At 40.1% G+C, this 278,096-nt stretch overlaps 6 protein-coding genes across 7 annotated transcripts; 2 read left to right on the top strand and 4 right to left on the bottom strand.

Annotated features, from left to right (window-relative positions):
• Window positions 1-11,705: 11,705 nt before the first annotated feature.
• Window positions 11,706-21,726, top strand: LOC146659658 (uncharacterized). Its single transcript, XM_085423777.1, has 12 exons — window positions 11,706-11,790; window positions 18,156-18,188; window positions 18,283-18,372; window positions 18,784-18,855; window positions 18,964-19,052; window positions 19,165-19,267; window positions 19,545-19,647; window positions 19,727-19,779; window positions 19,886-19,964; window positions 20,186-20,658; window positions 20,858-21,051; window positions 21,160-21,726. The coding sequence occupies exons 4-12, from the start codon at window positions 18,799-18,801 to the stop codon at window positions 21,302-21,304; spliced, it is 1,296 nt and encodes a 431-aa protein (XP_085279903.1). The 5' UTR covers window positions 11,706-11,790; window positions 18,156-18,188; window positions 18,283-18,372; window positions 18,784-18,798; the 3' UTR covers window positions 21,305-21,726.
• Window positions 21,727-23,093: 1,367 nt separating this feature from the next.
• LOC146659657 (uncharacterized) lies at window positions 23,094-27,960 on the bottom strand. Of its 2 annotated transcripts, XM_085423773.1 has the most exons (6): window positions 27,848-27,960; window positions 26,207-27,116; window positions 25,842-25,938; window positions 25,358-25,468; window positions 24,742-24,908; window positions 23,094-24,409 (listed from the first exon to the last, which is right to left on the bottom strand). In XM_085423773.1, the coding sequence occupies exons 2-6, from the start codon at window positions 27,112-27,114 to the stop codon at window positions 23,755-23,757; spliced, it is 1,938 nt and encodes a 645-aa protein (XP_085279899.1). In that variant the 5' UTR covers window positions 27,115-27,116; window positions 27,848-27,960; the 3' UTR covers window positions 23,094-23,754. The 2 variants fall into 2 exon arrangements, with proteins under 2 accessions (XP_085279899.1, XP_085279900.1); XM_085423774.1 differs by lacking the exon at window positions 26,207-27,116 and having other exon boundaries at window positions 27,848-27,932.
• Window positions 27,961-28,016: 56 nt separating this feature from the next.
• Window positions 28,017-30,164, top strand: LOC146659656 (uncharacterized). The gene is made up of 2 exons (XM_085423776.1): window positions 28,017-28,736; window positions 29,238-30,164. Exons 1-2 carry the CDS (start codon window positions 28,143-28,145, stop codon window positions 29,571-29,573), a joined length of 930 nt encoding a protein of 309 aa, XP_085279902.1. The 5' UTR covers window positions 28,017-28,142; the 3' UTR covers window positions 29,574-30,164.
• Window positions 30,165-30,194: 30 nt separating this feature from the next.
• LOC146659655 (uncharacterized) lies at window positions 30,195-34,083 on the bottom strand. The gene is made up of 3 exons (XM_085423775.1): window positions 33,925-34,083; window positions 33,399-33,474; window positions 30,195-33,275 (listed from the first exon to the last, which is right to left on the bottom strand). The coding sequence occupies exons 2-3, from the start codon at window positions 33,471-33,473 to the stop codon at window positions 31,419-31,421; spliced, it is 1,932 nt and encodes a 643-aa protein (XP_085279901.1). The 5' UTR covers window position 33,474; window positions 33,925-34,083; the 3' UTR covers window positions 30,195-31,418.
• An 8,940-nt stretch (window positions 34,084-43,023) lies between these two features.
• Window positions 43,024-59,073, bottom strand: LOC146659654 (neurexophilin-1). The gene is made up of 2 exons (XM_085421915.1): window positions 58,767-59,073; window positions 43,024-44,621 (listed from the first exon to the last, which is right to left on the bottom strand). The coding sequence occupies exons 1-2, from the start codon at window positions 58,845-58,847 to the stop codon at window positions 43,833-43,835; spliced, it is 870 nt and encodes a 289-aa protein (XP_085278041.1). The 5' UTR covers window positions 58,848-59,073; the 3' UTR covers window positions 43,024-43,832.
• A 5,399-nt stretch (window positions 59,074-64,472) lies between these two features.
• Window positions 64,473-273,912, bottom strand: thsd7ab (thrombospondin, type I, domain containing 7Ab). Its single transcript, XM_085423772.1, has 29 exons — window positions 273,762-273,912; window positions 197,752-198,586; window positions 189,631-189,879; window positions 188,253-188,437; window positions 178,293-178,361; window positions 174,023-174,178; window positions 171,210-171,413; window positions 165,897-166,091; window positions 161,246-161,492; window positions 143,710-143,825; window positions 141,688-141,823; window positions 134,946-135,049; window positions 131,076-131,270; window positions 129,601-129,867; window positions 120,020-120,198; window positions 119,406-119,411; window positions 118,809-118,942; window positions 117,783-117,936; window positions 116,316-116,457; window positions 109,542-109,657; window positions 108,861-108,978; window positions 104,432-104,577; window positions 102,596-102,770; window positions 90,033-90,206; window positions 86,396-86,494; window positions 84,661-84,743; window positions 74,569-74,782; window positions 71,299-71,386; window positions 64,473-66,454 (listed from the first exon to the last, which is right to left on the bottom strand). The coding sequence occupies exons 1-29, from the start codon at window positions 273,910-273,912 to the stop codon at window positions 66,364-66,366; spliced, it is 5,028 nt and encodes a 1,675-aa protein (XP_085279898.1). The 3' UTR covers window positions 64,473-66,363.
• Between the last annotated feature and the right edge of the window lie 4,184 nt (window positions 273,913-278,096).

Genomic DNA, 278,096 nt, shown 5'->3' with positions numbered 1-278,096 from the left:
GGACAAAATGGCAAATTTTTGCAGGCTTAGTAATTATTAGCACAAAGGAATAACTCTATTCTTAGAAAAATTAAAGTAGAAAATTACTTAAATGTTGCAAAAATAAGGGCAAATAACAATCTGGACACAGGAAGACTGGAAACACTGTATTTGAACATATGGGAACACACTGTTGCACATTTTATTGTGTAGTCAGGTTGTACTACACAATATGGGGCGACTGTGGATCAGGGGGTTGGGAAGTGCATCTGTAACCGGAAGGTCGCCGGTTTGATCCCTAGGCTCTCTGTCCTGGTCGTTGTGTCCTTGGGCAAGACACTTTACCCTACCGCCTACTGGTGTTGGCCAGAGGGGCCGATGGTGCGATATGGCAGCCTCGCTTCTGTCAGTCTGCCCCAGGGCAGCTGTGGCTACAACCGTAGTTTGCCTCCACCAGTGTGTGAATGAATAGTGGTATTGTAAAGCGCTTTGGGTGCCTTGAAAAGCGCTGTATAAATCCAGCCCATTATTATTACTTCACATGAATAAAATTCTTCCTAGTTTACAAATCCCACAAATATCTACATAGAAATTGTGGTTAGATCTGCTGCCTCACAGCAGGACAGTTCAAAGGCAGGTGGGGTTTGCATGTTTCTCCATAATGCTTGCATAGAGTTCTGGTGGATTCACTTAGTACTCGGACACTTTTGCACTCAAACACCTCACCCCATAACGCAGGACTAAAAAAACCAAACAGATTAAGATGTGCAAATAATGAACAGAGCAAAACTGGAAAATAAACAGAGATATTACAGGAGTGCTCTATGACACCTCTGGTGAGGGTAATGAACAGGGTCAATGGTGGTCACCCACTGTCTTCCTAACAGTGAAGATATTGGCTACCTATACCCAAAGCACCCAGACAGCTATATCAAATCCTGATCTTAGAGCTGTTCAGACATATGGTAGTGATGTATTCTGACTAATTCATGCACACTTTATTGTGTGCATGAATTAAATGGAAAAAGCTAAATCTGACACTCAAACACACAATAACAATGACATCTTCCTACACCAATCAGAACATTTTCTGTGGCTCCAGATTGTGGTCAGGTAAACCATCTTTCTTCATGATTGGTTGCACTTTGATTAGCAGGTGGGTGAAGTCAAAGCCACCATTGCTCTATAGCTCACCAGGATGAGCTGGCATCCCATATCCTGAAAGCTATTGCAGTGCCCTGAGTCTGCCTCAGACCATCTCCTGCATGTCATTTCCTTGCTTCCCTGTCCTCTGCGCTGTACTATCAGTAAGTATTAAACAGAGAGCAAGGTTTTAAAAGGATGTAAACTTATTGCGGCTGAGTTTTTAATTTGTAACTTTTTATTTATTTATTTTGGTGGTTTGAACATCAGAAGGCGAGCACCATCTGGTTCCATAATATTGAAGCAAAGGCAGGCATCTCTGGAGCTGATATCTGTAAAAATGGAGCACCACTTATACCAAAACAATTTAGATGAATAAAAAGCACTAGGGGACAGGGGGGAAATATGTAAATTTGGCAAACTTTGCCTTTAAGTAAAACGCAAACACATCAATACTTCACTTGAAAAGCTTATGCAAGTAAATACTTCTACACAGAGAGCACTTTCAGCACTTTCTTAGCCACATACTAAACAGGCAAATAGAGGTTAGAGGATATTACATTTCAAGTGAAGTCTTATTCATTTGACCTTGCAGTTTTTCCTCATTTGGGCCACGCGGACAGGTGAAAATCATTTAAAACCTGAACAGACATGAACCTAACCTAAAGCCTAAAACCTTATCCCTATAACCTAAACGCTAAACCTTATGACCTGCTGGATGCAAGGAGGATTTAAAAAAGGAACAAATGGGAATCGATCAGCCTTACCTGCATATAAACTAATGTGTTTAATATGCGTTATCTTTATTTGCTTTACATGCACACGTGTCCTCTTTTCTTCTGTCTACAGTCTTGTGCAGACCTCCACCAGTCTGCTCTCAAAATAACTGCTGATGTTTAGTTCTCTGTGTGCCCAAAGGATGGCAGTGCAACACAAAGCAGTGGAGCTGCACCTTTAATAGTCTTCTCTCTCCTGTTTTGGGGCCCCGAGCTTTCATCTGTTGGCTTCAATTTATTTCATCACAGTATACTGCAGCTGATCTAATAGCATGTACGTTTTGTTGTCACCTAAAGGGAATTTCTTGTCATGCTCCAAATTGATGTACCTGTTTGTCGCCTTGGACAGTATTTGTGCTGCACAGTCACAAGCAGTGTGTGAGCAGCATACGGCTCAGTCGATTTCACCGATCAGGCACCGTGAGGTACATTTAAACAGTACGTTATGGATCTATATTTGGAAGGTGTGCTTTATGTACAGCTTAATTTGATTATCACCCAGGGAATATTGAGCCCTTTGATCCTTCGACGCACCGAGGTCACTTTGTGCACAATGGAGCCTGATTTCATCCTGGATACATCCATGTTGTGTTTGTTGGGCTATTCAGCGCCTTTCGTTAATGTTAGAATACCATCTGATTTTGTAAAGGAATTTCATTACTGTGCCTTGGCATCCTTCCCAAGCCATACCTGAGACATCATCCCAAAGTCTTTTGATATGAGCAGATGGATAGGGGGTCTCTTAAGGGGAGGATGTAATCTCCATAAAGCCCCATGTCCTTCAACCCATCTGATTGTCTTCCTGCGCTCACAATCTTATCTTCAGGTCCAAGATGGTTTTAAAGCAATTTGACTTCACTTAAATAAGACAGGAAAACAATTAAGTGATGCTGTTGGGGGTCTAATTCAATCAGAGGAATTCCTCTCCGATATTGATCAGAGACTATTGATTTTCTCTGACATTTCCTTACTCTTAACTCTGCACTGTGCTTCATTTGAGAGATTTTCCTTTGTATTAACAAGCAGTGTCTTTCATACTCCGCTATCATCAGCTCTGCATCAACTAACGCCAGAATAGCCAACATACTGATCCCCTTATTTTTTTCTGGGACACAGACTAAACCAGACTTGTGACTGGCCTCATTATGAAGGTTTGCCACCCCCTGAGAGTGCCCGACCTGACCCCAAAAATTGCCCAATTGGCTTTTTCCATCTGCGCTTATGTGTGGTGATGGGGAACCATGACATTTACATTTGCACCACTCCAATATGATCCCTTGCTCTGCACGAGTTTTCGACACAGACTATAGCTCAAAACCGGTCACAGGATCAAAAGTGTCTCTTGCCTGAAGGAGCCACTGAGTCGATCCTTTCCATTTCTGCACCAAATGGTGTTTTCTCTCTCCTCCTCTCTCTCTCTCTCTCTCTCTCTCTCTTCTTCTATCTCTCTCTCTCTCTCACCAGTAACTTGCTGGAACACATTTAGATCCTGAGTAGAACTCCTCAGTGCCCACTCATCACTCTGCGTGGTGTTTGAAGATTACTACGCTCAGAGACATCCTCACTGGGCATCCAGGCAGCTTAGAGGCCAAAATCCATAATCCCTTACCCTTCATGGGAATTCTCCATGCACTTCAACATGCTGAAATACAGCCCCGCTGCAGCAGCCACTCATGGCCGAGGAACTACTGCAGCCGGAGGCCCAGATAGATGGATGACATGTCTCAATGAATGTGGGAGAAGTGGAGGAAGTTAGATTTAAAAATAAGTTATATACCACAGATAGTTCCTTCTCTGAAACACGCCGAGTAAAGGGATCTTTTTTGCAAGGTGTTTTATTTCCAAGATATGCTTGCACACAACTTAAGTTGGTCCACATGCGCCGCTAACTGTTTTATGCATACCATACCAGCCCAGAAGACATTATTTACTGAAAATATAGGTGCCGTTCTGGGACTCAGCAGTTCCACGGCTTTTCTAGCAGTCGTCTCAATAAAGAATTTCCTCTGAGGCTTTGGTGCCTTATTAAAAAGCGTAAATAAGTGTAGTTCCTTGATTCGGTAATCTGCATGAGCGAGTAATATGTAAAGTTCAGCTGTTGTAGCTGAAGGACCAGTGGGGTTTTCCTCCTCTAGGCTACACTCTAATGCTTTGTTAGTCTGCTGTGCTTAAACCTGTTTATTAGCTTGGGGACTTTGTCTTGCAGCAAACGAGAACAATAAAAGTAATCTCACATTCACATTTGGTATTTTCTCTTTATGAAAGTGTTTCTTTGCTCTGAACCTTTTTCCATTTTCTTTTCTCACCACATAGGTAAAAATATGAGGGAGACAAACAGAGCTGTTCCAGCGTTTTTAAAAATTTTTTATTTAAGAAGGCAGGACCAAACCACCAGAAAATTGGTTGAACTCAGTTTAATGAGTTTAATTGCGGACAGAGCTTGTGCTTCCATGAAAATCAATGACCAACATAATGGTGGCTGCGTTGGAGGACACGATTCAACTACGAGGTCAAGAAGTTAACAAAATGCAGTCTGATTATATCTGTAAATACGTTTTTGATATGTTTTCATATTCTACTGAAATTATTATTGTTGGTAATATCTTTTGGTTTTGAATCCTAATGGATAAACTAAGCATAATGAGATGTTTAATTTTAGTTTAATATTTTATGGTTAAATTAGTATTTTTCTATTTGTTTCTTTGTACCCTTACTTTAATACAGGCTCCACAGCTCTAACTAGCTGTGGAGTCGTACTGTGTACGGTGGCAACGAGCCAGAGAGTCCTGTGAGTTAAACCTGTGACCTGCAAAGTGGTCTCTTGTGGATTATTTTAACTGCACGAGGGACGCATGTAAGTGCAAGCTAGTGCTTTCTGCTGTAACATCATATATATATATATATATATATATGTATATATATATATATATATATATATATTGTTTTGTGCTTTTAAATGAGCTTTTAGTGCATATTACTTGATACACTGAGGTGGACAACACTGTTTTCCCAGACAACAGGGATCTGAACACCACCTTCTATACCCTTCATTTTGTTAAGGTTTAAAGTTAGAGGCGTGGCTGTGTTGAGTGACAGGTGCGCCAAGAGCAAACCCCATAGGTGTCTGTAAGGTCTTACCTCCATTAATTACACTTGTGGAATTAAACCTGTGCGCTGCCTTTGGAGCATTCTTCGTTGAATTACCTGACAAATAATACGGCCTGCAGCACTCATGGTTCAAGAGGTCTTTGCTTTAGTTTTGGTGAGTAAAACGTTACTGTTTTTTAGTGTGTTAGCTTTAATTAGCTAATATGTGTGCTTTGCCCCTATACAGTCTATGGATGGAGCTGTTAATCACCTGATAACTCGGCACTAAACCCATTTACACATGGTAGTCTTAAGTCTGGCTCCGGAAAACCAATGTTAGATGAAATGCTAACACAGAGGCTTCCAAATTCAGAATCCAAAACCAGGGTGTGACGTCAGTGTGCCCGTGCAGTCTTTTGTCAACAGCAGGCGTGTGAAACAATGCCCGGGGGCCACAATCGGCTGGCAAAGAAGCCAATTTGTCCCCAACAGATGTGAAGGAAGGCGTAATTTTGGACCTTTTTCTGTATTTTCATAAGTTTTACCGCTTTATCTTTAATGATAAATATCTCCCATGTGGCCATTCATGCAACACTACAGTAATTAGGTAATAGATAAAAAAAAAAAGTGAAATGACAGGAAAGTTCCTGTTTTGTTTTGAGGTTTTTCTCTTTTGGTTCTGCTATAGAAAATTCTGTGAATTAACTTTGTGTTTTATAATTACAGGACAGTCAATAAGCTCCAGCTAACAGATCTGTCTTTCATTTATTACAGCAGCATTTCTTTATCATGTATAGATGTCCTGTTGAAGTTGAACTTCTTATATTAAGATATCTCTTCGATTAAAGGTGCAAACGTCTTTAGCCTGGGTTTCACTGATCCAGCCCACAGCACGTGGTGATGATAGTTAGTTGAACATCATGTAGCAAGCTGGTTTCTAAGTCTGCACTGCAGGTGTAGTTTTTGTTTAAGGATTAGAGGAAAGCAAAAAAACCGAAAAGACAAATCCTCACCCAGGAAACTTTGAGCATCATTTATTTCATTACTGGAATCTGTTAAATCTTTCTGCACCAGTTTTATTATTTATGTAGAAGAAAATGCATCGCATAACAGTTCAAAGCATGCTGGAGTACAATGCAGCGAGGCTCTCGAACATTCTGTGCCACTTTCAAATAATTAATCTCAGCTTTTCTCATTAGCATTATCACTGCTAAGTCAACACACATATAGACATAGTTTACTGTTCTGTTCTCTCCTGTGTTTGCCTGGTTTCAGAGGTGAGAATCAGACTATAACAAGCTGACAGGTTTGTCTGATATCATCCTGCTTTTGTGGGTTTTCTTTTGAGAAGTAACCTGCACAAATGTGCATGAAACATCTTTTCATCTCGCTGAAAATGACACTGATATGCTTTAATTTATCAGCTCCTGCACTTTATTAGCTCAGGCGTGTTTCAGCAAGATTTCAGTCTATGTACGAATATAAAATCTATCACACGTCCTTTTTTTGGGGAAGGATTTTAAAAGTCTCGCCCATCTTTACTGTGTTTTTGATATTTTTAGAAAACCAAAGGCAACATAATAATTAATATCTAGTGTAATCTCACATCACAACTTGAAATAATGGAAAGAAATCTCTGTTTACATTCATGGACAGGAATTGTCTTGTTGTTTCGTGTCAGTCAGCTGTATGTTATCAACAGTCTTCAGCAGAGACTTGCCACCCTGGCAACCGAGAAAACAAGCCTTGAAAAAAGTGGCCACTGTTTTATTTTAACCATAGACAATTGAAAATATGGACAAAGTCACTGAGACAGCGGCGACTGGTTTGTGAAGTACAGTTAAGTGGTGTTACCACAAGCCACTGACTGTGAACGCTCATTGGCTAAAAGCTTGTCAATTTCAAGTACTGGAAAATTCCAGATAATCCTCCTTTTTGATGCTTAGAATGACCATAATTTACAGAATGAACTTCATATTTTATTCAGTGTGATTCGAAATTAGCGACTGAGTTCAGAAACTTAGCAGAAAAGTGTTTAGTGAGGTTCAAGATCAGGGGAATGAGGGGCTGCTTTCTCACAAATATCTAGATAATCAAAATCACAAGGGTCTGTGTAATGGCCCTCTGCTGGCCATTACACAGAATGTATATTTATGGCACTATAGTGTTGGCTTTACTTTTAAAGATGAGATACTTCATCAGTCTTATACAGGCTATGATTTTAACCCTAACTAAGATCATTATCTAAACCTAACTAAGTTGGTTTTAGTCCCTAAACCTTTTTTAAAAAAAGTGTTTTTAAATGCTTAAACCACATTGAGTAGTTTCTAATAAAACACAGTTGAAGTGTAAAAACCTTCCATTTGTTGGATTCAAACCATGCTAAATATGTTCTTCCATTGCTAACCCACCCAGGACTTTTTTTCTTGCTTTTAAAAAATATTCGGTTTCTGTTCGTGGACACAAATCAGCACGTGAAACCAGTTAGATGAAAATTTGTGTCCGGGAACACAAATTGATGGATTAAAAGGTGCAAGTGTTTCATGAAGTGGCATAAGACAGCGAAGCAATTTTGGACCTCATCTTCTTTCTTCCTTCCGGCTCCTCCATGCATCATAACCTGCCTGTGTGCTAGAGGAGAGGAGGAGATGCTGTGCAGCTGCTGAGTGAGATGCGTGTGTGTTTGACTGTGTTGGGGATTATTAAATTTAGCAGAAAAGATTCAGTGGCTGTAAGAAGCCTAAGGAATAATTCATATTTCAAGAGTGAAAAGGTCAATTTTTGGACATCGGCTGCTGAGGAATGTGGGCGTTCTTACTTCATATAGCGGGGTGGGCGTTTAATCGATTAATTGATGTTATTTATTTTCAGTCAACCTTTTGAAGGCAGTTTGCAAGGACATGCTTCAGACTCATTTGTTTTCCCATAACAGGTTGCTCCAACTTGGACAAAATGCCTGTGTAAATGCCCTTGGTCAGCAACCAGCCGGACTGCTACCCAGCACTACAGGCCTAACCTGTATCAGAGCGCTGCAGCCCTCTCTCTCTCTCTCTCTCTCCTCTCCCCGCTGTTTGGCATGCTCCGTGGCACGGCGTGCTGAGGGCAGATCGTGTCACCGAGCTGGCACCGGCCTGAACTCGTTCAAGGTTACTCTTTGATTTAATGGTGATGCATTTTTTAAAACAGCATCATCCCTCTCTCTCTTGCCACAGCTCCTAGTCCATCTCTGTCACAAACACTGGCTGTGCATCTCACCTTTAGCAGTGGAAGCACCGGGAGAGGTTGTTTAAGATATAAATCAATGGCAAACGAAGCCCGAGCTCCAGAGCAAGCTGGCCCCGGTTGTTGTACCTGCCAGCCTGTTTTAAAGACAGGACGGTGAAGGAAAATTCTTCTATATATTTAGTCTATGACATGGGAAAATGGTCACTCATCATGCAGACAGCTTTCTGTATGAGAACTTAAAATTAATGCTGTCTGCAAAGCCTTGACGGTTTGATACATAACCAGATGCTGTGTAATACCTTTATGGTTTTCTCTTCCCTTCTGGAGATGTAAATGATGGAGAAAATGATCGGTTTGTTCTTTTCATTGTGTCTTGCCTATTATAAATAGCGTTACCTATCTCTGTTCTTCAGTGATTTTTTTGACAGGGTGATATTCACCAATCATCACGTCTTCTTGCTGTTGTTTCAGTAAACGTTGTGTATCATAAAAATAGATTTTCAACCAGTTGCTCGTTTCCTCTGAGGGGTAGCTGTTTGTGAATTGTTGGGGGCACAGTCGTCACACAGACACACGCGAAAACGTTGACAAGATCAAATACACTTTTAACTTTTCTTCTCTTCTTAACTGAAATTGAATCTAAACTATTCAGGCACGAGAGCATCGGCCTTTGTGTGGTGTGGCAGGCTGTTATGGATGGAGATGAGCATTTCTGATAAAGAGAAAAAAGTGATAAATCAGAGGATAGAAACGGGGCATATTCATGAGCTCTGTAATCCTCTTATATCTTGTGTCATTTTGAAAAGCAAACACATCTTTGAGATCGGTACTTGACTGTGTCAGGTTCGATAAACCTCACCTCCACCATCTGAAAAATGTTAACATGATAAGAAACCTGATGAGCAGTAATGTCTGGAGCTCTAATAACTTCACTATAAGACTCTGTAGTCAGAGGAGCACTAATGCAATGCTTTTTAAAAATTTTGTAAATCAGTTTTTGATGTATTCCTACAAAGTTTTGCCCCATCAGTCACACTTGCCTACAGACTAGTTGGTGACCCCCTGTCAACCACTGGAGAAAATATTTTTTCCCTGAGTGGTTGCTGCCAAAGATGGCTACTGCACCATCCTTGCGGAGGTAATCTGCTACTGGCTCGTTCCCTGTAGCTTGCACAAAAGATGTGAAGTTGCCTGCCAACTTGAGCAGCAGTAAAACTGTGAAAAATGCGAGCGAAATCAGAAAGAGGAGACCATTCCCTTCAGGAAGACTTAACAGTGGTTGGTTGATAACTCTTAACACTGCAACCAGAACATTTCAAAAGAAGCAACTTTTATTATTAAGGTGATGGTTTTTCCTTTCCCAGTTTGCGTCACGCTTGCACATAATCACTACTGCTCGAGAAGCTGGCGAATGTCTGCAGACAAGTCAGTCTTTCATAAAAAATACGAGTAACCATCCCGATCTGCTGGTGAACAAAGTAATTGGTTTTCAGTTCTGTATATACCTTTGTGACCTTTTTCAGCTGTCAGCAATATTCAGCATTTACTCGCCAAACAGTTTTTGCATACACATTTTTCCTTAGTGGTCTATGTGTTACCAGGAGGTGCCAGCTGGTCTCCAGACCTGTGTGACTGGGCCCTAATAAAATAAATGGAGAAAGGGGAAAAAAATGAAACGCGTAAAATTTAGGTAAACGTATTAATTCATGCTAGTTTTACCTATTTATACTGAGTTATCTCTAAATTTGGGTGTTAGCCATAGACTGTATATAAAAGATAGACTTAGCTTTTGGCTCTGAAAATTGAAGCCAACACAGAAAAGCTTTGAACCTGCATTTCTTTTTTCTAATGGCCAGCAGAGGGCATCTTCTCTGGTTGCAAAAAGAAGTTAGATTTTGCAGAGGTCATTAGAAAATGTATGGAAGCCCGTTTCCGCCACTAAAAAAAAAAAAAAAGGATACTTAACTCGAAATTTCGAGTTATCTTTCTCGAAATTTCGACTTATTTTCTCGAAATTTCAACTTAGTAACTCGAAATTTCGACTTAGCAACTCGAAATTTCGACTTAATAACTCGAAATTATGAGAAAAATAACTCGAAATTTTGAGTTATTTTCTCATAATTTCGAGTTAGCTCTGCCAATCAGTAATCTATGTGAATGACGTCATTTCCGTGTTACCCGGAAGCTGAAGCCCTCAGCTACAAATGCTACAGAAATGCTAATTATAGATACGGATCATGAATTCACAAATTGCTGAGTATTTTAAGCGTGGCTTCACAAATGAGGAGATTCTTGCGTTATTAGCTGAATCACATGGCATTACTATCAGCCTCCGTACACTTGAAAGGATTTTACACAACAACCGACTTTGGCGCAGAAAGAACAAAACAGAGGTGGGAGGGACGATCTGATTTCCTCGTGTCAGCATTGTTCCCACATCATCATAATTAATGTTGTTCCAGGTTCAACATTGCAAGTGACCAATCACCTTCTTGTGACGTCATTCCTTTGCGACTTCGAAATACCCGCCTTCGAGTATTTCGAAATACAAGTGAAGAAGCGAAAAACCGCCGCCTGTCCGCCGAATTTGAAGTCAATTTAGGATACTTTCCTTTAATAAACGGTAAGCATTATACATATGTTCCTCACTTGGCTTGCTGTTTGTTTGCTAGCGATAGGCTACTTGACGACAGCATTAGCTAACCAGTGTTCTCTAGACCAGCGTTCCCCAACTTTTTGGGTGTTTCGTGGCCCGGGGTTGGGTCAGGCAAAATTGCAGTAGCTTCCCTGATCATTTTACAAACATAAGTGAAGAGAATCTGGACTAAAAGGCCTAGACTTATGGTTGTGTGCTGAATCTATGAATCAAACTATCACCTGGAAACATAATTAACTGGTCCATAGCTGTGAAACTGGACATGAGTTCTTGATTCTATGGAGATTAACAGTAATCCAGAAATTTACAAATTTGTCCTGGTACATCGCGTAAATGTTGTCCCTGGTACATCGCGTAAATGTTGTCCCTGGGACATCGCGTAGATGTTGTCCCTGGGACATCGTGTGATAGCTTGTAAATAATGGAATGAAAATTATTGATTGTTATTAACTTGTGAAAAAGAAGTGTAACAAATCCACATGTTATGTTCTTACACCCTTACAGAAACTGTGACTCCTTCACAATGTCAGGTAAATGTCAACTCATGTTGAATAATCAACCAATCAAGCCTTTTATTATCACATGCAATGTTACACGTACAACTGCAATGAAAATTTCACCCCCTTCTGACCATACATATATTGCTTAAACATCACATTGGGAAGACAGGTCGGAAACAGTTAGGAAGGTCAGAAAACAATTTAATTAATAGATGAGGGGAGAGGAGGAGAAAAAAGAACTACAACCAGACAAAGCTCCTAGAAGACTGAAATGGATGATGGTTGCAGCATGCAAAAAGAAAATGATATCTGTTGACTACAGCATATGCTTTCTCACAGATTACCTTGTGGGAGTAGCTGGACCAAACTCTATTGTATTTCAAGTTTGAAATCCCTGTTTGACCAGACTAACATTTCAGATGAGGTACCTCTTGACATAAAAATCCTTTTATGTTGTGTTACGCCCCTAGTCTAGGCGGGTAGGGACGCACATAAGGTTGGAGGAGAGAGACAAATCCCCGCCCTGGTTCCCAAGCCAAACATCCAAACCAGTTGTGAGTAAAAAAAGTGATTTTATTTAAGGACAAGAAGCATAGCTCCAGGGTGAGCCCAGGCCAAAATAATAAACAAAACCAACTAAGTCCCACCAGAAAAGACTAACTAAACCCTAAGAAAGAAAAAAGAACAAACAAATGACAGAGCTATCCCTCGCTCCCTGACCAAGAAAACAGGAGAAAACGATTCCAAAAGAAAAGGCAGCTCACCCCTTCCGCTTCAGCCCACGAGTGCCTAAGCTCTCAGCTAATGCACTAGGAGCGGCTTTTACAATTCACACTCCCACAAATACACAAGATAAACACAGGCTGGGAAAACCAGGGTCAGGACTGCGACGGCTGTCAGGCTACTCGCTCGTTCCACACTCTCTCTCTCTCTCTCTCTCCCTGGAGCGGAGCTGTCAGAGCGGCTTTTTGAATGTGGTCACCTGTTCCATGGTCCAATCAGCTGCTCACTACTCTTCATTAGGGGAGGGACCTGTAAAGAGTCTTAAACACAGTAAAGAGACACAGAACAAACAGCCCACACAGTGTTCTTATGGCCACAGCCGTAACACCCCCCTTCCCAAAATCAAAGACATCTCCTTTGTAGATGTTTTGGACAGTCATGTTTAAGGGAAAACACGGGATAGGGCATCCGCTAACACATTCTCTGTGCCCTTTTTATGACGGATTTCCAAATTGAAGTCCTGCACCAGGAGGGACCACCTCATCAGCCTTTGGTTCGAGTTCCGCATCCGCATTAGGAATACCAAGGGATTGTGGTCGGTATAAACAATCACAGGCGAGGGACTGCCACCGACATACACCTCGAAATGCTGCAACGCAAACAGCAGAGAGAGGGCCTCTTTCTCAATCGTGCTGTACCCTCGCTGATGGACATTGAATTTCTTTGAGAAATAGCCGATTGGGTGATCCACACCATGATGGTCTTCCTGCAGCAATACGGCACCTGCCCCGTTTGCACTGGCGTCCACTTCCAACTTAAAAGGGCGTGCAAAATCAGGGGCGGCCAGCACTGGCGCACTGCACAGGAGAGTCTTAACAGCCCGGAACGCACTCTGACACGCAGAGGTCCACACAAAAGGTCTCAACACACTAGTGAGGCTAGTGAGAGGTGCGACCACGTCCGCGAAGTTTTGACAGAAACTCCGGTAGTAGCCCACCATGCCGAGGAAACGGCGAAGCTCACGCCTAGTCTGAGGGGCAGGAAAATCCAGTATGGCCTGGATTTTGGCCGAGATAGGGCGCACTTGCCCCTGACCCACCTGCTTTCCTAAGTACGTTACCATGGCTTTACCAAAATCACACTTGGCAAGGTTGAGGGTGAGGGATGCCCTTTCCAAGCGATGGAACACATCAGTGAGTGTCTCCATATGCTCTGACCAGGTGTCTGAATAGACGACAATGTCATCCAAATACACTTCACACTTGCAGACGCCGCCCAGCACGATATTCATGAGCCGTTGAAATGTGGCGGGAGCGTTGCGCAACCCGAAAGGCATGACAGTGTACTGAAGAAAATGGTCAGGAGTAACAAAAGCAGAGATTTCGGCCGCACGTGACGTTAGGGGAACTTGCCAATAGCCCTTTAACAAGTCCAGCTTGGTAACGAAGGTCGCAGAACCGACCCTATCAACACAATCCTCCATTCTGGGCAGAGGATAGGAGTCAGGCTTGGTCACACTGTTCACCTTCCGAAAATCTGTACAAAACCGTGGGGTCTTATCCGCTTTAGGCACTAGGAGACATGGGGAACTCCACGCACTAGAGCTAGGGACAGCAAGACAATTCTCCAACAGATAAGAGACTTCTGTCTGGAAAAGAGCACGCTTAGTGGGATTCACCCGGTAGGCATGCTGTTTGATTGGAGGATGGTCCCCCACATCGATATCATGCTCCAACACGGTGGTACAGGATGGAGTGTCCGAGAAAAGATTAGGATGATTTTCAATCAACCGACACACGTCATTTCGGACATCATCGTCTACCCCAGTTAAATGTGACCTTAAATCACGTAGGATTTCAGAATTCCTAAGTCGTGCGCAGCCCACAGCACAACCGAAAACCAAATCGTCACCTACTGGGTCATACCGAGTTTCGGAAACCGGCACCCCCACAGTCGCAACTGTTGACACACCACCAGCAAAGTAGGGCTTCATCATATTAATATGACACACACGGCACTTTTTCCTTCGCTCTGGGGTGTCGATGACATAATCCGTGTCACTCAATTTCGCCTGCACTGTATACGGACCACTGAACTTGGCCTGGAGGGAAGATCCAGGGACCGGTAAAAGTGTTAAAACTTTATCACCAACCTCAAATTTTCGCTGCACAGCCTTCACATCAAACTTCCTCTTCATCCTACCTTGTGTTGCACTGAGAGCATCCCGTGCAATTGCGCACGCTTTATGCAAACGCTCTCTGAAAGAGCTCACATAGTCTAACACATTTTCCTTAGGGGCAACAGTGTCGGACAGGAAGTTCTCCTTAAGCAATCGCAAGGGGCCACGCACTGTGTGACCGAACACCAGCTCAGCAGGGCTAAATCCTAACGACTCCTGCACACTTTCTCTCACTGCTAAAAGAAGCAGCGGCAACCCCTCATCCCACTCCTTTTGAGACTCAAGGCAAAATTTCCGCATCATCGATTTCAATGTCTGATGAAACCGCTCGAGCGCACCTTGCGACTCCGGATGATAGGCACTAGATTTCCGATGTTTAATGCCAAGTGACTGCAAAACCTGAGCAAAAATCCTAGACATGAAATTAGAGCCTTGGTCAGTTTGAACAGCTTTTGGTAAACCAAAAATAGAGAAAAAGTTCACCAATGCCTTAACAACTGGTTTAACCTTAAGGGTGCGCAACGGAATTGCCTCGGGAAAACGGGTAGCAACACACATCAGAGTCAAGAGGTACTGGTGACCCGATTTTGTTTTAGGGAGCGGACCAACGCAGTCGATGAGGATGTGTTCAAAAGGTTCCCCTAAAACTGGAATAGGGTGTAATGGAGCGGGTGGAATGACTTGGTTAGGCTTACCACTAATCTGACAGGTGTGACAAGAACGACAATACTGAGCAACGTCATTCTTCAATCCTGGCCAAAAGAAATGACGCAGAATGCGGTGATAGGTTTTCCTAATACCTAAATGTCCAGAAAAACTGTCATGGGCAAGACCAAGAACTTTGGGTCGGTACTGTTGAGGCACCAGAACCTGTTTAAACACATTCCAACCCAAATCACCAGCTGTAGGCGGATACCAAGTACGCATCAACACGTCATCCTCGACACTATAAACACGAGGGTACTGGTCGCTAGAGTTGGCAGCGGAAAAACAACTCACAAGAGTTGGGTCACTCTGCTGTGCCGAAACCAACTCCTTTTTGTTGATTTCCAAAGACAGTTGAGGTGTCACTGATGGGCTAATAGGCAGCATCGCCTCAGAGTCGCCCGTCAGTGGAACACGGGTTTCAGATTCAGACTCCGGCCCACCACCAGCACAGAGAAAAGAATCAGATAAATCCACGTCACCGTACTTGCGCCTATGCGCACGAGTTACCGCGCAAGCAGGAAAAACAGAGGAGGAATGCTCCTCAGCGACAGGGTTAGGTAATGAAATATCAGGCACCGGTATCTCAACCACTCTCGGGGTAGAAAACACTTTTGCGTTAGCCAAATCATTCCCCAGAATCATCGCAACTCCGGGCACTGGCAACTGGTCGCGCACGCCAACCGGTACCGAACCCGAAACGAGCGGCGATTGAAGAAACACATTGTGCAGTGGCACACGCAGTACATCCATTTTTACACCCCAGACAAGAGCATCCGAACCACAAAAAGAGTCATCAGAAAAAGGTAGAATACCCTTCAAAATAAGAGTCTGCGCGGCCCCAGTGTCACGCAGAATCATGATCGGCACCCGATCCTCCTCTTTTTCATTCAACGAAACAAACCCCTCCGACACAAAAGGGCGGTAGCTCTCATCAAAGCCTTCACTTCCCACTCCATTGCTAGGTGAAGTGGAAGCTGACATAGAACGAACGAAACCCACACTTTTCGGCTTCCTCACCGTGTTGGCCTGCTCCCTGCGCTGTAGTGATGGGCAAGCAGCAACGAGGTGCCCGATTTCATGACAATAAAAACATTTGCGATCTGACATAGGAATAGCAGCAGAACGTGTCTGGCGCTTAGGGGAAACCCTATAACTTCTGACAGGACGAGGTGAGGAAGTGTACTCACGGCGCTCTGTCGAAAGTGCAGCACGATGAGTTAACACAAACTCGTCGGCAAGGACCGCGGCTTTAGACAGTAACCCCACCTTCTGCTCATTAAGATACACGACAATGTTTTCAGGGAGACATGTCTTGAACTCTTCCAGCAGGATCAACTCCTTTAGCTGAGTAAAGTCCTCCGCGTGACTGGCAGCCACCCACTTGTCAAATAAGACCGTTTTCTCACGTGCAAATTCCACAAACGTTTGACTATCAAACTTGCGACAGGCACGAAACTTCTGTCGATACGCCTCTGGGACAAGTTCATAAGCCCGCAAAATAGTGGATTTGACAACCTCATAATCCAAGCTGTCCGCAATAGAAAGACTCGCACAGACCTCCTGCGCTCTTCCTATTAATTTGCATTGCAGCAACAGACTCCAGACGTCCTTTGGCCATTTTAAAGTGGTTGCGATGCGCTCAAAAGCAGTGAAATATGAGTCAACCTCTCCTTCCCTAAAAGGAGGTACCAAAACAATCTGTTTGCTAGCGTTAAACTGGTCTATGGTGGGAGTGTCGGGGAGTGTACTTACAGGAACGGGAGCAGCGTCACTCGCTCGAGAACGATCAAGCTCCATAGCTCGAATGCGGAGATGCATGAGCTCGACTTCCTTAGCCTTAGCCGCCAACTCCACCTCCTTCAAGCGAAGGGCAAGCCTGAGATCCTCCGTCACCAAACCCGCCCCAACCTGGCCAGCCGGGTCAAATACAGGAGACTGAATGGCGACAGGAGCTTCCGCCCCCGACGGCATCCGCCCCTTGGAAGGCTTCGGGACGGCCCCAGCAGCTTCCGCCCCCACTGCCGTCTCCAAACTCCCAGACCCACTCGGCGAGGTTTTCTGCCCCCCAAACACTCCCCTGTCCACCAGTCTCTCCACCAAACAGTGTTTAATTTCCGCCTTCTTAGCATTCAACGGAACATCCACCCTGAATAAGTTAGCCACTACCAACAAATCTGCTTTTGTGCACCGCTCCAACTTTTCAATGGAGGGACGTTGCGCAAAATCATCCATGTCAAACGACATCACGAGCAAAGCGAAAAAGGAAAACACAACACCGCAGACACCCAACCGCATCCGCGCACTCCAGAGCCGCAAAACTCGCGCACGACGTTTCCCCCCCACCACAAACGCAAAAAGGAAACGAACCAATCACACGAACGAAAAGGGACGAGCCCCCATTTATGTTACGCCCCTAGTCTAGGCGGGTAGGGACGCACATAAGGTTGGAGGAGAGAGAGACAAATCCCCGCCCTGGTTCCCAAGCCAAACATCCAAACCAGTTGTGAGTAAAAAAAGTGATTTTATTTAAGGACAAGAAGCATAGCTCCAGGGTGAGCCCAGGCCAAAATAATAAACAAAACCAACTAAGTCCCACCAGAAAAGACTAACTAAACCCTAAGAAAGAAAAAAGAACAAACAAATGACAGAGCTATCCCTCGCTCCCTGACCAAGAAAACAGGAGAAAACGATTCCAAAAGAAAAGGCAGCTCACCCCTTCCGCTTCAGCCCACGAGTGCCTAAGCTCTCAGCTAATGCACTAGGAGCGGCTTTTACAATTCACACTCCCACAAATACACAAGATAAACACAGGCTGGGAAAACCAGGGTCAGGACTGCGACGGCTGTCAGGCTACTCGCTCGTTCCACACTCTCTCTCTCTCTCTCTCTCCCTGGAGCGGAGCTGTCAGAGCGGCTTTTTGAATGTGGTCACCTGTTCCATGGTCCAATCAGCTGCTCACTACTCTTCATTAGGGGAGGGACCTGTAAAGAGTCTTAAACACAGTAAAGAGACACAGAACAAACAGCCCACACAGTGTTCTTATGGCCACAGCCGTAACAGTTGTCATAAAACTAATGTTAAATTCTGCTTTAAATACACTTTATTGTACAATTTACTTAATGAATCATATTCCTTAGTTCTGTTTTTATTTATATGTATTTATTTATTTGTTTTATAAGGTAATAGATGGCCTAATCTATTTGCAGTGTGAGGTATGTTGAAAAGCTTGTTTGATCATAATGACATAGCATGTTTACGTTTTTTGTAATGTATTTGAAAACATAGGTGTATTTGTTATTTTTATAGAATTTCCCTCACATTTATCCAATACCAAGTCAAATCACTGGAAAAATTTTGGATGGGTCCACAAGAGCACAAAGTGCATACTTTTTGAAGGTATGACTTGGACTGTGGTAACTATGTTCTTATCACAAAGGGTTTATAAGTTGCCACTATAAACAAACAGCATTTTCCAAAATTGAAGCCTTGTCAGAAGAACCTGAAAAATACCTTTCTGAAACCTTTTCTGTGTAAAGACTTGTTCAAAAGCAATGCACACAGATTAAAACATTTCTGTCTTGGCCAACTGATAAAGAACACCAAAAATTGAGTGGTGCGTGTTGAGTCTGTGGTCTTGATTTGTTTTGTACACACTATAGAAATTAATTAATGTAAACAAAAAATGACACTTTCTATATGTTTGTGTATCTGCAGAATTAATTACAAGTCTCACCTGACAAGCTTTTGCAGTTTTGCAGTGTCATTCTTGACAGAAAAACATACTTGTCACATTCTTTTTATTTCCAGAAAAACATCTTTCAGATGTATGAGAAATTGATTGGAGCCTGTCTGGAAAACGGCAGCCACTGGACCTTGTTTGTAAGTTGCAAAGATTTTGCACTCTCTCTAGTGCATGATACTTTTCAGTGTCCCTCATTAGGAAAGCTCAAGGCCCAAGCCTACCATATCCATCTTTTTACAAAACAGTTTTGTGACATACCCAAGAGGACCATAGTCTATATGAATTCATTTGGCGAGTCGGAGGTCAGAAAAAGTGCGGTGTTGAAAAACTGGAGGTAATTAATTAACATATTTAACATAACATATTTCATTTAATTGAAATCATTACCGAACGTGGTTATTGATTTCTCTATATGCTTTTTATTTGTAATAACTGCGATCTCTCAGCTCATTTGCTTCAGCAAGAGGCTGCGCTGGAGAGTGGACCTTGTCACATGTGAGCCACCCACATCAACAGGATGGGAACTCATGTGGAGTGCATGTCATAATGGTACTGAAAACTATAGCTTTAACCTATATAAGTAATGTTTACATTTTTGCCTATTCAGTTTTTAAAGCCTTAGAGGCAGGATGGTAAAATCTCAATTTTTTTTTGTAGATTGAACCATTTCAGCAGTAATGCTTTGCTTTGGTTGCTCTGTTTTTTTTTTTTTTTTTTTTTTTTTTTTCTCGGGGGGGTTAAAAACAAACAAACATTTCTTTGTTAATCTAATTCTTTTTGTTCTTCTTTTTTTTTTTTTTTTTTTGTCTTCTTCGTCAATTATTAGTTTGCCCAATCTCTCATTGACGGTAAAACACAAGTGGAGGAGTACAACACTGAAATCACAAAGCTCAGGTCCCGACTTTGCCACTACTTATTTTCCTCAATAGGTACAGATAAAATTAGCTGCCTTCTTTTTCTCTAACATTTGAAAATTGTACTTGTACTTAAACAAATTATATTTTGCAGATCGAACTAGGAAGTGCAGTCAGTGCTGGTGTGTGATTGCAGCCAAAGACCGGGTACACTATGACATGTCCTTAGCCATATAGATTGTTTATTTAATGGACTTTGTTCATTTGTTTTTTGTTTGTTTATTTCTTCTTCTTTTTTTTTTTTAATTCACAGGTGCAGTGCCAGAAATGTGGTGCATACAAGCACATGCGTTGTTCAAAGTCTGTTTGTGGCATCTGTATCTTCTGTGAGAGTAAGTCACAATATAACTAAACAATGTCCAAAAATGTTTAAAGTGAAATTTTTTTTCGTAATTTTGCCTTTGCACACCAGGACTGTGTAATTAAAGTGGACGTTTCAAGATCCAGTTTTTACACAAAACTATTTTAGACATAACTGTGTCGTATTGCGGGGATTTCTCTTCACAATAAAATTGATATAGTGCTGTTTATATCATTCTTCTTTATGTAACAGCACAGTGCAGCACAGCAGAGGGAAAGGAGTTGTGCAGCATAGTGGGTGGCTATACAGGAGGAGCAATAGAAGTAGCCAGTGAAGAATGTCATCAGGGAAAGCATCAGGCAGCGAATGAAAAAGGAAAAGTTCCTAAGGGAGAGAACATCTGCAGCAAATCGACAAGTAACAGTGAGATAGGAAGACTGACAGTCAGAGATGAAGGTACACAGACTGAAGACAACGAAAAAGAAGCAGAAGTATACGGCACAAGTCTGAGTACAGATAATGCTGCTGCTGATGATGTTGACAGGATCGATGCAGATGCAGAATTTCAAACTGATTCAGAAGGAACTAGTACAGTTTACAGAGTGCATGGTCGCTTATCTGTACCAAGCTCAAAAAAGAAAACCTACACAATAACAGAAGACGAGATCAAGCGCAGAATCAACGCAGAGAACATGTCAGTTCATGTTTTCAGAGGTTTGATTGGGGTAGGTATACATTTCGTGATTTTGATGTCACCTGAAATAAATCCGGGTTACTCGTATCAATGAAGTGACAATGTGGCTGGAAATTGTGCATTTGCTGCAACATATACACAATTACACCATGTAAAAAAAAGCATTTAACTTTGTGCGCGTGTGTGTGTCTCTCTCTGCTCTTTTGGTGTTTGCACTTTTTCTTTTTTAGGGCCGTAAAGCCAAACTGCCCGCAATGATTCTTGACAGGCCTAAGAAGGCCAAAACTAAAGTAACAGTGTTTAGTGTTCTGAGTGAAGAGGAGGCTGGGGAGCTAGCCCTCGGGTTTGCCGGAAGATTGGCCTGCGATGTCACAACAGACATGGTCTGTAAAGGCATCGACCATTCAAGTGCTGATATGACAAAGTAAGTTAGTAAAACAATATGAAAGTTGTATCTTTTTTGGTATTATTTGTCATTTCCCCGTATTTGGGTTATTGGTGTAACATTGTTAATCTTACTTTCTAATAACAGACAGACTCTTCTCAAAATCCAACACAATCTTAAACATGAGCTGACTGATTCCTCAACCTTCAGTTTGCTGACACACACCTTTGGCCCCGCTGCACTGGATTCTGTCATTTCATTCCTGTGTGAAAAACTTGATCTTGTCTCTTAAATAATGAAACCTTTTGTGACTTTTGTTTGTTCTGTAAATCAGAATCTTGAAAATTGTTCATTGTTGTTCTAAGTTTGTGTTAACTATTTGGCAAAAATGATTGGTTCCTAATCCAAACAGCATAATGACTGTTCTAACACATATCTTAAAAATGCTACAAAGAAAGAAAATTATCACATATGTTTCAATATGAATGTAATTGTGTCACACTCGGTTTGTAGTAGCTTTCCTGTTTTATTTTGAGTTTTGGTATGTTTACACTGTTATTTTTATTTCCCGTGTGTTCGTCTTCCCTTATTAGTTTTACTGTATTTAATTAGTCTGATTTAATAACTTATAATTATTTACTTTCCAGTGTGTATATATGCTCCTCGTTTGGATTATTGTTTGTTTGAGTTCTGCCTGTCTTTTCTATTAAAGATTTGGACTATTAGTGGACCTCGTAGGTTTTTATTCTGTTCAATTGGTAATTGACTGGGTTTAATTTAGTGGCCTGGAAAACAGGCCGGAGGGGTCTGGTCATTTTAACCCCCTAAGACCCGAAATCTTCCATGGCATGCATTTTTAATTTCTCTTTGATATTTGGGCCGATTGGAACCCGATGAATGTAAAAAGAAAGAATTACCAGGTTTTGTTTTTTTACCTAATTTTTGTTTCTGAGACAAATGAGAGCCACATATGAGGACATTAATTTGAAATTTCGATAGAACAGTTGCAGTATAATGTCCTCGTAACTGTATATCAGGCACTTGTTGATCAAGATTTAGTATTTTGGTCTAAATAACCCAAAATGTGATGTCCACATGTGTGGACGCCAGGCTGGAGTAAAGTGTTAGAGCTATTTATACCTATGTAAACTTTTATACACTGGTTTTTACCTGTCTTGTTTCAGAAAGGTTTAAAAGGGTAATATCCACAGTTTATTTGTTTGTTTATTTGTTTTAATTCAACATATTTTATTAAAGTAATTGAGCTTGAACACAGAAAAAACTGAATCAAATAATCATAAAATCAAATCACTTGCACTATACTGAAGTCTAATCTACTCTGAGCTAATGCCGGTTTCCAACACTAATGATCGGGTGAAGGAGAGAGATGAGGGTGTGCACGGCCACTGGTGCTCTTATCCCTGTTCTTTGTGATACAATCCAACAGGAAAGCAGTCAAACCCTTGGACATTAGCCAAGTTAACGTTCACAAATATATACACACAGAGGAACTCTGAGCCCCAATGTCAGCATTAGCACAAACATGCCACTTCATACCAAATCTCAGTGTGAGGTCAGGTGTTAGTCTCATTCCATTATTCTGGCTATATTTTCTTACTCATTACTATTAAACTTATACTTAAGACTAACTATTAACAAAATCACACCCCAATAACTCTGTTATTACACTTTGTATTTAATCATAAAAAGGCTGGATGTTGAAACCTTTTACTTCTATTTTGTATGAGCCAGGATTCTCAACAGCTGATACTCTGTCTGTATCAGCTGGTGGTGGTCAGAGGGCCCGGTGGCGCCTGTGTCCGGCAGCCTCGCCTCTGTCAGTGCGCCACAGGGCAGCTGTGGCTACAGTGTAGCTTGCTATCGCCAGTGTGTGAATGTGTGTGTGAATGGGTGAATGACTGAATGTAGTGTAAAGCACTTTGGGGTCCTATGGACTAGAAAAGCGCTATACAAATGCAGGCCATTTACCATGTCCAAAAAGTGACAGGTATCGTTTTATGGAGCAAAAAACTTAAGAGCGCATATTTTATAAATAATACCAACAATTACAAATGCAGACCTTTAATAGTAATAAGTAATCCTTTATTTATAATGCATAGCAATATAAAAATAGTAACATGTGAAAATATTACAATGGGCACAGATGAATTTGTATCAAAAACAGCAACCAAGCCAAAGTAATGAATAACACACATAAATAACAACTGCTTGAGAGAGCAAACAATTTCTTTTCATCTGTTCCTTGGCAGAAAGTTAAGACAGCTATTCAGCTTTAGGTTTCAATAAACAGAAGTAATGGATGCAGTCCCTTTGAAATGTCACACAAAAGTCTACTTGTGCATATACTTAGCTTTAACTCTTCTCTTTTTTGTTTTGTATTCCAAAAGGTTTTCATTTTCTCCAGAGGATGTCTCTCTTTCAGTGGTTATCGACTGTTCACATTCATTTTCACAGACTGTTGGAATGTCGATGCTGGCCGAATGTTTCTTGCTAGAATACAATGGCCTAATTTTGCGTGCATTATCTGTCGTCTTTATTTCGTACTGGCATATACTTTTGCCTACTTGTTTTGTTTTTAAGACATTTGTATGCAGTTCATCTATCATTGCAGTAATACCCTCTGGAATGAATGCCCACTGTTTAACTGTGTCTAAAACAGCATTTAGTTTTCCAACCGCATCTTCTGTGCATTTTTTGTCTGTGCTTTCAACTACAGGAGTGTCATTCAAAGTTGATAGAGGACTTTTCAGAGTTTTTCATTTGTTTAAAATGGCTACAAGCCACCTTCAGGCAAGCACATGTGTTATAGTGAGAGAACGTACAACAAGTGCACTGAAGTGTTTCAGCCGATGCAAAAAAACACAGATTTCCAAACAAACTTGGCATTTTTATCACTTTCAAGTCCTCACAGTGTACAAAGTAATGCCTTTCTTTCACTGCAATTCTTGCCAAGGTAGAAATGTCTGTTTCCATGTTTGGATAGATGTCATTGTCAGCCTCTGCTAATTTTGCAAGTAACACTAGATGCTTGCAAAGAAGTCCTCGTAAGCCATATGTACAGTTGCAGTAGGACTCAACAGGGCAGACATCATACACCATGTCTTCTCTTGACTCAGATGGGACTTGATATGCATTAACTCCATGGCTGTTCTTGACTGTAATTTTAAGAGCCCAACCACTTTCCATCAGTCTTGAAGCAGAGTCTGAAACTTGAGACAAGGTGTCAGCAAACCTGTTTTTCATGCGGCCCACATCTTGCAGGGTTTTTATGACTGAGAAGTAGTCGTCGGCCTTCCCTAGGAGCACTTCAATCAGATCATCCAGACGCCTATTCTTGTAGCCAGATAAAAACTGGTATTTCAGGCGGTGGAAAAATCTGAAAAACAGTTATTTGAAATGATTAGTAACTGTAATTGAAGGAATTTAAAGTTTTAATCAAGACTGTATTATTTTTTTAAAAATTGGAATACCTATTGCACACGTCTTTTATAAAGGAATGCTCTGTGCCGGTTTAGCTGATTTAGGCAAATCCACCTACTCTGTTTTTTGTTGTGATAACATAAAAAACGCTGCTAGAATTTAAAGGATTTGCCTAAAACCTGTTCTGGCAATGACATGAAGAACCTACTCAGTTTAGCCTCTTGGATTAAAGCATAATATCTTTTTTTCAGCAATACAATTGAATGAGGTCAAAATAATAAATCATACCTTTCAATCACATTGTTTGTTTCAGAACGAGCGTGACTGAAGCGACGGCCGTAGTCACACCACATGTGGCCAATGCCTTCCCAGTGCTTCTGAAAATACTGGCACACCAAAGGGTATTGCTTAAATGTCTGGCAGAACTCTGCTGATGTGGCTTTAAAGTCGTCCTCCTAAGAGAATTGGATGCAACAGAATATATTTCAATCCATTTAACAGACCTATTGAAATCTTTAATATTATGTATTGAAGCCCTTTTCCTTTTATTGAATAACATTAAGAATTTTAAGTTATTAATAATATGTCGTGTTTTTGTATTAAGAAGCAATTATTTCTTCCCTTACAATGGCTATGAAGGAACACTAAACCTATAAGCATATTTGGTTTCAGCATCTGTCTGTGAAAGAATCCCACTCACAAGTTCTACTGCACAGTGGGTGACACAATGATGTTCTGCACAGCTTAAGTACTTGTTTTGATAAGCAAGATAAGAAGCCAGTTTTAGAAATTGTTTCAAAAATCTATTTTGTATCTCTCTGTAACTTTTTTTTAGCAACTGAAAGTTATTATGCTCTTAGTGTAATCAAGAAATCAAAATGTGAAATAGACAAATTACACTTACAGATGTGCAAGCTTTCAGCTTACAAAAGAAAGAAATGATTTCATTTCTCTTTTGGGTGTTAGAAAGCCCATGGACCCCGGACTCTGATTTTGAAAGCCATCGATTAACAGCCTGTGAATGTAAGAGAAAAAAAGTTAATCTGGAGAGAGAGACAGAGGAGCAGCTGTACAAAAAGCATAAAAGAAAGCTGACGTCCAAAAATAACTTTGTCACTCACTGGACAAGAGGACCTGTGCATTACAGAAATCAACCAGGCAAACATATTTTTAAATGTCAAAAAGAGCTTTGGGAAGCAGCCACCAGAAGATGAGTGCACTGTGGTCTTAAATGGATGGACATAGTCACTCAACATTTTATCCCTTTATATTCATTAACCTGAGTAGGTGAATATCACAATGAGGCAAATCATGACAACAGGACCCTGTTGTAAAAATGTGTTTCAGGTGCATCTTAGACAACGTGAAAAGAAAACAATGTGGTTTACCTGCAAGACATGGTACCAGCATAGAAGGATAGCTGACTCTGGTAAAACCTTCTGCAAAGCATTTATTTCCGCAAAGTCTTTGTCAACCATAAATGCTCTACAGAAAAAAAGAAAACACTAAATGAGATTAAACAGTATGAAAATGTTTTTGCTATCTCAAAGCACCACTTCAATGCCAAATTAAACATTTCAACTCACAAGTAGATGTATAAAATACTGCATACAGCCTATAGGAATAACTTTAACAACTGGAAAGGAAAGTTTTTTGCAGCCCATGCTGCAGCTATAGCATTAGATTCTGGCATGTTATAACTTTTTTGAAAAGGAATTATTTCAAAATTAATAGCTGTCAATGTATTATTTACCTCAGGGAAGTTGGGAAATGCTCACAAACTATTCCAAGAACAGTTTCCAGGGTTTTCTGACTTTCGTTGCTGACAATAGCATAGGCCACAGGGACTCCATGCCCATGATCATCTCTTACAACAAGTGTGAATAAGGGAAATGAATACTGGTTAACGCAGTGCGTGGTGTCAACAAATACTAACTGTTTTGCATAGTTCTCCATGTTTGATTTCATTACAGGTGTCTGCAAAACAATCATTAGTTCTTGGTCAGATGTGTATGGTTGATAGAAGAGAACATGTTCTTGATGTTTTCCATTAAGTAAGGTATGTACACATTGACTGTCTCCACAGTTAAAGTGCTTCTTCCTCATCATGCAGGTTCTAACACTGTCAATGTCACGTGGTGTGACAAAATGCTCTCTGTTGTGAAGATCTCTGTGTCCATGTTCTTTGGCCCATTTATGACATTCGGTTAGTATGATGGCTGGCTTAGTTCCAAGGGAAAGCAGTTCCTCAATCTTCCTCCTCAAATCACTGGAAATATTGTTGAAATGTGCGTCTTTTGGGTCCGAAGGATCATGCCCATCATGCTTATCATATGTACGCTGCACGATGACTGTGTGGTCTTTCCAACATTTGAGTACTTTAAATGAAACATAGGCCTTACAGCCCACTGCTCTGTAGCTGTTTCGACTTTTTTTCCCAGCTCTGATGCAGTTGAATTTGTAATAGTCTCTTTTCCTGTCTTTACCTGAGGCAACATTTAAACATTTATAATGTCCATGAAGGGTTAATGAGTTCAATTTTTCTAACACAACACTGAATGGGTCCTCCTGGCATTGTGACACATGCACACAAAGTTGTGTGTCTTTTCCAGTTCTTTTTTTTTCGTCATTCAGAACACTTCTTCTAATTATATCGTCCATTTCTGGTGGAAAAATAACGAAGGTTTAATTAGTCAATATTCATTAATTCATTTTAACTTGTTTTGGGGTTTTTTGCAATACAATGTAAATATTAAATATAATATTAAAAAATATATATATATATAAAATAATATAAAACAAACAGGGGCTAAAAGAAGCTAAACTTTCATATGGTATGTCTCTGGCAACTTTAACATGATGTCCCAGGGACAACATCTACGCGATGTCCCAGGGACAACATCTACGTGATGTCCCAGGGACAACATTTACGCGATGTCCCAGGGACAACATTTACGCGATGTCTCAGGGACAACATTTACGCGATGTCCCAGGGACAACATTTACGCGATGTCCCAGGGACAACATTTACGCGATGTACCAGGACAAATTTGTAAATTTCTGGATTACTGTTAATCTCCATAGAATCAAGAACTCATGTCCAGTTTCACAGCTATGGACCAGTTAATTATGTTTCCAGGTGATAGTTTGATTCATAGATTCAGCACACAACCATAAGTCTAGGCCTTTTAGTCCAGATTCTCTTCACTTATGTTTGTAAAATGATCAGGGAAGCTACTGCAATTTTGCCTGACCCAACCCCCGGGCCACGAAACACCCAAAAAGTTGGGGAACGCTGGTCTAGAGAACACTGGTTAGCTAATGCTGTCGTCAAGTAGCCTATCGCTAGCAAACAAACAGCAAGCCAAGTGAGGAACATATGTATAATGCTTACCGTTTATTAAAGGAAAGTATCCTAAATTGACTTCAAATTCGGCGGACAGGCGGCGGTTTCTCGCTTCTTCACTTGTATTTCGAAATACTCGAAGGCGGGTATTTCGAAGTCGCAAAGGAATGACGTCACAAGAAGGTGATTGGTCACTTGCAATGTTGAACCTGGAACAACATTAATTATGATGATGTGGGAACAATGCTGACACGAGGAAATCAGATCGTCCGAGGTGGGAGAGGTGGCAGCTTTTATACAAGCACAATTGGCAACCTCAGGACAGTGTCATGGGTATCGTTGGATGCACCAGAAGTGTTGGATGAATGGCATTGTTACTGACAGAGAAACCGTTCGTCTTCTGCTCCGTTTATTCGATGGAGAAGGTGTGGATTTGAGGTCACGTAGACGACTGCGGAGGCGAGTGTATCATAGCAGAGGCCCCAACTATGTGTGGCATATCGACGGCTACGATAAACTGAAGCCATTTGGGATTGCAATCAGTGGATGCATTGACGGATTTTCAAGGAGTATAATATGGCTAGACGCTTACAAGACAAATAATGACCCGAGAGTAATTGCTGGCTACTTCATGGATGCCGTGATTCAACAAGGTGGTTGCCCTGATCGAGTGAGATTAGATCTAGGAACAGAAAACGTCCATGTGGCTCACATGCAACGATTTTTGCACTTTACAGACAATGAACCAGAAAGAGAGCACGTCATATTTGGAGCAAGTACAGGAAATCAACGCATTGAAAGATGGTGGCTAATCTTACGAAGCCAGTGTATCCAGTACTGGATTGAACTATTTGACAAACTAAGAGAGGATGGCCACTTCTCAGACTCTTTCTTGGACAAATCATTGGTCCAGTTCTGTTTTCTTCACATTATACAGGTGAGTTTACATAGGTGATTGTGTAAACGACATGTATTGTAACTGTTTAATTTGTAACAACTCACACGGCCTTTGTATATTATAGAAACATCAGATATATTAAAGTACACGTGAAAAGTAGTGCTTTTTTTTTTTTTTTTTAAACTGTTTTGTTAAAAAAAAAATTCCACATATATATCAAGGAACACAATTATACATTATAACACATTGATTATTTATGTGTTTAGGCCTCTCTCTGTACTCGGTTAGCATTTTTGGTGGGTCAAAACTAAGTAAATAAGTATCTGTCTGTTCATGATGTGTGTGTGTGTGTGTGTGTGTGTGTGTGTATAGGTATGTGTGTGTATATATACGGATATATATCATTAATGTAGCTCAAAGCTAAATTAATGGTGTGTAAGCTAAGAAAATCAATGTAGAAGTTAGTTGTGCTTTTGTACATTAACATTTTCATATTGTATGCCTGAAAATGTTTCTTTTGTTCATTTTGTTTTCATCTAGGAAGAATTAAGTGAAGTTGCTTTGGCCTGGAATGACCACAGAATGCGCCCAGTCCACAACTCCCGAAGTCCTCATGGCCGACCATCTTTTATGTATGCCCTCCCAGACATTTATGGCGCGAGGGACTGTCTCAAACATGTCAATATGGACAAAGTTGAAGCCTGCCTTGAAGAATGCGTGTTCAAAGACTTTCCATGTGAAGAGGATGTCTTTCATCTCTGTGTAGAACTCATGTCAGAACATAACCTGGACTTCTCAGATGATGTGTTTCATACAGTGGATCTGTATGTAAAGCTAAGGCAGTTGATGCTTACTGAGTTGGAGCTTTTGCCTTAAAGGTTAGACATCGTTATGCATTTTTAATTCTGTATTTTCATATTTAAATTGTAAACTTTTATGAGTTATTAATTTTTGGATGGTTGTCGTTTTTGGGGCACACATACATGGGTTTTGAGGGCCTGAAAATGTATTTCACGAACAGGGCCAATTGAAAAAGGCTATAAAAATTGTATTTAATTTTTGGAGGGTTGTTTTTTTTTTTGGATGGTTTATTTCAATTAACAAACCAATTTTTTTTTTAAAAGCCTTATTATTAAAACATATGTAAACATAATGTCTGTTAGACCTGCTATTTGGAGGATATGCAGCGCATGTCACCTTGGAATTATGATTTCAACTTTTTGTAAATATGCTTTTTCATATTTCTTTTTATTTGAGTAATTATTGATGTTTTGAAATATCTGGTTATGTAGCAGTAAAAAAAATTTTCACTGTCATTTTTTTCACTGCTGAGACTTTTTATATATACTGACTGTTTTCCTGATTATGGGCAGTATAATTATATATTTTTTAGCATATGGATAACCTAACTGAGTGAGATTTATGGACCTTTTTTTTTTTTTCGGATTGCGCCTCAGAATAATAAAAACCCAGAAATTACCAAAATTAAAGATGTAATTTGTCTCATTGAACACTTTATTATAAAACACAGATCTTTTGCCATCATCTTGTCTTAAAACAAAATAACTGTACTGTATTTACAGTAACACAAAAAACCTTAAAGTATTCTTATAAAAAGCTAATTGCAAGCACAAGACTTGGAAAAAGTACGATAATACACTCAACAAAAATATGCAATATGTTTTGCAAAAGTTCAATTATTATTAAAAATACAAAAAGAATGGGACAATAAAAAGAGATTGAGGATAATATGGCAAGATCTGATAACAATATCCTACAATTAAAGAATAAGAACGTGTGGTCTAAAACCACTATGAAGCAAATACATTAGGCTCAAACATGAAAACAGAAATATAGGAAAATATCTTTTAAATAACTACCCCATCGGCTATGTAGTTTTGAAAAAGGGGGCTATGATACACAGGGGTTTTTTTCCATTACAAAAATCAGGAAAAGCCAACCAAAAATCAACCTTCAGCTAAGCAATTGCTGATTTCACAGAAATCCAAAATAAAAGCATATAGGTGTGCCTTATGGCCATTCAATTTAGCAAAAGTCACCATAACCCAGATGGCTAAACAGAACTGTACAAACATAACTGTAATAAAATACAATGATAAAGTAAAACCTGACTTGTAAACTGTAAAATGTGTGCACGATGATAAAACATGTAGGAGATATTGCATATATCTCCTACATGTACTATACACTACATATTGCAGGGGTCTCAATCTCTAATTTTCTGGTGAACCACTACAATACATGTCATCTTTTGACATTACATTAATAAAATTTGACAAATTAAAATTAACCTAATGCATTTTTTAAAGTTGATTTTGGATTCAAATAATAGAAAAAATGAATAAAAGGTGGAAAAACTGCTTTCATTGTTCACATGCACACATGCTGACTGAGGAAATGGGAATGCTTATAAATGGTCTCCAGACTGCCACTCTGAGACCTCTGCAGAAATGCATTTCACAAGTGTTTAGAAAAATATTGCCTCAGTTGTAATAGGAAAACACAGAAACACAAAGAAGTACCTCAAATTGCATTACAGTGGTATTTCACCAAATACTTTTTCTTGGAACTCAGTTTTTAAACACCTGAAACCTTTGCTGTGACATTCACATGGGAACACTTTAGTCTTAGTTCACAACTCAAATATAATCTGTTGTAAAACAACAATGGCTTTTAAGCCATTGTCCGTGAATCAAACCTTTAGATAATGTCCATAACCCACACATTTGATTCCAACACACTGTTCATCTCCGATCTGAAGTCAGGATAGCTGTCATAATTTATCGACAGCTCCAGTACACACCCACATGTGTGTGCCACAGGTCGTCTCTGGAAACCTTTCAGTTCGTTAAACCCAATGATGATGTTCTTTCCCAGATGTAAATCTGAACCTGTGCAAAACCTGAGGAACAAACACAAATGTTCCTTCTCAGCATTCTTCACATATGTAGTTAGATATTTCTGAATCAGCTTCTGGTGAGCCGTCATTGTTTCAGGGAAAGTGAGACACTTGAGAACTTTTCTCACAGTTGGTTGGAGGGTTTCATAAACTGAAGATAGATCACAAAGGCTTTCCCATGCAGTGCTGAGTGTTCTTGCCCACTGTTCAATAACATAGGCAGGCTCTTGGACAAGTGTTTTGTGTGCAAGCTCCAATAGGACTTCAGTGGCATTGCAGGCTGTTGGTATCTTTCTGCAGCTGTGGTTATCAAGTATGTCTATAAGTTCTTCTTGGTCCACGGTGCTAAAGTCTGATCGCCACGCCTCTAACACTGTACGCTCAGAGTCAGGCATGAACTTAAGGAAATTCTCCACAATATCACTCTTTACATATCCAAAGGCAGCTTGTTCCAGAATGGCAGGTGCAATTTTCACAGGCAGATATTTCTCTCTAACCCATCCAAATGCAATGATTCTGCCCACACTCTCCCACTCCGGTTGCCCAAGATCATGCCTTAAGAAGGGCACTTTGTAAACGTTTCCAGTGGTGCACTGGTCATAGAATTCTTTCCAGAATTCTGAAAGACAGTCTCTCACAACTCCCCCATCGTCATGGGCCATTTCAGGTGTTCCATCAGGCAGTAAGACCTGGATTTTGATGTCGACATCTTCAAGGTCCTTATCACTAAAATGTGAAATGAGCTCTGACATTACCTGCCCTCTGTGGACCACCACTACTCTCCTCACTCTCTCACTGGATGGACCAGGTTGTGGAGAAAAAATCAGGGTGTCATCCAAATTTATTGGCTCACTGTCAGAAAAGGGGCCAACAAAAATAATGTCACTGCTGTGAGAAGTGTTAGCGCTTAGAGACTGCGTGGAAGATTGTGGAAGGTTATCGTTTGGAGTGTCTTCAATGTATGTCACATCATGGCTGATTGTTTCAAATGGAGCAGATGTTTGGACTGTAGTGACAGTAAAAGAAGAGGTTTGGTTTTGAGGACTCGCTTCAATTTCTGAAGATGGATGCAAACCTGGGTTGGAGCTCTGAAGGCTGTCATTTTGTTTTTTCTTTGTGGTGAGGTAGAACCTGAGGATATTAAGTTTTGTGACATGATAAAGTTCTCCTACTGTCAATGCATCATCGACTATCATCTCTTGATAATCCTTCAGATCACAGTCAAAATCTGTTAAGGGCCCCTGAATGTTTCCTCCATCTGGAAAGAACAGGCCTGTTGCAACCTGTAATATGTCCCTTTTCTTGGCATCCTTGCAGATGTCTATTTTTCTTGTTCCTCCTCCTCGTCTAGCTCTAACCTGCTTGAAAACCTCAGTGTCTTCATCATAATGCATCCATCCTATTTCTATTTTTCTATTTCTCTTCAGAGCATTTCTTTTATGGGTTGTTTGGGAATGTTCTTCTTGCCGTGTGCTACTGCCATCCTCTTCAGATAATTTTCTTTTGGACAGTTTGGATTTCAGCCGTTCAAAAAGCGCTGACTTGCGGCTGCTGCCCCTCCGTCTGCAAAATCCAAATACTGCTAGACGATCACCGTATGATGGCAAATAAGTCTTCAGCTCCTCATCTGTCATTAGACTTATGACACTGGCATCAATCTAAAGATGGAAAAATAATTTAATTTATTGAAACAACCAGCCTTGAAAATACAATTCTATTTTTAACTTAAGAACAATGAGGAAAAGTTGCATTTCAACCAGTATCTTGTTGGAATTAAGTACCTTCTCATTCTCCAAGGTCTGTATAATTTCCTCAGAGACTTCTCTTTGTTTCAAGAATTCAGTCAAGTCTCCCATGCTGTAAGGAAGGATGTAAATTAAAATTACAAAATTAAAATAAAGCCACCATATTATCGTCAAAGTATCTGTGCCTACCTACATTATGAGCTCTGACTATGGTGGAGAAGTGGGAACTGCATTTTTAAGTGTCCATTTGCACTGTAACTACAATCAGCATCACAATACAGTCAATCCCACATTTTCTCAGTTGTCTGGTTACAGTTTTATTGGTTTTGTTCCTTATTTATATAGTTGTCAGTCATATTCCCTGTTTTGGGTGATTTGTGATTTTGTTTTATACAGTGCTGTATACTTATTACGCATGCTTTCAGCAAAACGTCTGTTTCATCAGACGTAACAGGTGTCATTAGCGTGTAACAGAAACCTTATAGGTACCTTTGGTTAACCCTGACGTTGCATTCTATTCAACTTTGTATGTAACAATCGCTGTCACACTGTTTTTATATACCTTTTATCCAGTTATCATTTGTAGGAAGGCATTCAAAACTGAAGAACCTGGCGCCATTTGTTGTTAATACAGCAGCTCACGACACGATCCAGTTTTGAGTGCGCACCCCTTTGCGCCATATCCTTCCGGGTAACAAGGAAATGACATCAGCCACGTAGATTTCTTATTGGCAGCGCTAACTCGAAATTTCGAGTTATTTTCTCAAAATTTCGAGTTAATAAGTCCGAATTTTGAGAAAATAACTCGAAATTTCGAGAAAATAAGTCGAAATTTCGAGAAAGATAACTCGAAATTTCGAGTTATGGATCTTTTTTTTTTTTTTTTAGTGGCGGAAACGGGCTTCCATAAAAATGACATCTGGTGAGTTAAAATAACTTGGGAGTCTTATTTGAACACAAAATGAAACTCACTTTGTGAGGCCTAATTGACAGACAGACGAGAGAAGAGGGCAAGATTTAGGATTGGTGATAGGATTGACAAGTTACAAGTTTTAAAAATAATGCTAATTAAATTATTAATTTTGGACACAAAGCTCAATTTTACCTTGAAAGTGTCACAAAATTATTGTAATTTGAGAAGTGTTTAGAGTCTGACAGATCAAATCCTACTAACCTACTGTATGGTTTTTTTTTTTTGTTTGTTTGTTTGTTTTTTTAAATGACCCGACAGTAAAATAATGAAATGGCAAAACCAACACTGTTGCCTTTGTTGGTAATCTGAGAAGTATAGTTGTGTGTACTTGTTTCATTTAATAAGCTATTGTTGACAAGCTGAAATGGGAAGTGTAAATATTCATGGGACTTTTAATATTTAACCTCAGAGCCTTCAGACAGTGTTGTGATAATTATTTCACTTATTTTGTGCTTAGACTTGGATTAGACTTTGATTATCGTGTCTGTAGTTTGTAATGTAAAGGTTTAGCTAGGTCAAAAAATGAACAATCACCGGGTTTGTGTTAATGTTAACATATTAATAAAATCAGCGTTTCTGTTATTGGAAGGTGCACAAGTAACAGGAAGGAGACTCGAACTGAGAGCTCTGTTTCTAAAGTACACAGATCATAAAATTGCATGAAATATATGGGCATAAAGTGCATGCCTTCGGTTGTGTTAATTACATTTTATCCTTTGCGTTGTTATACAATACTGAGTTCATGTAACTTATTCTCCTTACAGCATGCTTAAGATAAAAAAGTCCAACTTGTCACTCTTAATTAGACATTTTAAGTAAAACCAGCTAATCAAATTTCAGTCACCTTTAAAGGTTAAATGGGGAGAATAAGTCTTTTTTTTGTTTGTTTTTTTGTTTTTGTTTAATTAATCTACGTTTAAATAATTATTTTATGAATTGTGGATCTGTTTATAAAGCACGAAGCCCTTTTCTGCATATTTGATTGCACATATTTAAATAAATAAAATCTTGATTTTAGTCGCATCTGAACACTTACAGAAAGAGAATCAAGATTTCTGATTACCAAATCTTTTCTTCAGTGTTATAAATGTGTCAAAACGAGCACCTTGTAGACGCTGTTATCAGCTACAACATGGTATTTTATGCCCTGATTTTTCAGCTGAAACGAAATGAATATTTGGTTAATTAAATGTAACCCCCCAAAATAATTGCTACTTTCTGTCCTGCACGCAGATGAAATGATTAATTGATCCGATTCCTGCTCTCTCAGTTCAGAGGGTCGCTTGACTTGGTGTTGAAGTCAATAAGCACTAAAGGAAAACTGCTGCTCAGCTGATCTCAATAAACACTTTCTTAATGAGTCAACTTACTCGAAAGCTATTTTGAAGTCCTTTTAGTGCAGTATGATGTTCATTTTGTAAATTATGGCCTCGTTTAGACTCAAACAGACAATAAAACGATATTCTTTGTGACAAGCTCGTGCTTGAGTCACTTTCATATGAGTATGCAGCGCGCTTCTCAGTCTAATCCATCCCCTCTCTGTGATTTTCACTTTAAAAGGGAAAAAATTACTAACAGAAGAAATGTTATATATGGTTTCTGGCACACGTATAGAAATCTTTGGGACCCCAGTGGAGTGTTTTGATCCAGCTTTTTAATGTTACCATTCAAGCTGGTTATTTTCAATATATTTCATATGCATTAAACTCATACTGGCATTCACCATCCTATAATTTTAATATTAATAATAAAAAAAAAACCCTAATACTGGGCAAAACAGCTAGTTGTCTTTGATGCTAGTTGATTTTCAAACACAGGTAAACTAAACCCCACAGTGACTGAATCCAATATAAAGATTCATCAGGTGTTGTAATTCTGTAACTGATTTTATGTATCTTTTTGCATCCACTGTAACATAATGAGAACTTTCCCATCACTCTTTGTGCATGCGAGTGTGAAAATCATGACAATACATGAAAGGAGGGCTTAGCGTTCTGGTTAAGTGTGAAAATGACTCTTGTCTTATCTAATGGGATAAAAGGTTGGAGACTTGGGAGACATTTGGTGTTGAAAGCAGACACCCAGCAGACAGACATTTGAAAGCAGCCTAATTTCTTTCAGATTCATGATGAGCTCAGCGGCATTAGATCATAGATGCGCAAAGAGCAAAATGGGAGAATTAGACAGTCGCGGCTGCTGCTGCTGCTGTCAGCCATTATCCACTGAGGTAAGAACTGACAGGGCTATGATGCTAACATCCATTAGAGCAATTAACTGCGGCACATAGGTGTCCTACATTTTAGGTGTGTGAGGTGGTCTATTAAAAGTATTCTAAATTTTTATTCCTTTTCAAAGGAAAAAAAAAGAAACAATACAGCAAATGTATTATAAGCAGTGGGACAGAATTAAATAGAGCGTAAACTTAATTTCATGTTGCCACAATTCATTCGATTCATATGGGCTTAATAGTATTGTTCATTTTCCTGCATATTTAGGGGTGAAGTGTTCGTACCTGGTTATGTCTGGGGGGCATTAATTCTGACTAATGAAATGACTCTATCCTCTGTGGCGTTTTAATCTATTCACTGTGAAAGTAATTGACAAGCCCACAGTATGTGCATTAGGATAGCTCCGGCACCAAAGGACAGCTGTTACTAAAGCAATTAAAATGACAAAGGTTAATTAATTCTCTGCAGTTTTTTACCTGATATGAGACATTCACAATGAGTGAGTTTTCATTTTCAGAGGAGTAATAGTGTTTTGAGGAGGGTAATTTATTTGTGGTTTAAAAAAGAAAAACACCAGTCATTGTCTGATGGAGCCTTTAATATGTCAATACCTCACACAAAACTGTGCCCCCAGGACAGCTTCAGCCCCAGATTTGAAATGCATTCTGCAGAAGGACATGATCTGAAATGACAATTGCTTGTTTTTGCCTCTTTTTTTTTTCAAAGCAAGCTCCTTATTCTTTGTCCTGTAGCAACGCAAACAGAATGTGATTTGTTTTTAAATGAGGCGCATGAGGATGTTTTACGCTTTAATTTGAGCAAACGTCTGTAAGTAAGTGGAAGCTCTACATTTTCGCTGCGGTTGGGGGTCAAGCGGAAGAAAAACCGAGACGCAAATAATTACTATGCCAACCACCTCTGACACCACGAGAGCAGAACCCAAGAACTTTCTAATCCACCTAAATGTCAAAGCAACGTTCACAGCCCTCCCTCCATGTGAATCTCCACAGGCTGCCAAAAGGCCAGTGGTTAGTCATCTGTTTACTCCTGCAGCTGCTGGGTGTCATTGGGACTCTGAAGGAGAAATCCCATGATTCTCTCTGCCATTTCTGACAGCTCCCGCCCAGACCACATTAATCAGGGATTGTGGGCGAGCTAGGGGATAGAAGGCAGGCATGGATGGCTCCGGCCCAGCATAGCTGAACCGAGGGAGAAGATCTGGGCCCAAAGATAACTTAGACGTCCAAACACTGCCGCTCTGCAACGCTGTCGGTTTCATTCATACGCACGGAATTCGTTAAATGGACAAAAGAAATGGCCAGATTTGCATTTCTTATAAAACAGAGCTTGGAAAAGGACTCAAACATCTCCTAGTTGTGCATATTGGTGTCTACAAGAGATTAATTCCTGAAAAGCTGCGTTCCTTACATTTTAATTATTTAACTCCGCTTTCTCCATCTTCTCTGTTAAATTATTTTTTCACTAAGCTGTAATGAAGGTGTAATCTGTGATCTGAAAATTTTTTTTTTAAAGCTGAAATACAAAGCAGGAAACGGCTTTCATTTCCAAAATGAGGAACATTTGTTACAAATATATATTTATTTAAATCTAAGGACCGTTTTAAATCATTAATGTTCTTATATAAATGAGTAACACAACTCCCTATTTGCAATTACAGATAAGAAATCATCGACTGGTATATAAAAGAAGAATGTAGTCACCAGTACTGTACTAACACTGTTTTTTCTGTAATGCAACACACTGCTGGATGGAATTCAGTAATCAAATTACATTTAAAACTATACCATTACTTACATTACAAAGGTTCTTCATTTACCTGCACGATGGGCACAGAAAGGAAAAAACTCAAACATGCCCTCTTTCAGTCCTGAACAATTATACCACAATCAGCTGATTTCAGTTAGTATGCAGGGAAAACAGTGGAATGGTCTACAGCTAAAAAGTGGATACGTGGACATTACTTTTGCTTTTACTATATCCATGGACAGTAACGTGAAGGTACAGTGCAAACTGCATCCAGGACAGAAAACTGAAGCTATAAAATCTGCACAGACAGCATAGTGGCACAAAGGTAGTGTGGAAGAACCCAGAGTGATGTTAAAGCCGAGTATATGCCAAACCCAGCTAAGCAGACAGCCTGATCTTCTGCTGAAGCAGTGATGAGCAGTCAGGCTCGTAGCATTTCAGCCTCCATTTCTCCAGCCTGCACCTGTTAGTAGAATTACTGTGAAATGCCTTTTGAGCTAGTTTTTAGTTCAAACATTCTTTGCTGTTGTGTTGTTCATACTTGAACACTAAAAGGAAGATCTCGCATGTGTCCTCTTCAGAGGAGGGGATCTGTGTCAGTGTGCAGGATTGTAGTCTGGTAATTATGTACTTGCATTTATATAGCTCTCCATTCATCCATCCATCCATCGCCTGCAATCTCTCCAATGTGTCCTGGGTCTGCTCTGGGCCCTCCTTCAGGTAGTACATGTCTCAAATGCCTTACCCAGGAGCTGTACTCTAAACTCCACCTGAATGATTGAACTCCTCACCTTACTGCTAGGGTGATGACCTTTTGGAGGAAACTCATTTCTGCTCATTTGCTCAGCTTTCTGTCACTACCCCCAGCTTGTGGCCATAGATGATTGACAAATTTGCGCTCATACTTAATTCTTTCTTCACCACAACAGATTTGTGAAGCATCCAAAGCCCTGAGAATGCCTCCCCCAGTTGGTCTGTGAATCTCCTGGTCCACTCTCCCCTCACTCAAGAAATGGGACACTGAGATACTCCTCCTTTGACTCCAATAGGAACCTAGTAGGAGGAACTACAAACTGAGACCAGGAATGTGTTTACTGAGTTTATAAACTGAGTGAGCAGTAAGGTAATTAGATGTGAAACCAGAGGATTTGCCCCCTGCTGGCCATGAGAAAAAATGCAGGTTTATGCACTTTGCATTGCAGGGTTTGTTCGGTAAGAAAAATACAAAATGGAAATTTTTCATCAAATACTTAAACTTGCAATAATGAATTTGTTTTGGTAATTTTGGGGCAACAAAATAATTTGTAGGCAGAAGACTGAAAAAAAATCATCTCGTTGTGTTGATCTGGACTAATTTCTAAATAGAAGAAAATTAGTTTTCATTTGAATCCATTAGGGGTTTAATGGTTCCAAAACAGAGACGGAATTTGTCTTCCTGTCCCCCCAGCTCCTCCATCCGACCCACTGCTCATTAACTTACTAATAGAGGAGTTAATAGAACATAAAGTTCCTATAAAAGTTAAGTGCAGCAACTCAGTGCTTGAATGTAATCTCAAACAAACCAGGATGATTATGTGAAAGTTGTCAGAGAAATTTAAGGATCGCTGGTTAAAGCTGCAATGTTTAAAGGTATAACACATGAGCTTCTTTAAATGAAATAAGTTTAAAATAGTCATAAGCGATGATGTTATGTCCCACACCTATTGCAAAGATATCAGCAGATGTTATGAGCTATTGCTGGCACATCCCATCATGTCATGATCACTGAGTCAATACGGCATCTAGTTTGCCCGAAAGGAAATTTGTAGATGTTTTTGCACATATCAGTGGTGAAAACGTCTTTTGGAGGAAATAGCAGAAAATGGAAAGTCTGTTTGGATTGGTTATAACAACGAAATTCCAAAATAACCCGTTGTTAAAGGTTCTACACCTGCTTTGTTCTAGTGTGTGCTACTTTTGCTTTATTGGTATGCATTCAAACACAAATCTGTGTGCTGCAACAGCCATGTGTCGTCTTGTTCCTTACTCTAGGTCTAGTCAATAAAACCTTCCTGTGAATCTCTTTATTCAAATGGTGAGAGGCTTGGTTATTTACTAAAAAACAGGCTAGGTAACTACCAGTTAAAACTAGGGACTGCAACATTGTCTATACAAATAGCTCCTGAGACCTGAACTCTTGTTAGGGATTCATCACGTCTGTGTTGAGCAGAATGAAATGTAAGGTTGTGATGTCTGCTTATGAAGATTTAGGGTCTCTGGAGGTTAAGAACCATTTAAACACTGTTTCGATTCTGATTTTTGTGGAACTTGTACCATGACTGACTTTTTTTTTGCCTTCTTTCTTTGGGACCTTCATTCTGTGACGCAGCAGCGCTAACCACTGCTTCACCATGCTCCCCTGGTTTGGAGAAACCAAATTAAATTTGTAATCTGTGCTCTATCAAAGCATAATTCTTTCAGACGGAAGCCCACTGTAGGATGGAAAGCTACAGGTGATTGTGTGCAACCTGGCCAATCACCTACGTTGTGTATGGTCACTCTGGTGCTTGTTGCGCTCGCCAGCTGAGAAGTCATCACAGTCTATTAATACTGGTTAAAACCATTGATCATTTATAGCGGTTTATGAATAGCACAGGAGTCACTGAAGTCTTCTTCTCAGCATGTGTTGTCTGTCTGTAGCCCTATCCAGTGGCATGTAGCATATGCACATTGCCCATAAATCATAATTTTAACCAACTAGGTTAGTTTTGCCTTCCTTTCATCTTTCCTGCTCACCCTGTAACGCCTGTGTTCTTCTCCCTGTTGAGGTTCTCCTTCTAATGTTGTTGGCACTTGTAGTATAGTGTAGTATAGAGTGTCATCACTAATAAATATTTCACCTGTATGTTGATGCTCGAACCTGCTTTAAAAAATACTTGAGCGAGCTGTGACTGTAAAGATGGGGGCAGTAAATTAAGAACAATACGATGAAAAAGCTAGAATGCTCCACGGAGCTGAACGGAAACTGTAGAGAAGAGCTGTCTCAAACACCATTTTATGGGCCATGAGCTTTGGGAGTAATCAACGGCAAATGATCACTGAAAGGAGTTTGGGAAGGAAGTTAGGCGGATAATGTGAGAAGGGGGAAAAAAACAGCCCAACACTTCCAAAGCAGCTGAATCCTAAACCCAAAAAACCAAGTACCTACCCAGTATGTCTCCAGTAGTGTTTGACCCCTTTCACATCGGGCACTTGACCGATGTCAAGTTTAGTTACTGATAAATACTAAACGGAGGATAAATTATAATACACGTGTAATTGAGGCTGAAACGGTAATTTCTTCAAAACAGTCAGCATCACAATACGTTGCATTTAGCCTCAGATGACATTAGTCAGGGAACAGATCCATCTCTCAGCAGCTCTCACACCGAACACTTTTGTGCCAGACTGTTTACACTTGTAAGATTATATGCATAATGAGGCTGCATTGTCTCGGGAAAGTGCTGCTTTAATTCTCTGAAGCTGAACAAACTGTCCCTGGCACATTTGGGTAGGGGTGGAGAGATATCAAAGTCACTTTATTGAGATGAAAGAACTGGCCCAAACAGCAATCTGACACATTAGTCATTCCTTCTTCTTAGTGACAGAAACATGCTCTCAATTTACGAGTCAGGTGCTTCCAGTGATTTCTGCCAGCCTTGTTCCTCCGCATCATAAATTCCTCTTTATGCTCACTCATCCCACAGGCAGACCCCTATTCTTCGACCTGCCTTGTCAGAAAATTCGCCCCATGTTGGCATATTGGATGTCATCCAGGCTGCCATTAGCAGTTACTGCGTTGCGTATACCATGGCATACACTGTGAAAGAGCACTGAATTTAAATAGACAGCAGTGATTGTGCCCCTAGGTGCACATTCATACTTTTTTACAGGTTTTCTATCGGCTCTTTAATTCATTCTTTCTGTGGTGTTGACTCTGCAGAGCTCCCACTTATACTGTGTTCATTTTCTCTAAATGCTTCACGTGGAGCCACTGGCTTCCAATCTTTGTAATGAAGGTTTAATAGCCAATTGGAACATCCAATATCATTAGCAGCCAGCGTTAGGCTCATCTGAAATTTTTTTCTTTTTTTTTTTTTTTGATAACCAGAAGTACGAGCGTTTGACACGCAGGATGTGTGATTAGCACCTGCTGTTTAATGTATGTCCTGCCTCTTCTGGAGCTGGAAAGCTCTTTTTACCAGTTCTCGCATTTTAATAGCGTTTTTGTTCTGCTTAAGCCTCAAATGCACTTCAGGAAATCTTCCTCTCAACAATTTCCATGTTCTCTTGCATTCTTGTTCTATGATCTATTTTTAAACAAACTTTTGACCTACCTTTTTTCCGATTATCAATCACTTTTCGATACAAATGATTATTCCAGTGTTTACAAATGGTTATTTTTGGTTTCTGCAGGGGCACTATGGCTCTAATTCTGTGGCTCACTACTGGCTGCTTGTCATGTCAGTGATGCAAAGAGTCACCAGAAATAAAAGCAATGCTTAAATGTCTAAAATGGATATGCAGTTCTGAGAAAAAAGAGCAGAGTAATGTTTGATTATTTTTAAAGAAAAGCACAAAAAATGATCTTCTGTTTCTCTGTCATCTTGTGCAACTTTTATTTATTCATTGTGACATTTACTTGCTTATGTTTGATCTGATGAGAGCCCTCAATTTGGTGTCATTTACCGAGCGCCGTCCATGGCCTTAAAACTGCTAAACACACAACACAGAATTAAAATAGAACATACTTTTTTTTTCCCTCTTTGTGTCGTGACTTGGTGAAGATTATTTTTGACAGCTGCAATAACAGGAAAATATAGATGGACGTTATTAAGTTGTTTACCACATTCGGGTTCATGCATGGGACATGGATGAGATTCCAACAACAATATCAGAGAGGTACATTCACTCTAACAATCACACTGCAGAAAACAACACCACTCAAAATATGTTTGATTTTTCCATTATGCCCTCTAATGCATACTGACAGATTCTTCTTATTTGCATTGACATTTACGTGTTCGCAGTGATTACCAGAGACTGATTGGAGGAGACAGAAAGCATGATTGAGACGGAAATACACCATCAACATAAACAACTAAATTAGCAGGAGAAAACACTGATAAAATTGTTCTCTGGTCTTTGTGTGGAATCCACGATATTTACATAAATACAATCAGCATATTTTTATGGTTGGCTTGAGAATTTCCTTTCGATGTAAGCAGCTATGCATATAAGATGAGTATTGCAAGCCTATAAATGCTTCCCTAAATGCTCTCTTAATGACCTCAGGCTAGGCTTGTTCATTGGAGCAAGATCAGTCTTGTGACAAGGATAGGTTATTTGTAATAATGCCTGTCAACATCTCAAGTTGGAAATGTCTTGACTCCATTTTCTTTCATATAATCTGAAATTGCTCAGGACCCTGTAGCCTATCTCTGTCTTTTTTTTTTCTTTCCCCCCCTTCGTCTGGTCTTGTGATCAACCCGTAGGGAGGTAGGGGGTGTCACTGTGGTAGTTGTAGTCTGGGCACACCTTCTGCACCAGCTTGTAGTCAGTGCTGTAGAAGGTGATGAAGATGCAGATCACTTTGAAGGGTTTGGAGCACAGCCAGGACACGTGGCTCTGGGTCTGCTCCTGAGGGCAGCTCTGCGAGGGGTCGTGGGCACACAGTGAGTTCCTGGTGCCTTTCTCCACCTTTTCGTACTCCACCCTACAGTTGAACAGCTTGGTTTCTTTGGTCTCCAGGGCCGTCTGCTGCTGCTGCTGCTGGTGATGGTGGTGGTACTGCTGGTGCGGCTGGTGGACCTGGAACTCCACAGCCTTGGTGGGAGGAACAAGTCCCACGGAAACGTTGCCCTGACCGGTTGAATTGTGTCGAAAGTAGACGCTGAAGGTGCCGTTACCGTGATCCACAATTTTGCCGGTGATGAGGAGGTTCAGCTTCACCGTCTTGATGTTAGAATGGAAATCACCCCAGCCGAACATCTTCTTAAACTTTCCAGTCTTGACGATGGGGCGTCTTTTCGTCCTTGATCGAGGGTCACGGGAGGCTGAGGTGTTGTAAAGCCATTTCCAATGCTCTTGCTTAGAGTAAGACTCTCCTTCGTCGTAGTTCAGATCCATAGAGGTGAAGTTCTCTTTGCCGTAGAGGCTTTGAGACAGCAGACGGCTAATGGACACGTCCTTGCTGCTTTCATCCCAGTAGGTCTTCACTTTGGATTTTGAGTTATATCTCAAGTCGGAACTTGGAGAGTCAGCACTCGCAACCTGGAAGATTAAATAAAATGAGTATTAGTTAAAATTTTACTCAATGTTACAAACATACTCTAAAGTATGTGAAGTTTTGCCTCATAATACTTATATGAATACAGCAGTTGATGTGTTTTGGGGTCACACGTATTAAATCGACATCGTCAATTGGACAATTATTTCCTTCCAAAGCACATTCCATACCTATAATCAGTTGGGATTTAACACAAAGTGTTGGATAAGCAAAAGAAGTTGGATGGATGGATGTCATTCATCGCTTTTTGATGAATGACTTTTGATGAATCATGTAGCTCTGCCTGCAAATGCCAACAATAGATTTGTTCTCCATATCAGATTTTCAGTGGCATCAGGTGAATCTACAGCCTGAGAAAACTCCCACCTGATAGGCTTTTGCGACACAGCATTAAGCAATTTTTTTTGCTGAAGTTAAAGTATGTATAACTTGCATGGATGCATATTAAGTTCTTGTAATGGGCCCTTGAGGCTGGCTCCAAAAGCAACTTATTTGCCATAGACTGTAAACCCAACATTAAAAAATTTAAAGCAGGTTTACAGTCTGGTCTAAAAGAAAGTTGTTTTCTATGGATAGTTTCCCCCTTTGTATGGATAATATAATAAAAGGTACTTTCGGCTGCTCTTATTTCCCAAGGGGTTGCTTCAGTGGATGGATCTGCATATTTGATTTGACACAGATTTTAGCTCTTCCTGACCACCCCTCCCATTTATTCGGGACTGGAATTCTGCTCTAGGAATACACCAGTTTGTATCCCTCTCAATATTGCACATGCAGGTGGATTAACCAAAAAATGATCTTGATAATTACCAAAACTGGTAATTTAAGGCAGATGTGGCATAAACCTTACACTGGATGGTGGTCTGATAAACTTGTATTTGTATGATTGTGTATACATGCTCTGAAACTGCACAGTTCTCTACATGTGTTTGTCTTTTAAACAACAGAAAATGACAGAAAACATCTGAATCTATATATCAGTGGGAATGTGATGAGTGGAGACTGGCCCATCTTAATTTTTCTGAGCATGCATTTTCCTGTGAATGAAAGGAAATGTGCAAAATTTCAAGCGAGTCAGACTCAGCCCATAGAGATATGTCCATTTAAATTAGACTTTCCTCCCAAAAAGGCACCAGTCATTTTCTGCAAATCCCCCAAAACAACATATTTTACATTCTAGAGACAAATCCCTCCAGTGGTGGTTGGAGTTATGAATTTCGTCTGTGAGGAGCAAGAGGGAAAATAGTTTGTTGCTATTTTAACCATGACGGCAAAAGTCTGAGACAGTCCCCACTTTAAACAAACCCAATCGAAATTGCAATTTTAATACAAATTAGAATGTTTTCCTAATCTTTCCAAAGCTGACTCTGTCCCTAAACCTTGAAAGATTTATTTTCTGCAGTGACTTGTCAAAGAGTTTTGAAAGGCACCACAAAAAGCATTTATGCATCTTGTTGGAGGGCATGAACAAATGTCAGGTTCGAGGGCTTGTTTAATTACAACTGTCATGTAGGTATAGCACCAGCTGAAGGTAAAATGCCATCTAATTTTACAGAACTGCTGTTGAAATGTGCATGTGTTAGTAAATCGTGTAAATATCAGGAATGGAATTTGTTAATAGGTGGGATATTTTGGGGGAGGTTATCTGACATTTTTATATTCAGAAGTTGGAGAAACCGGTGGAGAAATGATGAAAAAACTTGGTCAGGATGTAGATAAAAAGATTTTTTTTGTAATTATGTCTCTCTATAACCTGAATTGATACTCTGAGGGAGACATCTGCAGTTATGGTGGACCAGACCAACATCCCTCTACATATTACATTCATTGCCAGTGTTCAGTTGGAATACAGCAATCAGTCGCTGCTGCATATGCACATTTCTTTTAATTATGATTGAAGATTTGTGGTCAGCTGTTTATATAGGCTGCTATTTAATATGGTCTGGTATTTGCACAAGCAGTGATGCAGTTAATTGCAGTGGTGTGGAATTGATTATTGTAATTATTTATCACTGAATTGACTGCATTTCTATGTTACTGCAGCCAAAAGGACAAACACAATTACTAAGAAAATAAAAATAATAAAGGTAGAGTAGGAAAAAAATAATATAAACAGAAAACTGTGCAGTAGCAAAGAAATTAATTTAACGAGATAAAATAAACCTCTAAAATGAAATAAAATGCACTTAAAAAACATATGAAATAAAAAGCTAACTATAATATAAGAAATTGGCTCTATCAAATAAAATATCTCACTAAAAGAAAAGAAAATGACGCAGTACGCTTGTGTTGCATTGTACAGCGTTAAATATATCCTGCTTTCACCTGCTTTGGGCTCATGTTTGATCAGCTCCTGGAAGATTGATATCTACTGTTTGTTCAGCACAGCAGTTGTTATTGTGTTGCTCTAAATTCTTTAACAGTTTGTATTGAAAACAAACGCTCCGAATCAGCCTGGAAGCAGAGTCTTCTGATCACTTTGTGCTTCTTCACTTTGAGATGTTTATTTGGAGAGTTTTTATTCTGCTTTGACTGTTTCTAATTTATTATTTGAATATTAGAGAATAGCCTCTGTGCTTCTATTATATGAAGTAAGTGGACATTCGGTGGTGGTGGAGTTAGATTTTTATGGTAGAAATCACAGATGCTGGGATTAATTGGATTTTAATTTCAGTCCCTAACTTGTCTTTCAACACTTCTGGAGATAATCACAACACAGTGATTACTACTTCTTTTTTTTTCACTTGTTTTCGAGTCTTTGTTTTGTCTTGTGTTATAAATCAAGCACAATGCTTTCACCTCTCTCTAAAAGCCAAAACTCGCTCTTAGTTAACTTCAACCTCAGCCAAGATGGCAAAAAGAGTCTTTGGTTCAGATGATCGCACCATATCCAGGTTTCTGTAGATGAACCTGTGGAAGGATCATTAATGGTTTCCTCCAGCTGCCTTTGTTGGGCTTGTACACCTCTGCCAAAAACACCTGCTAGTCTGGACTCACCACTGATTACTGACTGTTAACGTTTAACTTCAGCTCATTACTTCAATACGGCTGCGATTATTTTGTTTATGTGGTGTTTAGACTTTGTTCGTCGTGGATGTGTGATGTACACAGTGTCTAAGGCTGCGTTCACACTGCAGGCAAAAGCGCATCAAATCAGTTTTTTTTTTTTTTGTTTGTTTTTTTGACCCTATGCGTCCCATATCCGATCATGCTATGACAGTGTGAACGGCACAAATCCGATATTTTCAAATCTGATCTGGGTCACTTTCGTATGTGGTACTGAATCCGATACATATCCAATGTTTTAGAAAGCGACTGCTGCTGTTTGAATGGTCATGTCGCATTAAATCAGTCTTTTACATCACTGACACAAGACAGACGCCAATTATCAGCGCCGGAGAAAGAATCGCGAACGCTTCCTGGCCATCCAGTGTAGATGTTAGTGAAACTGTTGGGAAGACAACGTTGGAGAAACGTGAACATTTTATTTGTACTGTATAATCTGCAGATTCTGACAGAAATCTGTAACTATCCTTTGAAGCACCGCTCCTCTAAAACAGCAATAAGGATAATTATTAGGTTATCTACATTATTATGTAAATAACAAAATAACTTAAAGCAAAAATTAGGAAACGTAAAGTCCGAAGTCTTTATATTAAGGGCCATCAGTCAAACAATATTGTTTGGTCTGGGTCTAAACAGAGCGCGTTGTGTGTGACGTCTTCTTTTGCGCATGCGGGCCGCTTTGAGGGTTCACACTAGATCACGTTTGCTGTCGCATTTTATTTGTAGTGTGAACAAGCAGTCAAAAAAATCGGATTTGATCAAAAAATCGGAATTGAGCATTAAGACCTGCAGTGTGAACGTAGCCTAAGTGCGGCATAGAGAAGTGTTGAGGTGTAACTGGCAAAAGGCCACCATGGCTAAAACTTCTGCAGTGATTAATGAATCCCATTCAGTGTTCACATTCAGAGCAGTTATTCAAATGTGCTCCTGTAACTGTGCAGTGTACGGGCCACAGTATTGTAAAAAACAAATAAACAGCTGACGTATCTATCTTTTAGCGTATAAACTGCAAATATTATGTACAATTATTCCTAAATAAAAGACAAATGGCCACATTTAGGCCATTTGTTTTGATTAGTTTCTTTTCTATAATATTTGCAAAACCAATACTGCATAAACTTTCTCTAACTCGTAATTTTTGAGCTCTTTATCCACTTAGTTCATGTGACTTATGTTCTGTGTTAGTTGGCCCATATTTAGCTTTAAAAATATGCTTTAAAAAAAAGTCTGATAAATGGTAGGTTCATGAAAAATGAACAATTATGATTTCATCCTTAATCAAGTATCCTTACTGTAGCTATTATGAAAATATTTTATTAAAGGAATATATTAAAATGTTTTTATTAAGTATAATCCAGGTTCTCGTAGAGTCGTCCAATATCAGCAGTCTGCCTAGCAACAGCTTCGAGTAGACGTGTTCGTGCTGAGTGCTTGCTAACAAGATCAAAATGAATATCCTTTGCAAATGCAGGAAAACATCAACAAATCTATGCACATTATCCATGTACAAATACGTCTGTCAAAAACGGTTTTAACGCTGTGAGAAAGTCTTACAGTGTGTGAAATGTCCTTATCAAGATTAAGGCTATTCCTGTCATCATCGAGACGAATGAAGCGCTTCTCAGGAGCAGACGTGATGCAACAGCAGACTATTACCTGCTGAATGTACCCTGAATGGATGATTGATGATTCATTCTGTCTCTCTCCTCTAACAATCACACAGATGAGAGAGCAAAGATTTCCCGCGCACCCCACAGAGGCTTGTGACAGTGATGTCCAAGCCCCGTCCGAGGAACGTGACAGCAGATCTATCTGGTCGAAGCGTTTACATTTTGTACCTTCACCCACGATCAATATGCTGAAAATAAGGTCTTCTCTCATTCAGAAAGTTCACTGAATGACATTGTTGTAGTGTAAGCTGGAGTTTGTACGGCACTCTCTGAGTAAACTGCAAGTGCTGAGATCTTTCTCTGAAGCTCCTGCTCATTTTATGCACTTGGATTGAGAATGGAGGAGTTTGGAAGGATGGCCTCCAGTTGTTTTGAAGAGGCCTTGTTGATGAATGACCTGATGTGAACGAAGCGTTACTGGCATTGTGATCTTTCTGCCTCTCTGAATAAAGGAATGTAGCCAGAGAATTTTTTAAAAGCAACATGATACTCCAGAGTCAAATCAATACCTTTATATTGAGCAGAGGTTCAAAGGTAGCTAGACCTTTGCTTCTTGTTAGTTTTAATAAGTATAAAGGGAAAAATGCAAGAACCTCGCAGCAAGATGTTTAGCGTGACAAGGTGAAGAGAAAAATTTGAATTTCAGCAGTTTCCCTGCGCAGTGGGGCAGTTAAACCACATTAATGAACAGCCCTTTTTGTCTTTCATTGCTGGAAACAAAAGTCTGTCAGTGGTGATGCATTGTGAAAAGATAAAGTGAGTGTGAGGATGAGGGAGACTTCCTTTCCAGGATTTATTGGCACCATTATAGTCAAACATAAAGCTCCTTAGGATGTAAAAGTTCAGTGAAATAGTATCTTACAGACTGTCAGCCAGGGAGCTGTAAAGTCTATTATGCCATTATAGTTCAGTCCTTTTTCTTTGGTTTAAGAATATTCTAGGTTTGCTCTTGTTTCAGTTGTTAAGTTTAAAAGCACTAATGTTTTTTATTCAAGACTTTCATACTTATTGTTACAAAGGTGGGTTTTCATATTAAGCATGACCAAAGTTTCAGTTGATGAGGTCAGAATATGTCCAGCTAACCCTAGTGAGCCAAAACCTCAGTCTTCACACTGCTCTGAACACCAGTGTTACATTTGTTAACCAAAAACTTGTCATCATAGTTTTCAGCAACAAGTTGTTTTTTTTTTTCTGACAAAAACATAAATTAAATAAAAACTGAACTATATTGGCACTTTTGCCGACAAATGCAAATAAGATGAAAATATTCTGGAGAGACGGGATCCAATCTGAACTAAAATTAAGCCGGATAGAAAGGCGGGACCAGTTTGGAAGTGATCTGCTTGTGCAGTGAGGTTGATCCGCACATTTGATCTGCCCCAGGGAAACGGTACAGCCTCTTCTTTTTTCTGTCTTTGTAATCGTACAGGTAGCTCTCATTCTTCCTGTTTTTCATGAAAATGGGACAAAATGTCAACGCTTGGGAAGAAGCGAACAGTAGACATATGACACATTTCCCATTTAGAAAATAAGACTCTTTGTAAGCCGTGTGGAGAAGCTCTCACGGGTAAAAATATGACAAACTGTCAACTGAATCAACTTTGGAAGTAATCGTCTGATAGTTGGTCGACTAAAACTAAATGAATTCAGATGCCTAAATTATGAATAAAACTTAATGAGATGTTAGTCAAAAGAATTATTAAAACTAGATCAAAATTTGCTGTCAAAATGAGCACTGCAAAACACTCAGTTAAAGGCAGTTTTTCTACTTAAACCTCTGCATGATGTCATTGAGAGTGGATTTCTTATACAGCGCAACAGTGACTGTCCACTTTTTCTCCACTGTCAGGAGACTTTTATGTTATGAGGTAAATCATGACCATAAAAACATAATTCTGATTTTAGCAAAAGTCAAAAGTGCACGATATAATTACATAATTACAAAGATACATGATTACTTCTAACGATTTAGGAACTACTCATCCCAATGCCCACTGCAAATCCCAGATTCCACAGTGAATGACTGTCAGCCTTTTTAAGTTTAATCCTTTACTATAGCGTCGGTATGGTTAATAACAGTGTAAGTTTGAATATATATCTACAGTTTGCGGTGCATGTGTGGGGGGTTACAGTGCTTTGTTCCTCACTGCAACCACTGCTCTTGCAGTTTCAGAAGTTTTGCGCTCACTTAGCAACCCGACTTTCATGGGTTGAACATTTCCATGGTAACAGCGACCTCCACCAATCTGAGACATCACTGTCTGAATTTAAGATTGCAGGTAGGGTAGTTCTTTTTCCATAAAATAATAAAATACATTTTTATTAAAACAAGGTTCTTATCATATAGACTTGTGATTTCTACAGAAGCACATATTATTATTTCACAATGTTGCACCTCGTAACAGGTCTGCTTTGGATGGTTATAACCTTATGGCTCATAATCAAACTCCCTATGGAGAATGTCTTTTGTTTTTTTCCCTGGAACCTCAGTGTTGAGCTCTATTTGGTCATTCTATGTGCACAGAGGTGCTGCCGTTCACATCTAATGTTCAGCAGAGAAAACCAATCAAAATAAAACTGCCTGTAAGGGAAAGGTGCTAAATCAGCTTGTTTTCGACTATGAATGAACTGGGAGTAAATTATTATTTTCAGCTGAGAAGCACGCAAAGATACTTTAGCAGAGTCCAAGAATAGTAGCGTGTATCAGAAATGAGCATAGTAGGTCTGCTTCAAGCTATGCAAGCAGTGTGTAAATTTTTACCAGTTCTATGTGGATATGCAGCCTCAGCCATAACAATTAGGGGAACACTGATTGTTAAGTGGCCAGTAATCATTGGCCGATTGGCTCAGTATGTTTTGATGTTATATTTATCTCCCTTTAGAAACATAAAATATATACTGTATATACAATTTTAAACCATTTCAAAGTCTTTTAGCTGGTCCAACTGTGGAAAAACACCACTGAGCTACATGAGAAATCAACACCTTATTTGCAGATACTCTGATATCAAGGCTGAGATGTTTAGAGAGTCGTGTATGATTGTCATCACATGTTTTGTTCCCCTTATTTAGCCAGTAGCTTGTTTCAGACAGTGAATTAAATGAGGGGCTGCTCCATAAATGAGCAAAAATAAACAGGAAGTAAATAAGGATTACGTTAGTGCAAGACTAAAATCATTGGAGCTTTCCCCTCTAAGGAAAACCAGTGACTTGGTTAGACTTGAACCAAGGCCAGTTTAAACATACATTTATTTGAAGATGCTTCCAGTAGTAAAGAAAAAGAATTAATTGAGTCTAAATGACCTTTGGCCAGTAATCCAAACTGTAAAGCCCATTAATTTTTCTATTCTGAGTTGTTAAAAGACTGTAGTCTCTAATGATCAAATGAAATATCATTTTCAGAGTGCAGTAATTACTGGTGCTTCTCAGTTACTCAGTTTCAGTCTCAGTGGAATCCCAAAACCAGATCAAGGGATATTAGCAAACTGCTTGGTTAAATGCCTGTCTAGCTAATAACTCAAAGTGAGTGTGTGTGTGTGTGTGTGCGCGCGCGGGCGTGTGCGCGTGTGTGTGCGCGTGTGTGTGCGTGTGTGTGTGTGCGCGTGTGTGTGTGCGTGCGCTTGTGCAGCTGCTGCTGCAGAATTTTGAGGAGTAAATGTAAAGAATATTTTCCAAACAATGAAAATCCAAGCGGGTTTAGGATCTTTATCGTTTCTTCAACCAGGAAATTAAATTGCACTCAGTGAGTTTTGAAAAGCTTCATGATTTCCTGCAACTTCGTGTTATGAATAATTTTCTAAGAGGATGTGTCACTGGAATCAGATTTTTTTTTGAGGGATTTCTTTACTATTTTCTTCCAAGATTATCAAAATTACACAGCGCATCTGAAGTGCGTGCCCAGTCATCGTCAGACCTAATTCCTTGTTGTGGAAACTCTGCTCTGTTGTCACCAGCGTTATGTCTGGTCCCCAAACTGTGACATGCAATTAGCTTTCATCTAAAGCACCTGACAGTCTCTGGATTAGAGCACTCGGAGGCACATTCACAGAGACCCCACTTCACGGATTAGAACCCAACCTGTAATCCAGCCTGGGGAGATTAGGCAGATCAGAGGCAGTCCTGACTAAAGCAACGTTTATATCCAGAACCCCCCGACTGACTGCACCAACACTCGGAGGGCCAAGATTTACCTCTCCTTGGCTTTAAAAACATGCAAGTGAGGCACAAAGGGAGTGTGTGCTAGATGCATGAATGTGCCTGAAAGAGATAGTACAGAGAATAAAGCGCGAAACTAGAAGAAAGAGACAAACAAACATGGCAGCGTAAAGGTCAACAGTCACACTTTGATGGCTTTGGCTTTACCAGATATTGGTTTGTCACTACTGTGTACTGTGAAATATCAAAATGACAAATAACATTGCTCATGACTAAAGATGGAGTTTATTTTGCACTTAACTTGTGTTTATTATTAGCAAAGCAGTGGCTCACAACCCTAAAACGAAGAGGCAGCCACTTGAGACGCTTGTTTCCAAGTGTGGCTTCAATCAACAGAAGGAACTGATTATCATTTAAATGCAGGACTATCAGATATTACGTGAATGAAAAACAAAATTAAATCCAAATCTGAAAAAAATCAACACATTTGTCTTCCTTTGTTTAATTTCAGATGTATGCTGTCACCCATTTAGAAGGTCATCACCCCCAATGTGGAAACGACTGCTGCAAAGGACTGTGCCAAAGGTTTTGCAAATCTTAAAGTCTGACATAAAGTTAAAGACGTTCATTAGACTGACTTGCAACCAAAATAAGCTTTTATAGAGAAATTATATTAAAGATTAGTTGAATAATAAAATAGTTGAACATAAAATTAGTTCAGCTATTTAAAATCAATTTGTAAATACAACATTTTTAAGAAAAGTAATTTGAAAATCTCACATCAATTTTGTGAAATGCCTTTTTAAAATGCCAAAAAACCAAGAAAATATATGTGAATGACAATACTGGGTAGTTATCATAAAGATACCCATAACTAATGTTTACAATCTATGAGACCATTGCTCCCAGTAGTGCTGAGTAACACCATCTACTACTCCTCAAGAAGACAAAGAGCAGTATTATTTCAAATTAAATAATAATAATATTGGAACATTTTGGATAAAAGTATGTTAAATTTACTAAAAACAAATCTTAGACAATCTATAATTTACAAATATCACCAGAATATATACAATAAATTATTCTGCCTTTAAAAACAAGTTTTCATAATGAAAAATAAAAACAACTGAGACAGAAATATTACATAACTGTAAAGTATGTAAAAAAAAAAAATATGTTCACATAATTTAGCATTTATTTATTTTAGATATTTTAATATGTGACTATTGACTGTCTGTTATATGACATATATTATAATACTATCTGTTAGCAAACACTTGTATAGAGTGGGTCCCATATTTTACATTGTCCTCCTCGTCAACATCCTGCAAAAACACCAAAGCCAACAATGAACCGATCCCACTGACAAGTCCTCTGTCCACAAACTATTAAAATCCATCCTGCCTCACTGGCTCATTTCTCTCTTCCTTACTACAGGTTTATTTTGGGCAAACCCCACATACACCATCCCGCTGCTGGAAACAAACACTACATCACCAAATGTGTCAACTTTCAGTTTTTTGAGTGATTCTTTGCGTGGGATTTCTTAATGATAAAAATAATTCAGGATATCAGACGTAATCGTTTAAAGCTCAGTGTTAGTTAGTTATATAATAATAATTAGTAATGGACTATGATGAACAATTGAATAAATTAGGTTTTAAGGTTTTGCTGATACATTTTCCAGCAGCACACAAATAAGGGAAGTCGATGGCTAAAAATCTAAAACTGTAGCTGAAAATGGTTGGAAAAGATGTTGATAATTTTGAAAAAGTTATTAAAATATTTTAGTCAAATCTAAAAATAGCTAAAACTAAAAATAAGAGATATTGCCTATCAGCAGATTTAACTGTGTACTACAATTTCATAAAGTCTGAGGACTCAGGAGAGTGAAGCTTTGTCTGCAATATCTGTGTAGCGTCTGTGTTTCCCATAATTTAAACCAGTTAAACCCCCCTTGCTTTTCTTCCAAACCCCCTTGATGGAGGCTAAAAAAATATTTTAAATATATAAAGGGAAGTCAGTCAAAGCCTTGAGGAAAATCTGCAGTAAAAAAAAAAATCTTTGTGAAATATATAATAAATGCAGTGTTTCCATTCAGAGATACTGTATCTTTCAGTCACGTTCAGATGCTTTTATTTCATAGCCCAACTTTTCGTTTTACAGTTTGTCATGCAGGAGCCTCCCACCCCCTCCCCCCCAAACCCCATTTAACTGTCTGTTAATATAATTCCCAGATTCGGCATATGAGGCAGAATCCCTCAACAAGATAACACTAACAGCATCGCTATGCACAAGTCCTTTAGGAAATGACTCTGATTGCCAGATGCAGCATATAGGCAGGCTGTTGGACAACTTAAATGCTATCTACTCTTGGCGAGGCTGTGATAAGGCGCAGGCGTCCGCTCTTTGAAACAGGAAGATAAACAACCCCCCCGTTCCCTCGGGAGCTCGGAGGATATTCTATGGGACTGGACCCCGAACAGCCAACAAATTCCACCTTTAATAGAACTACCGGAGGAGCCAGATGACTCTGCGGTGGGCTGTACACAAAACCTTGTGAGGAAGAATGAAAGTGTGTGTCAGTTTTCATTTACCTGAATGCTGCGGCTGCTGCTGCGACTGCTGTGCGGGGAGGATTTGTGGGTACGACAGTTCTGGTTTAACAGAGGGAGAATGGAGAGCGGCCGGCCTGATGGCAGATGTGGGTTTCCACTTTTAAATCTTGCTTAGGTGCTGTGAGTTCAGCCGCAACATTAGAGCTGCTGCTTAACAGATAGCGATTTATCATTATTCTATTTTAATAAACAACAAAAAGATGGAATTTATTTTGCACTCATTTGCCTTTTTTATCAAAGGTGTGGTTGTTGTGGTTCACCCTGCCTTAAAAGACTAGTTCCTAACCTTAAAACGAACCGGTCCCTACTTGTGATGCATATTTGAATTGTGAGCAGTTCAAGTCATCTCAGATTTAAATATTTTCTGTGATAAAAGGTAAAAGTATTGAGCATCAGAGAAAAGAAAAGCAAAGACCTGTTGGCCGGGTCACCAACCCAAGATTGGAAAAAAGAAGATCAGGACTGTGATGTAATAATGTTAAAGTCCAGCAGAAAATTACAAGATGATCATGAGTGTTTTATATAAAGTTGTATTAGAGAACGTCCTTTTTAAAAAAGTTTGGAAAAGGGAGCCCTGCAGCTTTATTTTTATTTTTTTAAATTTAAGGTATTAAAGTGATGCTCTTATGGAGAGAAGCTTAAAATATGAGCAGCTATTAAAGGGTTAGGGTTTGGCTGAAGGACATGTGGATGTTGTAGGATCAGACCTGTGACTTTTCAGGTGTGAGACTAGTCTCTATAAAAGCTTATTTTTAATCTAATTTACAACTTTTAGACGCCATGAATCACAGACAATTCTAACATAAGACTCCCACCAGTTGGTTTATGAAATATCATCTTCCATTTAGAACCACTTCTCTGTGTTTGACAGTAGACGGGAGAGTACTTTAAGAGTCCTTAGAGTGCTGATGCTGTCTTTGGATTATTTTCCAACTGGGCGCTTGTCGTCATAGTCATTTACAGTGAATTTAACTTGTCTCGTCTTGTGAGGTCCCCGCGCAGTTGAGCTGATGGACCAGCTGAGGGCATTTGACGCCCACTAAGAGTTTAGATCTGTTTTCTCTCAGTGATATCAAAGTGTTACCTGAGGGGGGTCAGAGATGATGACAAATCACAAAGTGTGTCAAGACATCACAGGCAGCTGTGGATGGAGCTGAGTCCTATCACTGCAGCACCGCTTTGAGAGGCCAGGGCACAATTATTACCATGACTTCTGAGGAGGATAAATACTGTACGCGGACAGACTGCGGGATTTTGTGGGAAGGGGGGGATGGGGTGGGGTGGGGGGCAGTTTGAAGAAGAAGGAGGGGGGGATCTAGCCACCAGTTTTCCAACTTACCCAGAGGAAAAATGCATAATCATATTATTTCACACACGACTTGGTTCAAAGGCGGCCAAAATAAGTTTGTGAGGTTCCCATGGGTCTGTCAATCTGTTGAAGGAGCTGCAGGCAAAAGCTTAGGATGCACCAAGTACGAAACAATTATGATCATCCCATTAAAGCATAGCGAAGCAATTTGGCAGCTCAGTCTGGAAAAAAACACACTCCTGTCAAGTGATGCTATGAGATCAACTTGCACTACCATGATGCTGTTGTACATATATCTCGCATAGTTAATGATTGTTTGTCTTTACATCATGACAGGGTGGTGGGAATCCGTGTTTGTTAATGTTGTTGCTTCTGAAATCGATGAATTGTTTTCCTTTAAAGCAGGAAGGGCTCCATAAAGCCAAAAAAAGTGGGAGGGGTGAAATGATTAGTGCGCTTAGTCAGCTGTGAAATTGAGTTTATGGTTTTCAAGACGGTGAATTCAATTCGATAATGGGTATTAAGTTGTAGAGAATAATTAATAGTAATTGACTTCTTTCCATCACTATGCAAATTAAACACAGATAACACCACGGGAGCTTTTTAAGGCCAGTCAAGTTTGTGGGGATTAAGTTTATGGAATTTTTGTTAGAGAGAGGAGTGGCTCCTGTTCTGCTTTGATTGCTTTGTTGACAGATTTATCAGCGGGTGAGGGGTTACTGTCTCTTCAAGGATTAAAGGAATTGGGTTGTCACAAACTGTCAAGGCATTGAGTTGGGAGCATTCTGGTATGTTTGCCATAATGGGCTCAGGCTGTTCCCCGCCGTACTGCCAAATATATTCTTATTGGACCACATCTGTAAATGGGAGGAAAAAAGAAAAGGGGGGGAAATGCAAAGCAAGGATTGAATGAATAGTGCTGAGGGAGAAATATCCAGCGGGACTGTGTGCGGGTGGATTTGTCAAGATGCAGATTTGGATTTGCATAGTTTGTGTTTATGCTGAGATCGGTTAATTCATCTTGATGTTAATGAGTTAATGCATAGATATGTTAGAAAACTGATCATCCTGGGACTTAAAAACTGTACTATAAGGCAGATCACATGTGTCTGAAATGACTATATTATTAGATTGGCCACACTATGAGACAGCAACGTGACCTCAAAATGATCAATTCCAGCTTGTTTGATGATTTAATTGAAACTCACTTGTAGAACTGTCTTTTTATGAAAACTGCAAACATTAATTACAGAGATATTACACAATGTGAGAATTTTAAAAAAGGTCAAATCAAAATAATATTTAACTCACCAGAGAGATGACTGACAGCAGCACGGTGGCAGTCCACAGACATGTGGTCTTCATGACTCTTTGTGGAACGTCTCTCCTCATGTCAAACAGTCCTTGATTTTCTCAGCTGCTGCAAACAAACAAACAAATCTCCTTCTGATTGAGCCGTTATCAGCTGCCAAACTTGAGGAGAAATAAAGAGCGAAGAAGACGGTCCAGAGATGCGGGAGAAGAAAGGAGTCTTCTCCAGCTCATTCAGGAAGGGTCAGGTGTCTGCTGTTCAAACGCTTCAAGTGAGTACTGGGGTTTTTTCTGACGCAGGGTTCGGAGGCGCTGTGGTGGGAACGGAGGTGTTTGTATATCTGAGTGTGGAGGAATGTTTTATATAGCGCGCTCTGAGGTTCAGAGAGAGAGAGAGAGTGGGGGGAGTGGATGGGAAGGGACAGAGAGAAAAAAGATGGAATGAAGAAGGGGGAGGGAGAGAGGAGACTGGGGGAGAAGAGAAGGAGGTTCACACTTCTGAGAAACAACTTTTAACATCATCAAGGGCTGACATCTAGTGGCAGTCAGCTGCACTGGATTTTTCTTCCTTTCACTGTGAGCAGCAAGCCCAGTGAGATTCAAGAACATAATCCCTCCTCTTGATGTGTTAATGTTGTGCATCCTCTACTCTGACCTGGAATCAAGCATGAAAAACTGCATTTTAACCCTTTGACGCCCAGCGTATTGTATTTGATACAAGTGTTTTTGTGAGTTTTTGAGACTTCTACATCATCAGTGTGACATTATTTTTTTTACCCTCGTAAAATCATGACACATTTTTAATGACTAAACTGCAGATTAAAATTTGATATATTTTTATATATTTTCTCTTACAGTTTTTTCTGATTGCTTAAGCACATTTTTTGTAACTATTGGCTAATTTTGCAAAACTCTTCACACAAATAAGAAAACCTGTCACCCAATAATCAAAACATTGTAGTTCTCTTGCAAAAGCAAACACAGCTAGATTAACCCTTCACACCTTCGTAAAAATGGTGTTTCCGTATCAAACAGTACACACAAGCCATCATCTACTAAGCACACAATGCGCCAACTGCACACTGATGGTATGAATACAAAACACATCTGGCTTTTGCTTTCTCTGCGCACAAGGTAGGCTATGTCAGTTTGAGCTCATACTTCTGTCATAGATCCATAAGCATAGAGGGATCCAAACTTCAAGTACTGGTGTTTATTCAAACACATCAAAACAAACACAAGTGTTCATTTCCAAGTATAGGATTATTTGCAATCGCCATAATGACTATATGGGTTACTTGGTCTGCAGTGAACATGCTTCCTCTGCCCCCAGCATCTGGTCATCTAGCAATTCTGTAAAGTAACAATTTCAGTATTTTTACATCAATGGTGTTGGTGTGTTTCTCATTGGCATATGGCAGTGCTACAAATCTTTGTGCGAAGTGACTGTACTAACCGATTCTCATTTCAAGATGTCCTTATGGTACTTGCTACAGTGTAGCGGCTCGAGTTAGGCTGGACCCGTTGGCCAGCTACCCTCAGGGTCATTCCACGGTTGATTACATGGTCCACTATTGTAGCTCTGATGTCATCAGCAATTCTATTTCTTACTCTTCCTACCCTTCCTCTCCCCCCTCCTCATCTTCCTCTCCCCCCTCCTCGTCTTCCTCTTGCTCCTCCTTGTCCTTGTCGTCCTCTTCATCCTACTTCTTCACCTCCACGTCCTCTTCCTCGGCCTCCTCTACTTCTCACTCTTTCTGCTCCCTCCATTGTACTCCGCACACACAGCTTACCTGTATTATAGTGCTTAGGCTGATTGCAAAGTGAACTAATTATCTAAGAAAGTTTTGACATGTGAAAGTGTGCCAGACAGTTGGCAAATTAGTGTTAATGATAGCCATACATGTGTATACTTTTGCTAGGAGTGTGTTGGAAATTTGGTAATTGAGTGTTGTGCAGTGAATTGTGCCTACAGTTTTGCAAAGTGTGTGTTACAAAATTGCAAACTGAGTGCAAAGCAGTTTTTGTGCTTTTAGTTTTGCAAACTCAGTGAGTGGTTTTGCTATAAGTCTGAATAGTTTTAGAGATTGTGCTACAGGAATCACAGTTAGGGTTTAAGCATTCAGAAAAAACTGTAAGGTTCAACAAATACTCCATTATCAAAAAATTAAAGATTTCTGGCAGTTATTTCATGATTCGGGTTTTAAAGGGTTAACACTGTTGGCGCTCCATAATGGTCAAAATACCAGCCACCTTTATGAACCAGGCATCCCTATGATCATGAAGAAATTGTTTTGTTAAATTACGCCTAGGTACTAAATAATGGTTTCCACACACAGTCATTGTAAATGTGCTGAGAATAAAACTAATAATATTAATCATTTAGTCTGAACTTGGAGAAAGTTTTGGACTTCAGATTAAAAAAAAAAGACAAAAGCAGTTGAGATTGAAGCTGGAGAGGCTGAGATATCCTAAGTTTTAATCAGCAGGATGGGTCAGACTCTAAAATAATTAGATCCAGTAAAGCAGCTTGATACAATCTACAGCAGACGCTCTCTGTCCGGGAAATGCCAATATCTTTTAAACTCCACCCCCCCAGTTTGTAGGACAGGCTATCGGTCAAAAAGTCTTTCTTGCAGCCACAGATGACATCTGTTTGGACCCACACTGAAACCTTATAGTTATTCCTACTACACAAGTTACGTTTAAACATTAACATGCTTGGATTGGAAATGTTTCCACTGGAAGTGGAGTGAAACAAACCCACAGTGCTCATTCTGAAGTTGGTAAGAGGCTTCAGTCGGCAGACTTAAACCAAAATCATGCAGATATTTACAGAGTGCTGCAGAGGGCAGATAGGAATACAAAGGGAATTTCATACAATAATGCTAAAACTTTATTTAATTAAAAGCTTCTTAGCTTCTTGTTAAACCTAATCAAATTCTGTCCCCTGTTACTTACATTAAGATGAAGTGAAACCTTTCCCTCTGTTCACATGGGCACCTGAAAACTTACTGTAAGAGCACACAGAGCTATATTTGAATTTACATGATGGCCAAGCTGTCTGTATTGTGTCAAAGAGGTATCAGCTGAAGTTTGAGGCTTGGCTGTACTTTTGAGTAATACCACGTTTGACCTCAAGATGGTGCAGTGAGTCAGAGACTAAAGCATAACTAGTCAGGGTAGCTCCCAGTCTGAGACATACACTGCATTAGCTCAACATTTGTACAGAATTCCCGTCACTATTATACCTAGAAGATGATCAGAAACTGGTAAGTTAAAAATAAAATGAGCAAATACACATCGAAATACTAGAATAGTTGGAAGTAATTCGTAACTAAGTTAAATAAAGAAATAATTCAGATGTAAATAGGAGGAAAAATCTGCCATCTCGTGGTCAAAATCTTTCAGTTAATTTAGCAATTATAAAAAAACAAAATAAAAAAACAGCTGTTTCAATAATTTAAGCTACTTTTATAAAGACTGCACTTGTGGCTTGTGATGGTGTCATTTGTTGGAATTAATACGTGTAAAGAAAACAGCAAATACAGCACTGTTGTTATTCAAAACTGTTAAAATGATGGGTAACGTTTTCCTTTAATATTTTGAGCAAATGCAGGACACTCTGTATTGCACCAAAAATGTATTAATACGCAAAGAAAAGCCCAATTTACTCCCACTTGATTAATGTTTGCAATTAGCTTAACATCCAGCTGTTAAAGAGAGTTACTGAGAGTTTTACACTAACAAATCATTTATGTGTCACCTGTTATTTCAGATTTATGTCGTCACTGAGTATGAACAGGGCTCAGTCTCATCTGACTGCAGCGGAGAAACAGGAAACTTGATTTAACCCGTCTCTGCAGTTGTTGATTTGGACCAGTTTTCTGCCTGATTGCACATTTTCTCCATTTAATGCTTCGTAACTAATATAATGTAGTTTCTCAGAGAACCATGGGAAATGAAAGAGGACGGCTATTAAATTTACAAGCGTAATTTCCATAATTACTTATCTCCATGAAAACATAACACACTGAATGCACATTTTAATTTAAATAAAAGTCTTAGGAACAAAGTAATAGATTTGAAATTGTAAAACTCTTTATTTACTTTTTTTATTTCTGGGTTCTGACAGACCTAAGCTTGTGTTTGAGAAATTTCTGTAAGTGTTCATGCTGCAGAAAAACACTGTAATTTAGAAAGTGTGCACTTCTATCAAAAAAATGCTCAGTTTAATATTAATCTTGTCAGAATCCAAAAATTACAAACTAATTAGACTGACTGCTAAGAATTTAACTAAAACGCACAAACATATTTTGTTTCTTGTTCAAGCCTCAGTTTCGTCCTTTTTTTCTACAGTTTTTACAGTCTGAACACAATGCACTATATACCATTGTTATTATCTATCTATTATCTTGGTTTACTCAAGCATCACTTTTGATCATGAAATTGTCAAGAAAAACAGTAAAATGTAGCTATTTGTCAAATAATACAAAATACTTATTGCTTTTAATGGACACAATCCCAGTGAGCTAGTTATGTGTAGTTCGGCCGCTCTGCATATACACAACTATTTGTTATATAAGATCTGATGGAGTACAGAGAGTCATACCTCCTCTAAGTGTATTGTAATCCGACTGTCAAAAACAGATTACTGAGTGTTTTAATGTCTTGAGAGGGTAAAATATTTACCTACTTTATGTGCCCCCGTTGCCTTTCAGCTCAGTGTAAAGGTCTGTTGTGGTCTCTCTGCTCTCCTCTGTTCTCTGTTTTGTTACATTTATGTTCCTGCAACCTACATTCTAGCCACCAGGGGGCGGAATAAAGACATTGGTCCTATAGGAAAATGGCTCAGACCCCAGTTAACAATTCCCTGATGGGTTTATTGTCTCAGTCACTCATTTGAGGTCATGTTCAATAAAACCACAGGTAATCTAAAAGGTCAATGTAGTTGCCATGAAGTCTCTGCCATGAAGGTTTGTGAAGTCCCTGGATAAGATTTATACGGGCGTCATGTTTTGGTCAGTATGACTACAGATATCTGTGTTTAAGGCCCTAATGCGTAGGCTTCACCTTCCAGACTCTGAAACATCCAGGGACTGTAGGGAAATTAGCCTGTATGGCTAAATCTGACACATGAATTTAAGAAGTTTTGTTAATTAATATGCATTATCCCTCTTAAATAAGTATAAACATAAACATACATTCATCTTTTACGCACACAAAGAGGAGCAGAGGAAAGGGGATAGGGTGAGATGACCCACTGTGGTGAGCCCTAACACAGCGACAGAGATCAAATCTGAGTGTTTTCCTATAGATTTCTATTGGACCTGAAGGCATTTTGCAAAACAGGTATCGCCCCCCAGTGGCCATTAAAAAGAATGCTGGTTTGAGGTACTTGTGGAGTTTTCAGATCTAGAAGCTATGCCCGACTGAAACTAGAGTCTATAACAGCTGTTGAAACCAGTGAGTAAGTTTAAGGTGGCTACATCCATCTCTTTTGTACAGTTTATGCACTGAAGTGTGTTATTGCCATTAGAGTGCTAGCAAACAGGGGATGGCTATGATGATGGCTCTCTAATACAAAATCCAGCCTCCAACTCCTTTAACGCCAGTTTTAAGTATTTTTATTTGAAGGTTTTCTTCCTTAATGAACATATAAAGAAAGTAATAAAAAAAAGACTCCATAACTTTTCTCTTTGTGTGTTTACAACCGTGTCCGCATTTATTTTTAGTATTTCTTCCCATACATATAAACAACCTGTACAAAATGGCCGACTCTTCATCTTTTTCCGCTTCTTTTTGCTTTCCTTTTTTGTTTGTCACAACATACAACTTGCATCATGGTAACAACAATCAGCAATATCATACACCCACTTTGTAATATTCAAACTAAACATTTTCTGTGCAATACAAAATAAATGTACACATACTTTGATGTTTTTTTCTCCAAAAAATAAAAAAATTGCTGTTATTTACAAATCCAACAAAAAGAAGTAAACATTCTCCACACCAGTTTTGCTTTTACGTTGAACTCAGAAGCGTGTTCTCTTATTATTAACATATTGTATACTTGTTTGTACAGATTGTTTTCTTTTTAATATTTCATCTTCGTTTCGTGTGACTGAAAACAATAGAGCACCTAAAATACTTACTACATGAAAAAGTTTAAAAACTGGTTCGATCCATCTACCTAACCTCGAAAGAAAATTTCGTTGTTTTTTTTTTGTTTTTTTTTGTCTAAACATACTGTAGTGTCGACGTTTGCCCCATTCAAGTATTAAACTGTATTAGAGGACTGTTAGTATTCAGTTATCGTCAGTAAGGCAGAAACGACATTTGCATGACATGAATGATTAAAATTTTGCAGTGTCCATTTTTTTATTACTTACTGCAAAATTTGAGTGTTTGCACATGATCTGTTGTATGTAAAGAGTTAAAAAAAAAGTATTTAAAAAAGAACTTGTAAAGCAGGCGATCAGTTAATACCTGCTGATATCGTAGTTGCATCTGGGCAGAAATAAAGTGATGACACCAGACGAAATCTACAAACCACAAAAGCGACTTTACTACAACCAAAAGGTCCGATGTTTGTGAGAAATAAAATCTATACATATATTTACTTGAGATTCACACCTGTTTTATCGAACGTGACACGTCTAAACGTCCCTTCCTGTCGCTGTTGCTTCCCTTGTAATGTTCTCGTGTTGACTGAAGCTGTTCCTCTGCTTTATGTTTTTGTTTTTTTGTCTGTGGAAGAGGCAGTGTTTTATGGCAATAGAAAGTAGAAGTCACATGTGCATATCATGCTGCACTAATATAGTGCAATGTAGTGCCTGAAACAAAGCAAGGGTGGAGGCAAGCAGGCAGGCAGGCAGTAGTTTCCATGAACAACTGATTGCAGGCTACTCCTCCATCAGCATCATACAGATCGGTTTATCCCACAAACACAGGCCTGTGTGCCTCTGAATCAAGCCGAAAAAAAAGAGAGGGAGAAGTAATGCCTCCCTTTTGTTCAAGACCGTAAAAGAGATTTGAGTCAAAACCCAGTTGAGGATTGAGAAAAAGGAATACAAACCTTTTTATGGAGATTTTCCTCTCCCTCCTCCTCTTCCCTGCGGTGACTTTTGGCAACGTGCGAAGCGTCAGAGCATCCTAAGCCCCCAGCTACTCAGCATTTTTAGGGACAAGCAGAAAAAGCGCGGGGGAAGAGCTGGAGCCTGCGCTACCATGTTCAAAGACAGCAGGAGGGCTGGTTCTGTCTTCTGCGCCCAGCATTTCCAGTGTCTCAAACAAGTCTTTCAATATAGAAATACTGGTGTGTAGGGGGCAAAAAAAAAGGCATTTCCTTGAACACGCTGGAGGTCATAAAAGCTCTGCAAAAAGAAAATAGTCGAGAAAACAAAAGAGGAGTGAATGAAGCTCTACTTGAAATGGTTAAACCCCACCAGTGTCTCTGCTAAGAGGATTTCCCGTCATTTCTGCGCTCCGTGACGTGTCCATTCACGCTGCAAACATCCATGTCGCTCACTGTAATGGCGTGATGAAGTGGGTCTCTGTGACAGGTGAAGTGCTGGGTGAAGCAGCTCGTGGAGGACTACATGTCCGTGTCCCCGTCGTAGGCGAGAGTCAGAGGTTTTAGTCGGTTATTCTGCTGTCTCTGTCTCTGAGGTCTCTTTGGCTTTTTGCTGTATGGAAAGATGAAAACGGGGTCAGAGTGGCACTTGAAAGATTCTCCAAACACAACTCTGCTTTCACTCTAATCATGAAGTGTTTGGGTAAATGCGATGGCAGTTATGAGAGACACAATGCAGGTGAGGCGATGTCACAAACAGGGGAGGGAAAGTGTTTTGAAAAATGCAAAAGATGTCCATATGAATTGTGTTTTGCTTCCTAATTTTGATTTGTAGTTTCAGGGTTTTTTTGATAATCTAAAAAATACCTGTTCCCAGTTTTAAGCTGATAGTGAACCTTCTCAAGTATCTCTAGTCCACAAATAAATTATCAATACTTAATGTAACGATAGCCTTGATCTCTTTTGTTCTGAATCCCATGAAAATGACAAAACCAACGAGACTTCCTAAAAACCATTAAATTATTATTTAAGTCTTAATAAAAACATTAGCAATTGTTCAAAAGTAGTTCTTCACTTCTGTTTTTGACCTTAAAAAAGGATGCAGATATTACATCACATCATAAACTGTGTGTGTGCTTTTTTTTTTTTTTTTTTAGACAATCATGGTGACATCTGGCATAAGTAATGACAAAAGTTCTGCAACACAATCAATAAAGAAAAAAAGACCCATACCTGATTAAATGTGGCTAATTTACCCATATAGACAATTTCCTTGGGAACGGCCATGCCTTGTTTTGATGACTCCCTGGATGTCCCACTCTGACCATTAAACTGGGCACTCAAATCACATTTTACTACAAGCCTCATTCACCCAATGGAGTAGCCTGATCTTTTTGGTAGAACAGCTCATCTGGCAGATGAGCCGTTCAACCTGCTGAGCTACCTCTGCTAGTGTTGTGATTTCCTTAATTTTTGGAGAAAGAGCACTGAGTGGCCGGGAGCCAAATCATAAGATTAAAGCAGTTGGTGAATGTTTGTGGCTAAAATACTCAGTATGCTGGCCCAGGATAGCATGTATCACGGCTCAGGTGGTTTGCTTGAATGCTTTCATGCTTTTTTTTTTTTGGGGGGGGGGGGGGGGGGGGGGGGGGTAATAATGTGACACTCTGGGTCATGTCTGGATACCAGGATCAGATTACTACTGATGATCCTTGAAATGAAATTTAGGTCAGTTTGAAAAAAGCTAGTGAAAAATCGCAGAAGAGCAATTTAAGTTGTCAAAACAGGACTGGCCGATGATGATTTAAAAATGGTCCAGAGTTTAAATCAGGTATGGTTTTATTTATATAATATGGTTCTACTCACTCAGTATTTGATTGCACCTTATTTTAGGCTTCTGTATTTCAACCATGTCATCATTGGTTCTGAAATTTCATGGGATTCAAAATCTGACAGCTACAAAAAACCTCCTAACAAAATAAAAAAACTACAAATCAGGTTACCTTAAAAACTAAAAAGCTGTAGAGCCCAGACTACAGTCACTGTACTGGTTAACAGGTTTTAAACAAACAGTTTTTTTTGTTTGTTTGTTTTTGTGAGAAATGAGACTCATACATCTCAGTTTAAAAGGATGAAGAGCTATTAGTGAGTTAATATGCAGAGAGACGATCACATGCCCGACCTCTTCTACCAGAGAGGAAAAAATCTTCTAGATGAAGCAAAGACACAAAGCTTTTCTCTGAGCTCTCAGTGCTGCTTAAACATCAGGGTGTGTCAAAGTAATGAGGTGTGTAATATTAGACATTTTCAGAAGCATCTGATATCCCATAGAGAACGGCTTTTGAAATCATTAAAGCCAATATTTAGTTCTGCTGTGTATTCTATCATTTAACTTCTATTGTTAAGATTTTTTTTTTATCTAGTTTTAACTAGAAAAAAAAAGTCTAATTAATATTTCCTCCCACAGCCAGAGTACGAGAAATGTACCGAAATGCTTTTTGAAGCACTGGATTTGGTGAGCACAATCAGAGGAACACTCTAGGGAATTTCCTGTGAATAGTTTTTCTGATGAAGAGCTGATAAAATCGCTGCAGAGTAAACGACAGCAAACGTTCAAGCAAGCAGCAAAAACGTGTTCATCAAACACCTCATCTGTAGTGATGCGTGATCACACTACAGCTGTAGCTGTGTTTGTTCTTAATAACAAAGAATCTTTTTCAGTTAAACGATTATTTAAAATAAAAGAAGAAATTAAATAAGGTTAAAAAAATGGTCATTAAAATTTCCTGATGTTAAAAGTGACACAGAGCGTGTTTTAGGCCAAATCGAAGCAGAGTATATAAGCCAAAGAAAAGCACCAAAGGTTGATATTAAATTTATTTAACAAAATACTGATTGCTATTTGAACTTCTTATCTTCTTATCCTACTTTATAGATTATGGTCTTTTAAAGTAAAGGAACACAGAGGAACAAAGAGTGTTTATCTTGTAACAATATTGATTGGGAAGGAAATAAAGGGCATGTGTTGCTATGGTTCCATCTTTGTCCACAAGAGGGCAGCGTGACATCGTTTTATTAAAGCACTTCAGCCTCGTGGAGATCTAAACCTGATTTAAACCTTGCCTGGAGTTAATACTTAAATGTCTCTTTAATGTCATCTCAGTCTGCTCATATTCTGCTTGGAGTTTAAACAAGACGATTATTCCCACACATTAGTATTAACCCTCGTTTAAAAAAAATTAAATGAGAGAAAAATAATTTTACACGAGCTCTGAGAAGTATGATGAAAGATATGATGGTGAAGAACATGTCCACTGTAGCAATGTTATTTTTAATGTCATTTTTTAAACATTTGAAGTGTAACTTTTTTCTTTTTACCTTTTTTCCGCTCTGCTAACAAGTATTCACACATAAAAAGGTTTTTTTTTTTAATACATCACAGTTTTGTGATTAACACAATCTCTCTAAGTTGAGTTTATGATATTCATGGATAACTTTGTTTGATAACCTAAAACAAATAAGCTGTAAAATAACTGCATTTATTCAGCAGTGCAGAGACTCTAGCATTTCTAATTTCCTGTATTTCTGTGAGGAATCAAATATTTTTACTAGTTGAACTGTTCAGTTTTTCATACAAACATGTAACAAGCTTATGAAACAGTTATTGATTTAAACCTAACTGTGTATTAAGAAAATTATCATTATTTTTGTCCATGTCTTTATTTGAAGTTGGGTTTTGTTTTTTTTTACTTTTTGAGCCCTTATTTTGGTTTTTTAAAATATGAGCTATAATGCATGGGTATATAATGTAACTTTATTGTCTGGGTCAGATTTAAAAGGAGTTCAGAAAAGCACAATACAGCCATATGGACATCCCAGTCTCATAAAAATAGCATTAATGCAGATGTTATTATTTATTTAAGCTGAGTAAAATGTTTTTCATGACTACTTTCAGTTTAGTTTTGTAACAATGGTGATTGTAACAATCGTGGCTTACGTTGCGTGAATGTAGCCGCTGTACCTTTCTTCTTTATTGAAATCCTGATGGGAACAGTTGAGCTGAGTGTTTTTAATGTTGCCATCTTGGTGTTTTAAAACTTTATTTTTGACTTTCCAAAATAAGCATCGTATTGTATTCACTAAGACTTGAATCTGGAGCCTTAGAACAAAAAACGAGTGTTTTCCAAGGTCATATAAGAACAGAGCGAAAGGTTTTTCTCCCAGAAAGTTTCAGTTTGTCTCTTTGTACAATCAGAGTCGCCGCCTCCTGCTAGCTGTTAAAAAAGAACGCAGGCTTAAGGCACTTACACCATCACTTCACTCTTTTGACCTACAAGCTACGTCCGTCTACACCAAGTCTGTGGGTGGTAGCTGTACTTTTGAACTTTGGCCAGAGCTGACCTTTTCTCTGCAGTTTTTCAGTGTAAGCTGACCGCCTCCTGGCTCTTACTTTTTGTTGAGTGTACAGACACAGAAGTGGTTTCAAGTTCTTATTCAACCTCTTTACTCTCGAGCTGTCTTCTGGGATTCATGTTTAATATCTCCTCGCTATTTGTGATTAGCTGGACCTGATAAGTATAAACGTCATCATTTAACAGGAAGTCATCATGTTGTTACAGATGTTACATTCTTTGTTACTAAAAAAGTGATGTCATATAGCGATAGTAAGCTTACTTTACAGCATACAACAGGGTAACCTGTCTTTAAACACCAATGTTTCGTGGACTCTTTCTTGTCCTAAACAAATGGTTGACATCACGGGGGCTCTGTCATATATCTTTTAGAGAAACACTATGGTTTGCAATCAGCTGTAATTATAAATTGGCTTTGTGATGTGTGTAGATTTACTTGGAGTGCGTGATTATAATTAAAATAAGGCAGTGGGTAGAGAAAAGGTCAGGGTGACTTAACATCAGTGTGTCTAAGAGCGCTAAAAGATCTCTACGAGAACTGAGAGAAACATATTCTGGGTGGTTTGCCCTCACCTGGACCAGCACCTTCACTGAGCCAGTCAGGCAGGACATGTGACAACTTGACAAAGGTCACAGGGAAAGCTCAGGGACTTGCAGGTACTTATACTGAAGGGTGTGTCGGGGTGGGGGTGAACCCTCCACATCCTCTTTAGCTGCTGCTGCTTTGAGCTAGGTCTTGGCAATCAGGGCAGGTGTAAGTCATCTCGTGTGCATTTTGGCCCATCCACACTGCCGTCCCATTGGCATCAGACTCTTGGGCCTTAAGTGAGCGATGCACCTTAGCACAGTAGCTGCTGCTCTCACATGGGAAGGGCATGAAGCAAGCAAAATAAGTAAAGACAAAAAAAATCCAAAACCAAAAACAGGAATGATGTGAGGGAGGGGACGCTTGAACTCAGAGTGGGTGGGGGGTAAAAAATGTTAATAGTTTCATGAATGAGGATGAGGAGGATGATTATAGGGGAGATTAAACTCATCAACTCACCAAGCTAGGTATATCATAGACACTATGAATATGAGGAGCACAAAGGCTCCAGCTGCTACACCATACACCCACATCTTCAGCTTCCCATCTGTGGAGGAGGAAGCTCGTCAGTTTGTCTGTTTACACTTTGACATGGAACCAGAAGCCATTAAAAGGACTCTGTGAAGATTTCTGCAGTACTTTATAACAGTTAGGGACACACTGATCCAACTTTTTCCAGTTCCAATATGATAGAGAGACACTGGCTCAGAGTATCTGCCAAAACTGTATTGATCCTGTGACAAATTAATAAGCTATATTCCTCACTCTAAGGAAGAGACTTGGACTCATTCTTTTATGCGTAAGGAAATTTAATTAAATTTAATAGCCTAAATAAAATAATAATATATTTTTATTCATCAGTCTCCCTTCAGCTCACTGTGAGAGTCATTACTGTATATTGCTGTGATTTACAGCTGCACCAGCTTCTGCTTTCCAGCTCTGATGTGAGTGCATCACCTCTCATACAAACATGAGCATCCTGAGTGGAGTAAAGCTGACAACTACTACTTCTTTTTGCTGTTTCCTTTAGAGGTCTCCACAGCGGATCATCTGTCTCCATCTCACCCTCTCCTTCGCATCCTTTTCTGTCACAGCAGCCCTGCGTCTCCTCTCACACTACATCCATGAATCTTCTCTATGTTCTTCCTTTTCTCCTCCTGCCTGGCAGCTCTATCTTCAAAATCTTTTGTCCAGTATATCAACTATCCCTCCTCTGCACATGTCCAAACCTTCTCAGCCTTTCCTCCTTAACAAGTGAAATAATAATAATCTGCTTTACCACACTGTGTTAGATTATTTTATTAATAATAAAAGGCTGCCAATGAGAAGGTAATACAGAAAGCACTGTCGATGTTGGAGCTTTTCAGTCGTGTCAAATCACTCAACCACAGTTTGAGGTGAAATATGTCTAAACTGGTGATGCTTTGCTGTTACTGTTGTAGCTCTCCTGTTAACAGCTGCTGATGTGTGGTGTAGTAATCGCAGACAAACATAGAATTATTGAACAGACTGACCCACTGTCAACAATACCTGATCCTGCTTTGTGAATTAGGATTGGACTGATATAACATCCGATTCAAGTATTGGATCAGTGCATCCCTCTAATATCAATAAATAAATAAATCACATAGCTTGTGGTTTACAGTGTAATATCCTGAGAGTCAGGTACTTATCTGGGGGCATAGTGGAAGAAAACAAGGCAAAAAATACCGGGAATGAGAAACCAGCGGAGCATGTTGTTATCCATAAATGGTGCTCTGTGTATTTTCTCAGGGTGCAGCAGCTTTTGTCAGATGGGCAGCGAGGAGCCAGAGCCTGACGGTTAAATGGGCCAGGGGCTGACTTCACACAAGTGATCTGTGATCATTGCTTACAGACTGCAAAGTGTACTAGTGTCCATTTCCCAAACTACTGTCACTCGCAGTCATGTAAACATGTTGTCTCTTATTTTTTTTATAATTAGTAGAATGTGTCAGAAATAATGGAGTGATAATTTATTAACTCTGCAGGGGGTAGAAATAGACTCAAATAGACTGAAATATTAAATGAAATCTGAATTTTTCCTTTATAGAGACCATGTCTCAAACAGAGCTGGAGCCAAAATAAATCTCGGCACTGTAAGAAAATATTTTTAGCCAATTTAGTCATTTAATTTAGAATAATAGATATTTTGTCAGATTACGTTTTGTTAAAACTTAAAGAACCCCAGTCGTTTTCTTTCCAAGCTCCTTAGACGAGCACAACTCTGACGTCAGACCAGAAAACCGAAGCTGGCACATACAGGACAAATCAGTGACGCAGTGGGGCATTATAACTGTCAAACACGCACCCATCATCTTTTTTTCTTTTTCCAGCTTACAGTCGTGTTTATGCAATTAGTACCCTGTAAGTACTCTGTGTGTACTCAGTAAGTATGCGGCACTTGCAAAAAATATTGAAGTGTCGATTTCTCAAACGTGCCCAATTGCTTTTCTCTTGTTCCCAAAGTTGACCTGATCACAGTGCAAATCACAAGCTATATAATCTAGTTGCATCTTTATTTATATCTTACTGTAGTGAAGTATAACAGCAAGCATTGTATTGCAAAACAAGCAAGCATATGGAAGATAAACAATGCAAAGGTTACTGTAAGTGATGGTTTGTGGATGTGGAAGTGTTTGCTCCTGAGACACTTTAACTCAATCTGTTCTGTGCTCTCGCATGCATCATCAGTCACAACGCTCCGTGCAGACGCCGCTCTCAAACGTTAATGTAGCGGAAGTCAAGAGCAGGTAGGAAAGCTTCATCAGTGCATCCAAAAGGACTCGTGTGATATTACATGTTGGTTTTATTTCATACAGAGCTGCAAGTACAAGCTAACATTAATTCAGCACTGTCAACACTAAATCCGCCCAAACACACTGAAAGTAAAGCACGTCCTGCTGTTGTCATGTGAAAACCTCTCAGCTTTATGTCTTAACTTCACTTCAAGGATTATGTGGAGCTCTGTAGGTTGGAAAAAGTCAGACGCTGGACTCGGAAATCTTTTCCCTTCAGCCACACTAACAGAAACTTGAAATGGAGGAGTTTTTATTATTCTCTGCACATTCTTTACTTTACAGATACATGTTTACCATCACTGTAAGCAAAGGCTTGCTTTGGAAAGGATGCAATAGTTGTGCCTACATTCATTTTTCTATAGAAAGAAAAGCTTGTAAAGCAGCACTTTAAGTAGTTCCCCAACACATGGCATTTTAAAGATTAAATGGGGGTGCTGTTATGGTTTTTCTTATTTTCTGTCATATCACTGCATGTCAAAGATGGGGGGAGTTTTTATTTTTAAAACCAGCTCTGGCTGTTAGCACAGCAGCCTCATACATCTGCTGTTTGTGAGAAGCCGTCAATCAGAGGAAAACTGGCTGAAAGTGCAGGTGGCCTAAAAACAGGAACCAAAAAGGTTGTTTTAAGATGGCGGATGAACTGAGGGGCTAGACAGAGGCCATGTATAAGATAAATACGGATCATTTTGACCTGTGAAACATACAAAATTACTCTAGTAGAGTCCAAGAAATACAGTATAGAGGTGCAAATGAGCATTGGAGAGGTCTTTTAAAGGTTTTCACTTGACAGCAGCAAAACAATTGTATTCTCCTTGCATTTGTGATGTTTGTTAACACTGACGATAACCTGTAGTTTGGTAAACAGTGCTATGAATCTGCATAAGGTGTGATGAGTGTGTGATGGTCTGACCTGGTCCATAGGGCTGCAGGTACCAAGTTCGCCCGTTGCGTCCGGGCTGGATGGTGGTGGGCAGTGTGGGGTTAATGGCACGACTGGTCTTCACATCCCCTTTCTTGTCCCCTGCTGTGGGGATCTCCAGGATGGGGATGGGGGCACACTGGTCCAGCTGCCCAGTGGATGACAGCACTTCTGTGAAGCCTTCCTCGCACATGCAAATACCAGCCTGCAGGGGGCAGCGCAGATTCATATATGATTTAAGCTGGAGCGACAGTACAGTGCTTGGAGGGATGTTAAACAAGCTAATCTCAAAGTGAATTAATTCATGAGGAGTGTTCAGAAGAGTCCTGGCTGGTATGGCAGCATGGCCGACCTGTTACTGTTCGAAGACAGGTTTAACTGCTGCACTGAGGCCACCACGTGTTGACATTTCTCATTCATTTACAGTCAATCAAGATAAAAGCACAAGCTTCCAGACAAATCGAACCATTTCAGAGCTGTTTGTGACCTGCTGTAGCCTCATTCCCATATACCGTATTTTCTGCTAATGCCTGTTTCCAGTTCAGCAGGAACAATAATAGTCTGTGCTGCAGATGGAGGGCCATTTAAGCATTGCTTTGCACCCAGAGTCACCTGCTGTATGTTCACCGAAACAGTTACAGTCACAAGTATGACCCCAGGTTGGGCATTAACCCCTTAAATCAAAGTGTGTCATATTTGATGCATTACTTTTTGAGAACTTCTACATCATCAGTGCTAATCCCCCTGAAAAACCTCAATAAATTGCACAATTCATTTTTAAGCAATAATTTATAAAAAGCCAGATGTAGCAAATATGACAACAATTAAGAATCTCATATGCAAATTAATATTTAATTCAAAATGTCAGAAGGTTCAATAAAACCTATTTTAATGCCTTGCTCAAAGGTATTTTAAATGTGGTAAATAGCGAGGGCTCCTAACTGATTTCTCCAGCTGTCACCAACTTATTAACAAGATTTAAACTTGTACTGTGGATGTGGATGATTCGCCAACTAGACAATTAAATGTTGCTGCCCTCACTTGTCAGCAACAGAAATACTACTCTGTTAATCTACTGTAATTATTCGTGTTTTTTATTAATGCACACAAAGTAGAGAAAGAGAATACCTGCAGAGCTCTATGGTATTATAATGTCAAAAATGAGCATTTGTATATGAGCTGTGCTGACTAAACTGGCAATGCATAGATGCATTGTGCATAGACGTGCGGAAGGAAAGAAGGCTGCTGTCGTCACTGCTAATGTTAGGTTACGTTGCCAGGTGTAGCTAACGTCATGCATGTGCAGTGTTATGCACAGTGGCATTTGAAATAAGCTGTGATTAATTCCTCTTAAATATACATGTGATTTGTGTACAGACAAAGTTTAACTGCCATTAGATTTTGCTTAAACTGGACTGTTTTCTGATATTTATGGTGCCAAACTGGGTAACGCTTGACTATGTTTGACCCTCAAAGTCCAGTTTATTTGACTGGTGTAACTAATAATGGATTGCATTTATATAGCGCTTTTCTAGGCACCCAAAGCACTTTACAATTCCGTTATTCATTCACTCTCGCATTCACACACTGGTGGAGGGAAGCTACAGTTGTAGCCACAGCTGCCCTGGTGCAGACTGACAGAAGCGAGGCTGCCATGTCGTGCCATCGGCCCCTCTGGCCAACAGGCGGTAGGGTAAAGTGTCTTGCCCAAGGACACAACGACCAGGACAGAGAGAGCTGGGGATCGAACCGGCAACCTGTAACCGAGCTTCAACCCCCTGGACCACGGTCGCCCCCGTAACTGGTGCGTACGGTACTTTAGCCTAGCCGATTTGAAGAGGTGGGCCAGGTCACAGTGAGGTCAGACACTTGCACACCTAGTGTGGTCAGCCAAGTGTGGAAGTCCGATGATTTCTCAACAACTGCTGGCTCTGTGAAATTCGCCTTAAGTAATAATGTATGTGAGAGGACAGTTTCTCACCAATTCCAGAGCAGCTCCAGTGTGGCCACATAAAAATCAAAGTTTGAGATGCTTAGACAGACTGAAGTGTACTCAGGACTCGGATCGTTAAGCGCAGTGTGAGCGCAGGCCAGCAGGAAAGTGGGGACGGGGTGCAATGCAACCAAGCCTAGTGTGAACACAGTCTTTCACTTGGCTAGTCAGATATTTTGTCGAGGTGTAATTTCATCGTCGTCTTGGACGCTGCAGTTTGTGACACCACTGAACTGCCTTCTCCACACACAGAGGTGTTTTTGGTATTTAGTATGCCCTCACTCATATTAACAGGGTTACAAAAATATATGAAACACCCATCAGTGTTATGTAATCCAATCCCACAGCACAACAAACCTTCAGAGTGACCATAAACACCTGTCTGCAAAACTGAACATTACTACCACGATGAAGAGAGGATTTACTGTACGACTGTTGTCTTACACTGCATTAGGTTTTAGCTGAGTGTACCTAATAAACTGTGTGAGTGCAGTTTTTTCATCCTCGTCTGGGGATTGAATGGGTGACCTCAGAAGTCCTGACCCTGCTTCTCATCCGATCGTTTTGACCCGATTATTCAGCGGTTACGTAAGGCGGCTGGCTGTACGAGCTACTACAGCTGGTAACCTGCCTTCATTGCTAGGTCAAGAGTTGTTCTGTCCTTATTGTGCGTCCCTTTGCCCAACTTGACAGACAGCTAACGGTTTCAATGAACATTGGAGGCGGAAGTAAGTTTAAGGCTTTTTACTTCGTCAGTAGTTCAATGATTGACATCCTTTTCTTCCCGTAAAACTAAAAACAAACACAAAGTAAATGTCACAAGATGTCTTTTCCTCTTTACACACACTTCTAGGATATGAACTATACTGTTATATAGTATGTGTAATCAACAGCGACTCAGTATTGATCACAATACAACTTAGAGAGTTTAGCTTCCTCAAAGATAAACATAGCACATGAAATAACTGGTTCCTAAACAAATCTATGTAATAGAAATGCACCAAATAAACTTGTAAACATGTTGTACATTAATACTCACAAGCAATAACTCTCCAAGGCAGAAACGTTTTAAAGAGCAACAACATATCCTGCAGGCTAACAAGTGACCAGCTTCCTGTTTCCTCTACCCACAGGAACACAGAAAAACCCCACCAAAATAAAAGCAGGTGAGAATTCCCATTACGACCAGCAGAGGGTGCTGAAGAGAAAGAACCTATGCATGCCATAACACTCCCCGTCTGGTATTGTAAAATACCATTATGAACCAACTGAAACATCATAAACTGCAAGATTTTACAGATTATATCTGAATACAATGTTTACCATCATGACACACATACTTCTCAGTCCTTTGGGGACATCAATAACACTGTCTCTGACACAGGTCTCAGGTAAGTATTAATAGTTCCATTTCTTGAGACCCTCATTTCAATCTTCCTGACCCTGCCATCCTTATCCGGGAAGATCTGGTTGACAAGTCCCATTGGCCATTCATTGCGCCTCGCTTGTGCATCTTTGATGAGCACCAAATCTCCCACCTTGAGGTTTGCATGGTTACGTTGCCACTTGTTCCGGCTTTGCAGTGTCCCTAAGTACTCCCGTCTCCATCTGGTCCAAAATGTGTTTGCAAGGTGTTGAACTTGCCTCCACTGCTGTCGATGGAAATCCTTCTCAATAAAACTTCCCGGAGGGGGAAGAGGAGTGCACACCTTCTGAGTGAGAAGCATGGAAGGTGTCAACAGGAAGGGTGTGTCAGGATCTGTTGTGATAGGAGACAAAGGTCTAGCATTAATGATGGCTGTTACCTCTGCCATTAGAGTAGAAAGCACCTCATGTGTCAAGTGAGAGTGCGGGGTTTGGAGAAGCATTGCATCCAGGATACGTCGGGACAATCCTATCATACGTTCCCAGCTTCCTCCCATATGAGAAGAGTGAGGTGGATTAAAGATCCAGGTGCATCCCTCTTCTCCCAGGTATGTTTTAATGCTTGACACGTCGGGATCTGTCAGTGTGAAACCTAGCTCCCGGCAAGCACCAACGAAATTAGTCCCACAATTGGATCGAATCTGCTTAACAGGCCCTCTCAAACTGAAGAATCGACGCAGGGAATTGATGAAACTTGATGCGTCCATCGACTCAATCAGTTCAATGTGCACAGCACGTGTGCTAAGACACGTAAAAAGAACAGCCCACCTTCTGCTATTTGCCTGGCCTCCTCTTGTACGCCTTGTGACCACAGACCAAGGGCCAAATACATCCAAACCCACGAAGGTGAAAGGAGGTTCGGTGCTGATACGATCAGAAGGCAGATCTGCCATTCTTTGCTCAGTTGCTTTCTTCCTAAGTCTGTTGCAGGTGATACAGTTGTGGATAATCTGTTTGATTAGCCTCCTTGCTCCTGTAATCCAATATCCAGCAGTACGGACTGCACCTTCTGTGAACACCCGTCCCTGATGCATTACTCGCTGGTGATGGTGTTCTACTATCAACTTGGCAACATGGCTACCACCTGGAATAATGAGAGGATGTTTCTCCTTGTAGTCGATGTTGGCGTGTTTGAGCCTTCCACCTATCCTCAAGAGTCCTTGATCATCACAGTAGGGACTGAGTTTTTGTAAAGAGCTGTGTTTTGGTATGTCTTTACCATTAGCAATACAGGCAAGTTCCTCCTCAAACATTTCCTTCTGCACACTTTTGATGACGACAATCTCAGCCTTTGTCAGTTCCTCTGCTGTGCGAGACTGTTTGCAATGATGCCATGAACTGCAAGAGGGACCTTCATCTTTGCTCTTGAAGACCTTTGCAATATGAATGAGCAAACTAAGGGCCTTGAGGAGTTTCTTCAAAGAGGAAAAACGTCTGAACCTTTGCGATCCAAGCAGAGACCCATCATTACTCGTGTGAGTGACAAAGCTGCGTATTTCATCATCCAACTCGGGGTCCACAAGGTCATAGGTTTCAGCTTCTCTTGTAACACTAGCTTGTAACAAGAAGGCAGGTCCTTTAAGCCAGGCACTGTCACCAAGCATGGCGGCAGGCACCGAGCGTGTGCCTATGTCAGCAGGGTTAGAGCTCGTAGGGACATAGTGCCATTGTTTTGGTTCTGAAATCCTCCTGATTCGCTGCACCCTGTTGCCAACATATACATAGAACCTCTTCGTCTGGTTGCTTATATAGCCTAAAACCACACGACTGTCTGTGTAGAATTCAACTGCCTCAAGATTTAGGTCCAGTTCACTTGTGATGACTTCAGCAAGCTCTGCAGCTAAAACAGCAGCTCCCAATTCCAGTCTTGGAATTGTATGAGCAGATTGTGGGGCCAATTTTGCTTTCCCTAGAACGAAGCCCACCTGATGGTTCTGATTTTCGCCAGTGGTCTTTAGGAAAGCAACTGCTGCAATGGCTTTAGTGGAGGCATCTGAAAAGATGTGTAACTCTTTTCTGATTGCTGTTGACATCGTAGCAGAAGCGTAGGTCCTTGGAATATGTACATTCTTGAGATCGACAAGAGATTCTTTCCATGTATCCCACTCGGCCTCCCTTTCTCTAGGCAGTGGAGTGTCCCAGTCTAGGGCCTCACTTGAAAGTTCTCTCAGCAGCATCTTTCCCTGGATTGTAACCGGTGAAGCAAATCCTAAGGGATCAAAAAGACCATTGATTGTAGCTAAGACACCTCTCTTTGTAAAGGGCTTCACTGTCTCTGCTACTCGAAAGGTAAAGGCGTCTTTCTTTAGGTCCCATATCAGACCAAGGCTTCGCTGTGTAGGTGTCACATCAGTCTCCAGATTTAGCTCTTTAAGCCCCTTTGCACGGTCATCTGGAGAAAATGCATCAAGAACCTCAGAGCTGTTTGATGCTATTTTATGCAGGCGAAGGTTAGATGTGGCAAGCATTTCCTGTGCTCTCTTCATTAGATCAATAGATTCACTGGCTGTGGGCCTTGACATAAGCGCATCATCAACGTAGAACTCCCTCTCAATGAAGCGTCGTGCATCTGATCCGAATTCCTCTTCACCATGAGCTGCTGCACATCGAAGGCCGTATATAGCTACGGATGGTGAGGGGCTGTTGCCAAACACGTGAACCTTCATTTGATACTCACAGATGTCATTGGCAGGATTGTTGTCTTCATGCCAGAGGAAGCGCAAATAGTTTCGATGGTCCTCTCTTACAATGAAACTGTGAAACATCTGTTCAATGTCAGCAGTTACTGCAACAGTTTCACGTCTGAACCTCATCAATACTCCCAATAAGCTATTATTGAGGTCAGGTCCAGAGAGGAGAACATCATTGAGAGAGACGCCATGGCACTTTGCACTTGAGTCAAACACAACCCTGATCTGATCCGGCTTCTGAGGATGGTACACCCCAAACGTAGGTAAGTACCAGCACTCCTTGTCCACCTCAAGTGGAGTAGACAGTTCAGCATGGTCACGATCAAATATGTTCTGCATGAAAGCAAAGAAATGCTTCTTCATTTCAGGCCTTTTTTCAAGGGTGCGCTGAAGAGAGGATAAGCGTTTGACGGCCTGGTCGCGATTGTTGGGCAGCCACTGGCGAGGTCCCTTAAATGGAAGTGGCGCCACCCAGCTGTTGCTGTCATCTATGAACATCTCTCTCTTCATGACCTCTAGGAACAGTTTGTCTTCAATAGAAAGGCCGATTTTGTTATCGTCCTCGGATGTATCAAAGATGGTGCTTCCAAGAGTGCATGCCTTAACTATAGGTGTTTTGGTGGTAGGGAAGGCTTTACGCTCAGACTTGGACCCATAATTCTCTTTGATATGAACCATATTTGGACATGGTCTGAAATAGGATGGGCGATTGTTCTCAAGCACATTAGTGTGATAGGCATCCACAGCTGCAGGCTTATGAGCATCACCTAAACAGACGTCACCAATGATGACCCATCCCAGGTCCAGTTTCTGTGCATATGGGGCATTGTGAGGACCGTTTCTATGCTGCCTCGCTTTGTGGACACTAAGTAGGTCACGTCCAAGTAAAAGGAGGATCTCTGCTTTGTGATCGAGTGGTGGGATGAGATGGGCTATTGGCCTTAGATGAGCATGTTCTGCTGCCACCTCAGGGGTAGGTATCTCAGCTCTGTTACTCGGAATGTTATTACATTCAATTATTGTCGGCAGCGTGACTGATGTGGCTCCGTCTAGTGACTCCACTACAAAGCCTGTAGCTCTTCTACCCATCATTTCTGTTGTTCCCGCACATGTACGAAGTGTGAATGGAGACTCTGACCCCTCTATGCCATAAACATCAAAAAACTCTGACCTGGCAAGTGACCGATTACTCTGATCATCGAGCACGACATAAGCCTTTGTCACTCGCTCTGGCTGCGCTTTTGGGAAAACCTTTACCAAGCAGATCTTAGAACAGGATCTTCCTCTCTGAGCTTCTCCACATACTTCGGTACAAGTCGATGTTATAGCAGGCTGAGTTGTCTCTTCTGTGCCCTCCCCGCCATGACCAAAGAGAGTTGCAGGAGGTGGTCTTGGATGAAGGGCAGAGATATGATTCCTGCTTTCACATTCTGTACACTTGATTGTTGTGTTACAGTTCTTGGCCATGTGACTAGTGGAAGAACAGCATCTAAAACAGATACCATTGTCCTTGAGGAAGGTCTTACGCTCCTCAATGGGTTTATTGCGAAACCCTCTGCAGCGCTTGAGGGGATGTGGCTTTTTATGAATAGGGCACTGCCTTTCCACATCACAGGTTTGCTCTCTCACGCTGTCTTGGCCAGCTTTCCCCTGTGATATTTCCGTCTTGTGAGCAGAGACCAAACCCTTATAGGTCTTCCTCACTGTAGTATCTGATCTAAAGTGGTCTGTTGTAGATGCTAAGAGCCTGAAGCCTGGATCATTGCGGGCTTGTGCCTCTCTGCAGACAAAGTCACAGAGAAAGGAAAATGGCGGAAAAATGACACTATGGTCAACTTTATACCTAAAACCCTGAGAGAGCCACTTTTCCTGGATATTGTGTGGTAACTTGTCCACAATTGGAGCGACACCACGTGCAGTGTCAAGATAGCTTAGCCCTGGGAGATAACCCTCTGATTTTGCTGCCTCAACCTCCTGCAGCAGGTCACTAAGCTCTCTCAGCTTAACAGGATCTTTGCTACTGACCTTTGGGAAGTTTGTAAGCCTGTCGAACAGTGTTTTTTCAATTATCTCTGGAGAGCCAAAACATTCCTCCAAGCGCTCCCAGGCTTTGTCCAGTCCAACTTCAGGACGACAGACATGCACCGTCTTTATTCTTTTCACATGCCGTGCTGAGTCGTGCCCTAGCCACTTAATAAGGAGGTCCAACTCTTCACTGGGGCTGAGTTTTAGTCCACTGATTGCATTCAGAAAGGAGGATTTCCACGCCCAGTAATTTTCAGGGCAGTCATCAAACTTTGTGAGACCAGCATTAATAAGATCCCTCCGTGCCAAGTACCTTGCTATATCACCCACCTGAGCACTGCCATCTGGTAGGAGTTGAGGTGTGACTCGATCAGGCGACCTTTCCCTTGTGCTCTCTGGTGGGTGCGGTGTTGAGTGGGGATAAATACCAGACTTTGGTTCCTGAGATAGCCCTGATGTTGGAATGGCTTTGTTTCTCATTTTGAACAAGTGAGATTCAACATATGGAGTACCAAAGCTTTGCCTGGGTTGAATCGTGGGCTTCAGCTCATGAACAGTTGACTCTCTATGCTCTTCCTCTGGTTTAGCACTCTCGGTTGGCTGTAGATGCTGCTCCACATACTGCCGTGTCCTTTCAGCAGTCTCTTCAAAGGCTGGTTTCCTTTCAGTTTTGACAGACTCCTCTGCTGCAACCTCAAGGATGCTGGCTTCAGCCATAGCTGCTGCTACCTCCTTTTCATACTGTAAAGTGTTCAATTTGGCTTCTATGCGAGCCTTTTCAATCATCATTTCTGACTCTATTTTGGCATAATCAGCTCGTGCGCGAGCTGCCTCCAGTTTAGCACGAGCTGCAGCAGCGGCTCGACTGGCTGATGATCCACTCGATGCTATAGAGGCCACTGACCTGGTCTCTAGAGCCGACAGCTGCGTTATTTCTTTTGTGACTTGTGTGTCCTCCATCCCACAATGCTGCTGTGTGGCAAGCGTAAGCAGTAGTAGAGATGAGACGTGCTGGCAGACGAAGTTGCTGTTTTTGATTATCTCTGCCTGCTGAGAAGCTGCTTTTTTACTGTTCTGTCCTTATTGTGCGTCCCTTTGCCCAACTTGACAGACAGCTAACGGTTTCAATGAACATTGGAGGCAGAAGTAAGTTTAAGGCTTTTTACTTCGTCAGTAGTTCAATGATTGACATCCTTTTCTTCCCGTAAAACTAAAAACAAACACAAAGTAAATGTCACAAGATGTCTTTTCCTCTTTACACACACTTCTAGGATATGAACTATACTGTTATATAGTATGTGTAATCAACAGCGACTCAGTATTGATCACAATACAACTTAGAGAGTTTAGCTTCCTCAAAGATAAACATAGCACATGAAATAACTGGTTCCTAAACAAATCTATGTAATAGAAATGCACCAAATAAACTTGTAAACATGTTGTACATTAATACTCACAAGCAATAACTCTCCAAGGCAGAAACGTTTTAAAGAGCAACAACATATCCTGCAGGCTAACAAGTGACCAGCTTCCTGTTTCCTCTACCCACAGGAACACAGAAAAACCCCACCAAAATAAAAGCAGGTGAGAATTCCCATTACGACCAGCAGAGGGTGCTGAAGAGAAAGAACCTATGCATGCCATAACAAGAGTTGTTTCTAAAAGCTATTCAAGCCTGGAAAATAGATCACTCTGTGGTTTGCCAGCTGCCGTGTCTGTGAGACAAAAACTTATTTACATGATTTTGATGAAGTGCAGTTGAATGACACTGTGGAGCAATGGGTTTTACATCTTCCTGCTGCTATCATTTTATTCCCTGCTGCATTCAAATTCAATTCAGTGTGTCAGTGTTTGCACAGACATTCATCCAGGAAAGCTGTGCTTTAGGGTTTAGGAAAATTGCTCTTTTATTTTTGAGTTTATTGTGATATGAGGACAAAATCCACTCACCTCGCTGCAGAAAGACTTTGGCATGAGGCAGGGCGGGTCACAGGAGCTGTTGTCCTCTGGAGGGTTCATTGGAGGACAACCTCCTGTGAAAGAGACAACAGCATCAGATTGAGTACATTTTAATATGATCACACGAGCACAATCGGTTCGTCTCCACGTTTAAAACGTAACACTTGGGGTTATTTCACAGCATGTACTTTCATCTGCAATAATAACTCAGTAAATCCAATGTTTCCAGGTTTATTTTAAAAACAATTTTATGTGTTGATGTGTTAAACGGAGATGAAAAGCTGTACCGGCTTGCCATCGCCCACCACCTTAGATCAATATAGAAATAAGCGCCTAGTTTTTTTTTTTTTCTTCAGTTATATTTCTGACATTTTGTGTAAATTTTACCTCCTACATAAAATTGCCACCAATGGTTTAGGCTTACAGTTGAGCTTAAGAGCGGCTGCAACCTCCAGTTTCTCACTTTAAAGAAAAATTCAGCTGCTCTATTTATTATGCACACTACTGTAGGACAGTGTTTTCTGATCTCTTCTAGCTCGAGACCCCTTTAAAGACGACTAAAGCGTACTTGCAAGTCCTTGACAACAGTTTGATTTCTTAAGCTCAAACATAATGTAATTTTAATGTTTTTTTTTTTTCATTTTATTTATAGATGTGAAGTTGAAACAATTCTAATCAGTTGTGTCATTTAATAAGAACACATCCAGGAAGTTATAATCAAAAAATGTAAATATAACAACATGGGCATTGAGAAGTTGCAGTTAGTTTTTTTATTTTATTTTATTTTTTAGGTTTTTTGGGATAAAAAAAACACTTGATAATAAAATCATCAGAACAAATAATTATAAATGTGATCATTAGTTGCAGAGACTCCAAAAACTAAAGTCAAATGGTTAAAAAAATTGACAAAAAAAAAAAGAAGCAATTGAACCTTCAGCAACTCTGCTGCAGACCTCCAGACTCAAAGTAGAGCAATTATGCTTTCCCCCCCCATCCATCCATATTTTTATTTTATACTAGAACATTTTTTTTACAAGACTGTCTGTATAATGGTCATAATAATGCTTATTTCTCCCATACTGCTTCAAAGAGCTTCAAAGCCATCTACTTGTCACTGCTACGCTGATGATACACAGATGTGCTTCTCTGTTGAGACTAACAACCTCAGCAGCCTCGTCTACCTCAGTGAACGATTTAATGCTCGTACTTAATAAAAAAATACTAATATTTACTAATGTTTCAAAATTCCTCCACCTCAGTCCTAGCATAACTGAGCTTGTTGAATGAGGTCAATCATGTGATCGGTCTGCTCATCAGAAATGTCAAATCTTCTGCTAAAACAAAACAAACCTTTGTATTATTTTGGCCATTTGAATTTTGCATTCGCTCTTTTTTTTTTCTTTGATCTTAAGCAAAAATCAAACCTTTAATGTTCTCATTTAATCCAAAGGTGAGCACACTTTTGAGGTTGCAACTCCTAAACAGTCCTCCAAAGCCCACCAGCTCAGCTAATCTGTGCGGTTTGTTATTTTCTTTTTACTTTTTAAGTTATTTCTAAAACAAGCTGTTTTCGCTCCTCTCCCTCAGTCAGCTTTCTTCTGATTGTCTGCCCTCTTTAAAAAATGGGGTTCAAACAGCGGGTGGGGGTCATTGCTGCTGTGCTCACAGACAGCAGAAGCAACTGTGTGAAACAAATGTTTGGAGCAGCTTTTTTGGAGTTCCTTACCAGTGACATTGAGTCCATCTGAGCGCTGACACCAGATCAAAGGCCGAGTGGAATTTGGGCCAATGCTGCTGAACCATTTGTACTCGAAACATTCACCTCCTGAAAGCAAAACACAAAAACAGTCAACAACTGTGAAGGCTGTACTGAGTCAGGCAGTGGTGACCATTAATCATATGAGAGACACCAGATTAATAAAGCAGCTGCTAAGTTGTGGTTGTATAATAGGCTGCTGACACATAATATGACCGTGTCGTCTCAAAAGGGTCCAGTTCAATGTTTTAATCTTCAGTAAGAGCTTTTGCTTAATGACTTTTTATCAGTGCTATTATGACTTTATCAATATCTCCATCAGTGCAGTAAATGACTGTATTTCCCTGCGGAGTCCTGTGTCATCAATCATCAGTCCAGCCAATTCAGCCAGAGTAAATGAACAATTTAACCTTGAACAAAAGACAGAGCTATTCTCCACAGACGTGGGTACAGTATCGCTGCTCCCGTCAGTGGTACGCCTCTATCTGCCGCCGTACGGGATGAATCCTCTGCGGCTGAGAGGACTTCACCTTTTATGTACTTTACTCTTCTCATTTCTCTCTTTCTTCCTTGCTCCGCTAGAGCTGAAGTCGTTTTTCAAACGTGTTAAGTTATCATTGAATCACTCACTTCGGCTGGCACTTCCCACCATCTTTTATGAGCAGACTGGAGTTGTACTACCACAGAAACATTTCTCAGGAGAAGCGCAGAAGTTTTTTTTTTCTCCTTTTTTTCTGGAGGCAGAAATAATGTCAGTAGTAGTCCCAGATATGAGAATATCTGTAAGAACTGAGAAAGGCGATGGATGATTTTCAGCCATATTAACTGAAAAGAAGAGTAATTATATTCAAGCTTTTTAAACTGACTGCATTTTCAATCACTTTCATATCAAACTGTGCCAATTGCACACATTCACTCTACAGTGGCTGCTAAGCCGCTAAGCGAGGTGCTGTCTGTACCTGGCAAAATCACGGCACCATGGTCACTAATAAGAGGGGAAGTTAATGTCATTCAGGTTTGCTGGGGCGTGCTTTTGGCTGCTCCCTTAATTCCCAGCAGGTCACTAAAGCAGATAGATCCACATATTTGATTTGGCACAGATTTACACCCTCCCACTTATTCAGGGTTGGGGACATCACTTGGAGTACCTTCTTGTGACATCCTGAAACTGGGTTTGTAGTCTCCTCCCACTCTTGAATCAGGCTCTTTGGTGTGCAGTGCAAATGTCTTAACCACAAAACCATCTTTCAAGCTTGCTGGTTGTGGGCCGTATAAAATCTAGTAACACTTTTAAACCACCATTCATTTTTAATAAATGGATTTTCGTGTTCATAAAACCTTTTTTTTTTTTTTTTTACTTCTAATAATGAAATGATAGGCTCCTGCACACCTCTGCTACCCTGAATTGGACAAGCAGAACAAAAAAAAATGGATGAATATTTTACACTAATTATTGCTAATGGTAGAATTTGTTACTTTTTTTTATCTTTAGTGATATAATTATAGCTTTGCAAATAACACATTTTATAATGAGATAACATTTAGGTGTGCAGGATTAACTTTGGCACATGTGAGGATATTTGAACCCAAATGTTCCCTTAATGGACCTGAGCAGTTTTTGATGTACAAACTGAACCAATCAGCTGGTGGTGATAGAGCACTATAGCACTGAAATAAAGTCTAACGTGTCTTAAACCCATTATGTACTCTATTTACTTACTGAGATTTTAAACTTGTCCAAAGTTAAATTTGTAATGAGGACTTTGTGGGATTTAACAAACATAAAAAATGTTTATGTTTGAATGCTTAAGCAGAAAAATGTTGCAAATATGGATGTTTCTGCAAATAAGCTGCAATGGCCACAAAATCCCTTATATATGTGTTCAATCAGGCAGCACAAAACAAATCTATATCACCACAGTGTGCACAGTGAGCACCCAACATTATTGTTGCCTATTTATCCATCCATAACCACTTATCCAGCTAGGATCACAGTGAGCCTGAGTCCATCCCTGCGACTTTGGAAGAAGGTTGCACTCTGGACAGGTCGCTGGTCCAGCGTGGATACGGATACTTTCTATCTCTGGTACACTAAGAATACCAGAGATATAAAGCCAGGCATTGGCATTGCAGCCAATTTAGAATCACCTATTAAACTAACATGCCCAAAATGAACAAACGATCTCTTTATTGCAAAATTTTACCAGCTTAATGAGATGATGAATTCTTGAGCTACAGCCAAAAGTGAATTTTGCGAGATGAGAATGACCTTTGATGAGTGATCAATAAATCTACTGAAGAAAATCCTTCTAATAGTTTTGAACATAATGAACGTGTCGATGAGTCTCACATGTTTCTGGTTTCCTGGAGAATAAATGTAACTCCAACTCTGATTTTTACCTTGTTATAAATTCAGATTCAAGTTGCAAATTTCAAATTTAAATGCCTACAAATGGAGGGACTAGTGTTTCATTAAGGTTTTGCTTTTACGTCTCTGGAGCTGCTGAAAAGCAGTGAGCAGCTTTGTTGTTTTTGTTCTTCAAATTATTGTGATTATTGCATTGAAGTAAAAGTGCTGGCCATTCTGTCAATCTGCGTATACTGGAGACACAAAGCACAGTAAGAATCACTATACTGTAAAACAGAACGACTTTAACAGCAGAACAACAGTGTTGTTTTTGTTTTTCTCAAGCCTGGAGCCTCACATCAAACCTTCCCGTCCCTCCATCCCCAGCCTCTCTTTCTCCATCACCGCCTTCTCCTTCCCTGCCTCCACTCTCTCATCCTCCTCCGCCTCCACTAGTCTTGGCTCCCCCCATGCCTTGAGTGAAGCTGTGAAACCAGGTCATGCTAGCGAAGACTGCTGTGGGCTGTGTACAGTAACAAGGGAGGTAAGGGGGAATTACAGTACACTGTGTGTTGAGTTTTGTCGTAGTGATTCACAATGCTGCATCTAATGGGTGATTAATGCAGCAGAGGGAATTGCAGAGATCACTACTGTAAACGAGCATCTGGGTTTCAAACGTTTGAAAATCTGACTCGAGAAATCCCATCTGGGAGAGCACCAATTGACCCGGCATAACGGGAAAGACAAACAGTAGCAGTTAGTATCTTTTTCTTCTCGATTGTGTATCGGGCATGATAGGGAAGCAGCCCACTGGTTAGCACTGATGCCTCCCAGGGAGGAAAATCTATGCGACTCCTGTGTCAGATCTGTCTTTCCCACAATGTCAGCATGTTGTTGTTCAGTAGGTTTCTTTCCTCTGACAGTCCAAATGCAGAGAGATAGAGGCCTAAACAGCCTGCGGGTATGACTCTGAAAGTAAGTGTCTTTTTGCGTTAACCCTCTGATGCACTGACGTGCTCTCCACTGCCTTCAACCTTTCACACCCCGAGACTGACTTCAGTTTACCCTCGCCGTAAATATTACGAATATGCGGATAAATAGAAGGAATAAATGCATCAAAGTTTGGAGCTGCTGGGCTGCAGCAAGCTAATTTGTATTCATAGAAAGTTCACTGTTCAAATAGACTTTGCTTCTGTTAATTTGTCAAACTTTCTGGCCAGGAGAGGTTGAAGCCGTCATGTTTTTCAAAGTGTTCTCCACCTGTGCAGGGCTGAGACTCCCACTCCTGGTCAGGACAGAGCAGCAGGTTTTCAGGCTCCTGGGCGAGCACGGCTCGTGAGCGGACCTGAACCGAGGCAAAGTCGACGCCGGCCTCTTTGGCGCAGATGTTGACGCACGAGCTCCAGTCTGACCACTCCATCAGGTAGCATTCACCTGCAGCAAAGAACAGACAACACGTGTCGCTTTCCTGTGACTGCTTCACTTTAAAAGGAATTCACCTTAGACTCCATTTAATTAACAGATTATTAAAACAAGCAATGATTCATCAAAAATAAAAATAATTCCCACTTCCCTTAAAAAACAATGAACTTGTACTGCTTATGTTTTTATTCTCTGATGTACATTTCTGGCACATTTTAGAGTTAGAAAACTACCTAAACACACAGAGTAATATCATCATTACATCATTCTTCATCTGTGAAAATAAATTCAGATTAACAGATAAAAATCTGAATTACAAGGTTACATTTATTTACTGCTGACCAGTCAAGTGGTAATTTGCATCCATGGCATTTTATGACTCTGGAGAACGACCTGGGGCTACCTTTACCATCTCAGTGTCTAACCAAATGTAAATGATGTCACAGTCTATGACATCATTCGTTTTTGGCAAGAAAGTAGATTTTTTGTGCTTTTATGATAAATTGAACTTTTCGCGACCACAAGAGGCGCCCCCTGCTGGCCATTAAAGGTAATGCTGGTTTAATGCTGGATGCACTTCTTTGATCTGGAAACCATCCCCATCCTTTATGCACAGTCCAAAAAATTAAACCAGTGCAGAGAAACTACTTCCATCTGGCAGCTCATCTCTGTTATGTGGATTTTTTTAAAGTAACTGCCAAATGACCTGTGCAGTATTGCAAGTTATGACCTTGAGCCAAATCTCGAATTGTTTTTTTTTCCTGTAAGGCCACGTGCAGGATCACATCCTCAGGCAGATGGCCCTTTTGGTATATTTTGAGTGAAGAGACTAAAAGGTTACTATGTTTTTGCTATCTGGGCCCTCGACCTGCCTCAGGCTGAGGCGGACAGGATCAGTAATATCTCAAACTTCAGCTCCAGACTTCACTCCTCACTCCAGTGTTTTGTCTTTCATTAAATGTTTACTATTACTTTAGTTTTATTTTCACTCTCTTATTGAACCTCGACTCATTTTGACTGTAAAAGCTATAGAAAAATATCTGCATTGCAGCTTAAGTGTGGGTGTCTGCAGCAGAAATCTGATCTTTCTCTTTGGCAGCACAGAAGTGACGCTTTACCTGTTTATCTCTGGATGATCTGGGTGAGATGTGTGCTGCAGAGATGCATATAGAATATGTATGTATATTTAAATATATCATAGTCAAGATGCTTTGAAGAGTTTAGTGAGAAGGAAGGCGCGAGTTTGAGATGCAGGGTGGCTTGGTTTTGATCATAGTTGACAACTGCAGCTTATCAAACAGTGGGGGGAAACAGAACGTGGGTCAAAGGTTGCAGTGCATGAAAGTGTGTGTATTTGTGACTGTGGAGATGCAACCTGCTTAGATTCCCATGCCAGTCTGGGTCTTGCACAAGCAACTCCTTGAATTTCCTCCCAAATCACACTACAGTACCTCCCTGAACAGAAAACAGGCTGTGCTTTTGATTGCTGTTTGATACTTCAGTGCTCCTGCAGTTTGGCAAAAGAGGCTGGACTGACTTGTTATCTAGGGCACCGTTTCTCAGTGTTTTCCATCTCAGGGACCAGCAGCCATCTGATGAGCGCTTTTTTTCCCTTCCCAAACGGAAAAAAAATCCCACTAGCGAGAAACACACACCACACTTAGAGTATAAAATTAATTCAAACTGAGATACTTTAAAATTAGTCGTGGGTTGAAACAAGGGCTGCATGTTTCTTCCACTGTATTGTAGAGATATTGAATGATGAATGATCAACGACGAGCCAAAATAGACACACAGCACTTTGGAAATGAACTCCACATTTGTATTTTGTCTCTTGGCAGACATGAGGAACAATAATCCCCCCTTCAGGGACTGCTGACACTGAAAATAACAGATTTATGTTTAAGCTGCACCATGTGAGAATACACTCCTGTTATCTGGCTCAATCGTAAATTGGGGCTTCGGTTTCTCATCTCTTCTTATTGAAATGTTGTAGATTTGCCCTATTTAACCAAAAGAAATGCTCCTGTTCACTTCTGTGTGCAGCACAATATGAAGACTGCCGCTTCACAAAATGAAGAGCACTGCTGTGGACGTGGGAGGGACAGTAAACTGTTGAACCTGCAGACCTGATGGACAGATGGAGTCCAGCAGCTGCTGGGCAGAGCACACCTGTCTGCTATGCTCCACGTTGCAAAGCTACATCAAACCCAGCATCTGACAAGCCTCCATCACCAAACCTGAAAACAACTCATCAGACGCAAGCTTTTGAAGTGATAATCCCATCTGTGAGATTTTTTTTGCTACAGTGAGGGGTGACATCTTTGGCCCTAAGCTGACATTCTGCTGTTTTTGCGCTGCGGTGCCGAGACATCAGCTGTCAGTCAAAGAGTGGTCAACAGGCTCCTGTGAAGGCTTTTCTCCTCAGAGGTCAAAATATCCAGCAACACGTGCTTTATATAGAACGGTTTTATTGATCAAAAAATACGTTTCAGCTCGTAACCTTCACAAAAATATTACAGAAAACTATTTAAAAGGTAGAAAAACTATAAGAAACCCGCCCCCTTTTTAAAATTTTATTGGTATACAGAATTTTTTTTTTAACTGTAATGACAGACATAACTGTTTGAAGATGTAGAGACAGATTTGGTTACATCTCAATCCTCGTGCTCAAATTAGAAACAATAACCATGTGACTAGAAAGGATTAGCATTTCATCTGAGTTGGTGTTTTTTTTCCTTTTGTGCCTCCTCATCTCCTCCGTCCTTCTGCCCTGACCTGGAAATCTATCTCAGTCTCAGTGAGAAGACTGAGGAGACAGGGGGGCTTGCCGGAGGAGCTATAACCAGGTGTTTTTTTTCTTTTGTTGCTGTGCTTTCACCTGTGACGCATGAAACAGAAGTGCCACAAAACTGAAATGTGCAAATCACGTCAAAGGGGGGGGGAGTTCCTCGTTTATTTAAGATGTTGAGCGATGTGATCAAACTTTCTAACCTTCAGTTCTTTGTGTAAATGTAATAAATAGTAGCACTAAATTTAAGTTTTCGTGACATTGCTATGGTGTGGCTGCTGACATTGTAAATTACAGCAGAAGCACAAAAGGCAGCCGAAGCAGCCGGCTCACACATTACATTTACTTGCCGTTGCTTTAAAATGCAAAGCGAGAAATGGAGGACGTACCGATAGGTATACTCGAAATATTACACTTTTATTTATGGTGCAATAAATAAGCTTGTGCCCTGCAGTGTGTGAGCTGTTGATTTCCCCCCCTATTGTTTTCAACCCAGCACCTTCGCTTTGTTGTTGTGGTTTTGTCTGCATTTTTCTCGTTTCTGTAGTAGAAAAAAATACCTCTTCAGACTTTTATTTAGTTCCTGCACCTTGGAAGTAAGTGAAGTTTTGCCAGAAACTATTTGTCTGTTGTCTTATACTTTGTTTTGATGACTCCTTTTGTAGACAAATGGTTACTGCTGCTTATGTTAAATACCCACTTCTATTTACTTCCAGGAAAAGTGCTTCTAGTGCAGCAGGAAAGGACCCACCACTGGTGAGGCCTGGGATACCCAATCTTGGCTTTTAAAACAACACTCTGCAGAAGTGTTTATGAGCTGTATACATCCTACAGCTGTGTTCTCAGACTGCTCGCAAGGCTATTAGGCGGCCCACGTGTTTAGAATTTATCAGTTTATTTCCATACTGCAAAAATTAGATCACATATTTGGGACAAAGTTTTGTTTCCTAACATAGCAAAATGTGTACGAGACTGGATTTATTGCTGATTAATAATGTAACCATTAACACCAACACACCTAAATGTTAATAAAGGTTGACCTCTATTAAGAGACATGGGCAACTTTTCCCTTTTATGGATAGTTTATTGTGACAAGTGTGTCACAACAGCAAAGCTCCTAGTTTATGGGTATTTAAGCCCAATGATAAAATACTTTAAACATGCAGAGTGGTGTATAAGTTATAAAGGAGAGGGAAGGGAAAGCAAGCTACTCAACTTCAAAATACCCAGTGTGTCTTTTCTGTGCTCTATAAGAACAACTTTGGCACTGGACCTAATTTAAATCAAATGTAAACAAAGGGATTTTAAATTAACCGGTACTGTACACATACAGTAAGAATAAACAAAATTCTCCCCCAGTTTTTGATTGCTGCTAAGCTCTACGACTTTGCAGATATTTCATTTTAAAAGCCATCCAAGAGAGGAAATGGCAGACCGTGCCCTTTCAACAGCTGGGAAACATTTATGAGAACATCTGTCCAAAAAGTACTAAAGTTCATTGACAGTCACAGTGAACAAAAAAGGGCAAAATGCATCAGGCTATAAATACTTAATCAGTGTTTTATGATATAAATAAAAGTGTCAGTGTGATAGGGCATGGCTCTATTGTTACAAGGAAACCTTTAAAAGCTGAGCTCTACATTAGCAGCAACAATCATCAACTATTTATTAAAATGATCAAATCAACAGGAAAATATACTAAATATACATTCACTGGCCACTTTGTTAGGTACACGTGTTCAGCTGCTCATTAACACAAATGTTTAATCTACTAGTCACATGGCAGAAGCTCAGTGCATTTGGGCTTGTAGATGTGGCTAAGACGACTTGCTGAAGTTAAAACTGAACATCAATTTGAAGTGACTTTGAATGTGGTATGGTGTATCTGAGAAACTGTTGATCTGCTGGGGTATTGCTGCACAACCACTGGAAAATGGTCTGAAAAGGTCAAGGTAGGTCAAGGTAACTTTATTTATACCCATAGGCAAGGTAAATTTGCTTTACAGAAAAAATGACAGCATTTGGCATCCCTTTAAAAACACACATACCTAGTAAAGATATAAACCTCACTGTGGCACATATATAGTAATTTTAATATTTCGAATCAAAAACAGTTCTTATTTAATTCAGTGACAGCAACGGGGACAAATCTATTTTTATAACGCTTTGTCCTGCATCTCGGAAATAGAAACCTCCGTCGTGAGGGAAGAAGCTGAAATTCACCCCTTAGAGGATGGGAACCATTTTTAAGGATTGATAAAGCCATCCTCTGTACCAGCTTAGAGTACAGGGACGCTAAACAAGACTGTGGCTCACCTATCAGACGGCTGGACCATCTCACTATCTGATTTAGAGAGTTTTTCTCTGTGACAGAGGTCTGACCAAACCATGCCACCAAACAAAAGGATAAAACAGACTCAATAAAAAAAAAAGAAATTAACTAGCGAGCTTCAGTTCTCTGGGTGTGAATGGCTTGTTCACATCAGGGGTAAAGACCAGACTAAACACACAGAAGGGCAACAGTAACTCAAACACTTGTCAAAACCAAGGTATGAAGAAGAACATCTCTGAACAAACAACACGCCGAAGCTTGAAGCAGGTCAGCTACAGCAGCAGAGAGTTGTTGTTAACCATGTCCAACCCTTTATGAAGGATTATGTCCAGTGTTACAAAGGGCACTGTACTCTGCAGCAACTGTGTGATGCTTGCTGAATATATGTCATAAAGAATTAAGGCAGCTCTAAAGGCAAAAAGGAGCAGAACGTGTACCCAATGAAGTGGCCGGTAAGTGTATATTCCCAGTTCCTTCTTCAGCTAAAGGAAATAAAGCATTATAACTATGAAAAACCATTGTTTTGTCACTTTAATTAGGCAAACACCGCAGAAAAATCAATTTTAATGACTATGCTATGGATTGTGACTTTAAAGCTGGTTGGGCTGAGTCTTTTTTTTTTTTTTTAAAGGTGGCTAAATCACACCCTGACTGCTGGACTCTGTGCACTAACCAGACAGGAATAAAACATTCAAGGTCCTATAGTAATTATACAAAACCTTGCATCTGTGTATAGTTTAACATTTCACAGGTTTTGCTTTGTTTGGTCATATATCACATAAATCACAACAGATGTCCAGCACAGCATAAAGACTGTGCAGAGACCTAATCAGTCACCGAAATTAAACAAGTCATCCTGTGCGGGTCGACTGTGGGCTGACACTGCCAGATTTGTGGGGTTGTTACTCGCTGAGGCTACCCATGCTGAAAATGCATGTGCACATGGCACACTAACGAGCGTAGTGTGTAAGCATCCTCCAAAGCTTCAGAGCCTCGGTCTTATTTTTGGTACACTTGGTCTCGCTCTGCTTGATAACTATTATGTTAGGTATGGCTGTCGCAATATCACATTTTCATTACATAATTATCATGGCCAAAAACATAAAATCCAATTTTGGTTACATGTTTAACATGTGGGATAAAACCAAGCTCAGAGTCAAAAATAACACCCAGGTTTTTCACTTGTAGCAAAGGACATAGTGAAAATGCCTCTAATTTAGACAAGAGTTTCTCTCTCTGAGCCTCAGGACCGATGATTAAAACTTCAGTCTTGTCCTGGTTAAGCTGTAAAAAGTTTTCTGCCACCCAAGATCTTATAGGTTGTGGAATGATCTACCCTTGCATGTTAGGCAGGCCTCTTCTCTTTCTGAATTTAAAAGTCTTCTTAAAACATATTTATTCGCTGAAGCCTTTGGCATTGATTAGAGGGGTTGACTCAATTTGTTTTAACATGTTTCAATTTATTTTAGTTTTTTAGTTATTTATTTTATCTTATCTTATCCTCATTTTAATTTTCTTTACTTATGCTATTAGCATGTACAGCACTTTGTGAACTCTGGTTTTATGTTAAAGTGCTTTATAAATAAAGGTGGTATGTATGGTATCCAAGATCTTATATCTAAAATACAGTTAAAAAGGACATCCATTGGTCTGGTGTCATCAGGAGACACGGAGATGTACAGCTGCGTGTCATCAGCGTAACTGTGGAAGTTCACTCCATGCCTCCTGATGACACTGCCGAGAGGGAGCATATACAAATTAAAAAGTACAGGGCCTAAAACTGACCCTTGGGGCACACCACATGTCATTTTATGGATCTTAGAGGAGCATGTATCCATACTCACCATAAAAGTTCTGTCTGAGAGATAGGAAGTGAACCAGTTATGTACAGCACCAGAGAGGCCCACCATGTGTTTCAGTCTGTTTAAAAGAATAGCGTGGTCTACTGTATCAAAGACTGCGCTTAGATCCAGTAGCACCAGGACTGAGAGCTTTTGGGAGTCCCAGTTACATCTAAGATCATTTAGAACCTTTAGGAGAGCAGTCTCTGTGCTGTGGTTCACCCTAAATCCAGACTGAAATATCTCCAGGATCTGTCTATCATTTAAAAAAAAAAAACATTAATCTGAGTAAAAAAAAAAAAAAAGTTTTTCTAAAATTTTACTTAAAAATGGTAAGTTGGATACAGGTCTGTAGTTATTAAAATCATTACAATCCAAATTGCTCTTCTTCAGAAGGGGCCTCACCACCGCCATTTTAAAGGCAGCAGGGAAGACACCCAACGAAGAGAGCAATTCATCATGTATCATATCCATAAAGTGTTTTAAAAAGTGAAGAGGGGATTGGATCTAAAAGACATGTGGTGGGTCTCACTGTGGAGAAAACTTTCTTAACCCTTGTGTGGTGTTCGTATTTTTGTTACTCAGCCAGTGTTCATGGGTCTGGTGGACCCGCTAGAGTTTTGGCTTTCCAAATTAACACTATCAAACAATTTTATGTTAAATTACTCAACAGATGTTTACTTCATCCCAATTACAAGACATATGAACAGCAAACATGGTTAATTTTTTCCCTTTACCTTTGTTAGATCACATTTATGAATTAATGTGCTTCTTGTTTTTCTTTTATATAAAATGTTATAAATAAATCAGTTATAATCAGGTGGAGTGAGTGGAAAGACACAACACATTTACACGTGAAAAAATAATTAATTGTTTAATTTTTCTTTTGAAAAAAACTGAACACGGGACTCACAGACCCGAACACCATACAAGGGTTAAGGTTCTCAGCATTAACCAGGACAAAGCTGTCCAGTGTCTCCTCAGGTACAATCGAGCCCTCAGATGTGTTTAAAATCATATCGCGAGAAGATAAAATATCAGATCTGATGGCGCTGATCTTTCCCCTGAAGTGGTCTGCAAACTGCTCACAGAGCAAGTCTGTGGGGGTTCTTTGGGAGCTGTTAAAATCAGGGTTAAATAAATGATATATGGTGGAAAAGAGGACCTTGGGATTATTTTTGTTATTACTGATTATTTTGGCGAAGTATGAATTTCTTGAATTCCTTAATGTATTATTGTACATTGTTGCTCGCAAAGTATTTCATGGTTGATTGCATTTTTATTTTTCCTCAATCTCCTTTCTGCGGCCCTGCAATTTCTTTTGAGTTTTTTGACTCCTTTGTTTCTCCAGGGTGATGCATGTTTTACGTTAATCTTTTTAGTGGTGAATTGAGCAACGGAGTCAAGGCTTTTCTTCAGTTGGCTGTTAAAATGATTAAAAATAAAATCATAGGGTGCAGGTAAAATCACAGGGGGGCATTCGTCTAAAACCTTGGTAAAATTTGCAGCCACTTCAGAGGTTAGATAGCGAAAGTGGTAAAATGGTCAAATAAAATTTGTTTGGTGGTGAGTGTGTTGTTGGTTAAAGATGCAGTCCCACCACCTCTCTTACCACTTCTAATAGAAAAAGAGAAATTAAAATTTGGTGGGAGGCCTTAGTGAGAACAACTTGTGCATCTGAACCCAGCCATGTTTCAGTTAAAAATAAACAATCAAGTTTATTATCTAAAATTAAATCATTAATAATAAAAGACTTGTTCAACAGAGAGCGGATATTTAAAAGTGCCATACTGATTGAGACTGGTGGATTTTTGACAGTAGAGTTCAATGGATGTTGACATTTTTGAAGGGGTCGGAGGTTATTAATGTTTTTGGAGTTACTGGATCCGAGTTCACATCAGGGGTAAAGACCAGACTAAACAGAGTTTTGTGTATTACTGTTAAAAGTGGAACAAATATAGATGCTGGGACCAGAGGGACATCAGTCAGTGGCGGACAGATCAGCAGGTAATGTCGGTTTGGTCTAATGTTTATAAGCTAAACTGTAAGCCATCTTTGAAAACAGCTGTGACCAGCAAAGCTTTGGACTCTTTCACATGCTCGAGTTACATTGGAAGGATTTAGTGGGGTTTGCCATTTTGAATTCTTTCCTGAACTAAAACCTTAACAGAATAAGGAGTAAGAATAAACAGTACTGCACTTCGAACTCTTTGCCGTGTACATCTAATTAGCTTACGGCCTTAAATAGGAGCCACTTGTCACTTCCAAATCATTATTCAGCTAAGTCCATTGTGAGATCAGAGGTTATATTAAAAAAAGGCCTGTTGGTCCTGGATGCAATCGAGGTCATGGTATGATTAGTTCCTCTCTCCTGCTCTTTATTGGATTTGGCTAAGTTTACAGCTCCAACCAACATAATCAGGGATAACAATACACTTGGCAAACTCATTTATTTATCATCCCAGAGTGCTGCCTTCAAGTAATCAGGGTGTCTACAGGTATAAGCAAGCAATGTAAGACTTTTTAATGCCACTTTAAATGAAATTTAAGACCAAAAGGGCAGTTCGATCGTTAAGCGTTTCCAGGCACCCGCTTTAACCACCAAGAGTAATTGCGGATTTCCAGCTATTTCCCGTTAAACTTGATCTTTCCATTTTTGTAGGCTAATGAACAGGCTGCCTAAGAAGGCATTCGTCTTTATCAAGAGGATGCTTTTTGCCTCAGATCTGTTCTCTCACAATGCCCCACCCTGTATCTAGTGTGTATTTAAGTGTGTACAAAGCCACTTTTGTCAGTTGGAGGAGGAGATTTGAGCCCACTAGTGAAGCTCGTGTTGCCCTTAATGCCTCAATAAAGGCCTTATTTGTTTCTCTCTTTTTACTCATGGGTTGAATTTTCCTGACCTTTTATTGTCTGGACTTATTTAACAATTTTAAACGGCGTACATAAATCAATTCGAGCAGCCTTTGTGTATGAGATGCACCATTTTAGCTGGCTCATGCCTCTGCTGCTGCGCCACGTTTCACCCAAGCCTTTCTTACAATCAAAACACAAATACATCTTCAATCTATTCTCCTCTTAATCAGCATCTCCATTCATACGTGAGGTGAATAAATGAATAAAATCTACACGTCTCCGTACAGCAGATTGTGCAGTCGTATCTTGGCTTGCCATTTTGTCTTTTTATTTCAAGCCCTGAGGATCTTTTGTTATCTCGCCCACACAGATTATTGATTGCACCTTTTTTTTTTTTTTTACTATTATTTTATCTCTCTCACTGTATGTGTGAGTGTGTTCAAATAATTTTTACTTCTAGGTTTCTTTGCTGTACAAATGGAATCAATTGAATTGTAGGGGTCACAGCTTTCATTTAGATTCTCCTCTCTGTCTATTTCACTGGAAGAGCAGGTGGTCCAAATATTTTGTGCGTTCCACATGAACCAGTTCCTGACGGCTGTGCCTCTGGCTTGGCCGGACACTTCAACATACTAGCAGGGCTTTGCTCTGGGGAGGACTGTGAGCGATCGCCCTTTGACTGTTGTTCTAACGATAACCTCAGCGTGTTTTACTCTTCTCGTGTGCTGCGAGAGGTGAAAAGAAGCAGCTGTGACTTACAGCTGGAGATAGATACCTTGTGAAATTGGAGAAAATGATAGAAACTATGAAGTGAATCGAAAACCCACACATATGCAGAGTACAGCTGTCATGATTTGAAAAAGCAGAGAAGACAAGAGTGCTCTCTAAGCTGATGCAGGCGATGAAGTAGAGAACCCAAAAGTAAATGAAACTCCCATAAAAAAACACAGTTAGACAAAGCTTTGGTCATAATGTAGTCCATTTATTCTGACTTGAGCTATGCTGCTGCTTCTCATTTTAGAGGTCATGATAGATAGTGAGCTCTGTTAGAGTTTCGAGGTAATGCTGAGACCAAACCCACACGCAAAAGACCAACTTTCAGCACCTCAAATAACAACTGCCAAACACATTTAGGCATTTCAATTCACTTGGCTTTTAAACGTTACAACAAAGCTTGTTTTAATGTGTATTTAAATGCTCATAATGGCTTCCCTGTAGTATACATCAGACTGCTGAGAAGTGTCGACTGTGCTGTGTATGGAGAGTGACTTGTTGAAGCTGAGAGCAGCGACACAAAACAGTTTCAGTGTCCACATGCGCCACTTTTAAACACTCTGTGCACCGTCTTACAAGCACAGCATTTTAAAATGCTGATGTCATAATTCCCACCCCTTCTTGACTCTGATTGGTTTGTGAGGAAGAAGTGACGTTACATAAATTGTAAAAGCTGAACGATGAGGGTGTTTTTACACTCGGAGCAATAAGCATTGATCACATTGAGCTTCATAGGATTTGCATAGAAAACTGCTCTGTGGATTAAAGCCTTAAATCACTGCTTTAATAGACAGGTAATGAAGACAGATAATTAGTAAACACTAGTCTCAAACACCTTCTACAGATATGATGATGTATGAGCATGTATTTACCTGAACGCTAGATTAACTGACACATCTGTATCAGCATCTTCAGCGCATGACAACCGATCCAAGTACTCAAGTGATGTTGATGTTAGCAACTATTGCTATTTCTAACTTTGTCTCCTGCTAGCAGCATCTGGGGTTGAAGTGCTGAAAACTGCAGCTCCTCTGGTGGCCACTTGAGGCTGACGCCAAAAGTGTAGAGTCCCCGTAGGCTCCTATGTCAAAATGCCCAATTTCACAGATATGAAATTAACATGTTCACAGCACAGCACACCCCTTCATATCAACTGTCCAGGTAAAGTTTGGCCTCTAACTGACAGATGTGTTATTGCTGTCTGCTCGGTCTCACAGCTAGACTAATTCCAGTCATTGAACTGGACCTCCTGTTTGCAGTGTTAGTGCTTTTGGGAGTTATTTTAATGAAACTATCTGAAAAATATTGCAGATTGCTGTGCGGTATAGCCCTTCCAGCACTAATTAGCACTGATAACCGTCTGGTTTAAAGTTGATTACTCCTGGATCCAAAAGAACAACCTAGCAACAATCTAAATGCTAATAAAAAATAAACCCAAAAATCAAGGGGCTCTTTTACATAAAGTCTATAGACTCCTTGTGGATACTTCATGCCTGATCAGTTTTACTGACAGAGACTGAGGTTAATAGTATCCAGCATATTGCTGCCATAGCTTACTATTACTTTGTGTGGCAAAAAGCTGATTTGGAGGAGCTATTTCAGTCACAGAATATTAAAGAAAATTAAAGTAAAGTAAAGTAAGAGTAAAGTCATAATTGATTAAATTTTTTTCATTAGAGAACTTTTTTTTAATAACAGTGGACTGTGCTTCTAATTGCTTCTATTCAGTGTTTGGACTTTCCAAGGTTGCTCATGCAGCCCAAACAACAAATAATTACCACTGAAACCTTGAAGTCAGCATTATTACCTGGACATGGGAGGACACAGCTCTCTTTCAGTCTGATCTGCTTGTCTCCATCGACAGCCACCTCCAGGCTGCTGCACAGCTCCTCGTCCACCAGGCTGCCCTCACCATCGCTGGAGCCGTTCGACACGAAGCAGGACAGGTTCCTGAAGCGCATGCCGTGTCCACAAACCACATTCTGACAGGACATAAACACCACAGAAGAAGACAGAAGGTGATGAGTTAACACAGTGAGGGAAGGGGGTGTCACACAAACCTGCAGCAATCTGATGGCAGTTTAATAATCCTAGTAAATTCAACTTCTGCCATTTGAATTGATGGAAAGATCAACTAAAGTCAAACAAATACAAAAAGTGTTTATGCGTCTCAAACATTTTAAGAGAAGAGTAAAAAGCATCGCTGAGCTGAGCTGTAGGATGAAAAGCTGCAGGCATTAAGCTGCACACCTCCAGCTTCTCAGCAAGGCAGCATACCTGACCTGGAAATGTATTGTTGCTTAGAACAGAATATGTTCTATATATTTGCAATATGTACAGCAGTTTGTATTTTTACAGAAACAAAAGAGCACAAATACAAACATGGATGAGTTAAACCTCTACTTTTTAAGCTGTCATTCGTCTGGAAATTGTGTGAACTGTAACAAATGATTAAAGGGGACCATTTTCCACACTCGGATAAAGGCAGAAAATTAAGGTCAGGGATAGCATCTCATGCAGGACTGCACATGTAGACCACTTGTTAAAGTGCCCTTGTGGATTTTATTATGTGGGTAAGACTGGTAGGGCGTTGGAAACACAAAAGCAGTATTGGAAATAACCTTCTATTGGCAGGCGGGCAGTACAGAGTGTCTGCTGTTCTTGTTTTGACGTTATTGGGACACTAAAGAGTGGAAGGGATGGAGAAAAAATCCTGGTGGATTAAATGAAGAATTGTTATTGTCCTGTTTTGTTTTATGAGTAGAGATCTATTAAAATGTATTTTAATAGATAAAAGTATAAGGAAGATAAGCTTCCCCATATATTTTCAGTCTCTTTCCCGTGTGGGAGTTAAATTGTCCTTTATATTTGTTCATGAAAGAACAAAATATCTCACAGGATCATTCTATCTGATACATTTTCTGCTAATATTTGCATTTGCTTAGTTAGATAATATCATTTGGGAGTCCTCCAGGCTGGGTCCTGATTGGAGTTTGATAAGAGGTTACCACCCACAGGATGGTTTGCCTTTTTCTGAAGTGAATGCAGAGTGCATTTAATAAAATGTCGACTGTCTCTGCCTCTCACTCTCACACAGCCGAGGAAGGCAGAGGTTATAAGCACTTCCTTTTTGATCAACTTAAGTGAGGGGCAGCAAAGGATGTTAGTAACAGATGACATTACCTGTCTCTGTGTGTCCCCATAAAACCACATTTACTCTTGAAAAGTTTTGCTTTGTGTCATAAAGTATTGCACTGGATGCTTTTAATAATCTGACCCGGTGCCACACGATGCAAAATTGAGTGTACAGGCTGCCAAATTTCTTGGCAAAGGTATTGGTTTACAGTAATGCATCAGCATTAAAGATGCATTAGATTGATTTTTTTTTTTTACTGTCCATCTCTCAAAATAACCGTATGAGTGGGGAAATGATGAGCTTGTTCATCAATACTAAAGACTCCATTATTTTTTATCAGGTTCTTAGACTTCACCCTCCTGAAATCCACCTTCTGGCTCAAACTGTTTTAGAGTATTGATCTCAGCTGTGCCTGAGCTCCATTTCTTGTAGCTGACAGAGGTCGATACAATTATTAATGTTTAATGTACCTGGATTATGGTATAACTTTTATATGTATTGACATACCTCTACCCGACACTCAGACCAGGGGCTGTACTGCCAACGGTAGCAGGGTCGGACAGGACAGGGTTTCCACTGCTCCATCTGAGAAGGGCACGGTCGGCCATCGCCCTGAGAAGCCTGAACCACCGACCGCTGTCGCCACATCTTACCTGGAGAGTAAAAAAGAAAAAAAAAGGTTAAATTTATCTCTGGTTTTCTGTGGATCTCTCATTAGACTTTTATATAAGCAGGATTTTGTTACTTGTTGATCTAGTGGAAATAGGTTAGTGTCGCAGAACTGTCTTTATTGAGTGAATGTCTGTCTTTTTGTTCCGTCATTTTTTCCTAGAGCATCTCCACACCCATAAGCACGTTCAATTCATGATTTTTTTAAGACTTTCTCCACTTCAAAATGTGTTCCCTACTGTGAAAGGAAACAAGATTATCATTAGCAACTTAAAGAAGTCCAGACGCTTTTCTTTGCAAGCTCCTTTGACTACGATGACCTGGGTGACTGAGAACCTTCACAGCCGAGATTATCATTGTTATCCTGAATGGAAAATGAAACCCCTACGGCATACAGTGCAGTTTTTCCTTCTAAAGATGTCCAAGTAATGAGCTTAAATCACCAGGAGTAACGATATTGTTCCAGCCATTTGGTGTTAATGTTGTGCGCTGACGTTATGCAGAGTTTTGCAGACCATTGTCTAAATGTTGCTGCTGTGTACTGTCACCAGGGGGCAGTCCCAAAATTATATGGAACCACCTTTAATGTGGGTTACTCTTGCTTGTGTTTGTGCTGTTGTCGTTCCTTTAGCGCAGAAAACTATTCACTCTTGATTTTTGGAAGACTTGACAAAGTCAGTGCAGTAGCATAATCTTCTCAGTTTTACAACTGTCATGAACCAATGTTTGTGTTCTGGTTTGCATCACTGAAGGCAGGTATGTTTGACCGTGCGTCCACTAATGGTGCACATTGCAAACACTGCTGTCACATTCTCCTATTTCTCTAAGCAGCCCAGGGCCTACTACACATGCTGCAGTGGTGGGCTAACTGGGGTTGGGGTGGCAGTCAGCCTGATTGGGGCAGGACATCCACTGGACCCTTTCCTTCTGGGAAAAACAAAGTTCCTGTCCCTTTACTGTTTTGCTTGACATTGTTTCCCCCTTGAAATGTTTTCAGCAGCAGACAGTATAGGGAAAGTGAGGCTTATAGGGAACCAATCCAAAGTTTAACAATGTCAATAGTATAAAGACGCTACATTGTGAAGTAAAGATTTACTTCATATGAGCAAAGAAAGTCACTTTTACTTGTTTAAGTAGAACTGAAGTAGAACAACAGGTTCCTGTGTTGAAAACTCTCCACCCCAGCACTGAAATCTGAGCATTTTGTTTTACCGCATGAGAGAAAATTAATATCAGGAGGGTTTTTTTTTTTCTTCAAAGCCTCTGGAGCTCTTGGTTTCTTGATAAAATAATACAATTAATGCAAAGTTCAAAGAGACTTTTTCCCCCCTGAACAATAAGCTAAACACAGAAACACATGCAGTGACCATTGTGGTGTGCCACACAGCAGTCATCCATTCCTTCTATAAACAGCTCATTTAAATTCATGTGTATGCGTTTGTTTTGAATGTATTAAATTAATCCTACGGCGCACAATAGCACTTCACTTAACAGAGCAGGAGTTTCTAAATGGCATGAAATACTGCACCTTTTTTCCCTTTACCATCTTGATTGGTTCTTGGTCAACTTGAGTAAAAAGGCTTTTATTCCACATCAATCAGAAAAACCTCTTTAAATAAATCCAATTCATCGCAGAACCCCGGAGACCATTTGATTTAAGTGCAGAATTGATGCTATGAATTAACTGAAAGACTCGATTCTAAAAGCAACCTTCCTGTCTACCTGCTTTAAACTGCCCACTCTCAACTCTCACAGCCCTCCATTTGTTGCATATTCCACTTACATTTTCACACTGACAATCCAGCAAAGTGCTCACCTCAAAATCCACCTTTACCAACCTACATTGGCTTTCAACACATAAAACAACCAGCGTTCCCACACATTGACACGCAAACTGTACAATTTCATATCCCACTCCAATAAAAAAAAAAAACTTCCCCCACACATACACAGAAAAAACGCACATCAAATAAGGTCCCCGCCTTTGCCCTTTTTTATTTTTTGTAAAAAAAACCTTTTTTTATCTTATTCCTTTTGATTTACCAACTATTGCTGTAGCGCCCTTTCTTCAAAGGGCTCCCTCGGCCCTGAGGAGCAGGAACATATAATGGGACAGAATCAATTGTGTGAACTCCTGGAACAACAACTAGGCAACAGGACGACAAATTTTCTATGGTCATTTGGAAAGACTATAACACAGTAACTTTGACTTAAATAAAGACTCCCTCTGCTTTGTTTGTGGGAGTTTTTCTAGCTAGCTACATTTGGAAATGTCTGAGATGCGTGTCTCCCAAATACATGCTTTGGTACCATGTGTACATAACATGTATGTAGCCCACAGTAAGAAACAGAAGTAGAAACTTTTTGTAGGAATTAGTAATTTGGTTTTTGTTATTTATTTATCATTAGTTTCTGACCTGGATGGATAATTTAATTTTTAATCAATAGAATTTTTTGTCCCGCCTTTAACTGTTCCCATTTTGGTTACACTGGTAAGGCTGCTTAGTCCCACATCAGCATGCATGTGAAATAACTCTGACCTTGCTCCTAGGTCAGGTTTCTTTTGTAGTTGGAGATTAAAAAAAAAAACCCAAATTAAACAAACTGAGAGTCCACAGACCTTCTGGAAATCCATAGAAGTACGCTGATCTTTTATTAAAATGGGTGTCGAGCCACAGCTCATATGGAACTCAATCTAATTCCCTAAATTGTGGTAGGACAGACTGTGCAAAACATCCATCCTTTGTTTGGCTAATTTCACACTAATAAACTGCCCAGATAAGCCAGCAGGCGTGAACTGGATAGCACTGACATTTAAAAGACCCTGGTCTGACTTTATTTTACTTTCTTGGTCTCTGTGCATGCACATCATTTTGATTATTGTTGTTGGTTGTGATACAAAGCACAACATTTTAATACAACCAGAACATTGTTCCATCATTTCTGCAGATGTGTCTTCATTGTGGTTACCCATCCTCCTTTTGCAGTTTGGCATCCTCTAGTATTTTTGTTACACACTGGTTACATATAGTTACACTTGGGGACATTAAACATGGCCAGTTTCAAAGGTCAGTGTTTCTACAAGTAATTCCCTGTTTCAGACAGTTTATTCCTCCTGACTCTGTACATCAGTGAGCATACATTTCCTTCACATGGTCATCTCATAAACACTTCTTCTCTTCTGTTTGTGGGAGCCAGTAAATCATAAGAAAGGGAGGAGGAGAAGCTTAAATGGCTTGTTTCAGATGACGTGTGAGGGCCTAGTATCAGATAAATAAGGAATATCTCAAACTCTGCAAGAAAAAAAAATCCTCTCCTACAGTTACATTTTTTTAAATGCACCACACACATGTACACAATTGACCACACTCCAATATGTGGTCACACCAGCTGTGGGAACAATGGGTTTTTAGACTACACCTATCAATAAACTTGGCCCACGTTTTGATTTCAAATGCACACCTGTAAAGTTTGGTAAAGCTGCCAAGAGTTTACATAAAACTGCATCCTGCACAGACAGACACACAGATGGATGGGTAGACATAGTACTAAGTACTAAAAACTGCTTGTTTGGCAGTTCTTGCTACAGTAAAGACGGACTAAGGAGGTAAAAACAATAATAGCTCTGTTATCACAGTTGGATCTTGTTTTTTCAACAGATAAATGGTAAATATAGATAAAGCAACAGGAATGTAAGGTGGTTGGAAATGGTCATTATTTTTTATTTGATAGGACAGTGTAGCACAGACAGAAAAGTGAGGGGAGAGAGCATGAGTGACAGACAGCAAATGGGATACATGGTACCTGGGCCACCTGCTCTACCAGGTGAATTACAAGTGTGCGTCAGGAGCCTGTGTTTCACCTGTTTTAGCTTTAGTCGTCTGTTGCAAATTCAAGAATCTATGTTTGGCCATTTGCCATTAAGACTGAAGTGCAACTTTACAATCTGGCATCCTCTTTTATAACACGTCTTAAAACATTTATAGACCATCTTAAACGTATATGTGCTTCATTATTTTGCCTGAACTTATTTATCTCGTTTACTTGTTTATGTTGGCATTTGCCTTTACTCCAGTGTAATCTCATTATTGCACTTGAAAAGAGCAACGGAAGTAAATCAGTAAGATTAATGTGCAATTAATGATGAAAAGGAGGCGCAGTGTTTAGAAAAGTTGTCTTGTTCGTGAAAGGTTACCGATTTCATACTCCTGGATTTTGATGGCACTGGAAGCTGCTCGGGACAAAAACGTGTGTGTGAAATTCTCACCTTCTAGACCGCAGGTCTGTGAACACTCTGACCAGGCCGACCACTCCAACAGCTGACAGTTGACAGGACACTCGACCACACAGGAGATGTTCATCTGCCACTTCTTCTCCAAATTCATCTGCAGCACATGTTTCAAACAGCACATCATCAAATCATTCACATAACAGACAACCAATCATTACGCTGCAAACTCAATCTGCTATGGTCAGACATTGACTTGACCTCTCAGTACTGCAACTCCCAGAAGTCTCTGTTCTGGCAAAGGGCAGGTTTCCGGCCAGCTGAATTGGATTATAAAGGCTGCTGTGAAAACCATCCCGACACAGTGTGTTTTTGTGAATGAGCCAGATGATGAAGTGGGCCAAGGGTTAAATAGCTGTGGGGAAGGCTCTGCCACAGCCCGCCGGCTACAATTACATGGAGTTGACACATTATGAATGAATAAAACGCCCAGCCAGAAGCAACGACAACAATCTCTGCATGGGAATATTCTTAAATATTTCATGTTGCTTCGGGCTGAATAGTACTGGAACGGTGCGATAATATATTTTAATGAGTTATGTGATCACGTCATTAAGAAAAGAAATTAGAGTGTCAAACAAAGAAAGTAAAATTGGATTCTTCCAAGAAACAAAAAGGGAAGGTCCAAAAGCAAACACCTGAAGGATTTTCCAGTCTCACCTCTTCACAGAATTTTATATCCACCGATTTGCCATCGCTGCGAACGCAGTCAAGCATCCGGGTTTTGATGCCGCCGCCACAGACAGCGTTTGGACTCAGCTGACACGTACTCCAGTCTGAAGAGAAACAAAACATATTCACAATTTTACTAGTTTTAACATTAAAATTATTAACACAAATATTGAGAATCACCGCTGAAGACGGCACTGCTGTTTGTGCCTACGAACAGCAATTTGCCATGACCCCCTTTGAAGAAGTCACCTTATACCCAGTGGCATACCTCTTCCTAGTGTTTGGAATGCCCAGTGGCAGTCCTGTTATATAAATACCACCTGCAACGTAAGCTGGATTTTTTTGCATTGTCAAAAGGAGGATCTTCAACTTGAAATTCAGAAGTTAAATCTGCCAAGAAAGGCAGGCGAGAAGAAGCCAAAAGCCAAAAAACTTGCTTGTAAAGACAAGCTGTGAGCTGCCATGTTGGTTCATGTCAAGAAGTTGGCTCCAAAGGGTCCTCTTTAGACAGTTCAGGGTGTTAGGAGTGAAGCTCGAAAATGACAGTCTAGTCCTGGAAGAGAAATTTGTATGTGCAACAGTGAGAATGCAGAAGTGCTACAGGATACTCCTGATCTGATGGCTGTTGATGGTTTGTTCATGGTGAACGGTTACATTTGGGCCAGCTGAATAGCATGCTTGGAGTATTCGACACAATGCAGATTCTAAGGATGGTAGTGATTCTAACACAGGTCCTGATGTTTGTTTGTACAACTTCATTTTCAATGCTGACTCCAGGCACATTTTTTTCTGTGCTGCAGCAACAGCCTGGGAACTTCTTGTACTTTGTAGTGATGCCCAGCACAATGTTTTTTTTAATACTACGAGGATTTATTTTTACACAGTACATGTAGCCTGAAACATAATCGGAAAGGTCGTATAGAGAAACAATCTCGCTTTGTTCCTTTTTCTTTATCACACTCACAAAATGGAAAATGTCAAGCTTTCGGAGCAACAATGGCTCTCTCACAGAAAATATAAATAACACCAGATAATAAGTTGAATAAATATGCAAAGACTTGGCATCTGCTGTGGTTTAAATAACTAATTTCAGTTTGTTTTCTGCAAATAACTGAAAATAAACACTGTTGAATAATCCAGCACAAAGACAGCACTGCAACGTTGCCCTGAACTTTATGAGTGCAACTCTACAAAAGGCTTACCAACAGCACTGGCAGTAAAACAAAGAGCTGTTCTAAAGCTTCAACAAACAAATCAAGCATGGCATCCAGATCTTTAAGGAAACTGTAAATAAGTTCTGAAATATGATCTGAATAGATATGATTTGCACTGAAAGCATTAAATGTGCTATTTAATTGAACTGAGACTGTGTTCTCCCAAATGTGTCAAAGTTGGATTATTCCATTATGCAAATTCTTTCTAAAGTTGATTACTTTTATTATAGCGTACCACATCAACTTGAATAGTTCTTCTTTGATTCTCAAATGAATTCTTGAGAAAGTCTTCATTTAAGACAAGTCCTCAATTTGTAATTTTCGCAACTTGGAGGCAGAAACGATCACAGATGCTGCGAATCAACAGTAGCATTTATTTGGAGTTATATTTGTTGACAAAACCACAATTTCTACAAATCATTTCAGCACAGTTTCATTTTACAAATGACTTAAAGAAAATTCTGGCTGTTTAGTTACTATACAGCTTTGGTACATTTGCCTGCTAGGTGCTAGCTCTGTGGTTCTGCAGCTTTTCAAAGGCTTTTTTGGCACCAAAAACAGCTGCTCAGTCTGCAAATAAAACCTTGATGTGAGTTCTCTGAGTGCACAAACACAGTTGGATGCTGGATACCAAAATAATGAGCTGAAAGATGCTAAATGCTCCGAATAACTGAGAGGAACTGCTAAGCTGGGTGATAAGGATCTGCGGGTTTGTGACAGAACACAGCGCTTACTTGATTAATGATTATTTAATATAGTTAATTCTATCTGTTCTAGATGAACACAGCATTCTGGATAAATTCCAGTCTGGTTTTCGTAGAGCACACTCTACTGAAACGGCACTTATTAGAGTCTCTCCAGTGACATCCTGATGAATTATGCAGGAGAATGCTCTGCCTTGCTGATGTTGGACTTGACGCCTGCCTTTGATACTGTTGACCATCACATTTTGCTAGATAGGCTGAGACATTGGGTGGGTATATCAGGGTCTGCTTTGGACTGGTTGACATTTGCCAAACCTTCTATCAGGAACCTTGGTGTAACTTTTGACTCAGCTCTGACTTTGGACACTCATGCTAATTTATTGGTTCGCTCCTGTTTTTATCCTTTAAAAAATATTGCTAAGCTGAGTCCCATTGTTTCACACTCAGAACTAGAAATGGTCATCCATGCATTTGTCTCATCTCATTTGGATTATTGCAATTCTTTGTTCACTTGTTTAAGTAAAGCCTCTGTAGATCATTTGCAAGTTGTTTAGAACGCTGCCGCAAAGCTTCTGACCAAATCTTCTAAATACTCCCACGTTACACCCCTGCTGATCCAGTTGCACTGGCTCCCCATAAAATTCAGAACCAACTTCAAGATTTTGACTTTGACATTCAGGGCTCTGCATGGACAAGCACCAACCTATATCAGAGATCTTTTACATCATTACATCCCCAGCAGGTCCCTGAGGTCATGTGATCAGGGCTTGCTGGTCGTCTAGCATACGGGCTGAAAACGAAAGGTGATAGGGCGTTTGTAACTGTGGCCCCCAGACTCTGGAACTCCCTTCCTTTAAGCCTGAGATCTGTGGACTCAGGTTTTTAGCTGTTTTTTAAATGAAACCACTATCTTTTTAAACTTGCTTTTGGTTGATTTCTGTTTTTATGTTTTACCTTTTCTGTGAAGCACTTTGTGATTTCTGTCTTGAAAGGTGCTATACAAATAAAATTTTACTTACTTTACTTACTTAATTAATATAGTTATTAAATAGCAGCGTTCACTAATAAGCTATCACGTAAAAGGTAATCCTGGCATCAAGTGCACTGTGTTTTACAGCATTAAATGACCCTTACAATACAACTGTTATCTGCCTGCTTTGAGAGCACATAACTTTACCACATATCAAATATTTGCCAGCGTTCAGCAGGTTGCAGCTGTTGATTTTACCACCCTGAGTGCGAGCAGAGCTGGAAGGCAGGTGAGAGGGTGTCATGATTTAGATGAGAGCAAGAAGCGAAAAGAAGAGGAGGAAGCATTGAAGTCACAAGAAACCAGCCTTTCACAAGTGTTCTGCCTCTGTACTTGGATGTATTTTCAGTTCAAGCGGGATGATGTGGAGGGGACAAAACACAAGGAGACGCTGTTTAGAAGTGTTCGAATGCCTCAGCTGTCACAAAGTCTTTACACTTCAGAGAGAATAAATCCCAAACAGTGAGAAACAACCGTAGTCTGTCTTCGGCTTTTTATGGGGGAGCACACAAAAATGCATTGTCGCTTTATGTTGTCTCATTCCTCTCTGAAAGTTGCTTACCTTAAGCTTTTATACAGTACGCTCATACACAGAGTCTCCCAGCAAGGACAAGAACAAGGATTTTTATATAAAACATCAATTAATTGGTAGAGTTTTTGATATGACGTATTGACACAATGCGACACGATCAAGTTAATTACTAACTCCACTGCTGACACACTAAAATTTCCCAGCCATCAGAGAGCAGAAACTACATAGACCTTTTAGGATACACATGCCAAGCATATAAATGAACCATTTTAAGCTGCCAGATGACTCAGCAGAGCAGTGCGCATGCCTTGTACTTGCCACACTGTAACTTTGACTTCAGCTCATTACCTTTGTGGCATTACATTCTTCGTCTCCTTCTGCCACCTCTTTAAAAATAATCAGTGTGGCTTTGTTGTATTTCTGGAATCTTTATAGCTTCTGGCTGTTGAAGATGACTTTTAAAAACAGATGCCTGCAAAGAGGTCATTTAAGATTTCTAACATCTCACTTATATCCAATAAATATGGACCCCCTGGGCGACCGTGGCTCAGGGGGTTGGGAATCGCATCTGTAACCAGAAGGTCGCCGGTTCGATCCCTGGGCTCTCTGTCCTGGTCGTTGTGTCCTTGGGCAAGACACTTTACCCTACTTGCCTACTGGTGTTGGCCAGAGGGGCCGATGGCGCGATATGGCAGCCTCGCTTCTGTCAGTCTGCCCCAGGGCAGCTGTGGCTACAACTGTAGCTGCCTCCACCAGTGAATGAATAGTGGTATTGTAAAGCGCTTTGGGTGCCTTGAAAAGCGCTGTATAAATCCAATCCATTATTATTAAATCTGGCTGCCATTAGTGTCTTTTTATGGCGGAATTGCGTTGTGTGGCCATTTGGTCTGATTTGAGTCGCCTCCTTTGAAAAATAAGCAGAATTTAAAAGCTGAATATGAACAGAAAAATCCAAAGATTTAGGAAGCAGAACTTGGCACCCTGAGAAAATTATTTCTGTGAAGGGAAAAAGCAGCATTTTATTCCAGACTTGGGGTTTCACTGCCTTTAAACAACCACAGTGCTGCTTAAAAAAAAGAAGAAGTAAAAGAAAAAAACTTGCAACAACGGGGAGGCTGAGGTATCACTCACGAAGAGCGCCGTGCGATGAGCGGCTGTTTTTAGCTGCAGTGAGCTCGTTTGCAAGCTCAACTCGGGAAATTGTGTCTCCTTCTGCTGAGGAGCTTTGTGGCACTCTGGGGACTGGAAATAGGGAGATCGCAACAAGAAAGACTGACAGTAAGAGACAGAGAGAAAGGCAGCAAGGAAAGGAGAGAAACGTTGCAGGAAGGAGCAGCTTGGATGATCTCTGCATCAACAATGGAAAAAGAATACCCAATAATAATTTCTGCTCATATATTAAGTACATATACCCCAGGATACCTGCATGCCACTGTGAACTCAGCAGTTGGGATAATGTGTCACCTCTTCCAAAGAGCAGAGGGAGCAGGAGGGTGGGCTTCCAAACCAAGTGAGTGCCAAACTCTGCTTTTATTCGCTTCTGTTGAAATTGTTTCTTACAGTTTCCAAAATGAAACATTAATGCATAACCTCAGTGACATGTGAGGTGGAGCTGTGATGTCCCGAGGATTCGAGGGGGAGGCTCGGGTAGGCTGCCAGCTCAAATCTATTTTGGAAATCTTTCTGTTTACAGTTAATCAGAAATGTTTTCTGTTCTAAGCAGTCACACACAGAGGTGCCACTGAGCAAGGCATTTAACCACAGTGGCCTGCAGCCAACTGGTTTACTTGTACTCTTCCAGGCTTTAATGGTTGTAGCTGCAGAGAAATCAAACTTAATGTGTGCCTATTCAACCTCCCTGTGCAAACCGGCGCTAAAGAGATAAACAACCAACCAATAAATAGCCGGCTTTTAGAGACGAGCATTGTGAAGACCAGCTGTGAGCTGGACTCAAAACAGTCCTATTAACGTTACATTGCCATTATACAAGGTTTTGATAACACCCCGCATGGTCTGCAATTATCCTACTAGAATGAAACAAAAGCGATAAGGATAATGAAAAAAAGAAAATAGATGAGCTGTTTATTGATCGCTCATCCTGTGAGGGGCTCAATCTGAAATGGATGCTGCATTTTAAGGCTTACATTTAAGGGGCTGATTTTCATGTCACTGATTTGGTTCAGATTTGGTTCACATCACTGACAGCAGCCCAGAAATCACACAAGCAGCAGCAATGCTGCCATTTTCAGGAAATACGTGATGATGCAGACTGCCAGGGGGCCACAATCCCCGTGTTAATCATCCTCATCCACTCGGAAATGTAGTGAAATAACACAGACAAACCTAAAAAGTCCAGAATACTTCTTTTTACTTCTCACAGTAAGGACTTGATGATTAATAGCACATCTCTACTATTTTAAGGAACTCCTGCGTCACCATGCCACCACGCAGTTACATCACCATGGCGTTGTTAAACATTCACATATTAACTGAACATTAACACTGGTTAGATGTATCATCGCCACAGCAACTTCTGGTGTGAGACACCCAGGCCAAAATCCTGAACATGCATGAACATGAATTTTATTTATACAGCGCCAAATGACAACAACAGTTGCCTCTCAGCGCTTTATATTCTAAGGTAAAGACGCTAAAATAATACTAAGAAAACAGGGTAAACCCCAACAATCAGATGATCCCCTATGAGCAAATGTTTTGGCAACAGTGGGAAAAAAGAACATCAGGCTCAGGGAGGGGCAGCCATCTGCGTGAGGGGAGGAAGACACAGGAATTCACAAACCTGCTCTTTGTATGTGGCTTGGAAGGAGTCTAAATAAAAGATACGAAAAAAAAACAGCTATTAGCAGTTTGTCTGGGCTAGCTTTTATAGTCTGGAAGGCTCAAGTGAGCCAGGACCTTCTCCAAGACAATGTGTGGAGCGTCCTGCTGTTCTGAGCCATAAAAACATATTGTACAATCACAATACTCAAGGAGCAAACACAACATGACTGCAGTAACTACAACAGACCATTAATAGTCCCAAGAGTCTGTGCCTTTCCTGCCATGAACTGTCTGTAAGACGCTTTTCTTTCTCCACCTGATTATTGTTAAAAAAACAGCTGCTATTAGCTGATGATTGTTTCTCTATTAATAACCAGCAAAAAAGCCCTTTGACTTTTATATCAGTACATCCTTTTTGGGGAGATTCAGTGTGCCATTTTAAACCAACCAATGAGTGTGGGTTAGGCTATAAACCTGGGCTTCTTCAACATTTCCTTTTACCTGTGATGTTGTAGAAGTAGTTGAAACAGTTGAGGTTAAGGCTGCAGGGCTCCTTTTCGGTCGTGTCTGGACACTCTCTTCCTACGCTGGGGGGTCGAATGGTGTATGCTGTCCGCACTCGATAGTTACTTCTGGTACAGGGCTGAAACAGAGACTTCCCATTAAAAACCTGAGCCATTAGAATGCATAAATGATTAAACAGGCCATATTGTAGCGAGTGATAAGAAGTGAATGGAGGCATATCCTTGACCCGGAACAAAGTCATAGCGTTCCTGCAGCCATGGTGTTCATGTGTTTTGATGATTGAAGGCACTAAATGTGTTAGAATTATTTATGAAGTTATTGGGCCGCGATTCATTTAAAATGTTAATGTCAAGATGTTCTCCGATGGCTTTCCCAAAATGTGGAATTCGATGTTTTTGTTCCAGCAGGAGTTGACAGGAGGGCTGAAACAGATATTCTACTGGAATGGTAAATCACCAGACTCTACACGGTCATTGCTCGCAGAGAAGAGAGTTGGGGGAGAAAATGACAGCCTTTTGAATAACTCCATTGCTGGCATGATGAATAAAACATGTGAGAGGCCCTGCTGGTGCCACTGCAGACTCCACGTCGAGACTGGAATTGTGGGAAGATGGTGCGTCAAGCACTTTGGGAGAGAATGGGGTGTGATTAACAATGGCCAGGGTGCTGCTGTGAGAACAGCGGGTGAAACCAGAGCAGTTAAAGCGGCTTTTTACCATCAAACGGAGGTGTCGGGCGGAGGAGTTGAACAGGATGTTCTGACACCTTTGGAAGTTTTTGCAAAAAGAATGAACATTGCGTGTGTGCTGCAGCCTGTAGGTGTGTGCTGATTGCAGGGGCTGCTGTCTTTTTACAAATATGAAGTCACCATGGAATAGGAAACTGTCTCAGCTGTAGACCAATATCAGTTATATTTAATTTACCATAACTTTTTTACAGTGAAGTAATTTTTTACAAACTGAATTTGTGGTCTTGTGTAAGACTATTTTTGGTTGTCTGCCAAATCATGTTCACAAATTAGCTGCAATATTTTTAGCCTCAGCTTTTATGTTTGCTGCTACATTACTGCTGAAATATATCCAGGTGTGTGTGTGTGTGTGGCTCTACATGCTCCTGAATCTTTATCATAAATCATGTTCCCTCCCTGCTGAATGCACAGTGAGTACAGTGTAATATAGGTGATATATAAGCCATTTTTCTCCTTCTTCCCAGTTCATATATCTCTTTTATTCCTCCTTGGTGGATGAGAAATAACCTGTTGACAAAGATTCACACACTGCTCACAATGATACAGTACAGCCACGCTTTGAATTCCTGAACCTCAGAAAATTTTTTCCAACAAGAAAATCATATCAGTGGACTTTTACAGAAATCTGACCCTGCCATATCTGCTCTGTGCCAGACAGCTGAGCTGCTGCTTTCTGATGTGGGTTCAGCTCTCACCAGGGTGCAGCGACTCCAGGGTCCCCAGTCGCTGAGGACACAGTCCTCAGGGCAGGGCAGCCGGCTTTCCCTGGCCCCCAAGGGCATCTCCTCCGGGTCGCACAGGTAGTCCTCGACGGGCTCAGATGGGCCGTCAATTGTGTTGAGCATGCACCTGTGGGATCGGGCAAGAAACACCCAGAGTTTGACCTTGTTTTAGCAATTCTGCTGTTGTGGTGCAAAGAAAGAAATAGTCAGACAGTGTGTTTTAACTGGACAGGGAGCTGACAGGTACATGAAGTACCTGACAACCTATGTGCTTCTCACACGGCAGGGTGGATCCCCCAGAGTAGGTGAGGTCAGGTCTATAAAAAAAGTCTAGTTTCACCTTTATTTTAACTTTTATTGTAAGTTTTAACAAAAACATTTTTTACAATAAGTAAAAAGTAAATTGTTTTTTTCAATTAAACCAGAACCTGGATTTCCTCAACGACCTCAGTCAGAATATTTTATTTAAATTGCAGCTCGTTACACCCCAGTCGGCCATTTACAATATTAATTTCCCCTGCTCTAAGGAGGGACAACTCAGCTGAGGTCATTAGCATTTTTACTCACTCTGACTCTGGCAGGACAGTAGCTCTCGAGGACTGGAGTTGGACACCCCTGCATTAAGCTTTGCATAAGTAATGAGAGCCTCATATGGAACAGAGCATCAGTGACAACATATAACACACTGAATAAGTCAGGCATAGAATGAAAGGAGGAGCTGGAAAGTTTGTGGGCTGCAAAGTGGCTTGCATAGCAACTGTAGCCACCCCAGTGTGGCTTAAATAAAAAACCCTGTATGAGATTTGCTGTGAAGCACAAACAGCTGAGTCATCAGTTAATGCTGGCTGCAGCTGATATCTGCTGATCTGCCAGGATTGAGGCTGAGCTTAACTTTGTGGCCTGCCTGAATAAATGCCATGCTCAATTACAATAAAATTTTTTTGGTAAACACTGAAAACAAATAAGCAAAGCCACAATGGCAGGCAATCTGACAAATACCTGACTCTTCTGGTCTGGACACCTTCTCCACAGTTTTCTTTCAAATCCACGTTGCTGACTTTCCACACACTCCACGGCTCGGCCACCCACACGTACTGTTTGCAGTCACTCTGACACGGCACCACCTCATACACCTGAGAAAAATAACAAACACTCTGAAGTTGATAGAGCAGCAAATCAAATGTAGCAGATTGCAGTTTCTTTTCTAAACTTTTTTGCTGCAGGCAAAGTCTCAGAGGCTTGCTTAGCTAACAAATATGATCCTCGTGGTCAAAATGAAAAAAGTCGCCTCTACAAATATATTTATTTTTTAATATTTCATCTTAGCCATGCAAGTTTGTCAGTTAAGGTTTGCCTAATACACTGTGATTCTTTAGCTCAGCTCTCTGAGGTTTAACTCAGCCAACGAGATTATTTCTGCCCCCAGAGAAGCTTTGCCACTGAGAAATGTCTGCATAAATAAAACTCAAGTCTCCTATAGGACCTTGTTTAGCTACATTCATGACATTGTGAGTGTGTACATTTATCTGTCAGTGACCTACTGACACTGGTGACACTGTGAGTACATTGCAATTATCTGAGGAGAGCAACTCTTACCTGGGCCTGTAGCAATGAGTCACATCCAGCGAGCATCGGGTTGGATTAAAAGGAGACAGATGGATTAATGAGCAGATGCCAACTGTTCATACAGTGCAAAACCTATGATTAATGCAACATTCAAGAGTTCATAATCAGAAAAGCCTGTGGCATAAACACCTGTGTGAACTTAGCAGATTCACACACACTGCCAGGCGTACTTGCTGATACTCTAAGGCCTGGAAAGCATTTCATTTGAGCAAATCAGAGAACCTTAAGGAATCAACTGGCACATTTGGGGGCATTAATTCAGTGGATGGGATCCATTTATAGCACCCGTTGCTTTTTGCAGTGTCGCTGCTCAGAAAAAAATGACTGCAGCAATAATGAGTGGAAGGTAAGAGAAAGCTCTGCAGACTCAAGTTTATTGTCATAAATAATTAATTTATTTCTTTCTCTCTAGTGCTGGATATGTATAATGTGCAGCATACTTGTAATAACTACAGACATATTGTAGCTCAGCTCATAAATATTAAACAATGGTGAGCTGAAAAGAGCTTCAGTTTTGACTTTAATCTCCTGCTCAGCCACCAGCTCGCATGTCTTAGCACGTAGATTAGTTTGGCTGTCAGTACCTGGTTGATGTGGTCCAGTTTAGGACACGGCCGACCTCCGTTGTAAGGCTTCTCCCGAAGCCATTTGGAGCGAACTTTGACTCCGCTCCCACAGGACTTGCTGCAGCGTGACCAGTTGGACCATTCACTGAGTTTACAGTCTGAAGGGCAGGGGATGATGCACGCCTCTTCAATATAACCTGAAAGGAGGTGAAAAACAGGCGTTTTTGTTGTATTTTTTATAGCGCAGATTCTACTCTAAGGTTTGTGACCTGTAAACTTAAATGGATGAACACTGTGACCTTAGAGTTAGCTACAGACATCAGAAGAAAATCCAAAACACCGCTGTGCTGCTTTTTCATGCATTTTCAATAAATTACTGGAGCGCACAGTATCATCTCTTACTAATTATTTCATGAGGAAAAAGCATTCACCCGAAAATTGATTCACAAGAAATTTGCTTTGAAATAAAAACCTTTGTTCTTTCTGCCTCCCACCAGCAGGATCTAAGCCTCACAGGTTGGAAATGACCGCTTTAGAGAAAAATATCCAGCGTCCTGGTTGTTGAACCCGTTGTTTTCTTCATCTAGTGCAGTTCCATTTTTTTTTCTGTCTAACATTTCAATTTTATTTAAAAGGTGTAAAAGCCCTGTAAACTATTAACCAATACTTTACAAACTAATCTAAATGCATTTATTGATTTTCAGCCAAGTGGAATAAAAACAGGGTCCATATTCAAAGGCCTCATTTTTTGCTCTATTACTGACAAGTGGAAAAAATATCTCCCAAAGCAGAGGTACAGTAGGGCCTGGCAGGACGCTTCGTTATTTCAGTCCATCTTCCCACAGCTCACAGAGTCTTGACACCATCAGCAGGGTGGTGCTTTTTTGGATTTTTCTACATCTCAGTTGTGATCTCCTCTGTCTTGACCTCTACACAGAGGTCAAGTTTCAGTCAAATATGATGAAATATTTCTACACTCCTGGCTTTGTGTATTGAAACTTTCTCTACAGATTTCTTTTCCTTGATCAGAAACAGTCTGTTTAGTGCATCAAGTACATTTTGTAGGCTTATGCAACAGCACTGGTCTGCAAATCAGTTTACCCTTTGATTAAGAAAATCAATGAGGTGAATGAGCTGGTAAAGTGGACTGTCTCACCAGCTGCTTAAGCCCTTCCTGTTTCTAATGTGAGCTTCTCCAGGCTGCTTTTATTTTCAGTGAGACATGTGGTGCTACGCTGATGATGGGCTTGCTGAGAACACACTTCCCACGATTCAAGAGGAATCCCACACAGGCCAGTCACTCCTCACAAATCAATGTTGTCAAGTGGAGTCGTTTTCTCACTTTTTCTAACCTGGGAAAAGTCTTGCTGTTCCCTTCGCGCTTCACACTGACATACTGAGCTGCCGGGTACAACAACACCTGACCACTGAGCTCTGTGGGATCTCTGTGCTGTTAGTAATTCTCCATTCTGTCAGATTTTCTGTATTGGTCCAACAACTGAGCAAACAATGTCTCAGTCTCAAAGCTCAAGCTAAAGTTTAGGCTAACACAGCTCAGCTCAGGCAGAGCGGTCTGGTGGTGTGACCATGTGCTGGTAAGAAGACTGAGCCTAGTCTGAGTAATACATTTATATGTTTAGGGCACCAAAACACTGCAGAGGTTTATATTTAAGTTTATCTCTGATGGGCAGAGCCATAGTTAAAAGGACAATCACAACCATCACCTCTGAAATTTGACTGGCCTACACCCTCAAAGACTGCTGTGATATCAGTGAAACCATGGGCAGAAATTACAGAGGGAACAAAAGGGAACAGATGCCCTTTTTTCAGGGAAAACAGTTTTGTCCTCTTAAATGCATCGTTATAAATATATGATATTGATTATAGTATAATAATATGTATTGAAAGCTCTTGAATGGTTGGGTGGGTCTCACTAGTAGCACCAGGAGAACAATCTGGAATAAAAGTTGAATTAATATGATTTTTGTTGATTGATAAATATTGTAGGATTTATGAGGTTATATTTCCAGTGGTGCATGCTAGAAAAATGTTATTAAATAATTAGCTGCAAGTGCTAAAAATGGACCTGAAACAAAGCTTGTGTGGACGGGAGAAATCTGGGTATGGCATTATTTGGTTTTTGATGCGATGCAAATGCTGGCATAAATACAGACTTAGTATTGCTTAAAACAGCTAAGGAACATCCAGACCAGTGCCGCCACAGGCAGTAGCCAAATGGATTGTTAGACTTTAATCATGGGGTTTTAAACTTGGCTCAACTGGAGAGGACAGTTGAAGGGTGATCGTGCCACCCAGTCTGCTGGACCAGAGCAGTACGTTTTCTTAAAGCTAATAAGATTAGAAAATAAAAGTCTTTTTAATCCAGTCAGAGCTAGAGTTCTGGCAGCACTCTGGCAACAACTACGGTAAATACACAGTGATCTCGTCCATACACATACACACAGTCGTGTCTCCATGGAGCTGCATTCGTTTAATAAAGCTCATTCATTTCTAAACGTAACCATAACTATTACTTGCATAATCTGCACTTAGCCTTACCCAAACACTAACGCCAATCTTTCCTAAAAATTAAATGATTTATGTAACAGGAACCTGCTTTTAGTCTCCATATGCGACTGTGCAAACAGATTTAGGTCCCCACAACATGAGTAATACCTGCACACACACACACACGCACGCACGCACGCACGCACGCACGCACGCACGCACGCACGCACGCACACACACACACACACACGCACGCACGCACACAGACAAAGGCCTCCTTTCCCTTTGGTGTCTCTGAGCCCAGATCAGCATCTCTACATCCACACCTTGCTGAGTAAAGCCTGGCCTCTAAAACAGCTCCATTACCTTCGACCTCCACTTCAGTCTAGTCAGGTCATTCGAAAATCACTCACACTATCACTTGGAGGTTCACCCTGTATAAAAGCCACAGCACCTGTGCCTGCAGTTCACTTGTAATTCAACTGATATAAACTTGTTAGGTGTCTCGTCTCCTCTGTGAAGCCTTTGGGCTGAGGCCAGGAAGGAGATCACTCCTGCTGCCTTTGCAAGACACATGCTCTCACTGCAGTCTCCAAAGCAGCCGGAGCTGTAGAAAGCTTCCTTAGCTGGTAAAAACCAAATGATACGGTCTTACTAATCATATGCTTAAATCTCCTTATAATAATTTGTATATGCACCAAACTATCTAAAAGATTAGTCAAGCTTTGTAGAAAGATAAAAAAATATTTTGTAGCCTGCAAGAATGTAACAATTAAATTAAAATGACATTAAACTGTACTTTGCCAGTTCAAGAGATTATTTTGCTGAGAGCATGTCTCGTTATTTTGTAAGGTCTCAAATTTCACAATGCCTTCTGAGATTAGTGTCTTCATCTGGTCCTGAGTCTAGTGGCATTTTGCATATATAACCACCTGACTGTTTTTTTAAAAACTTATCTGGATAGGTAGGTGGATGTTTGCAAATTACTGATGCGCAGAATGGAACTGACAACACAGCTCCACCCCCCCAATCCAATGACTTCCCTCTATGCACAACTACTATCATCACTGTGCAATACTTAATTTACATGCAATAACCCACACTGTAAATATATAACACTATTTATTTATTTTTCTGATTTGTCTTTTTGTACATTTTATATTTTTGAATACTGTTCATATGTATATAGTGTATATAGCGATGCTCTGTATCCCATTGTACATGTATATAGTGACAATAAAGGCATTCTATTCTATTCTATTCTTAAAGCTTCAGAATCCCACTAAAGTTGTTTTCACATTGGTCTGTGACAAATGACAAATGCTAAATTAAAAAGTATATGTAGCGGCTCAATTAGAAGACAACCATATATGTCTAGATTTACTGAAAGGGCCAATTAGAGTGTTGACACAATTATAAAAAGGTGCAGATGTGAGTGGAAAGTGGTTTAACAGTAACACACTTGTTCTTTTAAACAGATGCAGTCTTTGTTTCGATAATTGCCAACACAATCAACCAAGAACAGCACAAATGAGCAGAAGTGACGTGGGTGGGAATACTTCACACGTGCATAGTGTGTTATATTTAACCTAAAAAAGATAATATAGTATAAGCATAGCTTTTATATGTTAATAAAGTTAACGCAGCTGTGCCATGTGGGCAAATATGCACATTGATCTTACTTTTCCAGCATGTAGTGTGATGCTGAAAGCATTTACTACAGTCAAAGGGAAGAATCTGACAAACAGCCAGCTGTGACAACAAGAAGGACAGTCGATAAATTTAAAGCTTCTGCAAAATCCTGAATAAGTGACAGGTGACACATACATCCATAGTTGTCATGCATTTTATAAACCCCACCTGCATTGCTCTAGGTTAAACTCCACCCTGTTGTGTTATGATTTTGGACGGGAATGCTTTAGCACCCAGCTCACGGCTGTGAACTGTCCCCCAAGCTCATTCTAATAACAGCTATCACATTCGTTGTAAGTGTGGACGAGGTAGGATATTGGTTTTCTTCTCATTGTGTAAGTAAAAGATTCATTAAAACATTTACAACATTCTCCTCTCCAAATTCTGCAGTGTGAAAGGAAAACTGCGGCACATACATATGCAATGAGGACAGCCACAAGAGTAACAGAGTCCACATGTTTCCTTTGCTAAATTTTTACTGTGCCTTTTTAATGAGTCACAGCAGTAGCCTTTGCACCAGTGCACACCCTCCCAGGGTGTGCTAACAACTGCAAAGTTAATGAAACTTTTTTGTAAATTTAACAATTTTTTTGGTTGTTTTGACAAATATTATAATAATCAATTGCAATGAAAACAACAAAAAGAGGAAACTGTTCTATTGTAAATATAGCACAGATAGAAAGATACATTAAGTTAAATACTGCTGGGCTAAAGTGAACACAACGGATAATAACGAGACTTTATCAAAAGATGATTTTCTGTTTGCAACACTTATTTTGTCCATCTGGTCGGGAATAAAGTCCAGGTTATTCATCAGCTAGGCATTTGAAAGCAAATTTCATCTCCCTGATGGCTGTCCTGCGAGACTTTAGATGCCCGTTTTGGCTCTAGGGACCACCCAACATTACTGCCTGTTATGCCCCTCTGCTCCACAATCCTCCTCAAGGTAATAGAGACAGCCTAATCCCTAGATGCTCTGAAAAACAACTGTATACCCTTTAGGCTCAGGTTGGGGCTCAGAGGGGAACAACAGCAGTGGCCATTAGGCCAGAAGGACTCGCTGATGTTTTTAACTAAAATGATTAAACATTGACCTTTGTCCTCAAACCTTCAGGAGAAGGTTTTGCCTTTATGACTTCCCCCAATGATTGCATCCCCTCCCCCTTTACCACAGTGCTACAGTGCTGAGCCATCCTGTAATATGATGAGGCCAAGGCCCCATGAGCCATCCCGTAATATTATGAGGTTAAGGCTCCCTGAGCCACCCTGTAATATTAAGTCACAGTGAAGGTCAAAGCATCATGGGTTGTTGATAGCAGCAGAGATAAGAAATAAGACTAACGCCGAGCACATCAGAGATGAGAGATTTTCCCCTTCTGTATCATCATCTTTGGCATAGTTTAATGTTACTTACCTACACAGCTTTGTGTGTATGGTTTGAGAAGGCTGTTGCTTTTTTGTTTTGTTTTGTTTAAGTTACACCAAACAGATGATCTGCTGTTGAGAAAATGAGAAATTCATACACACAAACACAGTTTGCAATAATTTTCCATCAAAGTGAAGAGTTTAAAGACATGAGTGGTGGCTGAAATTCTAAAACAGGAATGGTCGATTTCTTGACAGGACATAAGAGTGGACAGGAGAGATGAGAAAAATACACAATACACAATATTGTGTATTGTGTATTTTGTTGTACAGTTATTTTATTTTCAACTTTAATTTATATATTTTATCTTATTCTTCCCAGTTAAATTTACCCTTCATTCTAATTTGTGTTGTACAGTTATTTCATTTTTAACCTTAATTTATATTCTATTCCTTCCTAGTTAAATTTACCCTTTTTAATTTTTCATATTTATTTCCTATCTTATTCATAGCCTTTCCTTTTTTTGTTTTCTTTAGGTCACGAGCAGTTGTCCAAGCATTTCACTACATATCGTACTGTGTATGACTGTGTACGTGACAAATAAAATTTGAATTTGAATTTGAATTTGAATTTGAATTTGAAAGGACGTGCAGGAAATGGCCTGGGGTAGACTCGCCAAAACCAGTAAGTTATGTTGGTGCATGAGAAAAGCCAGGCCTAAAGATCTAGGCCTAAAGTTCAGTCAGCGAGCCCCTTAAAAATCACAGGTCTGCATTCCCCAACTGGTTGGTGAGTGGCTGCTAGAGGTTGCTGGCAGTTGCTTGCAAAGAAGCGTATGGAGCTGCACCAGAATGCTCCATGCAATTACTCTTTCCTAGCAGATTGCTGTGGTCGTGTGTAGTTTGCCTGGAAGATGTCAACTTGTCTGCCAATATTCATCAACTGCTTGGTGAGCTGCAGTGAAAAGTGTGTCTTTTCTGTGTTGGTTGTGGTGGTAAGGCACAAGTGCCACCTGAAATATCAAAATCTCATAGCAACCAAAGCGGTCAGGATTTCGGTGCAGCATCCCCTTTGTGATATATTTCACCTAGAAACATTAAGCAAACACTCGCCAACATTTTACCCTAACAACCTGTTGTTTCCAGGTGGTGCCAACTGGTCGCTAAGTCTGCGTGACTGAGGCCTTAATATAGTGTTCACTCTCACTGACTTTTGCTGTTATTTATGGCTGTGTTATTCATTTTTCCCTCTTTCATCACATGTGTGCTTCAAGTGTGAGAATTGGTCATTTAAACGACTTGAAGCTTCATTTATTCAGGTCATCAACAATATACCTGCCAGGTATGGCGAAGATCAGATGAACGGTTGTTGAAAAAAATGCAAGAAAACACAAATGCCTACAGCATTTGAAAAGATGAAAAGTTTCCAACAGAACAAATAAGCAGAGTGAGTGGTTTAACTTTTGACCCCCTCAGATAAAAGATGAATCTCCGACCTCCAAAGAGAGGATCAAAGCAGTCAGTCGACGGGAAACACCGATGCAATGAAACAAGCCAAAGGATGAATACTGTATTTCCGAGATTCCCAACAATTCACTTGCCAATTGTGTCCTCTTTTTATTAGAGAACTCCTTTTGTGGTTGACTGGATTATTGCCGAACACTACGAGAATCATGAATCTTTCATTTGGATGTTTCTTTTGCTGCTGATTGCTCCATCCCTGCTGTCAAGGTTGACCTTTTAATTGGCTAAAAAAATAAGCCTATATAATAAGATATAATATATATATAATCCTTATAGGGTTGCTTGCTGTGCCTGTGTCAAAACCTCAGAATAACAGCTTATTGAAAACAAGTGGTGCTAAAGCAGAGTGAGTGTTATCTTCTCTTATGCAAAATTATTTTCACAGAGGAATAAGACAATCTGAAAAGTGTGCAGAACCACAAAGCTTGAAATAACGTCCACATTTAATGATAACCCCCTTTTTTCTGGTGATGTCTGTGTAATAAAAAGATAAAGGGAGCACAGTTTGCCTGATCGACATCATAGCCGGGGGCATTGTGTCAGCTGCGGAGTCGTGGAAGGACCATGTCTCCTCCTCCATCAAGATTAAAAGTGATGATGGTAAAGATGGAGAGAATGGCTGAGAAATTGGGAGAGGGAGTTGCAAGGAGAACAGAGGAAGACGGCTGAATGAGGGGAATAAAAGAGATTTAATGATCTCTTTGAGCTTCACATGCACTAATGCCAAGCTTCATGAATGTGTTGTTGTTTTTCTGTGCACCTCAAGGAATATTCCTTTTTTCTTAGCTCAACAACGCTTAAACATGAATGCATGGGTGCACACGTATGCACTCACAAACATTCACATAGGTGTAAAAATACACAGAATCTGACAAAAGCACACAAAGACACAGAGCCCCAGCCTTACGATGCGCTCGTCACACCCACACTCAGATTAACTGACGCATATCTGAATCTGTGACTCACACAAGGAGAATAAAACCATGTTTATATATGCACAACACTGATGTATTCATTTGAACATCTCCTGCATTCGATTCCACAGCAATTTCACAACGAGTTTCTGAGCTGGGATTCTTTGCTTGAAGTATTTTGGATCTAAGATAAGACCTTACAATGAGGGGACAACTGATTCTGACCGGAGTGTGCCAGAAAAAGGCCTCCTTATGTGAAATTCAGTATTCAGAATGAGTCTTTAGCAGCCATGGGAGGGGTTTTCATATGTGCACAAACAAAATCTTTTGCTTCAGATGAATATTTAACAGAACAAAGTTATTCCTGCATCTGCTACATTCCAGTGCACTACAGTAAACTTCTCACCTGAAACCAAGAAGTAAAGTACAAGAAAGGGGAGAAAAGTCTGATTTTCTACACATTGTGCTCCAACTCAAGACTGAAATCCAGATTTCTGAGAGCTGCCACCAAATTTTAAATGGTAGTAAACTGAACTTAACTCCTAAAAAAAACTACAAAATATCCCAGAAAGGTTTCTGTTGCATTGTGTAGACATAAATGGTAGTTGTGGTCAACTTGTCTAATTCTACAGCAGCACCACTTTTGGCAAACAGCATCTCTGCATGGCTGGATAACCCACAGAAAACAGTGTCTTCGTTATAAATTAGTTTCAATAAAACTAGCCAGAGGAAATCTTCAGGAATTATGAGACATGGCCTGTGTGCACACATCTGAAATTAACCACAGTTGAGGGAGTAGATGCCGTGGCTCCGTCTGGCATAGCATCACCCACAGCTTGTCACCATTACTGTTAGAGATACATTGAGCCAAAACCCCCAATTTATGAGTTCTACCCTGGTTTTAAAGCAAATTAGATAACTAAAGCCATGTAGAACACAACCATTTAATGCTGCACTTCCACCCACTATAATGCACACTCTGTGGAATAAACAGAAAGGTCTTCAGTGCAGCCACACATCGCTGCTACAGGTACAGTATACAAATGTTCAGACTTTTAAAAAAATACCCATTTAAAGGAGATTTAGGACGAAACTCACAAAATAAACACCTGAAAATGAACAACGTGGTAAAATGAAAGTATATGGTTGAGTTTATGAACATTGCCCAAAGGTGCTACAACCATAAAAAAGCAGTTTATCAGCCTAGTGCTACTGCTAACTACTTTTAAATATATAAAGACATCCTAAAAATTGTCAGTTCAACTATAGAGCCAGTTTTACCCTCGGTAGTTCAGCTGATATTCATATACTCATATATGATATGTGATCCAAGTGAAATTTGGGACTCATCCAAATATTTTGAAAGGGTTGTAGCTTATGTCTAAAAACATACTGAGATACATGTAAAATTAACATCCTCCAATTCTTAGGTCTGCCTGGTGAGTGTGTAACACACTGTCCAGCAGCTAATGAGGATATGTGCCAACAAACTATTATTTATGTAATCTGTACCGCACATTTTTCGAGGTTTTCCTTTACAAAAGGAACAAGCTCTGGGACTACACTCCTGACAAACGCACATGCAAGCATACCCACCATGACTGTTGCAGCGTGACGTCTCCACCAGCCTGTTGTCCTGATCGTAGCACACCATGGCCTGGTAGCGGTAGCCCTGTCCACATTCCTTGATGTCTCCTTGCACCTTCATTCCTAGGATGCTCTCCACTCTGCCTCCCTCAGGCAGGATGCAGTCTGACCAGTTCCCCACTGGCTGTGCGTTGTACTTATCACAGGGGCAGTACTGCGTCTCACTCAGAGGGTACATTTGTGTGTTCTTGCACTTGTCTTTCTTCTTGCTTCTCCCTGCGGAGTGGAGCAGGATATAGATTAAGAGAATCCAGAGACCTATGTGTCTGCTGGCATTGACGGATTTCAGCATGATACTGAGGCTGCTTTCAAGGTCTTGTTTACCCACTAAAAAAAAAGACTAGACAACACAGGAGCTGCTGTGCCCCTATGCATGTGGGATACATGATGATAGATTAGGCTTGCCAAATAGTTTCCAGCAGAGTGGGCTCTTACTGAAACAGCTTGATATTTTTTATCCTCACACATGCCAAGCATCGTTAATCACAGATCACTGTGCAAAGAAATACTCTTTTCCTTACAGCAGCTCTCATTAGTAGCTGTTTCCAATGTAAATAAGGAGATGATGTGTGGATGACTGTCCCTCTGATGATCCGAGGCTTTACCTGCAGTTTTTTGCCATCAAATTTTCGAACTGTGGATTCTCAAATTTGTCTTGTGACAGGCGCACAGCTTTGTGTTGTTGATACTGTCCACAAACATCACAGTGACCAACAGGCAGAAGAAATGAATGCTTCTTCCACCCTGGGATCCAAATGTTACACCAACCACAATTATTTTAGATTTGGTAAAAAGAAAAACTTACTAAGGCTAAAAAGAAATGAACTAGGAGGTAGTGGGCAGTCATGGTATTAATAAAAATGCTTTTGAACCACAGGATAGTGGCTAAACCACAAAATCCACACTTTCCCCTTCCTAAAAAACTAAAAACAATGAAAGCATGTCTCTAAAAGAGTAATTACCTGACTTATGACTTACTAATGATCCGTCTGCTCTCTTACACATAGGTGGTTGGGTCTAAAGGTACTTAAAATTCACATCACTGGATAACAAAAGCTTTTCAAATCCACTTTCTCACAGTTCCGGGTTGACTTTGTAACCTCTGTGCACAGTTGTGGAGGTACCTTAATTCTTTACACTATTACACATGACTGCAATGCACGACGTACCCCCTGGTGACACTGACACTGATCACAAAGGCAGACGTCTTCTCCTAGACTTGTTGCTTTAATTCCACCAGAACATTTAGCTGTCAAAAACTAAACGCAGAGATTTTTTACCTTGTGTTTCATTTTAAAACTCCTCTGTTGGAGCGCTGCTCAAATCTTCTTGCACTCCTCAAATGTTAAACTCCAATGCAAATAAGTCTGCCTGAAAACGGTTCACAGCAGTGCATTGTTTGTGCTATGCCGCTCTGTCCTCACCTATCAATGACCTCTTTCTGGTGCGGACCCCCACACAGTCAGCTGTGCAAGATGAGAACTTGGACCAGTTGGTCAGCTGGCAGTCATCCTGGCAGGGGAGCTGACAGCGCTGAGTGATGGCAGGCATGGCCTTGGCAAATTTCAGACACTCACTGATATCGGCCTGCGTCCCGTCCAGCTGGCGGCAGGACACGGCTGGAAGAATGAGAGGAAGTCGGGTCAGAAGACCCCATTAGAACATTAAACATTGTGATTTAATGACTGATTGTTTCAACAGATTGATTGGAAGTCGTAACATGAATGGAAAGTTAAAGACATTGTTGAAAGGTAATCAAAAGTTGAATGTTTATAGGAACACTAGTGTAAAAAAACAACATTCAAGTTGAGATGACTAAATACCATTTTTCACGACTGTTACTGTTACAGTTTACTTTACTTTTTTGATGCATTTTCCATTTGCAGGACTTCCTCTGAATCTTACTTCATCACAGCATATTTTGATTTTGTAGACAAAACAAAATGTCCTAAAAAGTAGTAAAATATAAAGTATTTAGCTCTACATTCAGCAATTCCAAAATGAGAAACAAACTTATATGTTGTATTTGTGCACAATAAAAATATAAACGCAAGGGTCATTCATATTTCATATAGGGTGGTTGCTTCCAGTTCAACCACAGTAGATTTCCCTGCAATGAAGCATGGAAATCTCACTTACGTTAAATGTCTAAATTTTACAGGAAGGAAAAGTTCAGCAAGGTACTCTCAGCTAATCCCTTATTTCCCAAGAGCCTACCACGGCACACGGATCTGCATCTTTGATTTGGTACAGATTTTACGCCTTTCCTGACACATTCCTCCCATTTATTGAGGCTTGGGACCAACACTCGGAGTACACTAGCTTGTGACTTCCTGAGGCTGGGTTTGTATCTCCTCCCAGTCTCAGACCTGCTCAGTATTTAGGTCAGAAAGCTTGACTCTAATAGTTCAATAATTTAACAACCAGTGTTCCAGTTATTTGTGCATTATGCACACAATATATAAAGTTAAGGTGAGTTGAGTTGCAGACGGGCTTATAGGCACATTTGGTTTCCTATGGAAAGAAATATCTGCTGTCTGTAGTTTGATGTTATATTTTTACTGCACAGATAAAAACTAGACAGCAAAAGTGATATTTTTGCCTCATGATATTGCTGTGTTTTAAAAAAGCAATATAGTATATTATACATTTAGCACTTGCAGAAGTCATTTAATAGAGGTAAAGCTTGACTAATAAAAGATTTTTGTCAGCCAAGAAAAATTTAAGGGAGTGAAAACTTCAGATATCACTAACTATGCTAATAGGATTTATATAGATTTATAAATACATATCTTTATATGTATTTATAAACTCTCTCTATATATGTAAACACTATTGGGTTCATTAAATCACCTGAATAACCTTTCAGTTATGTAAGTCACAAGAGCATGCTAGTAACACGGGCACTGCTTGGTTTCTATTTATGGCCACAACCAGAAAACAAAATGAAACTTAACATTACTCTAAGGTTACAATTCATAAAGAAGATGCCACATTGAAGATTCGCTTAACCAACAAATGATGTTACTTATAAACAAAGATAAATAAACCATTTGGGTCTTGGCCCGGTACACAATATACTATAGGAGCCAGGACTTTCCCCTCTAAACTAATTTAATAGTAAATGAAATAAGCTAAATAACCCCCCCCCCCCCCCCCCCCCCCCCCACACACACACACACACACACACACAAACACACAAAGAAGAAAGGAACTGAGGGGACTGGAGAGCTGTTCACTCCTCAGTCCCAATCCTTTGCTCAATAAGGGCCAGGAAGACCAATAATTAACTTCTGTTCAGCTATGATGCTACTCTGCTACATGTGCTGTCAGAGTCAAAGCTACTATAGAGCTATACCCAATTTATTTTTTCTGCATTATAAATTTTTTTTCATCATGTCAATATAAAATCTGTAAAAATGATCACCTAATTAAATCAGATATTATTGCTAGTGCACTAACATTGTCAATTGGCTAGATAGATAGATCGATCGATTGATAGATCTTTATTAATCCCACGGGTAGGTTCCTCCGGAAAATTTAGTGTCCAGCAGCAGAACACAGACAAAATTTTTCTTAGTAAGAAAAAATAAAGGGGAAAAAAAGAATATGAATACAAGTATAAAAATAACATATAGAAGCCAAAATGTCTATTGCTATAGATAAAGCTCTTTCAGAACTACACAACACATCCTACAACCTCTGACAGGCCAAGTAGTTCTTGTGACAAGTGAAATAACTTTGATATGTGAAATCACTGAAGTGCCCCTTTAATTAGGAGTTCTTAACCCACTCGTGAGCATGATGACTTGAAATATAGATTTAAAGGGAGCGGATGAAAAATAGATCAGAACTTTACGATTCAGATTAGCTCTCAGGGGGGTTTAATAACAATTAAGAAAAGAGCAGACACAAAAGCATCTCTCCCTCAATTGGTTTAAAGCCCAGAAGTCAATTTGTCTTTGACTGCATCATCCTTTCCTTTGTTCTTTCAATAAAGGGTAGTACTTGTGTTGCTGCAATATTTCATTTTCTTGTGATGCAGACATTCTGCAGGGCTGTACCTTCATAGAGAAATCAATCTCTAAGCACATTTTGCTGAACCCCCGTGGGCACCGCTATTGGTTTGGAAAGCCTCCGTCGGCTGGTGTGTTAGGTCAGGTCTTATATTGTTGTGTGTGTGTATGTGTGTGACAGAGTGGCTGTGTTCAAGAAAGAGAAAGAGAACAGCACAAGCCCTCTGTTCTGTGTGTTTAATAATGCCACTATAGGGTTTTTCCACCCTCTAAGGAAAGCCTCTTTCCAGGTAAACAACACAATACGCTGTCAGGAAACACGGACCAGAAAGGACAGCGTGTCTCATTTGGTCTGAGTCGATGACAAAATGATTTCTGCCATTTGGAAGTGACAGAAGTGTGAAAACCAGTGCAGGAGAGTCTGAACTTCAAGTGTCACATGGCATCAAGTCACAGAGAAGCTGCACAGAATCTGGAAAAATAAGGTCTATAATGGACCTTAAAGCATTTTCATAAACCGATTCTTCTGTCCATTAATGCAAGCTAGCAAAGGCGAGACAGAAAAATAAGCACTAATAATGGCTTTCCATAGGAGCTGGAAATGAAATTGATCATTCTGCGTGACCCCCCTGAAATTGGATTTTTATGAAAGCCTCCTAGGACTCTATAGTGTACCCATTCTCTATAAAATGGCGAGAGGAAATATGCTTTTAAAGAGAGAGAGCCACAACTCTTAAAGTACTTGTCACTTGTGCGTGAAGTCGATATGAACAGGGGTCTGGGCTGTTGTGTGCTATAGGCACGGTGAAGCATCTTCTTCTAAATTTGAGCAAGAGATATTCGATTAAAATTGCATGACAAGAGCCCGAGGTGGAAAAAAAAAGCCAGCAGTGAAACAAGCCAAGCTATCAAACAAGTCTCAAGAGGAGGATGATAAGGTGTGAGCACATTTCCTTCCCAAACTCTAGAGGATTACAAATAAATAAAAAAATAAAATAAAAACAACTGGAGGAAAAAAGTAAAAAGAAGAAAAATATCTTTTACTGCTGATGTTTATAGGAGTGTCATCTTCAGTTTGGGCCACGTTGTGTGAGTGGGAGGATTTGATGCGTACTCTAACTAAATTGGCCTATTCTCCAAACCTTGGCACATCCATCTGCTGCTTCATGGCTGGGCTCCAGATGCTCCGCAATGAGCAAAAATTTAATTTAGGGTGATTAGGAATGGCTCAGGGACGGTGCAGGGGGAAACAGGGGACGGAGAGATTTGTTTCTATACCTCGTGTTTGAATCCCTGGTCCACAGGTCTCTTGTGCACCCGGAGTGTCCTGTCTGAGAAACCAGGTGACCAGCTGGCACTTCCTCCATTTGTGGGTTTTCCACCTAGAATAAATAAAATAAGTACATACATATAATTGCTACAATAATATTCATTGACACAGCAACAGCTTGCAAAGCACCAGGTCAGAGTCTGAATAGAATAAACTCATTTACAGCACAGTAATGCTGTGTTCTGCCCACACAGTATCAGCCCAGTTAGGGCCACATCTGGATGAGGTATTACATTGGAAATAGAAAGCATGTCCCACTTGACAGCTAACGGTTTTGTCCGTTAGCTGTCAAGAGAAGAGAAAAGAGAAAAGGTCTGCCTGACCAGACAGGTAACAGTGATTTGTGCTGAAAAAACAATTACACTAATGAAAAGGCACGATTATGACTCACACAGCCACAGCAGCTGTTTTACAGGTACAAATCTAATCAAGTCTGAGCACAATGAGGCTGAGTGATTTTAGAAAAATATGCCATTTCCAACTTTTCAGATATAGTGCACACATCATTAAATGTTATCTGGTCACTATTTCAAACAAGGAAAATGTACATAACCGATTTTTATTTATTTACTTTTTAAATCTGAACATTTAAATGTATTGAAAATAACCATTACATCCGAATGTGGGCCTTGAGGCAACATTTTGGCACTTATATTGGCACCATATAAATGAATCTGAACTGAAAGCCTTACACACAGTGTGCCTGCACAAATAAAAGTGAAATTCATAGATGGATGCAGAGTGGCTGCAGAATAACCAACTTAGAATAACATAGGATTGCTGGATAGCAATTGGCAGTAAAATAAACACTGGTGTTGCTGACTGTGCCGTATGAAAAGAGAAAGTCTAAATAAAGAGTAAAGTATAAAGGGGTCTGTGCTGTTGTTTGAATTTGTATTCTTCACACAGTATCAGGGAAGGGTCTCATTAAACAACCATGCACATACATCCAGAGTCTTGCAACAGGTATGTCTGCTGCCACCACCTAACCATGATGTCACCATCAGAGAGTTAATCTGGAATTAGAAAGAAGACAAAGACAGTCTAAACCCACAGAAGACCTGCAGTGCTGCTTCAAAGGAAAAAGGATAGATGCTGATCTTTTGGGGTCTTTTTTGTCTTTATATGATGTTTATTCATCAATAACAGCTACTTGCAGCAGCACTTTTGAACTACTTTTAATCCTGCCTTTGTTTTTTGTCTTTTTTGTGTAATACATTCTTGTATTGACCATGAAATAATGCTTCATCATCACTGTAATATGAACATGCAAAACAAAAAAGCACATTGCTATTAAATATGAACAAGCTTAAAATATGTTATTGTATTTTGCATTTTTCAGTGTTTGGGCTCTGTATAGGTCCTGTTATACTCGACTATGTTATCACAAGTGTCAGCTTTTCCGCATATTGTGCAGGCCAATACACAGGAGTGCCCAAACCTACTTTCTTTGTAAGACTTTAAAAGTTTGGTAGTGATCAAACATTTATTTTGCAAAATTAGAAATTTTTGGGCAGCACAGATGGAGGACATTTTTCTAAAAAGTGCACCCCTTTTGTCCTCAGACACAGCAATCCAAAAATTACTGTCCGTTTCAATTTTACTTAGTACACGCAACAAATAAAAAATGCCTCTCCTCCTCTGATATTGTGTGTCTTTTGGGCTAATGGTTCCTGAACATACGTTTGCACACAGGGATCTTTGTGTTTTGTTAAAATTGCACTTGACATGACATTTTCAATCTGTGACAGCTGAGATAGGCTCCCCCCCGTGACCTTGATGTGGATAACCAGAAGAATTCAAATGGATGAGGTTCTATAATGAAAGTCTTCTTTTTGCTTCACAATTTTTCTTTATATCTATATGCAGGTGATAAATTGCTTCTAATCTCCTCAGTATCACAAAGTAATCTGTTCTGGAGAATGAATGACAAGCTGCTTGAATAAAATAACAATTTTAACTCATGACCCCAGAGATGTCAATGTGCAATGTCCCGTTATCTTCTAAGTAAGTCTCTGATCTGGCTAATTCTGCTCTGAAGCATTCGACGCTTCCCTTTGCACACACTTGCCTTTATTCACTGCAGAGCCCAATGCTCTAACCAGTGATTGGACTAGAAAACTGACACTTTCTTTAAATGTCATGTGCTCATCCAGCCTTAAGACAACATATTTTTACTTCTAATCAGTATATGACAGCTCCATTGATCCAAGATTACAATGTACTCGCTTCTCTCCAACTATTTATTTTTTAGAATCTAAAACATACTATTTGTTTTTTTTAACTTCTATTTCCAGCACATTCCACAAAAATGTTCAGCATGAGCTGTCAGGTGCATCTAAGCCATTTGTTATGTCACACTCACATCCTGAGTAAGCACAATGTTGCTCATGTCAGCCCATGTTTTTTATAGATATGCCCATAAAAGTCTTTATAATAATATATATTTTACAAAGAAACACCTTAAAGTCAGATATGATAATAAAAACTATGTTAATGATGTTGGCTAATAGTGCTAACATTAGCTTTACAAGCTAAAAAGATGAACAACTTAAAAGCCATAAAAATCTGAAGGTTTGTTTGTTTTTAGGGCTTAAAACATTAAAATGAAGTGGGAATGAAGTCTAATCAACGACTTTACCAACCCCTTTCTAACTGGATCTGATCCAAACACCTTGATACAGTCGATGTATATTCATTGACTGTACTCAAGCCAGTAAAAATCAATTATGGGTTAAATAAATCAATAAATGATAAAAAAAAAAGTAAATAAAATAATTTATGTTCCAGATATGGGGGTACAATGAGAAACAAGCAAAAAAAAATAAAAATGCAAAAATCAAGTAAAAAAAAAAAAAGAAAGTTCACAAACTGTCCTTTGATTACAGTAAAAACATGAAAAACTAACATTTGTGGATAAACAAACATTTGTGGTTGCACAACAGCTGACAAGAAGAGACTACAGAGGGTCATCAGAACTGCAGACAAGGTGATCGGCTGTCCACTCCCCTACCTGGACTTAATTGCCAGCTCAAGATGTCTCTCCAGAGCCAGGGCAATTATAAAGGACCACCTCCATCCTAACCACCACCTCTTCAACATCCTGCCCTCTGGAAAAAGGCTCAGATCCATCAGGTGCAAAACCAACAGACTAAAGAACAGCTTCTTCCCGTGGGCTGTCAGAACTCTTAATGCAAACTAAGAGTGTGTAAAGACTTCCCCAACACATCCACCCTGACACTGCTGTTGATCATCTATGTGCAATATCTCAGTCTTTCCATGTTCTGTGCAATATTTTTGGCTCATGTGCAATTATTTTGGTCCCAGTCTGTTTCAATGTTTCCTACACATACACCAGGTCAGGAGACAACTGAGGAAGCTTCGCCCCAGAAAGGCAGCAGGCCCAGACAAGGTGTGTCCTAGGATGCTAAAGGCGTGTGCTGCTGAACTTGGGGAGCCGCTACAACGAGTCTTCAACCTCAGTCTGCGACTGGGGAGAGTGCCCGCCCTATGGAAGACATCCTGCATCGTCCCGGTCCCCAAAAAGAACCGGCCCAATGAGCTGAATGACTTCCGACCGGTGGCACTGACGTCACATCTTATGAAGACTCTAGAGCGGCTCTTCCTCAACCTCCTCCGACCACAGGTACAACATGCCCAGGACCCACTACAGTTTGCATACAAGGCGGGTGTCGGAGTGGAGGATGCCATCCTGTACCTCCTACACAGAGCCCACTCACACCTGGATGGGGGAAAAGGCACGGTCAGGATCCTGTTTCTTGACTTTTCCAGTGCCTTTAATACTATCCGGCCCTGTATGCTTCAAGAAAAACTGAACAGGATGGAGGTGGACCCCTGCCTGGTGGCTTGGATCTCCGACTACCTCACCGACAGACCACAGTACGTCAGGCTGAAGGACATCACGTCTGACACAGTGGTCAGCAGCACAGGAGCACCACAGGGAACTGTGCTGTCCCCTCTTCTCTTCACCCTGTACACCTCTGACTTCTGCTACAACTCTGAATTATGCCACATTCAGAAGTTTGCAGACGACACAGCCATCATGGGGTGTATCTGGGATGATCAGGAAGAGGAGTACAGAAGTCTGGTGAGGAACTTTGTCGCATGGAGTCACACAAACCACCTGCAACTCAACACCTCAAAGACTAAGGAACTGGTTGTGGACTTCGGGAGGTCTAGAGCAGGTCCACTGCCGGTTCAGATAGAGGGGGAGGAGGTGGAGGTGGTCAACAAGTACAAGTACCTCGGGCTGTGGGTGGACAATAAACTGGACTGGTCATGCAACACAGAGCACCTGTATAAAAAAGCCCAAAGCCGACTGTACTTCCTCAGGAGGCTGAGGTCTTTTAACATCTGCAGGAAGCTCCTGAGGATGTTTTACCAGTCGGTGGTTGCTGGAGTACTTTTCTATGCTGTGGTGTGCTGGGGGAGCAGCACAGCAAAGAAGGACTCATCCAGGCTGGAGAAACTGATCAGGAGGGCTAGCTCTGTGGTCGGCATGAAGCTGGACACTCTGGTGACAGTGGCAGAGAAAAGGACATTAAAGAAACTGATGGACATTATGGACAATGCCAGGCATCCTCTGCACACGGCCATAAACAATCAGAAGAGTCTGTTCAGTGACAGGTTGCTTCTCCCAAAGACAAGAACTAACAGACTTAAAAACTCCTTTGTCCCACACGCCATCAAACTGTTTAATTCCTCTCTGGAGGGGAGAGGGAGGGGAAACAGGAGGACAAAGGAGGGAACAACTAAGCTGTAGTGCCTCTTCACCTCACTGTGCAATACCTTTTGTGCAATACTTTTGTAAATAGTCAACGGTGCAATAGACTCAATACTTGAAATGTGCAATTCACTTGTATTTTTATTTTTATTCCTATTTATTCTATTTATCCCCTTCGTATATTTTATTTATATTGTCTCTGTATTTATATATATGTGTGTGTGTATAACTCTGTAACTTCTGTCGGTGCTGTGCTTTTTTGGAAATCGAATTTCCCAGAGGAACCCACCCGAGGGATTAATAAAGTTCTATCTTATCTTATCTTATCTTACCACGTATATAGTTCCACTCACATATGTATACATATACACTGTTTTTTATTTTATTCTCTTTATTTAATTATTTATTTATTTTTCGCCTTCGTTGTATATTGGTTTCTCTTCTTCTTACTTTAGCACCTTTGTGGTTCAGCTACCCAATTTCGCTGTGCAAGAAACTGCACAATGACAATAAAAAGCTCTCTAAGTCTCTAAACAGGTGAAGTTCAGGTTGGACCTGTAAGCAAACTAACACTTGGGAGTTTTCAAGAGCTGCATATTAAATCATATAAAAGTTACATCATCGTGAAATAAAACATCAGGTTGTCATAGCTAGAGCAGTTACATGTCTAGTCAAGCATCATAGTCCCTCTTCAGTTAAATGAATTATTCTCATTTTAACATTTATGTTATACATGATGCAAAGTGCTGCATATTTCAATGGCATTTTAAACATGATTTGACTGATGACTTATTAAACACAGAACATGTGTTATAGTTTGTTTTTTTTTGGGTTTTTTTAGCTTTTTAAAAGCTCTTAAACTACACACAAACTATTTGTTTGGCCAGTATTTACAGTCATCCATTACAGTGTGCTCAGTTTAGAAACGTTTTTTTCTGTGGTTTAATCAACGAGTCACCAGGAAGATACCTGCTCACCACAAAGATAGAATCAAGTTGGTTGCAGCACCTTGTCACCATAAGAAAGGATAGCACAGCTACATGGCACAGCTTGGTTTATATAACCAGAATATCCAGGTTTCTTTATCACAGAGTAAAACCCCGCTACCACTTATTGCTTTTTTGTCATATTTAATCAAACTGTGTAGACTTTCACCTTTATTTTCACACTTTTTTGAATAACATTTATTAGAAAAAAGTAAAGGAAAAAAGTTAAATTGCGGTGGAAAAAAGATTTTAATTTATATTCTAAGATAAACTCTCGACACCACGGAAATGTCACAGTCTGAAATTAATAAACTGGATTATTGGATTTCCCCCCGTAATTTTTCCTGATAAAACAACCTCGTTTCCAGTTTTCATCACTAAACTATTCATTTCTGACCAAAGGCTTTGATTTGAACACAAATTAAAGCCAAAGAGACTGATGAGACTGGCATAGATATCCAATAAGACAAAACGCTGACATTATTTTTACTTTATCTCATTAGTTAGTCCATAACTTACATCTATTTTGTCTCTCATGGTGGCAAACAAGGAGTTAACAAGAAAGTGTGCACCTATAAATAAACACATGCAGCTGGTATTTTGAGAGGTGGGAACAGAAAGTCAGACTGACAGAGTTTGCAGGTGTAGAGAAAATCTGTATCTTTATATCATAGTTGAATCTTTTGATGTTTGTTAAATATTCTAATAAATTATTAAATTAAAACTTGGCTGTTTGGGATATGCTGTTGGTTTGTATTTTGGCTTTTTAGGGCTGCAAGTGAAAACCATTTAAACACAAAAGTAGAGCATAGAACAAAAAACAACAACAACAAAAATCTGTGCAATGAGCCTCAAGGTTTAAACATTTTAAAACCCACGGGTACATTGTCCATGTGACAAAACATTCAAACAGCAACAACAGTGTTTGTCGACACCTGAAGGTGGCTGTCGTGCGCTTACCTGAAACCGGGACAGATTTTGGGGACCTCACAGTCCCTCTCTTCTTCGAGCACCTCTGGACATTCCTGCCCTCCGTTGGATGGCATCTGGATGATAAGACGTTTCCTTGATTGCTTTTTCTTCACAGCAATACCAGCTGAAGGGACGCAGACAATTAATGAATTAAATTAAGAAATATGATGGAAAAGTGATGAGAAAAATGTCAAAATGATAAGCTGACTAGTCTGTTAATAATCCTTGAAGAATGGACTTGGAGACTGCAACTGCCAATTCTAATTGGACAGCCAGCGTCAAAAGCGCACACTTGTGATTACTGGGGATATCAAGCCAACAACGATGATGCGGAAAAATCCCATTAGACCTTGGAACTGACTCAGATTAAATTTATGGTATTTACATGTGTGGCGATGCCCTCGAGTAGTTCATTAAGTTGAAACAAGCCTCTGGATAGCCCTATACTCTGCTTCAAACCTTTCTACGTGGGTGGTGTGTAATTCTCTGCACAAGGTTAAGATATCAACAGCATCAAATTAAAATGCACTACCACCAGTAAAGCATGCTTAGACCGAAGAGATTTATGCCACCGTGTCACAGGAGGAGGTCATCAAAATACGGATGATAATGATTTTCACTCGTAAATCAACTTAATGTTTTTGCCACCACTCAACAGCTTGGGCAATGGCCGCCTGACGAAGGTGACCTCATCTGAAAACGTCTTCCTTTCACCGCTTGAAAACAACAACACCGACCACTTGCTGGCCGGAGCAAGCAGACTTGCCAGGCCCACTAACGGAGGTCAGCCCAAATGTTGTCCTACATGCCAGTCTATCAAATTAATGATCTGTAACGAGGCATGAGAGCATGTGTTTATGTGACAGTCATTGTCTTCAGCTCAGTGTAGGCCAGTGGTTCTTAACCTGGGTTCGATCGAACCCTAGGGGTTCGGTGAGTCGGTCTCAGGGGTTCGGCAGAGCCTTCGCCATGACATGCATGGCTCATTTTGTGCACCAGTAAAAAAATCACATTTTATTTTTCACTAAAGAGGGGTTCAGTGAATGCGCATATGAAGCTGGTGGGGTTCGGTACCTCCAACAAGGTTAAGAACCACTGGTGTAGGCCAACCCAACTCTAGAGTTGTTGCACTTAGTCAATTAAAATTAGCTTCTGTGTTTTCCATTTTGTTATCTTTTATTATTATGTTATTACCAGCATATTATTGTCACCTCTGTCAACTATGATTGGAAATATTGTGACTATCCTGAAACCACCAAGGCCTGACTGACTGAATAAAGTACTTTTTACAACATAGAGGAGTTTGGCACAACTTCACCCAATTCCAAGAAAGTCTAAAGAGGCCCAGCAACATTTTCAGTATAAAGAACAATTTAATGATTTGACCAGTTTATTTCGGCTTGCAGCCTTTATCAGGGCAAAACATGTTACAGGCCACATTTTAAAAAGCAAAAAAATTAAACAACCAATCACATATGTTCAATGTGCTCATCCACCAACCAGACACCAGCAAGGAGGCTAGGCCATGTGGTCATGTGGTATAAAGCCAGTCTTGGAGAGTGTCCACTATAAAAAATAAAACCTGGTACACACCCTGTTTAGCATTTAAACAGGACAAATCTAAATGAAGGGCAGTGTTTTAAGTTTTCCCCATCAATGTCATATACAACCAGTACAAGTGACACAAAAACAAAAAATAGAATGAAGAAAAGTAACATGTATGTAGATGCTTATTATTTAAAAGTACAAGCTAAGAAAATAAAAAATAAGAGATAAAAACATGAGAATGAAATTAAAGATGCATGATGAAAATACAATACCATAAATAAGCTGGTTTAATGGGAAAGTTGTCGGAGAGGACTTTACTTATTTAGACTTTATGTTCTTCTGTGTGTGCAAAGAAGCAGGGGAAGTTGTGCTGGAAACTTTGTTTCTTCAATACTCTTGAATTTTTTAACAGCAGCAACAACAGTTATCTATGAGCATGAATCGTTGTTTTTTCCTTCATACCTGCATCACATGTAATTGGACACGTTGCCCAGTCACTGAATGGGGTCATGATACAGTCCTTCTTGCAGGGCAGCTGGCATGGTCTCATTGTGCTTGGGCGAGGACCGTCTGGACACCTAAGCAAAAACAAAATCTCTTTATACATTCATCAAAACACAAGAGCATGAAGTCTAAACCTAAAAAGATTTACTCCTAAGAAAATAGTAATTTTGATAAAGCCAATGTATCTGACTAAATCTTTAATCTGTGGGTGCTGAGCAAGAACACTTCTTATGGGCTCTTTCTCTGCACTGGTTGTGTTACGTTGCCACAGCTCTGTACCAAACGGGCAGAGAAGCAGATGTCCATGTGGACCCTCACGCTCACCATTCAATGAAATTTATATCACTCAAACCTAAGCACACTCACAGACACAAAGAGTATAATCAAGGGCAGAATTTTTTTTATCATTTTAAACCATTGTTTTTCATTATTATCAAAAATCACAACATTTTATAGCAGAGGAATCCTTTAAATTCACTTAATGTGAATCCCCGTGAATAAAAGAAAAGAATTCATTTGCAGTAAGCATAGCAGAGCAGTGGTTCTCAAAGAAGGGTCTGGAAGCTTCTGGGAGACAACAGCCACAAGGTCCATAAAAATCATTTAGCTATAAATTATAAAATTGTACTCTATTATTTAAAAAGGGTCACAAAGAATAAAGGAAGCACTCTTCAGTGAGGCAAATTTTAGTGTTCAAAAAGCTAAATCCAGGAAATATTGCTAAATGTCTCAAGTGTCAGCATAACCCAAGACAAACAACTAAGGCACTCTGTCTTCAAGTGGAATTGTATTTTTAGTTTGCTCAAAAAACACAAGACAGATGACAGGTGCAAATCTACAGATGGGAGCAATTTATACCAAAACAAGCATACTGTGTCCTTTACTCCCACCCACGTTATCTTTGAGCCAACAGAAACTCTGCTTACACAAATCACATTAATGTGTCTCATTGTATTTAGAATGAAAAACTTCAGAATATCAATAGTTTCTGTGGTATCTTGCATTAAAAATTGTATCAGAAATAATATTTATAATTTTGAGAGATCTCTGGAAAATTGGATCCCCTGCAAAAAGTCATTGGCTACAGATAATTGAGTATGCCTACTGTAGACATAAAGAGAACCGCAGGATGAAGATAAAACAATATACGAATGTTGATGAAGTCATCACACGATGGTCCCATAAAAATAAAAAAAAGAATATTTCATTAGCACTGATATAAACATCATACTTTTGTCCAGTGTTTCATTTCGCTTTCTAATAAGGTTTATTTTCAAAATAAAAGATCTTTAAAATATATTTTTATTGACTGCGTGCGTGATCACTGCTGCAAAACATGATGGTTTATTTAAGATATCAGAACTTGTAATGAGGGAAAAATTGAACTGAGTAACATTTAGATCTTCATGGCTCTTTTAATCTTTTGGCGAAGCATTTTACAGATATCAAAGGAGTTGCCAAACATGTGTTTTTGTGATTTCTGGAATTGAATTTAACATATTTGCAGCCCTATAACCAAAAAAATATAGTGTGTAGATTTAGCTGTATTTTCCCCCCCAACTTAAACCCACCCCCTATAGATTTTGGCATTTGTACCTAAAAAGACCAAGCTGACACTTAACCATGACAGTTAAAAATATAAACCATGCACTCACGCTTTAATAAATATCAACTGAGAGGCTTGATGCAGCAACCATCTGGGTAGTGCTTGAATACACAATGTAATTATTCTCGCCTCAATCTAGGGCAATAAAAACCTCTGTAATTACTTTCACTTTATGACTGATGTATGCCATCTGGATGACACATAGGAAAGGGATGGTTGTGTAACCCACCAGAGCATTGTTAGCATCACAGGAAATGTCTAAAAGCACTGTGTTTGTTTTACAGTAATATATCTCTGTGAGGAAACTTTAACTCACTGAGCTAAAGTCAGCCAACAGGCCTGAGGATAAAATTTCCAGTTTAAATGGATTCAGCTATCAGTGAGTAATAATCCTCGTGGTCAAGCCGAGGTTTTTCAAAACAGAGGTTATGTTTAATCTTCAGGTCCCCTGTGCATAAACGAGACAAAGATAAATAGGTCACGACAAACCTGCTGGAAGACATCTTATCTGATCCCTCGCTGCTCTTGCAGTTGGACGTTACGACTATGTTTCCTCATCCCACTGCTGACTTCTGATCATCTGGGTCAGGTTTAACGCTCTTTTGAATTAGTGTTCTCCACTGGGTGTTTCATACTCGTTAGCATGGTGTTATCAGAGAAATGATAGGGAGCCTCCCTGGCAAAATGTAATATTGCAACAGCAACACAAGGAGAGATTTATTTTTAATACCAATAGACAGAGCTAAATCCCTCTTGAGCGGAACAAATCCTCGGTTGTCTTCATAAAAGTGAATGGTCCCCAGGAAAAAAACAGCTGTGGGGAGGATACATTTATGTCTTCTGCTTTTAACTGATGGCTGGGTCCATAAAGAAGGGAATAAACAGGTGTCTCTCTTGAGAACACTTCAACACGATGGGAAGCTGTTAAGAACTAGTGAACCTGCTACCGCAAAACAATCTCCACACTCGACCCCAGCATGAAAAAGGGTTTTTATCATTTTCTCAAGAGCCTGTAGGGATCAACACGTTCTCCATCAAGGGAGACCTGGCACAGAGAAGACAGACAGCATAAAGATATCTTCAAGATCTAAATAAAATCAAAGTGTATATAGAAACCAACACCAGCTTAATAACCAAGTACTAGATCTCAAACATGTACCAACCCAAATTAATCAATAAAATAAGTACTTCTTATTTGGTTAGGAGGAACTCACCAAAATAAAGTGCTGATTATGACACCATTAAACAAGTACTTAATGTGAAGGTGTGGAAACATTTCTCAAAAAGAAACAGGATGAGGAGCTGGGAAGGAAGAGGGCTGCAAAGAGGTGCTATGGAAGTTGCACCAACATCCTCCTTGCAGTTGATTTGGCAGCTAGCACTTTGTTGTGGATGGTCATAGTTTGCATGAAAGATGCTGACTTGTCTGCAAACACTGTTCAAAAGGTGCAACTTTTACTCTAGAATTACTCTAGAAACAGTCCCCATTTCTGGTTTGTGTTGTACTTTTTACAGTTTCTGTACTGCATGGTGAGTACAGACAGATAAGTGGATGTCTTCCATTCAAAGTGTGAGAAGCTGTGGCAAGTTTTTGCTAATTACCAAAGCAATTTCAAGGAGGTAGCCCAAAAACTTCCTGCAACCATTTCCCAACTAACTGCTAGGGAAACATTATTCCTTACCAGAGGTAGAGGGTCGTTATTTGGGCTTGTGTGACTGCAGTCTTAAGTAGCAATCCTCATTATGAAATTTGCCAATAGAAAGGTTATGGAACTGATCAGTTGATCAGCTATTGGTTAGCTTGACTTTTGTGGCCTTCCTGAATTCAAGCTATGTTCAAACTAGACGCAATTTGCAGAAACATAGAGACCATAGAACAGCAATGATATTTTATGAGTTCAAGCGACTATGGGAAAAATAACCACTGGCAATGGGAAGGGGGCGGGGGGAGCAAGAAAATATTTTTCTCAATTTCCAGGCGAGTGGCTAAAGTGATTACCAATTAGAGAGAAGAATACTGTTGATTGATATGTGACCTGGGAGTAACTACATTACAGGGTCACCTAGGCAACTGGGGCCAGGGATGTTTGCAAGCAACCACCCGTCTTTTTCTAAGCAATGGATGATGAGTGTACCACTTCCAGTGTGTATGCAGCTCAACAGTATGCATGAATCATTGGACTTCTTCTGTTTACTTATTGATTCCTTGAATATGTGTCAAAGACAACCCTTTCTCTTTCTCATTTGGGATTTCTTTAATACTGTGACACAAACGAGTCTTAAACAGACGAGATTAAACCTCTGACCTTGTTAAATTCTTCTCATACTCAAAAATGGTAAAAGTCAGAGCATGAATTATAGTTTAACCCTTTTGGGATTGTGAAATCTGAAAAAGCCATGATAGTTCTGTTTAGGTTAAATACTACAACTTAAATACAACTTCAGTTTTGCCTTCGATCGAGGAGAAACACACTGTGAATACTAAGAGAGACCTTAGAGGACGAAACAACTCCTTTCTGAATTGCAGACTGCTTGCCTTTTCGATTTCACCTTTTCAGTGTTCCCTTTGGGTCTGAACACACAAACAAGCGAGCGTATGTTCTGGTGAAGGCGGCCTTCTTGATTGGTGTTTCAAATGCCTCAAACAACTCGTGTTTACATTTTCCTGTAAGAATGAACTATGGCTGTTGTTTCTCAGAAGCAGGTGGAGTCTGTGATTAAAAAAACGTGCGTTCACATCACATTTTGAGTCAACACTGAAGGCTTTTTCCAACCAAAACTATGATCTTTTCTAAACTATAACAAAGATGCTCTGCTTCCCCCAGCAAACAAAACCTAAACAAGCAATCACTGCTTCTTGTCAAAACTTGGACAGCACTGCAAATACAACACTCGCATAGAGTACCAGCTCAATTTATAGGACAAATCAGTAAATGTTACTTTAATCGTGTAAAGGCGTATATATGAATATTGTGGGACACATTTTTAGACCATTAGGTGGCTACAAAAGGCACATTGGAACATATAGGACGGACTTTTATCCTGCAGTTACACTTAACCTTTACAATAGTACCCAACTCCAGGTTGAAGTTAGTTCAGGAGATTTAGGCTCTAACTGTAGTTACTTACAAGGTATTACACAATCTTGTCTTCTTAAGTCTTAATCTTAAGGTAAGGTAGGTCCACTCGGCATTGCATTTGCATAAATAAGGATTCATCCTTAAGATAGAGAGAGGATGTGTATATAAATGAATTCAGGGAATGGGATTTAAGTTTGAATTTGGTTCATCTGGTTCTGCCAGATGTTTCCTTCTATTGAAAGCAAGTTTTTTCACCTAACGCTTGCTCCTAGTGGATTGTGTGATTGTTGTGGTTTTCTCTCTAATATTGTAGATTCCTTGACTCTCTAGTTTACATTACATGCATTTTTGTGAGCTCTTGTCAGCAAACAGAACTGGTTTGCTTTCCATCTGTGAATAAAATGTTGAGCTCTATTATTTTTCAATTCAGTTTATCAATGTAGTAATCACAAGTGGCCTCACTGTGATGCAACGTGAACTCCTAGACTGGTATAAAAGTGGGACTGTGTTTAGGTGTTTGGAGAATCTTAATAAGAATAGGTGGAAACAAATGTCAGTGAAAGGTCACTTCTGATAGCCTCCATGTTTGAGATTTCAATTTGTGAATTTAGAATGACTGGGAGAACACAGTAACATTTGCTCTACATATAGGGCAATGAGTGGACTCATAGCATGTCTCTGTCTGCAGAGAAAACAAACCTGTGTGCCACCCACTCCCAATCCCCTCACTTATGTCTAATTATATTGTAGCCTCGCTAATGGCGGATATTATCCAAATTTAGACAATTAAAATTCAATTAAAATCCAGTTTCCAGAAAGAAAGAACGGGCAATGTTTGTTGGCAAAGCGCAACACCAGCCAGAATACTTACAGCACTATGCCTGTCTGGGAGATTCACTCTGTGTGGGTGTGAAATCAAGCTATAATATTGTTATTTATGCATTTTTCTATCATGTATACATTTTATCATTCCAGTGTGTTTTCTTTCTTTTTTCTCCTGGTGTCATTGTTGTCTTTAATATTCAATTTATTTATCCTTGCTTGTCACGTTGATTTTATTGTTTGTTCGAGGAATAAAATTCTTATTTACTAGGTGCTTGGGGTATAATATCCCAGCCGCACAATTTCCTATTCTAGTCTTTCCTTTTTCTGTGTCTTCACTTGCGTATATCACTGGGGAAATGCTCTTCACTGAAATGAATCCAATAATAGCATCTGGTTTAAACTGACTTGCTGGTTCCAGTCAGTGTCACAAACTCATTATGATGTTTAAACGTAATGATTTGTAGTGAGCCGAAGACATGGCACTGGGAGCTTGTCCCAAAGCACGACATCAAGATGAGCAGCCAGGCTAATGCTCATGTTTTGCTTGCTGCTATTAACGCGATGAGTAATCTGTTCAGCGAGAGGCTGTTTTCAAAAAACGAGCAGATGGTTGAACAGGATGAAGATTCGAAGCAAAGAAATGTCAGTAGTTTTAAGTGTACGCACACAAAAACATGGTCTGGTGGGAAAAGATAAGGCCTAATTAATTTCATTATCAAAACGATGGACAACAAAACAAGAACATCATTAGTTTAATTTAGCATAAAAGTATTGCAGTTCTTCAAGGACCCTTTCACTAGCATCTTATGGCCCTCCGTCTCAAGGGCTTTTAGCTATCTATCATAGTCAAAACCAGAGTAAACACAACCTCCGTTAGAAAACATGGCAGGAAGATGATTGACTGGGCTTAATACAGCTACTGTCCAACATCATAATCATGAATCATTCATTTTCACAAATTCCACAGCATCAATGTGATTATACAAACGCACAGTCGGTGTGTGTCAGCACACACTGTCAGAATCAATAAGCAGATGTTATTGTTTTTTTCCCCCTCACACCACAACAGCTTTCTCAATAGGGATGATCGCAGCCCAAGCCCGAGACACTGACATATTTGTCTCTGTTGTGTCTTTGGGCTTTGACAGTCAGTGTTTGTGTATGGGTTGCTTGCGCATGTGCGACTGTGTGTACGAGGGTGACATGCACTCTGTGAGGTTCACTGCCTGAGACTGTGGGAGGAAGACAGCACAGATCTATCTGTGAATGAGACGGGGCACATCTGCATATGGAGGGTTCGGGCGGCCATGTTTGTTTGTTTTGCTGGGATCCCACGGGTGCACTGATCAAGAGTACCTGCCAGTTAGATTGTGCCAGATGAAGACATGTAGAGCAGGAAAAAACACAAACAACAACAAAAAAAACAAACAAACATCTGTGTCTACTCACTCCTAGGAAAAAATGCCAGTGATGAAAACAAGGCCTGGAAACCAGAGCCGTCACAACATTCTGGACAAGGAAAAAGTGGTGTAAAATAACGTGCTTTTATAAAACAGTAAATTTAATCTCGAGGGGTTATTATACAATAACAAGGGCAGACTACAACCACGTGACAAGTTAAGGGAAAAATTGGATAAATAATTGGAAAAAAAAGGAATGCAAATGGCTAAAGGCATGAGGGATAAAAAAAATCTTATGATCTTTGAAATTTCATCACATCACAACTAGGGATGGGTACCGGTATCGTTCTGACATAAACTGTAGTAACCAGACCGAAAAGCAGCGCACCTTTCGGTGCTTTATTTCGGTGCGTTTTTTTCCTGAGATGTCATACACTTTGGATTCTAGCCAATCATTTTACCTTTCCGAGGATAGTAGGCGGGCCCAGGTACGTACGTTCCTTTAGAGCAGAGCTACTGATTAAAAATGCCCAAGGTGAAGCGGTCAAATTCTGGCTGTACTTCACAGCAAAAGATGCAAACTCAGCAGCCTGCAACAAGTGCTTTAAGGTGATACTGTGATACTGTGCAAAGGAGGTAACACCTCGAATCTGATGAAACACCTGGCGACGTATAGCATTTTGTTAAAAGCCGAGAAATGCGCCGTATTTGATAGCTTGCTGTGAGACCTCACACCGAGCACATCTACTGCGGGTGTGGTGCCTGTTATCGGACCCGGAGTTAGCAACATCCCCCCAAAAACCCGAAGAGTAGAGTCCTGGCCCCTAGCCCTGCCAGTGTAGCAGAAATGATGACGGATGATGATGGCAGCAGCAGCCGTTCTTCTCTGCGTGAGTAGCTTAATGTTGTTCGTGTGTAATTTACGTTGAGTAGGCTAACCACGTTATGACATTATTGCATGTAAGGTGAACTAGCAAACACCGTAGTAGTTACATGCGGCTTTCTTCTTGTTTGATGGCAGATACTCCCTTCACCCTGGCCAAAAAGGTTAAAATGACCAAAGAAAAAGTGGAAAACAGTTAAACATGAGAGGTTTTTGGATAAAGTTTGTGTTTTTTCCATTGATTAAGCACTGCTTCCAGCCAAGAGTGATACCATAAATCCCCTATAGCTGCAGAAAAGGCTAACATTGTTATCTTTTCACAAAAAAACAGCTGAACATGAGAGGTTTTTGGACCAATTTTGTGTTCTCCATTCTTTAAGCACCGGTTCGAGCACCGTTTATGCACCGGCACCGTTTCAAAAGTACCGGTTTGGTACTGGCATTGGATAAAACCTAAACGATACCCATCCCTAATCACAACATAAATGAACATATAAGGGAAAATGATGGAGCAATTATTTTTAATTATTAAACAGAATTTCCACCATTGTAAATCAGGCATTCTCTCCAACTGTTTGACTGGCGTGTAGGCTCTATAAAGGGTCACCTTTTAGGCCTTGTAGTGAGTAAATTCCCACTGTACACACTGCTATTGCGCGTCTCATGATTCATCAGTTATTGCAGGACACACTATCACTTATATGTGAAGGGAAATAGAGTTGTGGCTTGGTTTGTATCTATGATTATATGGGAGAGAAAATGGTGTCACCTCCCTATCAGAGGGGATTAAATCAGATAAATTAATTATTTTCAAAGTCAAAAGAAGATTGTTATTTCCACCTGCAGTTACTTAAATTTGTAAGTACGGCTCTGGTATTGCCGTTATTTTGAGTTGTAGAATCTATAACAAGCGTCACTGAAGCTTTTTCTCAGTCCATGTGGTGGGTAAATCACACACTGCTACTAATATGTGTTTTACTAAAAGTAGACCTGATGAATCTTCTCTCGCTGAACTAATCGCTTGATTTATAGAACAAAAAGGTCAGAATTCTTTAAGCAGTGAATGGGAGGCTGTAAGGTGCTTGTACAAGTCCAAGAAAGAATCAGCATATTAGAAAACCATAATTTGAAACAACTGGGAACAAGAAAGAAGGAACTCGTGACAATAGATACTATACTGATAGAATAAAGAACTGAGGTGGGTTGCGGGTTGCCAAGTGGCAGAAGCAAAGTAGCTGTGAGCAGGCTAAAGCAGCTTAAATAATGCATCCAGCAGTATATCAGCATTTGATATTCGGATGCACTAAAGTACTTTAGCCAGGATTGTAGCTGCGCTTGACTTTTTGGCCTGTCTGAACTGACACTAGGCTTATTTTCTGCACCCCCCCCCCCCCCACAGTAATGGATTAAAGGATTGTCCAACTAACAGAACAGCAACTGCTCGATTTTCAGTCCACACACTAATGAATGAATCTAACTTTCTCAACTCTAGTAACAAGCTGTCTCACTTTAGTCTTTTCCTGTTGTTATCTCAGGGTGGTAAATATTACATAAAGTGTGGAACCATTATAAAAGATCAATTAAGTTATTTTATCTTTGTTTCATTTTTCATCTTTGTCGGAGCACATTTGATGTTTGGATTAGGAGCAGGGTCCTATAAGGTTTGACTGAGAAAAAACAGTCTCCAGAACATTAACAGAAAAAAAGGTGGTGGTGATGGTGGTGGAGGGTGGGGGCATTTCTCTGTGTGTACTGTAAGTCGTTTTCAGTAAAATACATTGCAAATAAATAAATGAAAACCAGTGAAACTTCATCTCTCATCATCTCTCTATGCTGTATGTGTCATATCCTTTTTGATTACTGCTGACGTCTGACTAGTGCTCGTTCCAGCTGACTCTGATTGTCTTTGTTAGGTACTTGTCACTCTTCATACAGTTTCTCTTCAAATCTGCAGTGTACAAGTCTGAGTGTAACACTTTTGGAGAAGCATTTGATTGTTTCTAAGTTCATACTGGATGATAACAACACCCCACATAAAGAGATAGTCTCTGAAAAACAATACAACAAGGAACCATGAAAGGCACGGAAGCTGATTACTAAACACATGATTTCTGATAAGATCTTAACGAACGTCTCCTGCCTAAATCTGTCCTTAGCAAAGCTAATTAGTGATGACCCAGAGAATAAGACAATCCATTACTGTATATCACATGTATGGGGTTGGAAGAAAGAAAGTCTAATGCATTACGTTAGCATTAAGCTGCTGCTCAACCTGGTTTAACCTGGATTCAGGCACTAATGTCACCAAATTTCTTAACTTCCTTATTTGTGCTACTGATCACCTTTGTGATTGTAACTGTGATATGTGATCAGTGGAAGTTCCTATTATATCTGTGCTCTTCCTGAAATATTGAAAAAGTTTCATATGCTTTGCCTCTTCTTTCTGTTTTGACCAAAAACTCCTGATGCCTTTCCACCCTGTTAATTTTCTTGTGCTTCTTTAGAAACTTGCTTCAGTTAAAGTGTTGATTGCCAGTCTTTATGGCAGAGAATGTGCTGGTTGGTATATGTTAATTGGCAATTGCATTAGAAGAAGCCATCTCGGTGGCAGCGTTTGCCGCAGTAAAGTGCAAAGTCAAAGTAATTTCCGAGTGAAGAGTGAAAGTTGAGGGCAGCATCCAAAGCTTTTAAGTGTTCAAGGCTAAGAAAAAGGGCAAAGTTGTGCAGTCAGAGAGCCTTTTTCTGCAGTGCAATAAAGCTTGGACCCCTTCCAGTGACTGTGGCATGAGATAAATCAAACTCAAGACTTTGAACAAGATACCGGTTTAATTATTATAATGTAACAAAAAATGTACAATGAAATTACAGATGAAATCTCATTATGTTACTCACAAAAAAATTATAATTGAATGAATAAATAACCAAGTCGTAAAACTATTTTTGTGGGGGAGTGTGGAGGATGAATTTAATAATTTCATAGCCCAATAAAAGAAACTGCTCTGAAGTCTGGTGCTAGAGCACTGAACACATCTGCATTGCTTGCCAGATGGCAGCTGAGTGAACAGACTGCGCGGCTGTGGTGGGTATTGTCTTCTTGTATCCTTTGGGCTCTGCAGAGAAACCGCACCTCGCAGATATCACTGATGTGGCTGAATGATTTTAATCACCCGTTGCAAATCCTTCATATACTGGGCCATCCGTATCCCATTCTTTGTGTCTGTGATGGTTCCAGTTAGGATGCTTTCTACTGTTCCTCTGTAAAAGTTGACAAAAACTACTTCCTAAATTTCCTGGAGTAGTTCTCTTCCATTGAAGCTTTCTTCACCAGAGTGGAAATCTGTGAGGAGTATGGCTTTTTAGTTGTCTTTGCATCCTCTTTACTAAACGAAACAACTGTTTTGTTTTTTTTAACATGACTCTGCTCTGTTCATTACGGAGCCCCGCAGGGGACATGGGAGAAAAAAAAAATTAAGACGGACTTTTGCGAGATCTCGCAAAACAAACTCGGGATCTCGCAATACTTTTGCGAGATCTCGCAAAAGTTTTAGCTGCATTCTTCGCAGCTCGAAGCCGACCGGGAGGTCGAGGCACGATGTGCCGGGAAAGCGGTGTTCCTCCCGGCTGTAGTAGGTCTCGACCTCCCGTTAGCTTCGAGCTAAAAAAACGTCGGAGCACTTTTGCAAATATGTGATGTCTTGTAAACCGAGCAGGTATCTGACGTTTACACAACTACATTCACACCTCAAAATATCTTAAAAGTGTATTTGTAAGTGACCCAGAAAGAGTAATATTACAACTAAGTAGCTGCCGCCATTGTTGGAATTCAACTTTTGCGAGATCTCGCAAAAGTTTTGCGAGATCCCGAGTGTGTTTTGCGAGATCTCGCAAAAGTCCGTCTTAATTTTTTTTTCTCCCATGTCCCCTGCGGTGCTCCGTAGTTCATGACTGTGCACTAGTTTTGATTCAACTTCCTGATTTTAACTCACATTATTGTTTGTAATATGGTGGACGATGCTGGTGTTATTTCACCTTAAAGTTCTCTTCATGCCTGCAAGTGCAGTCATGACTGTACAGCATGAACTGGAAGGAACTGAGCACACTGTTAAGGAATAGAGTGGAGGAGGTGTGACTGCCAATTCAAACTGTCTGGATTCTGTTTGGGAGGAAGTTCAATATCCAGTTGCAAAGCACGGTGTCGAATCCTGGAGTGCAGAGTTTGCCAGTCAGCTTCATGGGGGAGTATTGAATACTGAGCTGAAATTGACAAACAGAATTGTTATGTAGGTGTTTTCATTTTCAAGGTTTTTGAAGACAAGTGGACACAGCACCTTCTGTGGTTCTGTTGGTTCTGAATGTAATCTAGTGAGGGGCGAGGCTGGCACAGAAGAACTACCCTCTCAAAGCACTACTTCAGAATGGGGATCAGTGCTGGAGGGCATTCAGACTACACACTACGCACCTTTGGATAATTGTGCCTGTCTTGAAACAGTGACAAAATAATATGCTAAAAATGTTAGTAATAGCGTGTTTTAGTGTATGGCCAGGTTATCAGGCCAAACAGCTTTACTCATATTCATCCACAGGAGGATTCTTCTCACAGCCTCTGTGGATACTGATAGTGGCAGGTCCTCTGGAGGTCGAGTCGACTTTACAGCTGACTCTTTGTTGAGGAGATCAAAGCGAGGGTAATATGCAGCCCCTCTGGCAACGTGGGCTCACACATGGTGGGGGCGCTCCTGCTTTTGTAGCCTGTGATGCTCTGAATCGCCTGCCACGTATCCTCGGTGTTGCTGGTGTTGAGATCTCTCTCCAGTGTCTGCTTTGCCTCCTCGCCCATCAAGTACAAAAGCTTGATCCAGGCTGTTGTGATGAAGCTCAGTCTCTGTGAAGATGTGGGCGCAAAAATCTCTTGTATCCTATTGCTAAGCACACCTGAGACTTATTTCATTTTATTTTCCTAGACGTGAGCTGGCAGGAAGTTGGGTAGAGGAATAGCCTTAGGTCAAGCTTTTCTCTTTTTATTGCACTGCTTGACGTAATCTTTGCTTTGGCTGATCTGACTGGCTGCCCTGAGAATACCAAGGGCAGAGATCATCTTAAGGTCTGCTAAACTTAATCCAATCCATGCATTTACTCTGCCATCAGTGTATTTCTGTCAAAACTAATCATGAACGTTTTTCGATGAGCGTCTTTTAGAATTTGTTGATTTTTTTGTGCAATAACTTGAGTGTATTTATTTACCTCATGTAAAATTCTATCTTCACTATGAAAACTCTCTGAGTTGCAAGTCCTTGACATACATAGGAGTGGGTCTAAATTTGGCACAGAGAAATAGAAAAACATATATACAGACTCTTAAAAGCTCAAATCAAATAAGCATTTTGGCTCAGAACCATTTTTCTATACCTAACTTTGAGGATCAATAACATTTGATATACTTAATATTATTTTTTTCAGTATTAAAACTGCACCAATGCACCAAAAACGAGAGAGAATAAAACAAAAATGTGGTCAAATTCAGGGGAGCTACTTTGCATCACACATATATACAGGAGATCAGAAAATGTCTTCAGCACCATGGACAGCATGACACTTCAATGATGAGAGGTGGAAACAGCTAGCGGGGAAAATGGGAAAGGCACAACGACTTTTCAGAGCTAGTATGTGGAAAGATTTATACACGGGACTGGGGTTCATGTTATGTGTATTATTAATTGAATTATTTTCACTTATTTTCCACCAAATATCCTGCCACACATTTGTAAGGTTAACAAAAGTCACCAAGGCTTACGCATGTGCGTTTCCTGTGTTTCTAGTACGAACCAAGAAGACGTTTTCCAAGAATGCTTTCTAGCAGGAAAGGTTTCTGCCAGCCCTGAAGGCTAACTTCTTCCATAACCGTGAAAAGCCGTCTCACAATCTGTGGAGAGACTTCTGTTTGAAAGCACTCTCAGTATCTGACACTCTGTTTTTGCCCCCAGGCAGACAGAAACTCAAGCAGTGATGATGCACACACTTTTTCCGAGGTACAACCCATTAAACACAACTGCAAGTCACATCCCTTTTAAGAGGCTGTGAGTTGGAGATGGATGCCAGAAAAGTTTCATCCAATAATCCCATTATCTAATGGAAAATCTGGTCTTTCTGATAAATTAAAAACAACAACAACAAAGACAACAACAATTGTGTTTGTATGCACTTTTAAGTCCACACAGTACAGGCCATTTACAAATGTTTATTCTGGCTCTAGATTTCAGGTCTCCTTTTTAGTGTTGTTTGTTATGTTGACAAAACACAGCCTCTGTTCTGCAGCAGGGGCTGTGTTTTGTCAGCTGCGAATACATTTCGATCAGATCCACTATGGTCAAAATATGATTATTTCCATCTTCAGTCATTTACAAAAAGTTCTGCACAGTCTGAGATTTCTCACTGCTGAGTAATCCTGACACTCATTTCATCCATCTGATTTTCTTGCAACCAGACATTAGCCTGAAGTAGGTCGGGTACAGAAGTAAAAAAATTTTATACCCACCATATTTTCTCTTTGCCTAACTGGCTGGTCTGAGAAGAATAGGGACAGCTGGCTGCTATACATATTCCAGTTCCCGCCTTTCCTTTTCAGTTTGAATGTATTTCATCAAATTAATCATAAAAATGCTCTTCAAGAAAAGACAAACAAAAATGAAAAAAACCCTTGGAAAATACAATATTTCTGTTTTGTCCACACTCTTATTCTGGTTTTGTAATTTCTTTTTACATAAATGGTTTATGTCTGACAAACATTAACCACCCTCATTCTGTAAGAGACGCCTGTCAATCAGGTCGCTGCTTACTTGATTTAACATTCAACGTATTTTTCTCCTGCATTGTTTTTGGCACAGCTGATATTTTCAGATTTCTCAGTCTGGTCCCATTACAGTATTCCTTTTTACTTTGGCCTCTGAAATAGTTACTGGAACAACGCCAGTGTATCAAAGACTGTTCTTTAGTACCCAAAAAGATCTTCCTGCATTTCCAGAAACCTCAGGTTTGTACAGCCAAAAAAACCCCAAAGCAAAACAAAGAAACAGTGAGAATTCTCCCAGCCTCGCTCCTCACCTGCCATGCTGCTGTACGGCTTGAAAAACATGTACTCTTCAACTTGAAACTGTTGAAAAGAAGCATGCTGCTGTAGCTGGAGTTCCAATTCATTACCAGTGATGATCCTCCACATAAAATTCAGAACAGTTTGAAAGAAACTTTCATTTTTGCTCACTGTCAAGTTCAAATGGTCTGACGTGGACTTCCAGGAAGTCAAAAACAAGTAAAACAAGTATTCTGGAAGCCCTGTGAGACGACACTGAACTTGAGATCAGGTTGAATCAAGTAAAGATTTCTGATTTTTATAGACCTGTTCTCACCACAACAGATGGTACAGCTTCCACCTCTCGACAGGTGCTACCTGAATCGGTCTCTCAATCTCCCACTCAAAAATAGAAAAGACCCCGATATAGGCTACTTGAGTTCCACCACTTGATGTAGCAACTCCTCTCCAGCTGAGATTAGGCACTCCACCCCTGATCCAACTGAGAATCATGGCCTCAAACTTGATGAGTACTCATTTTCATCCCAGCTGCTTTATAAACAGTTGAAATGTCTTGTCATTGTTCTCCATAATAAAATAAAATGAAATAAAAAAGGAATTACAGCAACAATAATCCTTTGAGTATATAAAGACTATGAGCATGACAGACCTCCTGTTACATGGGTGTGGATGTGCTTTACTACCTGAAGGGCGACTCTTGTTTTAAAGCTTGTTACCACACAGAACTCAGCATCACCAAAATAATTCAATTACTAAGTCACAGAAAAACCAATCTCCATTGAAGGTTGAAAATGTCAAACAACTCTTTGGACCTATTTAAGGTGCCTGTGTGACTTTCATTATTCAAAACCTCAAACAGGCTCAGCTGAGGTTAGCAGCAATAACCTCCTTCTAAGAGGGACAGTAGGAGTCCCCTTTCAATATCTTCTTTTCAGTTTCTGCTAGTGACACTATTACATGCTGCTCTTTTGCCCTTGTTGCAAATTACAGTTGATTATACAAAGTTATTGAGCAGTAAAAACAAAGATAATGGAAACAAATTGACTGAAACCTCTTTCTGTCAGAGACTCAGAGCCATTACCCTTGACACATTTGCACCTCCCACTCTCCAAGCCACTGAGCCTGTGTTTATCTGTTGCTCCAGCTTTGCCAGGAGTGTAGATTTAAACTACACACGATAAAAGACTTCCAGGATCTTGACCCCTGTTCTGCAGCTTCACTGACTGGGTCAGCTGCTCCAGCAGCCACCGCTGAACTGGACATTAATCTTCATTTCATCCTGTGTTGTTCTCCATGAATCACATTTCCCTTGTAACATGTTCAACACGCGCCGACCCTTTAAATAATTGATGTTGCCATCCTCTCCTCAGTGATAACTACGCTTGGGGATTTTCTGGTCCTGAATTATAGCGAGAAACAAAAGGAACTAATTTAACATAAGAGAACACACATTAGGAGACCTTTTGTTTTTATTTTTGCAGGGCCGAAATCAATTTGCCTTGGATTTATTTTCTGCAAAACGCAACAAACGCAGATCAACTCCTTTATCTTTTGTTGTCATGTGAATCAGCCAAGCACAACTGACACCAGACTAGAGATGAACTTTTTGGCGGATGTTAAAGTAAACGCTTCTGTGTTTTGAATTCGCCTCATGTGGTGTGGTCTTCAGAGCTAACCACAAACATCTTGTCTCTCATCTCCCCCATGATTAAATTGCCTTAAAGTATCAATCCCATTTAATTACTGTCATTATCATCAATGAGAAATTACCAGCGCCCAAAACGGCAGGGTTAATTAGACTTTCAGGGACAGAGATTATTTATTTATCTGTGTATGCCTGCAAAGGGGAGATAGGAATTGGGAGTTAACTTCACGTAGAGTCTGCTCAGCGTCTCGTTATTTCACTTTGCTCCCCACCCACTGCTGTCTCTCTCGTTCATCTCTTGCTTTCTGACTTCTCCTTTGTGTTTTTAATGTCATCGACTTTCAGTCTCTGTTTTGCAATGTACAGTTAACCGTTGACGTCCTTTAAAATAAACAGATACAAATAATTTACTCAATGTCCTGGATACTCCATTACACACCAAAACAAATGCTCGTACATCACTGTTTGACCGAGCATGTAAGATGGGCTTTTTAAAATTTCATTTTCACTGTATTTCTGTGTTCATTAAGCAACAACCCAAAACACAAGGGGTTCTTTAACACATCATTTCACTCATCAAAAGACAAGCAGAGCTCTCGCTGTCGTCTTTTCCTCAAAGCTGCTACAGATTTCACTGATTAGTTTCTTCCTTTTGAATGTGAAAAGTGTCCAAATCAGTCAAATCAGCTGCCATACAGATCCGTTTGAAATGGAAACACACACCTCCTCTTCTATCTTCGATAGCACATGATTGTGAAATACTGTTCAAAGCAAGTGGATTTTAGGTCTGAGAACTTAGCAATTTTCATCACAACACAGCACTCCAGGAGTTGATTTCACAGTTATATACAGCTACAAATCAGAGAGGCAGGAAATAAGCAATCAGTGTTCTGTAGCAGGATTTAAATGGCTATACGCTGGTTAAAAGCCAACATAAACAAGTGCTCAAAGAAAGCAGAAACATAGCTTACTTCTTGGGTGGCACCTGGCCCACATTCACTCGGACACAGATGACCTTGCGAGTCTGCATTCCCATGGAGCAGGGAACCTCGCCGTCACTGTTGGGCGGGACCCCCACAGAAGTGTTGAAGGAGGAGGTGGAGGGGTCTTCAGTGCAAGGGCCCCAGGGCCCCGTCTGCCAGTGGTAAACTGTGCAGGGGTGTTCGTTACAGTTCCGAACCTCCTGAAGGGCGCTGCTGTTCGGGCAGAGGGCGCCACCTGAGAATACCAAAACACAGTGAGGACAGCAATTCTAAAAGTGTTCTCATGTGAGGAGGTAAAACAGGAGTAGTCATTCCTGTACTCTGTTTTCACAGCTGATTAAAACACATCATGTAATGCTAATTAAGAGAATCACCCAGCACTACTATAGTCACTGTTTTCAGTGTAAAAGTTCAGGTAAAACTACTTTACACGGATTAGGCTGCACAGCACCAAATAGCAGACTGACAATGTTTAAAATTAGAATTACCAGCCTCAGATCGTTATTTGCATACACTCTCAAGCATGAGACAGTCATGGAGCTGTTTCCTCTCTGTAGGTATTTTCTAGGATAAATCTGGTCGGGTGATGATGGAGTAAAAAAAAAAAAGGATCAGTTTGGTTAAAAAATGAAAGGTGAAAAGTTCTTTTTTAAGCCTGTTACAAAACACTTTACACCTCACATGTAACCGCTGACAGTAAAAAAAAAAAAGGTTTTGTTAGTGAAGGAAAGTTTTATTCTTGTGGGACCAAACAATATAAAACTTCTAACCCAGTCTCTCATTCAATGTCAGTTTAATATTTAGATATCTAGATATCTAAACAGCCTCTAATACCTTGTGACAACCTAATAATCAAAAATCTTTTTCTTGCACCTCGGAGGTGAGAATTGCTGAATAAAAAGCTAGAAGAGAAACTGTAAATGAGCCAGTTTCAAGTCTCAAGAAAGGTGCAAGAATTTGTTTCCCCCGAGGCTAAACGCTGAGGCTTATGTTGGTTGATTTATATGCATCTGCCTTATTTCAGGCACTGCACTTATGGCTCAAAATATCACTGCATCTTTTTTTTTTGCTTGCTTTTCCACCCAATTTTCATTAAAACAGAATAATGCATAATATAGATGTATCTGGCATTTTGTTTTTACTGACAGCATGATCAGTTCTCTTCTCTTGCTGTCTTTGGGTATCAGGGGTTTCCTTTAAAGAGGGAGCCTAAACTTTTTATTTTGATTTTACTTTTTCCAAAAAGCCTCCAAAGATAGCCCTGGAAAATCTCTAATGTTTGAATGAGACGTGTGTGATTTTTATGTAGATGACCAGAAATGAATAATAGTCCTTAAAAACATCTGTTTAGTTATGAGCAACATCTTACAAAACGTGCTTTGGTGAAAGCTACAAGGCTGAAAAGTTACCATGTTTGCTGGCATGTCGTGGAAAAATAGTGATTTTTAAAAAAAAACATGTCTTTAAATTATGTCTGTGAAGGTTCTCAGTCATCCAGGTCATCGTAGTCAAAGGAGCTTGCAAAGAAAAACGTCTGGACTTCTTTAAGTTGCTTGAAGACGTTTCACCTCTCATCCGAGAAGCTTCTTCAGTTCTAAGGTCAAATGGTGGAGAGTCTTTAAATTACTACTACATATCTTGGGTTGCCAATGTTAAAAACAACCATTATTTACCAAAAAAAATACTTGCAGGTCCTACCCTGTTGAATGTTAATGTTACAAATGCTGTTTTGGTCTGGCTTTATCAGGGCTTATTCAGGATTTAGGTTTTAACCTTTGGCAATTTATTATGTCTACAAGAGGAGTTTAGATGTTTGTGTATACTACTGCAAGACATAAGTCCAGCTTTAATGCACTACTTAAGAGCCACCTCCACGGGACAAGACTCAGCAGTTCATCTGTATCTAAAGGACAAAGGTCACTCTTTCGAGGATGCCAACGTTCACATTTTGGACAGAGATGACAGATGGTTTGAAAAAGGAGTGAAAGAAGCCACTGTGAGCGACCATCTTTAAACAGAAGCGGTGGTTTACGACACCAACTGTCTGCCATCTATAATCCAGTTCTGAGATCCCTTCCCAGACGTCTTAACGCCCACTCACATCCTGGGTCATCTGACCTCAGGAATTTGCATGATAAGGTGGGGCCAGGTTTCACAATGAACTCACCTGAAACCCTGGCTGATTGGGACCCACACCCACTTTCACACCTTGGCTCATGTGATTAGGTAGATGATCATCAGGGGGTCCTTTGTCCCCCTTTGGGGTGAAACTCCCACTAGGCTTAAATCTGGGACTCCCCACCAATTAACCTTAGAACTGAAGAAGCTTCTTGGATGAGAGGTGAAACGTCTTCAAGCAACTCAAAGTCCAGATGCTTTTCTTTCCAAGCTCCTTAGTCCACTACTTTAGTGTTTAATACCTTTAACTATTGCCATCGCTATGCCCCCTCTTTGCCCATGTCCCTTTCCTTTCTCTTGTAAGGCAGCAGTCAGTCAGTTGTTGGATCGATGGGCTGAGAGAGCCATCTCTGTTTCAGAGTAATTGCAGACACTTAGGGCTTTCAGGAAAGATTGAGGGGCATTGCAGCACTGCGAATTCTTCACACCTGTATTTCTCTGCCGGAGTTGAAAGAAAGCCAGCTCCTAAATGAGTAGCGGTGTACACACAGTCGGGTCTGAATCACAGACTGCCAACTCTGACAAATCCCAGCCTAATAGCCCCTGAGCATGACTTCCTTTCTGCTGACTGCGCCATGCCACCTTAGCTGACTAACAATGGGGCAATGCTAAACTCGACACTGGCCTGACATGGTATTGCAAATGAGCCTCAGCTGTGGCTGAACAGTGACCTAGAAAATGTTGTTTTGCTGGACAACGGGGGAAATGTGAGGCAGTTTAAAGGAAACACATCTCACATGATGCAGTGACAAATAATGGTGCATATACAGTTTGGTCCATAAATTGCTAGACAAAGACAAAGTTTTGGCTCTGCACACCAACACAGCGGTTTATAATTCAAGTAATATGTGATTTAAGTGCAGTCTTTTAGCTTTAATTCAAGGGATTTAGCAAAAACATTGCTGTTAATTGTTTACAGAATCACCACATATGTACAATCAGACTATGTAGAACAATGTCTGTAATCCATGTAATACTTGTGATTTAATCACATATTGATTAATTTAAAATCCAGTATTGTGGTGTAGAGAGGCAAAATCATGTCTTTTCCCAAAGATTTATGAACCTAACTGAATGTGGGACATGTCGTTACTGGGTATTTATTAGACAGGTAGAGTCAAATGTTGTTTTTTCATCATTTTTTGCGTATTTTCTGACACCTTTCCATCAGTTATTTAAATGCACTCATGTTTGCAAGACAAACTATAATTTGCTGGAGAAACTGCCACTTAGCATGCACCTTGAATGTGATTCAACTGATGACTATAAAACAGTAAGAGCCACTTGGGCTTTCCACAGTCCCACCATAATCACCACAGAATTAAATGTAAGCAGTTATGCTAAATAGGTCATTAATTAAGCTTATTAAAATTAGCACAGAATTCTATGCAAACATTGGTGGATGCATATTATTAGAGCCCTGTGTCCTAAGGTTTGAGCAGTTCTTTAGTTCCAACCATTTTTTTCCTCAATATTTCATTAATATGTAACACATGGGTTAAGAAAAAAAATCTGCCAAGGAGCAAATTCTAATCAGATAATCTGCTCCGGGGGGGAAACTTGTGATGGAGAGAAAGCGTCCAGATTTCTGGTATTGTTGTGTGTTCATAAAACTGTGTCACAGTACAGTAGGGGTTTAAAGCTAATCTAAACTACAACTCTACAACTACAGTTTATCCAGTCTGCCTAGAGTCAAATATTTACCATAAAGTTCTGGAAACTTCGGCACCTGTGAAAGACCTTTGATAAATACAGACGTCAGAAATGTTAATGTGGCAGGTGAGGTCTGCACTAGATGAGCTAATACTACAGCAGAACAACTGAAAACTGCTAACAGAGTTCACCCATTTCACACATGGCTAACAAGGCTTGACTGAATTACAACTGGCTGAATAAATTCAAAATCAATTATAAGCTACCCTAAAGCTGTTATGGTAATGTACACATTTTTTAAAGCTCAAAACAAACTAACAATTTTAATTTTTCTGCATGTAGACACATAGCTAGAGGGATACAAGAGCTACCATCAAAATGTGTTTTCAAATGTTACCCTCCATCACAGTGATCCACGCCACAACCATTGCAGTGACTGTGAGGAAAACACACACCCAGATAAAACATTCAGAGACGTGACAAAAAGGACGACAAACAAACACGGAGGACGCTCTTAGAAATTTAAAACCAGAGAGAGAATAAGCATATGCAGAGAAATGATCTTAGATCGAGATAAAAAAGTGAGTGTCAGGCGAGGAGACAGACCAACAGAAATAATCACCAGGACAGATAAGCAGACTGTTTGAGATAAGGACAAATGCACATGCAAAGAACTGTGAAATCCAGACATTCGAAGAGTGACAGCAAAGGATGACTTGAAAGGCTGTGACTAAGCCAATATTCAGGCCTCATCTCCATATATTTCCATATACCATGAACAGTCGACTGTTGGCGGGTCCAGACTCACCTTCCCCAGCATTGTAGGCCAGAATAGAGCGGGTCCTCATTTGCTTGCCCTCAATGGTCTTGCTTGAGCATGTCTGAGAGCAAGTGGACCAGGACGTCCAGTCACTGAGCACACAGTCTCTTGAGCAAGGCACCTCACAGGGCACAGGTTCTGGAGTTGGGTTAGACGTGCAGAGATTTCTTTCCACCTTCTCTCCTGAAGCAAAACAGAACATACAACAGGGTCAAAAGCCCATAAATGGCCGCTTGTCGAGAGGCTGGGGTGATCACTTGGTAATCCCAAAAAATAGGATAATAGTGTTTTAATCTGCTTATGATAATCACTGATCATAAAATTACGCAACTCTTCTTATAAAGTTACAGAGTTATACTTGGCTGATCTTTCCTTCAAGGCTTTTTGCTTGTGCACATCTGGACCACTTTCAGCGTTACAGGTCAATTCAGAGTATATGCACTTCTGCAGTGGGTATCTATCTAACTATACACACAGGCTGAGTCACCTTGATTGCACCTAGTAGGGGTATTCTGTAATAAGAATCACAAGACATTTCTATTTGCCAGATCTGATCTATGATTTGATCTATTTGATCATACAGAAACCAGCTGAACAAGTGCTTTAAATAAATTCCAGATGTTATTGGCAATTACAATACATTCAAAACTCCCATTTGTGTGTTTCTAAGTCCCAATGGTCATTTTGTATTGCGAGAGGTCCCGGGTTCAAATCCCGGACGAGCCCCCACTTGTAACGTTCCCCTAAAAGGGGTCTAGGCGATGAGGGGGAAGTAACAAAATGTGTCCGGGTCAGAAAAAGGAGACAGAGGCAAGATGGTTAAATTAAAGAGTTTTATTAAAGTTTCTATTAGTACTAACTAAAAGAGACGGACAAGCCGCTATCACCATTTAAAGAAACAAAACTCAAACGTTGGTCAATTAAACTGAGAAGTAAGCCAGAGAAGGATAAATTGCCAAACACACTCCTCTCCACCAAGTAGGAGCCGAACACACACAGCTCAGTAGCTGCAACCATTCACATGGCACTGGCCCAGAGCTCACCTTTCTCTGCCCTTAAATACCTTTAATTGCTGATGTGAGTCAGCTGTACAAAAGAAAAAGGTGGTTACCTAAGGCAGGACAGCTGGTAGGACATGCCCACACAGGCAACTTCAGGAGGAGGCCCTGCTAGGGCCGTAACAGTATTCATTTCAACAAAAGTTGTCTGCTGAAAGGTGCAACAGGTGGTTCAGTTTATTCGATATGTCTTTCTCAGTATAGTGGAATACTCAGAATCTACCATCTGAAAATTTCAACAGGTTCTGCGTGCAAACAGTTGTTCACTCATTATTTCACCTCCATATTACACATGAAACCATAACATTACAGCTATAGCCCCATTAGTATTACCTATGTTTAATTTCAGTTCTCAAGCAGCACATATGACCATCAACATCCCAATTAAATCCTGTTGCTTTGCAGTATATGCAGTAATTAAACACTTGTGTTGGCCATTTTATCAAAGAAAATGTCTAAAAGTGAATATATAAAGTGACTCAAAACAAGAACATTAAAAACTGATTAAAGTTTAAATAGAGAAATATAAACCAGCTAAAGACCTGAAACACAAACACAAGTAATTTTCTGATTTTGCTCTAAAAGTCTGATTATCATTGTTGAAAAAAATCAGAAAACATTCATTGCAAGAATTTCATTGTTACCCGTCACATTTCAGCACAGAGGCGGAGGGAAGTGCTGAGAAAGTGAACAGATGTGTGTCTTAATTGATGGCACAATGTCAAGCACACGGCCCACTTTAGATTTTTGAGTCACGCTTGTTCTCTCAAGTGGCAGCATAAACTTGGTTTTGTTTAATTGTTTTTGTGTAATGCGAAGACAAGAAAAGACAAAAGATTTTAAACAGGAAAAGCCCGGAGAGCAGATTGAATCAAATACTGTACATAAGTAGCTTAAAATGTCACAGTTACTGTACTTTACTCATACATTCAAGTCTTATGCATGATCTATTTTGCTGTATGTCTATTCATACATACAGTAAATTCTACTGAGCCCCAAATAAGATATGCTTATTAAACACAATGTATTATTAACAATCACATTTTTGGTTTCAAAAATTTGTGGCTTGTCCCACATATAAGGTCTGTCGTTTTTGGGGCCCAATGTCAGCCTTCAAAGGGATAACTGTGTAAAATTTTACTTTTGTTTTACCTCATAATAATCTAATCTTGCAATCTAACCTATGCAAAAAGACAACTTTGTATTGTAAAACTATGTTAAGTATTAGACTGCGCTGGTTGTGGACACACTCTGTACTACTGCAGTTAGAAAGATAAATAGAGGAGCTCTCCCAGCTCTCTCACTGAATGCTGCTGAGGCTGATTGAGACAGGCAGTAGCTGAGATTATGATTGCAGCCATGCGGTGACATAGCGATCACTGTGGCTGCAGCCACAGCTTTGCTTTGGGTGTTATGATTATGGTTATGAAACATTAGTTTATAATGGTTGGGCGTGCGCAAATTATTAATATGACTGTGCTGCTTGAGAACTGAAATTAAACTTTTTTTTTCTAAAGTCCTGTGAACTAATGGCAATAAATCTGTCATATCTGATAAAAAGCACACAGGTTGCAACAGTTAAAGAGGGACTATTATTCTTTTCACTGTTTCATCTAATGGATAAAATATTACTAATGTGGATTCTTAAATTAAACTTAGCCAAAGGTCAAATAATAAATGGACGCATCTGCAACTACTGTGATCGACTTGTTCAAGGCCAATGTTTATACTCAGTTTTTGAATTTATCAGTGAGAGAAGCATCACATCATCTCATCGACTCATTATCGGGAATAATAGTCACAATATCAATATAAAAACTCACAAATGCCAACAAATTCCTGTAGGGAGATTGTTGAAGCTATCAACATGAATGATGGAAAATGTATAAAGACCTCAAAAAAGTTGAGCAATAAATATAGTTGCATAAAGTTACACTGCAGAAGTCTAAACCACCAAACAGACTGCATATAACAGATGGACTAAGCTTGAAGCTACAATGTTATCACTTTGGTAACCGGTATAAATGGAGCCAGAAGTAATCATGTTCGTACAAGAGGGTGAAGTTAGAAGCAAATTCTAGTAAGCTTGAATCTGTAGTGTACGGGTGCAATCCATAAGTCCAAAAATTTCCCTCACCAAAAATTAAAAACATTTTAAAACAATGGCAAAATAATTTAAATGCTGTGTAACATGAGAGTCATCGGGGTGTATGCTGTTCAAACCTTCTATTAACGAGGGGCTGCTTATCAGAAGACAGATGACCCAAAGAGAGGGAGGGGGAAATGTGCTAAAATGGTTGTTATAGCAATTCTTATAATAATGACACTAATAGTAACAACAACATTTTAAATGTAGATGTGTCACATCAGCATATCTTCTTTCTGCAGAGAATTTCCCTAATGTGGCAGTGGATTATAACTAAACTAATGTTCCTTATACTGACATGACAGATGATTATGACTCTTTTAAATTGATTAGCTGTAAAATATTCATACTGATGCACTCTTGACTGTGGCTCGTCTCCAAACAAAGTGGCACTGAACATGGAAACTGCAAATTCACATGGAATTCCCACATTTTTACACAACTATTCATGGTTTATTGATGAGCTGCTGGTATCACGCTTAAGTGGATTAAAATAACCCACACATTTGTCTGGTTTGCTTCATGTGTTGCCATGAACCAGGCGGAGAATATTTTCCTCTTTCGGCAGCACACACACACAAGCAAATGTAAACCTTTCAATGAGTGAATTGAAAATTCAAGCAAAAGAGAGGCTTCACAAGTCAGACTGGGCCTGACTCTGCATTAAGATGTCACTTTGACAGATACGCAGTGAACCAATCATGACTGAACTAAGAAGGCATGAAAATAAGAAGTGACAAGGGACCCCAGCAGTTTTCAGACTCGCACAGAGGAAACATGAATGAACAGAACACCCACTATGAGAGGAACACCTCCATGCTCAGTATGCAGAGAAGAAACAGCTCCCTGTCTAAGTGGGCAGGCAGTCAGCATGGGGAATATCAATAGCCAGTTTCAATAACATTTGTATCGACCTTCGTCTGTTGTCTGGGGCCTGGCTGTGTGGCCTTTTCTTTTATGGCTGGGACACACCCCGAGAAAAAATACAGCCAGCATTGCAGTGAAAAATCTCTGAGGCGAAAAGCAGAGCAAAAAATCCAAACAGAACAAATCAATTTTCATCAGATGAGGGAGTGAATGTGAGCGGGGATCAATCAACCAAAGTCATGGTGTGAAAGAACAGTGCAGAGTTTCTGCTGTACTCCGGCCATACAGGGGAGAGTTTCCAGCAGCCCAGCTTCACTGAGCACCTGCAGCTGATGCATGAAGTGAGATTTGTGGGAGACGTTAGAAGGACAAATCAACTTCTCTAGTGTGGAAAACATGAACAAAGTCACTGCACTGCATCATAAATTCAAGATTTACTGAGTAGATTTGCAACTGAATGAGATTCCCAGAACAACATCACAATATAACTTTACGTGCTGATTAAATAAACATGCCATGTCATTTGATGCACAGCTCACAGCAGCTCAACCCCCCCAAGTCAATAGTGTGTTGTGACTTATTTTGTCATACATATGTCTGATAGCTGAAGGCAAGAGGAACTCAACAAAGTATCTCTGCTCGGTCACCCTTAATATTAAAGATTTACAGTAATAAAGAGAAGCAGTAAAAATCAGGGAGTAGCAAAGGGCACGAGATACTCTAAGACTTGGGGCTCGAGGATTGATTTGATTTAAAGCGAGTAAGGTTTAATTGTGCGTGCAGAGAGGAAACTGTAATGAGAGAGACGGCAGGAGAGAGGTAGCAACGCTGAACCGAGGAAGCGTTAAAGTAGAGAAGTAGAGGAGCTTTAACAGGGAGAGGGGGGAAGGGGAGCCAAGGGAGAGCATTCCTCACAAAGACGAATGGCAACTGGGAGTCATGTTGTGGAAATCTCCTCACGTACAGCGCTGTGCTGCAAGAGTTGCAGGGTCAGTGGACAGGTGACCTTGAAAATATAGGATTTTTCATGCAAGGTCAGACCAGCAATTTCTTTTTATTGCAAATCAAGGTGGGTCGAAAACGCAGCAAAATGCAAGGATGCGCAGGGAGCAAGCATCAATGTCAGCCAACAAACACTGTCTGTAAGCAAGAGTATGGTTAGTTTTTAACAAATGACTCAGCTCATTTTGAAAATGTGGGGCACATTAGGATTAAACATTCCTCGCTCACCGTTGCTGTTGACACATTGGACCTGCACAATCTGGGTGCCGGAGCCACACTGCTTCCCATCATCAGGAATGCACGGACTCAGACTGATCAGCTGCCAGTCGTAACAAGTGGGCTCGTCACATGGCACCGCCTCCACAAGGTGTGGACAGTTTCCAGGACCTCCCGTTGGCTCGTTTGTAATCTGTCGTTTCCTCAGTTTGAAACCTGCAGTGCAAAGACAGTTATCACAACTGACAAACTTTTGTGTGTGTAGCAGGCTTTAGTTTTTTCACACAACCACATACATAAGGGGAAAATAGTCCTCATCTTACTCCACTACATGTTAAAAGTTATATTTTATTGCATTGTATTTATTTATATCATGTGATAATTTTTTCTAATCATACACATTGTATATTTTTTTAAAAATTGTCTAGTTTCATCTGTCACAGGTGGGTTTGATAGCAGTTGGTTAGCACATGCAATACATGTATGTAATTTCCCCTCTAGAGGTTTTCTCTATCTTTTTTAAACTACACTATAAATAATATCACAACCGCTCAGATTTATCTTTAAATCCTTGCATAAATAAGCCTCCTTTTAGGTTGGAGACAAATGAATTAAATAGGCTCCACGCTGACCAGCTACACCCCTAAAACAATCGTATATACAGCAAGTATTTCTCTGTAGACCAACTACTTCTCTGTTTAAACTGGGCCTTTCATGTTTTCCCTTACTTTCTGTCTCATAAAAACTGTTACAGTGATGGATATTCTAACAAAACATGGTGAACAGTTGAATAAATTACATTTGTGCATATGCAAGTAATCCCTGTAAGCCAAAAGGTCAGGTTTCAGAGTTCTTTGAGCACTCAGTCTTCTTCCTACATCAGTGAGACAAGATATTACTTATATGGTCATCTCTGACTCCCAACCAAATACTGTTAAAACCTTCTGTTCACTGGAGTCTGAGAGTGTGCACCAAGTTCCAGTATAACATAAGTAAGCATCTTTTTGAACCATTAATCCACTTAAAAATAAATAAAGCCACTTGAAAATAGTGCAAAAATAAAATGATTTATGCTATTAATTAATTTAATATTATTAATGTAGGATTTTACAAATAGTGAGATCTTACATTACATTTTACTTTACTAAAGTCTGAGCACTTAAATGTTTGTTTGATGGTTCGTTTCTTGATATGGCTCATCAATAAGAAACCTTTATGATTTCACTTCATTGCTTAAGTTTATACTTATGTGCAATATTTGCATAAACATTGTTATTCACTCACACTATGAACAAAGACTGCCATATTCTGATGCAACAAAGGGACATTTTAGACTGAAAATGTAATTAGGCTGCTGTAGTTTCCTTAGAAATTGTATGCTTTTTACCTATTCTGTAACAAGATGACCTGCTACTACTGGAGACAATCAGTCATTAAAAATTCAGCAATATTCTCTGAAGCTATGTGGTAAGGTGAAAACCAATATAAGAATATTTTTTAATGTAAAACGATATAAAGACTGCATATTCATTAAGCACATTCAGGCTCAATCATATTATTCTACAGCATTCTAATTATAACGGCCTCGTACAAAAAGATAACAAACGTGATGGATGGTGTACAAGCAGCATTTAATACACAGCAGCCACTTTTTTCATTGTTTTTGAGCAATAATTATTAGAAACAATAACAAGGAATAATTTAAGAGGTTCTTGTATTTTCAGCACAAAATATTGAATCGGGTGAGAATTTATCTCGGTGCCAGGAGCACAAGAGGGTGACAGATGACTGACAAATTATTTTCGGCTTGTTTATCTCCTATAATGAAGACTACATGGAGGCGAGAAGGGGGAGTATTTAGGAAAAAACACTGAACAGCCGGTCTTAGATAGTGTCTGTAATTATTTTAAACCAGTGTAATACAACAGCTTCGATAAAGCATAATAATGCTTAAAACGTGACACACTGAGTATAGTACTTAGAGCAGACAGAGACAGTTTAGTTGATAATGGCAGCTCATATTAGCTGAAGGCTCAGCTGATACCCTATTTGAGGCCTCAGTCACGCAGGCTTAGAGACCGCTCGGAGACTCCCTGGCAACTGTTGGTCACCAGGGAAAAATGTGACTGGCGAATCTGCAACCTGCTTTGAAACCCACCTCCATCCCAACTCCTGACTAAATTAACTGACTGGAGTCATTATCTTGCCCTCCAATAACACTGTGAGGAGTCATTTTTGACCAGGACATGTCCTTCAATGCACATATTAAACAAATATGTAGGACTGCTTTCTTCCATTTGCAGTATGGAATCGAGAGACAGCGACTATCTCTATTTTTAAGATTAGGCTTAAAACTGTCCTTTTTGATAAAGCACATAGTTAAGGTTGGATCGGGTGATCCTAAGTCCTCACTCAGTTACTCTGAAATGGGTCTAGGCTGCAGGGTGATTGAAATCCCACTATCAAAGCGCTTGCTCATAGATGCTCATATAATTGTTGGGGTTTTTCCTCTGTTTTACTTGTATTAATGTTGGGTCTTTACCTTACAATATAAGGCATTGAGGCAACTGTTGTTTTGATTTGGCACTCTATAAATGGAACTGAATTGAATGTCATAGTGCCGATCTGTTCTGTGCACGCCATGGAGTCTTGCTGCTACTCCCCCAGCTTATGCATTACATGTATGCAGATCCACAAACGTAGAGCAATTGAGAGGTGCAAAACAGAGCCACAGTGCCAAACGTAATAGAGTGCAGTTAGAAATAGCAATCACCTTTTGACTATAATAGTTTGGACTGAATTACATATTTCAACCATTCAGGTACCTTTCTTTCCAGCCTGATCATCACAGTTTTCAAAGGTGCAGGGCCCCCATGCACCCCATGGTGATACCTCACAGTCGATGGGACAGGGGATTTGGCACAGCTGGGATCTGTTGGGGATTGGACCTTCGCACAGCTTGTTTTCCACTGGGCGGGAGGCTGTGCAGATAAACAAAAGGGAAACACACAATAAGCAGCAGATAAAATGAGCCTAATTCTGAGGAATTTTTCTTCTTTAGCAGCATTGAAAGGAGCAGGAACAAGGGACGCAAAAATGCTTATTTGCTTTTATTCCTGGCATAAAATCCCTGCAGAGGGTAGATGAGAGCCACAGTGAAAAAACAAAACATGCCTGTGAAGTAGACACTATTATCCCTTTGTTTTGTTTATCGTCTCCCTGTTAGCATGTCAGAATGATAAATTAGCAATGATTATCTCGTACAACGCCTTGCTAGCAGCATAAAACATTATGGAGCCCTGCCCACGGACTCTCAACGGAGACATAGGAAGAGGAGGCAACAATACAACACTAAAGGTGTAAGAGAACACGGACAATATCTTGGCTCATGTTTATTCCATGAGGTGTAATTTGGCATCTACTTCTCCTAGTCATGCCATGCTGGATTCTAAAAAAGCTCTTTCCACGAAACCACTGGTAAATGCATGCCAGTCTGAACTCTGGGGGGAAGAAAAGAGGAGATGCTATCACCGTGCAAGAAACAGCTCTGTGACAACTGTGCAGAATACATTTCTACACATCTGCATCATGATAAATAAATCTGATGTGTGGAGTTCCTGAAGATACAAAGTTAATGCATTTATTCATGCACAAAATCATGCAAGTGTCATTTCAAAGTGGATGTTTCTGCTTTCAGAGACATTTTTCTTTTTTTCCCTTCACCCTTTTGAGCCTCGTGAGACTAGAGGCTGACAGGAAATGAACAAAGAGACTAGGAGAAAGGGGACTTTTGATACAAGCCTGACCACACGCAGAATTTAAGGTTTTTCAGCTTAATTGCATATTTTCCATTTGTATTGTTTACACAGTTTTAGCAGAAAGTAATACATTTAATCTGATGCAAAAAGGGAATGGAGAGGTTTTTTTTCCAGGAAAGTGAAACCAACTGCTGACTGTATTTTCCAAAGAATGACACCATCAGCATTTAGATTGGTTGCCTTTAAGGTCTGCTTTTATCTTTACAGTTCCCGCTCCCTCAGAAAATAAAAGCAAACTGGCAAAACTGGGAGAAAAAAAAATCACTTTTTTTGCCTGTGGACAAACCGGAGTAACTACATTACGTGAAGAAGAACAGAGAAGATGGTGCGAAAAATGGATCCCTTTTTTTTCTGTGTCCATAGAAACTATTGCAAATGACCTCAGTCGGAACAGGGGTGTCAACAGCCCTCACACTGTGTTGGGAGAATTGACTGATGCTTACGTGGTGCCAAACAAGCTGAAGAGGCACTTGGGAACCCAAAGTCCCTTCTCTGAGAGAAAATTTAAAAGAATGTTGCATGTAAGTTGAGACACCATTCACTGGACTGTGGAAAATAAAAAAAGATGCTTGCAGGTGGCATGCCAGCTGCAAATGTGCTGTCAACAGAGCTTTCAGCTGACTGCACAACCAAAACAATAGTTCATTCCTGACATGTCAAATGGCAAAGCATACAGGTGTTGTATGTTTGAAAGACAGATAGTCACTACACTGATATCTACTTTGTTTATGGAACAACTATGTAATCAAAACAGAAAATAGAGATCAAAGGTGATCCTACTAAAGCCCTGACTCATGTTGCAGTTAACTTATCTTAGCATGAAGCCTGAAACCAGAGGTAAACAAACTGCTTGGCTCCGTAACAGAACATTTTAAGTTTGCTAATTAACCCGTTACACCTTGTTGACTGATTGATTGTTGGTTTGCTGAACCAATCAAGTGTTAAAATGGCAATTTGTCTTGATGACATGAGACATAAGCTTTGGAGGTAATGGAGAGAAGCAGGCTAGCTGTTTTTCCCCGTCTCCAACCAGCTGCTGCCTGTAGTTTCATATTTACCAGACAGATATGAGATTGGCCTTCATCTTTTCATGTAACTTTTAAAGAAAGAAAATAAGTGTGTTGCCTACAATTTTAAATCATCCCTTTAAAGCATGAAGCCAGCAGCACACCAGCTTCATGCTTCCAGGTTTTCCTGATTAGAAGAAGTCTGGCTCACTGAGCAGACGAGTCCAACCCTCTGCCTGAAGCTCCCCACATTGACGGACACTTCTGAACCTCTCTTCCTGCAGCTACACTCAGAAAACCTGCAAAGCTGAGCCTGTAAATCAGATTTCATTCTGCGCAAAATTCTGACTTCACCATTTTTTGAGCTATATAGCTTTAATAAAGATAACTATAAAACACTGATTCCCAGGAATAATGACAAGTACTGTAGAAGGTACTTCTTCACTACTTGGAAAGATTAACTATTACAGTTATTTTTGTTTAATTTAATAATTGAAACGTGGCCTATACAGGGGGAGATATTTGAATAGTAGCTAAAGGTACTGAATGAATGTTTAAAATAGTGAGCCGACCATTATGAATGGTTAAAACATAAATATGAAAATATGAGCTAAAAGTTGACCAGGTCTGATTTAAGATTTCCTACTTATTGCAATTAAATGTTTTGAGGTGAACTGTGGGGATACAACAGACGAAACTATAAAAACCCTGTTTAACTACATGTTGTTATACACAATACAATATCATAAATATAAATGATTATACATGAACTTAAATTAACTGTAACAATGTGGGCGGACTTTGGCTGGTTTTAATGTGAAGCTGTAGGAGAATAAATTGGCACCATCTGTCGTAATAGGAAGTACAGCTATAGTAGATTTTGCCCCTATAAGAAAATCCGCTCTCTGTGAAAACTGATTCTTGGTTGAAAACAAGATGATGAAAAATACATATCAGAAGCTTTTTCTCTACAAAGTCTGAGTATGGATTGATCTCTACTTTTGAAATATTGTAATTAATACTGGAGTGTGTTTTTTAAAAGAAGATATTTAACGATTCATACAACAAAAAAACCCCTCTTCTTCATGTTCAACCTGAAGCACTTTATTTCCTGTATCCCAACTGTTCCTACAAGACATCTAAAGCTTAAAGTCTCTCATAGGCAGGACAGCCAAATCATAAATCCCTCAGAACTGTACAGGGAAAGGCAGAAGGGCCTTTTGAAATGCAAAATGTCTAATTCCTTTTACAAATACACTGAAAGTCAAATACTGAGTTTGCTGAGCCACTGTTAATCCACATCTTATTGGAGAACTACACTCTCTTCAATCTTTTAACATCAGTCCATTTGTGAATACTAAATTGGGGGCTGACAGTGTATCAGCCTCTCTATAAAAGGGAGAAAATATCCTGGAGAATATCCTGACTCTCTGTTAGTCCATTTTGTGGTGTACTCTCCAATGAGTTCATTTCTCTATTGTGCAAAAATGACAACGGTAGAAAAAAAATCCCTCTTGCAAGTGCGGCTTACTGTCTGCAGCGGTGGAAAACGTCTTGCTATCCGTATTCCGTTTGTAGTGGGACGAAGTTTGTCTTACAGTTCCTTCAAAGCTTTAATTCTTCTATCCAGTAGAAAACAGAACTTTGGTGTAAAACTAGTCATCCTTTGTTTTACTTGAAAACAACACTAAGAACTGGCAAGAGAGCAAAAGTTTGGGATTGTAACTGCACAACTGGCTCGTGTATACTGAACGTGATTATGATTATCTAAATTATCTAAAGCATTACAGCAGCTGGGGCAAAGTCTACTGTAAAAAGAACAAGGAAGAAGAAAAGCGGAAAAGGAAACAGAAAAAAGAAGAGCCAGAGAAAGAATAAAAACCAAATGAAACAACAAAAAAAGGCAAATAAAGGAGGTGAGGAGTGAAGGTAGATGAGGGTAGGATGATGGGAAAGGAAACAAGTGCAAAAAGAGAAGAAACAAAAGATTGACAAGAAAGAAGACAAGAAGAGTTGGTGCAATGAGAAGGGAGAGGAATGGAGGAGAAGTTACAAACTAACCAAGAGGTTAGGACAGGAAATGCATGAGGAAAAGCAAAGGAAATATGGCAAAAGGAAATGGAAATGGAAAAAACAACCAAAAGGAAAGATGAAAAGGATGAAAGCAATTGGAGGAGGGGAGAAGACAGAAGGGAGGGAGGGGTGAGGCAGGCGGGGGACGCATAAATCAGGGAGACGGGCTTTGTGACAGCATGACTAAAAACACCTACCTGTAATCTGGAAGGTGATGGAGAGAAGAGGGGGGACACTAGGCTTCTGCTGTTTTTGGGTCTGACCCGCTGCAATTACAAGGGAGATAGCGCTATTAGCTACGCACACACAGGGGAGACAGAGGCACTATCAAAGAAACAGAGGGAGGGAAACGGCACAACAGAGACAGGCAGAAACTAATGCAACAACAACAGCAGACCTGAGCCTCATAACCCAAACATGTTCAATTAAATGCAGATCAAATCTTTGGTTTGAGTGGAAAGCATAAAATAATTGCTGTGCATGGTTCATTTCTTCCGACAAGGCCAAATCAGAGGGAAAGCCACGTGGACCCTAGGAGCATGCCATTTTATCAGCTTAGATAAGAAAGTTGACACATGAAAAGAAATTACTTTTTTTAACACTTTTCTTTTTTTCAAACTTAACGGCAGCAGACTAGGTAATGAAAGTGAAAATAAACATTAGCTGTGATTATGCACTGCGACTTTTTAGCCTGTCTGTGTATTTAAAGGAGCGGTTAAGCAATTGCTGAAATGCTCTTGGCTGTATTTGAAAACAGCAGCAGATCGATTTCACGAGCTACAGAGCTAATTGATGCCTGTTTGCTCACTGCAGACAGGAAAAAAGTTCATTTAAGCTTAATTTATGAGCAAAAGATCACAACAATAGTTCTTTCAAGGCACTTTATATTGAAAGGTAAAGAACAACATTCTAGAAAGAGCTTAGTGATCAAATCCCCTATAAGCAGGCACTTAATGATCTTATATACATGCATGCTAAGGTATTTCAACCTGACACATAAATATAAACAACACATTGTTTATTGTGTACAAAACAGAAATTAGTCCCTTTAGCACAAACTGAACAGCAGTTATGCGTTTGAGAAACTCAGCCAGATGCAGTGACTCTGCCCAGCTTCCGAGAGTCTTGTCGTCACAGCAGGGTTGCCAGTTTCTGACGCTACACTGTCTGTATACAGACCAAACCCAAAACCTGTCGTTTGATACGATCACCGCAGGTTGCTGACTGCATCTGCCAGCCCACGCTATAACTGAAAATGCTGCACAGAATTGCTCTGTGAATGCATAAAATGGTGTTTGTCTAGAAATATTTTCAGCAGCTTTCCTTTTCTCCTCTCTGCACTTTTTATGAGAAATTGCGTGGCAGAAGTCGTGTATATTCATCACTTTCTTGGGATTCAGATTGATCATTTCTGTCACTTATTTTGGCCTAAATACTTGTTCAGTAAAAAGAAGAACAAATCAATTTAACATGCAAGTCTCTATAAATTTACAAAATTCTGTTTTTACATTCTTATATTGTGAATAAAAAAAGACATTTGTGTACTGCAACACGATTCTGGAAAAATGTCTTTTTGGCACAGATTCAACGAGGTGCTGGAAACATTCTCAGAGATTTTAATCCATTCTGACATGATGGCATTGTGCAGTTGCTATAGATTTGTTATGCAGCCAACAAATCTACAATCAAACTTCCATTCACAACATCCCAAAGGTGCTCTATTAGACTGAGATCAGGTTCCTGTAAAGCACATTCTTGAGTACAATTAGCCTTTACATTAAAGAAACCAGTTTGAGATGACTTGAGTTTTGTGACATGATGTGTTATCCTGGTGGAAGCAGCCATCACAAAATGGATACACTGTGGTCATAAAAGGATGATTAAGGTCAGCAACAATACCCAGGTAATCTTGACTGTTTAAAAGATGCTCAGTTGATACTAAGGGGCCCAAAGTGTGCCAGGTTCTGACCTTTCTTGTTCTTCGTTGACAGGTGTGGCATCCAGTGTGGTCTTCTGCTGCTTCAAGGTTCAATGTGTTGTGCATTTAGAGATGTTTATGTTGCTTTGGAAGACCTCGTCTGTAATGACTTCCCTGGCCTCTGACATCAACAAGGCATTTTCTTCCACACAGCTGTGGCTCCCTGGATATTTTCTCTTTTTCAGACCATTGTCACCATTGTCTTTAAACTCTAAAGATGGCTATAGTGGGAAATCCCAGTAGATCAGCAGTGTCTGAAATACTCGGACCAGGCCATCTGGCGCCAACAACCATGCCATATTCAGAGTCACTTAATTATTGCACTTGCTTTACTGTCCATTTGAGTGGCTGATTAGAGTGATTAAGTGCAAGTACATGTATATAATGTATTTATATTTACAGTTGTAAATGATTTAAACAGCATATAGTAGAAACACTGTAATGTTTATGATTTATAGCCCTTAGAATTATAATTGTATTCTCAGTGTAAAAAACTTCTACTGTAGATTACTGTAGGCACACTGTAAAATAACTGTCTTTTCATCATACCCTTGTAAAGACAGTGAGAAGCATGGTCTTTCGAGGAAAAACTGCTTTTATATCTTCTGCCAATCTAATCCCCAGTTGCGATTTTATTACCACCTTCAAAATATCTCCATATGCTTCAGCATACCAACACCCAGAGTTACTCATGCTCAGCTGATATTACTTACTTCTGACCCCAGATACTGATCTGGGGTCAGGTCGATGCTTCTCCCCCATAAAGATTACTGTTAAGATTTAGGAGGTAGTAAGCTCATTTCAGATCAGGGCTTGAGGGCATCTTCAGCCCTTTAGCACAGTGATATTTATGCATGAGACGGTAGAGAAAGAGAGCTCTGTCATGGTCTGCGGTGGGTGGCTGGAATTTCCATAAGGCTCCTGAACTGACCTGGGATCCGCCCCTGGGCAGGGCCAACTCCAGCTCCTGCACACCTGGAGCCTATTGCAGGCAATCAAGCCAGAGGGATTTAAACCACACGTTGATGTTCATTCACTGCCAGTTTGTCATCAACACATTTGCTGTATTCACCTTGGCTCACGCTCCACCTCCGGACTCAGGATACCAAGCAATCATTCTGAAAATCTCTCTGTGCCTCACCTGCCTGCCCTCCTGCCATCACACTCCATCTGAAGCCCCAGATCTCAGGCCAGCCTTTCCACGCCACTCAGCCTCCCCTGGATTCTCATCACCCCCCTCTCAACACTCCATGTCCCCTACTGCAAGTAAGAATTGCTACTCTTACAACTGGCCACTTCAGAGCTGCCTCCACTACCTCCCTAACTCCTCTATCTTCTCTCTTCAGTGTGACTGTTCCCTGCTCAGCTCCACTCCGCATCTCAGGCCTCATTCCCTCGCCCTAGCCACGTTCCCCAGGCCACGCCTCGTCAAACTCCACGTCTTATTGTTTTTTTTGTCTTTGCTACGTTTTCTTTTTTGCACTTAAACCTAATAAATTGTTACATCATCTGCTGTCTCTGCTATGGGTTTCTGCACCTGAGTCCTGTTCAGTACAGGCCACTCGGCCCCGTGACAAGCTCTGGTTGTAGCAAACATCGCTGAGCTGCTGTCTGCCTCTCTGTCTCAGTGGTGTGCTGTGAGGTTACCCCCCAAAAGAGGGAGAAGAAATCCTGCACCAAGAAGATAAGAACTTTGTACATGTTTGTCTGTGTTCACACTTTCTCACATACAAGTCACGCACGTCTCTCTCGCAGCACTCTCAACATGCTTGTGCAGCGTAATCTTTAACAGAGTTTATGAACACCTCAGATGTATCATCGTGTACCTCACAGCCTCTCAATAGACCTAACAGAACTTCATCTGGAAGGTTATACATTATTTCTGTCATCACAGGTTATATTTTGAACAGTTTCTGTCGATGGATTTAATCTTGGCTACCTGACTCATTATTCTTTAATTACAGCTGACACACAGAGAGCCAAAGGACCACCGATCAATTCGACCACTGAAAAATAAAAAGTGCTAAAGCATCTGTGCTGCTATCGCTTCCTTTACAAGTAATTTCCCTTTACTTAATTTAGCATTACCTAAAATAAATTTGACTAATATTGGAACCATAATGAAATATTGCAAAGCATACATCAGTGTTAGCACAATCTATCACTGACAAATGAAACAGAACAATGATTTGGTTCAGAATAGTTTTTTAAAGCTTTCCAGCTGCAGGTCTGAAAACAGGAATGGGCTCATAAATTATTCTGAAATTTCAACATAACAGTTTTTCTTTGAGTTTTTAATACAGCTTATTTCATTTATTATTATATATTCCAATCAAATTGATAAAAATGGACTGACTATATATATCTAACTTTAGTTGGCTTGCTATTGGGCTAGTAACAACATGCTAATGATACAGTTCTCCAATAACAAACTAGGTCTATTTAAAAATAGTATTTGTGGTACGACCTCTTTTAGTTTATTGGGGTATAAATCTAATAGAAAATGTATAAATCACTCCTACTCACTTCCTCAGGAACTTAGTGAATCAAGTGTTTTAGGCTAGCATCTGGGGTATACTCAGCTGTTTCACAGGGCTATGCAGTCCTGTGATACTACCAAAATACTACCACAATTAAAAGCGGTCAGTACTAGCACCTGAAAAACAGTGCCTAGACTTGGTTGTTTCATCCCATTTTTTAAATCATAATCTTTCCATTTTTCTTTTCATCACTGCTTCTCTTCCATGTGAGCCAGTAGTTTGAGAGATACGAGTAATGCTCATATTATTTCCTCTTAACTTCCTCCAGCTGGTTGCAAGAGAAGATCATCTCTCCCTTTTTGACACCAGTTGCAATTGAGCACCTCACTTCCTCCTAAACTTTGTCACTTGCTCTCATGTGATCAGTATGGTTGAGCTCCATAAGCTTAGTTTCAACTAATGTCTTTAACACCTTCCTTAAGAGGGCAGCTTTGACTCTAAGCTGGCTTGACGAGTGTCAGAAATCGAGGCCTTTACACTTGTGTCCACTGACAAGTCAAAGCAGGTCACAGGACCAGACAAATCCCTGATATAAAGGGAGAGGCAGCCAGTAAAAGGCTGTATAAAATGTTTACGTGACGAGCTGATGAAAAGAAAATACTACAACAGGTATTAATAAAAATAAAACATTGTGGCATAATATTGGACGTGAACCGAGTCAACATGTTGGCTGCTGCAAGCACATGATATGCAATTATCTGCTACCAACCCACCAAGGGCCTGCAGCTCTTATACACTGTGTGTGGGGATTGGAGGATGCAAGAGTGTCACGTAACAGTGCTTGATCAAATCTATTTGAGTTACCCTTGAGACTGATTTGTTTCAGGCTGTGTGATGGTGTAGTATCTGATGTATGCAGCTGTGGCTACGCTATAGAGGAAAGATGGTCGACAGCCTCCCGAGATCAATATGCGCTCTTGACAAAATTAGATTTCTTTGACAAATTAACTATATAAGGTTTGTATAATTGAAGAGCAGGCCACAAAAACAACACAACAAAATAAAAACACTTGAAAAAGGTAACGAGAGACAGAGTAGTGGGTTATTGCTAAAGAGTTAATTTAACTTTAATGCACACAGATTAAACATGCAGTGTAATAAAACTTGCAAATGTACACCAAGTCTACACCTCAGCTTGGTGCATAAAAGAGTGAGCATGTTTCTAATGATCAATTTTTCTAACTGGTTTCAAGTAGATAAACTTAAAAGCCTGGCAGCCTTTACAAATCATTCAAAAACCTGCAGAAAATCTGGATTTTGAAACTGAGCAACAAGTTGGAAGTTTCTGCATGACAGCCACAGTATATGCAGAGTGTACTTATGTTCTCATCCAGTGATCAGATACCACAACAGAACTGTCATGATACTGTGTGGCATAGAGTACAAGCTTTACAACATCATACTTTTCATGGAAATTGAGAGTAATTTACATACAGTAGCACTTCTCTCATCCCACTTATCACTCAAAGTGCTTTACACAACAGGACACATTTACCTTCACATAGTGCTTTATGCTATACACTCTAAGCACTTTATTGATCCAACACCCACAACTACAGCCAATTTGAAAACAGCCATTAATTAAAAAGGATGTTCTTGAACTGTGGGATGAAATCTCACCAGGCACACCGAAAACATGTAAATTCCAGCCTGAACCTTCTTGCTTACAGTGCCAACCACTGTGTGGTGGTGCAAGGCATTACGCTGCTGTTTCAGTATTCCTCTTGTAGTATCCTTAGACTTAAATTGTACTATGAACTATACTCATATTACACTAAAGTACTGTAGACTTTATCTATAAAAACAACCTCTTCAAGCTTCAATGAAATGTTAGGACTTCAAGCAACATGATTTTGCTGAGATGAGTTATGGAAGGACTCAAGCTACAAAATGAAACGGAGCTTTAACTGAAATGAAAAAGAAAATTAGAACATCAGTGATGTAATAACTCACCCACCTCATGGTCCATCACAATTCACAGATTCTTGTAATGTTTGAAGCACAGAAAGTAAGTTATGCTTTGCTGTCATTTGTTAAACTAATGAGAATTAAAATCCACTGAGAAGGCTCCGTTTTATCCAGGGGAATTAATGCTGTTTCATTCAAATCTGGCCGGTCTTCTAGAAGGAAAAGTCCCTATTAAAATGACAAATATGACCTTGACCCTGAGGACAGTTTGGTGAAGACCCATGAGGTTAATGTTGTATGCATATTTCACTAACATTTGACCAGTGCTAGAGTGCTGTGTTTGAGTAATCGCAATTCTTTGGATTTTTTGAGGGAATGAAGGATGATGGACATCACACCTTTGCATAAGCTCGTAACACTACACAAAAATACAGCATTTTTAGCATTCTGCTGTATTCACAAATAACAATAAATTACAGTACTGTTTAAGATGTTGTATATTTTGTATTCCCATAATTAATGTAGAATAACAAGTTCTGAAGTCATGTTTGCAACATTTTAACAGTATGCAGAGAAAAGCTATGTTACTTGCTATGACTACACATCACGTCAATGTAGATTTTTAAAAAATGCTTTTAAGAGCATGAAAATGAAGTGAAGGTCCAAATTCACAAGATAAAACCTACAGAATCTTGAAGAAAAGAGGACCTGATTCTATTAATAAACATACAGAGATGCAGCAAGAAAGATATATATTTTTTACCTCCCATTCTGTGTGAAAGTGACAGAGAAAAATGGAGAAAAATTGAGTTGCTGCTCTGTCAGATGAGTCAGAGGCTGAGCCGTGACACAGACAAACTCTGTGCACCGTCATGGGTTGCTGATTCCAGTATATGTCCGTTCGGTTGATTCAGACAACAGACAAAAAAAAGGTTGAAAACTGAATGACTCACTGGCCTCAAAGAGGAAACCTTACACATTAATACAAAAACTGGACTTTGACAAGAACATAAAATATGATAAAGAGCATATTTTATTAACAATTTGACTTTTTCTCTGCAGTTCCGAGAGTCCTAATCCAATGTTAGTGATGTCTTCTTTTTCTAAATCCAAAAGCTCACTCTTTGAAAGTCACTGGGACTGTCTTTAAGTAATATAGGGGCACGTCCCCCTTCAGAGCCCAAAACAGTCAATCCATCACATCCCACATTATTCAGTAAATCAGTAAGAGTCTTGAGGTTAACACATTCCAGAGTAACTCCTTAGTGCATTCAGGTTCGTATACTTAGATTTGCGTTATTTACCCCTTTTCAGTTACTGTTACATTTTACTGTATTTGTTGTGAAAAAAATCTCCTCCATATTTGTTTTGCATTCTGTCGTTTATGAGTCGCTACATACTAGCATCAAGTGCAGCTCAGCTGGCAGGATTGCAGAGAAGAAAGCTTTTAGTCTGTGGAGGTGTGCACAATTTTGAATTTGTGGGTGAAGAGGACATGAACAACATCACAGTCAAATCATGTTGTAGCTGGATGATAGTAAGTATCTGACACTTGTAAAGAGATCTACTTCATATTTTAAGAAGCACTTGTTAGGTGAGAAGGTCTGCAACACTGGTGGCCCATTAAGGTGGAGAATCATAGAAGTGCTACAGCTCCAACTTTTATTTCAGCTTAAAAAAAAGCTGTGCTGAGAGACATGCTAAAATGCTTGTTGCTGGTTGTATGTGAAGAAAAGGTTACCAGTATTAACAAGCTGTGAAATGAGGTAAAGTCACTACATCAGGGGTAGGCAACCTTTCTGATGGCGAGTGCCATTTAAAATTTCCTCAAAGTCAGTGTGCCATATGATTGTATTAGCAATAAATTTAATAACACTCTATATGAACAGTTACACACTATATAGAACCACTTTATAGAATTATATTTGTTTGCAGATGTTGGCAGCTATCAGCGAATAGTTATCAGCTATTTTGAAACAAAAAAAGACACTTTTTATCCATAACAGCAAATGAGCCGTACAACAGAAAATACAAATGCTATTTATGGTCTCCTCACAACAATGATAAGAAAAATAAACTAAGCCAATATGGCATGTTTGTTAATACAGAGACACACATGTTAATGTGATCTCTAGTCTCCCACTCAGAGACACAGGTCTCCGAGCGTCCAACATTCAGACGGCTACCCGAGGACACTCATGTGAGAGAAAATCTGCTCACGCAGACATGTAGAGCCAAATACTGTCAATAAGGCCTCTGAAGACAGTTAAACTTGTCAGGTAGTGATGTCCAGCAGGTGAACATGCAGCTCCGTGAACACGCACAGCTGTGGATTCCAGCTGCTTTGATGTCGCATTAACTGGCATTAAGACAAATCTAGCTGCTCATTAAAGATTTCTGGTTTGATCAGAAAATAAAACATTGTTCCATACACCTGAAAGTCCCGAAAACGCATTGTGTCTCAAGTCTACGGATGTATCCGTGTATTTCCATGGTGCTGATGCTGTGCTGAGCGGACAGCTCCTGAAGCTTTTGAAGTGTCGGAATGTGGAAAGCTAACAACGTCCCTCTCACCAGTAGGCTAAGTTATTTTTAGCCAATTACAAGTTGAATCTGGTAGTTGGGGTTGTTAGCTAAGATACCGTCATTAAGAAGAGGCACAACTAATGTGTCTATGTGAGCTGATTTGCGATGTGCACCGCTGGCGCGGCCATTTATTTTTTGATGCACCTTCTCAAATTAATTCACCGCGTGTCGTGCCCAGGGCTGGACTGGGACAAAAGAAAACAGCCCGGGCATTTTGACTAAAGACCGGCCCCCCAGGTATTAAAGCCATAAAGCCTTTGAATGAAAACAAACGCTGTTGTGACAGTGATGTACAGTCTTGTTGGTAAATGTATGATTTCTATACGTTTAGATGACAGCTTTGGTTGTAAGATTCAGATAATTATTTAATAACAGCCAGACATTTTAAATGAAAATAAGAAAGTATTTCTTTGTGCCCCCCTTTCCCTGTTACATTCTGAAGTGGATGAAGCAGACTACACAAACTCTATAAAATATAACCAACAAGCACAAGTGGTAACACTTTAACTTTAACTATAACTGTAACTTTTAATGGCAACAATCATGGTCTCCGTCACTAGGATGAGTCTTTTTGAATGCACTATGAGGACAATTTCGTAAGACGTGGTCCCAAAGGACGGTAAGGCTCAGCTCAAGGCTTCACGCTGGGACTTCAGTAATCAGTGTGTGAGGTCACAGTGACCAAGCCCATCTCTTATACCCCACATTTCGAGAGCCACTGAGGTAAGGGAACATTAACATCTCAAAAAACTGTCAGTAGCCCACTGTGACTGAATGAACATAACAAAGAACAGAAATTCTTCATAATTTTACTGAAAATTGGGATCTTTCATGCAAACTATGGGCAAGCACAGTAATCTGCTAGCAACTATGGCAAGTAACTGGGTGAAATTATGACTAATTTCACTTCCAGCAATCATTTTCTAAATGGCCAGTACCTGATCAATTACAATTAACTCTAGGCTAGCAATGATACAAATCGGGCCCGGAATCAGGTACTGAAGGATGAAACCATCAGCCATCAAATTAGATTACACATTTTAAAATTTCTAAATCATACAGTATATGACATCTTGATATCAGGTACTAACTCAAAAGTTAATATACATTCACAACAGGGTCTTTAGGAACACTCTTAACTTTACCTTTGTCCTTTTCTCGAAGGTCGTTGAGGTATTTTAGAAGCTCAGCGTTGGCTTGAACACAGTACACTTCTCTCGTCTGTAAGCCTCCTCCACAAAGCCCTGTCAGGTTGCTACGTCGACGGTCTTGTTGGCTCAGCAATGTGTCAACCCGACAGTCGCTCCACTCTGTGGTTCTCCAGGTGTAACTACAACGTGAACATAGAACATGGAACGATGGGCAACAGTGAGAGAACCAACCATGCGAGTAATGCATGTAATGTAATGCAAGATAAGCATATTTACAATCTTGCAGACATCACTTTACAACATAAATATGCACTTGATGTTTATAACCAATGTTGTCTACACTCCTCAGTTTACTATGCAGCCTTTACAAGGATGTGAAGCATCATTTTATAGCTGTGTCTCTGAAAACCTACTAGATTTTCAGACACATCAGTGTTGGACAACGATAAGTTGCTTAATAAACTGTTGAAATAATGTAAATACATTTTTTGAATGTGGCTAACACAAACATTGCTTGCACTAGCAGCTTTCTTTCTTGTGGTCCTGTATTGATCAAGTCAAGAGATTAAACTTTGATACAGCCTGTTTGATAAAGCCTGCTTGTTTACAACTTGTCAGAGAAAGAAAAGAGTGTTGTCCTCTGCAGTCCTCTTTAAAACAAGAGTTAACAGGCATGTATATTTGTAAATTAATAAGGAATAAAAAGTTTGTCTAGCTGACCACTGTATCTGGGGTCAACTCGCAGATGAAGCCACCATTTAATTGTCTAGTCCGCTAGTTGTACATATCCCCAACAGAAACATTCAGGATGGGATTAGGATCACACACAATTATAAGTTGATATATGCTGAACCATCTGTGAGAATGCTTTTAATGTTTTAATGTATGGGTGTGTGTAATTTTCTGGAATTATAATATCCTTACAGTCTCCATCCATTTGTCTTTACTTTGTGTCTGGCACCAGCCCAAGCACTTAAACTAATCTATCTCAATATGCTGTCTCACTTACACACATATACGCAAATAAACACACAGGCCACCCAGAAGAGCAAATTAGCTGGGTGGTGTGTGTAAAGGGAACTCAGCAGGAAGCGTGTGTTGTCTCAGTCAGGTTGAATACCAAACACTTTGGGTTCGCTGTATTTGTGCCTGAGCCTTATATGAATCCCTGCAATCTTTCTTAACCATGCTATAAATAAGAGGTGGGTATCATCACAACATCACATGCAGTTCTATCCCTGTGAAACATGAGCTCCTGTTGTGTACCATGCTATGAATTCCACATCTACACTTTACTCAATGTTTTTTTAAGTCCCTGCTCACTCCCACCTGTGCTCCCTGCATCTCTTCCCTATCATCAGGAGTGACTCACGTGGCACAGGGTGGTATGGATTCACCCTGAGGTTCACAAGATTCAAACTCCTCCAGGAGTGGGCACTCCGCCCCCTCGCCCACGGGGAACTGGAGCACCTGTCTGGTCCGAGTCCGATTGCCTCTGGGAGATTCAGGGTTCATGCAGGTTTTGGTGCAGGGGCTCCAAATGGTCCAGTCGGTAAGCTTGCAGTCCGTGGGGAGAACGCATGACTGGATGGTCAGTGGAAGGTCCCTTGTTAAGCACATGCTGGGAAAAGATAAAAAGGAATGACATGAAATCTTAGTGATATCATAAGAACATTAATGCAATATAAATTTGGACTGTTGGTTGAAAAGAAAAGAAAATATTTATAGCTCTAACAAAACTACAAATAAAATAGAGAATATGCTACACTTGTAATTGAGCCCTTGAGCCCCAGTCAACCAGCCAACCAACCGACCCCTGATCCAATTATGCTTTCATAGGATGAATGACAGGGTAAACTATCACCCAGACTCTTAATCCAAATGTTCAAAATAACTACAAAAATTAGTAATCTAAGTAACATAAATTCATGTTTTTATTTCAGAATTGTAACTCAATAGTTTTAATAACCTGAACTAGTCAAAGGTCCAAAAGTATACAATGTCTATCTATAGTTTACACTATTATTCCCATTATTTCTTTCACGACATGAAAATCATGGAACTGAAATAGCAAATAAACTCATCTCAAATGTGTTCTGGCCTACAGGGTTGTTCAGTTTAGATCAGTTGCTCAGGTTGTGTTTTGTTTATCTTTTTGTTAGTTTGCTGATGCTGTGACACCATGAGTGCAGAGGGTTACTGTGTCCATAACTGTCAGTGATTACCACAGACAGAGGTTATAAAATTGTAACTGTCTAAAGTGATAGCATTACAAAAAAATGACGTTAAATTAAATAATAACTGAATTTTCAGAACAAAGACTTCCAGATATTTTTCTTTTTATCACTTAAAAGAAAAAATAGTTAAATTCATGTAATACTTTAAGTAAAATAGCATGTGATCCAAATGTTTAAATCTGAAAACATTTGGAACCTCTGCATATAAATGTGGTTGCTGGTCAAATGGCCATGAACACGTGAGCACATGCAACCAAATGCTCAGGCCACTGACTGCTCTAAATGCTCAGTTTGAGACAGTTTTTTTCCCCTACTTTTGGCTCTGTGTGATGCTAATGAGAGACGATAACCTTAATCTCTGACTGTGCGTGAAGAAGCCCACCCACCTGCTATTCAAGCCTTTTTTTTGCAAGGGGCAACAGCTTGTTTCAGAGAGAGGTTGAACTGAGAGGATGTAGGAAGTATAAGATCGAGAATGATTACTTTGAATTGTGCAAAGCTACGCTAGAAGAGTCAAAGGAAAATAGACGGAACTGAAAATGAGTATGGAAGATCCAACTTAAGTTGTTTTTTTTTTTTCAGAAAAAGAAAGAAAAAGGAAAATTATAAGAATTATGAATGGATATTATAAGTCAAGAGCAGGGTAATCAGTTTTTGGATATAGGCCGACATTTAGCATACAGATACAGCATTCGTGGTAAGAAAGCCGCTAGAATAGAATAAAATAATCCCTTAACCCACAAGGGGAAATCTGGGTGTAACACCAGCAAGAAAGACACATATACAAACAAACAGTACACAAGAGACAGAACAGAAACATACACAATTTTTACATATTTACATCAAGGACAATGGTTACCAAAAACAGACTACTGTACCGTTACTAGATTAAATAAAATTAAATGAAGTTAAGAGGCAAACCCTGGTTATAGTGTGAATCGGTTGATAAAATAGTGCAAATTACAGCGCTGATGTAAACATCTATGTTTGTTGGGAGCAGTTTTGATTGTACAGTCTGACAGCTGCAGGGAGGAGGACCTGCGGAAACGCTCCTTCATGCATCGAGGATGCAGCAGTCTGTCACTGAAGGAGCTCTGCAGTTACATATATTAGTCAGAATATAATGTGTTAAAATGTTTTTCTTAATAAAAAATACCAGATATCAGCATTGTTGAAAACTGCCTGTAGATTCATTGACTTAATGAATCCACTTAACCTTTCACTATTCTACTTCTTCATCCAAGTCATGCGGTGTACAGCTTGCTGATGCCTCATTACAATGGCACTGAAGTTTTCAGCAAGCTCTCAATTCTATTTTAATGTCAATGTGCTAAGTTGCCTATTGGCGTAAGACTTTGCATCAACATGTGTGATACCACACATGAAGCTTTGAACCCTTCGCCCTTAACTGTCGTTAGCTTCTCATTAGCATACACACTGCATAATCAGTTTCACATTAAGAGTAAAAAAGGAATGGTATGGCACGGTGTGTGTCATGTGTTAAGACAGCCAAAACAACTTCTGATCAATCGCTCACAAACATCTTTTGATCATCTAAACAGTATTTAGACGTAATGAATAACCCGTCCTCTTTGGGTCCCTTCCGAATCATTAGAAATTTGCTCTAACTAAAGCCGACTGCTTTCTGGTACTCGTTCTCGATGTCTCTCCCCTTGAGGCAAAGCAGCTGATGAGCTATTAGTGCTAATTACAGCTCTGCTTCATTTAGAAACCTCTCATTTAGACGTTGCCACCACACTTCACCTCCAGCAACTCAGACTTTTGGTATAAATCAGGAAATGTATGAGCTCAGTTGTGCTGTCTTTTTTTCTTTTAACTCCTGTGTCTTCACTGATTAAAACACCTCTGCAGTCTTTGAAGTGCTACTGGAGCGACACTGTGAAAAATCTTAGTTCTGTTTTTCTGCCAAACATGCTTGGTGTGCCGGCTCATCTTGCTTGGGAAGAAAACAATGAGGAATTTAAACAGTGAATGTGGCGCACAGAGGGTGATGGCTCGATTTCCTGTCTCAGATGGAACTTCTTGTGTTTTTAAAAAGCCCCCTAATGCAGCCAGTGACCCATTTTCTCAGCAGCTGGATCCTTTGAGTCGTTGCCGTTTGTTGTGTGCATGCCCAAGCATTTTTGTGGAGATTTCAAAGTTGCGAAAAGAAGTCATTATTTCTTCATCTCAGTCATTCAGACAGAATGAGGACACAATCAGATTCTATTTAAATAAGTAGATGACATCTGAAAAGTGCTCATTCTTAAGCATGTAGGTTTAATACATATACTTTCAGCAATGGACTCCAACAGACAAGATGCAGACAGCCAGAAAGTCTGCATACTGTAATTCAACACCTGTACACACTTGTTACTTGAATGTCAAATGACCAAAAAACGAAATTGATGTGGGTCAAAATGATTAAAGCAGCCTTTTTTTAATAAAAGAAAAATATCTGAGGGATAGATGTGGTCTCAAAAAATAAAATTAGTCGATCCCTGTACGACCTTCCCCATATGGAAAAGAAATAGAAAAAACTTATTAAAGACTTGCATAAGATGTGGCCTACTTCACATAGTGAATCATATAAGACTTATATGATTTACTCATGAAAGTGGCCACTTCCTCGTTACTCTCATATATTGTTTTAGTAAGTATCCAAAACATACAAGTTTCATTTATATAATTTTTCAAGGGATCTTATATCTTTTTTCACTCTTGTATGCTTTTCATACAAGTTTCACACAAGACAGATAGAAACTTTATAAGATTTATATATATCTTTTCCATATGGGTCTGCATCAAATTAAGTAAGAAACAAGCCCAATCAACAGGACAGCAGCTCAAGTTATAAGGAAACTGGCCTGTTTAGGATGAGTTGTCGGCAACAGAGTAAGAAGCGACTCACTGACAGATGTTCATCAAACGAAATTGGAAATGAAGTGAGCAAGATGTTTGGAGAGCACCCGGTCCGCAGATGACTGTTTTTTCTTTTTTTGCTGCACTGGGAAGTTTGTTCCACTTTTTTTTTCCTTTTTTTTCCGCAAGTGGCAAAAACAACTATGAATATTTTAGAACAAGAAATAAACAAGTCAAGGATTAATATTTATGTTCCTAAGGGCATGTGAGTTGTTTTCACGGCTCCTTTGAAATATTTGATCCCAGTTAGTGCTGAGAGCTTGGCGCAAACAAAGCATTAATGAATAGATTTAGTACATAATTGATTAAATCTTAGAATACAAGTGGTGTGTGACTGAAATGTGATATGAATAGAGGCGTGCTCTATTGGCACTGTCACCAAATCCTTCTAAGAGATCAGAGCCGTCGCAAAAGCACAAGTTTGAAGGGAGCAGAGACGACATTTTAACTTAATGTTAGTCAAGGAACAGAAAGCGAGAGGATGGATCCAAAGAAGCAGCTCTTTAAAAGAATAGTTGATTACTTTACATTCACTTAGTAAAGACATCAAAGGTTTACACCAATACATGTTACAGAGACTTATTGACACCTGTTTGGCGTTTTACAAGTCTCACAGGTGTAATTTGCAATTTAAACTAAACTGTCCAGACTGCATGCACCACATCCTCGGATCTGTAAGATCTTAGTGAGCACAACCTTTGAAGAGTCAATAAAATATACCCTGTTTATAAAATACCAAAGTTAGTACACGAGCAATGAAACTTTGGTTTTTGCTTTCATGCTGACCTTACGCTGAACAACTTCTATATGTAATTTTTGTGTGGCTGATAATGACAGTAAAGTTGTTTTTTGTCATCTGTATTAAGTTAGTCTGTATATTTTCGTCTTGGCTATGCAAATAGTGATGGTCAAGCACTTGAATATTGTCAGCAGCTATTTCAGCAAGAAACATTCGGGCAAATAATGGCAGCTGTGGTGAAAGGGTTGTTCCTTTTACACTCTGTTTTTTTTTTTGTATGTTTTCACCATGGGCGGCTAGGAAGAAGGTAGAGGTTGGTTGAGTACCAATTTGAAGGTGGTTCGATCCTCTACTCTTCATGTCAAATTATCCTTGGGCAAGATACTAAATCCACAGCTGCCCCCATTGGAGTGTGAGCGGCAAATGTTAGGTTCAAAGTGCTTAGGCATAGAGAAAAAATGTTATTTCATAAGAGAAAAGTAAAACTGTGTGTTACTATTTCCACGCGTTCTTATACGTTTAAAAAATGTCGTGGAAAGATGAAAAGTATTCAAAGGTAGGAAGGCATTACGACCACAGTCAGACAGCAGGCTTTCAATAGCCTCTTGGTGGTATTTACATTCGGTGAATGGGCTGTGGTTATGGGCTGTACTTTACTTTGCATCCATTCACACATACATTTATGCAGCACTTTTCATACTATACAAACAACCAGTCTGCAATTTGTGAAAAAGATCAGGAGCCTCAGTAGAACATGTAGACTATGAAGGCTACTAGTGTGTTGTTAGTCATTGCTGCTGTCAATCTAAAGTTTCCAGAGTAATTACATTTTTTTAACTAGAAGTTAAAGTTTGGAACTTGAACTTAACTGTTAGATTGGAAAAATCATAAAACAAAATTGTGTAACAATCTAAGTAATTTACCTTTTTAATAATAATTTCCTATTATTCTATCCCACATGGGATGCAAGAAAATGACAATACAAAAGGTTAAATGCTATTATAACATGCCAGAAATAACTTACCCTTTCACATAAATGGTAAAATGGCCTGTATTTATATAGCGCTTTACTAGTCCCTAAGGACCCCAAAGCGCTTTACATATCCAGTCATCCACCCATTCACACACTGGTGATGGCAAGCTACATTGTAGCCACAGCTGCCCTGGGGCGCACTGACAGAGGCGAGGCTGCCAGACACTGGCGCCACCGGGCCCTCTGACCACCACCAGTAGGCAACGGGTGAAGTGTCTTGCCCAAGGACACAACGACCAAGACTGTCCAAGCCGGGGCTCGAACCGGCAACCTTCCGATTACAAGGCAAACTCCCAACTCTTGAGCCACGATCGCCCCACATACTCTAGCAACATTTAGTCCTTCAATATCTAATATAAAATAACCTCCAAATGCAACTAAATTAACTGAAAAACATAATATAGTATATTCCAGTCTGCTTTGATGATAGTCTTCTTTTTACCACTATTTCCAGGATTTTTTTTCTTTTGTGAGGGTGCTTCATAATATGATAATCTGCTGAATCCATTTCCTTTTTCTCTTACTTAGCTAGCTGCAGTTCTCACTAAAATAGCCCATTGTGCTTGGTAGCATATTGAAAGCTATCCATGGATGATTGTAGATCTATAGCCATGGTAAAAAGAAAGCAGTAAGGTTTTAGATATCAGAACATAATAGAAATAATCAGATTCTTAACGGGCCTTAACAAATTCAACCACAGATAACAACATATTACTCCATGTCATTATTTATTCACCAAAAATCGAGCCAACAGGCAGAAGCAGTGTAAAAGTATATTGAAAGTATTGAAATATAATAACAATATAAGTTTTGGCAGTCTGAATCATAACACCATGCCACGAAGGAAAGACATCGCCAATGATTGTGAATGATCTTCAGCAATGATTTTGTTGCTGCCCATCAATCTGGCAAGGATTATAAAACCATTTCTCAGTCTTCAATGAGAAAGATTATTCATAAATTCAAAAAATTAAAGGCTGTTTCCAATTTTGGCTGGATTGGATGACCTAGGAAAATTTAACCCAAGGTCGGAGTAGCAATGCTAAGAGAAATAGCGGAAAACCCAAGAGCCACATCTCAGACCTCACATAGCATGTTATTCATGATAGTGCAACTATCTCGAGAAAGGTGTGTGTCTTATTTGGAAGAGTTGCCAGGAGAAAACCTCGTCTCTCTAAAAATAACATGGCAGCCTGGCTTAGATTTGTAAAATTGCATCTGAACCAACCACAAGACTTTGCCAACAATGTCTTTGGACTGATCAGACCAATGTGGACATGTTTGGCCATAATGCAGAGTACCATGTGCGAAGAAAATTCACAGAATTCACCTGCTTGCTGCTACTACTGCACATTCACCTAATGTATATACTATTTATATAATGTTCTTCTTCTACCCCCCCCCCCCCCCATTTTTGCACATGTCGAGGAGCATTTCAGGTTACATCGTGGCTCAAGAGTTGGGAGTTTGCCTTGTAATCGGAAGGTTGCCGGTTCGAGCCCCGGCTTGGACAGTCTTGGTCGTTGTGTCCTTGGGCAAGACACGACACAAGACACTTCACCCATTGCCTACTGGTGGTGGTCAGAGGGCCCGGTGGCGCCAGTGTCCGACAGCCTCGCCTCTGTCAGTGCGCCCCAGGGCAGCTGTGGCTACAATGTAGCTTGTCATCACCAGTGTGTGAATGGGTGGATGACTGAATGTAGTGTAAAGAGCTATATAAATACAGGCCATTTACCTTTTTTTTTTACATTTCACTGTGTGTTATACTTGTATAACTATGCTTGTGACAAATAAAGAACCTTGAACCTTGAAAACTAAACACTGCATATTAGCGCAACCACCTCACACCAACTGTCAAACACTGTGGTGGACGGGTAATGATTTTAATGATTTTATATCAGTTAAAACCTTGTTCCTTCGGTTTTTTTTGCAAGAAAAACATCCTTTTGGTGGCATTTTGAGCAACGCTTGATTTGTTCAATTTTTCTTAAAACATCTGATTCGAAACCACAGGGCAAAACACTGAAAATTGCCATATTTCGAAGTACCACACAGATTCATAGTTCAGATTGATCTCATGTCACAAAAGGAGTTTTTCTTTTCCACTTCCATCCTCAGAAGTTGACATGAAATACAATGTACGGGGAGTTGTGCCTCATTGCTCTGACAGCACAGCAGTGACAAAGACACAGCGGATAAACATCCTCCCCTGCATGTCACTTCATGACAGGGTGAAGAAAAACTTTCAGGAGGACAAATTTGGCTTCATGTTCAGAAATTCACCAGATGAACCTTCTGACAACAATAAATGGACAAACATACAAATACCTAGAGTAATCAATAGTCAGCAACACAAAGAAAATATGAAAACAGAGATATTGATTACATTAGGCAAAAAGCCTGAAAGGCAGGGGAAACATGCTTTAGTTTAAAAATTCAGCAAAAGCATTTGCAGTAATACCTATGAAAGGAAGCTTAAATTTATGCTGAGGGGGAATAAAAGCACACATACAAACAAAAAACCAACAACATACACATTACTACAAAAATATTGCCACTCACTTGCGTCCCACAGTGCTCCCATTCCTATGGATGCAAGTCACCTCCCGATTCTGGTAGCCCACCTGAATGTCCCAGAAGGGACTCTCTTGCCGGTTGAGGCGGTTCCTGGTACGCTTCTTCTGGATAAGCTCCCTAGTCTCGGGATCTTTTACTCCTACCCTCTCCCGGAGCCCTTGCCCTTTGCCTTTCCTGCGTTTAACTTGGCGAGCTGTCCGAGTCTGCGGGAGGGCACAAGAGTTCCACGGTCCAACCCTGAGACTGTACATGCCCTCTGGACCTGTGCAAGGCCCTGGTTTGCAAGACTGGAACTCAGTCAGGTTGGGACAGGCAGCGCCTCCAAAAAGCGGAGGGACTAGGACACTGCGCACTCTGTTCCTGAGGCCTGTTCCACACGTTTTGGAGCAGGATGTCCATGGCGAGTACTCAGAAACCACACAATCCTGAGGGCAAGGGATCAAACATGCCTGCTCTAGACGAGGCTTGGGTTCAAAGTACTCACAGATGGCATCCTCTGCTGGAGATTCGTCTGACTTGAGTATGCAGCCCACCTCCCGGATCTGAATGCCCTCTTCGCCTCCACTGCACGTGAACTGCCGTGGGGCCCCAAAGGTCCTTGCTGATACTGGCACGCACTCATTCCAGGCACCCAGTTTCCAGTCATAAAGGTCCTTGTGCCAGTCGCACACACGGAAACAGTTTCTCTGGTTTGAGGGACGCTGTGCCTGGTCACAGTTGGTGTGAAGTGTTGTCCAGCCATCCACATGGGCACACCAGACTGCCCGGCTTTGGCTGCCACCCAGGCCGCAGTCGCTGCCCATACATCTTCCCCATGGACCTGGGAAACAAATGAACAACCTCAAATCACAATGAAGAAACATAAAACAATAATCCTTTCAGCTTTAAATGACAAGAAAAGCACTCAGGAGCATTGTAAGAAAACTTGTAAGGAAATTCTAAACACAACACATCACAATACGGCTTTGAAGAAGCAGGAAATTATATTAGCAGGAATAAAAGATGCTAGTCAGATTGGAGGAAGTGAAACAAAACAGCATAATGCCACAGGCTGGACTCGATTGAAAGTGTAGAATAAACAAATAAGCCATATTTATCCTAATAATGATGAATGGAAGGCACTAATGCCACTTCATGTGTACCTTTAAAACAGAAATCCATATGGAAGCATCAGTTAATCAAATGCTTGAAACCTAATTCTAAACCAAGACTATTTCATTTTCTTTTTCTCAGCTAAGAAAAAGGCACATAATACATCTTCAAGGATGACACAGTAAATTCACAGACTCCTTTAATATGGCCCTTGATGTAAATGTGCTGAAAAGCTGTCAGCAGCTGAAGTGAGTGCAAAAATGTGTCATATTAAATAAAAATAATCCGCCGCCTTGTTTTTGCACGACACTTCGGTCAGACACAGTGATTCTTTCTGCATGGTAAAAACTGGGTGGCTGCCATTGAGGCGGGGAGGGATGATTAGGCAATGCAAACACAATGTGCAACAGTAGAGATTATAGGTGATCAAATGCAAGTGTCTGAAAGTTAATTTACAGGGGCAATGAGTTATCTGTGGCGTTTATCAAAGTCTATTGGCAACCAGCAGAAATTGCCACAAACATCAATAAACGTATATTTCTTGGTACACAAGAGTTTGGCAAAGTCTTCCCTTGTCCCCATTTACTTAACCCTCTCAAGGCAAGCGTTGCCGATTTGCAACAGTTAAAAACTAACAACCTTTATGAGGTTCTTTTTACTCAGAAGTACCACTGCAGGACTTGGTTGTGCATTAGCAACAAAAAGTTTAATTTGAGCCTGAGAGCGTTAATGACAGCACAGACTGAACAGACAGTACATAACAGGACTAGAGGAGGGGAGAGGTTGCTGTATATGTGGTTTAATAATTAAATATACTGCTGGTACTGACTCAGGAATACCGACATGTAACCTCAAATAAAAAGATGTTCTATATTTTTCTTATTGTCTGAAAGTTCAATTACAATGTCAAAATCATGACATGATCTTGTTAAATGATTTGTTGCAGCCTGTTTAGATTAGCCTCCTACCATTCATCAGACCCCTCTTTAAAGTTAACATAACACGCTTGGCTGCTCAAAGGTATCTTTTACAAAGAAAAGCCATTATGACAAAATATGTAAAAGTCTTTATTTGGCAGCTACAGTTACTTCTAGTTTTCTAAAAATAAGCATTTTTTCTTAAGCATGTGGCTACAATACAACCGGACCTTATCGCTAAGTGGTTTGCTGGCATGTGGTGAATAACACTGGCCTACAGTCAAACTGCTTTTGATATAAATGTAGTCAGACATTACTAATTTAGTGTTACAGCAACTGAAAATTATGCTTAAAATTTTCAGTCATTATCTGCTATTCTCTTAGTTTAAAGATCAAAAGTTATCAATCAAAACCAAAAAATGACTTAAATACATTTTGACTGTTGAATGTTGGAGAAAAAAAGGCCCAAATGGGGATATGTGTTGATTTTCAGGTGACCATTCGTCCTATAATATGCATCCAATTTTCCATTTTATATCACAATGTACTGTTCTCTTGTGATTGTTAGTGATGAAACCAACATTTTTTGGATTCTAGATCCAATCTAATCCAAAATGCTGCAGCAAGAATACTGACAGGGACTAGAAAGAGAGAGCAGATATCTCCTGTTTTGGCTTCCCTTCATTGGCTTCCTGTTAAATCCAGAATTGAATTCAAAATCCTGCTCCTCACATACAAGGTCTTAAATAATCAGGCCCCATCTTAACTTAATGACCTTGTAGTACCATATCACCCTATTAGAGCACTTCGCTCTCGCTCTGCAGGCCTACTTGTTGTTTCTAGAGTATTTAAAAGTAGAATGGGAGGGAGAGCCTTCAGTTTTCAGGCCCCTCTTCTGTGGAACCAGCTTCCAGTTTGGATTCAGGAGACAGACACTATCTCTACTTTCAAGATTAGTCTTAAAGCTTTCCTTTTTGCTAAAGCATATAGTTAGGGCTGGACCAGGTGACCCTGAATCCTCCCTTAGTTATGCTGCAATAGACATAGGCTGCCGGGGGATTCCCATGATGCATTGAGTTTTTCCTTTCCAGTCACCTTTCTCACTCACTATGTATTAATAGACCTCTCTGCATTGAATCATATCTGTTATTAATCTCTGTCTCTCTTCCACAGCATGTCTTTTATCCTGTCTTCCTTCTCTCACCCCAACCGGTCGCAGCAGATGGCCGCCCCTCCCTGAGCCTGGTTCTGCCGGAGGTTTCTTCCTGTTAAAAGGGAGTTTTTCCTTCCCACTGTTGCCAAAGTGCTTGCTCATAGGGGGTCATATGATTGTTGGGTTTTTCTCTGTATCTATGAAGCGCCTTGAGGCGACTTATGTTGTGATTTGGCGCTATATAAATAAAATTGAATTGAATTGAATTGAATAGATAATTGATGAAACTGACATTTTGCAATGCCACAACATCCCACCTAGGCTCAACACCCTGACCTGGCTTGGACAGCTCTAATTAAATTCGGAGCAGCTGTTATTTATTTTAACTGATATAAAATAATGCTTTATTTTCTAATGTGATGTTTCATATTAAGTCTGTTCTATACCGACTGTTTCCCAATTTTTAAGATGTTGCGATTTAAAAAACTTGTTGGTAACCATAAATAGACACAAGTTTGACAATTTAGTCAAATTGAAATTGAAACACCTTGGTATTTTAATTGTCATATCTGGATTCAGCACATTTTAATCTGCATGCTTAGAGGTTAAATTGATACTGCTGATTCCTTTGCAGAGCATCTGTTAGTGTAATGCTTCAAATCCACAAGGAGCAGAAGTATCCGTCAGCATACCGAAGGTCTAGTAATGTGCTGCTTAAAACAGTCTCCAACAAAAGCACTATTTATTTCTGTTTCAAAGGTGTTGCTAAAACCTTTGAGCATTTTAAGTTTTAGCAATCAGCCCCTTTCTACTTATGGATAGTTTAATCGCATCCTTTGTCTGATCCTAAGTACTTTTGACCTTAATGGAAAACATCGTGATGAGATGGAAAGGTAAAGGACAACTGAAGGACAATTTATAGGGACTTAGGTAAAGTAGTGAAATGACGTGCTCAGAGAATCCGGCTGCACTTATAGTAAGTGGATTAATGATATGGTTGATGACACACCATTTTATTGTAGTAAGACTTTACCTAAGATCTTTGTTTGTCTTGTATAACAATAGAGACCTTAAAGGGGCTTCATAAAATGGATTTCCTGGACTCTACTAAATTAAACTGTTTAGGAACAGCATGTGCGGGTGGGTATCTCTGTCTGAGATGATCATATTAGGAATATGCCCTCTGAATATGCCTGAAACGGAGTATTTAAAGCAGTTTGAAGGCTGAGCTTTTGTCTCATGGCCTAAACTCATTATTTCAACCTTTGCCATGTTTAAATTAAATACAAGCATGCACTATTGTAATACAGGGTGGGCCATTTATATGGATACACCGTAATAACATGGGAATGGTTGGTGATATTAAAGTCCTGTTTGTGGCACATTAGTATATGTGAGGGGGCAAACTCCTCAAGATGGGTGGTGACCATGGTGGCCATTTAGAAGTCGGCCATCTTGGATACAACTTTTGTTTTTTCAATAGGAAGAGGGCCATGTGACACATCAAACTTATTGGTAATGTCACAAGAAAAACAATGGTGTGCTTGGTTTCAACGTAACTTTATTTTTTCATGAGTTATTTACAAGTTTCTCTTAGTTCACAGCCATTGACATGTCAAAGAGATTAACATGAGAGGAGTGGATCGAAATTGTGTTGATGTCTGGTGAACGCAGTAACCGGGTCATTGCAGCAGATTTCAATGCAAGACACCCTACGAGACCACCCATCTCCCATGCTACAGTTAGCAAACTGCTTGCTAAGTTTCGTGAAACTGGTTCAGTGTAGATTTGCCAAAATGTGGACGCAAGAAAACTGTCACTAATGAAGAAACATCAGTGGCTGTCCTAGCTTCACTCAGCAAGAGCCCACAGCATAGCACTCGCCGCATGTCACTGGAGAGTGGCATTAGTCGAACATCCCTTCGGCAGATATTAGCTAAATGGCACCCTTACAAACTCCAGCTACTGCAGCATCTCAACAAGGATGACCCAGATCGGCGCACAGAATTTGCAGAATGAGCAAAACAAAAATTGGAACAGGACCCTCAGTTCACGCAGAAGATTTTGGGGCGACTGTGGCTCAGGGGGTTGGGAATCGCATCTGTAACCGGAAGGTTGCCGCTTCGATCCCTGGGCTCTCTGTCCTGGTCGTTGTGTCCTTGGGCAAGACACTTTACCCTACCGCCTACTGGTGTTAGCCAGAGGGGCCGATGGCGCGATATGGCAGCCTCGCCTCTGTCAGTCTGCCCCAGGGCAGCTGTGGCTACAACTGTAGCTTGCCTCCACCAGTGTGTGAATGTGAGAGTGAATGAATAGTGGAATTGTAAAGCACTTTGGGTGCCTTGAAAAGTGCTATATAAATCCAATCCATTATTATTTGTTCAGTGATGAGGCAAACTTTTATGTGAATGGTGAAGTTAACAAAGAAAACCACCGCTATTGGTCTGACACTAACCCACATTGGATGGATCCCTCCAAGACTGTTGGAACATCAAAAGTGATGGTTTGGTGTGGTATATGGGGTACAACGATAGTGGGTCCATTCTTCATCAATGGAAACCTCAAGGCCACTGGATATTTGAAATTGCTACATGATGATGTGTTTCCCTCTTTATGCACTGAAGCTGGCACGTTCCCTGAGTTTTTCCAGCAAGATGGTGCGCCACCACATTATGGGTGCCAGGTCCAAGCATTCCTAGATGAACAGTTTCCTGGAAAGTGGATTGGTCATCGTTGGCCAGTTGAATGGCCCCCAAGGTCTCCCGATCTGACCCCCTTAGACTTTTATCTTTAGGGTCATATGAAGGCAATTATCTATGGTGTGAAGATACGAGATGTGCAGCACCTGAAACTACGGATACTGGATGCCTGTGCTGGCATTTCTCTGCAGTGTTGCTATCAGTGTGTGAAGAGTGGGAGGAGAGGGTTGCATTGACAATCCAACACAATGGGCAGCACATTGAACACATTTTATAAGTGGTCAGAAACTTGTAAATAACTCATAAAAGAATAAAGTTACATTGAAACCAAGCACACCATTGTTTTTCTTGTGACAATACCAATAAGTTTGATGTGTCACATGGCCCTCTTCCTATTGAAAAAATAAAAGTTCTATCCAAGATGGCCGACTTCTAAATGGCCACCATGGTCCCCACCCATCTTGAGGAGTTTGCCCCCTCACATATACTAATGTGCCACAAACAGGACTTTAATATCACCAACCACTCCCATTTTATTACGGTGTATCCATATAAATGGCCCACCCTGTAGTATAAATATGACAGAAAATAAGGGAAAGTATACATTTAACTACAACTTGGAAAAAAAACTGAATAAAGAACACAGGGTCTAATTTATGTTTCACCACAAAAAAAGCTGACATTACTAAAACCGTCTTAACCCTGTCAGCCCAACTCAGCCGGCACACCAAGGAGGCTGCAGAACACTCATCAACACAGGGTGGCTGCACTCTGACTGTGTTATCCAAAGGCTATTGATACTACAAAGGAAAAGAAATCACACTAATTGGGAAACTTCAGTTCAATCCCACATTAACCTCTCAGCTAATTGATTACTATCCGGAGCTGAGCCCGGAGCTGGACTCTTTGCAGGAGACGGGCGGTAAAGGTAAGGGCACCTCTTGCTGACCCAGATCCAGATAAAAATCCTGGCAAGCAATCAGGAGCACAGTTCCAAAAATGGAAGCCTATCATGAAGCTGCCTTGTAGTCTGGTCTTCAGTGTCAGCAGCCAATGTGCCAGACAGGAGTCATCGTGATGAAGCATACACAGGAGCCTCTAAGCATATTTGAAATGGCTGGTTTACCTCACATTGTATCAACACGCCATTTGATCAAGTGATCTCTGCCTACTGGGAATCTACAGACTCAGCTCACAACTCATTTGTAGAACTTGTGGATTTGAGAAGAAGAAGTGAAATATATTTAGGATGCCCAGTGATGAATTCTCAGTTCAATTTAATTCAATTTATATAGCACCAAATTACAACTGTTGCATCAAGGTGCTTTACACGGTAATACATGATAAAGACCATACAATATACAGGAAAAAAAAATGGACAAGCATTTGGTGACAGTGGGAAGGAAAAACTCCCCTTTAACAGGAAGAAAGCTTCGGCAGAATCAGGCCCAGGGAGCAGCAGCCAACTGGTGTGACTGGTTGGGGTTGATGGGAGGAGAGCGAGAAAACAATAATAACTAATGATGAAATGCAGAGTGGTGCATAAACACAAAAGAAGCAGTGCATTATGGGAATCCCCCAGCACCCCAGGCCTATTTGAGTGGTTGAATTTTGACGTGATGTACATTTTTAATCGAATCCAATAATTGAAAAATGTGTACTAGAGGTTTTTGTCTTCACAATACAAACTGACAAAGACAGAGAATATTATCTTGAGAGCTGATATTCAGTTCCAAGCAGAAGAAATAAAATGTATCCAAAACCAAAAATGCAGCAGAATCAGACACATCCCACTCATATCTAATCTATCCCAGACAGAAGTTATCTCCTCTAAGACTGCTCTCTGGCACTGCCCTTCAGCACTCCTCGGGCTTAGTAATGTGGAGTTAAAGAGTGGTTAAAGGTCAAAATGCTTGGCCCTATTCAACATGATCTAAGTAGAACAGTGGCAGCCTGTAGTCTTATGTATCTTCTCGGAAGAGAAAGTTTGCTATGTCTGATCTTTACAGTTGCTTCCATGTTATGTCGCTCTGTTCAGACACAAAGCTGGAGCAAGGCCTTTTCTCCAAATGTAAATCAATGTGAAAGTCGTGTAGCTTACAGCTAACCTTTCAATATTGCTGCAGTCTGACAGGTTCATTTAACATTCTGAAAACAAAGTGTGTCTCGCCTCCATTTATCACAAAGTATTCAAAGAATTATCCATTACTGTCACTCGGCTGCACATCACACATTTGACACATGTCTGATTAGTAATCTTTTGACACAAAAAAACAGGTGTCATACAGAAAAATACAACCCACATTTGGGCAAGTCATTCAATTGTGTTACATTTATATTAATTTTCTTCTGGATTTTACTTGATATCAGAAGACAAATACACAAACACAAGCCCACATATTGATGAAACTTAACAGACGACTATGTTATAAAAGTGCATGTACAGAAGTCCCAGTTTTAGCCAAATATTCTTTTGGCTGCACATTATTGTAGATAATAGTAATGTTATTGATAACCTCATTATGTAAAATTATTCAACTTTAAGTGCTCATGTCATTAATGTGATATTTTGACTTGTGATACATCAAACAATTTTACCACTGAAAATTGTGAGATACATTTGCCACATGCAATAAACTACTGGAACAGCTACTAATGCATAATTTTGACACTTGTTGGTAGTTGTTGGATATTTATATAGGCTTAACCACCCATCCCTCATTTATAATATTTGCTTCAGAAAGCAAATTAAAAATTAATGCATGTTTGGGGTAGTGACCTCTGTCAGAGCACTAGTGTTTGAACTACATTGGCTGTCACCACTCCATAGTAAGACATGACCAACACTTTGAGAAGGTATGAATGTTGACAGAAGGGTTTTTCAGATGACCTGCAAGATTAATGTATGAGGGGAAGTGCGGTAAGAGCATAATACAGTATAACACAGGAAAATTAATTTAAGCATCATAGGAATGCTCTATGAGGTAAATGTGCTGATGCTGCGAGTCCATTAAAAAAGGACCCAAAGGCAGACTAAACAGGAAAAGTGGAAGCTAACAAAAATAAAGGACGAGTTCAAGCTAATAAATACTTACAGGAATCCCAGAAACACGAATTTTTGCACTGAGGTTAAAAAGTCCAAAACAAACACACAGTAGGGGTGTGAATACCTTTAATAAATCTGAAGATGAACTTGAGGTGGACACAGCCAGGAAAGACAGACTTACAAATATTGGAAGGGAACAAATGGACACAGGGTACGCAAAAAGACAAAGATGGGAAGTAAAACAACCAATAGTGGTAGCACATCTGTCAATCTCCCACTTCACTTTTTCTATACTGATAAACAGGATGCTGAGATACTTAAACTCAACTTGGGGCAGCAACTTGTCCCTTTTCTAGTTGTGAACCATGGCCTCAGATTTGGAGGCGCTGATTCTCATTCCCACCACTTCACACTCGGCTGTGAACATTTTAGTGCAAGCTGGAGGCCACCAACCGAATCACCTTCCAAAACGAACCAATACTGATGATTCAATGCGTGGGAAGGCAAATCAGAGTCTGCTCTATTGTGGTATTGTCTTTATGGTATGCCTGTTTATGTGTTATTACATTTAAGCCCATTCTCATTCCTGGGACATCACTTAATGTTGTTTTATCAGAGCTGCTGGAATGGATCTTTTATGGAAAAGGTGTCCTTTGTAAGCAGATTTTGATGCCTATGGTTATTGCATTGTCACATGCTACTCATCATTTTTCAGTGTGCAGTTACTGTTGTGAAGGGGGTATTTTACCTCAAACCACAATCGTTCCATAAGCCTAACCAAGAAGTTTTTATTTTTTAAGACTGAGCAGAAGAACAAAAAACAAAAAGAAACATACAAAACACAAAATGCAAACCAGAGTTTAACACACCTGTGATTTAATCCACTGCAACCCTGCTATAACCATTTATTACAGGCACTGTAGGACTCTAAACAGTGACAATTAATATTGTAACAGCTGGTGTGTAAAGCTACACCTGGTAAGTAATAAGACGACACAGGTGTTATCTAACTGACTGCATTATAGCACGTCATAGGTTGAATTACTCTCGTTTCCGCTTCTGCTTCTTTTTTCATAATTCATGACTGAATTGACCATAGAAATTAAATTACTTCTTTTCAGAGCAACGCAGAAGCCAAGAGCACATTAATATGCAGAGAAATCAGGTACTTTGAAGATGAAAAAAAAATCTGAAAGTCACCAAAAAGAAGGGAAATGATCTAAAGGCACTTTTACCTAGCTTCAATCATAATGAAATTATCTATTCCCTGTAATACTCAGGGCCCCAGCAGGTCCCCCGGGAGTCCTCGGGCCTCATAATGGGATCTTTCCTCCGAGCACTATATGTGAAGTGTAATATCCTCACTGTTGGGGTGAGAGTCTGATCTCTGACTGGGCCTCGAGTGTCTATTTAATGAACAGCTTCTTTGTCCCTGCAGGGTTAGCTTCACTAATGAATGGGTCACTGTAACACTCGCTCTCTTTCTCGCTGCTTGTGTTTGTTTGTTATTTCTCAAATCCACAACTGGGTCCGGCACTCAAAGACAGGACCTTTCTCTCGGCCAGGGTCGAGGTTCATCTCAGGATCATCGCCGCTGACTGGCTGCCGCTTCACTGCGATGTTACAGCCAGTGGATGTGTCTTGACTTCAGAGCTGTCAGTTCTGCTGTCATGTCCAACTATATAAAAAAGGTCAAATAAAATACGAGTTGCTTTGCCACAATCAGCAAAAATTTGGTGTTCTTGAGACATTCAGGGTCAGTGCAGTGTTATATATGTGGAAATTTAGCCACAGCTGAACAATGTCAGACTCCTACAGCAGCAGGAAAGTGTCAGTATGTTGTAGAGTAATAAGAAACAACAGTCTGAAGAGTAAAAGTGAGGTTATGTATCTAAGGGCTGGCTCTCCCACACAATTTCAGTGAAAGAGAATGAATTCAGTCAAATTGTCAGATTAAATCAAATCTCAGAAATATGATTTCACACAGGTCTGATTTTATGGATGACTATATTTATTATATGGCAGGTCATAAATAACCCTTCTTTTAGCATTTTCATAATATTCTAAGGTTTGTTAAAGCGTGGAAGCAAAGTGCTTTTTTCACGATGAAGAGATGGTGTTTTAAGTTTCATCCTCGGAAATTGATTCATCAGTTCCACAGCAGTACTGCGAGATGTCAGTTTGATTATGTAAGCTCAATTTTTTATTCAAAGCTCCAACGCTGTACATGAAACTACTGTTGTTTGAGTAGCTGAAAAGCTCCTTTCTAAGAGTTCAGCTCTCCATGTAGCATCACAGTTTAGACAGAATTAACCGTATGAACTACAATGGGATAATTGCATGTTTGCATAGCCTTTGGAAGAACTAAGCATTACCACATTGGACTTGCCATGTTGAGTCACATTAGGCTCTGCACTGCATTTGTTTGCCGAGAGCTACAGAACAAATCTGCACAAGGCAAAGGCCAACTGTGCATTGTTATTGTGTTTAAAGAGCACAGCCAGCTATAAATACTGCCATTTCTTGTTGGGCATGGTCACAAAGTCATTATTTAGCACCAGATGGATACCAGCCCTTTAGGTCCAAATGGGCAACAATGTGCCTGAAAGGTTATTGTGGAAAAGAGCAAAAGTTAAAGGAGAAAAGAAGAGAACCAAAGGCTAGCCCTTAACATCTGAAGGAATACTTTGAGCAGCTTAGCATTCATGGATGATTGTTAACCGTAGCCTGCCTTCAGTGTGATTGGTGCCCAGGGCTGTGCAGCGTTAAGCCACATTGACTAAAGCTCTCTGCTCACACTTGATCTAAATTTCATTAACTGTAATACCATGATTGTGCTTGCACGGCTTGAAGGAGCTCCTCTGACTCTTTTATTCATTGCGTCCAACAGACGCAGACGTTTCAACAAGTCACACAATATGAAATAAGTCCTCTCAATTTTTATCTGGGCTCCTTTCTGCATGCAGTATCTGCATACTCCATATTACAGCTTAATAAGAGCAACAGGGTGCTACAGTCATTTAATGTGTATATTAATTTTCATTGGTGTTTTGAATTGAAGCTTAAGAATCATGCTAATTTATTTTTATCCTAACACTCAGCCATTATATTTATCTTAATTTTACTTCATATTCACCATCATCAGTTCTGCCAAACAGACATAGATAAATTAGATAAATGGCTTGATGGTCATCCAAGGTACTGATATTCCAACATTTTCTGTCAAATGGCAAAAACTTCAGTGCATTACTGCATTTGTGTAGAACAGCTATTATGTCATGCTACTATGATATGTCGGCAGTTTCTTTAGGACGGCATAGTCAGACTGAGGCACTTTTGACAGCCAATGTGTGGAATCTGGACCTACAATGACTCCTCCTTTTTTATTACTTTATTACTTGTGCAAAAGTGTCACCACTCCACTAGCATTTAACTTGATTCCAACGTTTTAAATAATGTCCACATGTATATAGTGCTGCAGAAACTGTGTACTGTGTATTGCTGCTCTTCTTTAGGTGGTGAGCCCTTTTCATTAAATGATATATGGTCCTATATCACACTTTTATTCTTCTTCTTTTCTACCTGAGCACTCAAAGCCCTTTATAGAACATGCCTCATTCACCAAATCATACTCATTCATACAAGCACATTTTCCACACCTAGGTGCTTTCTGTCTAACGTTCACACACATTCACACCTTGGAGAGCAACTTGGGGTTCGGTATCTTGCCCAGTAATAATTTGGCATTCAGACTGAAGGAGCAATGGATGAAACCAACAACGTTCCAGTTAATAGATGACTTGCTCTATCTCCTGAGCAACAGCCACCCACTACAGCAGTTAGTTGTGGTGTGCGCCACACAAGAGGAGATTATCCACCTGTCTGTTTATCGCGAGCAGTACCTACATAGAAAATGGACAGTATAGGAAAGAACTTCTTTATCTCAACAAAAGCAAAATGATTTTGTTGCTTAGTTCGGAAATACTGTAGATGGGAAGGCTTTGTGCCTGGGAGGCACTGACCAACCAACCAACCAACCAACCAACCAACCCCCCCCCCCAAAAGAAAGTAAAAATAAAAAATAAATTAAAAAAAAATTGCTGACCCCCCTCGGCAAGACTTTCTCATGTTGGTAATAATTTCAGCAAGAGGGAGGAAGACACCCTTCAGTTGAAACATTAACTTGTTATTTAAGACAGATTATTATTGATTTTAAAAACTTATTTGATCTTTATATGCATCTCCTTTAAGTATCAATTGCATCAGCAGAAAAATAACGAGGCATATAATTATTTTCTTTCTCTTTTTTTTCCATATTTTTTTTTAAGTAACCTATATTTAAAAACAGAATAATAAAACTAGAAATTCTGTTTTTGGTGTGCCACCCTGATATTTTTTAGTGGCCCCCGGATTGCCACCCATATTAAAAACTTCTGGAGACGCCCCTGATTTCAGGCAGTTCACTTTAATAATTGTTTATGCTGTAAATTCTATCATCTGGATATTGCACAGATGAATGCAATTTGTTTTTTAGGGCACAGGATGTGTCCATATATGAGTGAGTACAAAGCTAGGGCTCAATAAATAAACATTTACAGCCTTTTGTGTAATTCATTAATAATTCATGGTTTATACTCGGTCCAGTTAAATGCTTCATGATAACAATCGTTAATTATCAGTTGTTTAGTTCTTATTATCACTGCATCTTATAGGTGAAAAGGGCTTTTGTTCACTCAAAGATGTGGTAAGCATAAGTTACTGTTTATCTATAAGTCTCTCATTGCCAGGCTGCCATTTTACATCACTGCTACCTGGAGTGGTGCTCGGGGCCATAACTAACTCCTGGCTGCCTGCACGTCTTGCAGGTTTAGAAGAACTGCTTTGAGTTTTTATGCTCCAACCACCTGGAATTGTTGCACCCCACAATGCACATTAAAAATAAACTCTCTGGCAATGTTTGATCAGTTTAAATTTATGATCACAAGCCATTTAGCTTTTGTCTGCACTTCTTTTTAAGCGATTTACCTCTAAATCCCACATCCTATATATTCTTTTCTTTTACTGAGTTCTTTGCTTAACACACATCTTTGTTGTTGTGCCTTTACATGACAGCAATGTAAATGTAGCCTGGTTCTCAATATTTTTTCATTAAAAAAAAATTAATGATCTTTATGTTGTTTTTAATTTATAGTAAAATATGTAGGACGAGAACAACAGCCAAATAATTTCCAGATTCACTCAAATACAAGTTTCAGCAGGCAAATCAAGTATCTTTTTAATTGCAACATTTACATTCATGCCAGCAAAGAGCATAATCATGTTTCTAAACATCTGGAGTTTAGCCGCAGCAAAAAAAAAAAGACATGACAAACAGCATAAGCAGCCAAAACTGAGAACTGGATGACTATGTTCTGTTGTTTACAGAGAGTTTGTGTTTTCCTGTTAGCTCATAAACACCCTCAGAGGATGGAAGAGTGACAAGATAAATTAGAGAGAACACGCTCCAATCCTAAAAACACCCACATGCTTGGTGGTGACGATAACGCTACTGGCAACAACAAAGAAATTCTCCGAATTCTTTGAGTCAAAGGGTCAGGGCCGGGCACAGAGCCAGAGTGAAACACCTGCAGCTTGTAACACTGTACCACCGTTTGTCACCACAACAACAGCGACAAGAAAGTGTCTGACTTCAAATGAGCCTTTCTTGCTTCATGATTTAGACTGTCAGTGTGTTACACAAACAGTTTCCCACAGCTCTAAGGCAATGGTCTGTGTATGAATCTGTCAGAGAAAATGTCAACACTGTCAGAAGCCAAACTAAAATTAACTCCATGACTTGCCATTATTACACACTTTCTTATTCAGGAACCAACATCAACAAAATACTTGCATTTTCAAGACAAGTAGGGTGAGATAAAAAGAATTACTTTTGCTTTGATGGCAATACGGCCGATGTAAGGAAAATCAAGTGAAAAAAAAAAAAGCATGCGCAACATAATTTTGTTCTAATTAAATCTTTACACAAGGCAATCTCAAAACATTAAAAGCATGCTAATTAAAAACTGATTGAAAAAATGCAATGACTGACTAAGCTTTTTAAATTTAATTTGCTTTTATGAGTTGATTAATCATTTCCAAAGCAAAAATACCAAAAACAAACTGGCGCTAGCTTTTCAGACTTGCTTTTTCCTGGGTTATATTAAAGTAATGTGTACTGTTTGGGGGTTTTGAACCATTTCGCAGGGTTCTCTGACTTTCTGCGACTAGGCACCACTTACCAGGAGAAAATGAGAGACCCTCATACACCTAATTTTCTCAGTACTGAATAATCACATGCTTTCCACCATTTGTTCCTTGTATGACACTGGAGTTAATTGTTAATTGTAATTTTGAAAATTTTCAGCTGAGGTACAGTGGCTAGCACTGCTGTCCCTCAGAGATGGCCCTGGATTCGCTCCTGCTGGCTTCTTCCTGGTATTCCTCCAGGTACTCTGGTTTACTCCCACAGTTCAAAAGACATGTTTGTTAGATTAATTGGTGATTCTTTAATTTGCTGTAAGTGTGAATGTGGGCTCGAGTGGTTATATGTCCCTTTGTATTAGGTTTAGTTACACCTGAATTAAATAAATGGTCAAGAAAATGAATGAATACTTCAGACAGATCAGTTTTAGTGTTTCACAATCATACTAGAGATAAAGTCCGTTGGAGCAAAAGACACATGTGTGCTTGTTTTGTGACACAAATGCCTCACTCGAAGATGCTAAAAAGAATAAATCATTGCATGAAGACTAGGTGCCTTGACTGTTTTCTTTTTCTCCATGCCTTTATCAAGATTTCATGGAGTTTATTTTTGAGATTTCTATTTTCCTCACTTCCCTATTTATCTCTGCATCTTTTCAATACTGAGGCACTTTTAGACTCACTCAGTGTCTGGTGAAGCACATTTTAATGTTGTGGCACAATATTATGATCTTACCCACTGGCCATGGGTCGTGGATCACTGTGACACTTATTGTTCAATAAGCTTAGTCGTAACATATAAAGAAATTATTTTAAGTTAAGTGAAGCGGAGTGTTAATAAAAACCAAAACTCTCCAGTGCAGCACAATGGCTGCACTGGAGAGTTTTGGTTTTTATTATTTTTCTTTACTCTTTTTTTTTTTTTTTTTCATTTTTAAAATTTGATCACTAAACAGCATCCGGCAACATGATGCTGGCCTTTTGGAGGATACCACACAAATGTTTCTCCACAGTGTTATTAAAATTCGGCATTCCCTTTTACAATTCTTTTTTTGTAGATGGTTTGCTGATATTCTACAGACTGAAAATCTAATTACCATTGGTCCTTCAGTGGTGTTAGTTTCAGTCATTATGCAAATGTACTGTTTATAAGGTTGGGGAAACCTGCAGTCAGCTGAGACTGAAGAAGTCACTTGGATGAGTGACGAAACGTTTCTCCCACTGAAAACGTTACGTCCGAATGAACAGAATCAACTTTTGGAGATTTACTTACCTGGATGACTGAGCATGCATCAAGACTTTCCTAGTCTCACTCATCACTCGAAGGGATTTTAAAAAACAAGTCACATTTAAAAGTTTAAGCACCTTGCCTACCTCACATCCATGTCCAATTTAGAATAACCAATAAACCTAACATTTCTGCTGTTATGACTATTGTCGAGTGTGCAGGTACCTCTCCGTGATTGGTGGATCCAGGGGACGGACCTTACGGATTGGCTAATGACCTGGAGGCAACGTATAAGATGACACCACCATGGACGGCCAGTCATTCATCCTCGGCCCATCCCAACCGGCAGACTTTGCAATCCCTCTCTAGCCATATTTGTTTGATACAGGAGCATGTCGGGGTGGACTGCCTTTTTGTTTGATTACAGTTTTCTCATGTTTTTGTTAGTTAGGGAGTTAAGTTGCTGTCGTTTGGTTTAAGTCTTTTGAGTAGGTACGCTTATTTATCCTTGAGATAGGCTCCTTTTGTTTGTTATTTTGGCATTAGGTCAACCCCGAACTTATAGTCCGCTCCTTTCCTTTGTTTTAAATTCACTCATTGTAAATAAATCACCGTCAAACAGTGTTAATTGTGTGATGTGCTGCTTGGGGTCATGGTCATGGTCTGGCCACCCCTAGACAGGCCATAAGTGTGGGAGCAAGACGGACACCTGGAGGAAACCCACACATAGACAGAGGGAGTTCACAGATAAAGGGTTTGAACTGGGAAGGTTCTCGGAAAAGACAAAGGTAATCAAATTTAATAACTACTCATACTAAGTGTATAAGTGTATTTTTAAATGTCTCTGTTAGACGTCTCTGTAAAAGCCTCTCGTGTAATGATCAACTATTTTTAAATCCATACATGCAAAGTCATCCATCTTCCATCTGAGAAACTTTGTTAAATGTTCATGTTCACTTATACAGACTCCATCACACATGCTTTTGCTTCCACTCAACTCGATTTACTGCAATAGCCTCTTGACCATCTTAACGCTCTCAGGCTCAAATTAAACTTTTTGTTGCTAATGCACAACCAAGTCCTGCAGTGGTACTTCTGAGTGAAAAAAACTCATAAAATATGTATGTGGGGTAATCAGGTTGTTCGTTTTTAACTGTTGCCTTGAGAGGGTTAATCAGAAATCATTACCTAAACTTCACATTGTAAGATATTTAACACCGGCCAAGAAAAGAGATCACTTTTAAAGTCCTTCTACTGGCTGCAAATTGGTTTAGAATTGATTTTAAGAGCCTACTCATCACATTTAAAGCACTTCATGGCTTGGACCCAGATTACTTATCAAACATAGTCTGAAGTCCTTAGCACTACAACATCACGGATATTCAAATAGCTCAGGTTGTTTTAAAAATTCTGTACTTGGTTGTGTTTTGTAGCAGTGTCTAAATCAGATTTTTATACAGTCAAAAGAAAACTGACCGAGACCCCAGAGGGTTAAGCTGCTCTTTGCAACATTTGTATTGCAGGGCTTTTATATACAACCTTATATCATTTTCATCTGGAAATTCTCATACAGCATTAGTTAGAGCAGTAGTTTTTATCCATGCTCCTTTTTCTTTCATTGAATCTTGCCACTTTCCCTGTCTTTTCAGGAGTATTTTGATTGCCTATTTTCAGAAATGCCTCACAAATAAAAAAAACCCACCAACTTAACCTTCACACACAGACATAGTTATTTCCCACCTGCTAAAGGATCGACTCAGCACTGAACAATGACTGTGAATGATGAGGCGAGGAACCACTCAATATGAGCATAAATGTAGAAAAATAGACTGGATGATGACAGCAGGGGTGTGTCATGATTTAGCTTTAAAAAATAGTTTTCAGTTTGTTTCCATTTATTTGGCATGTTTTGAAGCTGCTGCTTCTTCCTTTGTGTTGACTCGGCCATTTCATTTTTAATTTGATCATTTTGTTTCTTTTTTTTAATTCACATTTTACTGTTGCTTTGTAAGATATCAATGGACAAAACTGTGTACTGTGTGTATGGGAGCAAAATTAGTCACTGCTAATGCTGAATCTAATGGTGGATGGAAATAACGCAGTGGTCTTTAGTAAATATTCAGACATGGGTAGCATCTCATGCTGTGCGTCTGTTGTAAGTATGCAAACTTTGTTTAAAGAAAATGATGTCAAACCAACCTCAACAGAAACAGAGCTGAGGTCTGTCACAGTGTACAGTAATGAGTCTCACTAATGAGGGAGTAGTTTTTCTTTTTAAAAAGTCTTTTACTATACAGGAGATTACTGATGCTATTATGACAGCAGCCTCACTGGCATGTGTCTTCCTGTTCCTTTTATTGTGTATATTTGTATCGCTATTAATACTTCAGATACTTAGATATCCATAGAGCTCTGAGCTGATCTTCCTTGCGTACATCTTTTTATAAGCAGCAGCTGAATGCCAAAAAAGGAAAATAGAGACACACAAGCAGTAACAATAAAGTCCCCAGAATATTCTTAAAGGTTGTGGCAGGTGAAAGAACACACCCTGCATTTTAAGCAGACACACTGAAGGGAAAACAAAAATAAACAACAATGGTCATAGTACTGTCACTAGCAGTGGTAACAGTAAATAAGGCGTTCACTGCGGCGCAGTGTTTTATCTTTACTTACCAAATGAATCCTCTTGGTCTGTACTGAGGTGATACAAATTTTACAAATACTTTTACAACAAACAGACGTCGACTACAACTTTAGTCCCTACCACTGGCACTGAGCAGCATCCCAGGTCTGCTCTTGTTTACTCGTTGACTCAAATATGAGCTGACAGGCCCACGAATGTCTCCCCTAAAGGGGTGTGATGGTTTGGCAAAGGGTACAGGTTAGGGGGGGGTGAAGGAAGTTTCAGTGCTGCACCAGGAGTGTCAGAGGCTCAGCGAATGTGGCCCATGGATTTAAGCCTCTGGTGTGTGAGATGCTACACTGGCGGGTTTTACAAGAGCAGCAGTGACACACACTGTTCAAGGCATTTAACTAAGAGCAAGAAAGCCAGAGAAAGAACGATGAGTACACACAGCAGGGGTGCTTGTTTTCCCAGTGCATGGTATTCTTCTTGCCAGGGTGTGGTATTTCATCTCCTTCTCAACCCCACAAACATGCAATATGTATGTGACTGTTTGCAGCTATTCAAGGACACCCACAACAACAAAAGCATGATGACAAGTTTGTACCACTGAGCCCAAACTAGCTGTCAGCCAGACACCCTCCCTAAACCAAGCTCGCTCCCAATCCGATGACCATTTTACTGTAGTTTGCCCAACCCTGGTGTGCAGGGAGTGGACACAGCATCATAAACACCTGAACCCTTTAATGGGATCAAAAACAAAAACCCTGGAAAAAACCTCTGTGCAAATCTTGTAATGTTCGATTTTTGTCGAGGTGGAGAAGGAGAAGCAGGTGCATCCATAATTCATGGAGTGAGTCAAGATTGGATTACAGTGTATGGAGTTGGTTCCAACACCTGTCATCTATAAGGAATAGAGCTTTAACTGAATGGCCTATCATGGAGAAATTGGTATTGATGTATACTTTGTCCCATATGACTGAATATAAATAAATTTTGATTTTTTTTTTTTTAATAATAGAAAAGATGCGTGGAGTACTTTTGCACCTTTTGTCCAGAAGAGTGACCCAAACTATTTCCACCATGGCCTCAGTGTTTTTGACAGCTGTAGCACCGTCTGCAGCACATGTAGCAGAGTAGCATCAGTGCTGGGCCCAACATTGGTATAAAGTCAAGCATTGAGAAAGATTAAGATATAACATATCTTTAACAATAACACAAAATACAAGCATGGAAAGTTTCCCTTCTAGTGTTTTAGAGTTAACAAACTATCCTGCAAACCAACCCACTAAGCTAGGAACATTTTGCTGGCACCAAGCTCACTGATGATGCAGAGCAGAACAAGGACTAGCAGCTGCAGTCCACAGTGGTGGAGTTGTTTTGTATCTCCTGAACAAGAGATTAATTATAGAAGTAGTTGATTATATTGCTCAGTAATACATTTGTAAAATTGCTATTTGTTATTTGCAGAGCATAAACGCATAATCAGTATTACTTATTAACTAATTTACAATGGCCTATGCACCTCCTTTGCACACGTTTTGGCTATGGGTGAAGAAATAATCTAGATAGTCGTCAAGAATCTCTTTTTTGTGCCAGAATCCTCAGGCATGTATGCATTAACAACTAGTGGTATGTATCCTATAATAAAATATATATAATATTTTTGGTACATTGGAATATGAGAGGTTTGCTTTCATCTCAAGCTCTGAAATATTACATTTAAAAAATTCAACAGAAATCTGTCTTTCCAGGCACAATGTTCCTGTTTCTCTGGATTATCCACAGACCTCACTCCCAACAGATTCTTAGTGGAAAAACTGCTGACGGAGAAACTGTGGCACTGTTATTGCAAAGTGATGCTGTTGGGAGTTTAATTTATAATTCTTCACTACTGGAAAGGGGAAATCAAATCTTTTATACAGAAGGTAAGGTTATGCAAAGCCCATTCGAGACAAGCAAGAAATTCTATGTGTAAGGTAAACTGACCTTTCAACAATAACATTAATTTAAATAACAGAGGTACCACAGAAAGCTGCAGGATTACTGAATTATACTCATGCAGGTGTTGATCTTAGTGTGTCAATCTGCAGTATTTAAGACTCCCCGGAACATGTATCTACATTTTTTCATCTGGTAGCCCAAATCCGCTTTTGACAAAAATATCCAGCCCTGAGCTTGTAGTAGTTGAATAATCTTTTGTATTTTTGTGGATTAAGCTCGTGCTGTGTGGATTTTCTTGATGGTGATGCAAAAGAAGAGAATGAATCTGTGAATGAATTTACTCGAGGGTAAAGTGCAAGCAACGTGGAACGAGGCTTTGTGGTTGGGTATTAAGAGCGTGCAGTGCACCTGTTAGGAGGTCAGAGGTGTGTCTTTCAGTGTATCTGTGCACTGCACTGGCTCTGTGCATGCGTTTGTTCTGAGCAGGTGCTCAGAGGAGTGGTGGCTTTGTGACGTTGCTGTCACTTTATTAAGACAAATTGTTCAATCACATGGCGAGATCTCTCGCCCTCAGGAGTGCCAGCATTGGGGATTAGATTACCACCTCCCACAATGCATCACACTTTACATCACAATCCAATAGAAGAGTGATGCTAGAGGGGGGCTACTCTGTAGCCCTGCCTCTTTAAACAAGGGGATTAAAATTAGCTAGAGGGATGTGCACTGAATCACAACAATGAGAATCTTTGAGATAACACTGTTAGGTATCACCTAATTTAAAAACACTGCATGTAGTGTGCTCTTCAACGATACATCACTGTGAAATTAGTGGCATTTGTGAACTTAAATGCTAGTAAACAGCAAGGCAAATAAAGGCGTTACAGACAGTTGTTCTATGCTTTATGCTTTGATTTAGATTTTATCGCATCCCTGCTAATAACAGAGAAAAACTGTTCTGTCAGACGGGTAAGGTAGCGTGTAAAGCACATGATGAGAAAATAATGAATCATGACAATAAGAATAAGCTCACATGGGATATGCGGTGGAACATGACACCAGTGGTAATTATTACTGTTCACTCAAGACTGATATTATGAATGAAAAGCTAACACAAGCTGCTTTAAGTATACCGGCAATTCCATTATTTCAGTGCTATGCTAAACTACAATGCGATTCAAGTATTCCCAGACAAGCAGTTCATATCAAGCCATGTGTTGGGACTGGAACATTTTCATTTTTCTGCTTCAACAAAGCTTGGAATTACTGAACAATACAATTACAGTCATCCCATAATCCCATTTCAACCACCTATAGTACTATGAAAGACTGTTAGAGTCCAAAGCAGAGAGCTCCGTATAAATAACATAACCCAGAATAAGAGAATAGAAACTTACTGTGGTTTATCAATAATAAAGGTAAAATATCTATTGGTAATATAGATATTTTATTTCTTATTGCTCAAGTAAAGCCATGAGCTAAGGTGTCTCGATTTTCCTGTGCAGTATAGTCATAAAGATCCATCTACTTTGCTTTTAAAATGGCACCAGTTCTTTCACTTGCACATTTTTTTTTTTTTTTTTTTTTTTTGAGGTACTTGGCAGGAACGTTGCTCTGAGCACCTTGGAGAGTTTGCCATAGTTCTACTGTGGATTTATGCTGTCTCAATGCCTTCTTTCTCTTCATGTAATCCCAGACTGACTCCATGTGGAGATCAAAACTCTCTAGGGGCCACACTATCTTTGCAGGGCTCCTTGATCGTCTTGCCTCTGATGATAGTACTTTATGTTTCTGGCTGCATGATTGGGGTTACTGTCATATTGCAAAATCAATCTGGGACCTATCAGATGCTTCTCCGATGGTACTGTGTTATGGAAAAGAATCTAAACATCTATCATGCTTAAAATCAAATGTGCTAGATGTCTGTGCTAGTGATCTGAGAGAAGCTGCACCTGTTTCATTGTTTCAGTGTCAACGGTTCAGCTCGACTCCTTACATAAGGAGAAAATCTGCAGGTAACCAATATTCCACTGAGGCAGCGTCAGTACTGGTGCAGAGCCAGTTTGGATTTGGTGGCTTTTGAGAACCAGCTCACATTTAGGCAATACAGAGTAGCAAACATTTTGCATTATTATGTAGTGGAAGTAAGGGTAATTTCAGCAGAAGGAAAATAGCAAACTGAATCAGTGGGCTGCATCTAAAAAAAATTGTTGAATTATTTGGTGGTTCAACTTATATGGGGCTGTGATTGCCATTTTGAGACCAATATTTTTATAGTGGAACTGTCTGGCCTGGCTCTATATTATGCACGAACACCTGCATTGTACTGGCGGGGGAAAATTAAAAAACTATAAAGAAAAATGAGGATTTCATTATACAAAACCTGTTTAAAACAATGCCGACGCTTCAGTTAAAAATGGAAAGCTAAACTGGAAAAAACAAAAAACATCGATCAGATAAGTAACTGTATGTTGAATTTTAGTGAAGTTAAGCATAATAGCATCAGCCAGCTTGTTACCAACATGAATCACATTCAGTGAAGCGAGTTTTCCTCCATATTTTCCCTCACATCTTCCACCTGAAGTGGCTCTACCGCCTCTAAAAACTCTCACCTTCCAAACTGACTTTCAGTTGTCTTGCCATTTCTATCCAAATGCACACCCTTTTCAAAAAGTCCAAAAAAGAGCTTATTTTAAAAAAAAATGAAGAAACACTATCTATCACAGGAGTCATCAGATACATTTTAGAAGTTCAGAACAAAGAACTAGAACTAGGCCACTGGAACTATACGGGAAAAAACAAGGTGCTCCATCTGTGAACCTGTATGCATTTTGACCAACAACACAATGGCAGCACAATCAGCTCTCAGCCACATTTGAAATCATCTACAGAGCCAGTTTTCAAAGCCAGTTAAAAGTAGATCATCCTCCAGCCTGTGAAACACCAGTCCAGATGTTCCTCACAGCAGTAACACATTGGTTTATTTCTGTGCATGAGTGATGTTGTGATTCAAGCAGACAGTGTTTTACTTGCACAGCACATACTTGCATGAGCATAAACAAACTGTTGAGTTTTGAAAAACAGTTCATTGTTGCAGAATATGCATCCAGTGAATTTTAGAGTTGGTTCAACGCAGAATACTGAGCTTTCTTTTAGCCAGTCAAGGAATCTGACGATGTGTTTATTCATTAAAGATACTAAAGAGAGAAAATGTCCATATTTAACGTACTAAAGGGGATATTAGGGCTTAGAAAATGTTCATGCTATTATGTGAATATTCTTTTTTTTTTTTTTTTTTTTTTTTTTTTTTGGCCTGTCCCGTTTGGCTCTTTTGCCATCAGAATTGTTGTCTAAAGGCAAAGAAAGATGCCCAACGGATTTACTTTACCAAACTGACCATCCCAGCCTTGCCGTAATGGTCCATTTGATTCACCTTTTATTGTTTATTTTATTTTCACTTACTGAATACGGGACAGACTTGACTGGGGGAAAGAAGGGGAGAAAGAAAGAGGGAAAGAGAAACAGCTGAGAAGAGGGACGGGGGAGAAGGGCAAAAGACAAAAACCAACAGAACGGGCAGAGAAAAAAAAATGCATATATCAATCACCTGGATCACCTGCTGAGAAAGAAAAAAGAAAGCAAGCAGAAAAGAACAAGAGTAATAGAATAAACAACATCACAATGATATATGGGAATATGACAGTAAATACTAAATGTTAAACATTATTGTGCAGCACATAAGATCAACAGAACACAGTGTGCTTTGAGGTAGGAGCCAAAAAGGGTGTAGTTTGTGGGTGTGATCACCCGTGTGTACACCTGTGAGCATGGACGCGCTTGTTTTTTGTTTTTTTAAAAGGTTCCTTCATGTAATAATCTGCTAGAGGGTGTGGGGGGGCCACAGCCCCGTCCTCCAGGGCGTGAAGCAGGTGTGGAGGAGATCAAAACTCCAGACATCCAGAGGCCCCCAGAACACAAGAGACCAAGGAAGACCAACAGAGGGGCAGCTGCGCCACTGTCCCGGAAAGAGCTGAGGAGAGTCCCAGATGAGGGCTCACTCAGCAGCCGCGGAGCAGAAGCCAGGGGGAGTTGCAGTGACGCGCCCGTGAGCTCCGCCGGCAGCCAGCTGCGCCTGAGTGACCGAGCCCCAGGCCGAGAGGCCGGGGGCACCCCACCTCCGAAGTGGCCCGAGCGAGCCCCAGGCTCCAGGCCCCGATAAGCGGCCGCCAAGGAGTGAGCCGGTGTGTACCTGGACGCCCATCCCCGGACACAAAGAACCACCAACGCACCGATGTCTGAGGGGGTCCGCCACTGGCAGGGGAAGTGGTGGTAGGGGGAGATAGGCCTCCAAACCTTGGAGGGCCTGAGATGTCCCCAGAGAGGTGGCGCCTGACACCCAACCTGACATATAGACACAGACATACAGGCACACACAGACACAAACATCCATTCCCACCCTCATGCTCTCATATGCACTTACTCCACACTCAACCAACGTGGAGACAGACATAAAGAGACGCTGTACACACGATCACACTCCCCAAGCGTACTCTACAAACCGGGTCTAGGTGCCCCCGCCCCTGGAGGGGAGAACTGCACCCAGACCCAGGTGGTGTTTCCCTTTTCCCTGCGGTGGGGGGAGGCAGACCGCCCCGACTCCGCAGCAGCAGGAAGGCTCCACACTCCAGACCGCAGTCGGACGGCCAACTCCTCCTCCTAGTCCTAGCCCCCCTGCTCCAGCAGGTCGCAGAGAATGGGGGTGAGAGAAGACTCCGAACCTCCCTCCACCCGCTCATTGTAATGTTGATGCATGTGTGTTCTAAGGTGCATTTAAAACCCAGGAGGGCTTGGAGCTACCTGCCAGAGAGCAGCAGGTAAGCGCATGGTCCCTCCTGCTAGCCCTCAATGTCTACGTGTATTTAAAATTGAGAGGTGGGCAACGATGCCAGGGGTGGGGTGTACACCCTGATGGTACTTTGGACTCCGTGTATCGTGCCCACCCCCAAGATCCTATATGTATGTGTAATGAGAGTGTGAGTAATGTGAATGTCTAAGTTGTGGGATAAAATTGAGGCAGAGGCAGCCAGAAGGGGACAGAGGGGGGGGGTAGCCTCCTCTGCACCCTGGTGACATACCCCTACTCCAAGGCCCTGCATGTGTGGGTGGTTGTGGTGGAGCGGGAAGAGGGAGGCAGCTGGAGATGGGGAGGGAAGGAAGGGAGGGGCAAGTGAATTATGTGAATATTCTACACAAGACTTATTTGTAGTCTATTGTTTTTTTCAAAATAGTGTGGGCTTAGGAGTGGGAAGGCGACAAAAACATGTTTGAGGCTGAATTTAGACAGAATTAAGAAAAAATGCAGCGCTGTCAGTGAGAGAAAGGCTTTGAAATTTTGTAATTTATTAAAATTCAGAAAATGAACTCAGCTACATGCTTTTGTTTCTGCTAATCAAAGCCCTGGTGATGCAACATAGATGGAAAATTACCGCTTGTCAGTTTGCTAATTCAAGTGAACAGTGGGGCTTCGTGTTTTACGAATCACCTAAACATACTGGATTTAAGAAAGTAACACTTCTAGCCCAGTTGCTGAAAAACTTATTGAGGTGCAGGCCCACTTTCTGGGGCCTACGGGAGATCCTTCTTGGACTCGGATTGAGCAGCAGTGGGGAGGTGGGAGGTGTTGGACGGAGAACGTAGATATTGAAGCCAAGCTCCGTTCAAGACATGCACACATATGCACACATGCGCACACTCTGACATTCAAACAAACACACGCATGCATGCACAAACACAAGCACACAGCAGGCCAAAGCAGACAGGCTGTGATTGTACCACCACATCGACCCACCGCCTTCTGTTAGCTCTTTTCATGCTTGCCTTTATTTCATGTCACACTGGAGTGTATGATGAAAATACAGAATAAGAAGGTGAAATCAGGCTGAAACCTTTGAATTTCTTAATCATGCCTCCAATTTGCAATCAGAAACATTTCACTTTGTTTCATCTCGGTTGCTTTTGATTATCTTTATTTTTCATTTACTTTGCAAAAACCTTCCAGCCCAACTAACTCCGAATGCAATGGCTTGAATCCCTCACATGGGTAAAATAGGTCACATGTAGCTGACAGCTGCTTTAGATATTAAAAGACAGCTCTGTAATCTTACACACCATGCATACCTCTAGATTTTTTATTAAATCAAGCCAGTGGACAGATGTCTTCTGTCTGCAGAAAGGAAGTGCAATGACTGGACCGGAGGTGGCAAAAGTACAGAATTTCTTTAGTTAAGTAAGAGTATAGATACTTGTGTTAAAACATACTCCAATAAAAGCTGAATCACTAAACACTGAACTTCACAGGTTCTTAAATGTACTTAATGTAAGAAAGTAAAAAAGAAGCTCCTTGAAAGACGATTCAAACATCTATTTTTATGCAAAGGTAACTGCACCTTGTGCTATATTGATATGATAATAAAATAATATTAGTATATAAGAATACAAATGAGATTTAAATTCAGCAACTTAATCTAAGCATCATTATCTTAAATGCAAATGAATCTACTGTACTTTATGTACCCTAACACTGACCACAAGCACCACAACCACTGTTCAACAGTCCAGCAGAGTGCTTTACCACAGGACTGCAAGCTAACCTGTTTTTTCCTGTCAAAAATCTATTTTGATGCAACATTTTTTTTTAAATGTTGAAGTTTGTATACTTATTGTGTTTTGTAGAATGTTCAACAATATGAAAATGCATTATCTTGAACACGTCCTATAATGGAAAGTGTCACTGAGCAGTCCTTACCTTTAAATATAACCTGTCCTGTCTTTCTTACATCTCTCTCCACCTCTGACTGAAGCTAACGTCATTCTTAGTAGCTGAACCTTTGGCTAGCAAACCCTTGTGCCACAAAATGCACATGCAAACAGTTTGGTGTTTGTTGAGAATCTAGCTAGTGTAGGAATGTTTAGCTTATTTTAGAGTTTAGAAATGTGTTAACATAGAATGTAGAATTATTGTAGAGACACTGACACTGCCCTTAATGTAATAAAGGCCTGACTGTGTCGTGAACTTAGGAGTAGATTGTAGGAGACCCTCCCCCACTTGAACTATGAAAGTAAGACAAAGAGGAGTTAATGTTGAATGGAAATACCCCAGAGGATACCTGGGTGGGGGTCTCAACATTTGTTTTTGTTTTGTTTTTTAAAAACATTTGTAACTGGAGAACTGTGGTCTGGAAGGGAGATGGGTTTTATGACCTCTAGGGAGTCACCTACACCCACAGTGTTTTAACTGTCACGCACACACATCCACACGCATACTCACTCATGTGCACACACACTCATGTGCACACACATACACACAGGTATGCATACACAGTCACTCACAAGCACTCACATAGACACGCGGGAATGCGCACATGTAGGCATTCATGTGCTCGTGCACATAGACACAGACAGAGTTTGCAGCACACCGTGGGGGGTTTTATGATAGGGTCGCCCCTACAAAACTGTGTTTCATGGACAAAGGAGTGTAGATTTTGCAGAGGGGCACCGGCCTGGCAAGTCTTCCCTTCTAGAAGATGCATGAGGATAAATGAAGAAGAGTAAAGATAAATGAAGATGAGTGAAGATGAGTAAAGATGAATAAAGTTTTGTGAAAATGACTACTGAGTCCGGTGTCATCTCTGGATGCTCGAGGAATAAAAAGAACCGGGCTAAAACTGATTACGTAACACTAGCTACACAAGAGCATCTCAGCAATATGCAATATACTGTCTGTTACCATTTCATGAATTTAAAAATGATACCATTGAAGCTAAAGTAATGAGCTCGAGTAGAAAGTACAAAAAATGTTTCTCAAATGTAGGCAGTAAAAGTAAAACATCCGAAGAAAAAAAAATCTAGCTAAGTACAGTAACAAAGTACTTGGCTACTTCTGGAGAGGACTGGACCTTCGCTGACTCTCATCACCTTTTTCTTCCTTCTAAAACACAGTATGATTTATTCATTGTGTGGCCTACCGTTAGGCGCAGGTAGCTGCTGGTTTCTGGGGTTATTCTTTTATAATGACTTTCTGGGGGAAGTTCACAAAGAGTTAAAGCTGGTGCTTCTGCTCAGCAAAGTAATGAGACATTTCCAGCCATCTCAGCTACCAAATTGACAGCATCACTGACTGGTGGTCCACTGGGAGTTCTTGTTAGGATGTTGAGCTATAATTGCAAGATATGCTGGCCGGGGGAGGGGGCACATAAAGAGCAAGGGCAGAAGGCATACATATTAGCATCATGAGGCTCAATTGCCAATACCTGTAGTATCTCCTGTGAATGGCTGACCATTTGACTATTCATATGTTGCCATGTCATGTGCATTTATTTCTTTTACTCATTTGGAAAAGACAACACAGCTTGCCCTTGATACCAGTGAATAACATGTTCCCTTTATCTCTCTTTGTTGATGCTGATATTAAATTGTGGAACAGCCATGGGACAAATGATTGATTACTATAAAACCTGTCAAGGCTCCTTCACTCCCCCAGCTGAGTGAAGACTCCCAGAGCCAAGAATAGATCTAAAGACTGACAGCTGCCTTTCCCATAGGACACCAGCCTCTTGCTTGTGCTAATTTGTGCCCATGCCTACGCATGTGGAGGTGTGAGCATATAATACCAGAGAGGTTTGGGCACACTTGTCAGAATCAGTCTGTCCTGATTGAGTGAAAAGAATAGGTTTCTGGTATACCTATTCAGTGTTATGTTTACTATGCAGCATGTGTTTGAGAACGCTAACGGTATAGATGTCCTTGTTCTGATACTCATTTTTACCTATAGGAAATCAGTATGAGATGTGGTCCCGCTATCTTACGGAATGGATTTTCTGTGTGGGATCCCGTAGATAAAGAAATGGCACACAAACAGCTCAATGTCAAGTATGCAACTATAAGAACAAAACCTTTGAATAATTCATAAGAACTGCTGCATGCATTTAGTGTGCCAAGGAACCGGAGTGATACCCACATCATGGCATCTCTGCAAGATAAAAGGAGCACAGAGTATAGCGTATAGACGGTATTGTCTGCCTTTCACAGAAGAGGTGAATAACTGTCAAACTGTGGATGCACATGAAGGCCTTCTCAAAGATGGGATGAATTTGATGCAGCAGCACCTGAACAATTTTGCCAGATGAAGGTGGATCCAGCAATCCTACTGGGAGCATTAGGCTACGTTCACACTGCAGGCGAAAGCGCATCAAATCCGATTTTTTTGACCCTATGCGACCCATATCTGATCATGCTATGACAGTGTGAACGGCGCAAATCCGATATTTTCAAATCCGATCTGGGTCACTTTCGTATGTGGTACTGAATCCGATACATATCCGATGTTTTAGAAAGCGACTGCTGTTTGAACGGTCAAGTTGCATTAAATCTGTCTTTTACGTCACCGACACAAGACTGAAGCCAATTATCAGCGCCGGAGAAGCACCCGATACGACATCGCGAACGCTTCCTGGCCATCCAGCGTAGATGTCAGTGAAACTGTTGGGAAGACAACGTAAACATTTTATTTGTACTGTTTAATCTGCAGATTCTGACAGAAATCTGCAGCTATCCTTTGAAGCACCGCTCCTCTCTTAAACAGCAATAAGGATCATTATTAGGTTATTTACATTATTATGTAAATAACAAAACAACTTAAAGCAAAAATTGGGAAACGTGAAGTCCGAAGTCTTTATATTAAGGGCCATCAGTCAAACAATACTGTTGCTCTGGGTCTAAACAGAGCGCGTTGTGTGTGACATCTTCTTTTGCGCATGCGGGCCGCTTTGAGCGTTCACACTAGAGCACGTTTGCTGTCGCATTTTATTTGTAGTGTGAACGAGCAGTAAAAAAAATCGGATTTGATCAAAAAATCGGAATTGAGCATTAAGACCTGCAGTGTGAACGTAGCCGTGATCAGCAGGAAGCCCTCTCTCAGTCAACTCGATTTACCTCATTTAAAGAAAATCAAGCTGTGCCCTTGCTCACTACATCACAAGTGGATGTAGTGGTTAACCTTTCCAGAGAGGCTATTTCTGTTTTTGAATCTAAGACTGAAACAGCTTAACAGCAGGCAGCAGGCCAGAGCTCCATTTCACATGACACCAGCATGACAAGTGGCATTATACCTAATCAAATCAAGAGGCAGAAATGAACAGGAAGATGCCACCTGGGCTCTGCTGAAATATCCAGAGTGATGACTGGAAGTGATGAAGCTGTGATCACAAGCTTTTCCATCCGGAGAACAGCGCCTGGATACCAACTATCCGCTCCTCTGACCCCCCTCCCTCACATCCTTCCCACTTGTAGAGGCTAGATGGGGGAGATTATAGAGCCTCTGAGAGGCGGTTGCTAGGATATTGATGGCAGCCACAGGATAGTCATGGTTCTGGTTATTTCTCACCTCTTTGTATAAAGGTCTCCCCATTCAATTTTCTGGAAAACATTAATGATTTCTCTTATTTTCCTGCCAGCAGCTTAAAATTGTTAAACTGACGCTCACCATGTTGTGATGCATTATAAAATGTGTGTTTATAAGTCACAATGAGTTTGCAAATATACTGCACACCTGAGCACACCTCAGCAAATAGCCAAGAAAGTTATCTTTGAAAGTATAATGCCATGCCAGTTGGGTAGCTGGCTATGAACTGTCTTTTGTTGGCTATTATTGTAGAAAGTACCATCATCTTATTTATTGTTGCCTTACGAAATACCTCATTAGCCAATCACATGGCAGAAACCCACTGCATTTAGGCATGTAGACACAGTTTAAACTGTGCACTCAAAATGAGTAAGAAAGTGATTTAGGTGACTTTGAATGTGTCATCGCTGTTGGTGTATTTAAGCAACTGACGATCTACTGAAATGTTTTCACACAGTTAAATGGTAAATGACCTGTATTTGTATAGCGCTTAACACTACATTCAGTCATTCACCCATTCACACACACACTGGTGATGGCAAGCTACATTGTAGCCACAGCTGCCCTGGGGCGTACTGACAGAGGCGAGGCTGCCGGACACTGGTGCCACCAGGCCCTCTGACCACCACCAGTAGGCAAACTGCAGTTATTGATAGGGTTAACAGAAAATGGTCCAACAAAGAGAGAATATCCAGTGAGCATTGACATTAGAGGGCAAAGAAGAATGACAAGATTCCATAGTAACACAAACGGCCACTTTTTACAAGTAAGGTGTAAGAAAGACACACAACACATCAAACTCTGAAGCAGATAGGCTACAGCAGTAGAAGACACTATCGGGTGCTGCTCCTGTCAGCTAAGTACAGGAAAGCAAAGCTACAATTCACCAAAATTGGAGATTAGAAGGTTTGAAAGTTATCTGGTCTAATGCATCATTATTCATGCAGCTGAGTAACTGCATAAATAACTGCATGTCAGTATTTGTTGTTAACTACTTTTGGCTTCTTAAACCCCCACAGCCCGAATGAGTATTGTTAGTGACCATGTTCATACTTTATGCCAGCAGGACAATACAGCATGTCACAAAGCTGGTCACAAACCATTTTCTTAAACATTACAGTGACATCTCTGTACTCAAAGTTCTCCAGATCTGAATTCAAAACACCTTTGTGGATGTGGAGAGTAACATCATAGATGTGTATTAACTGTGTGATGCTATTTTTTCAATGTGGAACAAAATCTCTGAGGAATGTTTCCAGCATCTTGTTAAATCTAACCAACAAAAAAAATTAAGGTGTACTTAATAAATTGGTTGGTGATTTTATTGGTATAAATTTCTAACACTTATGACAGTTTTGAATTGGATTTCATCTCTAAAGCCAAATAAAGATCTCTACATGAGTCTGTGAAGGTTCTCAGTCATCCAGGTCATCGTAGTCAAAGGAGCTTGCAAAGAAAAGCGTCTGGACTTCTTTAAGTTGCTTGAAGACGTTTCACCTCTCATCCAAGAAGCTTCTTCAGTTCTAAGGTCAAATGGTGGGGGGTTACTCCCACTAGGTTATATCTGGGACTCTCCACCATTTGACCTTAGAACTGAAGAAGAACTGAAGAAGCTTCTCGGATGAGAGGTGAAACGTCTTCAAGCAACTTAAAGAAGTCCAGACGCTTTTCTTTGCAAGCTCCTTTGATCTCTACATGACTCAAATCCTCTGGTGTTCATTTGCAGTTTTCTCCTGATGGTCACATTTTTGTTTGGTCTAAAGAAACTGTCTTTTTTAAACATTCACTGACATCAGCTTTCCTGCTACCACACAAAAATGACATGAAATCTATTGTAGCTGCCAGATACCTAATGTCATCTTGCTCCAGCTTGGTTTTGCTATCCTGTGTTGAAATCGATGTCTTTTGTTGATATTAGTGAAGAGTGGGCTCAACTTTTATTCTAGCAACACAAACAGGCAATGGGACACAACACTCCAGCGTAACCATCACATCCTTTGGATTTTCACAGAAGATCACATAAAAATCAGTAAACAGGCTTTCAGACAACTTAGAGATTCCACAAAAGTCACATTTTTCACATTGTGTTCACAGAAAAGTTAAATATAAGAAGAGATGCATGAGCATTTAAAACCATAATTAACTCAACATTGTTTTTTAATGTTTTAAAAAAATCGATGGCCATAATTAACCTTTTAAAAACATCAGGCTGTGGCTTGTGGAAAACTGGGAATTATCATATTACTTTAAAGAGCAGATCTTCTAAAAAGCTCCCCGAAGACATAATTTACTGGAGGTAACGGATTGACCAGGGGGCAAATCAATAACAGCAAGAGACTGTTTGTACACTTGAGCAGAAGCATAAATTTCTGTCCAACAACATAAGGTGCCAATGCGGTGTTACTCAGTAGCGGGATTTAGTGTGCTTTCAGAGTTACTCAGCTGCATGAATAATGGGGAAGCTGCCATCACTTCCATATGGCAGCTCCAGCCATGTGCTTGGACACATATGCTTACTGTAAGCCATGGTGAAATGGATTGGCTGCAAACATGCTCTAATCATTAATGTTTACTGTCAGTGTGAAAGAAAATAACAAACACTGCCAATGTAAAAAAGGTCAATGCAGCAATAAAGGGGAGCTCAGGAAATGAGTAGACACTTTGCAAAAAAAGGCAACGTAATTTAAGACTAAAACCCATCCTCGAGTATTATGTTGTTGCATCATGAATCTGTGTGTTTAATTTCTGCAGTTATGAACCTTTAAGTTTTCCATTTACGCAACTTTAAATCTGTTGATACTGAGAGACACATCCCCACTGTGGATAAATGGTGCAATATTTATGATTTTGCTGTCGCCTAAGCTGACAAACTGTAATATACTCTACTGTACTGTATATACTCAGGTTGCAGCGTGACATGTACTGTGGCAAGTACTGAGATTTCTGCCTTTCAAAACTCACTTTCCAGCAAGAACTTTTCATGAAATATTGGGACTTTTGAGTCACTTTTAAACATTTTTCCTGCTCAAACTGTCAACAATTCCGTGCTGGAGGACGGCGCCATGAACGCGCTTCCAGCACTGAGAGACGTTTCATTCTCAAACACGCACATCAACAGAGAAATATGTATTTTAGCCTTTCAATGATAATATTTTGACATATTCTGTTTCTCTGCGCTATGATGACCCATTTATATATACTGTTTCTTTAAATTGCATGCTATTAATAAGGTCAGAAGAGCTTTACATTTTACCAGTGTTAATACTGAAAAACAGGTCATGCAGATGAGAACGTGTTTTTTTTTTATCTCTGAGGACTTGTCACACCGTCATCTGCTCCCTTTGAAGTGTCTTAGAATCCATTAGAATGCAATAGAAAAGGACAATGTGCTTTTTGTTGAGAGTGAGTTAGCTGTTTTATTAAAAATAGTACATGTTAAATTAATGCCACGAAGCATTAAAAAAAAAGCAAATGCATGGTTTATTTCCATATTTAACAAATGCCTGAAAGTATGGTTTATAAAAGCATGGCGGGCATAGAAGTTATGGTAAATAACTGAAAAACAAAACAAAACTAACTAAAACAGCTTAAACTAGTTCAGCTGCATAGATAGTTAAGCAACTAATTAAAAAAGGTTGAAGTTGCAGGTTAATGAAAAGTCAAAGGCAACAGCCTCTGTCTGATTTACATGCCCATCAACCCCCATCAACGGAAGTGACCTCCAAATCTTAATTTTCTGTATCACTGCACAAAGGGGACATTGCTTCCTGTATTGGCACTGAACATTGGCGTAGAATAGTTGAAAACGGATGTAACCCCTCAGGATACTGAGCAAAAAAAGATAAGATACACACTGTACAGAAATTCTACGAGAGGAAGGTCTGTTCTGAAAAACAAACCTCATGCAAAAATTCAACAAGTATATCTTAAACATAAGCTGATGCTAGGGATGAGCAAAATCTGACCCATCACCATTAGTCCAACAATCAGTGATTCATTACAAACATACAGGGAGTGCAGAATTATTAGGCAAATGAGTATTTTGTCCACATCATCCTCTTCATGCATGTTGTCTTACTCCAAGCTGTATAGGCTCAAAAGCCTACTACCAATTAAGCATATTAGGTGATGTGCATCTCTGTAATGAGAAGGGGTGTGGTCTAATGACATCAACACCCTATATCAGGTGTGCATAATTATTAGGCAACGTCCTTTCCTTTGGCAAAATGGGTAAAAAGAAGGAATTGACAGGCTCAGAAAAGTCAAAAATAGTGAGATATCTTGCAGAGGGATGCAGCAGTCTCAAAATTGCAAAGCTTCTGAAGCGTGATCATCGAACAATCAAGCGTTTCATTCAAAATAGTCAACAGGGTCGCAAGAAGCGTGTGGAAAAACCAAGGCGCAAAATAACTGCCCATGAACTGAGAAAAGTCAAGCGTGCAGCCGCCAAGATGCCACTTGCCACCAGTTTGGCCATATTTCAGAGCTGCAACATCACTGGAGTGCCCAAAAGCACAAGGTGTGCAATACTCAGAGACATGGCCAAGGTGAGAAAGGCTGAAAGACGACCACCACTGAACAAGACACACAAGCTGAAACGTCAAGACTGGGCCAAGAAATATCTCAAGACTGATTTTTCTAAGGTTTTATGAACTGATGAAATGAGAGTGAGTCTTGATGGGCCAGATGGATGGGCCCATGGCTGGATTGGTAAAGGGCAGAGAGCTCCAGTCCGACTCAGACGCCAGCAAGGTGGAGGTGGAGTACTGGTTTGGGCTGGTATCATCAAAGATGAGCTTATGGGGCCTTTTCGGGTTGAGGATGGAGTCAAGCTCAACTCCCAGTCCTACTGCCAGTTTCTGGAAGACACCTTCTTCAAGCAGTGGCACAGGAAGAAGTCTGCATCCTTCAAGAAAACATGATTTCCATGCAGGACAATGCTCCATCACACACGTCCAAGTACTCCACAGCGTGGCTGGCAAGAAAGGGTATAAAAGAAGAAAAACTAATGACATGGCCACCTTGTTCACCTGATCTGAACCCCATTGAGAACCTGTGGTCCATCATCAAATGTGAGATTTACAAGGAGGGAAAACAGTACACCTCTCTGAACAGTGTCTGGGAGGCTGTGGTTGCTGCTGCACGCAATGTTGATGGTGAACAGATCAAAACACTGACAGAATCCATGGATGGCAGGCTTTTGAGTGTCCTTGCAAAGAAAGGTGGCTATATTGGTCGCTGATTTGTTTTTGAATGTCAGAAATGTATATTTGTGAATGTGGAGATGTTATATTGGTTTCACTGGTAAAAATAAATAACTGAAATGGGTATATATTTGTTTTTTGTTAAGTTGCCTAATAATTATGCACAGTAATAGTCACCTGCACACACAGATATCCCCCTAAAATAGCTAAAACTAAAAACAAACTAAAAACTACTTCCAAAAACATTCAGCTTTGATGTTAATGAGTTTTTTGGGTTCATTGAGAACATGGTTGTTGTTCAATAATAAAATTATTCCTCAAAAATACAACTTGCCTAATAATTCTGCACTCCCTGTATTCACAGTGGGGGGGGGGGAGAGCAAAGGCATTGCCATCAGCCTATGCAATCAATAAAAGAGCTCACTGAGGAAAAAGGACTCTACTTGGAATAATTCTGCTTTTAAACTAGAAAAAAAACTGCAGGTCAACTTAAAGCCCATCTGGCAGCAGTCATTCATGAAAAGGGAAGCAGTAAGGAAAACTATGCCGACAAGGACCACGAAATAGGTAAGGTCCATAAAACAATACAAAACAATCATATACAAATGATCAAAAGAACAGGATACACAAGACATACAGGAAATGCTAGAAAACCACTGGTAAAACAAATGAACTACATAAACAAGGCAATCTACAAACTATAAAGGGAAGATTACATACTAAATAATGGGGGAATGACTTATCAAATGACTAACTGATTGTAGTTTGGGATAGAGAACAGGTGTGAAAGACAACACAGGTGAAATTAATCAGAATGAATTAGCAAGCACAGAAAAATTAGCAAAGGCAGTAAAGCTAACAGCAACTGAAAAGCATCACTGTAAATAAAACAGGAAGTAACCAACCATAATGCTCCAAAACCACAAATATTAGTAATCCACTGCAGCTAACAACTAAACGGGAACAACATATAATAACAAGGCCACAGGCACAGTTTTTGGTGCTCTTTTCAAATGTGATCGACAAATTCAGAGTGCATTTCAGTACCAGTCAATTAGAAAGTAACTAGAACTTAGCACGGCATATTGATTGTTACATCTGCACTGTCTGGTTTAAAAATCCCCCAATAAATGGCTGAGAAGTGCAGTTCAGTGATGTAAATTTACAAAGATTAGGCAAAAAATGATGCTATTGGCTATAATAACCTACATGTGCACACCAATCAAGGCAGTTAACACCCCTAACTCTAGGCCTCAAAATTATCTAAATAGGTGAAATAATAAAAAGAAATATGCCCTCCAAAATTTGAAATTAGCTAGAGGGACTAAAGCTACTTTGTATCCATCCATTTCATGGCACTTGACTCGCTTTTTGAACCATCCTTAGCTGGTCAGGAGAAACTGGAACTTTATGGCACTTCCCTGTTGGCTTCATCATTCATTATTCAGGACCACAACATGAACAGAGGGTTTGGGAACAAATTAGGAAAGATAAAAATGAAACAGTAAGGTGCTAATTAATTTAGTCTTAATTATATAGCACCAGTTTACATGTACAGCTGTTTAAAGGCACTTTATGTTGCAAATACCCAACAGTGTTTTGAGTAGCATGTCTACAGAAAAATATATGAAGCTTAACTGTTTGGTATGTTTTGGTCCAACAAGGTCACTCTTGAGAAGCAGATTTTCTCTGGGAAAAGCTACCTGTACAGTGCATGCATTCATCATGTAGCTCATTTGATTTTTCTTGCTAATACCCTGTCTGCTCAGTCTGTGAAATAACAAGAAGTGACATCACAAGGAATATCATTATGTATAAATGAGCCACCCACGGCCTCAGTTTCCTCCATAAATTAGCAGAGAAAAGAGAACAAAGCTTTCAAAGAACAGCAAGAAGATATTAAAATCCTTCCTTTTTACTGCAGTGCGAGAGGAGCTAATGGATGGCTCACAGTAAGCTGCGAAAAGAATATCACTGTCGGAAAGATCAGGTAGAGCAGGAGGTCCAAGGTGAGGGAGAACACACACACACAGACGTACACATACACTGCACACATGCCGACTGCTGTGAACGCATCAGGGGGTGTGAGCTGTAAAAACTGCCACCCTCCATCTGAAGGCGCTGAGATAAATGAGCACACAACTCTCCGTTTCTGCCCTTTGATTTCACTGCTGCACTGCTCCAGGTAAACATCAAAGGAGAGTGAGAGGAGATGGGGCCACTGAGCATGTGATTGCACACAAACACACAATAAATTGTGCCCATACACACTCGCAAAACAAGAACAGAAGGGAGAGAGAGAGAGAGAGCTTTCGCTTGCATAATTTCCACATGCGTGCACATACTTTGTTTCACACACAAATGTACGCACACCTCCAACATCCATCTGAAGATGAATTGTTTTGTGTGAGCCTCTGATATTTCTTTTCCTAACATGGATCAAAATCCAGAGAAAACAATCAAGGAAGAACACTTGAACTTCTCTTCTATTTGCAGCTTGACATATAATCATCATTAATAAACACAAAAAAATGTTTTTTCCTGGTCCCTGTTTGTCCTTGGAGGAGCGATCAAACAGTTTTCTGTGTAAGCGAAGACAACACAATCGTATTAAACACATACACAGATAATAGCTTCTCTGTAACTGTGAGCGAACAAGCTGCCTGGGGAGCCAATCGATTTTCTCAACTCGAACCGGAAAAGTCTGCGCTTCGACTCATCTAGTGTACACACCTTTTGCTCTACTGCAACCCAGTTGTAACATCTGGATCATAACACAGTGGAGGTTTAATCAGGGGCCAAGCATCGGGACAGGAGGAGAGAGTGCGCTGAATCCATTAAATATGGATTAGAGTGGTAATCGCAGGAGAGTGGGACAGGAGGGCAGAAGGGCATGGGAGTACTGCCAGGTGGGTGAACCGGTGTGACATGAAACACAAGAGGGGAAACAGAGAGAGAGAACATGGGTGTGGCAGCAGTGCCTCATCATGCAGGCTCAGTATTAGCAGTGAGCTAGCTATATGCTAACTTATTGCTCCATCTGTTCGACAGCAAACAAAAGAGCAAAGGAGCAGGCACATAGGCACATGCGAATGAATGCAGCATCTGAGCGCCCACAGCACCAGGAAAGAGTGGGTGTCTGGGATTTGTTTGTTTGTGTCTGCCTGTACATGTAGCCCACGGAGGGCATCCACTGCGACGACACTTTGCAATCTGTGAATAAATGTAGGTTAATGATGCTGCAGACCAGATGTGTCTCACTCACATGTTGGACACTGTGCAGATGCTGCTGGAAAGCGAATGGCTGCGTGTTTTTACACAAGGAGCTCATTGTGTAATGCCTACGAGTGATAACACAGGACTACTGAGTGTTCAGATGAGTCTGAAATTGGGGGTCAGTTGGCTGACTTTTAAGACTGAATTACATCACATTCATAGTTTGCAGAAGATGTGAAAATCTATGAATAGATTTACATGAAGTTACCAAGAAATTGATTTGGATTTCGGGATGCTTCAGGATAGTAATGGATGGAAATACTACAGGACTTTTCCCAATGAAATCCATCCAGGATATAAATAAGTCTGTGGTGAAAACAAACAAAGAAGCTGCTTTGGTGTGTGTTAAGAAAATGAAAAATTGTTTTAATTACAGCTGAAACAATTACCAAATTGACCGAAAATTAATAGGAATGCGTTTTGATAATAAATCATTAGTTCAGTAGAACTTGTGGCTTTTTTATTATGAGGCTTTGGTTCTTTTCTCTGATGCAGAATGTTTAGCTTGAAAACAAATCAGACAAATTATTGACACTTCAATTAATCATTTATTTCAGATACTAAGTCTCAGATTGATAATAATTAACTGCACATCCACGTAGAGCAGCACGCCAAAGCAGACAGATCCAGATCTACTGACAAAATACGTAGCAACACTTTGTCATATTAACCCCTTTTCAAATGTTACATTTAATTCTACGTGACAAATAGGTTATCTATAAATATTTATCGTCATAGTTTTCTTTCAAAAAATGAACACTGGTCCACATGTAAGCTTTGCTGCTCTATAGTCATACTGGCAACACCTCTAGGTAGTTATTTTGAAGCTCCCATTTAAATAAATGGGAACATGGATAAACACAGTTCCAGTGGTTAATGGGGCATGAAACTGCATGTGCTGTATCACTAGTCAAACCATATTGTTGTATGTCAGGGGGTTTACTGTAACTGTCGTCATATTTACATGTTCAAATAGTTTCACCGGTTCCCACCACTCTTTATACATTTTTTAGCCTTTACAGCAGGGCCTGTTTTTCATCAATAAAAATATGATTTTCAACCAATGCATTTTTAGTGTGACATCATGAAAAGCAGAGTGTCAGTGAGGCAGGAGCTGTTACGGCTCATGATCCATCACGATCCACAGGTTACTCTAATGCGTGAAGCACAGAAAGAAGAAAATTAGGTTTTGCTGTCATTGCATGGTCGATTTGAAAAAAGAAATGAGAAGTCAAAAAGGCTCGCAAACAATGCAAGGCAATTTATTTTTTGTTTCTCTAGAATCTGACCAGAGGAGTAGTGAGTCATGTGAAAATAGACAGCTTGAATGAAGGAGACCACTGTGTGTACTTTTCACTACAATCTGATTCTAGAATGAGGAGCTATTTATGAGGATTGTGAACACACGGGTGGATGACCAAAGTCTTGCCAGAACGAATCCTACAAGTATACAAATGCCAAAAATCAACAGCATAATGAAAAAGTGGAATTATAGTAAAGAGAACCTATTATGCTTTTTTAATTTGAAGTTTCCTATATATGTATTATTAATGCACTTGGCTTATTTACAGGGGATTACTGCAGTCCAGAAACTCAGGCTTCAAACTGCTCTAAATGTTCTCTTTTAAATTAAGTTTTTTTCCTACTCTTGGCTCGGTAGGTTGTCAAAGATATCCTTAATATGGCCGTCTCAGACATAAAGCTGTGGCTCTGATGAAAGCTGGCTTAAAGAGAAGCGTGCTAAAATGGCTTGTTTCAGTCAGTGGATGAGCAAAAATGCGGCACCATAGCACACTGCAAGATAAATCTGGAGTATTTTGAACAGTAAATAATCCAAAGCCACTCTAAAAGAATAATATCGAGTTGGAAATGAGCAGCACAAGTCGCCTTTAACACTCATACTTCATCTGTAACTTTAAATCTATAGCTGACCTGTTTTTCAGTTGGCAAGTTTAACTGTCAAGAAACCTACTTCATTTGAAATGTGTCTTCGGGTATAGAAGCCAACTCGTATGAAATTTTCCATATCTGAGAGGTTTCCATATTGGTTTCTGTTGGCTTTGGCGTAGACTATCCTCGTTTGGCCACCAGTGTGTTATGCTTCAAGCAGTGTGCTCGGCAGAGTTGTGTTTTGTAGATGAGACCCTTGACAGAATGTTCTTCACTCCAAAGAGTCACTTTCAAAGACACCCCAGTAGGTGGAGGATCAAAGCAGCTCAATAGCTGCCCTGGACCACCATCTTAAACAACATGTTTTTTTGGGTTTTTTTGGAGAATCAAAAACTGCTCTGCAATACTTTCTCCATACTCAGCAACAAGACCGAGAAGAGAAATTTGAAGGAATGACTGGGGAATGTGAGGGTCCGCTTTGATATAGGATTTGGAGAAAACATAAAGTGAAACTATTTTTTTGTCAAGATGAGAGGGAAATAACCCTTTGAACTGCCGTTGCTTGTACTCTTTGGTTGATGTTGCTGTATTTACTTTTCTTGATATCTACAGTGGAAATAAAATCCTAGACAATCTAAACTGAAGTGACAGTGAAACGATCAAACTTGCATGAAACTGTTTTGCCTCAAAGGGCAACATGGCGTCTTTTTAAAGATGTTTGATGGTGGCAGCTTAAAAGTCAGCCCGTCCTTTTGACGAACAGACTTTGACAGACATATCGGGCAATATCAGGGCTAAATCGAACCCGACAGATGGAAATACATTTCAGATGAAATTGAAAAGTGCTCTTCCCTCTTATCCCTAAAGCCGGGTAGGAAAATGCTGCTCGTGGCAATATATGATCAGTGTTAATAAAGAGCGGCGCTCTGACTTGATCAATCATAGCATTTGGCAGCACGGCACACCAAGGGAGGGCTTATTACTTTTCTCCCTTGCTGCTCCATCCTGAGAGGCTGCATTCATTTTCGCAGTGGGTCTCTTTAGTCTGTGCTGCTCTCTTCCTCTTTCACACCCATTCCATCATTGCTATTCTCTCAGGCATTTTTTCTCACTCTTGCCCTATCATATTTCCCTCCTTCCCCTTCATAAACAACAGCATCCCAGAAGAGGTCAGCTCATATGTGAGAGGCCTTAGGGATCCATTCTGTCAAGTGAGCATTATAGTGTCAAGCACCACTAAAGGTTAATACTGTAAATTTCCTTGCTGTAGACTAAAACCTGTTTAATTTTAGAGGGATGATCATGCAGTTTAGAGAAGGAGATGGCAGCAGGAGAGGCATGGCTAGTCTGAATCTTTGTCCTTCCCATCCTCACACATTGTCAGCTCCTTGGTTCTTAACACCTTCCTTCCATAGACCCTATATCCAAATGGGAAAAAAAATCCTTTAACAGGTGGGAGAAGAAGAAATGCTAATGTTGCTATCCCTGAAGAAATTTCAGGGATAGCAACCGATGATAGATGCTTCTTTAATGCTGAGGGAGAGCCAAGGCGTGGCCATGGCCACTGAAGATTACTGCAGGAGTCACATGGACACGTTTCAGGCTTCAACAAGCTCACCTATCAGTCAGATTCAAGTACCAGCCAATCAACATACCACTAGCCAACCAAGTCTTAACCTATCATGGTTTCTTCTTTAGTTCAGAATTAAAATGAAGGAGAAGTAGACAGAGGAGGTTGGAAGAGCTGCATGGCTCTGAAGGCATACACCACATGGTCAAAAGGACTGACCACCTACACATTACACCTACAGGAGCTGTTCAGCCATGGAAACCTGTGCAACGAAGTCCCTGGTGCACAGTTTTTGTGCTGATGTTAATGTCAAAGGAGGATTGGAACTTTGCAGTTTCAAGGTCATCAGGGTGTTGGCAACGGCACCCTGCTCTGTAACTTTATGTGGTCTGACAATGCTGTGGCTCCTAAACACACTAACAGTTTATTGTGGAAAATATAGAAGTGAAAAAATTTCACAAACCATCTTGTTTCAGTTGTGACATCCCATTACAGCGCCACACTCCAATTAAGTAAGCTCCTTAGAAACCCATTCTTCTAGAAATGTTTGTAAAGGCAGACTGTGTGGCTAGATGGATGATTTCATACACCTGTAGAAATGGGATTGAAAACGCTTGTATTCAAAGATTTAGAAGTTTGGTCTAAAACTCCTGATCGTTCCATATAGTGTCTTTTAAGTTTATTATTTTAAAAAAAAACAACACACCACAAATCAACTTAATCTTCATCAGGGTCTGACAGACACAATTGCCACATGTACAGAAGACTAAAGCTATAGCGTTATGGCACAGGACATCAAGAACACCTAATTAAAGACTATAAATATATGAATATATCAGAAAATCAAGAAATGCCCCTGTGTTGCAATACTAACAGGAGTATAACCACCACATCAGCCAGACTGAACATCTGTGGGTTCTTTTGAGGTATGAGGTACAAGCTGGAATACAGAGAGCACAAATTAGCATGTTCAGATTTTTTTTTTAAAGTGTAAATTGAGTTGTCAGAGATGACAAGGCTGTCCTTTTGTTATTTTCTCTTTTCTTTCCCTAACAACTGGACTTCCATAGTATTTATAATTTGATCTTATCATTATTAATTCAAGTCACCCAGAGTCAGTCCTGTACCAGCAGAGACAGAAGCATGCTATTCTATACTTTTTGGATAATGAAAATACACACAAACTAATAAAACCATTTTCTCTGGATTTTGTTGGAAACAATATAAAATATTAAGGTCAGGGTGCACTTGCTGAGCACAGGAAGGTTAGCGATTGTCTTCATGGCTGTCCACACCGTAATCCACCAAAACATTAAGTTGTAGAGTTTGCAGAAAATCAGTTTCATGCATGTAAACAAACTGGCATGAGCAGATAAATTTGAGGAGTAATTAGGTTAGACAGTCGAAGAAAGGATGGAGATCTGTAATGCTTTTAGCGAAATGGCTTTTCCACTCGGCTAATTTGTGTGTTTACTCTCAGTCAGAGTTGAAAAGAAATGTTTAAAATGAGTCATGTAAAAAGCATGTCTTTTTGAAAAGAGACTGCACCTGTTTCTATGAATCTCTACAACAGAAGTGTAAAGGGCAAAGTTAAAGAGCTGCAGTCAGAATGTCCCGTTTGACATGATTTCCAGGTCCACATAATCTTTCTTCTCCAAAGAGGAAATACATTGGGATACCACTAATAGCTAAAACAGTCCAAAACCTTTTACAAAGAAGCTGATGAGAATGACTGTTCTCCAAGTGCTTAAATCACACATTCAGACATCAGTGAAAAGATGTTTATGAGTTAGACATCAGCAGTAAACTAACTAGCTGACATCTTAAGAGAACATCCCACTTTCTGGCTGAGATACTTTTGCACAAACAAAAGTTATAGAGCAATGCCATAACTTTGGGCTTAAAAAAATGAGATGCTAACCATGCATGAGGAGGGTTGGTGGGTTAGTGAAGTTGAACTAGTTGACTTTAATATGCCACCCTGTTGCCAGGTACCCTTGTGGTATCTTAGCGCAAAGGTAAAACTGTATTCAGAAAAGTCCTGAGCATCCCTAACGTACATCACCTCCACCGTCTGATCAGCAGAGATAGGTGTCACTATGTGGGAAAAAATATAATAGTAGCAAAAATAAATAACCAAACTGCTCTCGATGACTGAAGGGACAGCATCTACAACACAAGATAGGCTACAAGGATGCATGCGAGAGACCAGTCAGCAATCCCTTGGCAACCTCTAGTGACTTGGAAAAATGTGTATTTCCCAACCAACTGCTGAGTGATTGCTGAAGGCTGCTGGGTACTTGGTAAAAACATTCGCAAAGAAGGCGCTGAACCAAAAATATCCGTGTAATTGCTTTGGTTGTTAGCAGGTTGCTGCAATTTTTGTTAGTTTGCATGACTTTGTACTGAAACGTGAAAAAGTGCAACACAAACCAGAAACCAGAGAACATTTATTACAATCAGCACATTTCAAAAGTCTAAACTTTTACTTCGAAGGCCAGTGGTCTCTGTTTCTTGTTTGTGTCACCGTAGTTTAACTACCACTCTCTAAATAGTTGGCGAGTGTTTGCAGACAAGTTTGCAGGACCTTGGTGACCATGGCAGCAATCACAATTGCAGTGACTAATTTCAACTAGCAACTGCCACCAACCACTCGCCAACAATATGGTGAATACACAGTTTCCCCTAGCAACGTATGACTGCCACAAGGTCAATGACTAGTCTCTAGGCCTGTGTGACCAGTGCCTTATAAATGAATATGCTGCATGCAGGGTTTGAAAAAGGTGCCATCAGGTCGTGAAATGTTAATTGGCTTTGGCTCTGATTCAACTTTTCTAAAGCACTTGAATATTGGTGTCGAGGATATGATGAGCTTTCAGCCTCAGTAACGGCGTGCTGTAAATTAATACTCCTAATAAAAGACTGTAGAGGCTTAAAAATACACTGTGTTTTAAAGCTGAATATAAGACTTAGATGTAGTATTATCAAAAGTAACAAACTGTCACATTAATAGTAAATTTACCTAATCTAAGTAAACCAGTTTGAAAACAAGATAACGATGTGATTCAACTGAACATATACAGTAACCATAAAAGAGTTGTAGAACATACATTTAAGTACATAAATTATATTATGAACTGAAACTCCAATTACTCATGCATAAATATGCTCGTTTTAACAAACAAACATGTTTACATGAGTGTTGACATCTTCATCGCCCTCTGCTACAGCATATTCTACAGTCATAACGGAACACATCTGCTCATATCTTGCCTGAGTTAGTGCTGCTGACAGCTTTCTCTCCAACATTATTCTGAGCTGTAAAATTCTTTCAACATTAAACTCTCTTTCATCAGGAGAAGACAGCCTAGAAACCTCACACAACCTTCACTGTCAATGCAAGAAAAAGTGTGACATATTCATGGAGCTCCGTGAAACATAAAGAGTGGAGGCGTGGTGATGGACTGGAGATGGTGATTTTGTCTTTGAGTCTGGCAGGCCTGGTTTGTGTCCTGTCACTGGTAGCACAAACCTTAGATGATTATAAATTAGCATCATCATCAGCTTCTCCTAATTTCAACAAACCAGTCCAAAAAATTCAGTCTTCTTTTATCTGTAAATATAAAAGCCAGTATGAGCACTGTCTCTCAGACTGCTTCCTCCTTCAAATTGTGAGGAGCAACACAATAGCTTGTATTCCTAATTTGTGATAAATTATTGAAAGTGTGGAAAACGCTCACTTCATTTAGCTAATTCAGACCCCCAAATCCCCATAAAAGCTTTGAGTGTGTAGCCCATCTTTTATAGTTGCTCTTGTGATGACTTTATGCTCAATATGGATCGGTGGAATTAAAGTGACCAACGCTTGTAATGCATACAAAATAGCAACACCACAAGAACACATTTTGTGCCAATCCAAACTCTGGTAATATCTTCTGTCTGTGTCATATTGCTCAGTTGTTTTCTAACCACTAATAAAAACGTATCTATGAGCCACACTGTTGCACTGGATGACAGATTTCTCCATTATGATGAAATATGGCCCTGCATCTTTCACATTGCAGTCCTGCTGTCAAAACTAGAGCAAAAAATAGTAACTAACAAATAGTCAAAGGAGCTTGCAAAGAAAAGCGTCTGGACTTCTTTAAGTTGCTTGAAGACGTTTCACCTCTCATCCGAGAAGCTTCTTCAGTTCTAAGGTCAAATGGTGGAGAGTCCCAGATTTAAACCTAGTGGGAGTTTCCCCCCAAAGAGGGACAAAAGGACCCCCTGATGATCCTCTAATTGCCTGAGCCAAGGTGTGAAACTGGGTGTGGGTCCCAATCAGCCAGGGTTTTGGGTGAGTTCATTGTGAAACCTGGCCCCACCTTATCATGCGAATTCCTGAGGTCAGATGGCCCAGGATGTGAGTGGGCGTTAAGGCGTCTGGGGAGGGATCTCAGAACTGGATTATAGATGGCAGACAGTTGGTGTCGTAAACCCCCGCCTCTGTTCAAAGATGGTCGCTCACAGTGCACATAGATGGCTTCTTTCACTCCTCTTTCAAACCATCTGTCCTCTCTGTCCAAAATGTGAACATTGGCATCCTCGAAAGAGTGTCCTTTATCCTTAAGATGCAGATGGACTGCTGAGTCTTGTCCTGTGGAGGTGGCTCTTCTAAGTTGTGCCATGCGCTTGTGAAGTGGCTGTTTGGTCTCTCCAATGTAGAGGTCTGGGCATTCCTCGCTACACTGTACAGCATACACCACATTGTTAAGTTTGTGTTTAGGAGTTTTGTCTTTCGGGTGAACCAGTTTCATCAGGGGGTCCTTTTGTCCCTCTTTGGGGGGATACTCCCACTAGGTTTATATCTGGGACTCCCCACCATTTGACCTTAGAACTGAAGAAGCTTCTTGGATGAGAGGTGAAATGTCTTCAAGCAACTTAAAGAAGTCCAGACGCTTTTCTTTGCAAGCTCCTTTGACTACGATGACCTGGATGACTGAGAACCTTCACAGACATAACTAACAAATACTCTCTTTACTATTGTTTGAGTATTTGCCAAAACCTACCATGGCCAGGAAATTATTTAGCTTTTTTTAAAACACATAGTGTTATATGCGTAAAAATGCTAAGTGCCAGGAAACGTCCACAAAACTCCTCAAAGACTGAAATCCCGCTAACAAAAACCAAGGAGGTTTAACCTATAAAGGGACAGTTTACCCCAAAATTTCATTGGTGCCATTTCTCCATCTAAATTGTTTTGAAGTGAGTTTCTTGTTGTAGAGTCAATTAAATATAATGGTAGTAGACTGCACTTGCCTCGTGGTACTGAAAGCCAGAAGCAAGTAAACAAACAAATAAATAAAAACAAAGCAAGACAAAAGAAAACCACAGCAGCAATAACTGTCCAAAAACCATTCCTCAAAAATAACCCATTAACCTTGATGCAAGCATGCATGTCTTTGAATAACTGGTGATTCTAAATTCGCCATAGGCGTGTATTTGAGTGATGTCTGTCTCCCTGTGATGTACCCAAGCCCTCCACATGTCACACTTTTAAGTTGATCAATCTTAACCCTTTTTTGAGTTCTGTAAACGCCAACAAGAAGAATTTTTCCTGATAAATCACAGGACAATTCTCAAGTTTGATTTTGGGGTGACCTGTCCCTTCAAGATGGGAAAAAATTACCACTGGTGACATTATGCATTTCTTGAATTTCCACTGCAGCAAATTTACATTGTGCAGCATAGGATGAGAATTGCAGACAATAAGGCTGCTCTTGCCAGCAGCCGGTATCACAGAAAAAGAGAAGCTGAAGAATTTTTCTGAGAGTCAAAGTGCAGCAGCAGCCGTTTAGCGAGCTGGACGTCTATAATGGTACATATTTGATAACTGCAGACAATCTGTGAAAAACTGAGGAGAAAAAGTAATCTTCCTTCTCTCCCACTGCTTCGCTCAATTTAATTCATCCGTGAATCAAACCAACACTACCTCTCCTCCCTCACCGTCTCTCTCCTCCTTCGTTTGCTCCTCATCTGCAGTCTCAAATCGTGTAAACAGCAAAGTGCTGCAGGGTCTTCCGGCTACAGTTTTACTCACTGGGGACCAGTCAATGAGAAAGGCCGTGCAGCATGGACGGGCAGGCTTTAAAGATATTAATCCTCCGTAAATTAACAGTGGACTGAGGGAAGATTTCATCAGAAATGAGCCTCTTTTAAATGGTGCTCATGAAGCGTGAAGACCCATTGCTGCCAGTGATACTTACACCGCTCCCACGCTGGCACTTCCTACTGTGATTTAGATGTCTCACTGGTGGGCTACAGTGTTTTTTTTTTTTTTGTGACAGAAGGTTTTGTGAAAAATAAAAGAAGCAGATGTGGAGGATCAATGGAGGGGCGGTTCCACCGGAAAACCGCGTGCCCATTTACGAGAGCACGCATGCCAGTTTAGATTGTCCACAGTCTGACTGGAGGGTTCACCAGCGGGCTACAACAGCAGGACTGACCTACATTTCACTCACACACAGATACACTGGGAGGCACACACACAATTGCCAGTGTTTCTGCTACATTTTTGTGTGGAGTGGAAAAGGCTCTGAAACAACATCTGGATCAACAGAGGACACTAAAAATTCCAAGTGAAACCCAGAAATTTGTTCAGGTGTGTCAACTCTTCAGGGCAGAGAGAGCAATTTCACCAATTTAATGGGAAACTCTGGGATACCCACTTCCACACACTTAACAGCAAAGTGAAGACAGGTTCAGACACACAATTTAAACCAAAACCAGGACACTGCTGTGTATATTGTAACAGCGATGGCAGGCTTAGTGAGATACTATGATAAAGGCCATCGTGAGGTATGGTTTTTCCTTGAATTTGTCTATATTTTATGGTAAACATTTCACCCTTTTATCTGATTTGGTAGCTGCAATTATTTACTCTATGGGTTCAATATGAGATAAAGGCATTGTTTTTTCACAGTAAACTGTATATATCCAAAATGTTTCCCATGTTAAAACTGTACAATATAATTTCATTTTTAAAACAAGATTGGATATTTTGCACAAACAACAAGTCACTGTAGCTTTAACAGACATAACCAACACTGGAGTTTCTGCAGTTTTTGAGAGCATTCCAAGTCAGGGATGAACAAGCTTTACAGGATTTTACCAGAAGCATTTAGAGCAGCAGTGCTGACTCAAAATATGCTAAAATATATGCATAAAGTGTTACAAACTATCTGTGCATTTTTTTTTTCATTTTTGAAAATTTGCAAGTGACAACAAAGAAGGATAAAAGGATACTAAACAATGGCAAGGGTAAAAAAGATTCTTCTTTCTAGAAGGTCATGGAAGGCTGTACCAAACTGACATTAATGATGGAGATCACAGTCGTCACAACGTTTTAAATATTCTTTTGTTTTAAAAATAATTTTAAATGTTATGTCTACCCAAACTACAGCCAATATGGTTTAACCACTGATTTTGATAAGTTATTACAGGAACTTAAAAAATAGAATGATTTAAATCATAAAAACATTTGTTTTAAATGCGACTTTGTGCTTTTTTTGTTTGCTCTTGGTTACACTCTTTTTGAGACCTTTTTTTTCACCCGTGGTTTTGGATGATGTCAACAAGAGGAGTTTTCCTAATATGGTCATCTCAGGATCACACCTCACCAACCTCCTATGTACGAAGGGCAGCCAATCAGAAGGAAGATAGCTTACAGGGACATGAAAGGCGAGATGAATATCTTTGACTACACTGAGGGCCAGTATATACTAAGAAGACGATTATTTTTCAACTTTTAATCAAGCAAAGGTACTTTAGCAGAGTTCAATAAATCTGGAGTTATAATAGAGCATAAAGGTTCCTTTAAAGAGTCAGCTAAAAGCCAAAATGGAGTCTTTCAAGTTCTAAATTTCTGAAATAAGCTTTGCTTATGAGACGTCAGAAAGCACATGAAGGATGAAATACTGTTACTTCTTCTTAGAAAATGTCAGTGCACATAAAAGACAGTGACACGTAAACGCTGCAGGATGCTCCTAAGAGATTCCTTTGTTTTTTGGGGCTTTTTATTTCTTTGTTTTTATTCGGTATAGCCGCTTTCACGTAAACCAAAAATATAATTTAGTCTGCCATCAATGCCGAAAACTCTGTTTTTCTATCTGCCATATAAAACAATTTAGATTTTAATGAAAATGTTGTTATTCCCATACACACACATTCTAAAAATCTCTCCCACATCAAATAACTGCAAAATAACCACATAATTAACTGTGTGACAGTTTAACATTTTCCCAATAAAGAGATGTCAAGACAGGTATGGTCACAGGTAGCAGGGCAGAGGCTTTGACATATACACATACTCATCATATTATCTCTGTTGCTATGACTACAACTGTCAGCAGCTCACAATTGGGGGTAGGGGAGGTCTGTATTTGTGCATGTGTGTGAGTGTGTGTGTGTGTAGTGTTGGAGGGGGCAGCTCAAGACCTGACTGACAGCTGTGACAGCTAAATAATCCTCTAGGTCGTGCTTTCAGAGCGAGAACCACACACACACACAATATTCAGTGAGGCAGGTGAAGGAGGGCTGGGTTGCTGTGTTTGCTCGGCGGTCGCTGACAGCTGACGAGAACTTCTAATGACACACTGTGCCAGAGAGCTGAAGGTCCTTGTGCATACGGACTGTGTTATTTCTTTATTCATATTTCTCTTGCTGCCCAAGCATAAGACAGAAGCCTGATAACTGCTTGATGTATGGTCCACTAAACTGCATGGGAGCCACTAAATTCTAACTGGCTAACGAAGAGACGGAGACTGTGCTTAATACACCGGGGAGATAAGATATATGCTCTAACAGTCCCAGAGGGAATGTTTAGCCACACTACTCTTTATTGCTCCATCACTGCTAGCTTCATCTTTCTCTTTTCTGCAGGTTAATGGGAAAAGAAATCCATCTGGTAAAGTGATAGCAACGTGTTTATCTCATAACTTTCAATAACAGCTCCAAACTGCAAGAATAAAGAACTCCTGGAGACTCAAATGAAATGCATACTGACAGGGCTGCTAATGAATTAGCAATGTCATTCAAACAGAAGTTGTACTTCCACAGCTGCTACTCATGTGCAGCAGTTATACAGGGAGAAAAACATCAAAGAGGCAATGACACCAATTTATCAACTGAGTAAAATCACTAAAAAAATTCAGCTGTGTGACAGCTTGGCTTTTGTCAACTATAAAACTTAATGTTGTGTTTTTCTCTCTTTCACCACCAGCTCATTTGCAGCACAAAGATCCTCGTTCTCCTGGGCTTGCTGAAAGTCATTCAAGTTAAGCAGAAGGAAAGCAGGTAACCCAGAAAAAATATATTACAATGCTCACTCACAAAACTGAAAAAATAAAAACTCCACTGATTGATGATACCTAAGAGTGAGATCATCAAAGGTTGGTTTTTTCATTTAACAGTAAGGTAGCCTGTGTGCCCTACAAAACCTTCTGGCGTGGCTGTAATTTTGACATTTTTTAGCTCTCACCCAGAGAGCATACCTAAAAGTGAGTGAACACCTGTAGCAAACTGGCAATTTTTCACTACTTCCAGGAGGAAGCGACCCTATTCTTCCCCTTAGTCTGGGTTTTCAATAAGAGCCTGTTCGGAAAAATGAAGTGGGAGAATGTAAACACAAAGGTGATGGATGACATTTTCTGTAGATTTGTCTTGCAATTAGTTGAGGTTCAAGTGCTCCAAGGCCCTTGAACTACTTCCAGGCACATTTTTTCCTTTGATGACATCACAAAGATTGCCTTCTGTGGACTTTTGGGATTGGTTTTTGTTCAGCAATACACAGGTAAGAAAAGATTTTTCAAAAATGATTTGTGTAACTTCCATTCTTCCCTTTGAGTGCCAAAAACAAACAAAGAAAAGGTTTAATTAACTTCTTAACTTCTACCAGGTTACCATCAACCTGTCTAGTCATAGGGTCATCTTTGATTTAGCCACACAGGCTAACTAAAAAAGTCTAATTTTCAGAAACTAAAGAATGTTGCCCTTCAAAAGAAGTCCAATACACTGATTTTAAATATTACATTTTTCTGTTAATAGTTTTAGTTAAGTGAAAAAGCCATACAAAGCAGTGAATACTACCCAAGCCTAAGCACAGATGTGTCACCGGTGACCGGAGATGCTTGCAATTGCTGCAACTATCAACCATATTTTGGATTTTGGTTGTATTGGTTGGTGAGTGGTATCTGGAATACAAGAGAGGAAATACAAGGAGGACAATAACGGTCCTCTTTGTGATTGAGTTGGTTGCCCTGTAGTTTGCATAGCAGATGCCTAATTGTCTGCAGGAACTTGCCAACTGCTCGCCAAGCGGTAGTAAAACTGTAAAAAGTGAATGTTTGCCTTCATGCAGCAAAGGACAGCTGTTACTTTGAAGTTTTTGCTTTTACTGATTCACTCCACTCGCTGATCATCTGGCGAGTGTTAACAGATAATTTGGTGTCTTCCATGTAACCCACTGGCAACCACAGAAATCTGCTAGTGGCCAAGACAATTATAAGATTTTTGTTTTTTTCCACTCTTTGCCCTTCATGATGTCACTGAGAGCAGTTAGCCCTAACAGGATCAGGGCTCTGTTTATAAGGAGTAGCCAATAAGGAGTAAAGCTGGCTAAAAGACAGCAGAATGGAAGCTAAAACAACTGAGGAGCTACACCGAGGCTTAATGTAAAATAAATAAGGATTAGTTTAAAAGGGTACTCATACAAAGCTACTCTAGTGGAGACCAAAAGTAAAAATGTGCAGTTGGAAATTAGCATAGTAAGTTACTGGTAATGATTCAGCTTAAAGCCAACATGGAATCTTTCAAGTTGTAATTTGCAAAATAAGCTTTACTTATGAGATGTAAGCAAGCGGATTAGGGATGAAATACTTCTGCTTAGAAAATGTCAGAGAGCACATAAAAAGCTGTGACATGCAAACACTGCAGGATGCTCCTAAGAGACGTATAAGCCTGCAGTAAAGTCAGAGGTCGAAGTGAACATGTGCCTTGTCGGATCACAGGAGTCTCTAAAGTCTTACAACTGTGTCGTTATTGCAATAGCTGTTTGGCTGCAAGCCATGAGTCATATATGATGCATTCAAGGAGCAAAATGTTTGTATTATTTATTTAATATTTTTATTTGTATTGCTGGAAAAACCAAAATGAAGAAGGTGGGGAAATAACCAGTTTACACGTTAAAAACATGGTCAACATTTAAGCAATCAGGAGCATTTTGTGTATCTACGGAGGATGATGAAGGGCACCGTGAAGAACAGCCAGTGGCACTGAGGAGAGAGGTCACACGTGCCGAGGTTGTCTTGGCTGCTTGTTCATTAATGACTCCTCTTCGGGGAGTACAGCACAAAAGGACACATCAACGCTACATCAATTCTCATCTGCTCTTTGCAGTGCCTCTGTAGCCTGCTGCGGGTTTCGGATCTAATTGTGCGCTCCCATAATCGAGTACAGCTCGCCTAATCTTAAAATGACAAATGCTAATTTGCATATTTTATGGTTGCACTCTAATTTGATCAGAGCACTTAAGAGTGGAGAATGACAGATACGGATTACAAGCATTATCAAAGACTGCATTACTTTAGTATGAAAATGAGACTTGACTATTAAAATTCACACTCAAGTACTCTACAAACAGCATGTGAATACTTCACTCCTCTTTATCCGTTTCTGGGCCATATTTGTAGCATACTGATGGCTTATAATGCGCAGCCCAAACAGAGACTCCCCACCAATGCAATATTGGACTGCAAGTGTCTCTGCAAATATCCGATTGGATTCACAACAGTTAGATATAGTTGCAGAATATACCTGTCCAAGTTGCATTAACTTTCATAAATATTTAAGGAATTCATGCAAAATAATTCAGAAGAGCGTGCACATCATCCACCCACTACCCACCAACCTGACCATGATAAATACTACAGAAACTGCAGGTTGGCTCATGGTAACAAAAACGGACACCTCGCTGCACACTATCTGTTGTCTATATTTCAAATTAAAGGTCAGTTTGGGGTCCATTTAATGCACATTGTTGCAAATAAATACTGTGTGATTTATGTGCACCAGTTCTAGTTGACAGTTTACCTACACTTGTAGTCTCTGTTGCTCAAAAAGAGTAACGCACTGCACATCGCTCTTTACTTTTTTTTATTTGAAAGAAACACATTACACCACATTACATTACATCGGTGATTGCATTCATCTAAAATGTCACCATTGTAATAATCAGTTAGCAAACATTTCACACACCAACGTATTTGCTCAGATCCTTATAAAGACTACTAAAAGAAATATCGTCTTGAAATTATCCCTATTAGATTATAAGTATTATCACAAAGCTGACAGCAAAGGCTGTGAAAAACAGCCCATTCACAGAAAATAACAACTAAGCATGGGCAGAAATGTTTCCTGTTGAAAGTCAACATTTGTTTTTTTGATTGATGCCCAACATACAATCTGCAACAATATCATTCTCATGGCTACTTTTTGTAGTGTCAGGCTTTTTGGTTTGGAGGTGATGTGTCACTGATGTCATGTTAGAAGAGGTGGTTTGTTGTTTCTACAGTTTTTTTCTTTACCATCATCACATTCTTATCCCCACTTCTCAAAAGTCATTGTGACATTTTTATTCAAGCTCCTGCAGGAACTCATATTAAAGGATTGTTGTCAAGTATGCATATAATAGATATCACATGAGTGCAAATAACTGAGAAACTTACACAGTGCAAGCAGCAACATTAGTAACTATAATGTCACTAGTGAATTTGATTGCAGTAATGTGTTAATTTGGAACACGTTACACCAAACACCGCTCATTATGGACATGATTGTTTTAGCAATACGACACTTTACATTTTGGGTTTTATCCATAGAAAATTCTTTAATATACAGCACATATCTTTTGAGTTTTCATAATTACGACCCTCTATTTATTTAAGGAAAGCTAACCAAATCCATATGCTCCATTTACTTTTAATGTATATGCTGAACAGTTATTCTCCTGAAGGAAAAAAGGTCAAAGGAATACCTAAAAGCCAGTATTGTGTTGAAATTCCTACACATTAAGTGTTTTTAAACATTTGGCCAAAACTTTGTGTTTTTGTTTTAACTTTCCTTCATTTATATTCATAGTCCATAACTACACTGTTAAAAATGTAATGACAGTTTCAGCCACAGCAGGCGTGGAGAATAGAAATATGATGCATGTACAGTAAATTGCTAGTCAGGCAACATTTCTTTGTTTATTCATTTAGTCTTCAAAATCCATCATGAAGTAAGTACATAGAAGTACATAGAAAATGCCACATTTGAACATTATGAGTAGCAGGAAGTTCTGGATGTAAGGACAGTCCGAGTACATTTATAATCTGGCTTTAAAGGCATAGGAGGGCAGGTCTCCAGTCTTCTGGGTTTGTTATGAAGCGTGTCCCCATGACTTCAGATGGCATGTGAGTTCATATAGTGAAAGGGAGTTAGGGAAGGTATTTTGGTCCTAAAGCCCAGAGAGATTTAAATACGAACAGGAGTAGACTATTTTAAACTCCATTCTGTAACACACTGAGAGGCCTGAAACTTGAACTGACCTGATGTTTTCAGGTGACTTTTCTGACGGCACAGATAAAATCATTATTAAAATCATCCAGTCTTCAAGAAATAAAATGTCTTAATACACACAGATAATTGTGGATGTTATCCATATCAGTTGAAGATTTGAGTGTTTTAAAAGACTCTGAATGATTGAACTTCAGTGAGACAGTACCAGGAGGTCTCTGCCAGTCCATGCAGGGTACTGTAGTGAGAATAAAGATGAATGAAGTACCATCTAATAGGACTATCACAATATCATATTTTATCAAAAATGAGCACTTTGCTGTCAGATTGCACATTTTCTTGTGGTTCCTGAAGTTTATGAAAGTAGATTCGGTGGCATACCCTTCAGCTATTGGCCCCTCAAGTTTGGGTTAAGTACAGATACCCTCTTTTAAAACCAATGGGGCTGCATCAAATGACCCTGAACTCCACTATATCTTCAGGCTGCTGGGGAACTTCTCCATTCAGCTGTAGTTTTGTCTTTTTCTGCCAGAGGTTTCTTTCTCTCCACTGTTGCCAAATGCTGCTCATAGGGGAATGTCTGATTGTTTACTGTAGCGTCTTTACCTTACAATGTAAAGCACCTTCATGTAGCAAAGACTGTTTATGTGAATTGATGTAAACTGATGTCTGTGTAGCATGTGGGAATTAGCAATGCAAGAAGTGCAACTGAACCTGGCAATATCTGCTCACACAAAGAAACAATCTTTGATTACTGGTAGTGTCAATGTCCATAAGCAGTTATTGATGACGGAAATTGTGTTTTATTGCTAATCAGTTAAAAAAACAACAACAATGTAAATTAAACAGAAAAATAACCAATCCCCATTGACAACATTTAGACTCTAAGACTCTAGATGTTATTCATTGCTCTAGCCTTTTAAGACAGGTGGTCACTGTCTGCAGATAAAATATTGCCCAGTGCAGCTTTTAGTTTGAGTTGATGCAGGGAAAGTTTCTCTAAACGTACTCTCAATTATTCACCAAGTGACTAACTTGACTAACTTCCACACACGTAGGACACGGGATAAAAACTGAAGGGAGACAGCCTCTCTCACAATCTGTCATATGTTCGCTCCGAGCTACATATAACTGGAGGTGTGACCACTAAAGAATTCTGTTCCCAAGTGCAACTGCTAAAACTCGTAAAAAGCTGCCTCGTTCCGCATTGTGCTAAAGAGAAATGCCAACTTTGTCTCTGTGGATTACAAGTGTGGCATTACTGTGCATGTGTGTGTAATGCTTTAAGTGTCTGCCAGAGATCTAGTGCTTGAAGTGACACCCATGAGTGCAGGCCCACGCTATACACCCACCACACAATGAGAGGAAAAAGCTAATGGACAAACAGATGAATAGAGATTTAAATCAATACACGGATGAAGAGCTGGGTGATGTTCAAGGGTGTAGTTTTAGTTATGCAACCCTTTAAAAGCAGATAACCTAGTTCATTGAGTTTTTTAGTGTATCTGTACATACAGGCATAAGCTAACTTTGAGAAAATAATGATATTAAAGAAGTTTTAGAAGACACATGCGAGATAAACTTTAAGATAAACATTTGCCTTATCAAACTTAGCAGGGCACCAAGGTCACTCTAGAGTTAAAGTAGGACTGTAGGACTGTAACCTACTTGTAAGATGTGACTGCACTGAAATTTTTCCCATTTGGCGATCTATTGGTTTGAGTGTGCAACTCTCCCAACCTCTGAGCAATCACATTTGATCACAAGGCAAATGCACAGGTTGCCTGGTGATGGGAAACCTTTCTCCAAATAATCACAGTCTGATTGCCATCTAATTTAAAATGCAGACATATTGCCATGATGGCTCTGCAATCAAACAGAATCAGCCTGCTCTGATCAGCACCTAGTTATAATGGGGACTCAGCTGGTTGCTAACTGGTTGTATTCTAGTTATTTCCCATATAAAAGCAAGGCTGCCAAGCAGCTATGTCATTTTGCAGTTATATCGTCATCTAGCAGCAACTGTATCAGTTTCAGATTTATGAGGTTCAGTCTTGACTCCGAATGCAAGTAGTTAATGAGAATTTCTGTTCAATATGAATTTTTAAACTCTAGTGCGACAGCAGCATAATTGGTTCCATTTAAATAACAACAACAAAAAAAAAAAAAACACAAAATAAATAAAAGTTCTTATTTAAAGTGGCTATACAGCTGCTGAATAAATCCACTGGTGCTTAATGATGTTTGCTGAATATACAGTATCTCCTCAACTCGTCCGAACGACCAGTAACGCTTCTGGTGCACTTTGGGGAAAGTAGCAGATGAGATGTTGTGCTGCCCTTTGTGGTTGCTACACGTGTGGTTTTATTGGCCACAATGCAACATAGCTGACACCTGGGATGGTGATTTGGGTGTATTATGCGGGTAGCAGCAGGTAGCCTCGAGCACAAATAAGAAATAAGCCACAGAGGTCCAGTGAAGTCCCTTTTTCCCAATTTTTACATTTGCAGGCATCAGCATTATTTGTTGACAGCTGGAGTGACGTCACTTGAGGCGATTTATCACACAATTCCTTCACAACATTTTTTTTTTTTTACAGTGCAGTAATGCTTCCAAAAACTGTCAACTTTGATGTGTGAAAGTCTCTTTTTAAGGATCAAACATCGATCCATTCTCTTCCACTTATCCAACTGAAAATCAAACAATTTTTTTGGTTCATAGTATATTTAAAAACCTTATTAATTTTAATAGGCTAATAATTGGCTATGGAGAGCAAAACTATTTAGTGCATCAGGCTGTAAGCATGTCGTTTTATGGCATTTACTTTTTAAACCCAAAAGGTGGTGCTATTTAATTCTGTACTTTAGACTTAGTTTATCTCTTTTAATTTAGCTAGCTTAATTGCGAAACATAAATAATTATCCTTTGGTGCCCTGAATGGTAAAACATGTGACATCTATGTCACCATACATTAAGGCTACCTAATATAGAAAGATGTTGCTTTTCTCAGATTTGCTATGCGGCAGATCTTCTCTGTACACACTGTACATGTCTAAGTGGGTGGGGGGGTTGGTAGTGACCACCACCACCAACACAGTGACAAATATTCTGTGTACACAATGTATGTCTGCTCAAGGCACGAGGAGGTAGAGAGCCCGTTCAGCCTCCTGGGATATTCATATGTGCTCGGCCTTGCCCTGCCTCAGGCCATCTGCTCCCCTCCCTCTAATCCAGGGGCTTGTCACTGGTGATTAGCCGGCCACTCTATCACTCTCTCTGCCCCTTTACCATTATACATTTCTGGCTTATTGTGTTGATACTAATGTTAAAGCACTGTTAGGTGTGCTCTCTCCAGCTAAATTCCTTTCTATGGATATTTGATGCCTACAAATCCTCTACACTTCCTGTCAGCCTCTCCCTCTTGCTCCTTCATTACAAATGCCAGGCCTATAATGCTGATGTTAGGGTTTAAATGTGCTTAAGTGATCTCTTACTCTATTTTCTCCTTATGCATTTTAACCACCTTTTCCAATTTCTCTCTACATGTACACTTTTGTCAGCACTACGTATTCCCTGGCATTAAAGGGCTGTAAATGCAGATCAATTTCAGGAGCAGTTTCAAGAGAGAAAAAGGCAAACGAGATCAATACAATCAATCAAATGTATTGACAGGTTTACTTCCATCTTGACTTTTAATATCTAGCTGAATTTGTTCTTGAACTGTGCATGTGAGACTAATGAGACCTGCCTACTGAAGGTGTAAAGAGCAGTAATCAATAGGAATGCAAAGTGAAAAGGACAGGTTTATTAAACATGATGCAGTTTAAAGTAAACCTTCACTATCATTGTCCCCTTGAGTTTACATTGTCAAATTAGTATTTTATTTCATTCCGATGCTTTAAAGCCAAGCTTGTAACACGTCTCCATGGGTGGTAATGTCAGCCGGTCAACCAGGGCTCTCTGCTGGGAAAAAAATTAACTGTTTGATTGAGTGGAATAAAAAGTGATATCCCCCTCAAGATAATTTGTAATAACTTTGGTAAACTTTTTATCTACCACTGGTGTAAAGTTGGATTTTGTAGCAATAATATTTTGTACACGCATTCAACATGACTTTCACAACTCCTCAGGCTGTACCATGAAGCAAGAGAGCCAGCCAAACATGGGAATTTCCTATCTATAATAGTTCCTAGACAGCCTGTACTACAAAAAAAATGATAGGTGATAAATTAAGACACCAATATTTATAATTACGCCACCATTAATACATTTGATCAATTTTTTCTAAAATACACCAATACCAGATCAGATCTCTGTGCTCAGATGGTGAAGGGTCTCCTTAGGTGTTTTCTAAGCAACATTGGCTTTTCCTGATGAGCATCAGTGAGAGATGCAGCAGGGTCCTTTTTAAACTTTCAAAAAGACATTCATAATGAAATTAATTTTAACAAATTTAATGAAATATATCATCATCTACTCAATACGTAGTGTCATTGTACTATTGCACTATGTATGACTGTGCAATAACAACAAAGAATTATCTTATGTTATCTTAATAGATGTGATTCAGTCATTTTTATTTACTGAACGCAAACATGCTTTTTCTTTCAGTTGAAATGTTGGAAACACTGAAATGTTTCTAATAAGCTGGTGACAAAATTTGTGTCTCAATTTTAAAAACTTTTAGTACCTTATTATGAAATACAGCCTTCTGGTGAATATGTGTTGTAAATTTCTGGAGAAAAAAATCCAGAAGAGTTATTTTTTGGAGGTTTTGGTTTCTATTTATTTCATGGCACATAAGTGTTTCTCTACTTCTGCTGTTTCTCCCATTGCTTGTAAATTCTCTTTTTCCCAGTAATTGCTCGTGTTGTGTTGTTTTACTTACCGTCTTTGTCTGGTTCTCCATAATTTCTTAATTGCTTCCACTAGTTTCTCTTATTTATCAGCACAGAGTCTAAATATAATCTTGTCTCTCTCTTTATCACATTTTTGCGCTCTTTTGTTTGTCCCTTGCACTCCTTACTAGAATTTCTTGTGCTTTTCTTTTAGGATTTTGTTAGATTTTTTTTTTATCCCATCAGTATTGTGCAATTCTTTTTCTTTAACACCCTTTCAGTTAATTAAAGTTACTCTGGTTATTTGCAGGCTGGAGAGTCTCATTTATCTACAAACATCTAAAAAAAAAACCATCATCTCCCTCTGCTGTGAACACAGTTAGTGCTTTAATGTGAGCATGCTATTGAAAAGCTATGGTACATTATACCTGCTCATCATCTGCACTAGTTTTGTTACTGTGAACGCATTTTATATCCAAGCACTGCTGTGTCTAATTACATCCTCACAGAGCTGCTAACATGGACTGCTCTTGCGTTAATTAATATGGTTTAATCATGGTTTAATCACCCCTCAGCCACAACATTAAACCAGCTGGAAGGTGTAGTGAACAGCGCTGATCATCTCATTACAATAGAACGTTCTGCCAAGACCCCTTGTCCTGATAGTCACGTGGATCTTACTTGAGATCCACCTAAACACAAAGACCAAACAAAACCCCAACAGAAGCCTCCAACTAAAGAAGAATGGCTCAAGAAACATGACAAAGAGCCCAAAGGTTTTGAACAAGCCATCAAATAGCCCTGACCCTAATTCAGTTAAGCATCCATGGGCTCCTATGTCTTCAGTATGTTGCATGTTGGTTGGTGAATCTGTCTTAATTTCACGAGCTGAGAATTTTTGCTTCTATGTCAGTGTAGTAAGTCCAGATCTGATGAGCAAGTGGCAAATCCAATTGAGGGACTGCACATGCATATGGCAGCAACCTGTCAGTCATATGACAGGCCTGCTTTATTGCTGTTTTGGACCAGGATTTACAAAGTAAACTTCAAATTTTGTAATACTTTAAGCAACAACATGGGAAAACTCTTTCCCCAAACTAAAAACCTAAAAAAAAACAACTCCAAATTCAAACATCTGCCCTGTGCTGGCGACCACAGAATATTTCTACATGTCCAATATATGTACTGTACATGACTAAGAGCTGTTTCAGCAGCACGACGAACTTTACACAATATTTGGGAGGCAGTTTTAATGTTGTGGCTGACTGATTACTCCTTCAGCTTATCACACTAAATGAAAACAAACTAAAACAGACGAGAACGCAGGATTTCCAGATTTCAACAGACAAACAACATCAAAAGCGGGATTGAAGAACACCCTCACAAACAATTACCTGAAGCCATTTTTCTGTCGCTGTTGCTTAATGCACTCTGAAGAATTACTGCACCATTTTTACTCGATAAACCAAGAACACATGGTCCAGAAACAAATGGCAAAGCATTCATAAATGTGGTCAAAACTGCACAAGTACAGCATGGCGTTCAAATGCAGTATGGTTTTCAAACCAACAACAGAAGCTCAATACACTAATGTAATGTTCTCATTATATTCCGATTTAGTAGCTTTGATATATGACTCTAAACTGCACTGCATATTAAAGCAGTCTGTGTACAGTTCATTACGTGATCTACAGATGAATTATAATCTTTCTGCGGTGCAACAGTGAGTGCTTCTCAGACCATCTATGACAGTTAGATATCAGCTTTTTCCACTGGAGAGCAAAACACCCAAACCGCCATGGAAAAGAAAGCTTTTATCTTCAAAAAAATATGGGGACATGACTACCTCATGGCTGAGCAAAAAATAAATAAATAAAAAACAATAAAAATGGATGGCCAGTGGGGGAGATGAAGGATTAATGACAGAGCTGCTGGATAGACAGGAGGATATTTACTTCCAAGCCACCTACATATCTTCAGCTTTATTAGAATAGCATCGGGGGAGGCAGCACAGGCTCCTTTCAGGTAAATGTCACTGCTTTCTTCGATGATACCGCAATTCCTCTCAGCCCACTGAAGCTGCCTCGTTGCCTCTTGGGAAGTCAAGGGCCTGTTTTGAATGCCACTCTCTGACCACGAGAGTGCTTGGTTTCCTCAATATGGGTCCGGTTATTTGTTTGTGTTTCAACTTGTGGCTGAGTGGAGATTTAAGTCCTTGTTTGGGAAGAGACACCAAAGGGACACGACCCCATTGTACGAGAAAAACACAAACCCACAAACTCAGGAGAAAAACAAGTGGGACGGAAAAAGAAGGGAATATGTTTCTGCTTTGCTGCTCTGTTTAAGTTTACCTGTATTTCACTCAGAATCATTATAATCAAAGAAACAAACTAGTTATGGTTGAATTATAGATATGATTTCGATGTTGGCTCGGCATACTTCTTAACTCATCTGGGCTGCACACTCTTATTAGACTTTTGAGATAGAAAAGGTTTGTGTTGACGATTGATTACAAGCAAATCATTCCCAATCGAGAGAAGAATGTCAAGCAAAAAAAAACAAAAAAAACGTGCTGGGTATATGATTGGGTGGGGACAAGAGCAGAACGACCCCTGTACTGACCGGAGCAAGCATCAGCAAGATCAGACATTAACAGTGATTAAGTCCGACACAGCATGAGAGAGAGGAGCAGGGGTGGAGATGGGTTGTGAATCAGTGTGCAGCTTAAATGCCCTGAGTGAGATTTGCCAGTAGGATGCGTGCAAGTGCATCAGCTAAGCCTGCACTGTCAGCCTGTTCTGGGGTCAGCTCATCTGCCAAGACTATGTTCAATTTATAGAGAACATTTTGTTACTTCTTTATAATATGGGGGGGGGTTTGATTGGATTATGTGAACGAATGAAATTGCCAACATGATTTTAGCTTAAAATATTTCCTCTGAGCAGTCTGACATGGGACTTTGAGTGAATCACCTGCCAAAAAGATGTGCAAACAATCAGAGACCACAGAGCCAGGATGTTAGCATGTTTGTTGACATGCTCAGAATAAAATGTGACATTGTCACCTTTTTCCTGACGTTTGGATCAAGTGGTTTATCTGAGGATATTACAAAACTGGAACTATGATTTTGGTTTTCTATGATTTCTGGTTATGATACTACCATGGTACAACCAAAATTATTACAACTTTTTGCAAGGAACTTGTAATATTCTTGTTTTTCAAATGGATGCCTTGAAGACGGAGACCAATTTTCTGCCACCATTTGCAATTGGTGGCTGCTGTCAGGCACCAGCTTTGAAGACAGCAACTGATTGCAAGATAGGATGGAGTCAGTCTTCTATTAGTCTGTTTGTGATTGAAGGGGGTCAACTTGACAATTACATGCAATATTTTGTGACAATACAGCAATTAATAGTGATAAAGAAAATTGTAATTGCCATCTGTTTCAAATCTGTTGCTGTAAAATACACAGAAATTCACATTAACTGAATCATACGAAGTCCAGGCTCTGTAAACAGTGATGTTGTCTCTGCAGTTTTACCACAAACTGTTTGGCAATCTTGCTTTTATATCGAAATATAACTAGAATGCAGCAACTTGAGTTGGTTGCATTCTCAACTGCAATGAGATGCACTGCACTGATCACTGCAGACTGACTCTGATTGAGTGCAGCGTGTTAAATCTGTCTGCATGAATAAATTAGTCGGTAACTATTTGCAAACATTTGTCAATCCCACCATGTATCCACAGGTTGAGGGCGTTGCATACTCAAACTCTAGTGTGACTGAGCTATTAGCGCCTCACATGAGTATACAGGGAAACCACATTTTTTCAGAGACTGAACTAATATCCATACGCCTTCGACCTCTAGCCTTTGATCCTGTCGCTCCCCATCACATTCCTTCCAAAAGTCAGTACATCACTGGTTGTTCCTGCATATGAACTGGGACTAGAATGAGTGTTTATTGATGGATACTGTAATATGTTATATGTACTTTGCAACAGTGAGGACATAATAGTTAATAATTTCACTGCAAAAACTGAGAATGCACACAAGAAAATGTACCAATTTTTTAAAAAAGGTCTTCATTTTTTTATCTCACTTTCTAATCTTTTCATAGCAGCACGTACCACTTTGATATACCAGGTCAAGGCAGATAATCAGAAAGATAACAGTCCTACGCAACATAAATCTATCACTGATCTGCTTACTCAGGACCATGCAAAAAGTACTCTGGTGGTTGAATGACAAAGCACTGCATCTAAAATATGCTGCGAGCCATTTCAATAGGGTGGAATAAAGCAGTGGGAATCCTCTTATCTTACTCTAAATAAAGTTTTTTGGATGAAGTGTAATCTCTAATCCTGCCGTGCCTCCTATATCAGTAATAGCCAAGCCAGTTCTTAGTGTAAGCTCTGCCATTTAGATTAAACAAACTCTGGCATCTCTTTGGCATCTTTCTCCACTGGATGGATTGGCAATTTCTAAAAGCACAGCAGTCTGGAGCGGAGAGTAGTAGGGTAATATCTCTAAAGCCACAAAACAGATCAATGTGGGTCAAACGTGACACATTTTGCTGCAAATGCTTTGAAAAAAAAAAAAATCAGGTACAATGTCATGGAGTGCTGTTGCTGAGCTCTGTGTCATTTCAATGACAGTAAAGTGCCGATCATTTGAGCCCGAGCTGTGTTCAGTCTTTTTCCACTGAGACTAAACGTAACTTTGAAAAATAGCTTCCATCCTCTTTCAGGCATAAAGATGCTGAGGCCACATGGCTGTTGTTGTTTCCACAAGCTGCTGAGTGCTCATTTTCTGATGGTTGCAGGGCGAGATGCACAACAGACACAATTACCCTCCATTTTCACTCTCACCCAACTGAAAAGGAAAACAAAAACAGGGGCATACTGAATTAAAATAAACCCCACTGGCACACTCTGTAATGAAAAATGAAATTCCCAAGGAAATTATCTTAATTTATATGCGTGGCCTAAATTTGTTGCCTGTTGCTAAGGAATTTTAACACTGGCTGGCCAATTATGGACCAGATCCTTGTCTGCCGTCAGGTGCTATGCTAATTAGGGTCATTGAGGGTCACGTTGTAATGCACTCGCTAAAATGAGGTGGGAGTCTCCAAGGGATATTCTCATTTGGGATGATGCCAGTCACTTTCCTGCTGCTATCACAGCTACAGCTATTTACTCAGACATTTGTTTGTTTCCGGCTTAATGAAAAGAAAACTAGTAGATATCATACAGGTACACAGGTATTAGCACATAGCTATTTGAGGCAAAGGATTTCCATGGCAGTACAGACACAACAGGCTCTAATTTAGATGTTGGAAAGGTTGTGGGGTTGATGCTGAGGTGATTTGAGGACATGAATCAATCAAGTATGCCAGTAAAACAGAATAAGAAGTTTAAAATGGGAAAATGTAGCCAAATCCATTGCACATGAATATAAATATAACCTTCCTAAGATGTCAGATGTGTTGCTTTAACAGACGATAAGGCTAGAGGGGAACTGTCTGCTTTTTTAGTGCAAACAGCCTGAAGAAGATCACTGTTCTTTTGTTTCCATTTATCTCAAGGGGTTCCCCTTAAACTAATCTTGTCTTGTCTTTGGTTACCACTATCAGTTTGGCTAAAGGATTTTTTTTTTTGTTCTCCATGTAACGCCCTTGACATGCTGTAGTGAACTTGAGAACCTGTCACACCCGCTCTCCCTCAATTTCCTGGATGGCCTCTTCAGTGGGTCCACCATAATAGCAGGTGATTGTGGGAGAGCCAGTAACAACCCTGAGCGAGGATGACATCCTTCACTGCTGGCGGCTCTGTAAAAGGAGGAATGTATTCAGCTAACAATGGCCTGTCAGCAATAGTTGCCCTGCACCTGTGTCCTGAACAGTGACATGGGCGAGATGTGTTGACACACTGCAGCACGTCACAGAGCAGAAAACCAGAATAATCCCTATTGGATGATACCTTGTAGGACTAAACCTGCATTGGTTCTGGAAACTGACAGGTCATTAGAGAAGCAGGTCCAACAAATGTACAGGCCGATAGATGCTAGCATTCTCAAGAAAGGTACCTTGTATCAAGTAACTAAAGTAAAAAGCGAAATTAATATCCATGTATTAAAAGGCACTTTGTGTAAGAGAAATAAAAAAGAACAACTTGACTTTAGAAAAGATAATCGATAATCTGTCTGTGTTTCTTTCTACAAATTCCTCCTAGACCATCAGGGAATGAGCAACCAAACTTGGCACACAGGTACATCTTAGGCCCCTGAAGGTTCTTACCTGACATTACAACATCATGTTGCCTAGCAAACAGCTCGCAAGTAGCTAGTGCCCAAGAGATTTATGCACATTTTATATGTATAACACCTTATAAAAGGCATCATAGCATTTCTTTTTAACCACATTTAACATTTACTTTAGATCCACAAAATACTGAATTGTATATGATGCAATCACACCTAACAATGGGCTAAAACGGCCTAGTGTTAGCAATTTGTAGCACCCACAATACCTCATAAAAGTACTGTGTCATTTTAATTTCACAATAACATCTTATTTATATTTGCAAAAGCTGAATTATACATGTCTAGCAACCACTTAGAAATGTGCTATATTATCAGTTTTTAGTAATGAACATTTACAACACCCACTTTGTTTTTAACTTTGTTAAATGTCATTAAATCTACTAGTTCCCCCCCCTGCACAAACAATGCATCAAGATGGACATGTAGTTGTTTTATTATGTACGAAGAGTTCAAAGGTGTTACCAGGTCACTGGTCAATAGATGGGGATGCAGACCTATCCCCCCCCCCCCCCACTTTGAAGGGAAATTGTAAATGAGTGAAGGGGAAAGCAAAGAGATGACAGTTGTGTTAACTGGCGTGGTTGATATAAAAATACTGGATCTGGCCAGTGGTGTCCACCCAGCCTCCAAGTAGACACCCCTATGGTATCAATATCAAAATCCTTGTCTTTCAAGCATCTGTTTTATGAGGGTGGTTAGTTAACAGCTCAGGAAACTTTTTAACTGTTGATGCTCTTTGAGGAGCATGTAGAGTAACAGGTGCCAAATCAGTATCCTGAAGAAGACCTACTGCTGCGCTTTTATGTGTATAAACTTTGTCCAGGCATAAGGTCTCAAAAGAAGCGATCTGTTGCTTAAAATGCAAATTTGAACAAGATTTTTCATTTTCTGATTGACTGTATTCACAAACACAAATGGCAAACAACATATAAGAGCAGCTAGTTGAGAGCTTGTGCATGTCTCAGTTGAGTTAACAGGCCTGTGACTGAGAGGCACATGCTGTGAAGTGTGACTTAACTTGATGAGGTAAGACGGCAGGTAATTGCGGATTGGCTTGATCAGGATCCAGAGGTGACGTAATCTGGATTCCGGGAAAGATTACGAGCGGCCAATCAGGAAAGGTAGAAGGTTGATCAAGAGTGATAAGATCAGGCTGTCAGATCAGACTGATAAATGAATTAACACCTGCTGGTGTACATTTTAAAGGTAAGCTTCACTTCTTTTTTTGTGCTTTTTATGAAACCGAAGCATTAAAAGCACTAACAAGTCATGATTATCTTGTTACAATGTGATGTCCTTCTGCTAAACTTTGGGTCCTACTGTAGCATTCGTATGGACATTACATTATGAGATGTACCACACCAAACCACTAAGGGCAAAGATACTCTGACCATGGCTACCTCTCCAAACAGGACAATGCACCCTGCTACAGCTAACACCACTTAGGAATACATAAAGATCCCAAAAGCATTGACTCCAAACATTCCAGATCCTAATCAAACTGAGCATCCATGGGACTCATAGACCTCTATATAAACGACTGCTGTAGCTACAGTGTCAGCACCAGTGTTGGTCAAGTTACTTGAAAAAAGTAATCAGTAACTAATTACTGATTACTTCCCCCCAAAAGTAATCCCGTTACTTTACTGATTACTTATCTTCAAAAGTAATTAGTTACTTAGTTACTTAGTTACTTTTTAAAAAATGATTTACAACCTGAATAGGTAATAAAGCAATAGATCTTTCAGCCCAATTCTATTTTTTCTGCATAATCCATCATATAAAATGTAATCAAATGAAAAAGTCTCTTTTTGAAACTAGTTTTATTAGTTTTAATCTTTTAACTTTACGCATGAAGCAAACATTAAATTATATGCAACATTCTCTGACTGGAAGAAATTTGATTAAACCTATTTTCTGCACATTCCAGCACAGAAAATGAAATAGTTTTTTGTGTTTACAGTCACTCTTTCAAATAAATGCATGTAAATCACAGCAGAAAATAAATAAAATCAAAGACTCAGCGGTCCTGTTGCTCTATTTTCACCTGTATAGCAGGAGTGGGGCAGGCGGAGGTTTGCCCTGGTGCACATGTGTCGTAGTGGTCAGTGGAAGGATCTGGGAGTTTCACATTCCCGTGGCAGCGTACTGTCGGTGCTTGCTCAGAAGTTTAGGGGTTTTTTTCGTTGTAAAAAGAAGTTTTCTTCCCACGCAGTGAACAGCGGACACTAATGTTTTTGTCACTTTTTACAGATTCAAACTCAAAGTAAGGTCAGTACTTCCACGCTTTAAACGCTGCACGGTCATACTCTCTGCCGCACTTGTTATATTATCCATTGTTGATCTGCACACAGCTGTTGCCACGAACATCACACTCGCTTACGTCATTGTCATGAGAGACTCTCGCAAAAAAAAAAAAAATCACGGTTTTAGTAACGCAGTAAAGCGGCGTGCTTACGGGAGAGTAACAGTCATCTAATTACCTTTTCTGCAATAGTAATACCTTACTTTACTCGTTACTTGAAAAAAGTAATTGGATTACAGTAGCACGTTACTTGTAACTGGTCAGCACCCATTGGTGTGTGAATTCCCACCTTTCCTCATCTTACACTTTGCTTTATCATCTTTTTTGCCATAATTTACAAAATGGGGATCATGTTGTACTGAGGTTTATTTTCCTGTTGACGTCCATACAAGTGGATTTCTTTTGCGACCGCTTTTGCAAACACTTTTGTCGACCAACTGCTTCTCTGATGGCGGCATCCAGCCATGCCACAAAACTGCTCAGGAACAGCTCAAGAAACATGACAATGAGCCACAAAAGCATTATCCCATCTTTCAAACAGCTCAATTCAATTGAGCATCTGTGGGATACGCCAGAGGCGGTGAAAGAGGCGAAGCAGCGCTACGGGAGGAAACTAGAGTCACAACTCCAACAGAGTGACTCTAGGAGCCTGTGGCGGGGACTAAGGACAATAACGGACTATAAAACACCAACAACCGGTATGACGAACGCGGCCGTGACTTTGGCAGACGAGCTGAACACTTTCTATGCTCGCTTCGAGGCTGCAGCTAAGGTCTCCAACAATGCTAGTGTTAGCGGCGCTAACGGCTGCAGACAGGAAGATACTGCCAGCACCGGAAACGTGCCCGTCATCTCCGAGCATGAAGTAAGGAGAGCCTTCAAGAGAGTAAACACCAGGAAAGCAGCAGGACCAGACGGCATCCCAGGTCGTATCCTAAGAGACTGCGCATACCAGCTAGCTCCTGTGTTCACTGAGATATTCAACATCTCTTTATCTCAGTCGGTGATCCCCACATGCTTCAAAGAGTCCATCATTGTTCCTGTCCCGAAGAAACCCCACCCTGCTTCTCTCAATGACTATCGCCCTGTAGCCCTCACCTCAGTAGTGATGAAGTGCTTTGAACGCCTGGTCAGAGACTTCATCATTTCTTCACTACCAGACACACTGGACCCACTACAGTTCGCTTACCGTCCAAATCGTTCCACAGACGATGCCATCTCTCATCTCCTCCACACATCACTCACTCACTTGGACACTAGAAGGGGGAATTATGTTAAAATGCTCTTCATAGACTACAGCTCTGCATTTAATACCATAATTCCCTCCACACTCACCACCAAGCTGGAGCATCTGGGACTCAGCTCATCTATGTGTCAGTGGATCTCCAACTTCCTAACTGGCAGACCACAGGCAGTAAGGATGGGCGGACATGTCTCAGCCTCCACCACTCTCAGCACTGGAGCCCCCCAGGGGTGTGTTCTGAGCCCCCTGCTGTACTCTCTGTACACATATGACTGCGTGGCCACTACCAGCTCCACCACCATCATCAAGTTTGCTGACGACACCGTCGTGGTGGGCCTGATCTCTGATAACAACGAGACGGCCTACGTGAAGGAGATTAGGAATCTGGAGAACTGGTGCCAGAGGAACAACCTCCTTCTAAACGTCAGTAAGACAAAGGAGCTGATAGTGGACTTCAGCACTAAGCAGGAGAGGAACTACCAGACCCCCGTCATCAACGAGTGCCCAGTGGAGAGAGTGGACAGCTTCAAATACCTCGGAGTTCACATCACGCAGGACCTGTCATGGTCCTGTCACATCAACACCGTGGTGAAAAAGGCCCGACAGCGTCTCTACCACCTCAGACGCTTGAGAGACTTCCAACTGCCCTCCAAGGTGCTCAGGAACTTTTACTCGTGCACCATAGAGAGCATCCTGGTGGGAAACATCTTAACCTGGTTCGGGAACAGCACCATGCAGGACAGACGAGCTCTACAGAGGGTTGTGCGATCAGCTGAGCGCACCATCCGCTCCGAGCTCCCTGACCTGCACTCAATCTACAGCAGGCGGTGCTGGACCAAGGCCAGGAAGATCGTGAAGGACCTCAGCCATCCCAACAACAGACTGTTCTCTCTGTTGAGGTCAGGAAAGCGATTCCGCTCCCTGAAGACCAACACAGAGAGACTGAGGAGGAGCTTCTTCCCGCAGGCGATACGGTCTCTCAATCACACCACCACACAGTACTGACCCACACATACAGTTCTTACACACACACTGGACTTTCTGGACATTGTTTTTTTGCACAACACTGGTCACTATATTCTTCATTTCCAGTTAATACTTGTACAGCTGCTGTTATTGTGTATATATTTATTTATATTTAGATTTCTTCATACATTCTTATATAGTTCTATATTGTGTATTGTGTATTTTGTTGTACAGTTATTTTATTTTCAACTTTAATTTATATATTTTATCTTATTCTTCCCAGTTAAATTTACCCTTCATTCTAATTTGTGTTGTACAGTTATTTCATTTTTAACCTTAATTTATATTTTATTCCTTCCTAGTTAAATTTACCCTTTTTAATTTTTCATATTTATTTCCTATCTTATTCATAGCCTTTTCCTTTTTTGTTTTCTTTAGGTCACGAGCAGTTGTCCAAGCATTTCACTACATATCGTACTGTGTATGACTGTGTACGTGACAAATAAAATTTGAATTTGAATTTGAATTTGAATTTGAATAATCCCAATCCCTGGGGGCCCCACATCAAAACCTACAAGATCCAAAAATTCACCATGCCAAGCGCCACAGGACACCCCAGATGTCCCATATCCATACACTGATGCATCAGAGCTGTTTGCCGGGTTGAGACAGATCACACAATATTAGGCAGGTGGTTTTAATGTTGTGGATAATTGATGCATTTAAGGATCCACTGGAACATTAACATGCATCAGTATCAAACCTCAAAGCCCTGTTTAAGGAGCACTTACAGTGAGGCAGATGCTCAAGATATCGAAATACTACAGTACATAATACTCCACCACCTGTAATTGCCTTGTCCTCAGGCAAACATGGGAGGTCTTGACAGTACAAACCTGGCAACCTTGTTGCTTCAACAACTGAGTATAATGAAGCACACACACTGTAACTGAATCGGGAAGATGCACCTGCTGCGGTGCGTGTTTGTGGAGGCAAGGATGGGTTGGGGGGGTTTATAATAGATAGATTGACATCCTGGTGTTGCCTCGTGACAATAAGTTTCTCTGAGATTTCATCATATTTCATTGTTTTATTGTTTGGGCTGTGGCTCTTAAAAAAGCAATGCAAAATATGGTCTGAGTGCTAGACAGGGAAACAAAGTGATAAAGATGCAGAGGAAGAAGTGTAGAAGGAGTGCACAGTTGTGAGAAAGTGACAGGGAGAAAATGGCGTGAAAACAGGATCTGAGACGAAGGCAAACTCCCAGCAAACACTCAGAGGCCCCAGAAAATCTGTGGTATGCCATTATCACCATCACCATCATCACTACCATCATCCTCATGGTGGCTATAATCATTTTCTTTTTTCCTTCAGCTATCCTAACGCCACCTGCAGAAATATCACTTTCAATTGCTGGAGGATCCTGTTGTCTCCATCTGCTTCATTTGAATAGTATTCTCCATGAAAAAAGAAAAAAAAATCACCAATGAACTGTCTCACCTTCCAAAAGAGATACATCATATTTCCACAGAAGGCAATAAAAGCAATGCAGGCCCAATTCCCCACAGTTTTGAAGACAGGGGCTGTATTTCAGCTAGACTCATCAATATGCAAAACATCAGAGCATTGCTTGCCACAAGAATATTCCCTCCACTGCACACTCTGCAAGTGTGCACAAACATCATCGTATTTTGCGTTTCTTTTCTTAAAAAAATAAATAAATAACGGGAAAAACAACTTCCATTGGAAAGAAAAAGTATGCAAATCTTGCACAAACATAATCACATTTTGATGAAAAGCACCAGGATCCAAAGCGGTAAATTGCCCTATGTGATTTTAATACTCTGCAGGCAATTGTCAAACCAAAGAGACTCAGAAGAAAGAACACTCCAGGGCTGAAATCAATGCACTACCTTTTATTTGGGAAGAAGTGAACAAACTCCCAACACTGGATTACATTTCAAAGCGCAGAGCCTAGAGCTTTCCAGTTGAGGAGCTTGTATAGTGTGGGAGAAAGGTGCTGTAGCGTGGGAGAGAGGCATAATCATTATGACCTACAGTAGGGTAGATGTAGGTTAAGTTAGTCCCTCTCTCTGCCTGCAGTGCTCACTCTGCCTTTCTCTTTCTCAAGTCTCTTCCCTGGGCTGTCTTTCCTGGGTTGTTAAATCCCTGCTCCTTTAATCTCCTTACTCAGCTACATCCTCTTTAAAGATGCAGAACCACGGGAGAGACGTGGGATACGTCAACTGGGGACTGGTGCTGAGCAAGGCGGGGCAGGACATGCAGAGTGGCGCCGTTTGAGTTTGAGAGAGATGACAAAGTTGTACCGGCATTGAGAAAATAAAAACTTTTCCAAACGTTGAATGAGAAGAGCACACCTTAAATCTCCTGAGCATCAAACTGGGAAATGAAGCGATCGTTATTTAATTTGTGCCTTAAAGGACGTCCTAGATGTTTTTAAAAATGACTGCAAAGGTTAATTTTTGCATCTGTTAGTAGTTATCGGTGTTAATCTGAACCTAGTGCACGATATGTACTCTAAAACCTTAGAGTAGTGCTCAGCATCAAGTATGGGGATCTAATTCACCACAGCACTCAATATTTAGATGTGTCTCTGATAGACATTTCAGTGCAGCTAGATTCAGTGTAGAGAACAAGCACGTGTAAAGATAAGAACTACTGTACCCACTCAATCTACAATCTTCTACACGCGTGAGCCTCAAAAACACACAACACCCTCATATTCAGAGCTGATTTTGTATCAGCAGCATCAAACCCGTTGCCAACCGCAATAGTGATGCAGTGCCTATCAATCATCTGCATGCTGTAAAACACAACAGCAACATTTCAATAACAGTGCATCACCTGAGACTCAGGGAGATGAAACTAATCTATTGAAAAATGGATCATAGTTGTCCTGCGTGCCACATGCGATTCAGTACGAAGAAGCGAGATTCTACTGTAGATTTCTGGGTCATTTTTCAAGTGTATGCATCTTTGAAGTTCAGCGGCGTAAACCTCAACGAAAAAAAAAAATTGAGACAGCCAAAGTGTGTCATCTGGAAGCCTTTTAGATCTCTGAAACCCAATAAGTCATGAGAACATTTCTGCACTAGATCTAAGAAGCTTTTATTTCCACCGATGCATGCATAGATTTAAAACGTGCCATAAAACGGTTATCACCCTGTTCATGCCACATTATCCACATATAATGAGATAGAAAACATTTACGATAAGATCTGACTGATTGTGCTGTTGGCGCAGCTACGGTATGTGACCTCCCACACTCAGAAGCAACACACTAATACATCAGCAGCTATCATAAACACTCCATATGTAAAGCAAAGGATCACATTTAATCTCTAATTAGTGGTTTAGCAGTACCTGTTTCCCAGAAGTAGACAGACTTCCCATCATCTGTCTGCGTGTGAGCCTCCCAGAAACCACACAACAGCAGCAATGCCACCAAATGGTACCAGCTCTCCTCTGTCCTTTTTTGGATGGCCCCTCCTGTACCCCTCCACCCCAGCCCCATGGTCCTCCACAGGATAAAAGTAAATCCACTCAGCTCGGAAGGCAGCGATGATGGAAAACAACAAAAAACTCGCTAGTCCAATAGGCAGAGTGAAGTGTGCTTCAGTTTGAGAGAAGGTGTGTGAGTAAGTGTGCGGGAGTGCAAGAGCGGGAAAAATAATGATGATCTTGTGCACAGTGTTCCTGCAGGAGTTGAGGGTCCAGTACTTGGTGTTGTGAAGGACAGGAGTGTAGTTTTGTTCCCAACTTGGCAGGATGGTCCCAGAGGGAGGCTGTCAGTGACGGGGACTGAGCTGCAGATGGATGGTACAGTCGTCCTCCTCCATCGTATCCGCTTCCTCTGCTGCCGCTGCTGCCTCTGTCCTCTGGCTGTGGAGCAGTGACAGTGGGCGAGTGTCTGCAGTGTTGTACGCCTCCCTCCCTCTCACTTGCTCTCGCTCACTCTCTCTCTTCCACTCCTATTCGCTCACTCATTTGCTCTTCTCCCTCCGCCACCCTGCGCTCGCTCTCTCCTTTTCTACTTCTGGCTTTTTCCTATTTTTCTCCCCTGCCCTCATCTTTTCTCATCTCGCTGCATTACTTTCCCTTTATTTTTACATTCTGCATCTCTAACAAGCTCATTCCTTGTTTTCTCTGCCTCAGTTTCTCCTTTTTCTCCCCTTATTTTCTTTCTCCTGCCTAGGGCACAAGGACAAATACTCCCTCCTCCACCTCCTCTTCCACGTGCAGTGCTGCAAGGCGACTGGAAACCAGCAGGGCTCACACTGGTCCGAGGAGCTCCCATAAGCAGTCCTCCCGGGATCAGAGAGACAAGCTGGGTTTAATGCAGAGCAAGAGTAAGTGGAAGGGGGGGGGGGGGGGGGGGGGAGCAAGGAGGAGCAAAACACTAAAGGAGAGTGGAAGCGAGCGCGTGAAAGATGAGGGCGAGGTGATAACTGTGGCCGTGTGAAAGGGCTGTGAAAGTGAAATTATAGAACAGATAAGTGGAATTACAGACTTTTATTACCCATTTTGTCAACAAAAATTAATGGAAATTACTGGATATATAAACATATTGGCTTTTTTAAATATACTCAATGTTAAAAATGTTTCGAGCAAGAGGAGCAATTATTATTTCCTTTTTCAAATTCATGTAGCGGCCAGGATATGAAGTTTTATTTATTTGTTTTCTGAAGATGGGACATGTAAGTGGGTATTTACAATGAGCAGTTTTATCAGCCATGGCTGAATAGACAAAGAAAAGAGCACCACCATGAGGAATTTCATCAGCAAAAAAAAAATCCAGGAAACATCACCTGAAGATACTGTTTGATTCATTTTAAAGGCACCATCCTCTGCTATGTCAGTGGAAGTTAAGGCTGCAATTATAAGTCGCTAACCTCCTGGTTCATAAAGACAAGTCTCACATACAATGTGGTGAGGTTTTACCTTTACAGAGAGGCGGTAGTGTTCATTTCCAGATCCATTCACTTTTTTCACTGTTCAAAATAATCCGTTTATCGTACAGTATCTTGGTGCAACCTCTTACTTTGTCCTCTCTACAGAATAAGCTGTTTTAACGTATCTTTAGGGCCACCCTCTGTTTTAATCCAAATCTCATCTGATTGGCTGTCACTGACAAAAATCAGGTTTCAACAGCAGGTTGGTGGGGCCTCTGTGCCCAAAGCCAGAGCTGTATTAAAGATATCCTCTCTGCCCAAGATCAAACAGAGCCAAGACTAAAAAAAAGCTGTCTTTAATCGAGCATGTAGAGCAGTCTGAAACCTGAGCGTTTGACTTACAGAGACTACATTTACATAACACTGACCTCATTACTGTGAACTTTGGCCCTGTTTAATACGAGTACCCAGTACCCACTGTACCCAGAGTTGGTTGTAATTTTTTTAGTACATTACTGTACTGCCATGAATTCAATACTTATTACAGTTACAATTATGCCATTTGTCACATTACAAAGGTTCTTCCGTTATACAGAAATAACTGTGGCAGAAGGAAAGCGGTGAAGCAGCTTTTGAGGAGCGGACATTACTTTTATTTTTATTGCATAAGAGCACAATAGTAAAGTCCAAGCTGAAGCTAACCAAGAACCCAGAGTGATGTTAAAGCTGAGCACATGCAGACCCCAGCCCAGCAGCCAGAGCTGGATCTTTATCAGGTAACAAAGGCCCCAATGAGCAGTCAGGCTGCAGCCTCCATTTCTACCTGTTCATGTTTCTACAGTAGAATCACTGCAGCGATTGCTTTGAAGTCTTTGTGCTTTGCGTTGGTGTTGGTGTTGCTGTGTGACACTGTAGCTTAAGGTTTATAATGTTATCTGGTGATTATAAGACATTGCATTTCAGGTCATTTTATGCAGTAACGAGGAAGCGATGTAACAAATTACTTTCACCGCATTACTTGTAAGAAAAGCAATGACCCCAACACTGGTTGTATCATTGTATATAACAGCATAACACACACCTTGAGCACAACTGAGCTCTAAAAATTTGAGCCAGAAAGAACAAGACAAAAAACAACAGCAGCCTGCATGTACAAACCAAACATTACATTAATGTACCAAATTTGTGTTTTTAATTTTGTCTTCAAACAAAAAGATCATCTAAGTCAAGAAGAGTAAGCTGCTCCATCTCAGTTTACACAGATAATTATTCATAACTCATTTTCTCTTTACATGCTGTCAAAGTAGAAAAGTAAATATCTGTGTACCTTTCTGTCTAATGCATTAAACAAGAACAGAGATTACAGTGGAGGAAGAGGAAGTCTAGTGGCAAAAATGAAGAGGCAGAATTCATCCGTCATCTACTGTCTCAACCTCTGACAGTCTGACCTGGCTGAGACTGTGTCAGGACACCTGACTGACAGGCTTTGACCTGAGGACGGCCAACCTGTCATCCTAGTTTTAGCTCGTCTTTACTAGACCAAGGCAGCTGAGGGGGAGCATAAACCTAGTTAGTAGATTCACAAAGAGGCTGAGAGAAGAGTGACTCCCAGAATCGCCTAGTTCTTAAGACTGCATTGTTCCCCATTGGAAATAAGGACAGAAAAAGGCAATAAATACAAAAGCAGACGTTAAAAGCCTCCTTTAGAAAACTATTTCTGTTATGTGTATGGCTGTAACATCATTAGACTTTTTAAATTGTTCATTACATCAGTACAAAGAAATGGCACAGAGCAGTGACAATGTCTTTACAGTAAAGCTTATGTAAGGAGGCACCAAACAAGTAACTTTTGAGGGAGGAGTACTGCAGATTTTTCTGGTTATGGAACAGCGATCCACCTCTCACACAGACATTTCATGGAGAGTTTCTAGGTATTCTGAAACCTATGTATTGTCAAGGATGTCACCAGTTGTAATCTATGGGACACAGCTAATGAAGGCTGATTGGACAATTCTGTTCTCTCCATTAAAGTATAGATAAAAGATATAAAGTATGGAACAGGACAAACTAACATGATGGTTTTGTTTTATTTACTAGATAAACCAAACGCATATTAATTCAATAAAAAGCAAGCTTTCATTTCTGACGATGCCCAAATACGAAACTATTGAGCGATTTAACAGGGCAGCACACAGTGGAACATAAACAGACTGTGGTGAGAAGTTCATAACCACTCATCGTGACCATGAATTTCATGGTAATTTTGGGCTTTTAAAGACTTGGTTTTTTTTGAAGGGGGCTTGAATGGTTGTAGCATACATCTTTAATGACTTTAACAAACAAGGGTTTTATTTATTTCATTATTTTGTTATTTAATTATTTATTTTTCCACACAGGGTCAAGTATACATACAGGTTCAAATATATGCATACACACTTAAATATTTTACCAAGTGATTTTGAAGGTTCTGCTATGTCTTTTTACTTGATAAGGCAAAAGCCTTTTAACTTCTCATTAATGGTCATGCTCGACAACAACTGGTAGTTTCTAAGAGCGTGTTTGACTGAAATACACAGCTGCCCACATGGACAAGCCAAATACTGTCAGGAGAAACGTTTTATGGTCATGTGAGACAAAGAGCTTTGTGCTAATGACAAGAGTGACACATATGGGAAAAAGAAAACTTTCACAAGACTGCATCTTAAAACTATGTACAACCTAATGGCGTCCACGTGAATTAAGAAGGTATGTAACAGCCAAGTGCTCCTAATCAAATGCACTTGATAAATTAATCATCTGCAAGCAT

This window comes from Rhamphochromis longiceps, linkage group LG11 (assembly GCF_057381845.1).
Source record: "Rhamphochromis longiceps isolate RC_006_pf linkage group LG11, R_longiceps_female_GT1.1, whole genome shotgun sequence".
Classification (NCBI taxonomy): Eukaryota; Metazoa; Chordata; class Actinopteri; order Cichliformes; family Cichlidae; genus Rhamphochromis; species Rhamphochromis longiceps.
This window is presented reverse-complemented; position numbering and strand designations above follow the sequence as displayed.

Bases quoted from the DNA above. Each gene is read 5' to 3' on its own strand.
- LOC146659658 (XM_085423777.1), top strand. From the start codon at position 18,799: ATGTATGAGAAATTGATTGGAGCCTGTCTGGAAAACGGCAGCCACTGG. The intron at 19,268-19,544 runs GTACTGAAAACT...GTCAATTATTAG, and splicing joins GTGGAGTGCATGTCATAATG to TTTGCCCAATCTCTCATTGA. The intron at 19,780-19,885 runs GTACACTATGAC...TTTAATTCACAG, and splicing joins TGATTGCAGCCAAAGACCGG to GTGCAGTGCCAGAAATGTGG.
- LOC146659657 (XM_085423773.1), bottom strand. From the start codon at position 27,114: ATGGACGATATAATTAGAAGAAGTGTTCTGAATGACGAAAAAAAAAGA. The intron at 25,939-26,206 runs GTAAATAATACA...TTTTTTCTGTAG, and splicing joins CATTTCCCAACTTCCCTGAG to AGCATTTATGGTTGACAAAG. The intron at 24,909-25,357 runs GTAAGTGTAATT...CAATTCTCTTAG, and splicing joins AGCTGAAAGCTTGCACATCT to GAGGACGACTTTAAAGCCAC.
- LOC146659656 (XM_085423776.1), top strand. From the start codon at position 28,143: ATGCACCAGAAGTGTTGGATGAATGGCATTGTTACTGACAGAGAAACC. The intron at 28,737-29,237 runs GTGAGTTTACAT...GTTTTCATCTAG, and splicing joins GTTTTCTTCACATTATACAG to GAAGAATTAAGTGAAGTTGC.
- LOC146659655 (XM_085423775.1), bottom strand. From the start codon at position 33,473: ATGGGAGACTTGACTGAATTCTTGAAACAAAGAGAAGTCTCTGAGGAA. The intron at 33,276-33,398 runs GTACTTAATTCC...TTCCATCTTTAG, and splicing joins AGACCTTGGAGAATGAGAAG to ATTGATGCCAGTGTCATAAG.
- LOC146659654 (XM_085421915.1), bottom strand. From the start codon at position 58,847: ATGAGGAGAGACGTTCCACAAAGAGTCATGAAGACCACATGTCTGTGG. The intron at 44,622-58,766 runs GTGAGTTAAATA...TTAATCTTCCAG, and splicing joins TGCTGTCAGTCATCTCTCTG to GTTGCGAGTGCTGACTCTCC.
- thsd7ab (XM_085423772.1), bottom strand. From the start codon at position 273,912: ATGGGGCTGGGGTGGAGGGGTACAGGAGGGGCCATCCAAAAAAGGACA. The intron at 141,824-143,709 runs GTATGAAGGAAA...GCGTCCCTTCAG, and splicing joins TCCAATTACATGTGATGCAG to CTGGTATTGCTGTGAAGAAA. The intron at 71,387-74,568 runs GTCAGACCATCA...CCTCCTCCACAG, and splicing joins CCTGCAGCCCTATGGACCAG to ATGGGAAGCTGAAGATGTGG.